This window comes from Bubalus kerabau, chromosome 18, assembly GCF_029407905.1.
Source record: "Bubalus kerabau isolate K-KA32 ecotype Philippines breed swamp buffalo chromosome 18, PCC_UOA_SB_1v2, whole genome shotgun sequence".
In the NCBI taxonomy this organism is placed as follows: domain Eukaryota; kingdom Metazoa; phylum Chordata; class Mammalia; order Artiodactyla; family Bovidae; genus Bubalus; species Bubalus kerabau.
Genome location: NC_073641.1, coordinates 23400660 through 23636846, shown reverse-complemented (window position 1 = coordinate 23636846; position 236187 = coordinate 23400660). Strand labels below are relative to the sequence as shown.

General features: G+C 40.5%; 1 long non-coding RNA gene across 1 annotated transcript; it reads left to right on the top strand.

The window, feature by feature from the left end:
• The first annotated feature begins 53531 nt into the window (after positions 1-53531).
• LOC129633309 (uncharacterized) lies at positions 53532-234580 on the top strand. The gene is made up of 5 exons (XR_008705014.1): positions 53532-53710; positions 86771-86947; positions 149632-149788; positions 220209-220292; positions 234069-234580. It is a non-coding gene; the product is annotated as an uncharacterized LOC129633309 (long non-coding RNA).
• The last annotated feature ends 1607 nt before the right edge of the window (positions 234581-236187 follow it).

The following is a 236187-nucleotide window of genomic DNA, read 5'->3' as shown; positions in this document are numbered from 1 at the left end:
TTGACTTTGTATAATGCAGACTTGCTAATTTTACTTATTAATTCTAATAGCTATTAACATAAAACTTGTAGACTTTTCCATTTAAATGGATGTGTCTTATGTAAATAAAGATGTTTACTTCTTTTACAGTCTGTACAGATATACCTCATTTTATTGTGCTTCACTCTACTCTGCTTTGCAGATTTTGTATTTTTATAAATTGAAAGTTTGTGACAATACTGCATTGTCAGATGGTGATTAACATTTTTTAGCAATAAAATATATTTAATTAAGGTTTATACATTTTAAAGTCATAAAGCTATTGTACACTTAATAGACTACAGTGTAGTGTGAGTACAACATATATATATATATATACTGTGTAGAAGAAAATGGCAACCCACTCAAGTATTCTTGCCTGGAAAATTCCATGGGCAGAGGAAACTGACAGGTTACAGTCCATGGGGTCACAAAGAGTCGACCATGACTGAGCACATCAGAGTATATATACGGGGAAGCCAAAAAATTCCTGTGACTCACTTTACTGCAATATTTGCTTTATTGTGGTGGTCAGGAGTTGAACCCTCAGTATCTCCAAGGTACGCTGGTATGCCTTCGTTGAACAGAAACTGGTGAAAGCAACATCCTGCTTATTCCTAATCTTAGGGAGAAAGCATTCAGTTCTTCATCATTACGTATGATAGTAGTTGTAGATCTTTTATAGATTTACTTTATAAAGTTGAGGAAGACTCCTTCAATTCTTAGTTTACTGAGAGTGTTTATCACAAATGGTTGTTTAATTTTTCAAATGCTTTTTCTGCAACTATTAAGATGATCATATGGGTTTTTTTTTATTACTTTGTTAATGTATTGAATTACACTGATTGATATTCACATGTTACTGCATCATAATCCTGGAATACTCCCTGCCCCACCCCCTTCCCCAATTTAGGATATAGTACGGTGGTCCCTGACGTACTGTGGTTTGATTTGCAAAAGCAAAATGCATTCATTAGAAACTATATTTTGAATTTTGATCTTTTCCTGAGCTAGTGATGTGCAGTGCCATACTCTCTCATGATGGTAGGCAGTGCCTACAAGTCTCCACTCCCAATAACCCACAGGATCAGGATGGTAAACAACCATCATACTCACACACATTCTGTACCACTACAACCATTCTGATTTTCACTTTCAGTATAGTATTTAATAAATTATGTGAGATGTTCAACACCTTATATAAAATAGGCTTTGGTTAGATGATTTTGCTGGTTTTAGGTTAATGTACGTGTTCTGAACATATTTTGGGTAGGTTGTGCTTATCAATGGGCTTCCCTGATGGCTCAGACAGTAAAGAATCTGCATGCAATGCAGGAGACCCAGGTTTGAAGTTTTGTAGGTTATATGTAATAGATGCATTACAAATTATTATGAGTTTATTGGGAAGTAACCCCATTATAAGTTGAGGAAGATCTGTAGCAATTTTATATATTATGAGATTCAATTTACTAATATTTTGTAAATAATCATAATCATATAATCATAAGGGGTTTTGGTCTTTTTTTTTTTCTTATGATGTCTTTCTGGTATCAGGATTATGCTGGCCTCATAAAGTGAATTTTGACATGTTCCTTCCTTAAATTTTTTGAGGTACTTTTGAAAGATGGTATTATTTCTTCCTTAAACATTTTATAGAATTTACTGGTGAAGATATCAGGGACTGGAGTTTTCTTTATGGAAAGTTTTTTATTGTAGATTTATTTTTTAGTATAAAATAGGATTATTCAGATTTTTTTCACTTCTTGTGTCTGTTTTAGTAATTTATTTCTTTTGAGAAATTTGTCCATTTTATTCAAGTTGTCAGATTTCTTGTTATAAAGTTGTTAATAATATTCTATTATGTGTCCCTTGTAGTATGTTAGAATCTATAGTCATATCTTCTGTGCTATTCCTAATGTTTTAATTTATTGATATTTTCAAAGAACCAACATTTTGTTTCATTGATTTTCCCTAGTATTTGCTTGTTGTATGATACAGTTATTTCTACTCTTTATTATCTACTTCTTTTTATATAGTTTAGGCTTAATCTGATATTCCTTTTCTAGCTTCTTACGGTTATTGTTAGCTAATGGGTTTTAATCTTTTCTTCTCTAATATACGCATTTAAAGCTATATATTTTCCTATAAGCACTTATTAGCTTCATCTCACAAACTATGGTATATTATGTTTTATTTTTATTCAGTTAAACATACTTTCTAATCTCTTTCTTGATTTATTCTTTGACCTATGGTTATTTAGAAATGTGTTGATTCAGTTCAGTTCAATTTAGTCACTCAGTCATGTCCAACTCTTTGTGACCCCATGGACTGCAGCATGCCAGGCCTCCCTGTCCATCACCAACTCCTGAAGCTTGCTCATCTTCATGTCCATCAAGTTGGTGATGCCATCCAACCACCTCATCCTCTGTCATCCCTTTCTTCCTCTGCCTTCAATCTTTCCCAGAATCAGGGTCTCTTCAAATGAGTGAGCTCTTTGCATCAGATGGCCAGATTATTGGAGTTTCAGCTTCAACATCAATCCTTCCAGTGAGTATTCAGGACTGATTTCCTTTAGGATGGAGTGGTTGATTCTCCTTGCAGTCCAAGGGACTCTCAAGAGTCTTCTCCAACACCATGTTCAATTCTTCGTCAATTCTTCAGCACTTATCTTTCTTTATAGTTCAACTATCACATCCATACATGACTACTGCAAAAACCATAGCTTTGACTTGACGGACATTTGTTGGCAAAGTAACGTCTCTGCTTTTTAATATGCTGTTTAAGTTGGTCATAACTTTTCTTCCAAGGAGCAAAATCTTTTAATTTCATGACTGCAATCACCATCTGCAGTGATTTTGGAGCCCCCAAAACTAAAGTCTCTCACTGTTTCCATTGTTTTCCCATCTATCTGCCATGAAGTGATGGGACCAGATGCCATGGTGTTACTTTTGTGAATGTTGAGCTTCAAGCCAACTTTTTCACTCTCCTTTTAAACTTTCATCAAGAGGCTCTTTAGTTCGTCTTCACTTTCTGCCATAACGGTGGTGTCATCTGCATATCTGAGGTTATTGATATTTCTCCCAGCAATCTTGATTCCAGCTTGAGCTTCATCTAGTCCGGCATTTCTCATGATGTACTCTGCGTATAAGTTAAATAAGCAGGGTGACAAGATACAGCCTTGACGTACTCCTTTTCCTATTTGGAACCAGTCTGTTGTTCCATGTCTAGTTCTAACTATTGCTTCTTGACCTGCATACAGATGTCTTAGGAGGCAGGTCAGGTGGTCTGGTATTCCCATGTCTTTCAGAATTTTCCAGTTTGTTGTGATCCAACAGTCAAAGGCTTTGGCATAGTCAATAAAGCAGAAATAGATGTTTTTCTGGAATTCTCTTGCTTTTTTGATGATCCAATGGATATTGGCTATTTGATCTCTGGTTCCTCTACCTTTTCTAAATCCAGTTTGAACATCTGGAAGTTCATGGTTCATATACTGTTGAAGCCTGGCTTGGAGAATTTTGAGCATTAATTTTCTAGCGTGTGAGATGAGTGCAATTGTGCAGTAGTTTGAACATTTTTTGGCATTGCCTTTCTTTGGGATTGGAATGAAAACTGACCTTTTCCAGTCCTGTGGGCACTGCTGAGTTTTCCAGATTGCTGGCATATTTAGTGCAGCACTTCAACAGCATCATCTTTTAGGAATTGCAATAGCTCAACTGGAATTCCATCACCTCCACTAGCTTTGTTCATAGTGATGCTTCCTAAGGCCCACTTGACTTCACATTTCAGGATGTCTGACTCTGGGTGAGTGATCACACCATCATGGTTATCTGGGTCATGAAGATCTTGTTTGTATAGCTTTTCTGTATATTCTTGCCATCTCTTCTTAATATCTTCTGCTTCTGTTAGGTCCACACCATTTCTGTCCCTATTGTGGCCATCTTTGCATGAAATGTTCCCTTGGTATCTCTAATTTTCTTGAAGAGATCTCTAGTCTTTCCCATTCTATTGTTTTCCTCTATTTCTTTGCATTGATCACTCATTTATCCTTGCTATTCTTTGGAACTCTTCATTCAAATGGGTATATCTTTCCTTTTCTCCTTTGCTTTTAGCTTCTCTTCTTTTCTCAGCTATTTAAGGCCTCCTCAGACCTTACAAATGTGTCGATTAATTTGCAAATATTTGGAAATTGTCTGTATTTGAAAAATTTTTTATTCTCTTGTGGTCTGAGAACATATTATGTATAATATCAATCCTTTTAACTTATTAAAACCTTTTTATAGCCAAGCTAAGTGGTCTATCTTGGTGAATGTTTCACAAGCATTTGAACTGAATGTGTATTTGTTTGTTATTTGGTTTAGTACTTCAATAAATATCAATTGGGTCAAACTGGTTTACAGTGTTTTAAAAGATGTTCTATATCCTTATTGATTTTCTCTGTGATAGTCCTACTAATTGCTTAACAAGAATTGAAATTTTCAAAAAATTTAAGATAATATCTTTTTTATAAGATGTAGAAAAGTTGTATAATTGATTTCAGCTCACATTAAGTTGTATGTTTAGACAGAAATTAAGAAATGTAGTCCCCAGATGGGCCTCCTATGCTTAAATAAAAAAGAGGATGCTATTACTTAAAAGAAAGAAGAGAATGATGAGAAACTTGGGGAAAAATTACTCTCTGCCACAGTAATTAACTGCAGTCTACCTGGGACAGACTATATATTCTGTAGGAATTCAGAGGAAGGGGTCTTCAGTGTGAGAGGAAGTTGTTGGGTGATGGGGCTTCAGTGCTGGAGTAGGGTTAACACAGACAGTGGATTTAAGACAGTTATTAGAAGTAAAGCGGCACAAGTGAAATGACCACAATGTGTGTAGCCTACAACAGAGAAGTGTTTAGGAGTGAACGGGACTTTGCAAGAGGCCCAGTGATAAAGAATTTGCCTGCCAGTGCAGAAGATACAAGAGACATGGATTAGATCCTTGGGTCAGGAAGATACCCTAGAGTAGGAACTGGCAACCTGCTCCAGTGTTCTTGCTTGGAGAATCCCATGGACAGAGGACCCTGGCAGGCCCTTGTCTGTGGGATCACTAAGTCAGACATGACTGTGCACACATATTCTCACTTGGGAGTGAATCTTGCAAATTATTGGGAAATAAGATTGGGAAGGCATATTGGAGTATCAAATTAGGGGCAGCCTTAAGTCCCCAGCTAATGGACTTTAGACTTGCTTCAGCAAGCAGGAACTTAGGTTTTTGAGTAGGGAGACCATCTGATTAAAGAAGTGGTTAGGCTTATTTATTGGGCTGCTGTATTCTAATGTAAGAGAGCCCAGCAGGTGTAGTATTCCAGGGGTGAGATATTGAGGCTTCAGGGGGAATGGAGAGACTGAAACAATTATTGATTTATTCTTTGCTGGGTATATGGATATGTGCATCAACTCCTATGCCCACTGTGGCTACGAGGGACAAGTCACATTGATGAAGGAGGCCTATGGGACAAGCGTTGGTGGGACATTTAAGAGCCCGTTATTATTCTCCCAAATCATCCCACCCAAGTCATTGAAAAGCTGCAGAAGTGAAAGCTTGAAAACAAAATGTTAGCATTTATTTTTGCAACTAACTAAAACAAAGTATGTTTTTCCTTTATTTTCCAAAAAAATGTATTAATATAATTTGCCCACTAAGGACTGTTACTGAACATTTGTTTTATTTTTAATTTTTATTTATGTTTACTAGTGTGTATATATATATATACACAAAGTTCAATAAAAGAAAAATTTGACTGTAAAAAAAAAAAAAAAAAAGAGCCCATTATCTCATCTTCCTAACTGCTGGAAGGGACTAAGTCTCCTTTCAGGGGAAACAAAGCTCTTTTGGAATCACAGTTGAACAAACACATCAGGAAGATTTTTGTGACTCAAAGTGCAGTTCATTCCCTACCATCAGACTTTTTTGACTCCTAGAAATGCAGTAAGTCACCTCAGAGTAGTGAGTAAACCATCAAGAACAAAAGCCGAGTTGTCTGCCCTGCCTTTGTGTAGTAATCAACATCTGCTCCTGGGCGCTCGTTTTCCCGGGGAGAGTCATATTTCCTTCCATATGTGGCTGCTGTTCTGTGGGCTTCCCAACCTTCTCTCTGCTGGGTTTTTCCATGTGGTAGCTGAAGATCTCCAACTCTATGCTTATTCTGTACTGGAGTTGCCGTGGAAAATAAGGGAAACGTGAAGCAGCTAATGACTACATCATGGATGAGCCGCAGCTATTTGCGTTCACATCTCGTTCTTTATAGAGTCTCTGAGGGTGGGTATGGTCTCAATTAGGTTAGGAATGAGGTAGGAGGGATGGAAGAAAGACATAGCCTTTCCTTGATCTATGGCTTCTGGGTGGGATTCAAACCCACATCTCTCTATAGACCTGCACACCAAAGTCAAAACTCTCTACATGAGTCATCTGTTGGCTGCTTATTTTATTTTCCAGAGCTTAATTCCAAGGTTGCATTCCCCTCCTCACCCTCTTTCTTCCTTCCCTTAGCTTATCAACAGATAGAAACTGCCCAGGCACATATGGGAGGAAAGAAGGGAAAAAGAGAAGGAAGGACAGAAAGAAGGAAGGATAGGATGTTCTATCATCAAGGAAACTGCAGAAGAGAAACATTGTGGGCAAAAGGAGAGGAGAGTAGATACAAGCACATTGTGTTCCACTTGTTTCCTCCCCTTCCCCCAAAGATTGTCCTAACCCTAAATAGAAAACAGACCATGTGCTCTGCTTTTCCCTGTCTCAACTGCTAGCCTGGCAAAAATTGTAGCATGAATCTTTGGGTGCAGCTCCTGTGGTTAGGGAAGGTGCCTTGGAAATCAATAAGACTCCAGCATTCCACTTATGACTCTGGTCTTGACGTCGAGCCACTTCTTCCATATGAATGCTATTTGGTCATCATGAGGTTTGTTCAGTTCAGTTCAGTACAGTACCTCAGTCCCGTCCGACTCTTTGCGACCCCATGAATCACAGCACGCCAGGCCTCCCTGTCCATCACCAACTCCCAGAGTTCACTCAAACTCACGTCCATCAAGTCGGTGATACCATCCAGCCATCTCATCCTCTGTCATCCCCTTCTCCTCCTGCCCCCAATCCCTCCCAGCATCAGAGTCTTTTCCAATGAGTCAACTCTTCGCATGAGGTGGCCAAAGTACTGGAGTTTCAGCTTTAGCATCATTCCTTCCAAAGAAATCCCAGGGCTGATCTCCTTCAGAATGGACTGGCTGGATCTCCTTGCAGTCCAAGGGACTCTCAAGAGTTTTCTCCAACACCACAGTTCAAAAGCATCAATTCTTTGGCGCTTAGTTTTCTTCACAGTCCAACTCTCACGTCCATACATGACCGCTGGAAAAACCATAGCCTTGACTAGATGGACCTTTGTTGGCAAAGTAATGTCTCTGCTTTTGAATATGCTATCTAGGTTGGTCATAAATTCCTTCCAAGGAGTAAGTGTCTTTTAATTTCATGGCTGCAGTCACCATCTGCAGTGATTTTGGAGCCCAAAAAAATAAAGTCTGACACTGTTTCCACTGTTGAGGTTTGTTAGGATATGAATTTTCCCCTAAATGACCACTAGTCTGACCAAAATTATCCTTTATGAACGAACATCAAGGGTAATGAGCTAATGAGAGCAGCACACTTGGTTCAGCAAATTTCATTTGGTCTCAGGAATCTATTTTATAGATGGATGTAAAGGACTTCACTAAATACCCTGCGGTTCTGATTAGCTGGCTTTTGGTTAACCGAAACATGCAGTTAAGCAAATGTGAGGCAGCTTGCCCTCTAGCCCTGAGGCCAGCTTCCCCAAACTCTGGTGTAAGCAGTAAATCAGCATACTCACAGTGCTTCCATAATGTGGAGTAAATTTGTTTAAAGAGGGGTTACTGCAGATGGACCTTCTCTCCCGGTTATGTGGAGCTAAAAGAGAATCCAAGTGTTGGCCAAAAATTAAACACATTAACATTTTCTCAAATCTGAGGTTTATGCATGTGAACAAAGCCATATGATTTTATTAAGCTGATGGGACAAAATGTGTCTTAAAGTGATTAAGAAAAAGTGCTATATAGTTGCTTTTTTTCCTGGTGATGTAAATTAAAGCACCTGGAAAATCATACAATTGACTTTGCGATAGTTGTTTTTAGGGTGGAAAGCTTGTCCTCTTTGGGGATGTTAACACCCTTCTTTGGAGAAGGCAATGGCACCCCACTCCAGTACTCTTGCCTGGAAAATCCCATGGATGGAGGAGCCTGGTAGGCTGCAGTCCATGGGGTCGCTAAGAGTCAGATACGACTGAGCGACTTCACTTACACTTTTCACTTTCATGCATTGGAGAAGGAAATGGCAACACACTCCAGTGTTCTTGCCTGAAGAATCCCAGGGACGGGGGGAGACTGGTGGGCTGCCATCTATGGGGTCGCACAGAGTCGGACATGACTGAAGTGACTTAGCAGCAGCAGCACACTTCTTAGATTCTATGTTACTGTTTTCTGGTGAATGTTAGCCCTTACCACATTCAGCTGTGATGAAGGAAATGGCAATCCCCAACTTCTGCCTACCAATACCTTAATTTGATTTGTATGGGATTTGTACGGTGGCCACAGAGGCACAACTGTTCTAGTGTGAAAGTGGAATGAGCTGAGAGAAAGACTTGTAGTTTGCTATGGTGAAGTTTGGAAACATGCAATCTCAGAAGGGTTGAGGATAACCAAAAAGGATCAACTATTAAAGTATGTATGTGGACTCCATTCACCACCACCCCCCACCCCTTTTTAACCTGGGACTTCAGTTAACTGTTCAGAAATAGGTTAATGCCTTTGTCATTTGGGAGAGCATGGTGGTGTAAGCCCTGGAACTAGGTCAGCATGGGTTCATTTCTTGGTTTTGAACTTAGTGGCTTTGGGCAAGTGCTTTAGCTCCTGAATTTTAGTTTTTTCATCTGCAAAATGGATGGAATAATAAAACTATGCTGGCAGGCTAGTGTAAAGCTGTACTGTATACAAAGGGCCTAGTGCACAGTAGGTATGTAATAAATGGTAGCTGTTATCTGAGGGGCAAGCTGGAATTGCCTCTCTTTTACAGAACTATTAACCTATTAACTAGGAAAGAAAAGTTAGGTGGTCTGTGGTGAATCTGCAGGATTGCTGAGAATGGCTTAAACATCCTCGGGAGCAGTGGGCTGTGATAAAGAGAATAAAAGAGAATGTTTGTATTAAAGAGAATAAAAGCTTTAACACAAAGTACTATTTCAGGACTACTTAATGCCTTTCAGCTGTGACAGAAGTACTGTACACAGCAGAGTGCGTAGGACCTGAGAGGCGGCTGTGCCGGCTATTTCGAGGCAAAAATATCTAAGTGCACGTGAATTACAATGTTTTTTTTTAAAAAATATTTTATGTATATTTGGGTCTTGTGGAGGCAGCTTTAATACTGCTGATTTCAAATTTAAGAGAGAAACCATTATTCCTTTGTTTGTCCCCCACGTGCCTTGCGTGCGCAGTCGTGTCTGACTCTTTGTGACCCTATGGACTGTAGCCCGCCACGCTCCTCTTTCCGTGGGATTTTCCAAATAAGAATGCTGGTGTGTGTTGCCATTTCCTCCTTTAGGGGATCTTCCCAACCCAGGGACTGAACCCACATCTCCTGGTCTCCTGCATTGGCAGGTGGGTTCTTCACCACTAGCGCCACCAGGGAAGCCCACCAAGTGCCTTACTCAAAGGTTTGTTTCTCCCTGCCCACTCCCTTTGAAATTCTTCTAGATTCTTGTATGCAAAACAAGGGTTTTCCTTTGTTACTATTTCGAGCAAACTTGCAGGACACACACAAATCTTAATCAAGTCGCCTTATGCAGGCCAGTCCAGCTCCTCTCAGAAAGCTCTTGAATTTCACTTGCCATTTAAAGAGAAAAGGCTTAAAGCTGTGTGAGGTGGTATGACTTAAGTGCTTAAGAAGTCCGCCTTGGCTGACTATCTGATACTATGAACTAAGGGGAATAAAAAACTCCCTGTAACTGGAACAATACTGACCCAGAGACTTGTTGGACGAAACACGACCACATATGCAGCAAATGTGTCGGGGATGGCAGACCCCAAAGTGCTGGGAGGCAGTTTGCTAACGAGGGCCTTGGAGGCCCCAGTGACCCTTGAAAGTGAAAATGTTGGTCACTCAGTCGTATTTGACTCTTTGTGACCCCATGGACTGTAGCCTGCCAGGCTGCTCTGTCCATGGGATTCTCCAGACAAGAATACTGGAGTGGGTTACCATTTCCTTCTCTAGGGGATTTTCCCAGCCCTTAGATGGAAGTAGTTCTGGACAGAGGGAGCTGGTGCAGCCAGAATTCTGGGAGGGCCACTCATGTGGTGTGGAGGAGAACTTAAGGGCTAGAGTTTGAAGACATTTGAAGGTAGAATTTAGCACGCTAGTTGGTGTGGGGTGATGCCTAAGGATATTTTCTCTATTCATCCATCCATCTGAATCCTTTCTTTGGAGAAAGGTAACACACTTTGCCACATTATCTTAAATAAAAGGGGGAATGTTTTATGAGTGTATTTGTACTTGAGAGACTGTGGCTCTCCTGAGACATGCTTGTTTCGTCACTGACTATTCTGGAGTGCATGGGTTGGACCTCAGAAAATGCTGTTTTAGGACAAGAGCGAACTTCTTAGAGAAGTTAGGTTTGGGATGAGCTCTGAGGACACCATCTAAGCTTCTTGAGCTTTGTGTGGATGATAAGAACTAATCTTACTTGTGATTGAAAAGACTCTCCCTTCATCCCATCACTGTGGGGCTCTACAGAGCCATTAGCTGATGAGTCTCTCCAGAATGAGGACAAACAAACCTTGGAAAATCACATATCACATGGACACCTAGATGCTTAAATGGACATTTTTCCCTTCTTGAAGCTGAGACAAAAACTCACCCAGGTCTGTCACATTAAGCCCTCGAACTTCCCAGTCACAGGCTCTGCTTCTGAATCAACAATGATTCTTCTACATCCAGTCTTGGCCCAGCATCAGTCATGAACAGCTATGGTGCTAAAAGCCTAGTTCTGATCATGTCGCTGCTCAGGAATAGTCACTGTCATTCTGGTTTTTCAAAGTAAGTTTCTAATGTCTTTAATTGGTATTCGAGAGCTTCCCCTTCATGAACCCTGTCCTCCAAGTTAATAGAACTACTTACACTGGCCCCCTGTGTACTGCAGTATTCTAGGTCTGTTTTCACTCATTCTAGTCTTGCTCTGGAATGCTTGCCTCCACATCCTGCTAGAGTCAAGTCTCACTCATCTTTTCAGGCCTATTTTACAGGTTGCCTTCACTGGGAAGCCATTTTTGACTTCTCTGTTAGAGATAATCTCTTTCTATTCTTAATGCACATAGAATTTTGTTTCTCTCTCTATTATTTACAATAGTGATTCTCATACTTTTCTAACAATGAGACTCACCTTCAGGTATTTGTTAAAAATAAGCAACCTGGGCCCCATCACAAACCTATTGAATGAAAGCCTCCAGGGGAGGAACCTAGGAAGGAGTATTTTTAACAAAACACCCCAAGTGACTCCTCTCATCAGAGAAGGGAAATATCTTGGAATACTTGTCACTCAAACTGGCCCTGGGCTAGTGTCTGCATCATCTGGGTGCTTATTAGAAATGCAGAATCTTAGGGCCCAGCTCAAATCTCTGAATCAGGATCTGCCTTGTAATCAGATCACTGGGTGATTCCTAAGTTTGAGAAGCACTGTCTTACCATACTGTTTATTTGCCTCTTTTGTAGCCCAGGTGGCTCTGTGGTAAAGAATCCACCTGCCAATGCAGGAGGCACACGACACGGGTTCGATCCCCGGGTCGGGAAGATTCCATGGAGTAGAAAATGGCAATCCACTTCAGTATTCTTGCCTGAAAAATTCCATGGACAGGGAAGCCTCGCAGGCTACAGTCCATGGGGTCACAGTCAGACACGACTGAGCACACACACACACACGCACGCACATGCATGCACATGCAACCAAAACCCTCTTATTATCTCATTGATTACTCAAAGCAACTATTATTTCTAATTTTTTGGATGGATTTTAGAGATCCTACTAAACTGAACTATGTCAAGTGGTTATGATTCATTTTTTGCCCCCTGCCTACAAAGAGGGCAATTTCATATTTCAATTTAATAGTAAGTAGTGCTAGCATTAGGATTAGAACCTGGGTAGTTTGACTCTGGAGCCCTCTAGTAAACTTTATACTATTATTATAAGTATCATACTTGCCAGTAAATGTTGGTTTTCAAAAAGAAAAACCCCTAGATTAAAATACATTATTAAATTCCAAGTTTAGGACATGGTAGGGTTCTGGAAATGGAAATGTGCTTATATAAACAGTATGAATATGAGATGAATATGGAGGCAGGGATGAAAGAGAAAGGAAGCAACTGAAATTACATACTTTTACCCCCACCTTGTCCATATGGACCTGGAGACTACAGGTCTTATTGCTAATTTTCTTCCAGACATAAGGGACTGAGCTATCCTTTGTTCTGACTTAGTGTTCAGCTTGATTCCAAATTTTAAGAACTGCGATTCCAGACTGTGACTGGAATACAAAGTTGTTCTGTCTATTAATTTTCAGGCAGAGTAAGTTTACAGTAATAGGCTTGTATGGTTTTGTGTGTTCAAGGGCCAAAGTTTGTAAAATCTGTGGGAAATTGGAACGGGAAGGAAAGATGTCTTGCCAAACTCTTTGCTACATCTGATCCTTTCGAGCGACTAAATACACAGTGAAGACACAACAGAGAAGAGATTTCCATCAGGTTGCCTCCCTCCCTCCCAAACGGTATAAAAATGTTTCCTATTTGAGAGTTATAATCAACTAATTTTTAGTGTGTGTGGTTCACAGAAAGACTGAAATTTCTTACAAGGAGTGTTTGTTTCCTTGTGATTTTTGCTGACGACCCTTGGCATGCTAGAGTTCTCAGTCTTAACAAAAGGGCTTTATGTGAAAAATTCTTGCTATATTTTAACACGATAAATGAATCAAGGTGGTGATGACTGAGGCATAAGAGGAAAAACAAGGTATGCTCGAAAGATGCTTAGATTACCGGCCTGGGACTTGGCAGGAGCAACTGGAGACAACAACTTCATGGCTTGTACTTGGAAAGGAGTCTGTGAGAATCCCACTGTGGAAGTGGATCGAGTTGCTTTGTTAATACAGTGGGCTTATGGAGTGCGTGTGCCTGAGCCATGCAGCTGGCCTTTGGTATCGAGTGGCTAGCTTAAAATGGACCTGTGGAGAAATAATATTCTGGGCTTCCATGCATTTTTTTTCCCCAGTATGTTCTTTCCTCAGTAAAGTTTCTCATAAAATATCTTGCAGTTCCAGAAAACTGATGTGAAGGTTCAATCAGAAATCATTTATCTCAGTATCATACCTTCTCCTCAATATTTGCTTTGTATACACTACTCATACACTTGCAGAAGATGATGAATCACAAAGGAAATGTCAAAGAAAATGACAATTTTTTTTTTATTTTTAAACTTTACATAATTGTATTAGTTTTGCCAAATATCAAAATGAATCTGCCACAGGTATACATGTGTTCCCCATCCTGAACCCTCCTCCCTCCTCCCTCCCCATACCATCCCTCTGGGTCGTCCCAGTGTACCAGCCCCAAGCATCCAGTATCGTGCATCGAACCTGGACTGGCAACTCGTTTCATACATGATATTTTACATGTTTCAATGCCATTCTCCCAAATCTTCCCACCCTCTCCCTCTCCCACAGAGTCCATAAGACTGTTCTATACATCAGTGTCTCTTTTGCTGTCTCGTACACAGGGTTATTGTTACCATCTTTCTAAATTCCATATATATGCGTTAGTATACTGTATTGGTGTTTTTCATTCTGGCTTACTTCACTCTGTATAATAGGCTCCAGTTTCATCCACCTCATTAGAACTGATTCAAATGTATTCTTTTTAATGGCTGAGTAATACTCCATTGTGTATATGTACCACAGCTTTCTTATCCATTCATCTGCTGATGGACATCTAGGTTGCTTCCATGTCCTGGCTATTATAAACAGTGCTGCGATGAACATTGGGGTACACGTGTCTCTTTCCCTTCTGGTTTTCTCGGTGTTTATGCCCAGCAGTGGGATTGCTGGATCATAAGGCAGTTCTATGTCCAGTTTTTTAAGGAATCTCCACATTGTTCTCCATAGTGGCTGTACTAGTTTGCATTCCCACCAACAGTGTAAGAGGGTTCACTTTTCTCCACACCCTCTCCAGCATTTATTACTTGTAGACTTTTGGATCGCAGCCCATTCTGACTGGTGTGAAATGGTACCTCATAGTGGTTTTGATTTGCATTTCTCTGATAATGAGTGATGTTGAGCATCTTTTCATGTGTTTGTTAGCCATCTGTATGTCTTCTTTGGAGAAATGTCTATTTAGTTCTTTGGCGCATTTTTTGATTGGGTCATTTATTTTTCTGGAGTTGAGCTGTAGGAGTTGCTTGTATATTCTCAAGATTAGTTGTTTGTCAGCTGCTTCATTTGCTATTATCTTCTCCCATTCTGAAGGCTGTCTTTTCACCTTGCTAATAGTTTCCTTTGATGTGCAGAAGCTTTTAAGGTTAATTAGGTCCCATTTGTTTATTTTTGCTTTTATTTCCAATATTCTGGGAGGTGGGTCATAGAGGATCCTGCTGTGATGTATGTCAGAGAGTGTTTTGCCTATGTTTTCCTCTAGGAGTTTTATAGTTTCTGGTCTTACGTTTAGATCTTTAATCCATTTTGAGTTTATTTTTGTGTATGGTGTTAGAAAGTGTTCTAGTTTCATTCTTTTACAAGTGGTTGACCAGATTTCCCAGCACCACTTGTTAAAGAGATTGTCTTTAATCCATTGTATATTCTTGCCTCCTTTGTCAAAGATAAGGTGTCCGTATGTGCGTGGATTTATCTCTGGGCTTTCTATTTTGTTCCATTGATCTATATTTCTGTCTTTGTGCCAGTACCATACTGTCTTGATAACTGTGGCTTTGTAGTAGAGCCTGAAGTCAGGTAGGTTGATTCCTCCAGTTCCATTCTTCTTTCTCAAGATCGCTTTGGCTATTCGAGGTTTTTTGTATTTCCATACAAATTGTGAAATTATTTGTTCTAGCTCTGTGAAGAATACTGTTGGTAGCTTGATAGGGATTGCATTGAATCTATAAATTGCTTTGGGTAGTATACTCATTTTCACTATATTGATTCTTCCAATCCATGAACATGGTATATTTCTCCATCTGTTAGTGTCCTCTTTGATTTCTTTCACCAGTGTTTTATAGTTTTCTATATATAGGTCTTTAGTTTCTTTAGGTAGATATATTCCTAAGTATTTTATCTTTCCATTGCAATGGTGAATGGAATTGTTTCCTTAATTTCTCTTTCTGTTTTCTCATTATTAGTGTATAGGAATGCAAGGGATTTCTGTATGTTGATTTTATATCCTGCAACTTTACTATAGTCATTGATTAGTTCTAGTAATTTTCTGGTGGAGTCTTTAGGGTTTTCTATGTAGAGGATCATGTCATCTGCCAATAGTGAGAGCTTTACTTCTTCTTTTCCAATTTGGATTCCTTTTATTTCTTTTTCTGCTCTGATTGCTGTGGCCAAAACTTCCAAAACTATGTTGAATAGTAATGGTGAAAGTGGGCACCCTTGTCTTGTTCCTGACTTTAGAGGAAATGCTTTCAATTTTTCACCATTGAGGAGCTTTTATTATGTTGAGCTATGTTCCTTCTATTCCTGCTTTCTGGAGAGTTTTTTATCATAAATGGATGTTGAAATTTGTCAAAGGCTTTCTCTGCATCTATTGAGATAATCATATGGTTTTTATTTTTCAATTTGTTAATGTGGTGTATTACATTGATTGATTTGCAGATATTGAAGAATCCTTGCATCCCTGGGATAAAGCCCACTTGGTCATGGTGTATGATCTTTTTAATGTGTTGTTGGATTCTGATTGCTAGAATTTTGTTAAGGATTTTTGCATCTATGTTCATCAGTGATATTGGCCTGTAGTTTTCTTTTTTTGTGGGATCTTTGTCAGGTTTTGGTATTAGGGTGATGGTGGCCTCATAGAATAAGTTTGGAAGTTTACCATCCTCTGCAATTTTCTGGAAGAGTTTGAGCAGGATAGGTGTTAGCTCTTCTCTAAATTTTTGGTAGAATTCAGCTGTGAAGCCGTCTGGACCTGGGCTTTTGTTTGCTGGAAGATTTTTGATTACAGTTTCAATTTCCGTGCTTGTGATGGGTCTGTTAAGATTTTCTATTTCTTCCTGATCGAGTTTTGGAAAGTTGTACTTTTCTAAGAATTTGTCCATTTCTTCCACGTTGTCCATTTTATTGGCATATAATTGTTGATAGTACTCTCTTATGATCCTTTGTATTTCTGTGTTGTCTGTTGTGATCTCTCCATTTTCATTTCTAATTTTATTGATTTGATTTTTCTCCCTTTGTTTCTTGATGAGTCTGGCTAATGGTTTGTCAATTTTATTTATCCTTTCAAAAAACCAGCTTTTGGTTTTGTTGATTTTTGCTATGATCTCTTTTGTTTCTTTTGCATTTATTTCTGCTCTAAGTTTTAAGATTTCTTTCCTTCTACTAACCCTGGGGTTCTTCATTTCTTCCTTTTCTAGTTGCTTTAGGTGTAGAGTTAGGTTATTTATTTGACTTTTTTCTTGTTTCTTGAGGTGTGCCTGTATTGCTATGAACTTTCCCCTTAGGACTGCTTTTACCGTGTCCCACAGGTTTTGGGTTGTTGTGTTTTCATTTTCATTCGTTTCTATGCAAATTTTGATTTCTTTTGTGATTTCTTCTGTGATTTGTTGGTTATTCAGCAGCGTGTTGTTCAGCCTCCATATGTTGGAATTTTTAATAGTTTTTCTCCTGTAATTGAGATCTAATCTTACTGCATTGTGGTCAGAAAAGATGCTTGGAATGATTTCTATTTTTTTGAATTTACCAAGGCTAGCTGTATGGCCCAGGATGTGATCTATCCTGGAGAAGGTTCCATGTGCACTTGAGAAAAAGGTGAAATTCATTGTTTTGGGATGAAATGTCCTATAGATATCAATTAGGTCTAACTGGTCTATTGTATCGTTTAAAGTTTGTGTTTCTTTGTTAATTTTCTGTTTAGTTGATCTATCCATAGGTGTGAGTGGGGTATTAAAGTCTCCCACTATTATTGTGTTATTGTTAATTTCTCCTTTCATACTTGTTAGCATTTGTCTTACATACTGCGGTGCTCCCGTGTTGGGTGCATATATATTTATAATTGTTATATCTTCTTCTTGGATTGATCCTTTGATCATTATGTAGTGACCTTCTTTGTCTCTTTTCACAGTCTTTGTTTTAAAGTCTATTTTATCTGATATGAGTATTGCTAGTCCTGCTTTCTTTGGTCCCTATTTGCATGGAAAATCTTCTTCCAGCCCTTCACTTTCACTCTGTATGTGTCCCCTGTTTTGAGGTGGGTCTCTTGTAGACAACATATGTAGGGGTCTTGTTTTTGTATCCATTCAGCCAGTCTTTGTCTTTTGGTTGGGGCATTCAACCCATTTACGTTTAAGGTAATTACTGATAAGTATGATCCTGTTGCCATTTACTTTATTGTTTTGGGTTCGAATTTATACACCGATTTTGTGTTTCCTGTCTAGAGAATATCCTTTAGTATTTGTTGGAGAGCTGGTTTGGTGGTGCAGAATTCTCTCAGCTTTTGCTTGTCTGAAAAGCTTTTGATTTCTCCTTCATACTTGAATGAGATCCTTGCTGGGTACAATAATCTGGGCTGTAGGTTATTTTCTTTCATCATTTTAAGTATGTCTTGCCATTCCCTCCTGGCTTGAAGAGTTTCTATTGAAAGATCAGTTGTTATCCTTATGGGTATTCCCTTGTGTGTTATTTGTTGTTTTTCCCTTGCTGCTTTTAATATTTGTTCTTTGTGTTTGATCTTTGTTAATTTGATTAATATGTATCTTGGGGTGTTTCGCCTTGGGTTTATCCTGTTTGGGACTCTCTGGGTTTCTTGGACTTGGGTGATTATTTCCTTCCCCATTTTAGGGAAGTTTTCAACTATTGTCTCCTCAAGTATTTTCTCATGGTCTTTCTTTTTGTCTTCTTCTTCTGGGACCCCTATGATTCGAATGTTGTAGTGTTTAATATTGTCCTGGAGGTCTCTGAGATTGTCCTCATTTCTTTTAATTCGTTTTTCTTTTATCCTCTCTGATTCATTTATTTCTACCATTCTATCTTCTAATTCACTAATCCTATCTTCTGCCTCTGTTATTCTACTATTTGTTGCCTCCAGAGTGTTTTTAATTTCACTTATTGCATTATTCATTATATATTGACTCTTTTTTATTTCTTCTAAGTCCTTGTTAAACCTTTCTTGCATCTTCTCAACCCTTGCCTCCAGGCTATTTATCTGTGATTCCATTTTAATTTCAAGATTTTGGATCAATTTCACTATCATTATTCGGAATTCTTTATCAGGTAGATTCCCTATCTCTTCCTCTTTGGTTTGGTGGGCATTTATCCTGTTCCTTTATCTGCTGGGTATTCCTCTGTCTCTTCATCTTTTTTAAATTGCTGAGTTTGGGGTGTCCTTTCTGTATTCTGGCAGTTTGTGGAGTTCTCTTTATTGTGGCATTTCCTCACTGTGTGTGGGTTTGTACAGGTGGCTTGTCAAGGTTTCCTGGTTAGGGAAGCTTGTGTCGATGTTCTGGTGGATGGAGCTGTATTTCTTCTCTCTGGAGTGTAATGAAATGTCCAGTAATGAGTTATGAGATGTCTATGGTTTTGGGGTGACTTTGGGCAGCCTGTATCTTGAGGCTCAGGGCTGTGTTCCTTTGTTGCTGGAGAATTTGCTTGGTATGTCTTGCCCTGGAACTTGTTGGCCCTTGTGTGGTGCTTGGTTTCAGTGTCAGTATGGAGGCGTTTGATGAGCTCCTGTCAATTAATGTTCCTTGGAGTCAGGAGTTCCCTGGAGTCAGGGTTTGGACTTAAGCCTCCTACTTCCAGTTATCGGTCTTATTTTTACAGTAGTTTCAAAACTTCTCCTTCTATACAGCACCATTGATAAAACATCTACGTTAAAGATGAAAAGTTTCTCTACTGTGAGGGTCACTCAGAGAGGTTCACAGCGTTACATGGAGAAGAGAAGAGGGAGGAGGGAGTTAGAGGTGACCCAAATGAGATGAGGTGGAATCAATAGTGGAGAGAGTGGGCTAGCCAGTAGTCACTTCCTTATGTGCACTCCACAACTGGACCGCTCAGAGATGTTCATGGAGTTATTCAGAGAAGAGAAGAAGGAGGAAGGAGACAGAGGTGGCCAGAAGGATAAAAGGGGGAAATGAAAAGGAGGGAGACAGATCCAGCCAGTAATCAGTTCCCTAAGTGTTCTCCACCGTCTGGAACACACAGAAATTCAGAGTTGGGTAGAGTAGAGAGGGGTTAGGGAGGAGATACAGGCGACCTGATGGAGAAAACGGAGAGTCCAAAGGGAGAGGGAGCAGTCAAGCCAGTAATCTCGCTCCCTAGTGAAAAATGGGTCCTGAAGATTGGGTTCTTAAAGGTACAAAATTGGTAACAAATACATAAAACCAAAAATTAAAAATCTAGAGTAGAGTTTGGAATTTCAAAAATATGATGTTAATGAAAAGAAGAAGGAAAAGAAAGAGAGAAAAAACAAACAAAGAAAAACAAACAAGGTCGCGAAAATTATAAAGAGACTACAGGTACAAAATTGATAACTAATACCAAAAAGCAAAAATTAAAAATCTAGAGTAGAGTTTGGAATTTCAAAAATAAAATGTTAAAAAAAAGAAGAAGAAAAATAAAGAGAGAAAACAAACAAACCAACAAAAACAATGTTGCAAAAATTATAAAGAAAATACAGGTGCAAAATTGATATCAAATACCAAAAAGCATAAATTAAAAATCTTGAGTAGAGTTTGGAATTGCAGATATATGATGTTATATAAAAGAAGAAGAGAAAGAAACAGAGGGAAAAAAAAAAGTCACAGAAATTATAAAAAAAACTATAGGTACAAAATAGATAACATATACCAAAAGGCTAAAATTAAAAATCTAGAGTAGAGTTTGGAATTTCAAAAATACAATGTTAAAGAAAAGAAGAAAAACAAAAAAAAATAAAACATGGTCAAAAAATTATAAAATATATATATGAAGTTTGCTGAAGAAGAAAAAAATAGGGTCTTTTTTTTTTTTTTGCAAAGTAATAGGTTATAAAAGTGAAAATTAAAGGACAATAGAGGACTTAAAATTTAAAAAAAAAAATTAAAAAAGAAAGAAAGATTGATCGTAAAAATAGTAAAAATATATCTAGGTCTTTCTCTGGTTTTGTTGTGAGTATTGTGGGTTCAGTTCATTTTTGGCTAGTTCCTTGGTCCGACTTATATTTCTCAAGATCTATAGGCCCCTTCCTATGTAGTCCGTAGTAACCACAGGGTTTTAATCTATGGCCTGTAGCTTCCAAGGCGTTTCCCTCTGTTATAGCTTCTTCTGTTTGCTGGTCTCTTCAGTGTCTGGTTTCTGCCCTGACACAAAGGGGACGGTGGAGGACACTTTTTTATTTTATTTAGGCTCACTTGTTCAGCCGCGCTGTGGGGAGGGAGGGAGGGATGCTGCAAACAGATAACACTGGCATGCGCTCGCAGTGCCTCAGCCACACTGGGTCTGCCCCCACTCACGGCGCGTGTAGCCTCCCTGCCCACACTGCTTGGGCTCTAGGTTGTTCCGCCGGGAACAATCAGAGGCCGGCCCTGGGCTGACCTCCCAGGTCCAAGCCGCTCAGGTTCAGGCACTCGGGTAGTCCTCAGAGGCGCAGACTCGGTTGGGCCTGCGTTACCAGGGCCGAGCAGCTCAGGTGATGAGGTGTTTGGCGAGCACCAATGCTGCGACTTATCGCCTCCCCACCACTCGGTTATCTGGGTGTAAAACCAGCGCACCTTCTCAGGCAGATGTTGACCGTCCAGACCCCCAAGAAGTTTTAGTTAGCAAAGAGGCCTGCTTACAGTTTTATAGATAGTGTCTCTCTTGGGCTGCGATTGCCCCCTTCCGGCTCTGGCTGCCTGTCACCGGAGGGGGAAGGTCTGCAGCCGGCTATCTCTGTTCAGTCCTTTGTTCCGTGCGCGGGCCGGGCGGTGTCTTAGGTTAGGGCTGGCTTTTTGCGTGGTAGATATCCCACAGTCTGGTTTGCTAGCCCAGATTATTTCGCTCAGATAGCGCTCAGGACATTCGGGCCGATTCTTACGCTAAGGGACACAGCCCGCGCCGCGCTTCCCTGCCCAGCCCCCGCTTGCTAATGCTGTGTGCAGGCGTCTGTGCTGCTTCTCCGCTGGGGGAGTTACCGTAGGGCTCGCAATCTGAGATTTTTAATTGTTTATTTATTTTTTTCTCCCTGTTATGCTGCCCTCTGTGCTTCCAAAGCTCGGCACAGATTCGGCAGTGAGAAGGTTTCCTGGTGTTTGGAAACTTCTCTCTTTTTAAGACTCCCTTCCCGGGACGGAACTCCGTCCCTCCCTCTTTTGTCTCTTTTTTTTTGTCTTTTATATTTTTTCCTACCTCCTTTCGAAGAGTTGGGTTGCTTTTCTGGGTGCCTGATGTCCTCTGCCGGCATTCAGAAGTTGTTTTGTGGAATTTACTCGACGTTTAAATGCTCTTTTGATGAATTTGTGGGGGAGAAAGTGTTCTCCCCGTCCTACTCCTCCGCCATCTTGGCTCCTCCTCGAAAATGACAATTTCTTTAGTGACTGAAGCTAGTGGTTACTGGTTGCTTTTTCTTTTTATATGATTGATTTCTTTGCTTCTAAACATGAGACGAGTGGCTTTAAATTCAGATTGCTTTAGGGATGTGTTCTTTAGGAACTGTGACTAAAGCAACTTTGATCAGATTAAAAATGTTTCTACATTTCTGTTTTATTTTTCTGTAATTGAGAGAAGGAATGTGTTCTGTATGTTCTGTGAGCATGCCTTTGTATACCAATGCCTATCACCTATAATCTTATTAACATAGACATTTCTCTGGGCTTCAAATTGTCTAGTCCTATACTTTTAGAGAATTTAAAGACTATTGTTCTTGAAAACTCTATTTCTAAGAATTATTCTAAATAAATTGTCCCTCAACTAAAGAATGAATAAAAAGTAGGAACATACATTATTTAAGGACTTGATTTCTTGTTCAAATATAGTCTTAGAATGAAAAAGGATCATACAGCAGAGTGGTTCTAGTTCTGCCCTAATAATGTGGCACTGGATGTTTTCCTCCATGTACAGTCTGTTATCACTTCTTACTTCTGGTATATAGTCTTGGAAATGTCTTTCCTTTGTTCTGACATCACTTGATTAATAGGAATATACAACCAGATGTCATTAGTTCATCAGGATCCTTAATTTACAAGTAATCATAAAAAGAATGCAGAACAGAATCCTCTAGATGTCTTAGTGTCTTTTGAATTAATAAGAAAATTTCTCAAAGTCAATCTTCCTACTCCCATTGGAAAGAACATTAACATGAGCAAAAATAGTTCATTGGGTTCAATGTGTTTTATTTGTGACATTGAAACAAGAGAAAGCTGTGAAAACTCTAAAAGTGAAAGGTTGAGGCGTGTGGACTGTGAACCCAGCCCACCCGAAATAAAACCATGAGGACCAGAAGGCTTTCCCTGGAGAACAGGTGCTATGGGTTAAATCCTGCTCCCTTCCCCACCAATTCATGTGTTGAAGTCCTATCCCCCCAGTTCTCTAGAAAGTGACCTTATTTGGAGACAGGGTCTTTTCAGAGGTGACATGTTAAAATGAGGTCAGGGTGGGCTCTAATCCAGTATCTGTTCTCCCTTTAGGAAGGGGAAATTTGGAGACAGATATACACACACACAGAGCATCATGTGAAGATCAAAGCAGATGGGAGCAATGCTCCAAAAGCCAAGGGACACCAAGGATTGCCAGATTCTCCGTGCCAGCTCTCAGAAGGAACCAACCTTGGCAATACCTTGATTTTGAACTTCTAGCTCCAGAACTGTGAGACAGTAAGTTTCTGTTGTTTAAGATGCCCAGTTAGTGGTATTGCTCTAGCAAATTAATCCCATAGGGTAGTAAATAGATCTTGAGATTCTATTCAGAGGGACCAGTGCTATGTCTCTGAAGACCACCATTTCCCAGACCTTGGCAAATAAAGCTCAAGAACTGATAACGTATTGCATTGTTCCAAATGAGGACCTCATTGGGCAATGTCTTAAATAAAACCTTGCCTGATTGCCTCAGCTAGAGCAATAAAGCTAAACAAAATTGACAGGGATGGTCTTTCAGTTCACATACCAAAAAATGTGCCTTCTAATGTACTAATGAAATTTAGGCTGATTGAACAAGAATTCCTTATAGAACATAGTTGCTCTCATTTTTCTAGGTCACTAGATCATAGAAAGAGGCTGATTGATTCACACCTGAATTATGCCAATTTGCATAAACTAATGAAACTGCAACTCAACCGAGGTTGTGTGGAATTATCCAATTCATTATGCTGACAGAGGCAGGGCATGAGGGGAGGGGAAAGAGTGTCAATCCCCTGGAAAGCCATCAACATTACTCTGCCGTGATCTAAAAACTATGGAGAGAATTTAAAGGTAGGAGTCATCTCAGCCACTGGTGAACCCTCGGCGCTAGTACGGGGAAACAGTATAAGCAGACATTAGGAACAGGGCTGGTTCTTGAAAGGATCCAGCCAAGAAGACATAACCCGCATTAGATACTTTAATACAGGGAATTTAATGTGCTAAATTCACTATAAAGGTGTTAGAAGGGCTATACAAGCAAACAGAGGAAGGTGAGGCTACCCAGAGGTAGGGCTGAAGGGACAAGGTGAGGTGCTGGTATTTCTACAGCCTGGACCCCTGGGGTTAGTGACAGGAAACAGGAGACCAAGAAAGGGAACCAGGGATTGCTGGAGACCTTGTCCAGAGCAGGAAGAGGGGAAGGTAATACCCTGGCTTCTAGCATCTTCTCAACCTCATCTTGTTCTTCGCATTGCTGAATGGAGCTAGAAGCATCACGATGGCCAGGAGGTGTAGTTGGCTGGAATTAGGTCCTTGAATGAATGAAAATGGGGACAGCTGGAAGGAGGCGGGGAGTATCAATTTCCCTTTGTTGCTATAGCCAATCATCACAAACTTGGTACCTTAAAACAATGCAGATTCATTCTTTAATATTTCTAGTTCAGAAATCCAAAATCAAGGTGTCTGCAAAGCTGTGTTTCTTCTGAAGGAAAATCTATTTTGTTTCCTTTTCTGGCTTCTAGAGGTTCAAGCATTTCTTGGCTTGTGGTCCTTTCCTCCATCTTCAGAGCACATCACTCTAACCTCTGGTGTCTTTGTCACATCTTTTGTTTGTTGTTTGACTTTGATCCTTTTGTTTTCCTCTTGTGGATTAAGGAGATTCTCCTGCATTATATGAGTGGGCCCATCTCCAGTTTCTTAACCACATCTGCAAAGTCCCTTTTGCCATGGGAGGCAACATGTTTATGTGTCAGGGGTCAGGATGTGGACATCTTTGGGAGTGATTATTCTGCCTGTCACAAGAGGGAAGCTAACAAAGCTGGGGGGCCAATGAACGAGTGAGTGTCACGAAGGCCTCTTGCCAACACTTAATAGGACCTTCTATAATCTCCAGATGCTTCTTTGCACATTGTACTGTAGTATTTCAATTAGCCCAATTCTTAGAGAATAGTTTTTGGATTGGTTTTTGGAGGCAGAGCAAGTTTGCTTAGTTACAAGACTCTGCACTGAAGGCTAAATGAAATGTTACCTTAGTAGACCTTTCTGGAAACTTCTATTTAATAGAATTATTTTCAAACTAGACAAATGCTAAGATAGAAGCAGGGTGTGGAGAAGAAAGAAATGAGGTTTACTTCAGTCCAGAGGCCTCTGGACACTGACCAAGCAGATGGCTAAATGAGAACCCTGGGCCTGAGCTGAGTTGTCAAGAGAAAGTTCTAGTGTCTTAGTGTACCTCTCATTCATTTATTTCTAATTTTTTTGTGTGTATCTTTGGTGGGAAGAAAACTATTCAATAGTAAGAGCCTTCCTGCCTTTGGTCTTTAAAATGTTCCCTTGAGATGGCTGGAGTAGCATGCCTCACCTACCCCTTCCCACCCATCCCAAGTGGGCCACACACAGAGACGAGCTGTTTGCAGAAGCGGGGCAAGACCCAGTTAGACAATGGATCTACTCTAGGCAATGGGGAAATATTTTTTCAGAGGAAACAAAACCCAAACTCTAGTAACATAAAATCTATAAACAATTGCTTTTCTCCTTCTTCACTCTTCCATCCTCTGAGAATTGCCTTGCACTTGAATTTACCTCCCACGGGGTAAAGGTGGCAAATGCAATGCTGCTGTTTAGTCACTAAGTTGTATCCGACTCTTGTGCTACCCAGTGGACTACAGCCTGCCAGACTCCTCTGTCCATGGGATTCTCCAGGCAAGAATATTGCAGTGGGTTGCCATTTCCTTCTCCAGGGGATCTTCCCAACCCAGGGATCAAACCTGCCTCTCTTGCTTGGCAGGTGGATTCTTTACCACTGAGCTACCTGTGAAGCTCCCCAGATGTGGTATATTCTGCTATTAACTCTACCTAGAAATTTAGGAATAATGATAACTCTGAGATGAGCTCAGACCCAACTAGGCCCAATCTCTTTTTGACTCATTGAAAACAATCTCTTCATTCTTCATCTTCATAGTTGTGGTGGCCTAACTGTGCCAGAGGGTGTTATTTTGGGCTTCCCTGCTGGCTCAGCAGGTAAAGAATCTGCCTGCAATGTGGGAGACCTGGGTTTGATCCCTGGGTTGGGAAGATCCCCTGGAGAAGAGAATGGCTACCCACTCCAGTATTCTGACCTAGAGAATTTAATGAACTGTGTAGTCCATAGGGTCGCAAAGAGTCGGACACGATTGAGAGACTTTCACTTTCACTTTTCATGCATGTGCTGTAAGCAGAGATACAATTTCTCTGAACAGGGTCGGTCCCTGAGTTTCAGAAACATGATCAGCACTTACACAGTCTCCCGCAGGAGTCCCTGTCGCCCCTCTGTATCATACTCAGCGAGGCCTGATGGAGGGAATGGTGCCAGTCATGGATGCATTTATCCTCTATCTTGGTCTTTGGAAATGGAATTTCAAAAACAGGAGAGAGGGTTGGGATCATGAAAGGGCTTGACCCGCATGTGATAACTTGTTCTAACTGGTGTTTTTATTAGTCCACGACCTCCTGGCTGTGGCCATTGGTCTAGGGCAGCCCCTTCTTGATCTCACTTAGGACTGTGAAGATTCATGAGGAGCTGGCAGCACTGTGCAATAACTGAAGAAAGAGCTCTGTTCAAGATGTGCAAACATCATACCTTGGGAATGAGAGTTTTAAAAAGCTAATCATGGTTCAGCTCCCTCATATCCGAGTAGGGCATTCAAATCTTGGTGAGTCTAAGGAACATTTTCTATTTTGGAAGGAAAGTTATGACCAACCTAGACAGCATATTAAAAAGCAGAGACATTACTTTGTCAACAAAGGTCCATCTAGTCAAGGCTATGGTTTTTCCAGTGGTCATGTATGGATGTGAGAGTTGGACTATAAAGAGGGCTGAGTGCAGAAGAGTTGATGCTTTTGAACTGTGGTGTTGGAGAAGACTCTTGAGAATCCCTTGGACCACAAGGAGATCCAACCAGTCCATCCTAAGGGAAATCGGTCTTGGGTGTTCATTGGAAGGACTGATGTTAAAGCTGAAACTCCAGTATTTTGGCCACCTGGTACAAAGAGCTGACTCATTTGAAAAGACCCTGATGCTGGGAGGGATTGAGGGCAGGAGGAGAAGGGGACAACAGAGGATGAGCTGGTTGGATGGCATCACCATGAGTTTGGGTAAACTCCGGGAGTTGGTGATGGACAGGGAAGCCTGGCGTGCTGCAGTCCATGGGGTCGCAGAGAGTCAGACACGACTGAGCCACTGAACTGAACTGAATTTGTAATACTAGTTTCAGGTGTCCAATAATCACCCCAGGGACATTTGTTTTTAAAGGTGTGTGTGAGTGAGAGAAGGATGGGAGACAGGGGAGACAGGAAGGAACAAGAGAGAGCATGCAGTAGTCTGGGTGTCTGGCTGGCTGGGGGAGAGGGGAGGTAGGGTAGGGATAAGGAAAGTTTGACAGTAACAAGTAGAGCCTGGAAATAACACTTTTCTGCTGAACCTTTCTAGGGTCAAGTGCCCCTATAATGTCCTCCTTCTTGGCTGCCAAGTGACATTGGTAAGCAGCCAAGGAGCTAAGCATATGGGTCTGGCTTGATGTTCTTAAGTGGTATGGTGCTATTTGGCAATAAAGATATATTTATGGGTAAAATATTCTTTTGGAACTGCTTCTAACTTTTTGATCCTAGGAGGCTTATTGCACGTGCTACAACAATGGACCATAATCTTAAATGAAAGGTCATTCAAGACTGTGTGTAACAATTGGTGCTGTTATTTTTTTGAGCAATTTGAAAGTATATTGACTTTATCTTCTTAGAGACAACTGTATTGTCATAATAATTTGACTGTAGTTTGTAGCACCTGGTTTTCTACGAAGACCCCAGTGTGTGGTATGTCGTAGTGGTGCTGTGTGTATGTGGTGTTGGTGTTGTTCAGTCATTCAGTCATGTCTGACTCTTTGCAACCCCATGGACTGCAGCACATCAGGCTTCCCTGTCCATCACCATCTCCCAGAGTTTGCGCAAACTCATGTCCATTGAGTCGGTGATGCCATCCAACCATCTCATCCTCTCATCCCCTTTTCCTCCTGCCTTCAGTCTTTCCCAGCATCAAGGTCTTTTCCAATGAGTCAGCTCTTAGCACTAGGTGGCCATAGTATTGGCACTTCAGCTTCAGCATCAGTCCTCCCAGTGAGTATTCAGGGTTGATTTCCTTTAGGCTTGACTGGTTTGATCTCATTGATGTCCAAGGGGGACTCTCAAGAGTCTTCTCCAACACCACAGTTTGAAAGCATTAGCATCAATTCTTTGGCACTCACCCTTCTTTATAGTCCAACTCTCACATCCATACATGACTTCTGGAAAAACCATAGCTTTGACTATATCGACCTTTGTCAGCGAAGTGATATCTCTGCCTTTTTAATATGTTTTCTAGGTTTGTCATAGCCTTTCTTCCAAGGAGCAAGCATCTTTTAACTTCAAGTCTGCAGTCACCATCCACAGTGATTTTGGAGCCCAAGAAAATAAAGTCTGTCATTGTTTCCCCATCTATTTGCCATGAAATGATGGGACCAGATGCCATGATCTTAGTGTTTTGAATGTTGAGTTTTAAGCCAGCTTTTTCACTCTTCTCTTTCACCTTCATCAAGAGGCTCTTTAGTTCTTCTTCGCTTTCTGCCCTAAGGGTGGTGTCATCCGCATATCTGAAGTTATTGATATTTCTGCCAGCAGTCTTGTTTCCAGCTGGTGCTTCATCCAACCTGGCATTTTGCATAATGTACTCTGCATATAAGTTAAATAAGCAGGGTGACAATATACAGCCTTGACATACTATTTTCCCAATTTTGAACCAGTCTGTTGTTCCATGTCCAGTTCTAACTGTTGCTTCTTGACCTGCATGCAGGTTTCTCAGGAGGCAGGTAAGGTAGTCTGGTATTCCCATCTTTTTAAGAATGGGTCATGCTGTATAGGGTCACCCAAGATGGATGGATCATGGTGGAGAGTTCTGACAAAACGTGGTCCGATGCAGAAGGGAGTATGTGTGTGTAGAGGAGGGTTATAAGGAAGTTTGGAGATAAATTTTAGTCTGTGTATCCCTTGGTCTTCTGTTCAATTTATTGAAAAAGGATTTGACAAGAATATAATTTTCTCGAAAAATAAATCTTTCTGAAATGTTTAGCTCTTGTAGTTCTACACAGTGAGCACAGGGACTGTATTACCCTATTCCTGCTCACTTCTCTCCAACATGCAGAAGGTGCTATGTTCTCCTCGATAGTGAATGGAAACTCAGACAAGGGCTATTGAAAAGATAGCAATAATACAATGTCTTGGTTCAAATAAAAGAATATATGTAAAAATGCTTATTGAACAGAAACCAATTTTTATTTTTGGCTTAAATTTAAATATTTGATATGTTTTAAGGGTGCTCCTTAAAATGAAGTGGTTTAAAATTGGGAGTTTAAAGTCAGTGTGTGGACTTTAAAAATTTAGCTGTAAATACACATAATATAAAACTTGCCATCTTAACCATTTTAAAGGGTTCAGTTCAGTAGTATGAAGTATATTTGCATTGTTGTGCTATCAATCTCTAGAACTTTTTCATCTTGCAAAGCTGAAACTGTGTATCCAGTAAACAGTTGAAACTCTTTATCAGTTCAAGGGCCAATATTATGTACGCTGTTTAGGAACTTTCATCTGCAATCATCTGTTGGAAAACCTGCTTTCAATTCTTTTGGGTATACACCTAGGAGTGGATTTTCTGGGTCATATGGTAACTCTTATGTTTAACTTTTTGGAGAACTGCCAAACTGCTTTCCACAAAGGTTGAATCATTTTATAAATCCCATCAGCAATGTACAAGAGTTCCAATTTCTCCAGTCCTGATTGTTTTCCTTTTTAAAAAAGTATAGCCATCCTGTTAAGTTTGAAGTGTCTCATTGTGGTTTGATTTGCACTTTTTTTTCTTTTAAAAGATATATTGAACTTTTTTCTTTTTTTTTAAATTTTATTTTATTTTATTTTTTAACTTTACAATATTGTATAATGGTATTGAGCATCTTTCCATGTGCTTATTGCCCATTTGTATCTATATCTTTGAAGAAACATTTATTTGAATCCTTTGCCCATTTAAAAACTGGACTGTGTTTGTTGTTGAGTTGTAAGAGTTCTTTATATATTTTAGACGTAATTTGCAGAATTTTCTTAATTCTGAGGGTTGTCTTTTTCACTTTCTTGATAGTATTCTTTGGATGAAAGTTTTATATTTTGATGTGTGTTTGTATGCTCAGTGGTGTCCAACTTTTTGCAACCCCATGGACTATAGCCTGATAGGTTCCTCTGTCCATGGAATTTTTCTGGCAAGAATACTGGAGTAGGTTGCCATTTCTTTCTCCAGGGATCTTCAAGATTCAAGGATCAAACCCGCATCTCTTGCATCTCTAGCACTGGCAGGTGGGTTATTTACCACTACAATGCCTGGGAAGCCATAATGAATTCTTGTTTATTTATTTATTGTTCTGTCACTCAGTCATGTCTGACTTCTCTGTGATCCCATGGACTGCAGCACACCAGGCTTCTCAGTCCATCACCAACTCCTGGAGCTTGCTCAAACTCATGTCCATTGAGTTGGTGATACCATCCAACCATCTCATCTTCTGTTGTGTCCTTCTTCTCCTCCCTTCAGTCTTGCCCAGCATCAAGGTCTTTTCCAGTGAGTCAGTTCTTAGCACCAGGTGGCCATAGCATTGGCACTTCAGTTTCAGCATCAGTCATTCCAATGAATATTCAGGGTTGATTTCCTTTAGGATTGACTGGTTTGATCTCCTTGCTGTCCAAGGGACTCTCAAGGTCTTCTCTAGTGCCACAGTTTGAAAGCATCAATTCTTTGGTGCTCAGCCTTCTTTATGGTCCAACTCTCACATTCATACATGACTACTGGAAAAACCATAGCTTTGACTATACTGACCTTTGAAGGCAAAGTGATATTTCTGCTTTTTAATATGTTATCTAGATTTATCATAGCTTTTCTTCCAAGGAGCAAGTATCCTTTAATTTCAAGGCTGCAGTCAGTGTCTACAGTGATTTTGAAGCCCAAGACAATAAAATCTGCCACTATTTCCAGTTTTTACCCATGAATTTGCTATGGAGTGATGGGACTGGAGTTGTCATCAGATCAGATCAGATCAGTCGCTCAGTCGTGTCCGACTCTTTGCGACCCCATGAATCGCAGCACGCCAGGCCTCCCTGTCCATCACCAACTCCCAGAGTTCACTGAGACTCACGTCCATCAAGTCAGTGATGCCATCCAGCCATCTCATCCTCTGTCCTTCCCTTCTCCTCCTGTCCCCAATCCCTCCCAGCATCAGAGTCTTTTCCAATGAGTTAACTCTTCGCATGAGGTGGCCAAAGTACTGGAGTTTCAGCTTTAGCATCATTCCTTCCAAAGAAATCCCAGAGCTGATCTCCTTCAGAATGGACTGGTTGGATCTCCTTGCAGTCCAAGGGACTCACAAGAGTCTTCTCCAACACCACAGTTCAAAAGCATCAATTCTTCGGCGCTCAGCCTTCTTCACAGTCCAACTCTCACATCCATACATGACCACAGGAAAAACCATAGCCTTGACTAGACGAAACTTTGTTGGCAAAGTAATGTCTCTGCTTTTGAATATGCTATCTAGGTTGGTCATAACTTTCCTTCCAAGGAGTAAGTGTCTTTTAATTTCATGGCTGCAGTCACCATCTGCAGTGATTTTGGAGCCCAGAAAAATAAAGTCTGGCACTAAAGAATTATACTTAGAAATTATTTTTTCCCCTCCTCTCTCAGTTTAAACTAAGCAGCAGCCAGAAGTAGAATTTTCTCCTAAGATACAACTCAGAGACTTGTCTTCAAAACAAAATAGCCTCAATAAGGAGCACTCCCAAAATGAGTGTTGTATCCAGATAGAGAAGAAAAGGAGACTGAAGCAATATAAAATCTCTGCAAGGAGAAAAGAAAGGAGAATGGATGAAGGGATGGAGCAGATGACTTCAGTAATTGCTTCTAGAATAACTCTACCTCTTTAAGTTGGAAATTCCAGGCTGATCATGTCTTGGGTATTCGAGCCTGAGGGACAGAGCTGGATAGTAAACTGCAGACCATCTCTGAGAGGACTGAAGAATTCCGGTACTTAAGACAGTCTCCTCATATACTCCACCCAACTTCAAATATTCCTTCACCTCCTCATGCAACCACAAAGGACTAGCTGTTGTAAATAGAATGTTTATTTATTGACATGAAAACAGAAATTCTCATATACTGATGCAAATACTTAACCAGGAATCACTAAAATCTCAAAGAAAGCCCATACTGTAAAGAAAAGGTGTGAGTATGTGTGTGCTCAGTCATGTCCGACTCTTTGTGACCCACTGCGGACTATAGCTCACCAGGCTCCTCTGTCCATGGGATTTCCTAGGCAAGAATACTGGAGTGGGTTGCCATTTCCTCCTGCAGGGGATCTTCCTGACTCAGGGATTGAACCTGTGTCTCCTGCATCTCCTGCATTGACAGGTGGATTTATTGTTATTATTTTTACTGCTGAGCCACCTCAGAAGGCAAAGGAGAGGCACCACACTGAATTTAATAAATAAAAGAATTAATGCCTGAGGAATTAGAGTTCAAAAGGCAAACAAAAGAAAGCTTTCATATAAACTAAGTTAAAATTCTCAGAATTCTAGATGGTTTTACTACCATGGACCAAGAATAGAATGATATGAAAAAAACAATCAAAATTATTGGTATTTAATACTAAGAGTCAATTACAAAAATCAAATACCAGATGAAATATATGTTGGGATGGTCACAACTGAAGGTAAAATTCATGAGCTGGAAGACATAGTGGAGGAATGTCCCAGAACTCAGTCCAAATATGCAAAAAGAAAAATATGTGATAGAAACGTTAAGATATTTATTTGGAACTTAGAGTTCTTTACGCAGAAAAAATACTTATGCTTGAGAGCAAATAAAGACATTTATTAAACAGTGAAGAACTCAATATTACTGTCTACAGGCTTTCTCTGAAGAAGTCTTCAGAGAATGTACACCATTAAAACAAAAACATGTATCTAAGAAGGAGGAAGATTTGGGAAAAATAAATTCTTTAAATGGTTTCTTTTCCATTTTGCTTATTCTTTCTGAAACTTGACTGCTTCCTGAAAGGAAGTCTTCCTCTAAAACCCCTTCACACCACAAAGCTTGAAGTTGGGGTAAATTTTCTTTTTTCTCTGGTTGCTGTTCTCAAAAAATATTCCCCTTTCCTAAAAATCCTAATTAGTTTGAAGTGCCTGAACTTCCTTTGTTGGACAAATTCCACCACTACTTGACTCTTCCTCATTCAATGAAAACTTGCTCCCTTCCTCTCTACACTTCGTTATAACTTAGAAAAATTTCATCATTCAGTTCGTTCCTTAGTTTCTCATTTCCAGTGGTCATTTTTTCCACTCCCATGGTCATCCTTTAGATCTTGTCATAAGCAGCAACTGTATCAGCCTTGAAATCTCAATGTCAAGCTGTCTTCTGTCTCTCCAGTTCAGTATTTGACCCCTTCAGTCTTTTGGGGCCTTCAGTCTTTTAACCTGCCAGTTTCCCTCTGTGTTACAACCAGCTTGCTGTTGCCATTCATTCTTACTTCTAACAGAACTTCCATGGTTCCTACCATGATTATATACTTCTAAGCACCCCAAGCCCCTTTGCAACTCTTGTTTTTTGTCTGGAAAAAAAAAAAATCCTCAACCACCAGCTAAATCCAAATTTCAACTTCTCTATATCTAAGTAGCTGAATGTAGCTCTAGTAAAATATGACCTTGATAATTGGTCTCATTTTATATTGTTGACCAGAAATTTCATGCTGTCATTATTACTGAGAATTTCTAATATGGATCCCTAATAAGTTTGCCTTTCCATTTTCTGATCAGTATTTCATTCCCTCTATTTCTTTAAGCCAACCCTCCAGTCTTTTCCACTCATCCATACTTAGCTGATATGTTTGACTCTTAGTTTGTTGGAGATAAAATAAGAAATACAAATACCCTCAAATATTTCTATCTCCTAATCTGTCTGTATCTATGACTATGTTCTCTGTCTTGCCTCTTGTTACAATAGATTAATCATCATATTCTCCACTCAGGTAAATCTCTTTACTTTCCTGCTAGACTCCCTTCCCTTTCCTCCCTGTGACTTCTTCCCAAGGTTTCATCCATTCATTTTTGTGTCATCACCTTTCTTCTCCACCAGAACATTGTCCAAAGCTTACTAAAATATAATGTTGGTTTTGAAAGAATCCTCCTTTAATACTGTATTCCCCTCAGCTGCCAAACTCTTATAACTTCCTGTCCCTTTACAACAGACATTCTTGGAAGAGGTATCTATGCTCACTGTTTCTACTTTATTACCTCTTATTAAAATCCACTTTATGGTCAGGTTTTGAAGCACATATTCCACAAAACCCACTCTCAGCTGGTCATTAATAATCAATGAGTTATCAAATCCAATGATAAATTCTTTCATCTCATATGGATTCCTCAGCAATATCTTATAAGGAAAATCCCTCCTTTCTTCTTTGTATCTTATCTTCTCTTGGTTTCCAGAGCACTACACTCCTTTCTTCTACTCCCTGGCTGGCTTTCACTGTCTTCTTCACTAGTTCCTTTTCATCTTCCTCATTTCTGTATTTCAGAATGGCCTTTCCCACATTCATTGTATTCTACTTAACATTCCTTTTGAAAAAAGGAACTCCTTTTATGGTAGAAGGTGAATATAATGTAAAAATAAATTATATAAAATATTACAGAAAGGAAAATTGATCAAAAGTACACAAATATATAAATTTAAAAATAAGAAAGAAAATATGCATAATTATTGAAGTCTTTGTTTTATCTGGTCACAAGGCTGTAGTTGAAATCTGTTACTGTCTTCATTCATATTATTTTTGTCCTCATCCAGAATGCTAGCTAATCAGGATATGTTTTTACCTGATGAAGTAACTATATTGTCTCCTGAAAAGTCTGAGCTCTCTCCCCAACTATATTGGATTTATTTAGAGTCTGAGTTGTTAGGGGTCCTATTTATATTGGGTTATTTTAAAAACCAGAAAGAAAAACACCAATACAGTATACTAATGCATATATATGGAATTTAGAAAGATGGTAATGACAACCCTGTATGTGAGACAGCAAAAGAGACACAGATGTATAGAACAGTCTTTTGGACTCTGTGGGAGAGGGATGTGGGGGATGATTTGGGAGAATGGCATTAAAACATGTATAATATCATATAAGAAATGAATCGCCAGTCCAGGTTTGATGCAGGATACAGGAAGCTTGGGGCTGGTGCACTGGGATGACCCAGAGGGATGGTATGGGGAGGGAGGTGGGAGGCGGGGTTCAGGATGGGGAACACATGTACACCCATGGCAGATGCATGTTGATGTATGGCAAAACCAATACAACATTGTAAAGGAAAATAATAATAATAATAAAATTAAAAAAAACACAACAACCAAAAAACCTTATTTTGGAGCAGAGCTAGAATGTGCTCCAAAGATTCCCTGGGTTCCATGTGTCATCTTTCTGCCTCTTCATTCAGTAACAACCCTAATATCCTCTGATAATACAGAATAGTCATTCCAGGTGGGAGAGTAATCCCCTTCTTTGATGGTCGGTGCAGTGGCATAAGAGGCCTTAAGTGGCCAGGAGATCTGTTGCAACTTCTCATTCAATGGAACACTTGTCACGCCTCCTGTTGGGACTGCTGGGACTTAATACTTCTGTCTGGCAGACTCCAAATACATGAGGAAGGTAATGAACATATCATGAGTGGTTTATAAGTCGTATTTATAAATAAGCCACTGATATATCTATTCTCACCTCCTGGACTTATTGTGACCAGAGTGGAAACAACACTATCCCTTGCATATATTCTAGGACCATAGGTGACAGCTTGCAGGACAGCACCTGACCCTTGCAAAGTGCTGTCTCCAGATGGTCCTTTTACTGAATTTTCAATAGGCTAGTCCATCATTCCAAAGCACCAGTTTCCTCTGGAAGATGGGGTACAAAGTAAGACCAGTGGATCCTGGAGGCATGAGTCCACTTCCTCCCTTGCACACTCTTACATGAGCCCTAACTGCTTGCAGAATCTGCTGGCAAGGAAGTCTAAGAAATGTGGATTTCCAGCCTCTGTCACATAGTGGAGAGTGTAGAAGGGAGAGGGAATGGGTGCTGAACAGGACTAGATAATACTAGTGTGTGAAGCTTGCACTGTTACATGTGGGTCTCTGTGCAGACAAACTCTTGCTAGAAAGACCTTCCCTGGCCACATTATATGAAATATCATCCTTCTTTTTTCCCCTATTTCCTCACTTTGCCTTATTTTATGGAACAAGTATAACTAGGTAAAATGTTGATGTTTAGTTACATGCTAGTTTGCTTATTGTCCATTCCTCCCACTATTTATGTAAGCTACATGAGGGAAGAATACATGGTGTTAAAATAATTTTGAAAACAGAGAAAATATTCAGATCTTTGTTAAGTGAATGGAAGAAGCAATATGAGCAAAGGAACCATTAATACTGTTAGTTAAGCAAAATTAGGAAAAGACCCTGATGCTGGGAGAGATTGAAGGCAAGAGAAGACAAGAGCAGCAGAGATGAGATGGTTGTATGGTACCACTGACTCAATGGACATGATCTTGAGCAAACTCTGGGAGACGGTGGAGGACAGGGTAGCCTGGCGTGCTGCAGTCCATGGGGTTGCAAAGGGCCAGACGAGACTTAGCAACTAAACAACAATAACAAGCAAAGTTAATGTGTCATAATCTGGAATTTAATTATAATTTTACCTGAGGAGACAAAGCAAGGTACAGAAGAAATTTCAAACTGTGCTAAGATTCTTGTCTCTTTTGTCTTCTTCTTTATACGTGTATATGGGCATGTGTGCGAGAATGAGATATAGATACTCATTAACACTGGAGATTGATAGAAAAATGTGTTTAAATATGTGTATTAAAATTTAATACTAAGAAATTTCTAGTTAAAGTTGGTGAACCAAACATATTTTCTAGCCTCCACTCTCTTTCAAAACCCATTATAATTATAGGAAAATATTTTTTAAAGCTATAATCCCACAAGAGAAAATAGACCTGGAGAGGAGACAACAGCAACAACATTTTGTGATCTGGAAAGCGGAAAGCAGAAGGTTGCTGATCCAACAAAACAGAGAGAGCTGACCTTTAAACTGGCAGTGAGAAAGAAAAGAAACTTGATATATGCATGGTCCCTTGTTTCAGGAATTGGCAGTGCCACGTACCCCTGGAAGTGGGAGGCAAAGGCAGGGCTGGGCCCAGAGTGGTGGGTTGAAATCTTGTTTATTAGTAGTAGGCTCCTAGATCCTAACTCAGTCTATGCAGTTGCAGACTGTCCCTATCTCCTCCTGGTAGCGGCTGTGGCTATAAGTTTACTGTCTGAAGTGTATAAACAGAAGGTCTGGACTGGGGTGGTGGGCAATAGGTAGAGTTGAGGGTGGTTGCACGTTGAAAATAAAGTATATAAAGTGTTGAGTGAAAGCTTACTCTCTGACCATTAAGACCACCTGCCTTCTTCCCCTCTGTTTGATTCTTTGCCTAGGATTATGCCTTTCTAGCGTGGTACATAACTGGTCCAAGAAAAGATGGATTTAACATGTTTGCAAGTGCAGACCTCCCTCATGGTAAAACTCCAGGCACAGAGCTTATCACCAGCTTTGTAGCACTTCACTCTTAAATGTGAGTGGATGGTAAGAATCACTAGATGTTTAAGGGAAATCTCTGACCTGAAAGCCAGAGACCAGTAAAAAAAAATTGAAAAAAAAAAAAAAAAGAAACTTGGGAAGAACAGATTGTGCAGGAAGACAAAACTTAAAAGAAAAAGTAAAGAACAAATGTGCTCTTATTAATACCCTTGGAAAAATATGGTATTCCATTTATAATATGAAAATCAGGAAACTATAAAAACAAAACATTTAAAGGACAAAGGTAAGATTGTTTGAAAATTACAAACAGGGAAGCAAATTCAAAACAGTAGAAGATGTGGAAGACAAAGTTGAGAAAATCTCCCCAAAACTGTATTGCAAAAAGACCAAAAGACAGACTAGAGAGAGAAGAAAATTTAAAGGACTAATTCAAAATTTCCAGATGTTTCAGAAAGTGAGAATGGAGAAAAGACAGGGGAAGACATTTTAAAAGTAATCCAAGAAACATTTCCAAACCTGAGGGAGTGTTTCCAGATTGAAAAAGTACATAAAATGCTCAGTACAATGGATGAGAAATTTCAGAGCCATGTGGATAAAGAGAAGTGGGAGATGGGGACAGAGGGAGAGGGAGGGACGTGCGTGTGTGTGGCGGTGGTGGTGGTGGGGGAATGGGGGAGGATAGAATGCTGAGGGAAGAGAAGAAGAAAGAGGGAGGAAACGTTTTATGCTTTTTTAAGTTCTCATTTTTTATAATTATGAAGAGATATGAGGTTCAGATATTTTCCCACATAAAACCTCAAAATTTATATCCACAAAGAAACCAGCTAATGAATGGCATGCATGAGAGGAGGAGAGGATGTTTGTCATACATGACAGAAATGAAGGCTTAATCTGTATTATATAGATAATGTCTATAAGTTAATGAGATAAAGACATTTCAGTAAGAGAGTAGGAAATAGTTGAGTGGCAAGTTGAAGGAGAAATACAAATGCTCTATTAACAACTAAAAGATGCTCAATTTAACTGGTATTCATCAAAATCCAAATTACTATGTTTCAATACCATTTTTGGCTATCCTATTGAGGAGACATTTTCATGATTAGTAGTATCCATTGTTGCAAGATGGGTTGGGGAGAGGAAAGAGGACACTCTCATGCACTAAGAAGGAGACTAAACGGCTACCACTTTTCTTTTTTTTTTTTAAGGTAGTATCTATTAAAATAATAGGTAAACTCTTTGATCAATCAGATCTAGTCTTTAGCATCTGTCATACAGAATACTCCCAGAGGGGCCCAGAAATATATTTACAACTTTGTTCAATGTAGCATTGTTCATAACAGTGAAAAAAGGAAGAAATGAATTTGTTTCCACCAGCAGGAAATTAATTAAAAATAATCTTAAGTTCATGTGATGAAACAGCACCTCCTCATGAAAAATAATGAGGCTGATCTCTATACACCAAATCTCAGTTCAGGGAAAATTCAGTCAGTGCTAATAGGTATCAAATATCCACAGTGTTTTGCTGATGAGCATAATTGCTGTGGAAATTTCAAGTAAACCAAAACTCCTTTGGGGAATGAGTTAGTTTAAACAGGATTTCTTGAAGAAGTGAGTAGGTGGGAAGTAAGTGTTGAGCTAGAAAAGACTAGGAAATCAGGCAGGATAGTGTGCAAAAGGATCAGGATAAAGGAAAAACAGATCACTTACAGAGGATGGAACAGAGCCCTGCTCACCTAAGGTGGAAAATCTTGGTAAAAGCATGTCTGCAAGTCAGGGAACAGCCACTTGCAGAATGTTGCTGCCTTGCTATTCTCTTTCCCTGAAGGAAACCATGAGATCTAAGAAGACACTTTGTTGATTAGATGACTCATATGAAAGAAGAATACTCTTGATTGTGTCTTCAAACTACGGCAGAAATTATCTGCAAGAGTTCTGCGATTTCTGCCCCACCCCAAACATAATTTTAAAATAGGATATTCAGTTGCCTCTCTCTAACATAGTTTAGATCAGGCTTTGGAAACTTGTAAATATAGTTGGCTGAAGTTCTAACTTCTTATATTGGTACTAAGAGGATGGTAGATCACACCCTGAATCCTTACTCTGCCTTAAAGGGATGGGTGGGAAAATGAGAAGGGAACTTTTAAATATATATATTTATTTGTTTATTTATGGCTGTGCTGAGCCTTTGTTGCTGCCTGCTGGCTTTCTCTTATTGAGGAGCACAGGCTCTAGGGCACACGGGCTTTAGTAGTCGCAGCACGTAGATTCAGTAGTTATGGCTCACGGGCTCTTACAGGCCCAGTAGTTGTGGCACATGGGCTTAGTTGCTCTCAGTGTGTGGGATCTTCCCAGCCCAGAGATTGAACCTGTGTCTGTCCCCTGCATTGGCAGGCAGATTGTACACCACTGAGCTACCAGGGAAGCCTGAGAAGGGAAATTTTTATGGTAAAATGGGTAAGGTTGTATTGCTTGCCCATTGTTGTCCTTGAATGTAACAGACAGGACAGTGACGGCCTGCCTTCTGTGCTGGGATCTTGTTTGCCCTTCCAGATTCATCTTTTCCCTTTCAGCCTTTCTTTCTGCTCTGGGAGGCTGACTTAATATAGCCTATTTCAAGGACCGTCTTGACTTTGGACTTTTGCATGGGTTCAGGTAACAGGGGCATCTGCAGGAGATCAGCAGAGGTGCTCAGAGGGAGTTCAAGGTGTGATTGAACTCTCCTGCTGGGCTGCCCCAGCCTGGCTATTTCCCTCCAGCAAAAGTCCCTGATCCTCACGGGATGGCCTGTTTTTTTTGTGCAAGAGCTCTTGCTTCACTGGTCAGTAATCTTCATGGTCCTTTCTAAGTCTTTCATTTTATTTCTGCTATTTACTGTGTGTATGACCTCAGACAGATTTCTAAACCTTTCTGAATTTAAATTTCCTTATTTATAAAGTATTTTTAAAAAACGTTACCTGGGTCATAGGGTTCTTTTGACAGTTAAATGAGGACATGGATTAGCATAGTCTAGCGGGGCTGGTATGTCTGATGTGTACCACACGACCTACAAATTTCAGCTTTTCTTGTCCTCACACGTAAGGATCATGACAGCTTTCCATTCTGTCCCTGATCATCACTGCAACAGTTTCAGCAGTGAATTCTGTCTCTTATTAGTTTGTAGTACAAGTTACTTCTCATATTTATGATCACCTTTTGATGTTTTGGTAGTTTTTTTTCGGAAGCATCTTCTAATTCCATGACTCTAAACAGTACAATCTATGTAGATATCCCAGCCGAAAACCTGAAGGACATTGTCAGATCTGGGGATGGGGCTGGTGGGCAATGAAGCTGTGGTACAGGTCAGAGAGGGCTGAGTGGAAAAGAGAAAACAATTGATTGCTATGTAATATTGCCTAAATGCCATGTTTGGAGAAATAATATTAGTATTTCACTGACACATTTTAATATCCCAGAAAGGAAGCCTGCAGAGACCGCCTCCCGAAATCCATCCTCTATTTCCTGCGAAGCTGGTGCTAAAAGATAAACTGAGGCATGTTAAACATTTTAAGTGTTTATTTGAGCAAAAATTTGAATTGGGTAGTATCCAATCTAGCAGATACAAAGGCAGTCCAAGGAATTGTACAGATGAAAAACCTTTATAGTCAGAGGAAGTAGGAACAAGGAAGTCATGCTAGGCAAAAAGTGGGTTGGTTATTATAAGGTGACTTTCCCTCAGGGGATGGCAGGGGTCTATCAGGCAGAGTAGCTAGCTAGTCCTGATCAGATGATTTCTGATTGACTGCTTTATGATACCATTTGTGGAATAATCAAAACTGTAATCAAGTCTTTGGTGATACGAGGTTTAGCTTAAGCAACTCCATTTTGTTCTGCTGTCTTTTAACACTGGCTCTTTGCTACTTAGTAAAAGTCTACCTTTTCTGCTCCTTGTGCAAAGGTGTGGCCAGGGATTAAATTTGGAGAATGAAATGTCATTCAGAAGTATGCTGTGGTGTCCAAAGTGTTCTTTAAGGGAGTGAGCAAGTTCCTTCTTTACTCCTTCCTTTTCCCTGCTGTTTGGAATGTAGACACAGTGGCTGGAACTCAAGGAAACATCTTAAGCCATGTGTTGGCAATCTGAGGATGGAGAAAGCCACAGAGTGGAATCCTGGGCCCATAATTATGGGTTCACCAGGTTAGCCCTTGACTGTCTACCCCAGAGTCTTATTATGTGTTCACACCACTGTCGTTTCTAACTTTTTTATTTATAATGCTGCCCAATCTAGTTTTAACTGATGCATCTTCTCTCTGGGTTTTGGATATTGGACACAAGAGCCTAAGGATGTTTTTTTTTGTTTTTTTTTTTGATCACAGTGAAGCACTTGGAGAGGTAGACGTTGTATTTGTTTTTGGATTTTAGGATTTTTCTTGCCAGTGATCCATGCTTTACCTCCATAATGCTCTTTCTTTTGCTTTCACTCTCTCTTTCTCTTTATTAGAAATGCTGTGGTTCGGGGTTAAGTATTCCAAATCTGGTCCTTATTGGGGTTTGAATTATAGTATTATTTGAAGGACTCTTTAATGTGTTTCCAAATTCACTGCCTAATTGTAGAAATGAATTGTTAAAAAAACAATAAGACCCTGCTATAAGCAAGAGCCCATAAAATATTCAGAGTTTTTAAAGGATGCTTTATCATCAGATGTTTATAGTGTTACGGTCTGAAGAACAGAGAAAGAACACATGAGTGCCCTTCAAGCTGTCCTATGGATGTGGTGACATGTCACTGCCTGCCCTGCTGCTTTGCTCCCGCTGTTTGCTGTCCTTGGGATTTAATGGAGAAGGCAGTTTAATTATTACCAGAAGCCCACCCAGATAGTTAAATACTGGTCAATTGTAACTCAGTGAAGGAAGGAGTTGCAGCAGCACAGAGCGGGGAACAATTAGGCCTTTTTAGACCAGAGAAGAACCAATATTATAACATAAATTCCTCAGCTCTAACACCACCACTTTCAGTAAGTGATCATAAAGTAAACTGGAATCTAAGGAAAACACTGAGAGTCTGTAACGCTGCCTCACAAAAGGTCTACAGATGAGTGTGGATCAAACTGTCAATGCAGGACCACGTGGTTGAGTATCAAGTGAATCAAGAAAAGAAAAACCCAAACAAAAAACAAACCCCTACAACCAAACCAAAACCACCAAACCCCTGACTGAAACACTTGTGTGAGAGATGAGATATAGAGGTACTGAGGGTTTTGCTTTGTTTTCTGTTTGCAAGCTCAGGGCAAGTGTCTCTGTGCTGCAGCCTGAAAAACAATTGTTTATAAATTTTGTGACAGCATTACCTCTGTTTGTGGACTCACATCATCCCTGCATATCTGGACAGCTAGGAGGCAGAAAATATTGTAAATCAGCCCTCCCATAGGAGCTAGAAGGAGAGCAGATGGTGAGATGTTTCCACATTGGTTATTTTTGGTGTATTGAGGATAGAGAGGGAAGGAAAAGTGTTGAGGAAATTGGGAAACCTGAAATTCCCAAGTGATGCTTGATTTGTGAGTTGGAGAGTCTCTACACTGCTACCTTATCCGTCTTTTGAGGTCACTCTTCTCTCCTCAGTGTGACAGTCCATGTTTTTCAGTTCGTTCTATGGCAGTATTCATTTTCATCCATGTTTGCTTGAAATCACCTGTGATGTGCCCCAACTAGGAGGTCATAGGGCATAGTGGCCGAATGATGGATGCAGGAAATAGACTCTGAGAGGTAGAAACTTGGCCCTACTTCCTAGCAAGTGATCTTGGGCAAGGGACCTCTTTTCCTATCTGTGAAATGGAAACATGGATTACCAGGATTAAATGAGTTATTATTTATAAAGTGCTTAGAGCAGCATTTGGTATACAGTAGGTGCCATATGTGTTTAAGATTTTAAAAAATAATTTTTATAAACTTCAGAGTTATAAATTACCTAATTCTTTGGCCACCTAATGTGAATAACTGACTCATTGGAAAAGACCCTGATGCTGGGAAAGATTTAAAGGTGGGAGGAGAAGGGGACAACAGTGAATGAGATGTTTGAATGGCATCACTGGTGCGATGGACACGAGTTTGAGTAGGCTCCAGGAGCTGGTGATGGACAGGGAAGCCTGGCTTGCTGCAGTCCATGGAGTCACAAAGAGTCAGACGTGACTGAGTGACTGAACTGAATCAGAACGAATAAATGAATGTGGCATTACCAGCTCTCCAATCGAGGCAAAAGGAGTGTGTGTGTGTGTGTGTGTGTGTGTGTAGTGTGTGTGTAGTGTGTGTGTGTGTGTAGTGTGTGTAGAATGGTGGGGATTTGGTAGAGTTGGAAATCACGAGGAATGAAAATGCCTGAGAATCTCTGGTTTACACTTTTGTTAGTATTTTGATCATGGCATTGCCAGCAGTGAGGTCTTTACCAACTGTCACCTGGATTTCAGTGTCACGTGTTTGATCAAGAGACCCAGAGAAGAGGCGAGGTGAGGTGTGCAGTGAGCTGTTACGTAATGATTCATGTGGGCAGACATGGCTCATGCTTTGCTGAGACAGGGTGGTCAGAGCAAAAGTTAGAAACACAAAGAGACAGGTTCAAGAGATGTGGCCTTGCTGAGAAGGGCTGTACACAAGCTTGGTTGCCAGCCTACTGAAACTGGCAGCACCCAGGAGTGGTGGTCACTGAGTTGCCAGCGGACCCCAGCCAGGTCCAACAGATGGCGGGCAGGGGGCAGATGCTGCCAAGTGCTTCAGACAGGACTAGAGGATGCTCCCCACAAGCCAGTCTTCCAGCAGCAGTTACACTGGCAACAGCCTCTGTTTTGAGGGAGGAAAGAGTATAAGTTCCCTGCTCTTATTTCTCTCACCTTCAATTTCATCTGTAAAATAGGGATTTTAATAATTCCTACTTCATCGGTTTATTGTAAGGATAAAAAAAAAGTGAATGTAAAAGTATAAATATTTTGTAGGGGCCTCCCTAGTGGTCCAGTGGTTACGAATCCGCCTTGCAATGCAGCAAACACTGGTTCGATCCCTGGTCTGGGGTGATTCCACATGCCGCGGGGCAGCTAAGCCTGTGCTCTGTAACTGTTGAGCCTGAGAGCCCTGGAACCCGTGCTTCACGACAAAAGAAGCCACCGCAATGAGAAGCCCACTTGTCACAACTAGAGAGAAGCCCCTGCTCACCATAACTAGAGAAAGTCCACATGCAGCAACCAAGACCCAGCACAGCAAAAAAAAAGAAGCAATTTATAAATGGAAGTATAGCTCACTATATCACTTATTTTTTATTAAATATAGATGATATATACACTTTGCAGTTTGCTTATAATGCTGGATTGACAGCTTTAGGAATACAGTAGAGATATTCCTAAACAGTGTGTAATTTTTTTTCTCATAGATGTTAGGTCCTTTAGGAGACAAGACCATGATTGGTTAATTTCAGTGATCTTTCACTCCTTTGTGCCACAGTGCTTTTCCCTAATTAGATGTGGAACAGAGTACCTTGCTCCACAAATAAATCCTGTGGGAAAGAATCATTTTATAAGGGAACTTAGTGCTTCATGGACATAGGAGCCCGGTGGGCTACAGTCCACGGGGTGGCAAAGAGTCGGACATGACTAAGTGACCGAGCACACAGTGCCTCATTATGTTTTTGTGTTTTTTTTCTAACCAAGATTATGCTTAACACACAATTGTGCTGTATCTATACAACTCCTCTCACTCACCTGCCCCTCTTCTCTTGCTCTTCTCCCTCCTCCCACCCAGGACCACAGCTCTCTGGTGGGTGACAGGGCAAGTAGCTGGCTTGCCAAGGCTTGCCAGTTTGGGAAATTCCATTTGTGGAGACATTTAATTGAAATAATCCCATGCATTTTCTGGGAATAGTTTCTTTTAAAAAAGCACCATGTTTACACTGTTTACTAGAGGACTCTTCTAATCAGTTATCTAATTACTCAGTCTTGATAAACTTGAGAGTCAATGAATTCAACCTCATAGAAAATTAATGGTAAATTATTTTGAGTAACTGTGTACTATCTGATAATTTTTTTTAAAAAACAACTCCCTTAACAACAACAACAACAAAAAAAAACAGGGAATGAAATAAGACCTAGGAAGCCTTATTACATTAAAGAGAAACATCTGAGATGTTTTGAGCTGTTTCTTTTAAAAATATGAAAGTAGAGCAAAGCCATCATCTATGAAAGATAAAGATAAATCACTGGAAAAGACTTTAAAGGTTTATAACTTTTTGGTGAAATGATTTATGAAATCTAAAAACTAAGAAGAAAGAACAGAATCAATCAAGTATCTACTTTGACACATGTGGTAAGCCTTGTTTAGAGTTTCTTATGTACTCATTTTTGAAATGCAGTGTTTGATGAGCTGTGAAGGGTGAGCTAATTTTTTTAAGTTCTTTCAATAAAGTTCATTTCGTAGGCAGATTTTTCTTCAAATGAAGTACCTGTCTTTATCTTTTAGTATGTGTAGGTTTTATTCCCTCTCATATAAACACAAATTGTAATCTGTATTCCATATTTTACACAGGATCTCTCTTTTTGAAAAATTTTTTTCCATTAGAGAAACAAATTTAAAAATAATATATATATGTGTGGGACAGATGCAAAATATAAAAATTTGTTTCCTACACATATTTAGGTTAAACACATGAATTTACTCCTAAGTGCAAGAAATGCTATATTGCTTTTCTTTCCCCCAAGTTAAAATAAATCTGGATCCATGATTACATTTGCCAAAACACTGCCACATCTAACTGTAGTCATGGTTTTGGGATCTATGTCATTCCGTAGCACGCACACCAGGGAATGTTTGGCAGAGGAGTCATAAGCCACGCCCCACACCGCCTCCCCCATCCCCAGGCTTGGAGAAAGGCCTTGGTTTGGCCTTTGGTGGTCGTTTGCCTCATTCCCTCTGAGTTTTGCAGTTGAGTCTCCTTCTCCATCTTCTGTGGGGCACCACTCCACCCGGTGTGGTCTCAAACACTCTCACTGATTCAGGCTAAGCCACAGGAGAAACAGGCAGTGCTCAACCCACCCTTCTGGACAGTGTGAACTGGACACTGCAGGAAGCAAAGATTCCACCCCAGTCAGAAAGTGGAAGGAGGTGGGGTAAGGAGAGTTGTCTTTAATTAAGTAACAACGTAATTCCCCATCCTCCGTTCTCTTGCCAATTTGGGCTAAGCCACAGGCAGCCTCTCCGGTACTCCATGGCTTCAGAAGTGGATGACTGGCTGTCTCTGCATCTAAAATGGTGCATGAGTACCTTCTTCTCTAGAGATTTCCCCAAATCCCTGTTCCCCCTTTCAATACATGGGAAATTGCGAGCCCTTCCTTCCTTCTCACCATGTTGAGTTCTTTTCTTCTACTTCTAACTCTAAAACCTCTGGGAGTCTAGACTTTTTAACACAAAGACCTGTAATTCTATTGTGGGATAAAAGAAGCTCGGACTTCAGGGCTTAGAGGTTTTATAGCTCCCTATAGGAGGAAGGAGGAAGGAAAAATGAGTCTGTACCACAGCACTGAGAATAGAACATGGATGGTGTCTCCCTCCCCACCCTCCATGCACATATGTGAGGTGGAGAGTGGGATTATCCAAACGAAGCCATGATGGCCTGGGATGCTCTCATGAACTCTTGGCCTTTAGTGGGCTCTCAATGATGTTATCTGGCAATATTCCTTCTCATTTCATAGAGATGTGGCTCTTTGGTCTTACTATGTGAGACATGGTCAGAGAAAATTGTGACAGTGAAGTAGAGCATGAAATTCTGACTCTCTGTGGCTGTAAAGCCATTCTCATTGCTCTGGAAGTCATACTGTGGTTAGTGTAGCAACCCATGAAAACTTAAAACCAAATTGATCTGATACATTCATGGAAGATTAGCTCCTCTGATGAAGGCATAATACATTTAAAAGGATGTTTGCATGGCCAAAACAAATTTTCACTTTTAATTTTATTTTCTTTTAATGTTGTTAGTTTTCTAAATAGACTTTAGTGGTGATTTTTCCCTGTCATCAGAGATTCAAACGTAAAGGTCTCAGGACTGGTTTCTCTATGCTCTTCCCACTAATGCCCATTCCATCTGCAGTTCTCTTTCATGAACATTATTTTTTCTCTCCCCTCCAAGCCAAAGTTTCTTAAACAGTATACCCTAGCCCCAGGTGCGGGCAGTTCTTAAGCCAAGGTAGGGAGAGCAGTATCATAGCAATATACTGGGAGTTGTATTACTAGGACGGAGAAGGCAGTGGCACCCCACTCCAGTACTCTTGCCTGGAAAATCCTATGGACCGAGGAGCCTAGTGGGCTGCAGTCCATGGGGTTGCTGAGGGTTGGACACGACTGAGCGACTTCAATTTCACTTTTCACTTTCCTGCATTGGAGAAGGAAATGGCAACCCATTCCAGTGTTCTTGCCTGGAGAATCCCAGGGACGGGGGAGCCTGTTGGGCTGCAGTCTATGGGGTCGCACAGAGTCGGACACGACTGAAGCGACCTAGCAGCAGCAGCAGCAGCAGTCTTCCCTGACCCCCAGGTCCTAATCCCTGAAACCTGTGAACATATTACTGTCCCTGACCACATATTTGCTGATGTGATTAGGTTAAGGTGCTTGAGATGAGAGGATTAGCCTGGATTACCCTGGTAGGCCCTATGGAATCACAAGGGTCCTTATAATAGGGAAGCAGGAGGAGTCAGTATCAGAGAAGGAGATGGAAGCAGAGCGGTTCATGGTTAATACAGCTGTGAATCAAGACACGTGGGCAGCCTCCAGAAGAGGATGAAATGGATTCTCCCTTTGAATCCAGAAGAAACCTAATGCTTACGATGGTCTATTTTGAACTTTTAACCTCTGGAACTAGAAGACAATACATGTTGTATAAGCCACTATGTTTATGATAACTTGTTACAGAAGCAATGGGGAACTATGACAGCTTCTTAAACTGCTTTTGCAGAGGCCAAATATTCTTATTTCTATGAATAGAGACAGGAGGCCTGAAGGTGGAAATTCAGATGAGAGGGTGAAGGAAGTGCAGATAAACTTCAGTCCAAGTACAAATGACGGCATGAGTCCTCTCCTCATTTTGCCAGGAAAGAAGAGTTTTATAAGCAGAAATGTTCTGGGTCACTGAAGTTGAGAAGAGTTTGAAAAGGGAGGGCTGAGGACATCTTTGGTGGGCTTAATTAACCATTTTGTCTCACACTGGCCCTGGTACAATTTATTTCCATGTTTGAGCAAATAGAAGCAGGGCTGGAGGCTTTTGTGTCATAGCCACGAGGACCCTTCTCTTCCATCTCCTACAACCTTTGCACAGCAAACCAGCATTCTGAGACTGTCTGGACCTACCACTTGTACCATGGGGACAAGTCGGCACAGTTACAGATGGCTTCTAGTTGTTTTGGCCACCTACCCATCTCTTCTTCCAGTCCATTTTTTTTTAAAATTCAGTTACAATTATCTGCTTTAAGTGCTGATTCCTTATCTTTAAATATTACATTTAAATCATTATTTTCCACTGAAGGGAAGAATATTGACTTTTTAGTGGTATTGACTTTGAATTATTTATATTCATTTATTTCCTTTGCATGAAAGAAAATACTTAGAAACTATGCATTTTGAATTTAGAAGATGAAGTTTGTTTTTTCTATGTAATGAGCTACAATTAGCCCTAGTAATGATACTGAAGTTTGGTTTCATTAGTCCCTGTAATTTTCCCTGAGCTTTCCTGACAGTAATTTTGTTGTTCAGTTGCTCATTTGTGTCTGATTCCTTGCAATCCCATGGACTGCAGCACGCCAGGCTTCCCTGTCCTTCACTATCTCCCAGAGTTTGCTTAAACTCATGTCCATTGAGTCGACAGTAATTTGAAAAGATATAAAATGAAATATATTTTAAAATCTCTCCAGATTTGGCATCTTATAGTTTTTCAATTAGGAATAGAACAAATATCTCAAATTAAGAACAAAATAGAATTAGTTCTTTTTTTTTTTTTTTTGCTCTTTTGCAGAAAAAATTGTGAGGCTTTATTTGTGTTTGAAAGTCTCATAGTAAGTGCCTGTCACATTATGAATAGGGCAGAAACTAAGTGTAATTGTCAAATTTCATTAATGTGTATAAAGTTGGGGAGAAAAGCCAGTGTGAATTAGAAGAAAAGACTGACTCACAAAATAGTACAAATAAGTAAAATTACTTTGCTTTGAATATAGAAGGGACATAATACTGGAGTGGGTAGCCTTTCCCTTCTCCAGGGGATCTTCCCAACCTAGGGATCAAACCCAGGTGTCCCACCTTGCAGGTGGATTCTTTACTACCTGAGCCACCAGGGAAGCCTATAAGGGACATGGAATAAAACTTGTACTTAATAACAGCAGCGATGATGGTTATGGTGATGATAATAATAACAGTGAAGTTGTAGTTGTTCCAGTCACTTAATTGTGTCCAACTCTTTGCGACCACATGGACAGCGCATGCCAGGTTTCCCTGACCATCACTATCTCCCCGAGTTTGCTCAGACTCATGTCCATTGAGTTGATGATGCTATCCACCCAACTCATTTTCTGTGACACACCCCCACTTCTCCTCCTGCTCTCAATCTTTCCTAGCATTAGGGTCTTTTCCAGTAAGTCAGCTCTTCACATCAGGTGGCCAAAATATTGAAGCTTCAGCTTCAGCATCAGTCCTTCCAATGAATATCCAGGACTGATTTCCTTTAGGATTGACTTATTTGATCTCCTTGCTGTCCACGAGATTCTCAAGAGTCTTCTCCAGCACCATAGTTTGAAAGCATCAATTCTTTGGCATTCAGCCTTCTTTATGAACCAACTCTCACATCCGTACATGACTTCTGGAAAAACCATAGCTTTAACTATATGGACCTTTGTCAACAAAGTGATGTCTCTGCTTTTGAATGTGCTCTCTAGGTTTGTCATAGCTTTTTTTCCAAGGAGCAAACGTCTTTTGATTTCATGGCTGCAGTCACCATCTGCAATGATTTTGGAGCCCAAGCAAATAAAGCCTATTACTGTTTCCATTATTTCCACATTTATTTGCCAAGAAGTGATGGGACTGGATGCCATGATCTTAGTTTTTTGAATGTTGAGTTTTAAGCCAGTTTTTTTCACTCTTTTCTTTCACTTTCATCAAGAGACTCTTTAGTTCTTCTTCACTTACTGCCTTTAGATTGGTGTCCTCTGCATATCTGATATTTCTCCCAGAAATCTTGATTCCAGCTAGAGCTTCATCCAGCCCAGCATTTCACATGATGTTCTCTGCATATACGTTAAATAAGCAGGGTGACAGTATAAAGCCTTGACCTACTCCTTCCCCAATTTGGAACCATTCTGTTGTTCCATGTCTAGTTCTAACTCTTGCCTCTTGACCTGAAAGCAGATTTCTCAGGAGGAGGGTAAAGTGGTGTGGTATTCCCATTTCTTTAAGAAATATCCACAATTTGTTGTGATCCACACAGTCAAAGGCTTTTGTGTGTCAGTGAAACAGAAGCACATGTTTTTCTGGAATTCCCTTGCTTTTTCTATGATCTATAATATTGTAGTAGCTAAGACTTAAATAGTATTTATTGTGTTCCAGGCATTGTTCTAGAAGTTTTACAGTTATTAAGTCATTTGATTCTCACAAGGAGTCCCTGAGGTAGGTACTGTTATTACCTGCATATTATAGGTTAGGAAAACTATGCACAGAGAGTAACTTGCAAAGAGAAAGGTATTATTATTTTTTTTTTCTATTATTTATTTGGCTGTGTCAGGTCTTAGCTGCAGCACCAGATCATTGTTACGACTCGTGGGCTTCTCTCTAGGTGTGGGGTGTAGGCTCCAGAGTGCCCAGGTTCAGAGTTGCAGTGTGTAGGTTTAGTTTCCCCAAGGCAAGTGGAATCTTATTTCCCTAACCGTGGATCAAACCCATATCCTCTGCATTAGAAGACAATTCTTAACCGTTGCTGGACAATCAGGGAAATCTTGAAGAGTGTTATTTAGTTATCTTACTTTTAATGAATTAATACTTATTTTAAATGAGCATTATAAATGTTGGTGACATGAAATAAAGAGGCACTTTCAAGACCAAGTCTAGCTTGAATAGACATATGATTCTGTAAGTAAACCTTTCTCAGGTTGTGAGGCATTGCAAAAGGGTGATATTTCCTAGGGAATCAGTGTGGGAAACACCATTTTTTTTCCCAAAACGTTCAAGTAGAAAATTTGTAATGCTGAAATTTAGAGTGATTGATAGGTTGGCATTTACCTTTCTGCATCCTATGGAGTTCACGTATAAAGGAATGCCTGGAGCATAAATCATACAAATTATTTTTAAAATACTGGAAGTGGAGAACAGTGTGGAGATTCCTTAAAAAACCGGACATAGAACTGCCTTATGATCCAGCAATCCCACTGCTGGGCATAAACACCGAGAAAACCAGAAGGGAAAGAGACACGTGTACCCCAATGTTCATCGCAGCACTGTTTATAATAGCCAGGACATGAAAGCAACTTAGATGCCCATCAGCAGATGAATGGATAAGAAAGCTGTGGTACATATTCACAATGGAGTATTACTCAGCCATTAAAAAGAATACATTAGAGTCAGTTCTAATGAGGTGGATGAAACTGGAACCTATTATACAGAGTGAAGTAAGCCAGAATGAAAAACAGCAATACAGTATACTAACGCATATATATGGAATTTGGAAAGATGGTAACAATAACCCTGTGTACGAGACAGCAAAAGAGACACTGATGTATAGAACAGTCTTATGGACTCTGTGGGAGAGGGAGAGGGTGGGGAGAATTGGGAGAATGGCATTGAAACATGTATAATATCATGTATGAAATGAGTCGCCAGTCCAGGTTCGAAGCACAATACTGGATGCTTGGGGCTGGTGCACTGGGACGACCCAGAGGGAGGGTATGGGGAAGGAGGAGGGAGGAGGGTTCAGGATGGGGAACACAGATATACCTGTGGTGGATTCATTTCGATATTTGGCAAAACTAATACAATATTGTAAAGTTTAAAAATAAAATAAAAAATAAATAAATAAAATGCTGGAAGAAGCATCAGTTGCAAAAATTGAGATGCAAATTTGAAATCATACTTTTTTCATGCTAAGTTAGTTCTCTTAGTCCCTTGATTTGGCAACAGAAGCCTTATTCCTAGCCTTCAACTTCCCGGAATTATTCAGTCACTGTCACTGCATTCAAATGTCTTTTCTAGAAGAAATGAAGAAGTACTCAAATTGTCAGTAGGCCACGACTGACGTGACTCAGCAGCAGCAGCACCACATTTTCAGGGTTTGCGATTAACCTAATAAAATGGATTTAAAGTGTAGAGTCATAGGTGCCTTGAAACATAAGATAATGTCAAGCATGTCTTTATATAATTCAAGTTTCACATGGAAAACCTAGTATACATTACGACTATGCCTTGAATTACTTGCAGCTGTTTACTTGAATACTCAGAATTTTGGTTGGAATGAGATTTGAAGGAGATTATTATATACTGCTGTAGAACTGTGAAACATGATATGAACTAAAGCTGTAACTTCCTGTACTTCTGATAGCTATTTTGTATTTTTGTACATTATTTTTTTTAACTAAAGTATATGCAAGAGTTAGTGTAACTCTGAGTACTTCTGATGGTCCTGAGCAGTAAAATAGGCTGCCTTATTGGATGGTTGTAAAGATCATCCTCATGGTATTTTCTATATAGCAGGTATCACCTTTATACTATTGAACTAATTCAATCACCACCCATATGAAGTAGGAATTGATATTATCCCCACCTGATAAGTGAGACAACTGAAGCCTAGAGCTCTGTGCTAAGTTGCTTCAGTCATGTCTGACTCTTTGCAAGCCTATGGACTATAGCCCACCAGGCTCCTCCATCCATGGAATTCTCCAGGCAAAAATACTGGAGTGGGTTGCCATTTACTTCTCAAGGGGATCTTCCAGACCCAGGGATTGAACCCATGTCTCCTGTGTCTCCTGCATTGGCAGGCAGGTTCTTTACCCCTAGCACCACCTGGGAAACCTAAAACCTAGAGATTAGGTAACTGCATAAGTGATGCATCTGGGCCTGATCACAGACAAGTTCTCGGCTCCAGAGCAATTGAAAAGCACATGGTAGGTTCTCTGTAAGTGTTATGTAGTTATGAGTAATGTAGAAGATGTTAGTGATAATAGCGAGTGGATTGGCACGATTAGTGAGTGGATTGACAGTGAACAGTTTAAATTCTCTTAAATGTGTGTGGACTTCCAAGTTTTAATGATGACCAGCATAGCTCGTACTGCATTTCAATAAGTAAAAGATGCTCTGCCTGTCTTGGGTTCCCAGGAAACGGGTTCTGAGATGGAGAGTTGTGTGCAGAAGGCTTGTTGGAAAGTGCTATCTGAAATACACATGAAAATTAGTGAGGCAGACAGATGACAAGGAGGGACGTGGTGATTCACAAAGTGGTTGCAACTGAGGGTTCATCCAAATTTACTAGGAACTCGATGGGTTTCGGAGTTATTCCAAGTTCAGGCTGAGGGCCAGGCCTCATGTTACCACATTAGACAGTCATTGGTTATCAGCTGCCCCCTGGAAAGGGGAGTACCTGTGGGTGAGACAGTTTCCTGGAGTGGAGGCACGCTTCATGATAGATGCATCTGCTACTATTGCCAGCAGCTGGGAAATGATGGCTCCGGCTCATAAGACAGGATCTGGGTGGGATACCACACCCACTAGGAAAAATGGAAAACATCACAAACAGAAAGTTGACTAAAAGTGAAAATACAAATGGCAAAGAAAATTATGAAAAGCTTAATGCTCATTAACAAGGAGATGTAAATTAGGACAACTATTTTCTCCTGTCATATTGGCACAGGTGAAAATACAGCTCCATTTCAACATAGAGTGCCCCAAGTTAGGCATACTTTTTAGTTAAATAGTCTATTTCAAAATAATTTCAAACTTATAAAAAGTTGCAGGTACAGTACAATTAAACCTCATATCTCTGCTCTCAGATTCTCTAAGTGTTAACGTTTCACCCCATTTGTGCAATCTGTGTGCATGCATATGTCTCTGTAAGTTACTCCCTGTGACAGAGTTTTTCTCTCTTAAGGTTTTAAGTGCAGAGACTTGGAATTCAGACCTGAGTTTGAGTCCCAGTTACTTAACGTTTTATGAAATCTTGCATAAGACAGTTTTTATTAGAACCTCTATGTCTTTTTTTTTCTTTTTTTAAATTGAATTATAGTTGATTTACAATGTTAATTTCTGCTGTGCAGTAAAGTGACTCACTTATACACACGTATATATGTGTATATTCTTTTTTATATTCTTTTCCATTATGGTTTATCTGAGGATATTGAATATAGTTCTCTGTGGTATACAATGGGACTTTGTTGTTTATCCCCTGTATATGTAATAGTTTGCATCTCCTAACCCCAAACTCCCGGCTTCCCTGGTGGCTCAGAGGTTAAAACATCTGCCTGCAATGTGGGAGACCTGGCTTTGATCCCGGGGTTGGGAAGATCCCCTGGAGAAGGAAATGGTAACCCACTCCAGTATTCTTGCCTGGAGAATCCCATGGACAGAGAAGCCTGGTAGGCTATAGTCCATGGGGTCACAAAGAGTTGGACACGACTGAGTGACTTCACTTCACTTCACTTTAACCCCAAACTCCCAGTCTATCTCTCCTTCCCACCCCTCTCCCTTGCTAGCTACATGTTCTCTATGTCTGTGAGCCTGTGCTGTGCTTAGTCACTCAGTTGTGTCTGACTCTTGTGACCCCATGGACTGTAGCCCTCCAGGCTGCTCTGTCCATGGGGATTCTCCAGGCAAGAGTACTGGAGTGGGTTGCCATGCCCTCCTCCGAAGCCCACACTCCCAGTCTGTCCATCCCCCACAACCGTTTTTCTTGATAGCCACATGTTCTCTGTGTCTGTGAGTCTAGCTAGGTTAATTTGTGTCATATTTTAGATTTCTGCATTGAAGTGATATCATATGGTATTTGTCTATTTTTTTCTGACTTACTTCCCTTAGTATGATAATCTCTAGTTGCAACCATGTTGCTACAAATGGCATTATTTCATTCTTTCTTGTGATAGAGTCGTGTTTCATTGTATTGATGTGCCACATCTTCTTTGTCCATTCGTCTGTTGTTGGACATTCAGGTTGTTTCCATGTCTTGGCTATTGTGAATAGTGCTGCTATGGACATAAGGGTGCATGTATCTTTTCGAATTCTGATTTTCTCTGGATATATGCCCAGGAGTGAGACTGCTGGATCATATGATAGCTCTATTTTCAGTTTTTTAAGGAACCTCCATACTGTTCTCCATAATAGCTATACCAATTTACATTCCTACCAATGGTGTAAGAGGATTCCCTTTTCTCCACACACTCCAGCATTGGCTATTTTTAGACTTTTTAATGATGGCCATACTGACTGGTGTGAGGTGGTACCTCATTGTGGTTTTTATTTCATTTCTCTAATAATTAGTGATGTTGAGAATCTTTTCATGTGCCTGTTGGCTATCTATATGTCTTCTTTGGAGTATTGCCCATTTTTCAATTGGGTTCTCTTTTGTTTGTTTTGTTGTGGAGCTATAAGAGCAGTATAGAGCTTCTTCTTTGTTTTTTTTTTTTTTTGGTTACAAACTGAAGATAATACTCTTCTGGTTTCTCCTAGTGTTAGATTAGATCCTCCAAGCAGACCCAGCACGTGGTACGGCCTCAGTAACTGTTAGCTGGTATCATTACCTTCATTATTATCATTGCCTCCTTGAGCAGGGACTGTCTCTCACACGGTGCTTTGAACCCTGAGAGCTGAGTGCCTCCTGTGATAATGGCTTGCCCAGAAATGTTTTTGGATTGATTTACTTTTGTACTCAACACATTGTGAGGCACAGGGACATAATGTAGTGGACGGGGCCCCTTTCTGAGGGCTGGAGCCTTCAGTGGGAGAGGCTGGAAAGAATGAAAACAGGACTCAGAAGCTGGAAACTTTGTTAATGACTCTGCTTCAACCAAAATAGGGGATTCATTGCTTGACCAAATAAAAGGGTATTATTCAAGAAATTCCCCTCCTTCCCTCTTTGAACCTCCTCATGAATGTTTGGCTCATGTCTATGATCTGCCACATAATATTCTGGAACAGCAACAACAAAAGCTGGTGAAATGGAGAAGAGGAGAAAGTTTTGATTAGCTCAGTTTTTAGCAAAGGAAGTATTTATATTGAAAGACATGCTCGCAGCCCACCCCCCAAATTTCCCCCCTCGCCTGTCTCCTGCTGCTGACAGCTTTCCATATTCTGTGGCTTTGGGGCCACTAAAGATGTGGTCTTGCACATCATGGCCAAGAGGCTGGCCTGGGAGGGTGAGGACAGCTGCCTGCAGATGTAAAGTGATGCACACAGGAAGGGAGGCTCCTGTTCAGAGAACGGGGTGTGAGGCGACACAGGAGACGACACCAGCTTTGTGTTGCTTGGCTGTGTATACACCCAGCGTGTTTGCCAGGCATTCCTTTAACAGTGACAGGGCAGCTGATTTCAAGCGCAATAAGCCCCAGGCAGAGTTATTGGTATAGTTCACAGAATTCAAGGAAGAGCTACATAAATCAGGGTAGCGTCTGGGACCTTTGAGGGCTCAGGCCTGCCCGGGTCTCACTTTCATCTCTGCTTCTCTCTGAGGCTTGATCTCATAGTGCCAGCTTCTTGTGAGCGAGGGCAGGAGACTGTGGCTTCAGGCAGCCTGGTCACCTGACAGCCAGCACCCAGGAGGACGGAGATTGGTCTCCCCCAAGGTGCATCTGAAAAATCCTTGGGGAGGGCCCCTGGCATAACTGGCGTTAGGCACTCAGGCTTAGTACAAAGCCCTGGGGGAAGTGGTGATTCATGGAGTCCATGTTACGTCCAAGGGGACTGGTCTATTTTCCAGATGAAGCTGAGAATCCTGGAAGCCACTGCAATTTGGAGAATATTATCCGTTTCTGCAGAGAAACTTGAAGGCTCAGCATCACCTCCTGATACCATTTTGATTGCTCCTGCAGCATTTTGACCCCATAGCTATACAAACATTGCGGCCTTCTCCTTGACTCTGAGCCCTTCCTTCCTCAGAGAGTTGCGCCCTGTGTCCCAGCCTTTAAAACTGGCTCCCCTCCCATTTGTCTGGACAGGATGTGATTGAAGTGAGCCTGGGCTTTTGGAGCCCCTCATGGGAGATGTCTTTGGCCTTCTTACTTCTTTTATTTTTTATTTTCTGGATTCTTTCCAGCTAACAGATATCTGAACTTCTCTGGTGGCTCAAACAGTAAAGAATCTGTCTGAAATGCAGGGGACACAGGTTTGATCCCTGGGTCAGGAAGATCCCCTGGAGAAGGAAATGGCAGCCCACTCTAGTATTCTTGCCTGGAGAATTCCATGGACAGAGGATCCTGGTGGTCTACAGTCCATGGGTTGTGAAGAGTTGGACATGACTGAGCAATAACACACACACACACACACAAAAAGATATTTACTAGATGATTTTTGTGGGTCAGAAGTCTGTGTTAGGTGTTATTAGAAATGAAAAGAAGAAAAGAGGGTTTATACCCTGGAGATGCTCAGAATCTAGTTAGAGAGATCGTAAACAGAAATATTACTGTAGTGCAGTAATAGAAATGAAAGAAGGAAGCATAAGTGACGTAAGATAGCACAAGTTTGTTCTCTTACAGTTATAGAGGTCAGGAGTTTAAAATCCAGGTACTGGCAGAGCCACATTTCTTCTGGCAACTCTAAGGGGGGGATAAGTTTGCTTCTCTTTTCTAGCTTCCATGGGTTGCCTGCATTTCTCAGCTCAGGGCCCCCTGAAAGCAGCAATTACTGCTGACCTCTGCTTCCATCAACACAAACCATTTCTGACTCTCCTGCTCACCTTTTTCACTTATAAGAACCTTTGTGATTACACTGGGCCCACCCAGAGAATCTAGGATAATCTTTATCTCAAATTCCTTAACTTAGAAACATCTGCAAATTACCCCTTTCCATGTCAAGTAACAGGTTCACAGGATTAGGACTTTGAGTATTTTGGCGGGGGGCTCATTATTTTGCCTGCCACAGAGGGTTAGATTGTCTTCGAACTAGAAGTTCTCTTCTAACTCCAAAATTCCACGGGCTGATTGGAGCCCTGTCAGCATGATTTGTTTCCTTTAATTGCTAGCTCTGACTGTGTATGCTCATTGTGTCTCATTGTGTTTCATTGTGCTCCCTGAAGAGACAACTTTGTGGAGTTCCAGTTCCTTCTGTATATCTTGACCTTTGGGCCACTACAGAAGGAGTCATGTGGGGGAATTAGAATATTTAATGCCAAGGGTTTAAAAACCTAAGCTGTTTTTGTGATAAACACAACAGTAACTAAAGGACGCCTTTTGTGCCCTGCTCAATTACAAAGCAAACCCTGATCCTACAAGCTAATTCCTTCCTCTTAGATTATGGCCTATCTATATCAAATGAGGCTTGGAAAATAGTCACAAGAGAACACACTCTCATTACTGTCGCCTGAAAAGCTTGGGGAATATGTAAAGACAAAGAGTTGGAACATAAAGATGGGTTAAGCATATCTGCTAGAAATGGAGCAAGAAAATAAAGATTATTTGATTCTTCACCATTTACAGAGGCAGAGGTCGTCCAGATAGTAGTAAACAAATGTTTTGGAAGTCCTTTATCTTCAGCTTTGAAATAGAATCTTTGTTTTTACATGCTATTTCACAATGACCTATTGCTTTGGCCACTTAAAATTAGGTGGTTTTCCCTGAGCCAAACTGGTTGCAGGGCTGATGTGAGGCTGAGGGAAGTTGGCTCAGGAGAATAACTGGCTATTAAGTATTATTCCCCCTTTTGTGTTTTTAACTTTATCCCCATTGGATCCTTCTCTCTCTTTCTCTGTTTTTAAAGAATTGAGATATAAGTGACATGTAACATTGAATTAATTTCAAGTGTACAACATAATAATTTGATGTGTATATATTGCAAGATGATCACCACAATTACTTTAGTTAACATCCATCAGGACATATAGTTAGACAAAATTTTTTTTCTTGTGATGAGCCTTTCGTGATCTAATCTCTTAACAACTTTAAAATATATAGTACAATATTGTAAACTATATTCATCATACTGTACATTACATCCCCAGAACTTATTTGTTATCTGCTATCTGGAAGCTTGTAACTTTGACTACCTTCACTCATTTTGCCCACTCCCTACCATCCATCTTTAGCAACCACCAATCTCTTTTCTACATATATAAGTTCACTTTTTTTTTCTTTTGATTCTACATAGAGCTGAGATCATAAATATTTATCTTTGACTTATTTCACTTAGCATAATGTCCTGAAGTTTCATTCATATTATTACAAATGGCAGGATTTTCTCCTTTTTTATGACTTAAATATATCCCAGGATGTGTGTGTATCTCATTTTCTTTATCCATTCATATATTGATGGTCACCTAGGCTACTTACATGTCTTGGCAATTGTGAATAATGCTGTAATGAACATGAGGGTGCAGATACATTTTTCAAGTTAGGATTTTATTTCCTTTGGATAAATACTTAGAATGGGATTGATGGATCATATGGTAGTTCTACGTTTAATTTTTTGAGAACACTCCATTCTATTTTCCATAATGTCTGTACAAATTTGCATTTCCACCAACAGTGTGCAAAGGTTCTCTTTTCTCCACATCCTTGTCAACATTTGTCATTTCTCGTATTTTTAATGATAACTGATCTAACAGACATGAAGTGATATCTAATGTGGCTCTGATTTTCATTTCCCTGATGATTAGTGATGGTGATCACTTTTTGTGCACTTGTTGGCCATTGTATGTCTCCTTTGGATAAATGTCTATTCAGATCCTCTGCCCATTTTTCAGTCAGATTGTTGGTTCTTCCTGTTGTATTGTATGAGTTTTTCATGTATTTTGGACATTAAACCCTTATCAGATGGCTCCTTCTTATTTAAACAGTTGTTGCACTATGGGTTGCCTACCCAGTAGAATTCCTTAATCCCTTTCTTCCTAAAAGGACACAAATTTTGTTCAATCAACCACCTCATGCTCTCGCAAGGCAAGTTGCTCAGAGGATGCTACCCTACCCTTCAGCTCTGGAAAAGGAAACCGGATTGGACTAAGTGTAATCCTATTACCTGGTCAGTGACTGGTTCAAGAATGGGCATGTGACCCAAGTCTGGCCAATGAGACAGGAGGAGAGTTTCCTGGTAGCTGGTATTGACTAAAAAAGATGCACAACTTGAGAGTTAAATTTTATTTGGGGCAAAATGGGGACTGCAGCCTGGGAGACAGCACCTCAGATAGCTCTGAGACACTGCTCCAAAGAGGCAGAGGGGGAAGGTCAATATGTAAGATTTTGGTGAAGGGGGAGTTAATTAAGCACTCATTTTTATAAAAGGTTTTCTGCTAGTCACAAGGAGCTGATTTCATCATGAAGGGATTTAGTGCTTTTCTAGATATGAAGAGATGCATGAATTAAGATCATGAAATCAGTTCCTAAAAATATCTAACTAAAGACCGGTTCTACCGGACTGGAGCACAGAGTACCTCACTCCACCTTGAAATCCCTCAGGGAGTGTTGAAGTTCAACAGCTGCAGCAGCACAGGCTTCAGTCTCCACAGAGGCAGATGCCCTTGTTGTTCAGTTGTTGACAATGCTCTTGGCAATTTGTAACTGACAGGCAAGTGCCAGTTTGAGGTTGACACTGTGGAGAACATTCTTATTTGCTTTTAAGAAAGAGACATGGAAAGTTACTCTTTCTCTCTAGGGGTGGCAGTAAATGAAACATGTAGTTTCAAATACCACTAATGAAATTATACCACCATGAGAAAAACCCCAGACAAAACAGCATTCCAAGGATTGGAATGGTATATTGGATTGGAATGAAAAAAGGGAGGGACAAAGAGAAACAATTTTTGCTCACAGTTTTGAACTTTGTTGATCACCAGTTTCTGTATCTTGTTTTGTCTTTGAATTTTCTGTTACATAAGACATTCTCCTATTGTTTATGCTACTTTGAATTGTTTCCTTACGTGCAGCTAAAAGCATTTTAAGAGGTATACTCTTGAAGTAGTCACTGTGCCTCTAATGTCCTTTGACGTCACTAGCCTGAGGTTATGAACAAGGTCACATTAGTTCCAAGCCTTGGCCTCCTAACACAGGAAACCCAGATCCTTTTGTAATCTCCAGCTAGTATTTTTTTTTGGGGGGGGGAGTAGTGGTTAGAAGTTCTTGAATCAACATGTACAGGCCTCAATGCCATCCTCCTGATCTCTGAGTGGTGCTCTCTCTAGAGAGCCTCAGCTGTTGCTTAGATGCTTTTTTTAAAGTTAGGAGGAGAATGCTCCCTCTTCCTATTGTACGCTCACTGGTGGCAAGAGTGGTCCCAAGCAAAGTTGCTTAAGCTCCAAAATCTTAAAGAGATTAATAAACAAACTTCATTTAAGAAACAAAACAAACAACAGCTTAGCTATACTATTTTCTATTGACCTTCAGTCTCTTGCTAAGTTTGGCTAGACCAGCACTGTCATTTTAAGTTTTCTAAAGTCTTTAAAAGGTAAAAGAATCAGATATAATTAATTTTAATAAAATATTTTTAATCTAATCTATCCAAAATATTGTTATTTTAATATGTAATCAATATCAAAGGCCATCTCTAATGACCTCATTTTAATTATGTCTGTAAAGACTATCTCCAAATAAAGCCGCATTCTGAGTTACGGGGGTTAGGACTCCAAAGTAACTTTTTTGGGGGAGACACAGTTCAGGGCGGAACTTCAAGGACCCCTCTGAGAAGGTCTCAGAGTCTCCCGGATGTCCTCCGACCACACTTAGAGAAACACTGCTTTCATCCACGCTGTAAGTTTCAGCTTAAGAGTCACTTCTCTGCAAGGCCCTTCTTGACTTGATCCCATGTGAGTTGCTTCTCCTGTATTCTCTGCAGCCTCTGGGCTTCCTCCCATTTTCATAGCATTTACCATACTGTTTTGGAATTCCTCGTTTGGGGTGTATTGGTCAGCTTTGGCTGCCATAATAAAACGTCATAGACTAGTGACTTTAGCAACAGAAATTTACTTTCTCACTGTTCTGGCTGCTGGAAGTCCAAGATCAAGGTAGTTTCCAGTAAGACCCCTCCTCCTGGCTAGTAGTAGCTGCCCCTTGCTGTGTCCGGAGAGCAGGAGGGTGATATCCCTGCTATCTCTTCCCTGTTTTTTAAGAACAGTGATCCTGTTGGATGAGGACCTTTGGACCACATTTAACCTGAATTTCGAGGACTTCCCTGGTGGCTCAGATGGAAAAGTGTCTGCCTACAATGTGGGAGACCCAGGTTCAATCCCTGGGTCAGAAAGATCTCCTGGAGAAGGAAATGGCAACCTACCCCAGTATTCTTGCCTGGAAAATCCCATGGGCAGAGGAGCCTGGTAAGCTACAGTCCATGGGGTCACAAAGAGTCTGACATGACTGAGCGACTTCACGTTCACCTTTGGCTTTGGCCTTCCCTGTAGCTCAGACAATAAAGAATCTGCCTGCAATGCGGGAGACCCAGGTTTGACCCCTGGGTTGGGAAGATCCCCCAGAGAAGGGAATGGCAACCCACTCCAGCATTCTTGCCTGGGAAATCCCATGGACAGAGGAGCCTGGTGGGCTAAAGTTCATGGGGTTACAAAGAGTCTGACACGACAGAAGGACTAACACTTTCAGTTCATCTTCAACTTTGGCTTTATTGCCAAATACTGTCACATGGAGGGTTAGGGCTTGAACATGTGATATGGTGGGGGGGTAAAATTCAGCCCATAACAAGAGTCACTTTCTTTTACTGGACCTAACTATAAAAATCAATGATCAATTGACCAATGGTTGGAGGTCACCATTTTGAATTTTTATGTTGAGCAATATGGCAAAATAATAACTTGTTCTTTGTGAGTTTTAAGTCTCTTATTAAAATGAATTTCTTAAACTTTCTTTGAGAGAATTGTTTAAAATAATCCTCTTGGTATAGATATTCTTTAAGGCACATGCTTTAGATCAGTGATAATAAAGGGTAATTTAAAAGAGTAAGTTATTAATGCAGTCATTAAAATACTTAAAACCACCCTGTGGCAGATACATTTACCAGTGTTTATAAAAAAAGTTTTTATAGTCTCATTAGAAGTTTCTAAAATATAAACTGCTTAGAGAGATATGTGAGATTGTAGCTCTGAAGGGACTCCAATTTTCTACACAGTGTTTGGGACATCACATTACTAAAAATAGGATTATTTTTATATGTTTTTTAACGATGGGTTAATGGACAACACATAGCAGTACAATAGAAGAAACATGATTTATTTATTCTGGACCGAAAATGGTGGAAGAGATTCTGCCTGTACACAGATAATTCTAAACATTCTACTCCTGTTCTTCCCCTCCTTTCTTATATACGAATGTGGAAAGTAGTTACACTTCTGGGCAGCTTGGTTCATATAATTCTATGGCTATCTGCCTGCCTCCTCAACTCTGTTCTCAGGCCTGCCTTCTTTAGAGATAAAACCCCAGCGCTTCCCAAGCCAAGAATGTCAGCATCAGTGAAGATCTGTGAAAACACACTTTTATTAGAAACATATTTATTTGGAACTGAGCTTCAAGTGATTTAAAGTTTATTGGCCGTATTTGGCAAGGCTGTCTCAGGGCTGCGGTTACACCTCCTTTTGCGGCCTCCTTTTGAAGTCAGGAGCAGCTCTTGTGGCTGATGTGGATGGCAGGGAGTTCTGCTTTTGAATTATTCTGACTTTCAGGAGAGGAGCTGTAACACGTGTGATTGAGACCGAATGTGGTAGGCTCTCCATCTTGTCCATGGAACTGATTTAGATTTTCTTTGCTGCCATGGCCTACAAACAAAATGGGGGAGTGTTCTGGAGGGAGTTGCATCAAATTCCAATAGCCTGAGTCACATTCCTTCTCCAACCCAATTTGTAATACTTTCCTGACAGTAAATACTTTTTCTAGGATCACTTACCTTGGAAAATGCCTGGACTCGTATGCATGTCACGTCGGTGCTTGCTATTTTAGGTACTGGGATTGGAGGTGACCTTTGGAATCTTTTTATTTTCCTGTATTTTTTAATTGGTTGAACTTAAAAAAGGCCACTAGCAGGTTACAAAAATAACAGTAATTCTACTTTAAGAAAATTTACTGAATTAGTGTATTTTTTTCAACAATTGCTAACCTATTGTGTGTGAATACTTAAAATCATTTAGATAAAGGAGCCCTCCGAGTTCAAAATTGTTAAGACTTGTTAACCTATGAATCTGGGAGGTTTAATTAGTGAAAGTATAAAATTAATTAGAAGTAAAAAATAGTAACAGATAAAGATAAGTAATTAAAATGTTTACTCAGGGTTTATGTGGGATCTTATTGAGTAAATGATGATGTTAGTAACAAGACTGGCCCTTGATACAGTGTTCCTTCAATGCTGCTGCTGCTAAGTTGCTTCAGTTGTGTCCGACTCTGTGCGACCCCATAGATGGCAGCCCACCAGGCTCCCCGATCCCTGGGATTCTCCAGGCAAGAACACTGGAGTGGGTTGCCATTTCCTTCTCCAATGCATGAAACTGAAAAGTAAAAGTGAAGTCGCTTAGTCGTGCCCGACTCTTAGCGACCCCATGGACTGCAGCCTACCAGGGTCCTCCGTCCATAGGATTGTCCAGGCAAGAGTACTGGAGTGGGGTGCTATTGCCTTCTCCCTCCTTCAATGCTACGTATGTATAATGCTCGCAGCACCCTTGGGTGTACATTCCAGCCTTCTCCCTGTTGCACATCTGAGGAGGCAAAGCACAGGCAGTTATGTGGCTTGCTCAAGGTTACACAGCTAGGAAGTTGACCAGGTTGAGTTTTAAGCCCTGGCAGCCAGACTTCTGAGTCAGTGCCCTTAAAAGGGCAAACTATTAAGCATTCACCAGGGACACATTTGTGAGAGAGGCAGATTTTTATTCAATGCTTCATTATTTCAGATTTAAGGCTTCTTCCAGGGGGTTCTGCAGGGTCCTCAGCCTGACTTCCTGTTGCCTGGGCAACCCGGCCAGGCTTCCATTGTATGTGCCGCGCTTCTCCCTTTCTTCCTTGTCAGAAAGGAAGAAAGTGTGTTCCATGTGTATTCTTCCTTCTCACTTTCCTGTCATCATAATTTGTCGGTCTTGTTTCTCAGTCTCCAGAATTCTGACATTCTTATGTTGGCTTTGATTAGCAAAAGCAAGTCTGATAACATATTACTGGAGATGCATAATTTCTCTGAGAGGAAACATCTGACAATTTGTATTGTGAATGTATCCAAAAGGCCTCTAGCAAATAAGAATGATAATAAAGCATGATGAGGATTTCAGATCATATCAGTAGTTACTATCAGACACTTTAGTAGGTGTGTGGACTCCTGTGCTGTGCTTAGTCACTCAGTGGTGTCCCACTCTTTGTGATCCTATGGACTGCAGCCTGCCAGGCTCCTCTGTCCATGGGGATTCTCCAGGCAAGAATACTGGAGTGGGTTGCCATGCACTCCTCCAGGGGATCTTCCCAACCCAGGGATTGAACTAAGGTCTCCTGCATTGCAGGCAGATTCTTTACTGTCTGAGTCACCAAGGAAGCCGAAGAATAGTGGAATGGGTAGCCTATCCCTTCTCCAGGGGATCCTCCTGGCCCAGGAATTGAACTGGGGTCTCCTGCACTGCAGGCAGATTCTCAACCAGTTGAGCTAGCAGGGAACCCTGTATGGGCTCCTACAGTGTTTCCAATCCTTTAACCATGCATTGACTTCAGCTTTATATGCTCAATCTATAAATAAGGAGACAGGCACGGCAGCCAGGTTCCTTGAACACGGTTACAAAGGTAGCCAGCTCAGGCTTTCTAACTCCTGGTTCTGTCCTTCTTTCACTCTGACTTAACTTCTGCCTGCTCCCACAGGACTCTTGAGACAGGGATCTTAATGTAACAGGTCTGGGCTCCATCTGAAGTGGTCAGTAACCTCTCGGCTGAACACAGCATACCTCCTTTTTATTTTCCATTCCCCTTGCTCCCTTCTTTAGGAACCTCTCTATAAATAGGGTTCACAGTTCAATAGTCTTCATGCTACACCTACCATCTCCTCCCATCCCCCTCCTCCCCTCTTTCCATCTTCTTCACTTTATATGGAATTAACATTTAGAAGTATTGCCTTACTTATCAGTGTTTTAACCATTTGCTTGCATTTCTTTGGAACAGTTGTGGTTATTGCTTTGAAACTTCTGGCAGTAGTCTGGATTTTCTTGAAAAATCTTAATTCTATTTGAACAATAGGTAAAAATTTTGTCATTTATCTTTAGTTTTGCCTGAGTGATTTGAAGCGTTCGTACCTGAATTCAATATTGTTGCAGCCATCTTTAAAGGATGAATAAATGACATGGAAGCAGCCCTTTCTCTCTCTGTGTCCTTTATGGACACCTAATCCTGACTCTGACATACTCTGTACAGCACAGAGAAACAAATGCCTGCTGATCATTTTCTAATTGTTGCACCTCTGCGTTAACTGCTGGCCTGTTAAATGTGTTTTGAACAGAAAGTTGGATATTTGGGATGGTGGAATGGCTTGCTCTGTTAGTAAGTACTTTAGTGATATCACATCCCCGCCTTGTTAACACCCGTGCTGCAATTCTTAGTGGGAATAGGAGCAGGCTGGCCTGTTGCTCAGGAACATTAGGGACATCTGACCATTAATTTTTTTTTTTTATATAAAGAGATAAGGAGGGATTTATCTGTCCCAAGGCACAGTGATCCAGTGTCATGGAGACCCCCATCTGTGCTCTTAGTCACAGCTGCCTCCTGAGTGTCTCTTGTGTTCTCACTGGACTCAGGACTCCCCAGTTTAAAGTATCCTTTTTGACAAGGCTTTGCTTCCTTTCTCACTGTTTGACCTCTTAAAATTGATCTCCTTCTGGCTTTATTCCTTCTCCTGAGTCAGGCCCCTGGATTGTGGTCTGGAAGCCTCATTGTTGGATCTACGGTGCAGAATCCTAAAATTCTTGCATTGAGGGGAACTTTAGAGATTATTCTAGCCTAGCCAGTGAGCCAATGAGAATGAGACTCAGAGATTTAAGTAAACTGTCACTGATTCTTCTCTCCAGGACTGCTTAATGGAATCAGTTGATCCTTCCATGGCTCAGATGGCAAAAAATTTGCCTGGGTTTGATCCTTAGCTCAGGAAGATCCCCTGGAGAAGGGAATGGCTACCCTCTCCAGTACTCTTGCCTGGAGAATTCCATGGACTGGGGAGCCTGGCGGGCTACAGTTCACAGGGTCACAAAGTGTCAGACTGAATGACTAACACACTCCCATATGGAAAATGTCTTTGTTTATATTTTAGCAGGGTCTTTAAGTGCTTAAACTAACATTTACTAACCTTGGCTAATTATTCAAATCACCTCCATTGTGGTTCTGATTCTCAAAGTCTGTCTTGGGAGTCAGAAACTATGCCCTTAATAGACCCAGGTAATGGTGATGATTAGCACATGTTGGAAAACCTCATTGAACTCAAAAGCTGACTTAATAACATGGCACATTTCAGCTAACCAGTTAGGCTAATGGACTGTGCAGTTTTAGGTGATCCAGTTCCCTAGCTCACATTGCTCCCCTTAGAAAGATAATGTTGACTTAAAAACTGAAGTGCTCTCTTTTATTAAAAACTGGAGGTGCAGGATAAATGGTTTCCCAAACGGTAAGGACCCAAAGGAATATTTGTTGATGTAGAAAACAAATGATTAGCATATTCATGATTAGCATAATCATGGAATAGGTGAAGAATAAGTGTTTTTCTAGATGGCACTAGAATCCCTCGTAGAGAAGGGCCTGTTTTTGTTGAGGGCTGTGTCTTGGTAAGTCATCTCAGATAGAAATGAGAAGGCAACTGTAGAGTTGCTAAACCATACCTCATTAGAAAAAAGTGGGAAGTTAGATTTGGGGAAAAGGAGGATAGAAGAGGAAGAGACTAAATAATTAAGCGAAGTGACCGTAACCGTGTACCACGTATTCAATCTTCAGCTGTTTGTGTTGCTGTAAGATTAATACCCTCCTTCTCAACCCCCCAGTAAAGTCACTTACCCACAAGGGCAGAAAGTGAAATTAAGGGCAGAAAGTGAGATGTATGTATGACTTCAAGTACACAGAATCCTGACAGAACAAACAGGATTACAAGTAGACTAAATAAATCAAAGCAATTCAGTGAGAGAAAGAGCGTGGGTTGTGGGGTTGTCCATGGGTCGCAGAGTTGCCAGGCATTCTCTCGATATAGAACATTGCCTTGTGTTCCATGACTTTAACCTGAGGTGTGTATTGATTTTGTCAAGATGCCCCAAATGTCCTATGTTTACTCTTTTTCAATAAATTGAGACATTCTGCTATTGAACTGGGTATCCTTTATTTTTATTTGCTAAGTCTGGCAACCTTACCATAGGACCGTAAGTGCCCAAGTAAATGTGCAGAAATCTTAGCAAGGACATTGGACTACCCACAAGGAGGTTTCAGACAATCTTATCTAGATTATCTAGGGAAGAATGATTTTAGTTGACACTGCAGCTCCATGGCAAAGAATCCACCTGCCAGTGTGGGAGATGCAGGAGACATGGTTTGATCGCTGGGAAGAAAGATCCTTTGGAGGAGGAAATGGCAACCCACTTCAGTATTCTTGCTAGGATAATCCCATGCACAGTGGAGCCTGGTGGGCTATAGTCCATGGGGTCGCAAAGAGTCAGACATGACAGAGCAACTGCCTATGTGGTTATAATTACAACTGGCTAGTCAAAGCCAGTGCCTGTCAACCCCGGCTCACACTGAGTCATCTATGCGCTTAGTCTCAGTCGTGTCTGACTCTTTGTGACCCCATGGACTATAGACCACCAGGTTTCTCTGTCCATGGAATTCTCTAGGCATGAATACTGGAGTGGGTTGCCATTGCCTTCTCCAGGGGATCTTCTTGACCCAGGGATCAAACCTGGGTCTTCTGTATTTTAGGCAGATTCTTCACTGCCTAAGCCACCAGGGAAGACCATTAGTCATCTGGGAGCTTATAAACAGTCATGCCCAGACCCCATCCCCAGGATTCAGGTCCATGTGGTCTGGTGTGGGGCCAAGACCCAGTATTGTTAAAACTTATCAGAGGATTCTAAAGTGAAGCCAGGAAAGAGAACCCATCTTTTGTGAAGCCTTATGCATATATAGCTGTGAGGTGCACATGTCAAAGGATTGAGTGATGAGGTAGAAAAGAGGGAGAGGGATGAACTCCAGTGAGGGGACTGTGTCCACTGGGCTCTAACTACCTGCTGGAAGGTCTGGACCTGGATAGGTCTCTAATATATTTCAGTTGGAAGCCTACGACATTATATAATTCTACAACAAAAGCAAAGAAAAGCCAAGAATTTTTGTCCCCACTTTATCAGTCAGGGTTTAATCAAGAGACAGACCAGTGAGAGTTCTATATTAAGAGATTTCTTGTAAAGAACTGTATGGTTATGCAAATGCTTATGTGATTGTGGTGGCTGATAAGGCAACTCTGAAATGTGAACATGTCTGAAATCCTTGTGATTGGCCTTCAGGAAGATTATCCTGTAACTTCTGGACATTAGGTGAAGCTGCTGTCCACAGGCTGACTTTCTTCTTTCAGGAAGCCTCAGATTAGCTCTACAGGACTTTCAACTGATTGAGTCAGGCCCTCAGATTATTTAGGATAATCTCCATTGCTGAAAGTCAAATGATTATGGACTTTAATCACATCTGCAAAATACAGTCCCTCATTATCTGAGGGGGATTGGTTCTAGATCCCCCATGAATGCCAAAGTCTGTGGCTACTCAAGTTCTTCACAGAAAATGGCATAGTATTTGCATATAATCTACACATATCCCCTCATGTGTATGAGGGGATCTCTAGATTGAAAGATGATTGAAATCATCTCTAGATTACTTACAATACCTAATACAATGTAAATGTCGGGTAAATAGTTGCAAATACAGTGTAAATTCTATGTGAATTGTTATTCTTAGTCACTTAGTCGTGTCCGACTCTTTGGGACCCCCATGACTATAACCCACTAGGCTCCTCAGTCCATGGGTATTCTCCAGGCAAGAATACTGGAGTGGGTTGCCGTGCCCTCCTCCAGGGGATCTTCCCAACACAGGGATTGAACCCAGGTCTCCTGCATTGCAGGCAGATTCTTTACCAGCTGAGCCACCAGGGAAGCCCCAATTGCTGCTGGCACACAGAAAATTCAAGTTTGCTTTTGGAACTTGAAGGAATCTTTTTTCCTGAACATTTTGCCCTGTTGTTGGTTGATTCTACAGACGCAGAACCTGTGAATACAGAGGGCCAGTTTTACGTACATAGAAACACCTAGGTTATTGCTTGACTGGACAACTGGAGACTGTAGGCCAGCCAAGTGGACACATAAAATTAACCATTACACCTACCTCATACTTTTAATTCTTTCCTAAAACTCTCATTGCTTGGCTGTAACAATTCAAAGCAGAAGGAGGAAATACACTGCGAGGGAGTTTGGCTGAGGTGATCCATCCTTTGTCATCACTCTTCCCATCAGTGTGACCCTGGAAGCAGCATAGGAATGACAAGGGGACTCAAGTGGGTACCTGTCACCTCTAATCATGGTGGAGAGAAGCAAGGGGAGAAAGAAAGACATCATGGAGGGATAGAGAGCTGAGCTCCTGCTCCGATGCTGTGAATTAGGCAAGAAACAAATACACTAAGGAAGCTGGAGACCCATTTGTAATTCTGTTTGGGCCGTGGAGTGTGAGGCCCTAGTTTTTTTTTTTTAATTGAAGCATACTTGATTTACAGTAGTAAATTAGTTTCAAGTGTACAACACAGTGATTTAGTATTTCATAGGTTGTACTCCATTTAAAGTTGTAAAATATTGGGTATATTTTATGTTTTGAGAATATATCCATATATCTTATTTATTTTATACATAGTAGTTTGTACCTGTTAATTTGCTACCCTTTTTTCTTCTCTCTCCCCTTCTCTCTCCCCACTGGTAACCCCTAGTTTGTTCTCTATGTCTGTTAATTCTGTTTAGGTTTTATTACATTCATTCTTTTGTTTTACATTTTTAGATTCTACATATAAGTGATAACATATGGTATTTGTTCTTTCTCTGTCTTATTTCACTAAGTATAGTACCCTACATCCATATAGTTGCAGATGGCAATATTTCATTTTTTAATAGTTGAACAGTAACTCACTGTATATATATACAGTCCACATCTTTACCCACTCATCTATTGATGGACACCTATGTTGCTTCTGCATCTTGGCAATTGTAACTAATGCTGCTATGAACATTGGGGTGGATGTTTCTTTTCAAATTAGTATTTTTTTTTAAAGTGTAACCAGGAGTGGAATTGCTGAATCGTACAGTTCTTCAATTTTTAGTGTTTTGAGGAACCTCCATACTGTTTTCCAAAGTGGCTGTATCAATTTATGTTCTCACCCAGTGTACAAGGGTTTCCTTTTCTCCATATCCTTGACAATATTTGTCTTTTTGTTGATAGCCATTCTGACAGGTGTGATGTGATAGCTCATCATGGTTTTGATTTGCATTTCCCCAGTGATTAGTGATGTCGAACATCACTGGCACTGAACACCAATGGCAATATGCTGATTGAGGGCAGGAAGAGAAGGGGATGACAGAGGATGAGATGGTTGGATGGCATCACCAACTCAATGGACATAGGTTTGGGTGGACTCCGGGAGTGGTGATGGACAGGGAGACCTGGTGTGCTGTGGTTCATGGGGTCACAATGAGTTGGACATGACTGAGCAACTGAACTGAACTGATGGCCATTTTATGTCTTCTTTGGAAAAAAGACCTGCCTATTCACATCTCTTGTCCATTGTTTAAAATTAGGCTGCTTGGTTTTTTGATATTGAGTTATTTGAACTTTGTATGTTTTGGATATTAACCCCTTATTGGACATAGCATTTGCAAATATTTTCTCTCATTCAATAGGTAATCTATTTGCCTCATTTCTTTGAATTGAAAATCAACTTGTTTCCTTTCTTAAATGCATAGGAGCTGTTAATGAAATTGAGGTTGTGAGTGTGATGTCTTTGTGAATCATAAAGCTTTACTGCTTCACAAGAACAGATAGCATCCCTCACTTGTAGAGTCCTCTTAAATGCTAGCATGCCTACTGGGCATGGAGGAGTGTCAACAGCTCAGTTTAACATGTATTTCTGATACTGAGATTGAAACCTCTTTCTCACATTCTCACTTTTTGCAGAAGGAAAAAAAGCCCTGGGTCAAGGGTTAGGAGGCACAGTTGCCTGTGTCTGGCTCCATCATCAGCTAGTTGTGCCTTAGTTTGCCCATTGATGAAATGCTGGAGTTGCTTGAGTTGGAGGGTCTTTTCTAGCCTATAGGGTACATGATTTTAAAGGGCAGTATTCTTTATCTTGGAAGAGTTTGGTGTGAATGGTGGCCAGGGTTAGTTAGTTCTCAGATTTTACTGGGATTCCAGTCTTGTGCTTAACACATTTATGTCTGGAGCAATTCCTGTTCTGTATAGGTAAGTATGAACTTTAAGCCAAAGAGTTTCGGCTTTACCCTACATTTGAACAGTAAAATTATTGTCCAAACTGGGACACTCTTGAGAGAGAAAGGAATGCTCTTAAGAATTGTATCGGTTCAGTTCAGTTGCTCAGTCATGTCCGACTCTTTGCGACCCCATGAATCACAGCATGCTAGGCCTCCCTGTCCATCACCATCTCCCGGAGTTCATTCAAACTCACGTCCATCGAGTCGGTGATGCCATCCAGCCATCTCATCCTCTGTTGTCCCCTTCTCCTCCTGCCCCCAATCCCTCCCAGCATCAGAGTCTTTTCCAATGAGTCAGCTCTTCACATGAGGTGGCCAAAGTACTGGAGTTTCAGCTTCAGCATCATTCCTTCCAAAGAACACCCAGGGTTGATCTCCTCTAAAATGGACTGGTTGGATCTCCTTGCAGTCCAAGGGACTCTCAAGAGTCTTCTCCAACACCACAGTTCAAAAGCATCAATTCTTTGGTGCTCAGCCTTCTTCACAGTCCAACTCTCACATCCATACATTACTAGTGGAAAAACAGCCTAGACTAGATGGACCTTTGTTGGCAAAGTAATGTCTCTGCTTTTCAATATGCTATCTAGGTTGGTCATAGCTTTCCTTCCAAGGAGTAAGCATCTTTTAATTTCATGGCTGCCGTCACCATCTGCAGTGATTTTGGAGCACCAAAAAATAAAAGTCTGACACTGTTTCCACTGTTTCCCCATCTATTTCCCATGAAGTGATGGGACCAGATGCCATCATCTTAGTTTTCTGAATGTTGAGCTTTAAGCCAACTTTTTCACTCTCCTTTTTCACTTTCATCAAGAGCCTTTTTAGTTCCTCTTCACTTTCTGCCATAAGGGTGGTGTCATCTGCATATCTGAGCAGAACAGTGGATATAAGCTATGTATATCCAGGGCAGATTGAAACTCAAGGTCACCCTGGTTGTAAGCAGGGATGCATCATGGATTGTTGATTAAATTAAAACCATCATGGTTGATTTTAATTAGGGAAATTATCTAGTTTTTTTCAGATTAATAATTGAATGATAAAATGTGTTTACATATGTGGCAAAACAAAGTATACTTACTAGTTTTGCTTAAGGAAAATTGATCTGCTGCTAAGCATTAACTGAGTGGAGGGAGAGAGACCAGAGACCAGGAAACCAGTAAGAAGCTACCAGAATAATCCAGGCAAGAGATAATGAGGGCAGAACTGTTTAGAAAAAGGCCTGGGAATTATTATTCTTAGGCAATCAAGAGTCACAGTAGTAAGGATGAAAGATGAAACCAACTGAAGCCATTCAGAAGAAAATCTTTATGCAATGAATGAAGAGAAAAGTTTTATTGTTGTTCAGTCATCAAGTCGCGTCCAACTCTTTGAGACCCCATGGACTGTAGCACTCCAGGCCTCCCTGTCCCTCACCATCTCTTGGAGTTTTCTCAAGTTCATGTCCATAGTCTTATTGGTGGTTTTTAAAAATCTCATAGTTTAGTGACATTAAAGGGAGGGGTTGGTTCTGAATAGTCACCTATTGCCCAGCAGCACAAAGAAGGTATGGACTCCCTGAACTTTGAGACCCAGCTCTTACCTCTTCTCAAAATAGAACCGCCTGGCAGTTTTCTCAGCTGGATGCCCTCATGTTCAGTTAGGCTGGTCTGAGAGATGGACTGGGTAAATGTTTCTGGAGGTATTTGGTCACGGGGATGTATCATTAGGACTTGTAATGCATGTCTAATTTACTTAATGGATTATAATGTCTTGGAAAAGGCTATAATGATCTATTTACACAGAATGCCTGGGTGCACAGATCGTTTGTATAAATAGGCAATTATGTTCCCTGCTGTCAGGTTATTTTTGGTCTGAAGCTTAGTTACCTGATGCCTTCAGTCTATATTGTTAATTCAGGTAGTGATTATACCCTCCCTATTATAAATCATCAAATGATCATTATGAATAGCAGTTGCTTGGACCATGGCTATTTTTACCCAGATATAAAGCCTGCCTGCAAAATCTCATTGAAGGTGGGGAATCACATGGAGCAGTCCAAAGGAACGTTTCTGGGTCTGTTTTACGTGCAGTTTGCTAGGCTCTGTAGTGTGTGTGTGTTCTTGTCTTTTTCAGGAAAAGAAGGAAAAATACCTAGGCTAATATTGGTCAGTGCTAAGAATCACATCTGAGTACGTCTGTTCATTTGTTGTGAGTGCCCCACCCCCACCTGGGATTTCCTAGTGTCTCCAACTCTTCATCGGAGAAGGCAATGGCACCCCACTCCAGTACTCTTGTCTGGAAAATCCCATGGATAGAGGAGCCTGGTAGGCTGTAGTCCATGGGGTCGCTAAGAGTTGGGCACGACTGAGTGACTTCACTTTCACTTTTCACTTTCATGCATTGGAGAAGGAAATGGCAACCCACTCCAGTGTTCTTGCCTGGAGAATCCCAGGGACGGGGGAGCCCGGTGGGCTGCCATCTATGGGGTCGCACAGAGTTGGACACGACTGAAGTGACTTAGCAGCAGCAGCAGCAGCAGCAGCAGCAGCAGCCAACTCTTCATCACACTTGCTGGCAGTTCTTCCTTCCTGTCTGTCTGCAGTCCTGATCAGAGAGCCGAGGGAGATTTGGTGGAGGGATGATAGAGAACTCTTGCCTCCTTTGTCTGACTTGCATCCTTCAAAGTACATCTTTACTTAACCGAAAATATGTTTATCTCAATATTGTCCAGTCTCAGCTTCACTTCTGATTGCCTTAGCCATTTTGTCATGTATCATTCATGTCCTTCTCTCCTTCCATTCTCTCTTGCCAGTAGCATCCATTGTAGATAACTGATTTGTTTATTCACTTATTATATCCTAACTTGTGTCAAAAGGGTCTTAATTTTATTTTGATGTGTATGCAAGATAAAATAAATTTAAAATAAGAAGTGTGAGTAAAGAAGACAGGTAGGAAAGGACAGTGGAGTCGAAGTGAGATTAGTCCATGGAAGGCATATCATCAAGTCCTGGCCTGTGGTCACAGGTGAGATAATTTAAGCCTTAAATGTGCTAAGAGTCAAATGAGAAGGGGAAGCATGGCTTGAACACGTTTCACAGAATCTGTTAAGTAAGATCAAACTCGTCAAATAGATGAAACATAATGGTTTCTGATACTGAACTCAGAAAATTTCCCTGGCATTTTCCCTCCCTCATCCTTACAGAGAGGACACTGTGAAGTGGAGGAGCAGGCAGCTCTGGTAACATTGTTACATCCAATTATTGAAAAATCGGATGTTTTGCTTGTCATATTGGCTCTGAGTTGACTTCTTGTCATTCCTTAGTTTGTGTTAAGATCCCCGCATATGTGCCTATTGAGACTGGTGTTGAGGCTTGTTGACCCTCAGTGAAGGGGTTACTGCTTTTTCCATTCCTTTTGCTTGCACATGAGCCCACGATGCCCAAGCTTCTCCCAGGAGTGTCCACAGTTTCTTTTAGTGTTCTGTGCTCCCTAGGGTGGGTGACCCTTGCAGAATGTATTCGTTTCCCATTGTTGCTGAAACAAATTAGAACAAACTTAGTAGTTTTAAATAATGCAGTTTTTTCTTTTCTTTTTTTGGCCATGTGGTATGTGGGAGCTTCGTTTCCCAACCAGGGGTTGAACCCATGCATACAAATTTATGATCTTACAATTCTGGAGGTAAGAAGTCCAAAATGGATTTCTCTGGGCTAAAATCAAGGTAACAGGAGGGGCTTGAATGCTCTAGGCTTTTCCTACAATCTAGATATGGCCTGCATCCCTGGCCTCTGGCCTTTTCCAGCAATCATATCACTTTGACCTCTGCTTCCACCATTACATGTCCTTCTTGGATTCTGACCCTCCTGCCTCCCTCTTTCACTTATAAGAACTTTGGAATTGATTGGGTCCACTTGTATAATCCAGGATAATCTCCCTATCGCAAGGCCTATAACTTAATCATAGCCATAAAATTCCTTTTATCATGTAGAAAACAACTCACAGGTTTCTAGGATTGACTAAGAGGTGGATACCTTGGGGTGGAGGTTGATATGCCCACCACATGAAAGAGTTGGGAACAGGAGGGGTGGGTTGTGTATCATCCTGTACTACTGATCTTGGTTGCAAGTGTGTCAGACAGGCTCCAGGCAGGAAATCTGGGCTGTGCTCAGTAGGGGGAACTGCAGATGGGGACCTGGAAATAGAGATGATTTAGGAGCTGAAGACAAGGGGAGGCAGGTCAGCTCAGAGCTGACTACTGAAGAAGCATCGAGCATCTGTCATTGGAGGGATAACGGGAGGAGGTAGGGCTACTAGAGCCTAGAAGTCAGGGCCATTGGACTGCAGCTGAAAACTTGGAGAAGGCGTGTCTGGCAGGAGCTGAGGTCAAGGAAGAGGCATAGGCACCACTAGAGACACTGCCTGCAGTGAGAAGAGTGGGGACACCTACCCTGGCTTCTCTCCCCTTCCCATCCACTAGTGCCTCCTATTCATTGAACGAGCCAGAAAGTAGGGGGCAAGGGGATACAAAGCTGCAGTGGATCTAAAGCTAAGAGGGGACAGACAGGCTCTGGATCTGACAGCAAACAAGAAAATGGCCCACATATCACATGTGGTGATGTGTGTGCATGTGAATAACATCGGCAGGAGGTGGGGGGACATCTGGTACCATTTACTTGAAATCTGTATCTAAGCTTTGACTGTCAATACAGTGAAGAAAAAAAGTGTGTGTGTGTGTGTGTGTGTGAGAGAGAGAGAGAGAGAGTGTGAGAGTGAGAGAGTGTTAGAGGATGTGGGAAGAGTAAAAGCAATTGATTTTCACTTTGATAGGATTTCCCAGAGGAATAGACTTGCAAGCCACTTTGTAAGGGGGAAAGTTATTTTTATGAAACAGAATGGATACTTTGTTCCCTGTGCTCTTGCATCTTAACTCCCCCTTCCTCTCCTCCATCTGCTCACATCCTTTCCCCTCTCCTCTTCCTTCTCCCACTTTCTTTGCTTTCCCTCCTGTTTCTTACTTTCCACATTTCCTCCCCTTCCTCTTCATTCTGTCTTTCTTACCTCTCATCTTTTTTCCCCATTCCATCACCCTTATTTTTGCATTCCTTTCTTAGAACACTGCTTTAATTAGTCAACAGGCAGATTCTTCTTCTGAACAGTGGTTACGATTTCATTCTCCTTTCTCACCTTGTCTAGGATTCTCTTTACTGATTTCAGTGTATTCAAGGCCAGAAACTCCAGAATTATTTTCATTAACCTCTGTTTTTAACCTTCTGCCTTAAGAAGCATTTTTAGAACCTCTCCTAGGACCCAAATCAATATGTAGTATTGAACCCCACCTAAGCCCAGCTACCTGGACTCCTCTGTACATTCAATTTTCTGATATTTTCCCAGACATTCCATAGTATCTTTTATTTTTGTTCTTGTGAGTTCCCATTCTCTGAGGGGAGCTGTAGGGCTTGACGCAGCCAAAGATCAGGTCTTTGATTCTCAAGTAAAAGAAGCATACAATATAAACCATATGCTTCTGATGAGAATATAATCACTGTTCAACTCTGAATATAACTTCAAATGATTTCGATTCTATGCTGAAGGAAAATGAGGAAAATACTTTTCATGAAAGATGAGCTTCTGGTGAAAAGAAATCGAAGCCTTCAATGCCGTCAGCCTTACCCAGATGTTCTCATCTGGTAACAGATAAAGTAATCAGTTGATTAATTTTGGGACCTCTGGGGTGGAGTGTTGAAGTCACCATATTCCTTAGCAGCAGTACTGCTGTTGATCTGAAGCCTCCCAGGAGAGGCGGCATAGCATAGCCTCTCATTCCGGTTTTCCCAGGTTTCACCTCTGGCTCTACCACTTACTAGCTATGTGACCTCGAGTAAGTTGCTTATCCACTCTATGCCTCAGTTTCCTCAACTATAAAAAAAGGATAATAATGCCATTTGTCTCCCTGCACTGTTGACAGGATTTTAGTCAATGCAAAGTACTTAGAACAATGCCAGGTACATAATTCCATCTCTACAAGTGTTTGCTCATTATTTTCCTGTATTTTTCCCCTTCCTGCTTGAGAGCCACTTCCATAGACACTTATTCTAATGTGTTTGTGTTCTTAAGTATGTATATATTCTTCTGTATATAATGTTATGTGTGTGTTCGTGTATGTGTGTCTGTATGCTTGATTTCACTTTATAGACTGAATAATTTTGTTCTGTTTCTATACTTTTGAGGTTTCTCCAGTTGGCTATGAAACTGACTTCAAAAATGTGAGTGTGAACTTCATGGGTCCCTTTACATGCCGATATTTTTCAACAGTACATACTGTAGTTCTACAGGGCCCATGGTTGGGTGAATCTGTGGGGGAACTGCAGATACAGAGGGGCTAAATATACATTATGCATGGATTACCCCCACATTGTCTAAGGTCAGCTGTGTTTCTGTCGAGCTCATTACTTCTCCCTGCCTCCCAGCACCCTATAGTGTATGTCCATCGTTTGTACTTATCCACTGACCAAATGATGATGATCTAAGATGCCCCCAGGTCCCTGCCACAAGCAATTCCATGACTAGTATATTTGCACAAAAAATGAGATCTCTGGGTCACAGGGCATTCATAGACTTGCTATGAATATGCCAAATTTCCGATTCTCTGTGTGTTATTCATAGACCTTGAGCTTTTGCCTCCAGGTATGATTGAGTGCTTACAACAGCCCAAGGCTCTCACCAAAGGTTAAGGGATTTAGAAAAGCCAGATTGAAAAACATATTTACAGGCATTGGAGAACTTTTGAGGCAGTCAGTATTTCGAGGGACAAAATCCCAGGAAAAGGGGAAATGAATGTTTCTTTTGGCATTTGCCAATTCCAGGTGTGGGGATGATGCTGCAAATCTGGGAAAAGAACTGTTACTAAGAGGGAGAAAAACCAGCAGTTTCTACAAGTCCAGTGGTGCTTGAAAGGCATCACTTAGAACCTGAGGAGTCAGAATCCTTTTGAGAGGGAATGGGTAGAGAACTGAATGTAACACACTACCTCTATTCCCCTCAAGACAGCTGTTGAATATTGATACTAAAGGGTAGGAGGCTAAGAAAGCCAAGCAGAAAAGCTTCAAGAACAGAGTGACATTTTCAGCAGGTCTGTGGGCTGAGAAAACAAGGATTAGGGTACCAGACACAGAGAGGGAAGAGGGCCATTTTATCTGGAACTCTGGGGCACTTATCTTAGGAGGAGAGAAATACAGAGGTAGACAGAGCCTTGCCGGGAACTGTAACTCATCCATGACACCACTCAGGCCATGACTGGATTAAGGTGGCCACCTCTATTTCATCTTACAGAGAAAAGGGCTAAACCCTTTCCACAAAAGAAATATTATTCAGAGTCTCTACAGTCTCATGTACAACCTCTGGCATTTAGCCAAAATTTACAAGGCGTACTATTAATCCTTGACAAATGATGTGGGGTCGGGGGTGGGGGAAGCAGAAAGAGAAAGAGAATGAATTAAGTTATAGACCATAGAAACAGATCCCCCGATGATACTGATCTTCTTAGACAAAGGCTTAAACAGAGCCATGATTAATATGTTCACATGAATAGGCTGGTTGCCATTTTTCTATTAGATTTCATATATTTTTCTTTTTTCCCAGATCTTTATATATTTCAGCTACTAATTCATGGTTGAATTTAAATATTGTCTCTATTTCCAGGAATTCCTAGAATATCCTTTTTAATCTAATATTTTATGAAGTCACAACTTTCATTCAGGTAAAAGCTTATGAAAAGGGACAATATATTAATTTTGTACTTTTAAAGGGAAATAAATATTTTTTTAAGTGTAGTGCCTGTGGGTTTTGAAGGTTTTGTTAACTCTGTTTTTCTTGTAGGGGTGTTGATTTTCTTTATTATTGTTTAGTTTAAGGGTGCACATTTGGGATTTTAAAGACCCTTAGTCTAAATGCATTACTGATTTTGAACATTTTTTTTTGTAATTACATATTGGATTGTAAAACAGATGCTTTTGTGAACTTTTGTTACTTCTTTTAAAATTGTCTATTTTTGGTCAAGCATCAGCAATAAATATAGACTCTGTATTTGAAGCAAGCTGGTATTTACCCTTATAAATTATTGGAGAACAAGACTTTCAGAATAAACTTTTTTTGTTTATGCTAAGTTATAAACAGTTGTTTTTGTCCTTGCTATTTGCATGTAACTTGGATAAATTGAGCATTTGTTTTTTTTTAAGTACTTTTTATTTTTGTAAGTATTTTAAGTACTTTAATGGCTTAGTGATAGCAACTATTTTGTACAGTTGAATCAGAGGTACATTTTTGTGCATATGTTTCTAAGAAATACTTTTTTTTTTCCTAAGTATGGATTTATATATTGCTCTGGGGATAAATTACTGTTTGTTCTAATGGAAGGGTATGTAGGTATGCATCTTATTTGAAGGTGGATGAGAGCCCCAAAGCTGAGATAAAAAAATAGAGCAGAAAGTTTAAAGTTTAGTTGCTCAGTCACGTCTGACTCTTTGTGACCCCATGGATTGTAGGCTACTAGTCTCCTCCATCCACGGGATTTTCCGGGCAAGAATACTGAAGTGGGTTGCCATTTCCTTCTTCAGAGGATTTTCCCAACCCAGGGATCAAACTCAGGTCTCCCACATTTTAGGCAGACACTTTACTGTCTGAGCCACCAGGGAAGTCTATACAGCAGAAGAGATAGCTAAAGCTGCTCTTCACCACACACTGTGGGAACCATCACATAAAGAAATGGGACCAGACCAAATGAAGCTTAGCCTAGGCTTCCTTGTATACAACTGGACTTCTCAATGGCTTTTCAGGTGGCAGATTCTAAAGTGAACAGTGTCAGTCCTCCTAACGGTTAGGCTTGGAGCTGGCAAGTGTTCACCTCCTCAGTTCCTGTTGGTCAAAGCATCAAAGACCAGACAAGAGTGAAGGGGGTGGAGGAATATTTTTGGCCTCTCACTGTGAGATTAACATGCATGTTCAGGAAGGAGGGAATTAATGATGGTCATCATGGAGACAGATACTATTGTCTTTGGTGAGTGATCACAAGCTGAATAACCCAAACTCGGAGGAATGAAGAGTTGTGGGACAGCTGAATTTTGATGCCATTGCCTTTGGGGGCTTCATGGTGAGGCTACATGGAGTTGAAGATGAAGTTATCTTGGAAAGGTGAGGTATCTCCATTGTGAGTCAGAAGAGGCGGCTCTAGACATTTATAAGTAATGGTTGTTGAAATAACTGGAGGTTATGGGTACATGTGTGGGTATATGTGCCAGAGAAAATTCCCAAGATTTGGACAATGAACCTATGAAAACTCCCATATCCACAGAATCTCATACTTTCTCCCTTTCAGTTTCTCCTTATTTTTAAAAAGAAGAAAAGTGTAAGAGTGATGAAGAAAAGAGAAAGATTAAAGAAAAAGAGGGATTTCTTTATATAGGATGAATTCCATATGGGTCAGACTCTTTTCGACTCCATGGACTCTACCCTGCCAGGCTCCTCTGTTCATGGAATTCTCCAGGCAATACTGGAGTGGGTTGCCATTCCCTTCTCCAGGGGATCTTCCTGACCCAGGGATCAAACCTGGGTCTCCTGAGATTCCATTTCTTCAAATGGGGAGAGGTGAACAAAGAGAGAGTGAGGAAAGAAAAGGAAAGGCAAGAATTCATGTTTTTCTTAGGTTGCTACTTTATTGCTATCCCTGTTGTTTAACTGCAGGTTTGTTTTTTTTGTATCATATCTTCTCTAATATGTTGTCTCTGCATATCTTGCCTGATTGAAGTAGATAAACACAGATGCAGATAAATCTGGATGCAGAAGCCAGATCACAGTACTCATCCCAGTATTGAAACCACTCTAGTTATGTGTTCAGAGTTGGATTCCCAGGGCACAGTTAGTGGGGCTACAAGGAGTGCAGCTCCTTGTGTCTTATTAGAAGCCCTGGCTCTCCTGGGTTGTAGTCTTTATCCAGAAGGTATTCTTTTTCTACTCAGGGGCTGATAGAGATCTCTGCTTTTCCCTAGTGGCTGCTGCTTGCTTATGGTTGAAAGAAGACTCATTTCATAAGTTATTGCAGACAGTGTTACTTTATGGTCTTTATTCATTTTTATTCATTGATTTCTGTGCTTAGAGAGTGGTTATTTCTGCAGTATAGTTTACATTTTTGTGAGATCTAAGGTCTCCTAGTACTCTGACTTAAATATAATATACACTGTATTCAATACAAGCCACCTTCTATTTTCTAATTGACTCCAAACTATTGACTCCAAGCTTTGCTAAATCATTCTCATAAGGGATTCATGTTCATATAGTACCATCAATTCAATCATAACATTTACCTGGAAACTTTGTGATTCTCCCTTGATTGTAAAACCATTTATTCCCATGTGTTTGCTTGGTATGTCCTATCTTAAAAAAATTGTTCAGATATTTAAATATTCAGGTTCATTTTCTTTTTTCGAATATCTTAGATAGAATAAACATTTTACATGTTGCTGCTGTATGCCACCTGTTCAGAGAGATAATGCATGCTTTGCCCTCAAGAAGCTCACAAATACCTAAGTAGACAGTCACGATCAATACAACACTGTTAGGGAGAGGCTTTGGGTGTTAAGAGTCCACAACTTTCTCTCTAGTGTTAAGAGACTGAGAAAAGACTCACTGGAGCTGGTGATGTCCGAGTAGAGCTTTGGGGAATGAAGAATATTCAAGTCAGGAGTGGGGATATGGGTGCAGGACACTCTAGGCAGAGAGGACAGCCTGAACACAGGTGTGGAGAAAAGCAGTCGGCTTGAAGTCTTCAGGATACAATATACAACTTGGTTTTTTTTATGGTGCAAAGTGAAAGGATGACCAGTGAGAGGGACAGGGTTTTCTGTGTAGAGGATCAAGACATGGGCAGTTTTGTGCTGTAGAAAACTCTCTCTGGCTCTGTGGTTTTGAGGCTACCAAGCAGGAGACAGGAGGGGAAGTATGAAGCAATGCAAGGCTGGTTGAAGGCAACAGTGGCAGAGATGTAGAGAAGATTAAAACATACACTTAAAGAGTGAAGTTGGCATATCTGGCTGGTGAAATCTGAGTTCTGAGGTCTGAACGAAAAATGGGCCAAGGTTGATTGTGAAAGAGGCACAGAGGGAGGAAAGATGGACTTTCCTTTGGAGGGAGCAAAGTCCAAAGCAGGCTGGATGCACTGGCTCAGGATGGAGGCAAGGAGGCGTGCCCTCAACGGGAAAGGCAGCACTGCCTTGGGTTCTAGCCTCATATCCTCGCTCCTGCCAGGGCCTCTGGTCTTGAGAGATTGGCAAGCTCTGAAATCCAACCTGTTTCTTGGTAAACTATGTGCTCCATTTTTAGGGTCCTGGTCAGTGTGCTCAGCGGTGTCTGACTCTTTGTGACCCCGTGGACTGCAGCCTACCAGGCTCCTCTATCCATCTTGCTGGATTTCCCAGCAAGAATACTGGAGTGGGTTGCCATTTCCTTCTCTAGGGGATCTTCCTGACCCAGGGATTGAATCTGCATCTTCTGCATTGTGGGTTCTTTATCACTGAGCCACCTTATAACCACTAGAATGGGGTCATGTGAGTAGAAGTCTCAGGACAGCGCAGCTCTTCATGGTCTGATTCTGGCTCCTTGGTGGGAGAGCTGCTCAAGGCCCATAGAACAGGAGCTGGCAGAAGGTAGGAGGGCCTCTTGCTTATAGTGTATAGCTCTTTGAAGCCAGAGAACAAGTTACAAAACATGTCTCTGTGAAAGTGCTAAGTAGTATGCGAGAAGCATGACTGAATGCTTGTCAGAGCAATCTAGGGCTGAAGTGAAAATCAGGAGCTGTGAACTCAGCCTGTGGTTCAGAGAACCAGGCAAGACAGGAACGTGGTACCCTGACCCAGATGAGGTAAATAGGGTGGGGAAAATAGGAAGAACCAGAGACCGGTAGGATGCTTTAGTCATGTGCCTCGCAATGTCATGCTTAGATTGAAAAGATCCTTTGCAAGGTCTACAGAAAACCTTTCCCCAAGTTGGAGTTGCCCAGTGATGGTCTGAAAGGCCAGTGGGTGTGTCATCCCTAGAATCCTTCAGCAGTCTGGATCACACCATGCTGGGTCTTTTGGAGAGGGCTCCATGCAGCAAGGTGGATGTGAGTCTCTACTTCTTGGAGATGCTGCCAATCTGCCATGTTATAGGAAGAGCTCAGGTTGTGGCTCTGGCAGCATCCTTGGCTATTGCTCAACTAAAATCAGGTTGTCGCAGGAGAATGACAACAGAGGTTTGGACCTGGTTTTTCTTTATACCTTGGAAAAAAGAGTTACATCAACTGTACCAAGCTTAAGTTCCTTCAAGTGGATATTACTCTAACAGGAAAATAAAATGTTTTGGGTTGGGAATTGCATATTCCAAAGAGCCTTTTTTAATGTTTGTTAGAAATAAGGATTTTCATACCTCTGCCATGTTCTCATTGTTTGACAGCATTTATCAGCAGCAATGATTATATTAAATGTTATAGTTAAGGAACATGAATGGGCTTTATGGCAAGTTCATAAAGTTGATGAGTTCATTTCGTAGGTAGTTAGAAGGTTTAAGTCTTTCAGAGTGTCTCTAAACTCCTGGGAAATGGCTCAGATAACTTACTGGTTGTATAAGGAGGCTTAAACATTAATCCCTTAGGTCATTTGTGTTGGTGTGAACAAGAAAATCTTTAGTGACACATCTTTTCTCATTAACTGAGATATTTTGATAAATGTGAAGTATACATTGAAAAATTTGCAATGTAGTTAATTGCAAAGGATAATACACATGGTAATACAAAAAATAAGCAGACATAAAATACACAACCAAAAGCAACAAAAACAAGCATAAGCAAAGTGTACTGAAAACCATAGAGCTAGAGACTGATTCAGATTAATGCTTTATAGCTAAGTTCAGAACACATTTTCCTTCTGGTTAACTTGGTGCAGAACAGTGCCATTTCCTAGTGTTATTTATTGTATGTTCTCTCAAGATATCACTGTATTAAGCAATATGAACATATTAAAATTTTATATCAGCTCTGGTTCCTGTCCTCAAGATAGAATGTTTTCTTACTAGAATGACACGAGGGACGCTGTTGCACTCAGCATTTGGCAGAGATGTAGAGACCTTTGCTTTCTAGTGGATTTGCATAATAAAACTCTCACTGAATTATGGTTCAATGAAGGGGAAAGTAATAGCCTAATTTGACTTGACACTTATATACTGCAAGTTTCTAAAATACGTCTCCTCTATGTTGCCAATTCCTCTTTCCACACAGAGGTGGTCTGACCTGTTCTGGAATATAGAGGTAGAGTTGAGACATACTTTTCCTTAAGATGAAAAAAAAGAAAAAAAACAGAAAGAGATTTTGTTTTCATAATCTTTTCATGGCTGTTAAATTTTAGCTTTTTTTTTTTTTCCCATATTCTCCGTTTTTAATTGTGAGAACTTGTCATTACCACAAGAAGTTACATGACTGCCATTTAAAAATATGTTTCTTTCATCTTTTTGTGAGCTGTGTGTAACCAGGAGCTCTGTCCTGCTTCATCAGGGTACCCAGGCCCAGTTCTGCAGTTTCCTGAGTGCTCAGCCTCACCCTCCACAGGATTTCTCTCTATACACGTCAGCTGGCTGGACTGAGCAGACATCCCTCACTCATGTGAAAGCACATTCCCACTCTAAACTCTTCAACATTTGAGTGGGCAATAAACCTGGAGATATAGACAAGGTAACAAAGCCCTTAAAAATTAGGCTTCACAAATATTTGTGTTTTGTTTTTTCTTTTGTGTTTGATGATTTTTTAAAGCCTTGTAACAGGGAATATTTCAACATGGCTACATGTTCTTTAGGTTTGATCAGTTTGATGGATTCATCTGATTAATTGGCATGTTTAAACAGATTATCAATCCCTTTAAGTATCTAGGACATCTTGTTTCCTAATCTAAAATCCAAAACAGTAAGTCCTGATCTTTCTTATCTTTGAACTCATTGAGAACTGTTGAGTATACCCATGGCAGAGGGTTGACAGATTTTAGAGACCATATTTATAAAATGTTAGGGTAAGTAACAGAGAAGGAAATGGCAACCCACTCCAGTATTCTTGCCTAGAGAATCCTGTGGACAGAGGAGCCTGGTGGGCTGCTGTCCATAGGGTCTCATAGAATTGGACACGACTGAAGTGACTTAGCAGCAGCAGCAACAGCAGGGTAAGTAAGAGTTTCCCTGATGGCTCAGACAGTAAAGAATATGCCTATAAAGCAAGAAACCTGGGTTTGATCCCTGGGTCAGCAAGATCCTCTGGAGAATGGAATGGCAACATACTCCAGTATTCTTGCCTGGAGAATCCCATGGACAGAGGAGCCTGGTGGGCTTCAGTCCCTGGGGTCGCAGAGTTGGACACAACTGAGTGGCTAACATTTTCAGTTTTCAGGGTAAGTAAGGCCATATCTTCCCTGGAGAAGGAAATGGCAACCCACTCCAGTATTCTTGCCTGGAGAATCCCCATGGACAGAGGAGCCTGGTGGGCTACAGTCCATGGGGTCGCAAAGAGTCAGACGCGACTGAGTGACTAAGCACAGCAAGACCATATCTTAAGCCCTTACTCCATTGCCAAGACCTCCTTTTTACTTATATATATTTTTTCTGGATAAATATATTTTATTTTATTCATATTTAATATATTATGAAAAGATAATTAAAAATCCTCATGTTTCTTGCTAAGCTCCTGCTCCAATAAGAAGTTTCTACCAAAACCCTCCTTTAGAGCACAGATACTAAATCAAGATGTCCTTTTTTTCTATTTGCTTTGTTTCCAGTTATCAAGCTAATGATTAGTACATCTTAACTTGTAGATATTAGAGCTAAAAGAGACCTGAGATTTTTCTGTTCTCTCAATTTATCATTGAAAAGCATAGCATGAAGCAAAAGATTAGGCTGATTGCTACCAAATTCCAAAGTTTAGAATTGAACTTGGAAAATGACCATAATTAGAATGGTCATTTTCTAATGGTCATAATTAGAATTCAAAACATATTTAAGAGGAAAAGTTACACAATGAGAATGATCCAGCCTGGCGAGGGCTAGTAAGAACACATAAAATAATACTATAGACATGAAAAACTGTTTCAGCTCTGCCAATGGTTTTCAATAACTGTGGCAATGTCAGAATGGTATTCTGCCTATAAAGTTCACATTGGCTCCTTCTTTGGTGTCTTGCCTCACTTTTCATGCTTTGCATCACTCTAGATCAAATCTCACATTTCAATCCAGACCTTTGATGTTTATCTGGAGACGGTAATGGCCCTCGGAACCTGGACCTAGCTCAAGGACTGCGTGCGATGGAGGGGTATCTAAAGACATGCTCAGTGAGGTCTGCTTGGGAAAGTGAATAGAGCAAAAGAAGCAAAGTGGAGGGATGAACTGGGGTGTTAAATAGGAGGCTTACCTGGAAGGGTGGAAGAAGGAAGAAGGTAGATAAGGATGGAGTGAGTCTCAGTCACTTCTCTGTTTATCTCCTTCCTACCCTCCCATCACCCAGATGACTTTCACTTTCACTGCTTTCTTGTACATTTCATTCCCTGAAAATGTTGGCTTATATATGCCATCATCTTGCAGTGTTCTCTGCGGCTCCTTACTGCTCCTTACTGACATGTCCTGATGCCCTTTTTAGCTCTTACCCCTATTACTAGCTGCCTCACCTTTACGTTTCAGCAGAATTCAGTTATGCATTCTGAAGAATGGAATTTAATTGGTTCAGGTCATCTTTTCCCACCAGGAAAAGACTGAAGTCCAGCCTATGGATGGATCGCCATATTTTTAAAGGCACAACCCCTGATCCAGTTGACTGTAGGTCACATGGTACAAATGTGGTCATTTATATCACAGGGCCTGTGGGTGGGCATATTCCTTCAGGAGGGGTTGTTGATGGCGGGCTTCATAAATCTAGTAGTGACTCAGAGGTTACAAGTCAAAGGCACACAATTATGAATGGCGGTGGCGGTAGCGGGGGCTGGGGAGGAACTCTTGTTTCTACCCTGAGGTTTTTCCTTTCTATTTCAGTGATTCTGCTGAAATAAAGCTGGGTATGTTAAAATTTCTCACTTGGTTTCCCAGGGGATGAAAAAGAGCCTTTCTTATATCTATAGATTTTTTTAGGTGTTGCTAACTTCACAAATGAAATGTCAGGGCAAACCCCTCACATATATTGTACAGTATGAAAAATATACAATAGGAAAGCGTAACTGCTGACTTGGGTCTCAGTAAACTTGCTTATTCCTCTTCTCATACTGCAGTGAGATGGGATTAGAATTCATATGGGAGACTTCTAAGTGAGGCAGGAGAAGAGGGTGAAAGATGTTTCTTTTTCCTTCTGGATCTCTTGAGGGGTTCACAAAAGAAGATGGGGTCACCTTGATGGCATCCTCTAAGTCTGAGGAGTATATGTTCTCAATATGGCATGGATACTAGAGACATGTAGTTACTATTACTATTTTCTCAGACACCTGTTTCTTGCAGTTTGATAATGCTGTTGGCTGCGATAAGTTCTGTTGATGGAGAATTGAGAACCTGGATCGAAGTTAAAGGGTGTGTGTGCGTGTGTGTGTGTACATGTGCTCTGGAGATGTGAATATTTTATACACATTCTGACTATCAGAATTCTGACACGGAACATCTGACATGGATTTGTACTTACTATATGTAGAAAAATATTTTTTTCCCATTGGAATTGAATCTCTGCTTTGTGTAAAACAAGTATTTTTAGGATGTATCATAATAGTATTAATGAATGCTATGATTTATTGAATGCTGCTCTAAATTCCTAATTGTAAACTATATTCCAGATTTTTGATAACTCACAAAAAGCAGATGAGTTGGTATTTTCCTTTTTACAAATTAGGAAACTGAGAATCAAAATGCTCAGCAGCTTGTCTACCTTTCAGATATAATGGACAAAAGGAGCTGCCATTCAAACCTGTTAGTCTGAAGCTAAAGTCTGTGTCTCTGAGCCATGCCATGCATTCGACTTGTGTTCCAGGCCTGGGTGTGAAATACATGACTGGTCTTCTGGGTAGATGAGATGGTTAAACATTAACACAAAGAATTAGAGTAGTTTTGGAAGATGCCTCCTCTCCACCACACATACCTGGAAAATTATCCCTGGAAAATTTGTTATACAGTTAGAAGGAAGTACTAAGATGTATCACTCAACAGGTATGTTTAGGAGGTGTTTGGCCCACAAAAGTAGGAAATGCTTTTCTCAGTGGGCCCTGACTGGAGGGGAAGCTGAATGAGGTAGAGATGGTAGGCAAGGTGTAGTAGGGGCATTGTTTAAACTACAAAGTTTCCTAGAAACTTTCCTACAAAGTATCCCCTCCTCTTATGTTTCTATGAAATTTCATTTATTGACCCTTTCTGACCCTGAGAATTCTGGTGCTCAAGTTAGTGTTCTCTGTTATCATTATTGTTCTTGATATGGAATGATTGTAAAGTAGCTCATCCATAGTCACAGACTGAGCTTCTTGTACTCTGAAGGGGATAGAAATGAAAAAATAAAAAAGATGAGAGAAGAAGAAGGAGGGAGGGAGAAGGAAGAAGGGGTGGGGAGAAGATTGGAAAGCAGAAAGGAATGGCTTTAGATCTCAAAGATTAGCTGGTTCAACCTCCTTGTTTTCAAACATAACTTAGAAAGATTTAGTATCTCCCCAGATCGCATGAAGCCAGAAACTTTAGGTTTCTATTTGATCCTAATTCCAGGCTGTCATATATGACGGGAAATGGCACAAATTTCTTCTTTATCACCAGCTCACCTGTTCTCTGGTGAGAGAAGTAAGGAGACTGAGTTCTTACACGAAGACCCTGAACACTTGGGGAGGAAGAGGATGCTTTGGTTCTTTTCAAAGGAGCGGCTGAAGAGCTTTCTCCCAACAGGAGAGCAAATTCCTATATCCTGGGATATGGGCAAAAGACCAGAAGGTAGGGTGGACACATTATGATTTTAGTTTGATTTTATTCTAAGAGTAAGACCTTGGAGAGACTTTATCTTACTAGATCACATGACATCTTCACCTGTTTCCTGGTGGGAGATGTCCAATCATTTCCCTTCTATAAGATGTTCATGAGAGTATCATCTCATAACATTTGTTTTCAGGCTTATGAGCCCCTGGCAATTTTTCAGCAATTATCTCATCCTCCATCCAAAGAGGGGAAGCTTAAAATCTGTGGGATTTCCATGATGTATAGTTCCTGACTGTTTTTTGTTTTTTTTTTTCCCAATCATGGATTAATGGCCTCAGCAGTGTTTTACGTTTATGCATTTTTGGCAACTGCAACTTGGGTTAACTTATATCTAGGCATTTGTTTCCTTTTCTCAGGGATAATGCTATGTTTGGAAGAATTTATAAACAGAATTTATTTTACTCAACTCATTCTTTGCATGGGATATTGTTAACAAATAGTGGAAAGAGCACTGCGCTGAGGTCAGAAGACTTGAATTCTTGTCCTAGAACCATGACTAACTAGCTGTTTGACCATGAGAAGTCACTTTAGCTGAATTACAGTCTTTTTCTGAGCTGAGAAAGGTGGAGTAGATTCCTTACTCAAGGTTCCTCCCCAAGGGCTAAGATTCTGTAATTCTATGAAATCAGACTGTTGGAGAAGAATATAGCAGTGTTCTCTTGCATGGGCTGTAAATGATGAGTAGAAAGTTAAGATCTGCTGTCAGATTACTTTTTAAGACTGTGTTCTCTCTTAGGGGTGTCCATTTTTCAGGAAGACGATAGAGAGGAATTGAGGATAAGCCTCAATTCTTTGGAGCCTGTCCCTGACTATCCACAGCTATTTGTAATAATTTGAGTTCAGACTTCTTGGAAAGTTGTTTTTTTGTGTAAGGATATTTGTACAGAAATTATATATAAGTAGGAAGTTATTTGTATCAGTCAGAATGTATGTGTGGGGAAAAGGATGTGAGGAAGAGAGAAAGAAAAGCACTAGTTTGTCTATGCAGATTATTTAAGAAAAAGGCATCAGCTGAAAAAAAGTGTTAAGCTTAAGATGGGAGCTTAGATGGCATCTGCTGACCTTTATCTGTACCTTAAGTTACAGTCATTTTTCAAGTTAGGCACTGAAAGAATAGAGCAGATGGATGGAGGATGTTTAGGAAGATGCAGTTCTCATCCCAGGCAAAGGTCCAACAGGTGAGATCAATATTTCAGTTATGGAGTAATCACTTCATTAATAAATGCACCATATCATACCCAAACTTTAGTGAGACACCTGGGATAGCACAGCTTCAGAGACCACTCTGATCTCATTTATCATTCCCATCTGTTTATGAGTCCAGAAGTTTCTCAGGCCCTGTTTTGTTACGCCTGGGGAAGTATGGTTTCTTCATCATTATAGAGAATCAGTTGAGAGTTTGGTCACTTTTCTCTGGGAAAATAGAGTTTGGAAGAGAAAGAGGAAAAAAATTAAACCTTTTTAAAGAAGACAAGGGCCTCTGAATGTGTTTCTCAGTTTGTCCTCCAATAACCTTGTCTATGATGGAATCAAGTTAAAGAAACTTAATTAGGTTTTCAAAATTCAAAGAGAAGACAAGGAATGAAAGTTAAGTGTGTCAGAAATCATTATTTAGGCAAACAGTTGTACTCACTAGAAAGGAGGATGGTCTTTCATTTAGATGGAAAGTCCAATTAGGAAGGTCATTCACTATGGAATCAAAGTTGCATTAAAAATTTAACTGATTCAACTCTGGAGTTGTAGAGTGGGTAGACATCCTCAGAGCATTTGCCTTTATTTATTCATCATTTTTCCTTTAGTCTGTAGCACAACCAGACACATTTTATAATTTTGTATATCTCTATTAATGTAGATCTGGAACATAAATCAACCATTTGGCTATCTTATTGATAGAATTAACCTAATGAATTTATAGGGCTTCCCAGGTGGTGCTAGTGATAAAGAATCTATCTGCAATACAGGAGACCAGGGTTCAGTCCCTGGGTCAGGAAGATACCCTGGAGAAGGAAATGGCAACCTACTCTAGTATTCTTGCCTGAAGAAGTCCATGGACAGAGGTGCCTGGCAGGCTACAGGCGATGGAGTTGCAAAGAGTCAGACACAACTGAGCAACTAACACTTGCACCTCTTTCTTTCAGTAAATTTATAAGAAATCACAAATTCTTTAAAATTTAAAAATAAAACAGTTATATTTTAAATTTAGAAGATGAAAATAAACCCCCAAACTCAGTTCATGAAGTATCACTTGAGCATTCTACATTTTCTTAGAAAGAGAAGACAAGAACTATAAAGATAAGGAGAAAATTGGTTGCTTGAAATATTTAATCTGGAGATGACCTTTATGATATTCTAGGCTGAATAGTAAAGTTGGCAGTTTAACATTGGAAGGAATTCAAAGTTATAGTAATAAAAACCAATTCTTTGAGGCCAAAAATTGTGCTGAATGTGCTATAAACATAATGTCATCTAGGGGAAGGGAGATTTACCTGGTGAAGTGGGATTAGTAGGAGAAGGCTGTTTAGGATGGAGGAGTATTGCTGCCACTCTTGAAGGAACTGTAGCTCAGGGCTCAATAGGGGTTTGAGTAGCAGCCTTCTAGATCGGGTGTAGGAGAAACCAAGACCTGCAGGCAGGAAGGAAAAGCATATGACGTATATGAGTGGGATGGAAAGGTCCCTGCCTGGTGAGAGGTTGACTAACGTGGACACACTTTGTCAGGCTCAGGTTGGCCAATTCATTCTAATTTGGAATAATTTAGCAGTAAATCATACATCTTGTTGATGATGGGCTTTTCTCTTGCTTCGTTCCAAGAGAAACTACAGTCAAGTAGCTTTAATTGCTCAATGGCACCCCACTCCAGTACTCTTGCCTGGAAAATCCCATGGGCGGAGGAGCCTGGTGGGCTGTAGTCCATGGGGTCGCAAAGAGTCGGACGCAACTGAGCGGCTTCACTTCACTTTTCACTTTCATGCATTGGAGAAGGAAATGGCAATCCACTCCAGTGTTCTTGTCTGGAGAATCCCAGGGATGGGGGAGCCTGGTGGGCTGCCGTCTATGGGGTCGCACAGAGTTGGACATGACTGAAGCAACTTAGCAGTAGCAGCAAACTGGTCACCATGAAAAATGTGTCAGAGAGAATGCAGAATAACGACTGTTTTGCTTGTAGATGTGTTGCCCAAAGGTCAAAGGACAGGTGACAACTCTAAAAACCCTGTTGGGAAATAACAGGGTTCTCACTGTGGGGCTCTTTCGTTATCAATCAACATAGGCATGGCTGTTTTCTTCTTTTGATTCATGGCATTGCTCAGGACTTTTACATTTCCTGGTCAGGTTGTTACGCTTCTTAGACACATACTTTCTTTTCTTCCTTCTTCATACCAGAGATTAAATACTTTATTCGGAATGTTTGTGCTAATTTTCTGGTTATATTTCTCCTTTCTGGAACAAAGATATTAAAGACATTTTTTCAAGAAAAAGGGAGAGAGGTTGCTGAGAGTGAAAAAAAATGTTTTGTATAATTGCTTTTTCTGTTATGAAATAGAAATGTCTTCTTTAGAACAGTGATCCTAGTGCTGGGTAGAGGACCTGCTTCAGAGAGAGAAAGAAAGGCTACTTACGAGAAAACAAACCTCAACGTGTAATTGGGACTTTTGTTCTTTCCAGATTGTTTTGTGAAGAATATGCTGCCAAAACCCGTTTTTTTTTTTTTTTTTTTAATTTAACTGCTGCTTTTGAAAGGCCTTTATTTTTCTTCCATGGAAGTTTATTATCCTCTCATTTCTTCTCTTATTTGTTTTTTGAATTATGTACCCCAACATCTAGATAACTGGGACCATTAGTTTTCGTATTTCCCAGATGATAGTTTTATAGTTCATTCTGCAGGTTTATTCAGAGCACTCAGTGAAATGTAATCCCCGGATCATCTTTGTTTGATTCTAAGAAATTGGGTATATTTCTTCATAGTTTACCTGCCCCGTGTTCTGAAATTATCTTTTGTTCGTGTGTAGTTGCTCAGCTGTGAACAAACTGATGCTTTGTTGGGCATTGTGCATTTTTTTGTTTTGTTTTAAAATGGCAAAAATACAACATGTATTGAGAATAATTATGGCACAATAAAACATGGAGCATGGAGGGATAGTAAAAGAGTTTCATCCTGACACTGAATATTTAAATAATTTTCAACTTGCTTTAAGTCATTCGCTTTTTTTTGTAATTGAATTGCAGTTGATTTACAATGTTGTATTCGTTTCAGGTGTACAGCCAAGTGATTCAGTTATATATAGACTCTTTTTCAGACGCTTTTCCATTATAGTTTATTACAAACTATTGAATATAGTTCCCTGTTCTATACAGTAGGTCCTTGTTGTTTATCTATTTTATAGATAGTCTGTATCTGTTAATCTTAAATTCCTGATTTATCCCTCTTCCCGTCTTTCCCCTTTGGTAACTATAAGTTTGTTGTCTATGTCTGTGAGTCTATTTCTGTTTTGTAAATAAGTTCATTTATATCATATTTTAAGATTCCACATGTAAGTGATATTACATGATATTTGCCATTCTCTAAGTCATTGTTTCTTTAAACATGGGAGATGTGGTTTCTGAATTTGAATTGTTTTGTGATACAGTGTGGGCTGACTCACAGATTTGCCATAAAGCGATTTAAAAAACTAACAAAAAAGTATTGGGGCATCATTTGTGGATATAATTTTCCATTCATTTACAAAATTGCCTTTAAAATAGAAAAGCCATTTCAAATTTATAGAGCATCAAGTAATGTAAAATGTTAATATTTTAGCTGCGTGCTCATTTAAACTTAAAAACAACATCCCATTTTCCAAAAATTACTGCTTGATGCTAAAGCTGGGCATATTAAATTTTAGGATGAAACCAGATTGAACAAATTCTGCCTCCTTTAAAATACTACTAAAATGGTCACTGCAAATAGTAACACAAATCCTCAGCATTATAATCCATAACTGCTTAGTAACAACCTGGACTGGAAACTTAAGTAGCAACATAGTCTATAAAAATAGAGATGATGCAGTGTTTTCTCTCCAATCAGTTTAACTGAATAATGAACAGACTTGGTGTTTGGCTGGGATGTCACCCACACAACAGGAAAATAACCAGGCTTCAGGGCATGATAAAACTAAATTTCGGGATGCAAAGCTCAGTGATAGCACCATAAAAATTCTAGCCAGTGCTTTGCTTATTGCTGTGGAAATTTGTATACTGTACAGATGAATATCACTAAAAATAAGGTGAAAAAATAATGAAATGTATGAACATATATAGAATTGAGAGCCCCCAGATAATAGAACACAGCATGTAGATTTGACTTTTCTATAATTTTATATGTGACATGATTTATGGTTCCCCATTCCTTAGTAGCTGTGAAAAGAAGAGAAGTGAAAAGCAAAGGAGAAAAGGAAAGATATTCCCATCTGAATGCAGAGTTCCAAAGAATAGCAAGGAGAGATAAGAAAGCCTTCCTCAGTGATCAATGCAAAGAAATAGAGGAAAACAACGGAATGGGAAAGACTAGAGATCTCTTCAAGAAAATGAGAGATACCAAGGGAACATTTCACACAAAGATGGGCTCGATAAAGGACAGAAATGGTATGGACCTAACAAAAGCAGAAGATACTAAGAAGAGGTGACAAGAATACACAGAAGAACTATACAAAAAAATATCTTCATGACCCAGATAATCACGATGGTGTGATCACTCACCTAGAGCCAGATATCCTGGAATGTGAAGTCAAGTGGGCCTTAGAAAGCATCACTACAAACAAAGCTAGTGGAGGTGATGGAATTCGAGTTGAGCTATTTCAAATCCTAAAAGATGATGCTATGAAAGTGCTGCACTCAATTTGCCAGCAAATTTGGAAAACTCAGCAGTGGCCACAGGACTGGAAAAGGTCAGTTTTCATGCCAATCCCAAAGAAAGGCAATGCCAAAGAATGCTCAAATTACCACATAAATGCACTCATCTCACACTCTAGTAAAAGTGATGCTCAAAATTCTCCAAGCCAGGCTTCAGCAATATATGAACCGTGAACTTCCAGATGTTCAAGCTGGTTTTAGAAAAGGCAGAGGAACCAGAGATCAAATTGCCAACATCCTCTGAATCATGGAAAAAGCAAGAGAGTTCCAGAAAAACATCTGTTTCTGTTTATTGACTATGCCAAAGCCTTTGACTGTGTGGATCACAATAAACTGTGGAAAATTCTGAAAGAGATGGGAATACCAGACCACCTGACCTGCCTCTTAAGAAACCTATATTCCGGTCAGGAAGCAACAGTTAGAACTGGACATGGAACAACAGACTGGTTCCAAGTAGGAAAAGGAGTACATCAAGGCTGTATATTGTCACCCTGCTTATTTAACTTATATACAGAGTACATCATGAGAAACACTGGGCTGGAAGAAGCACAAGCTGGAATCAAGATTGCCAAGAGAAATCTCAATAACCTCAGATATGCAGATGACACCACCCTTATGGCAGAAAGTGAAGAGGAATTAAGAAGCCTCTTGATGAAAGTGAAAGAGGACAGTGAAAAAATTGACTTGAAGCTCAACATTCAGAAAACGAAGATCATGGCATCTGGTCCCATCACTTGATGGGAAATAGATGAGGAAACAGTGTTAACAGTGTCAGACTTTATTTTTTTGGGCTCCAAAATCACTGCAGATGGTAATTGCAGCCATAAAGTTTAAAGACTCTTGCTCCTTGGAAGGAAAGTTATGACCAACCTAGATAGCATATTCAAAAGCAGAGACATTACTTTGCCAACAAAGGTCCATCTAGTCAAGGCTATGGTTTTTCCAGTGGTCGTGTATGGATGTGAGAGTTGGACTGTGAAGAAAGCTGAGCACCAAAGAGTTGATGCTTTTGAACTGTGGTGTTGGAGAAGACTCTTGAGAGTCCCTTGGACTGCAAGGAGATCCAACCAGTCCATTCTAAAGGAGATCAGTCCTGGGTGTTCTTTGGAAGGAATGATGCTAAAGCTGAAACTCCAGTACTTTGGCCACCTCATGCGAAGAGTTGACTCATTGGAAAAGACTCTGATGCTGGGAGGGATTGTGGGCAGGAATAGAAGGGGATGACAGAGGATAAGATGGCTGAATGGTATCACTGACTTGATGGACATGAGTTTGAGTGAACTCCGGGAGTTGGTGATGGACAGGGAGGCCTGGCGTGCTGCAATTCATGGGGTCGCAGACAGTCAGACACGACTGAGCTACTGAACTGACTGACTGAACTGATTCCTTAGTAGAAGTCGTTTCTTTTACTTACCCATCATTGATAGTTGAAATGTAGTATATTTATTAAGGTAGTTTTGAATCCAGGTAGCAGAAAGCTGAGCTCCAATTAGTTTAAATGTATTATCCTACATAGAAAGTATATTTGTAAGATAGGCATTAGGGTTGGTTGACTACAGGTTAACTGTGTGATCAAGGCCAAATTATTATTTAGAATACCTAGTATAACGTTAAACATAACAAATTCTAATTAATTGCCATATAGATTATAGTTTTAATAACAAATTGCAAGTATTAGGGGAGGATTTAGCTGTGAAAGGTATAATTTCTGCTATAAATTCTACCCCTGAATCTGACATTAACCATGCCTTTTGACCTCAATTCTTTTAAACAGTGAAATAATAGCCTTCTGTCATAAATTTGTCTCTGTGTGTACATGTGTACATTAATTTCTTGAAGCTTTAGAATGATTACTAATATTTTATATCAGGCTGTATCAGTTTAGGCTTTGTATTATGAAAAAATAGAACCCACTCTGATTAAGCAAGATCAAATTTTATTGCAAGGTTTTAGAGTGGAATTGACATGAATTGCTCAAAGAATTGACAAGAACTTTGCAGAATCCAAATTTGGTCTAAACCATAGAAGACAAAACAAGTCAAATTGTGGTAGGACCCCATATATTAATATTAGAATCCTCTTTGCTGCTGTCGATGCCATTATTTTTGTTTTGTACTGTTTTGGGTTTTTTTGGAGGTGGGTAGAGGAAGGAATAGTGACTTTATTCAGAAAGCCAGCAGACCAAGAGGATGGTGGAGGGACTAGTGTCCCAAAGAACAATCTTGCCTGAGTTAGAATTCACACTGCTTTAATTCTAAATGGGGAGGGAGTAAAGTAACACATGTCCTGGTTCTGATCAGCCTCTGGAGGGGATGTGTTCATTTCTTTTTTTCTGCCGTCATCCACAGGTGGGCCTGGTGGGGATGTTTCCTGTGAGCTCAAAAAGGTATTTTAGCTTAATGTTTATTACCTGAGAGGCTGGGTTCCCAAAGATGGGCCATTAACCCTATAGGCAATATCCCTCTAGAGATTAACTTTAAAAAATTATAAATTATTTTAATTAAAAAATGAGCATGATATATTAAACTGTATTATATACAAGCTATGCCGAAGTTTAAATCAAGCAATAAAACCTGCTATGATTTCAGACCAGCAGGTATACCAGAAAGTTCATGCTTTGGGGTAAGTTGAGACACTGTTTTAGCACAAGGAGCACCTTATTCCTCCCCAATATTGCTAAATCTTTCAGGCTGTGGCTCTCACCACTACACCATTGGATTCTCTTGCCCATACTTGGTCCACACGACTAGACTCCCACATCTGTAGGAAGCCTTTGGAAGACTTAAGTCATTGGTCTGTGGTGGCATTTTTGGGTCTCATTCTTAGGATTAATAAGTCTGGGAATATCATATTGGGTGGGCTGAAATTACCTTTTCAAAGAAAGGTAAAATTTCTGCTATAAATAAATAAAAGCAATGCGTCTCTATTTTTATAGACTATGTTGCTACTTATATTTCCAGTTCAGGTCATTACTAAGCAGTTACAGATTATAATTCTGAGGATTTGTGTTACTATTCGTAGTGACCATGTATTTTAAAGGAGGCAGAATTTGTCCAAACAATCTGGTTTCATCATAAAACTTGATATGCCCAGGTGATATTTTTCCTCTTTTGATTCTGCAATGGGAGATGCCTCCCATCTACATTGGAATTCCCCTCAAATATGAAGAGTACTTAGATTTTTCGGTGGACGAAATGACAAAAGTCAACTGCACAGGAGAGAGAAAGGGAAATTTAAAAATGAAATAAAAAATTACTTTCAATTTGTAACGTATGTTGGACATGTTTATGGTGTCATGTCATGAGCAATATCAAACACATTGAAGAAAAGATATGGTCCTGTATGTTTATCCAATCAGAAATTAGGTTTTTCATTTTGTAAATGCTGCTGATTTTGTTTTATTACCCTTGGGCAGTAACAATTTTGACTGTAACAGTCATGTAGGGTCCACACTATCCATCTTTCCATGAAGTAGGAACTGGATGAGGTTCTTTACCTTGGCACATTATGAAGGCATCACTAGAGCTATTTGAGAATGAGTTAACATGTCTTATATGAGAATGTATAAACACATACACACATACATAAATACACACATATTACTCTAAAGAGATCTCGGATATACACATACACCATGAAGTTTAAGTGATTCACAGTAAAAAAGAAAGAAAGAAAGTGAAGTCGCGCAGTTGTGTCCGACTCTTTGTGACCCCACGGATTGTAGCCCACCAGGCTTCTCCATCCATGGAATTTTCCAGGCATGAGTACTGGAGTGGGTTGCCATTTCCTTCTCCAGGGTATCTTCCCGACCCAGGGATTGAACCCGGGTCCTCTGCATTGCAGGCAGACGCTTTACCATCTGAGCCACCAGGGAATCTCCACAGTAGAGACCCTGTGTAAATCTCTAATTATTCCTTGTTAACAAATTCATTACTCACCCTTAGCTGAGAGAGTTGTGTTTATTCTGGTTCTTATTTTTCTTTTTACAGAAAGATTTTTTTCCTGGTTCTCTTTTATGAATCTCACAGGTGTTTTATTGGAGTATAATTGTTTTACAATGTTGTCTTAGTTTCTATTATACAACAAAGTGAATCGGCTATAGATGTATATATATCCTCTCCGTCTGGAACCTCCCTCTTACTCCCCACCCCATCTGACCCTTCTAAATCATCACAGAGCACCAGCTAAGCTCCCTGAATCCCACACTGTTTTTAACACTCACTTGTTCTGAGAAGTTACTTTGTTGTTTAAGGGCAATATTACTATTTCCAGAAATCCCTGTGCCTATGCTTAGGCACTTCCTCAAAAAGTCCCTTTACAAACATTATTTTTGCTATGCAAATAGTGGCTAGTTATTTATATCCATGATTTCTCTTTGCCTGATGGTGTTCAGTTTTTCGGCCACACCTCCCCAAGCTTTGATCTTTTCCTATTTAGTCAGCTCTTTCTGTATAGTGTCCTCTGAAGCCATACAGATGCATACAGGTAATGAAAGAGGTCATGTTTTTTAATTGCAGCATAATTGCTTTACAATGTTGTGTTAATTCCTGCTGTACAACAAAGTGAATCAGCTATATGTATGCATATATACTGTCCCTCTTAGACCTCCCTCCCCGAGTCCCACTGGGTCCCCCACGTCCCATCCATCTAGGTCATAATGGAGCAGTCAGCTGAGCTCCTTGGATATATAGCAGGTTCCCACTAGCCATCTGTTTTACCCATGGTATTTGGTGTCAAACCTAACCGCCCAATTCATCCCATCCCCCTGCCCCCTGCCCTCTGTGTCCACAGGTCTGCTCTCTACATCTGTCTTTATTTCTGCCCTGGAACTAGGTTCATCATCTGTACTTATTTTTCTAGATTCCACGTACATGGGTTAATATATGATACTTGTTTTTCTCTTTCTTTTTTTTTTTTTTCCCACCATTTCCTAATGTTTTTATTTATTTATTTTTAATTAATTTATTTTTATTGAAGGAAAATTGCTTTACTTAATTTTGTTGTTTTCTGTCACACCTCAACATGAATCAGCCACATGTATACAGATGTCTCCTCCCTTTTGAACCTCCTACCCATCTCATGACCCATCCCACCTCTCTAGGTTGATACAGAACCCCTGTTTGAGCTTCCTGAGCCATACAGCAAATTTCCTTTGGCTATTTTACATACGGTAATGAAAGTTTCCATGTTACTCTTTCATATATCTCACCCTCCCCTACCCTCTCCCCATGTCCATAAATTTATTCTATATGTCTGTTTCTACATTGTTGCCCTGTAAATAAATTCTTCAGTATCATTTCTCTAGATTTTGTATATATGCATTAGAATATGATCTTTCTCTTTCTCTTTCTGACTCACTTCACTCTGTATAATAGGTTCTAGGTTGTGGACAGTCCGGTGTGCGCATGTACCCTCCCAAATGTCTGTCCCTTGGCCACCTGTGCAGCCTAAGCTTGAAAGACTGGGGTTTGGGAAAGTGCAGTTAGGAAAGATTCAGGCTTTGGGCTCCAAGGCCCTTGACCCTTGAGGAGGGGCAAGTTTGGAAAAAGAAGAAATGTCAGGGTGGAACCCTCCAAATGACAGGACCCAAGGCAAGGATCCACGTCTAAAGTGTCACAGTTTAAGAGACTGTGATGTACCTTCCAGAATCCTCTGTGGGGCAGAAAGACACATGCCTCCAGCTGCTGAAGTCCTGTAACTCAAAGCCCTCAACCTCAGTGACATCTCTCCCTCTCTTGGAATAGCTCGAGACTGAAGAAATTTGCCTCAAATAAGTCATATCCCATCACTGATGGCAGCCTGCATCCCATGGCTGACTGACATGGGTGTACAACAACCTGGACCCTCGTCTCAACTGTGGAAAACTCTGAAGGGACATCCTGTCCTCAGAGCTCCTCGAGAGTTAGCTGAGGCCTTTACTGAGACTGCACCACAGTGAGATTCTCGTCTATACAATCCTGTTTCCTTCCCTTCCCCCATGCCTCTCCTGTACAGTACTGCCTTCTCAGAGCCTACTTCCCAGGGAACCTGATCTTCAACAAAGAGCAATGATGGAAACACTGAAAAAACTGAACATAAGAAAACTATAAAATACTTGTTAAAAATAATCAAGTAATGCTTATTCATCCCTAAAAAATTGGGTCTTTGCTTTATACAAATATAAAATGGGATTTACTTTGCCATTGTTGTTGTTTAGTCACTAAGTCACGTTTGACTCTTTGTGACCCCATGAACCATAGCCCGCCAGGCTCCTCTGTCCATGGGATTTCCCGGCAAGAATACTGGAGTGGGTTGCCATTTCCTTCTCCAGAGGCTCTTCCAGACCCAGGCATTGAACCCGCACCTCTTGCCCTGGTAGGAGGATTCTTTATCACTGAGTCTCTAGGGATGCCCGGGATTTACGTTAGGGTTAAACAAACTATGCCTGTGTATGTGTTTGTTTACTCATTTTTTTGTGCTATTGTTCTTGAAGAACAGAGGGAAGAGACAAGTGATCTGGGGCATCAGGACTAAAAACAATGGTCCTCCACAAAGATCAAACAAAAAAATAAGACATTTCTGTCATTAGAGTATGAAGCAAGGGGAAACATATGTTTTAACTGTACCTTTAGAGAACTCTTAGCAGAGAGTTCTTTACAGGTCATACTGACAATACTGCAAAGACTCCTAACCATTTAGAAATGCAATGCACTTATTTTCAGGATGGAGTGTGATTTTCTGAGTTGTATCAAAGGGATAAACAAGCAAAATCCATTCTTCCTAAAAGACAGAAAATGCGTAATGTTCAAATGGCTTCTACCCCAGCTCAGTTCAGTTCAGTCGCTCAGTCGTGTCCAACTCTTTGTGACCCCATAAACTGCAGTACGCCAGGCTTCTCTGTCCATCACCAAATCCTGGAGTTCACCCAAACCCATGTCCATCAAGTCGGTGATGCCACCCAACCATCTCATCTTCTGTCATCCCCTTCTCCTCATGCCCTCAATCTTTCCCAGCATCAGGGTCTTTTCAAATATGTCAGCTCTTCACATCAGGTGGCCAAAGTATTGGAGTTTCAGCTTCAACATTAGTCCTTCCAATGAACACCCAGGACTGATCTCCTTTAGGATGGACTGGTTTGATCTTCTTGCAGTCCAACGGACTCTCAAGAGTCTTCTCTAACACCACATAGGAAAGAGTAAATTTAGTGATAGAAGGTCAGGAAGATAGGAAGAAGGAAAAGTCATCTGAAAGGCTATCTTCACTGAACCAACGGACCCAGAGGAGAAGGAGCCACCTATATATTCACAGAATTGGAAAGATTTATGCTCCTTCAAAATATTAACGCAAACTGGAGGTGAGTGAGTGTGGAGGGGCTGACTGTCCCATAGGAAGTCCTAAAGTCATAGGCCATATTTTCATAGCCGAATGATTCAAAAATAAAAATAGTTAATATTTACTAAGCCTTTTTATATAAGAAGCTGTGTGCCCAGGTGCTTTATATTCTCAGCCACTCTGCAAGGGAGGGGATATCATCCACATGTTATAGATGAGAACAATGATACTCAGAGAATTAGGTGATTTACCTCAATCACCAAACTTGTCAGTGACAGTGTCAGGACTCAACCTTAGCTCTAACTCTCCAAAACCCTCTGTTTTCCACTATGACTAAGTCTCTTAATCCTGAAATCAATGGCCAAAGTTTTAGTTGCTACTTTGAGCTGAAGAATTTCTGGGATCATTATCATGATTTGTCCATTTGCTGTGCTCCTATTCTCTGAGACACTCTTCTAATTAGTCAGAAAGATCTCTGTACCTTTGATGACCAGATCACCTGCAAATTTGACCTGGCAATTTTAGTGAGGTAAAAGGCTGCCAAGTGTGTTTATGGGATGCAGAACAATTTGGGTAGGCCTGTGCTTGAGTCTTTGTGCTTTAAGCTCAGTATCCAGGTACTGTGATTGTCACCAGCTCTGATGTCACTTATCTGCCATGGGTAGCATGGTATGTTGTCTGCAAAGACGGCCACCAATAAAGTCACCATCTCTGATGTCACTTACGTGCTATGGATGATATGGTATATTGTCTGCAAAGATGGCCACCAATAAATTCACCATCTCTGATGTCACTTACATGCTATGGATGATATGGTATATTGTCTGCAAAGATGGCCATCAGTAAGTATTCTCATCTTTATAGGAACATGCCCTTTAAGAGTTCAAGACTACATCTGGGCTGGCTATGCAGTTTGCTTTGTCAATAGAATGTGACATAAGTGACTCAGGCTGAGCTCTGGGCCCATGCCTCAAGAGACAAGATAGCTTCTTACTTTTGTTTGGAATCCTGAGGTATTACACAAATAAATTTAGTTATACTCTAGTGGACACGCAACATGTAAAAAGAAGTCCCACTCAATAGCTAGTACTAACCACCAAATGCATGACTAAACCACCTTGTATCAGTAAGCCCCAGAAGGATGCTGCCACATAAAAAAGCCCAGCTGACACCAGGTAGAGCAGGAGAAAAAAGATCAGCTGGACCCAGCCAACTCACAGAATTTTAAGAAATAATACAATCATTAATATTAGTGGTTTTAAGCCACTAAGTTATGGGATAGTTTATCATTTAGATCACTCACCTAGAGCCAGACATCTTGGAACGTGAAGTCAAGTGGGCCTTAGGAAGCATCACTACAACAAAGCTAGTGGAGGTGATGGAATTCCAGTTGAGCTATTCCAAATCCTGAAAGATGATGCTGTGAAAGTGCTGCACTCAATATGCCAGCAAATTTGGAAAACTCAGCAGTGGCCACAGGACTGGAAAACGTCAGTTTTCATGCCAATGCCAAAGAATGCTCAAACTACTGCACAATTGCACTCATCTCACATGCTAGTAAAGTAATGCTCAAAATTCTCCAAGCCAGGCTTCAGCAATATGTGAACCGTGAACTTCCAGATGTTCAAGCTGGTTTTAGAAAAGGCAGAGGAACCAGAGATCAAATTGCCAACATCCGCTGGATCATGGAAAAAGCAAGAGAGTTCCAGAAAAACATCTGTTTCTGCTTCATTGACTATGCCAAAGCCTTTGACTGTGTGGATCACAATAAACTGTGGAAAATTCTGAAAGAGATGGGAATGCCAGACCACCTGACCTGCCTCTTGAGAAACCCATATGCAGGTCAGGAAGTAACAGTTAGAACTGGACATGAAACAACAGACTGGTTCCAAACAGGAAAAAGAGTATGTCAAGGCTGTATATTGTCACCCTGCTTATTTCACTTCTATGCAGAGTACATCATGAGAAACGCTGGGCTGGAAGAAGCACAGCTGGAATCAATATTGCCAGGAGAAATATCAATCTCAGATATGCAGATGACACCACCCTTAAGGCAGAAAGTGAAGAAAAACTAAAGAGCCTCTTAATGAAAGTGACAGAGGAGAGATAAAAAGTTGGCTTAAAGCTCAACATTCAGAAAACAAAGATCATGGCATCCAGTCCCATCACTTCATGGCAAATAGATGGGGAAACAGTGGAAACAGTGGCTGACTTTATTTTTGGGGGCTCCAAAATCACTGCAGATGGTGATTGCAGCCATGAAATTAAAAGACACTTGCTCCTTGGAAGGAAAGTTATGACCAACCTAGACAGCATATTCAAAAGCAGAGACATTACTTTGCCAACAAAGGTCTGTCTAGTCAAGGCTATGGTTTTTCCAGTGGTCATGTATAGATGTGAGAGTTGGACTATAAAGAAAGCTGAGCATTGAAGAATTGATGCTTTTGAACTGTGGTGTTGGCGGAGACTCTTGAGAGTCCCTTGGACTGCAAGGAGATCCAACCAGTCCATCCTAAAGGAGATCAGTCCTGGGTGTTCATTGGAAGGACTGATGTTGAAGCTGAATCTCCAATACTTTGGCCACCTGATGCAAAGAGCTGACACATTTGAAAAGATCCTGATGCTGGGAAAGATTGAGGGCAGGAGGAGAAGGGGATGACAGAGGATGAGATGGTTGGATGGCATCACCGACTCAATGGACATGGGTTTGGGTGGACTCCGGCAGTTGGTGATGGATTGGGAGGCTTTCACTTTCAATTTTCACTTCCATGCATTGGAGAAGGAAATGGCAACCCACTCCAGTATTCTTCCCTGGAGAATCCCAGGGACAGGGGAGCCTGGTGGGCTTCCCTCTATGGGGTCACACAGAGTCGGACATGACTGAAGCAACTTAGCAGCAGCAGTAGCAGGGAGGCCTGGCGTGCTGCAGTTCATGGGGTTGCAAAGAGTCGGACCCAATTGAGCATCTGAACTGAACTGCATAGGAAACTGATACAGATGGGCTCAGTATGATTATTGTCCCAGAGCCAGCAATAAAGCAAAGTTCTGTCTGTCTACTGGTGGCCAGCTTATAGAGTATGTATTCTAGACACTGCAGGCAACCAGCTGCCAATGGAAAAGTCAAAGTCCAAGTCACTCAGTCTTGACCAACTCTTTGCAACCCCATGGACTATAGAGTACATGGAATTCTATAGACCAGAATACTGGAGTGGGTGGTCTTTTCCTTCTCCAGGGGACCCTCCCAACCCAGGGATTGAAGCCCAGGGCTCCTGCATTGCAGGCAGATTCTTTACCAGCTGACCCACCAGGGAAGCCCAGCTACCAATGGAAAGTAAGTGGAAAAGGAAGACCCTCCTACCCCCAGTTTATTCCCTATCCTTAGTCAGCACTGAATGAGACTGGATCACCTAACTTGCTCAGCAGAAATGCTCCAAGACCTCTGGGTCAGTTAATCATTCAGCTCTCTTCTGTAAACCAATGCTCTTCTTAATAAGTGCTAAATCAAAGAAGAATAACAAAAATATCATTCCAAAGCTATTGATCCCAAATCTTTGTTAAAATAAGCTTTAAATCTTGCCTCATAGAGTCCAATTACTGAGCTACCCTTGCCAGCCTTTAAGGCTCCCTTCAAACTGTCCCCAGATAACAGATCCACATCCCTGCATTGATGTTCAAAGAAATCCTGCCCCCTGTTATTCACTTCTCTGTAGGAGGCAGAATCTCACCACCTCCATAAGAAGCTCTTCTTTCAGCTCCCAGAAGGAATCACAAATGACACGCTCCTCAATGAGGTGTTTTATTCAAGGGCAGTATTTGCCCTTAGACCTACTTGGCTCTGGTCATGTGTAAGTTTCTTCAGTTTTTCAGAGCTGCTTCATTTGGAGCCTTTTTAAAATTTATTTCCCTACTGTATGGAGGAAAGTTTCATGTTGACCTTCCTCTTATGGTATATGATGTTGAAACAAGTGAAAACTTGTTCTAATCCTGATCTTATAAATTCACAAACTCTTAAAAATCTTCATTGCACAGAAAACCAATCTCTAAAAAAGGGATGAGACATACAGAAAATAATGAAATTCATTCTACAGAGGGTAAATAACTGCTTTAATTTGGAAAGAGGCAGGAGAAGGGAAGACTATATTATAGGGGAATTAGACTGGAGGTTTAATAATCACAGAGAGAAAGAACATCTGCTTGTGTTTTCATAATGGTGGACCACCTTGGAAATGGTACTAAAAGATGGGGGTGGAGGGTGAGTAGGAGGGGAACTGCCTTGGTAGGAAATCCAAGAAGTCACAAGACTTGACTCTCAAACATGAGAAAAGGAGGTCAAAGAACAGGGCAAAAGAAAACTGCTAGAGTCTTTGAGACCAAATAAAAAGAGGAAATCAGAGTGGGAAAGTCCACTCTAGGAGTCTGAGAAAGTGTTCTTGGTAACAATCCTTAAAAATAGTCTAGTCACTTAAACAAAAAACACTGTCTAGACAGGAGATTTTATCTTTTGTTATTTTGTATTATGTAAACATTTGAGGCTTATTTAAGTTAGTTAAGTTTTAGTAAAGATCATCTTTTTTTAATTAAAAAGAAAAGGAAATCCTTTCCTATGCTGGTCAACCATTTCCATATGTCACAGCGTTTGGGACCATCTGAGCGTGCATCTCTACTTCACTGCATTATTGAAGGTATAGTAGATGGAGACTGCCAAAAACAAGGACATATTTCCTGATCTCATATAGTCGCGGGAGTGACAGCTGTGCACACCTCTTTGCATTTGACCCTGAAGCTATGAACAGGCTGCCACAGATACAGCAAAATTCCCTTGTAGATACGAAGTGTTTCTCCTCCTCCTCCTCCTCCTCCTCCTCAGCTGCTTCTCAGTTCTTAATCTCCATCCTGACACTTCCATTCGCCTTTGAGTCCATTCCAGGCTCACTTTGATTTAATTATTTGTATTGGTATCACAGACTGCAAAAACACCCATAATTCATCATTTTCTGGAGAAAGCACATATCCCCTTTGAAACTGCATTTTCATTTTCAGAAAGCCAGCATTCCAACAAAGGTATCACTTCCTTATTTCAACTGAAATAAAAGGCTCCTCTGCTGTTAGCCAGATTCCCTAACTCACCCAAGCTAGAACAACTCATATCTAACAGATCCTTTCTCTGCACCAGACGCTATGCTAAGGGTCCTCACAAGGACCCTTTGGGGAGGCACGATTATCTTCCTCCATTCTCAAGCTAAGATGGTCTGTTAGGCCCTGGTTCCCAGGTGGCACTAGCGGTAATGAATCTGCCTGCCAATGCAGGAGACCTAAAAGATGAGGGTTTGATTCTGGGTTGGGAAGATCCCCTAGAGAAGGGAATGGCTAATCATTCCAGTATACTTGCCTAGAGAATCCCATGGACAGAGGAGGCTGGCAGGCTACAGTCTAGGGGGTTGCCAAGAGTCGGACATGACTGAAGTGACTTGAACATGCACACACATACCCTAGTGAGTGGCAAAGCTGGACACCCACAATTTTACCCCCTGACTCCAGGGACTATTCCTTCCTGGGAGTGTAGAAATAGGGAGCCACAGTTTACCAGATCAAGTCTCTTCAGGTTAGCTGTCAAAGCTATTTCTACAAAATGTACTCATAAACCAGTTTGAATTTCTCAATTGATCTTAAGTATTGTACCTACCCAATCCATGGAAATTTATATTTAAGAGTATTATTGATTTGTAGTTAACTCTAAATCCAGATCTTGAGTATGGTAGGATGTAATACCTCATTCTTCTTGGGTAAGGAAGATATTTAAAGTTAGTCTATCACGCTTCTTTCTCATTTCGCATACTAAGTGAACCATTCCAGTCACTAGATTATCTACCACCTATGGCCTTTAACAGAAAAAAAGCAGAACAGCTTAAACAGCAGGCAGGATCACTTCCTAACTCTCCACTGTACTGAAAATGATATTTGGGATAATGTCCTCCTTTTATCCTCCAAGTGAATTCTCCATTCTTCTAAACCCTGCTCTCTGCCCTAAGAAGATGACGAGTTCAAAATACATCAACATAACCCTTTGCTGTTGGCTCCTGTCAGATTTCACAGGTGGTACAGTGTCAAGAGATGAGAAGCAAGAAGAAAGTGGGCGTGGGTGGTTTTTCCCCAGGAAATCCCCATGCTGGGCTGCGGCTTGGCTCTACTCCTCCACAGTCAGGCAGTCCTCTCTGTTTACCTCTCTCTCTGGGTCTCCCTTGTATGCTGAGTCACTCAGTCATGTCTGACTCTTTGTAACCCCACCAGAGTCCTCTGTCCAGTATTTTCCAGGCAAGAATATTGGAGTGGTTGCCACTTCCTACTCCAGGGGATCTTCCCAACCCAGGGATTGAACCCACGTCTCTTGCATCTCCTGCATTGGCAGGCAGATTCTTTACCGCTAGCCCCACCTGGGAAGCCCCTCACCCTTCACTTGTTCCTTCAGGCCTGGCAGTATTAACACGAACCATGGCACAGGGGTACACACCATCCTTGTCGCTTTTCCTAAGCCATGCTTGCATCCTTCTAAACTGACTTTTCATCAAACTCCCCTCAAATCGCCTAATCTTAATGTGCCATCTGTTTCCCGTCAAAATCTTGACTGATACAATACTAAAAATGTTGGCAAGAACCCACAAGCTTCACAAAAACATTACTGCTCTGTGTAATTCCTACTTAAGATAGAATCTCAAAAATTAGGAGACAGAGCTTTTTTTCTGAAGGCCAGGCTTTCATTTATTAGAGGTTAATTATGCATTGACTCAGATGAAGAAAGGAAGGTCGATTTCTTTGTGCGTAAGTAAAAATATTCTAAACTTCATATAGCAGAAGAGAAAGAGATATGTTTATTTTTGTAGTTACCAGGGTTCAGGTGCCCTGGCCTTCCAGTGTTGTTTGGGAATCCTAAATGTCTGACCGTACCACGGACCCCCCACCTCCCACTTGTTCTTTCTTATTCTCTGGCCTTCTTGACTCAAAGTAGCACAGAGGCCCATCTGCCTCCAGAAATCTGGGGATCCAGTACTTGCCCTTCTACCCAGTAACTCTGACCTTGGCTGTATTATGTAATCTCCCCAAGCCTTAGTTCCTGTTATGAACTGAATGTCTGTGTCCTCCCATATGTTAAAATCCTAAACCCTAGTATGATAGTATTTAGATGTGGGGTTTTGGGGGAGGTAGTTACGGTTATTGGGGGTCATGAGAGTGGGGCTCTCCTGAAGAGACTGAATGCCCTTATGAGAGGAGATACTAGAAACTTGCTCTTTCTCCTCTATGTGAAGACACAGTAAGAAGGTGACCACCTGCAAGCCAGGAGGAGAGCTCTCCACAGAAACAAAACCCTGCTGGACCTTCATCTTGGACTTTCTAGCTTCCAGAACTATGAGAAAATAAATCTCCTCTTGGCCACACAGAATTTTGTTACAGTATTTCATTGTGGTATCAGCCCAAGCAGATTGATGTAGTTCCCTTCCCTTTAAAACAGAGGTGATTAAACTAGACCACCCACATTGGAATGTCTCTCTCTCTCTCTCTCTCTCTCTCTCATTTACTAGTTATAAAGCCCTGGGCAGGTTGATTAAATGTTCCTCAGTTTCCTTGTCTGTAAAATTAGAGTAATATCAGTATATAGTTCTTTGGTTTGTTGGGAGGATTGAATGAGGTAATGAGTGCTCAACACAGTATCTGGAACTTAATCAGCATTAATCATCTTCATCACTTCTATGGAACCTCAGAACAAATCGCTCTGCCAGGGGTAGAACAGAATTAGCAAAGTCTTCTTGAAAGAGATGATGGAAAAAACAGGCAAGACCACACCCTATGGTCAGCGCTTGTTGCACTCCCCAAATATGTAACCCAGTTTAACCCATATAAGTGCTTGTAACCTGCTCTTTGATTAATATATTACTATTTGAAGCAATAATCCAATTATAAACAAGTACAAGCTGGTGAGTTTACACAAAGCAGGTAGTTTCTAGGCAGAGAAATGCCTTGGAAAATGCGGTCAGTTTATAACTAATTTCTCAAAGAATTTTGTAACTGCTGTTTTTCAGTTGTGTGTAAAAAGAATTGCATAAAGTTAAGAAGAAAAAGGAGAAGAAGAAGAGGGAAGAAGCTGGGGGAAGAAAGAAGAAGGAAAGGGAAAAGAGGAAGAATAAAAATGCCCTAAAATTTCTGGGAGAAGCCCAGAGACAGCCCAGGACAGACTGAAAAAGTGTGAGTCCTCACTGTTCCTTTTGTGGGAAATGGGGAATGTTGGAGCCAGTTAGTCGTAGGACAGGGCAGCAGGACCATCACCTGCTCTACCATCCAAGTCTGACTCACCTGAACAAACAGAATCAAGACTTGCTCCATTATCAGTCCCCACCCCATGTTTCTCTAATTTGACAAAATACATTCAGTCAATATGATGGTTCACTTGGTAAAGAATCTGCCTGCAATGCACGAGACCCGAGTTCAATTCCTGGGTGGGGAAGATCCTCTGGAGAAGGAAATGGCTACCCACTCCAGTATTCTTGCCTGGGAAATCCCATGGACAGAGGTGCCTGGCAGGCTACAGTCCATGGGGTCACAAAGAGCTGGACATGACTGAGCAACTAAACCACCAGCACGGTATTCATGGAGTTTGTGGGATTCACTGCTTTGCTAGTCCCAAATGCTGGCGAGTTATGAGACAAAGCAAGATAAACTAGAATAGACATCTGTTCCCAATGACTTTACATGCTGAGGAATAGAAAAGAAACAGAAGTGACTATATAGAAAAGAATATTATACATAGAAGAGATTGATTCAAACACCAGAAAAGTTGTGTCTTTGTTAACTATTTATAAAGCTGATCAGAAAGGAAGAAGAAAAGTAAAAGATTTCTCACAGGATGTGAGTTTGATAAATGTCCTGAAGGACATGATGGACTTGGCTTGACCAGGGTATGCAATATCATTCCAACTTAAGGCTAAAGGAACAATTTGTGGAAAAATTGAACAAAAATAGACAAGATATACCCATCACTTAGAAATAGTGCTTGATACCCCCTAAAACTGTATTATTGAACATATTTTGGATTTATTGTTCTCTCATAAACAGATATCCAAAGGGGGTTGATAAAAGTCTGGTATGGTGTTCCTGGATGGCATCAGAGATCTAGACACTTGAATTTTCCATTTCTCTATTCTTGAGACCTACCTCTCACAATTTTATGTTCTCAAGATGGCTGCCAAAGCTCCAACCATCATGTCCGTGTTTCAGACAAAAGGAAAGCTAGAGTAAATAAACACATACTTCTCTTTTGAGCAGCTTCTCCAACAATTTCCATTTATACCTTGTTGGCTAGAATTCTGCCACATAGCTACGCCTGACCTGCAAGGAAGGCTCAAGGTATATGCTGTTCCCTGGGCACTTTGCTACTGCTCAAAGAATCAAATATTTATGAATAAGAAATAATTCTAGAGCTCAGCAAAAAGTGCATGCATGTGTGGCTAAGACACTTCAGTCATGTCCAACTCTTTGCAACCCCACGGACTGTATAGCCCACCAGGCTCCTCTGTCCATGGGATTCTCTGGGCAAGAATACTGAAGTAGGTTATCATGCTCTTCTCCAGGGGATCTTCCCGACCCCAGGGATTGAACCCACATCTTTTATGTCTCCTGCATTGGCAGGGGGGTTCTGAACTACTGTGCTGTGCTGTGCTTAGCCACTCAGTCTTGTCTGACTCTTTGTGACCCCATGAACTGTAGCTCATCAGGCTCCTCTGTCCATGAGATTCTCCAGGCAAGAATACTGGAGTAGGTTGCCATGCCCTCCTCCAGAGGATCTTCCCAAGCCAGGGATCGAACCCAGGTCTCCCAAATTGCAGGCAGATTCTTTACTGTCTGAGCCACCTCCAGGCGATCTTAACCACTAGCACCGCCTATTCTCGACAAAAGATGAAAAGCACATGTAAACAGCTAACCATGTCATTTGTGGCCTATGTCAGACTTTGCAGAGAGGGTTAAACACAAAGTAACAATTGTTGCTCCTGCAAAGTAATCTGGTTTTGAAGAGATGGATTAAAAGCTTGTCAAAGAGTTCTTGAAAAACCTCATGCAGAGGAGCTGCTAAGTGCAAAACTTGTTCCACTGGATATGCAGTGTCAATCACTGTGGAAACATGCTCAGCGGAACACACAATAGTACCTGAAAGTTAGTGGCTCATATGAAATATGACACTGTGATCACAGCCTCTTTTAGGGTCATTGACACACCAATTTCTTTCTTAAGACCTTCAGGCTCCCTTGTTTTGACGTTTGGTGCATTTTCAAACTGTCCTCATATGATTCTGACTTTCCATCAGTTGAGTTTTAAAATAGAAATCAAAAAATTTTCTCATACCATTTTGTAAAATGTATTTGGCTGCATATTTAGTAATACAAATGCAATTTTTTGAACTTGGGTCAAAAATATTGATTTAAGATACAGGTAGGTTCTCTGAAGTTTAGAAAAACCAAGAGGCATTCTACCAAGGCAACATTGACCAGGAAGAGGTTCTGCAGAGTGTACCTATGACGATACAATGCGCACACTGAGAGTCCAGCAGGAGATAAATCCATGCAGATTAACAGGGTCCCAGAGCTTAAAGCCTCTGAGGGCACCATTCATACTGTGATCTATGATAACGGCACCCCTGGGGCACAACATAGAGCAGCATGCGAACACCACCCCCAGAATGGTCCCAGGAACAAATGTCTATGGAAGAGGGTAATCCACTAGAATTTCCAGGTGGCAGTAACTGAAAACAATTGTAATACTTTATTCTTATTAAGTGTTTTACAATTTAGAATATCTTTAACATATGCACCAATCTGGATCATTCATTTTTTTACAGCAGAAGAAACAATCTCAGTAAAATTTAGTGACCTACACAGAGCCACACACCTAAGTGGCAGGATTCATGGTTAAAGAGACACACCAATGTGAACTCAGACTAGACACCTATTTGCATTCAGACTATACCTGATGGGCAGGGTGAAGTCTCTCTCAAGCTTCTCAGATCATGCCATTCTAGATTTATTTTTATTAATACAGCTGGTGAGCACTAAGAGATTATAGCTTGGTTTTTCTTCCTCTGGTTTATATAAATAACACAAGAGCCTTAGATACTATAAAATTATTAGCTTGCTTAACTGTATGGTTAAGAAACCTACTTTCAGCCCCTCTCATATCCAAGACTCTCCACCCCAAACAAAACAAAACAAAATCCTTAGTTTAAATTTATGATATGTTAAAGCACCAGACTCGGAGTCGAGAAACATGGATGTGTTCTGAACTCTGTAGCTAATAAATGTCTTTATCTCTAGGGTCCTCAATTCCCCCTCTGTAAGATGAAGGCATTAGAGCCTTAATAGCCTATAATAGCCTATAAGCTTTACATCCTAAGATTCAATGCAGGCCTGGTTAAAAAGCCACTCAAGCTTACTGAAAGGAGTTGGACATTTCAAAAGTTAAGATCCATGACATGGTAAGGAACATTACCGGAAAAACATGGCTTGCCCACATGACACGATGGCCTCTATAAATAGGAATCTCAGAATATCTTTTCATGAGACTAGCTGGTTAGCTCTCAGCTGCCTGGAGCTGCTATAGATTTAGAAGAAACTTCTTAGTTTGGCTCTCATCCCGTACTTCTAAAAATCCAGTAGCTAATTTAGGATTTAGGACTGATAGATCACTGTTTTATGTGGCTTAGTACACTGACAAGCTTGTAGAAACCAGGTTTCCAGGTTTATTCCCTGTTCATGCTCAGTTCGTGACTTCCAAGATAAACTGTGGGAGAGAGTCCTGCTCTGTCTCCTACTTAGCCTTCCTCTTAACAAACTGGAACTGTATTTTAACAGAGGGGAGCAAATTGTTCTCCCTGAGCTTGGGCCTGCCTGGGTCTGGAAACCTGCTGGGAGAACAGACAGAGAAGTAACAGCGTCTCCTCACACCACACCCAAATTCACAGGGCTGTAAGGAGAGAGGGAAGGAAGACCAGAAGGCATGAGAAGACCTCATTGACTGGTTCAGTGTTGATGTTCTTGGTTGTCTGATGGAGGACCAAGCTAACTCTTTGTGTGGGGCATGTCTGTGGAGTCTTTGGAGGTCCATGGTGATCTTTAGCTGACCTCTTGCTTCTCCCTCACCTCAGCTCCTGCCTTAGCAATAAACCCTACAGCCTCATACTTCCAGATCTCCTCTGCCTTGCAGAGCCCATTCCGGGAGGCTTCAACCTGATTCCCTTTCATGGCCCCATTTGGCCCAGAGGAAGGTCATATTGTTGCCAGATGTCAGATGTCCAGCCTTTGTTCTCACCTGGCCTTCATGCATGGTTTCAGCCAGTCTTTCATTTCGAGACTATCTTCCACATACTTCAGATGGCAGTCCAGTATGTGCCCCCCAATCCAGGGACACACATCAAGCGTTCTGACTGGCCTCCTCATGGCCCCTCTCACTAGACTGAAGCAAGCACCCAATACCCTGCTGGTGCCGGGAGCAGGGGTAGACACCAAGTTCCGACAACTCTCCACTAAGATACTGCCTCTCTTGGCCTTTTAAACATCAATCCTTCCCATCCTCAAAGTGCCTATTGGGCTAAAGGTCATAAAGCTTCTTCCTGATCATCTCCTTGGAAAACTTTGCAGGGGGAATCTAACCTCACTGCTGACGTGTCTGTACCTGCCCACCGATGTTCCTTCTCAGACAACAAAGGTCGATAAAGAAAAGATTTTCTTTTTAATGTCCTATTGATTAACTTACAAATATTCTTCCACCCCTCAAAATATGTCTGTGAATATGTAATCAATCAAATATTGCTTTTCTATAAATATAAAAACCTCGTCATTTCCTCCTTATGGGCCCTTCCTCTTTTGTGACGTGTGCTTTACCCTCAATCACTTACTTTCCTTACCCTCTTCCATTCTTTTCTTTTTTTTTTTTAAGATTTTAATCACAGGAAGTTGATTCTATACTTTACTTTTTTACTTTTGGCTGTGCTGGATCTTCGTTGCTACATGGGCTTTTCTCTCGTTGCAGTGAGTGGGGCTACTCTCTATTGCAGTCTGGGATTCTCATTGTAGTGGTTTCCCGCTTTGCAGAGCACAGGCTCTAGGGCACATGAGGCCAGCAGTTGTGGTTCTGGGCTCTACAGCGCAGGCTCAACTGTTGTGGTGCGCAGGCTTAGTTGCTCTGCAGCCTGTGGGAGCTTCCCGGACCAGGGATAGAACCCACGTCTTCTGGCACTGGCAGGCTGATTTTTTACCACTGAACCATCAGGGAAGCCCATCCCTTCCATTCTTAATTATCCAGTATTTCTGTTTCCCCAGAGGCTTTATCCAAAGAAGTTTATAGAAAAAAGTTAGGAAGAACTTCAGAGTTCATAGAATTCTACAGGTTAGATTAAAAACCGTAAAACCTGTATTATTACACTTTCATTATTTTTCTAAAACCTGAATTGTTTAGGATCGAATTCTGAGTTTCTATTTTTGATCCATAGGGTCAATTGATTATGAAATGTGTGTATAAAATTATGCATGGCTTGGTTTTTTAATATAAAATTTTAATTTTAGAATAGTTTTAGGTTTACAGAAAAGTTGCAAAAGATAATAAGTGTAATAATGTTGTTCAGTTGCTAAGTCTTGTCTGACTCTTTGCGACCCCATGGACTGCAGTACCCCAGGTTTCCCTGTCCTTCACCATCTCCCAGAGTGCTCAAATTCATGTCTATTGAGTTGGTGATGCTATCCAACCATCTACAGAAAAATAAAATGCACCAAGAATTAAGAGGGTCTCATCACAAGACTATCATACTGAGTAAAGTCAGATAGAGAAAGACAAATATCATATGATATTGCTTTATATGTACTCTTAGAAAATGGTACAAATTATATGATTTTCTACATCAAATCACAGATGCAGAAAACAACTTACTGTTATGAGCAGAGTTAGGAGGGGGCTGCTGCTGCCAAGTCGCTTCAGTCATGTCTGACTCTGTGTGACCCCATAGACAGCAGCCCACCAGGCTCCGCTGTCCCTGGGATTCTCCAGGCAAGAACACTGGAGTGAGGTGCCATCTCCTTCTCCAATGCATGAAAGTGAAAAGTGAAAGGGAAGTCGCTCAGTCGTGTCCTCCTCTTTGTGACCCCATGGACTGCAGCCCACCAGGCTCCCCGATCCATGGGATTTTCCAGGCAAGAGTACTAGAGTGGGTTGCCTTCTCCAGTTAGGAGGGGAGAGGGGGATAATTTGGGAGATTGGGATTGACATATACACATGACTATATATACAGTAGAAAACTAATAAGAACCTACTGTATAGCCCAGAGAACTTTTCTCAATACTCTGTGATGACCTATATGAGAAAAAAATATGTATTACTGACTCATTTCTCTGTACACCTGAAACTAACCCAACATTGTATATCAACTATCCTCCAATAAAAATTTAAAATAAAATAAAGTTCCAAAACAGAAAAAAGTAAAACCCAAGTCCAGAAAGAATTTTCCCAAAGTGAAAAAAGTTATAGCCAGCACCAAAGTTATAGCACTTTCATTCTCCCCTCATTGTTTTTTTCTATTAAAAACAAAACCAAAAGTCAACCTTGAAAACTTAACATGACTTCTCCAGACAAGATCCAACCAAGACCACACATGGACATGAGTACACACTTGAGTCTGAGTTCCCTAATCTCTCCTCTCTTCTTTCTATCTCTTTAAATCCTCAGGTTCCCTCAATTCCTTTCTGTCCTCAATGGGAGGACAATCTGGTGACTCTGCAAAGGAGCCTCCAAATTGTTTTGTGTTTCCTGAAACCTTTATTTCACCATAGATAAGATAGGTAAGTTCCCATGACATATACCACACAAGAAAAAATTTACCTCAATCTCTCTAGGCCTCTCCAAAAAGATCTGAAAGATCCCTGGAATGATGACCAGAGCCTGTGTTAACATCTATGTGCATCATACTGAAGGGAGAGAAATTTACCTTTAAAACCCTCTTGGACTAGTTCTCTTTATAGCTGACACTGTCATTCACAACATTCTCCAGTGCTACCATGCTACACTCTCATCAACCAAAGCTCCCCCTCTTTCTTAACACCAAGATGACCTGTCTAAACCCCAACCCATTATGTACCACTTCTATTAACATGTAGAAAATAATGACTAATCACATTGTTTGAACATATAGTCCATCTGGCACCCACAAGGAAGACCTTTGCTCACCACTGTCTTCCAGGGCCAGCCCTGCCATGGGCAGTAATCTGTTCTCACCTGCACTTACAGACCCAGCTACCCAGCTGAGGACCAACAGCTGATCAGAAAGGAAGCTCCTATGCAGTTCGATGCGAGCTGAGAGAAGGGCAGTGATGGAACCACAGTGAATAATTGAAGGGCCTGGCTGCCTGCTCATGCTCCCTTGTGTTCTCTGCCCCTGCCCGTGACCATCCTGCCTGTACCTATTCTATCTCACAGTGCATTGCCTTAACTTACGACTGGGTGAGTTTGTCAGAACACAGTTCGCGATGGGCAATTGGGTAACACAGTCATTGGAGGGCCAATGCCCAGTCGTTCCTTTTCTCCTGGGGCCATGTAATATGTCAGAGCTCTATTTTAAAGAGTTAATGCTCTTTGCAGCAAATGGCAGGGGCTAGATCTAGAACCCTGGGTCTGTGTTGCCATAAAACCCACACATCCTTCTCACCATGCATCCTTTTCACCGCAGACCTAACAGCAGAGTCTGTCGTGCATGAGGTCAAGGTGGCAGGGCTGCTGGCACCATGCCCTGCCCCTGCTGCAGAGCCCTTTTCTTCTCCAGGCCCCACTCAGAGCTGGAAGCCTCCGTGTCAATCATTGGATACTCTGTGTCCCCAAACTTGGAATCTGTTACCTCCATAGCCCAGAAAGACCTGTCAGATGATGTGCCTGTTAGTGACAGGAGGCATGGGGTGTGACCATTGGTCCTTTATTTTGAAGAGCTGTCTTGCCAAAGACACCTATGGTCCCTGGAAAACTAGAACACTACAGACAAGGAGAGCATAGGGAGCGAAGCAGACACTACCTCCCTGCCTGATCGGGTCAGCCAGCCACACTTGCCATCACATCGTTTAATCACAGAGAAGCTCAATCATAGAAGTAGGAATCTAATTCTGATCCCTGTCACTCAGCAGCCACAAACACACCTTCCCCGGTATGTTAAAGGAGGCTGGCACACCACCCCTCTGCTCCATCACGGCCAGAGAAGTGCTCTACAGTCTCACACATGCTGAGCAGGAGCTGGAGAGCAGCAGATGTCTCACCACCCTGAAACCAGCATCAAATTCTAGACCCCCTGTGCCTCCCACCCGAATACGCCTTAGCCCACATCACCCACACCATAAAGCCAGAGGCAGGAGCCAGTAGCCAGGAAAGGGAATAAGGAATACTTTGTGAATTAAACTGGGTTTAATATTTTAACAGGTCACGACTGCATGAGGCTGAAGAAGGAAAAAACTGTAATTCTTAAGTTATAGGTGTTTGGTCCTGCCTGAGAATCTGATGCTTGGATTGTTGTTTCTGTGGCTACTTTAAAAAGAGGAATACCTTTACCTAGGCTGGAATTTCATATGAAACAATACGTGAAGAAACCTAGCAAGTGCACATATCCTCAATGGTTAAAGGAGGAAGGGAAGAGGAAAGATAGAGGATGATCGCATATCCCTACACCGACTTCACATACCTTACTTACATAAGCGCGCTTGTCCCAGTCTAGCAGCTGAAGCCAGAAATAGTCTCTTTCCCCACCTCTCCCTGGTTGCCAGGCAGCTGGGGAATCAGCTTCCTGTGCACCACGCACAGGTCTGCTCCTCACCTCTAGCCAAGTTAGCATCGACTCTTCCCATTCATCCAGCATTGCTTGAGGGGGAGGTCCGCCTCCGAGGTGGTGGAGGGGGGGACAGTCCTCCACATAATGCAACTCCCCCTCTTCTTGCTCCAGACCCCAGGGCTCAGCTCTTACTTCCTCCTCAATGCCTCCTTTGTTGTGGCTGTTCAGTTACATTTAAGCTCTGTTTGACTCTGTAAGGAGTAATATTGACACTTTTTCCAGCTCCCTTGAGATGCCTTTATCTGATTATTGTGGGGCAAGGGGTTTGGGGGCAAAGCCACTCTGTGTGAGGTTCTGCCTGAGATGAAACCCTTGCTTCACTTCCTCCTGCCCCAATGCCTTCGTGTGTCTCCCGTGGGAGCAAGTCCTTCATGAGCCAATTGCACACAAGTCCTTGTCCCAGCATCTGCTTCTGGGGGGCCCCATCCTACAGTGGATTCTAAAGCCTTGCTCTTAATTCCAATGTTATAGTTCCAGAAGGGTCTAGTCCTGCCACTGCATAGAGTGCCGATATTATAGTAGGTACCAAATATATGTTTGATAAATAATGTTTTGCAATACATTTTAAGAAATGATAGGTCATTTGAATCAAGTAGATAGGAATCCATTTCTCTTTTATATAGATATTTGATATTGATACATAAAACACGTGACAATTATATGTCAGAGAAATTCATAAATGATAAGCTTCTAATAGCATATCAGAAACCTAAAATTGCTTCCATCTTAATAAATGTCACAGCACTGATCATTCCCGTTAATTTCATAAATTTGAAATTTACGAGGAATTTTTTAAATCAATTTATTTTAACTGGAGGCAATTACTTTACAATATTGCAGTGGTTTTTGCCATACATTGACATGAATCAGCCATGGGTATACATGTGCTCCCCATCCTGAATCCCCCTCCCACTTCCCTTCCCATCCCATCCCTCAGGGTCATCCCAGTGCACCAGCCCTGAGCGCCCTGTCTCATGCATCGAACCTGGACTGGCGATCTATTTCACATAAGATAATATACATGTTTCAATGCTATTCTCTCAAATCATCCCACCCTCGCCTTCTCCCACAGAATCCAAAAGTCTATTCTTTACATCTGTGTCTTTTTTGCTGTCTCACATATAGGGTCATCGTTCTGAGAAATTTTTTAAAACACACCCTCTTGGTTTCTCTGAATTTTGTACTAACACATACATACATATACATTCACATTCTCTTCACTATGATGTCACACACAGGAGGGGAAAAAAAATACCCGAGAGTTTGCAGAGGTTTTATAGACTTGATTTAAATGGATTCTCAATAGCTATTCAGAACTTGCCTGGGATCATTCCAGGCATTTTTTAAAAAATGCTGGTCAGGATCTTCCCTGGTGGTCCACTGGCTAAGACCCCACACTCCTCATGCAGGGGGCCTAGTCAGGGAACTAGGTCTCACATGCCACAACTAAAGATATGGCATGCCACAACAAAGACCCAGCACAGTCAAGTAAATAAAAATAAATGTTTAAAAGAGGCTAGCCAGCTTTAGCCATGATTTGAGAGATACCTAGTGGTCAAATAGGTAGGCATGAGCCTCAAGCAAGTTTAAGTTTATCTTGGAAAAGGGACAGAAATAATACACTGCATTTTCCCCAGGAAGAGTCAAATTTCCAGAATGGACCCTCACCCCCTAATACATAGTCTCTGTAGTGGTAGCCTGGAAATAAAATTCCTGCTTTCCAAAGAGAATCACTAAACAGTAGAGTCAGGGAAAGTAGAAGTTATGATCCCTGGTGTCTCTGGCGGGCCTGAGAGGGCTGTGATCTTAGCACCCCTTATCTCATCACCTCCACTGCAACAGCTTCTATGATCAGGGCAAAGCTGGGTCACCCTTGCTGCTAGGACGTAACCCCTTCTGCACCTGTGCCCCACCCTAGGGTGTTGTTTCCAAGTTCTCAGCCTATTTCCTATGCCCATCTTGCACCCTGAGGCCAGGCACATTCCTAGGTCCTCCTACCCACTGCTGGCCTCAGTCACTGACCTCTGCCCAGGACTCCAGCCTGGCACCCAGGCCTGCCACAATGCCCATTCCCTCTATGGACAGTCTGGTCCATAGGATGATGATATGTTCCTCTTTCTGCTCTGTCTCTACCCCCTCTTGTCCCATGGCCACCACAGTATCAGGAGGAACTGGGTGCAGGATACATGGGAATTGTGCTATCTTAGCAATAGACTCTAAATCTATTCTATGGGGCTGGTGCACTGGGACGACCCAGAGGGATGGAATGGGGAGGGAGGAGGGAGGAGGGTTCAGGATGGGGAACACATGTATACCTGTGGCGGATTCATTTTGATATTTGGCAAAACTAATACAATTATGTAAAGTTTAAAAATAAAATAAAATAAAATTAGCATTTAAGGCAAAAAAAAAAAGAAAAAGTACATTTTTGAAAAATAAAATACTAGGGATCTTCATGGGTTTTAGGTGTTAAAAACCTCTTATCTTCAACAAAAAATAACTGTTTTCAAGGAACAGCCACTACTCAAATGAGCTTAATCAAAAATAGCAGACTTTTCTGGAAGGACACAGGGTATTTCCAGGGACCCAAAGAAGGTAATAGAATAGAACCTCAGAAGAATCAGAATGAGTGGAGGGACTGAGAGAAGTTTTTCTCTCCAGGCCCATGGGGCTGAGGGGCTTTTAGCTCACATTCACTCTGATGCCAGCTTTCCGAGCTTCCGCAAACCTTAGTGAACCCAGCCTCAACTTCATACAGTTTCTTAACTCACGCACCTGACAAACACCAGCTCGAGGCTCTGTGTCCCAATTGTAGACTCTCAAAAGAGTGGATTTGATGGCCTCAGCTGGGAAAAATAAACCCTGGTGACAAGGGGAGGATGGACTAGCAGCTGGGGCTGTGGGAGACACGCTCCTTGCGGGTGGGAGCAGCGATGAGTATTTCAGGGCACTTTGTCCTCCAGAGGCCTGGAGAGTGAGTCATCTGGTCATCTGTTTTCCAGACAGCTGAGACTTTTAGAGAAACTCCAAATTATGCATTATTGTCATTAGACTTTTTGAAAATATTTTAAACCTGCATTTTAAACTTCCCTGCCTTCCTAATCAGTATGATGTGGGCAGCTAAATCTTTGTCTCATGACTCATCCATCCTTATCACCATGTACTGTACATTCTGCAATACTGAGAGAGCCAGAGATCCTTTTGAAGGAGGCCTGCAGGGCAATTTTCACCCACAGAAAATGGCGCAGGTTATTATATTCAGGGGTTGTTTCTCACCAACAGCTTCTTGTTGCTCTCCGTGTACCTATTTCTAAAAGACTTTCTCCTCAGGTTTAATTTACTACTGTTATAATCCCTGTAGCTTTGCAAATTAAATCATCCAGGCTATTTGTCACAATCCATTAGGTTGCAAGAAACACTCATGCAGTCAGGCTCCTCAGTTAAAGGAGGACTATATAAAAATTTACAAAATACTGAAGAAGGCTCAGCATTCCCAAAACCAGCTCTCATAGGAAACTCAACTGTTATCCAGGGTACAGAGCCCAGCTCTCATGGCCCAGTTATCATATTCCCTGTTGGGGAGGCAGAGTGGGCTTTCATAGAATGGATGGGATGAAACTGTGGACCCCTTAATACAGCTATCACCAGGTAAAAGGATTTGGAACATGCTCAGATGCAGCCTACCATGAATGGATAATGTGTTCTGTTGAATTTTAATGTGCACACAAATTAGCTGAGACTCTTATTATAGATTTGGATTCAGTAGGTTTGGGTGGAGCCTGAGTGCCTACGTGTTCCTCAAGCTCACAAGCAATACCTATGATGATCCACCCTGAGTAGGAAGACTATCAGATTTGTAGCCCATCAGGGATAAATGCCATCTGTGTCCAGTATCCCTTATGTGAGAACTTAAGGGAGAGCATCACACCAGAAGAGGCTTGGTTGGACCACACAGAAGCTGGATAGACCTGTCAGTCAGCCAAGATGATGGGGGTGGCTTCTCTGGCTGGATTAATATCCCTTTAGGCCCTCTCCCTAAAATTCTGAACCCATAAATTCTCCCTAAAATTCTGAATCCTAAAATTTCGCCCTTAGCTCTTAAAGGGAAGTAAATCATATGTTTGCCATGCCAATACCAAGTGAGCTTGTGCTAAGTGTAAGTCACTCAGTCATGTCCGACTCTTATCCCATGGACTATAGCCCACCAGGCTCCCCTGTCCATGCCTGAACACTGGAGTGTGTGCCATGCACTCTTTCAAGGGATCTTCCCAACCCAGGAATTGAACCCATGTCTTCTGCGGCTCAGGTATTGCAGGCAGATCCTTTACCACTGAGCCACCAAGAAAGCCCAAGTGAGCTTGGGGAAGTACAAAATGTGCAATCCAAGAATGAAGCCGGTGCTCCTCCAGTCCATGCCCTCAGGCATCCACCTTAACGCAAGATCTTCCTCCAGTGATGTTTTTCCACCTGTCTTTTCACTCTCTTGATTTTGCCAACCTGTTCCCTCTTTCCTCTTTCTGTTGCAGCTTGTACATGCCTTCGACTGCCCCACATTTCCTGCTGACACTTTTCTGTGTGTGTGAATCTGGGCTTCTACCCTTTATGTCTCTATCCCTTTCTGAGTCTCACTTTGAAATTCCCCAACACTCAGAATCTGACTGTCTGTTACTACTCAGTTTGGGCCATTCCTTCTGAACAAAGATCTCACATCACATTGCCTCAATAGCCATTGGTTATCCAGAGATGGCTGCCTTTGCCCACAGTTTTGGTCTCTAAATAAGGTCTAACCAGATGTGGCCAGCACCAAATAGCATTGTGTTGATAGAAGGAGCTCAGGTTAGAAGAGAAAAGGCCTGGCTTGGTAACTTAGTTATGTCACTTACTATGAGCCCATAGGCAAGTTTATTGGACATGGATGGGTCTCTATTCATTCATAGAATGGAGAAAAATTGTTTTATTGCAAGGAGTAAAATAATATTCATATAAAGCACTGCAATGGGTTGTTTTTTGGTTTTTTTTTTTTTGATGTGCCAACTTGTTTAGACTGAACTACAGTCTCCAGTTTCAGAGACTAACATAGGTGCAGAATGAAGAGATTTTGCAGATATAGTAAAGTCCCTAATCAGTTGACTTAAGTTAGAGAGAGTATCCCATGCGGGCCACAATCAGCTGGAAGGAAAATTATTCAGTATATGTAGACTTAAATGATTTGGAGGATTTAAAAGAAAACTTGGACTTTCCCTGGGAGAGGGAGGAATAAGGAGGAGAGGAAAGGAAGAGAGACACTCTTGTCTATAGACAACAGGGAAGGAAAGAAGGAGACTTCATGCCAGTGGGTTTCAGCCTGCTTATAGTCTTCCCTTCCTGACCACCTGCCCTAAGAACACTGGGCTCCCTGGGCTTAGTTAGTCCCCACAGTCATGTAAGCCAATTCCTTGAAACAAATTGTGTTTTATATATATATACATATGTGTGTGTATGTGTGTGTGTGTGTGTGTATAACATTTATCTAGTCTCCAACTGGTTCTGCCTGTCTGGTTGAACCCTCAATAAGCCTGGAGCATAAAGTGCTCGGCAGATTTTACCTACTACCATCATCATCATTACGATCTATGCATAATGAGGTATGAGCAGCTGCTTCTCTGAAGAGTGGACTGCGGGTATACTGAGCTCCCAGGATGGCCAACCCTAAGGCATACAGTCAGCTTCTAAGAACGGTGGGTTTAAAAAAACAAGGAAAATCAGGGTTCAGAAAGAAGACCAGAGGGCGTATCTATTGATAAAACTCATTCTACTTCTATGTGTATTTACTTCTTGGTTCTTAAGCTTGTCTGGATAGGCAAGATCGCTAAATAATAACAGCGGTGCTACTGTATTTTAAAAAGCTGATACTGACCATTTTTGAGCTTATGTGTCAGTTATTTAATCTTATTGAGATTGTGCTGAATGAGTAGTTGTAAATGAAAAAAGGCAGAAAATTCTCTGTAATCCTACTTGGCTCCTCTGTGCCAGCATCTCTTGTCTTCTCTTCACCAGCACCACTATCTCCTTTCTTCTGGCAATAATACCCTGCTATGAGGGAATTAATTACCTCTGCCACATCCCATGTGGTTGGAAGGAGGATGGTTACAATGAGACTCTGCATGTGGGCACAAGAGCCAACTCAAGCAATGATTCTATGTTATCTCCCTGGCGGGGTGGGAAGCAGTGCCTGGTAGACACATGATTCTATAGAAGTTGATAACAATTCTCTCTTAAGATCATATGCGGACCTTGAGAAAAACAGAATTTCTCTCCTACATCATGAACCATAAGGATGTAAGCTTATGATTATCTGAAGCCATCACCTATAAAACATACAGCAAGCTAATTTGCAAACAAAGGAAAAAAATTAAAAAGCCAAGCTAAAAAGCAGAATAACATGGTTCATTGACTTTAGCATTTGAGACCCAGGATCAAACTATGCCTAAAACTGCATCCTCCTCTGTCAATTATCTATTGGTACATTATTACCCTAAAACCCACAAACTTAAAACAATAATGTGTTATTTCCCAAGTTTCTGAGAGTCAGGAATCAGGGAGTAGCTCAGCTGGGTGGTTCTAGCCAAGGGTCTCCCACGCAGCTGGAGTCCAGGTACAGGTCAGGCTACTGTCATCTGCAGGCTTGTCTGGGAACCTTGTCTAGAGAATCTGCTTCAAAGATGACTATTGGCTGAAGGCATCAGTCCATTGCCAAGTGGGTGCTTCCACAGGGCTGCCCAGGTCTCCTCACAACATGACTTCTCCAGAGTGAATGACCCAAGAATGAGAGCAAGCAGAAGGCCACAATGTCCAGAGCCACAGACTGCATTGCCGTTGCACTCCACTGAGTGAGCCACTGAATCCAGCCTGTGCTCGAGGCAAGGGGATTGGGTTTCATGGCCAAAAGCCTGTGCAGATAGTTAACGCTACCAGCTACCCTTGGACTTTCAAATTCCAGGACCCTACAATTTCCATTTTCTCTCGAACTAGACTGAATTGGATTTCCGTCCCTTGTTGTCACCAGTTGGGGACTTCATCACACTTTCTCCTCCTCTAGCTGTGAACTTGATCCCACATTCTCGTAAGTGGAACTTTCTCCAGGTGATATGCCATCTGATGGCCATGTCCCTTACTTGTTTTCCTGTGCCTAAACCTCCATGCTGGTAACTGCCCAGGGGGCAGCTGCTTCAGGGCTGAGTTCCAACAAACTCTACCCTGGCTCACAATGACGACAACCCACCAGAACTGCAAAGATCTGCCTGTTCAGTGCTCCTGATATTTTGCTTTGGAATTTCTTTATGCTGCCTGCTTGCCTGTTATCACTTTCTATGTTCTCATGCTGTACCTTTCTACCTCCCTGGATTTCTTCTCTTCACTAACAATAATATCTGTAATTTCCCACTACCTCACCAGCACCTGCCTCTTCCCCAACTACATTTATTTTCAGATCATAGTCCAACAACTCTGGCCCATCTCTCTGCAGTTAACCCTTCCATATCTGTTTGATTTATAATATACAGAATTCTACAATTCCTTTCATAAAAATTGATATAAGTTGACTTAATAAAACCTTGGCTTAAGAACAAACTGACAAACCCCCTAGAGTTATTGATAAAGTCTCACTGGCAAGAGGTGCAATGCTAAAAGTTAGTATCAAGCATCAAAACAAATAAATGACTGCATGACTTTTAAATTTAAAAGTCTCATGAATAGAAACTAGAATATAATATAAAAAATGATATTAATTAAATGATGTTAAAGCCAGGAGCCCTAGACATCATGTCCAATGTTATCCAACTTGGGACCAATGGATGTAGCAATAGCATTCATGATATGTTTTTAATATTAAAAAAGAATGGAAATATTTGCTCACAACAGGGAATAACAGACTGCTTCCAAATAGGAAAAGGAGTACATCAAGGCTGTATATTGTCACCCTGCTTATTTAACTTATATGCAGAGTACATCATGAGAAACTCTGGGCTGGAAGAAGCACAAGCTGGAATCAAGATTGCCGGGAGAAATATCAATAACCTCAGATATGCAGATGACACCACCCTTATGGCAGAAAGTGAAGAGGAGCTAAAAAACCTCTTGATGAAAGTGAAAAAGGAGAGTGAAAAAGTTGGCTTAAAGCTCAACATTCAGAAAACGAAGATCATGGCATCTGGTCCCATCACTTCATGGCAAATAGATGGGGCAACAGTGGAAACAGTGTCAGACTTTATTTTTGGGGGCTCCAAAATCACTGCAGATGGTGACTGCAGCCATGAAATTAAAAGGCGCTTACTCCTTGGAAGGAAAATTATGACCAACCTAGGTAGCATATTGAAAAGCAGAGACATTACTTTGCCAACAAAGGTCCGTCTAGTCAAGGCTATGGTTTTTCCTGTGGTCATGTATGGTTGTGAGAGTTGGACTGTGAAGAAGGCTGAGCACCGAAGAATTGATGCTTTTGAACTGTGGCATTGGAGAGGACTCTTGAGAGTCCCTTGGACTGCAAGGAGATCCAACCAGTCCATTCTGAAGGAGATCAGCCCTGGGATTTCTTTGGAAGGAATGATGCTAAAGCTGAAACTCCAGTACTTTGGCCACCTCATGCGAAGAGTTGACTCATTGGAAAAGACTCTGATGCTGGGAGGGATTGTGGGCAGGAGGAGAAGGGGACGACAGAGGATGAGATGGCTGGATGGCATCACTGACTCAATGGACGTGAGTCTGAGTGAACTCTGGGAGTTGATGATGGACAGGGAGGCCTGGCATGCTGCGATTCCTGGGGATGCAAAGAGTCGGACATGACTGAGGGACTGAACTGAAAATGCCAGGGTCTTTTATTTTGCATGAAATTTTTTTCAAATCTGTATAGTACTGTATAGAAGAAGAATAGAGTATTGGTTCTCTTTTAGTGTTCAGATGCTTTGACTAGCTATATGTGACAGCTGGTTCACACTTGTTAACACAGTCATATGTAAGGAGATTTGAGGACCCAAACTAAACATATTTACTAAATAATTGACCTGGGATTGGAAAAGAGAGTAAGAACAAAAGTAATGATTGGTAACAGTTAAAGGAGAAAAGGAAAGATATACCCGTTTGAATGCAGAGTTCTAAAGAATAGCAAGGAGAAATAAGAAAGCCTTCCTCAGTGATCAATGCAAAGAAATAGAGGAAAACAATAGAATGGGAAAAACCAGAGATCTCTTTAAGAAAATTAGACTTACCAAGGGAACATTTCATGCAAAGATGGGCACAATAAAGGACAGAAATGGTATGGACCTAACAGAAGCAGAAAATATTAAGAAGAGGTGGCAAGAATATACAGAAGAACTATACAAAAAAAAGATCTTCATGACCCAGATAATCACGATGATGTGATCACTCACCTAGACCCAGATATCCTGGAATGCAAAGTCAAGTGGGCCTTAGGAAGCATCACTACGAACAAAGCTAGTGGAGGTGATGGAATTCCAGTTGAGCCATTTCAAATCCTAAAATATGATGCTGTGAAAGTGCTGCACTCTATATGCCAGCAAATTTGGAAAACTCAGCAGTGGCCACAGGACTGGAAAAGGTCAGTTTTCATGCCAATCCCGAAGAAAGGCAATGCCAAAGAATGCTCAAACTACCACACAATTGCACTCATCTCACACACTCTTAAAGTAATGCTCAGAATTCTCCAAGCCAGGCTTCAGCAATATGTGAACTGTGAACTTCCAGATGTTCAAGCTGGATTTAGAAAAGGGAGAGCAACCAGAGATCAAATTGCCAACATCCATTGTTTTTTGGTTTTGTTTTTTTGGAATGTGTTAGTTGCTCAGTCGTGTCAGACTCTTTGCAACCCCAAGGACTGTAGCCTGCCAGTGTCCTCTGTCTGTGGAATTTCCCAGGCGAGAATACTGCAGTGGGTTGCCATTTCCTTCTCCAGGGGATCTTCCCAACCCAGGGATCAAACTCAGGTCTCCTACATTGCAGGTAGACACTTTACTGTCCGAGCCCCAGGGAAGCCCAACATCCATTGGATCACTGAAAAACCAAGAGAGTTCCAGAAAAACATCTATTTCTGCCTTATTGACTATGCCAAAGCCTTTGGCTGTATGGATTACAACAAACTGTGGAAAATTCTTCAAGAGATGGGAATACAAGACCACCTGACCTGCCTCTTGGTATGCAAGTCAGGAAGCAACAGTTAGAACTGGACATGGAACAACAGACTGATTCCAAATAGGAAAAGGAGTTCGTCGAGGTTGTATATTGTTAGCCTGATTATTTAACTTTTATGCAGAGTACATCATGAGAAACGCTGGGCTGGATAAGACACAAGCTGTAATCAAGATTTCTGGGAGAGATATCAATAACCTCAGATATGCAGATGACACCACCCTTATGGCACAAATTGAAGAAGAACTAAAGAGCCTCTTGATGAAAGTGAAAGAGGAAAGTGAAAAACTTGGCTTAAAACTCAACATGCAGAAAACTAAGATCATGGCATCCAGTCCCATCACTTAATGGCAGATAGATGGGGAAACAGTGATAGACTTTATTTTTTTGGACTCCAAAATCACTGCAGATGGTGACTGCAGCCATGAAATTAAAAGACGCTTACTCCTTGGAAGGAAAGTTAAGACCAGCCTAGACAGCATATTAAAAAGCAGAGACATTACTTTGCCAACAAAGGTCCGTCTAGTCAAAGCTATGGTTTTTCCAGTAGTCATGTATGGATGTGGGAGTTGGGCTATAAAGAAAGCTGAGCATTGAAGAATTGATGCTTTTGAACTGTGGTGTTGGAGGAGACTCTTGAGAGTCCCTTGGACTGCAAGGAGATCCAAGCAGTCCATCCTAAAGGAAATCAGTCCTGAATATTCATTGGAAGGACCAACACTGAAGCTGAAACTCCAGTACTTTAGCCACGTGATGTGAAGAACTGACTCATTTCAAAAGACCCTGATGCTGGGAAAGATTGAAGGCAGGAGGAGAAGGGGATGACAGAGGCTGAGATGGTTGGATGGCATCACAGACTCAACGGACATGCTTTGAGTAAGCTCCGGGAGTTGGTGATGGACAGGGAGGCCTGGTGTGCTGCAGTCCATGGGGTCGCAAAGAGTCAGACACGACTGAGCAACTAAACTGACTGACTGACTGAACAGTTAATAGTACTAAAGTGTACTTGTGTTTAAACTTCATTTCTGAAATTTCATACCCTCAGACCCAACAAAATTATTAAGACACATACAGAGCAGTGAAATTTTTTTAATGTCCCATGGGGAGCAGAATCAATTTTAGTTGAGAACGACAGCTTTACCCATGTGATAAAATCTAAGCTTCCATACTTGAAATGTGAATTATGTCTCCACTGCAACTGATTGCAAATCTTCTAAGAAAGATTTCAAAACATCTCTGTTGGAATCCAGCCAAATGACTGGAATGCCAATAAGGAGGGGATTATCTATCTCTGGACTAAGAAAAAGATGTTGTCAAGGAATTCAACACAACTCAATCTAAAGCTGTGATCAACAGGAAAAAAAGGTAAAGCTGGTCAGTGCCTACGTTCTGAAGGAAGCAGAAAAGTGTCTCTCAGACAGAGCCTACCTTACTAGGAAGCAACGTAACACTTCTGAGGATCATCTCAGGATCACTTTTGGTCATCTTAACTCATGGTGCAGGTTTCTCAGACCCTTCTCTAAGAAGGGTTTCTCACCCTTCTCATTCCACACATGCCCTAAGTTATCTCATCTACTTTGATCATTATAACAACCCCCTAGCACTGATGAATCCCAGTTTCATATGTCCAGCTCAGATCTCTTCCCTGAGTTCTAAGTATGCACCTCCAGTTTTCAACTGAGCATTCCACTTACAGATCCCATAGATACATCAAAAACACATACCTAAAACAACACCCACACCAGAGGCATTTTAGCCACAGCTTCAGAGTAGGACTGTGCTGGGATCATGGTGGTATCCAGGCAGGAACAGATCAGTGGGACTACAAACAGATCAGTGGGACCATGAAAACTAGAGTGTCTGTGACCTGCCTCCATGAGCTCATGGGTTCACTGTTTGGGGATGGCTGGCCTGATAATTATGAACAGACATGGAATGGGCAGGATCCTGCTCAAAAAGTTTCAAGGTAGCCCTGTGTGAAAAGGCTTCCATTTTATTTCTTAAAAAAAAAAAAAAAAAATCAGGAAAGGGACCTAGAAAAAAAAAATACTTAAAAACAAATGGTACATTTTGACATATTTGACATTGAAACATAATATCCTATTCCCAAGCCATGGCTTCAGGAAGTTAATATTTTGCACACTGTGATGCAAGTCCCACTGAAGTCAGACCACCTATCCTGACCCAAAGGCAATGTAGCCATGTAGCCGTAGGCCTCCAATTTGGTAACATGTATATCCTGTCAAGTGGGTTCCCATTGGAGTATTTCTTGGCCTTGGCACCTGGAAGCTGTAATGAAGAGCAGTGAGTCCTGACATGAAGCTGTAATGAGGAACAGTGTGTCCTGACATGAACACGCTTGAGACAGGCTGTTCTAGATGAAGCAGCTCAGCAAGGCACAGTGACCATCACAGAAAGTGTTGACACAGGGTCTTCTTAAAGACTCGCCCAAACAGTAACGTAAGTTATTCCCAAGAGAGATGGCTGCATGGTTTGCATTGACTCCCCTAGCACTTCCATGATACCAAGGCTCTATTTCTTTACCAGTGGAGCTGTGATGGCAAAGTTCAAACAGATTTCCTTCTAAACAAAACCTCCATTTAACTGCTTAAGAGAACTGCCTAATAGAATTACAATGTATTTTTCATTGATCTCCTTTAAGGTCTACATTTTCATCACCTAGTGTAAGTAATGCCTGCTGCTGCTGCTAAGTCGCTTCAGTCGTGTCCGACTCTGTGCAACCCCATAGATGGCAGCCTACCAGGCTTCCCCCGTCCCTAGGATTCTCCAGGCAAGAACACTGGAGTGGGTTGCCACTTCCTTCTCTAATGCATGAAAGTGAAAAGTGAAAGGGAAGTCGCTCAGTCGTGTCCGACTCTTTGCAACCCCATGGACTGCAGCCTACCAGGCTCCTCCGTCCATGGATTTTCCAGGCAAGAGTATTGGAGTGGGGTGCCATTGCAACATTAAATACTTTTGGCTTTTGGTGTGTATCAAAACACTGTAGAAACTATTATGTAGAGCTCAGAAGCCATTATTACAGCTACTGCCTCATACTGGCCTGAGGGAATTGGCTCCCAGAAGAGTTAAATTACTTAACAAGTCACTGAGCCAGTTAGTAGAAGAGGTGAATTAAGAATTGGCCCTCTATTTTTTAGATAGTATCACAGTGTATATATGTCAATCCCAATTTCCCATTCATCTCACCACCACCCCCTTTCCATAGACAACAAATGAGAAGATACTGTATAGCTTAAGGAACCCTACTCAGTGCTGCATGGTGACCTAAGCGGGAAAGAAAGAAAAAAGAGGGGATGGGTGTATACCTATAGCTGATTCACTTTGCTATACAGTAGAAACTAGCACAACATTGTAAAGCAACTATACTCAATAAAATTAATTAAAAAAAAAAAAAAGAATCCGCCTTCTGCCCCCAACCCACGTCATTACCTCATTGTCTAGCACATCTTGCACATGGAGCATGTGGTGTTTATAGAACATCCAGGTAGACACATCCAGGACTGGAAATTGAAAAGAAAGTAGAGCTCAGAGTTACCCACTCAGGAATTATTCATATTGAGTTAAGGACAGAGAAAAAAGAGTTATGAGGAATAGAAGTCAGATTGCAATTCTAATTAAGCATCTCATATCAAACTGTAATCAAATCACTGAAAAATTATTTCAAAAAACAGAGACTTGAAGTGAACCAATAAAGAATTTCATGGCATATAAATGCTTCCATCAGTTTCATAGTTATTTCATTCATTCAATCACCTGTGAGGACAATGTCAAGGGCTGGGAGATATGGAGATGAATAAAAACTCATGATATCAAAAAACTCACAAGCTATTAAGAAAACAAACGAATAATGAATTATTTGGCCAGAATAGAACTATATTTAAAGTTCTACAGGAGTGCAGAAGAGAGTACCCAACTCTTCCTAAAGTTTTCATTAGCATGGATTTTAAAAACAAAACTAAGTAGCCACAATTTTAATGCAGCACAGAGTTGTAATTTGGTGAGCTCCCAGTCAAATATTTTACAGCAAGATGCTAGGAAGAATGGAATAATTCTTTAAAGATGGCCTAATACTAGCATTTGTCTCTTTCCTCTTTTCTGTTTTCATTCTGTCTCTGAACAGAAATGAATTCTTGTGTCACCACACCTTTGAAATACAGCCTCTGCTCTCACTAATGCTAAAGTTGTCAAAATGGAAAGCAGGAGAGATTAATCCTGTGTATGATTCCTGAAGAGTGATTTTTTTTCAAGATAGGAAAAGCAGTTACATTCATTCCTAATGCACAGAATAAAATACTCTCTAGCATGGAGATTGATCAAAGAAGTAAAAAGATATCTGTTTGAAATTGTATTCAACATCTGTTCAGCCAGCTGGTTTCAAGAATAATATCTGGTTATCACCCTTCCTTCCAGCTAGCACCAAACTGTGTACTACTGTGTCCTCTTGTCTCTGCACTCAGGAAAAACACAGACTGGAAACAGCAAGGGTCAAATGGAAACGGAAGAGAAAACTAAAGATCTATAAGTACAATGTTGGAAAATAAACCCTTGCCTCCTTCTGGGGTAAATCCATCTCCATTCCATCTGAGTACACCAACTATTCCCAAACAACCCTGGGAAGCAGGTAAGGAGGTATCAGTAGACTGAACTGTAAACATGAAAACTGAGATCGAACCCAGGGTTAAACAGCAAATTAGAAACTAAATCAGATCTAAAACTTGGATTTTATTTTTCATTCTAGTTCAGAAATCTTTCTTCCACATCAACAGTTGGCAAACTTGTGCTACAGAAGGCAAAGTGGTAAGCATGTTAGGCTTTGTGGGTCATCCAGTCTCTGCCTAGGATGGCCAGAGTGTGCCCAGAAAAATAAAGAACACTAAGCTTTACAAGTACATCTCAAGCAAGGTTTATTGTTTATCTGAAATTCAAATTTAGCTGGGTTTCCTGTATATTGTCTGGTGATTCTATCTCTGTCACAACTATACAACTCTGGCATTGCCGCACACAAACAGGCCCAGAATACATTGAGGCCGCATCACTGGCTCTGTCTTTACTAGAGATGGTCCAGATAAAGGAAAAACCAAGCTTGCATTACTGCTGTATTTGATTCTTAGATTATTTAGCAAACTGAACTTTAAATGTCATATCTCTCACTGAGGATAACTGACTCAATTTAGGGGGAACAGGTAAAATGCAGAGCATTTTCCATGAGATTTTGGGTTCACAAACTCATAGTATATTATACAAGAAGTCACTTCAGCATTCCTTCAGTCTCTAGTTTTGCACATTCAAGAAATGACATTCAAAGGGGTGGGTGACTGAGCCAAGGCCACACACTCAGTTCAGTTCAGTTGCTCAGTCGTGTCCGACTCTTTGCAACCCCATGAATCACAGCACACCAGGCCTCCCTGTCCAACACCAACTCCCGGAGTTCACTCAAACTCACGTCCATTGAGTCGGTGATGCCATCCAGCCATCTCATTCTGTGTCGTCCCCTTCTCCTCCTGCCCCCAATCCCTCCCAGCATCAGAGTCTTTTCCAATGAGTCAACTCTTCACATGAGGTGGCCAAAGTACTGGAGTTTCAGCTTTAGCATCATTCCTTCCAAAGAAATCCCAGGGCTGATCTCCTTCAGAATGGACTGGTTGGATCTCCTTGCAGTCCAAGGGACTCTCAAGAGTCTTCTCCAACACCACAGTTCAAAAGCATCAATTCTTTGGTGCTCAGCTTTCTTCACAGTCCAACTCTCACATCCATACATGACCACAGGAAAAACCATAGCCTTGACTAGACAGACCTTTGTTGGCAAAGTAATGTCTCTGCTTTTTAATATGCTATCGAGGTTGGTCATAACTAGTTAGGGGCAAAAGTGGGTCTATGATTCAAAATTAAGCAATCATTTAGGTTTATTAAAGATTATTGTTGTCATTGGATTATTAGAACATTGGAATCTCTGTGTCTATACATGTTTGTGTCGGCTTTGTTCGAACAAGGATTACCTACCCCAATAAATGTGAGGCATTAAAAGATACTTGGCATATAGGAAAAATTTACAGAAAGATTACCCCATTTCTTGTCTTCTGAAGTCTCCTTCAGGTCTACCCCTTGTTCTGTTCAGTGTGCCATGGCCTCCACTCTCAGGCTTACCCCTGTGCAGACCTGCTTCCAGAAAGAATGTGCTTCACCTTCACTGAGGTACTAGGGAGGTGTTTCAGCCCAGCAACAGATACTTTGTTTCCAATCACAAACAATAGTTTTGCCCCTAAAGTCACAGTTGAGCAGCCATCCTTTCTAACAACTCAAAACATACCTGCTTTCGTTCATCTGTAGATGGACACTTCAGTTGTTTCTGTGTTCTGGCTATTGGAAATAGTGCTGCAATGAACATCGGGGGTACATGTGTCTTTTTGAATGGATAAAGAAGATGTGGCACATATATACAATGGAATATTACTCAACCATAAAAAAGAAATGAAACTGGGTCATTGTGCAGATATGAATAGACCTAGAGTCTGTCATAGAGTGAAGTAAGTCAGAAAGAGAAAAACAATGTGTACCTTATTCTTGACAAAGGAGGCAAGAAAATACAATGGGACAAAGACAGCCTCTTCAATAAATGGTGCCGGGAAAACTGGAGAGCTACATGTAAAAGAATGAAATTAGAACACTTCCTAACACCATACACAAAGGTAAACTCAAAATGGATTAAAGACCTAAATGTAAGACCAGAAACTATAAAATTTAGAGGAAAACATAGGCAGAACACTCAATAACATAAATCAAAGCAAAATCCTCTATGACCCACCTCCCAGAGTAACAGAAATAAAAACAAAAGTAAACAAGTGGGACCTGATTAAACTTACAAGCTTTTGCACAGCAAAGGAAACTACAAGCAAGCTGAAAAGACAACCCTCAGAATGGGAGAAAATAATAGCAAATGAAACAACTAATAAAGGATTAATTTCCAAAATATACAAGCAGCACATACATCTCAATGCCAGAAAAACAAACAACCCAATCAAAAAGTGGGAAAAAGACTTAAACAGACATTTCTCCAAAGAAGAAACACAGATGACTAACAAAAACATGAAAAGGTGCTCAACATCACTCATTATTCGAGAAATGACATCAAAACTACAATGAGATATCACCTCACACCAGTCAGAATGGCCCTCATCAAAAAGTCTACAAACAATAAACGCTGGAAAGGGTGTGGAGAAAAGGGAACACTCTTGCACTGTTGGTGGGACTGTAAATTGATACAGCCACTATGGAAGATGGTATGGAGATTCCTTTAAAAACTAGGAATAAAACCACCATATGACCCAGCAATCCCACTCCTAGGCATCTACCTTGAGGAAACCAAAATTGAAAGAGACACATGTATCCCATTGTTCATGCAGCACTATTTACAATAGCTAGAACATGAAAACAACCTAGATGTCCATCGACAGATGAATGGATAAAGAAGTTGTGATACATATACACAATGGAATATTACTCAGCCATAAAAAGGAACACATTTGATTCAGTTCTGATGAGGTGGATAGCATCCGAATGAAGACCTCCATATGTAGAACCATGGGAAGTGGGAAGAACAGAACATTTGGAGAGAGGTCCATTTGGACTTATGCTCCAGGCCCTGTAAATGTTGGACGTCTGCCCTATTTGATAGCTAACCCTTCCCTACAGCTGGAGAAATGGAGACAACGGGGAGACTCATCTCTGGTTACAGAGAGGTGCAAACTCAGAGACGTGACTGGGCCTCTGGTTATTGCCACTAGACTAGCTGCTGTCTTCAATGGAAAGTGTTGAGTCAGATAGAGATGACTAAACTTTTCCTCGGAAGACTTATCCTTCACTTTCTTTATCTCATTGAAATGTTTGTAAGGCTCAGAGCAAAAGTCTCTATCTATGAAATTCCCAGGAGAAAGGTACTTTAGAAACACAAGGTATTATAGTATAATCCTCAGAACACACTAGTGTTAGAGTCCTGGGAGCAGAAACTCTGAATTGTGAGTTCTGCTTGGCTTGCTCAAATGTCAAAGCCTTCTATGATTGATAGGTCAATAGTAGCTGAAAGATTATGAAATTTTGTAAATGTGTGATTAGCTCCTAAGGAAAGCCAAATATTTTATCTGATAACACCCAATAAAAAATAGTTATTGCAACTTTTAGAAATGTTGCCATCAATAAACTGAAGAGTTTTCAGTGTCAAAATTTGGTGCCATAATTTCTCTTCATCTATCACTGCTGAAGCTCTTATTTATTGAAAACACCTTCCAAAGTTCTCTCAAGGTTAACCCAGTATCCAGGCAATAGATAACTGGCATTCTTTTTTGCTTCTGAATCATGTTTTCAGTAGACTTCACATGACTATGACTCCTGCAGAAAACCCACAGAAAGCAGGAGGGGCCTTTGCATCTTGTACAACTCCACCTTATTAGCCAGGGAGATGCTCCACTCCAACCAGCACCCCCAAACTCAACTCTACTCCTTCCCCATGGAGATATGTGCTGTTCAATTATTCATAGTCTCCTGTTAGTTTACTGTCTTCTGGTTTCTTAGTTTGCTTTCTTCATGAAGATTTTATATTTAGTTCATAAACAAATGATCTAGAATTATGAAGAAATATGCCCTGTGAAATACCGTCCTTCCGTCCTCTAGATAGGAATAGCCAAGCATTCCATTCTGCATCCTACTCCCTAAAGTTAGGAAAGCACTAAAAAAACTCAAGAATTACAGAGACTGTATATATCCTGTGTTTATGCAGGTGTTTAGGCAAACAGTTGCCCCAGGGACTATCTGTTATTGGTAAATTGTGTTTGCTTAAATGAGTAGACTCTAGATGCTATCATATCACAGAGAAGGGTTTCTCAGGATGAAGCAGAATCAGGAGCATCCTGTTACCAATTGTGTCCTCTCCAAATAGAGATAGTAAATCAGCCTGATTAGGGCAGAAATAAATGCAAAAGAAACAAGACCATAGCAAAATCAACAAAGCCAAAAGCTGGATAAATAAAATTGACAAACCATTAGCCAGACTCATCAAGAAACAAAGGGAGAAAAATCAAATCAATAAAATTAGAAATGAAAATGGAGAGATCACAACAGACAACACAGAAATACAAAGGATCATAAGAGACTACTATCAGAAATTATATGCCAATAAAATGGACAACGTGGAAGAAATGGACAAATTCTTAGAAAAGTACAACTTTCCAAAACTGAACCAGGAAGAAATAGAAAATCTTAACAGACCCATCACAAGCACGGAAATTGAAACTGTAATCAGAAATCTTCCAGCAAATAAAAGCCCAGGTCCAGATGGAAATGGCAACCTACTCCAGTGTTCTTGCCTAGAGAATCCCAGGGACGGGGGAGCCTGGTGGTCTGCCGTCTGTGGGGTCGCACAGAGTTGGACACGACTGAAGCGACTTAGCAGCAGCAGCAGTAGCAGCTACAGCAGACGGCTTCACAGCTGAATTCTACCAAAAATTTAGAGAAGAGCTAACACCTATCCTACTCAAACTCTTCCAGAGAATTGCAGAGGAATGTAAACTTCCAAACTCATTCTATGAGGCCACCATCACCCTAATACCAAAACCTGACAAAGATCCCACAAAAAAGAAAACTACAGGCCAATATCACTGATGAACATAGATGCAAAAATCCTTAACAAAATTCTAGCAATCAGAATCCAACAACACATTAAAAAGATCATACACCATGACCAAGTGGGCTTTATCCCAGGGATGCAAGGATTTTTCAATATCTTCAAATTAATCAATGTAATACACCACATTAACAAATTGAAAAATAAAAGCCATATGGTTATCTCAATAGATGCAGAGAAAGCCTTTGACAAAATTCAACATCCATTTATGATAAAAACTCTCCAGAAAGCAGGAATAGAAGGAACATACCTCAACATAATAAAAGCTATATATGACAAACCCACAGCAAACATTATCCTCAATCGTGAAAAATTGAAAGCATTTCTCCTAAAGTCAGGAACAAGACAAGGGTGCCCACTCTCACCACTACTATTCAATATAGTTTTGGAAGTTTTGGCCACAGCAATCAGAGCAGAAAAAGAAATAAAAGGAATCCAAATTAGAAAAGAAGAAGTAAAACTCTCACTGTTTGCAGATGAGAGGATCCTCTTCATAGAAAACCCTAAAGACTCCAGCAGAAAATTACTAGAGGTAATCAATGAATATAGTAAAGTTGCAGAATATAACGTCAACACACAGAAATCCCTTGCATTTTTATTTTTCCAGTATGTATGCTTTTTCTTTTTCTTGCCTTATTGAGGTGACTAAAAATTCCAGTAATCTTGGATTGACCAGAAAGTTCATTCATAACGTCTTATGGAAAAACCCAAACAAACATTTTGGCCAACTCAGTATGTTGAATAAGAGTGGTGAAAGCATACAACCTTGTCTTGTTCGTGGTCTTAGAGGGTGAGTATTCAGCCTTTGATGTATGTATGATGTTAGCTATAGGTTTTTTGGTAGATACTCTTTATGAGATTAAGGAAGTCTCCCTTTATTCATAGTGTACTAGGCATTTTTATAATGAATGGATTTTTAATTTTGTCATGTGCTTTTCCTGAGCCAATTGATATGATATTATGGCTTTTATTCTTTGACCTGTTAATGTGGTTGATTATAGTGCTTGATTTTTAAATATCAAACTTCTCTTGCATACTAGAAAAAAATCATACTTGGCTGTGGTGTCCTATTCTTTTTACTTGCTGTTGGATTTGATTTCCTAAAATTTTATTGAGGATTTCTGCTCTGTTTTAAAATAACTTTTGCTTAACTTCTTAGTCTATTTTCCTGTGTAGCTTGAGGATTGACAAATGCCTGAAGGTGGGAATCTCCCATGTGTAGAGCTCATATTAGATTAGTTGTCTGCCTGTAATCACAACCACTTTAGCTGGAAAATCACACAAGAATGTAACCTTAACTTTCTTTGGAGTACATAAAAAGAGAATGATATAATTGGGAAGATAAAATGATACTTATAGAAACAGCCCAGATATAGCTTTTCCTATTTATTTATAGGCAGAATTTGAAGATTCAAATTTAAATCCTTGTTGCATGCGAGACCATGGCATGCCTGCAAACGGTAGCCCGTAAAGGAGCCTTGTACATGAATTCATGTATAATGAGTTTGAATTCCATGCAGAGCACTATTCTCAGATTACCAATTGTCAAGCTTTTTAAATGTTTCCTTTATTGTATTAGCATATAGGGACTTCTCATAGGTATTGGAGTGAAGATATGTACCACATGCTTTCCTTCGACCAGATAAGTCCGTGTAAATATGTGGCATGATAGGAACCTGAAAAGATAATCAGATTCATTATTTCTTCCGTGTATCTTGGGAGGAGAGTGCTGTAGGAGATCTGAACCATCTCACATGAGTAGGGTACTGATGCAATCTTTGCAGTCACTTTTAATTGAAGGAGTCAAGGCCCAGAGAAAGTCATATTTTATAATCTCCAATGTATCATGTTGGCTTTGTCTTCATTGCTTTTAATTCGAGGTCATAGGATTTAATGGGCCTCCATGTATGAATGGAAATTCATTTATGCAAACAAAATATCTCTTTAGGGGCTTGATGATTTACTAAGCAATTATCCTAATTAGCCCAAGAAAATATAGGTTTTTGGGTGAATTGCTGGTCATTAAAATAATTCTCTTTACTGATTAGAATTTATGGGAACATTTTGTCTGTAGGATATCTGATGAAAAGAAACCATATTTTTGCTTTTTATGCAGCTGGACCTGTAACCACACAAAGATGTAGACTTTTCAATGATATATGTTTCATTGATTTGAGTAATATTCTAGTTGTCCTCTGAAAAACACTGCGTCGTCCCTAAGCAGAACAGAAAAATAGCTTTGGCTACACTCCATTTTCCAGGATAATTTTCTTCAAAGAAGTCTGATTTCAGATGACTTTGAAAGCTCCTTTCAAAGTGCTTCCTGGATATTCTCTTTTATGTTGGTGGAAATGCTGTTTGGATTATGTCTGACACTTTTGTACACTATTCACAATGCTTATACTGTTTAAAAAAATATGTTCCAGGCTCATATTCCTGAGATTCAATATGTTTATTACATTTTTAATATCACAAGCAGATTTGCTATTTAATAACTATCAGAAGAAGACAATCCAGAGACAAAACAAGAACCATGGAGTTTTTTCACAGTGAATCAATGCCTGAATTTCCATTTGTGTTTCTGTCTGCCATCTTCTCCTGTAGTCTATTGAAGTAAAAGCTCTCCAGTTTACCAGTATTATTCTGGAGAGTCTTCTTAAAATGGGAACACCTGAGGTCCCCATAGATTGAACTCTCTTCATAAATTCTTAATGGAGTTGTTCCTGGTATCCACAAGGAGATGACCGTTCTTAGCAGTGAAACTTTCTTTTTGTTTCCAGGTTGAGTGGTCAATTAGAGACTTGCATTTATAAAGAGACCTCAATGAAGAGATTCTTATCCGTGTGTTCACTTTGTTTTTTTAAGAAGCCAAAGTTATCTCTAATGTTTTTTGAAAAGTCTTGAGGTGTTTGATTATAAGTTTGTTGTTGTTCAGTCACTCAGTCGTGTCTAACTCTTTGTGACCCCATGGAATACAGCACACCAGGCTTCCCTGTCCTTCACCATCTCCTGGAAATTGCTCAGACTCATGTCCATTGAGTCAGTGATGCCATCCAACCATCTCTTCCTCTGCCATCCGCTTCTCCTTCTGCCTTCAATCATGCCCAGCATCAGGATCTTTTCTGATGAGTTGGATCTTCGCATCGGGTGCCCAAAGTATTGGAGCTTCAGATTCAGCATCAGTCCTTCCAATGAATATTCAGGGCTGATTTCCTTTAGGGTTGACTGATTTGATCTCCTTGCTGTCCAAGGGACTCTCAAGAGTCTTCGCTAGCACCACAGTTTGAAGGCATCAATTCTTTGACACTCAGCCTTTTTTAATGTCCTACTCCCATATCCATACATAACTACTGGAAAAAGCATAGTTTTGACTATATGGACCTTTGTAGGCAAAGTAATGTCTCTGCTTTTTAATACACTGTCTGCTACTGCTGCTGTCATGTCAGTCGTGTCCGACTCTGTGTGACCCCATAGACGGCAGCCCACCAGGCTCCCCCGTCCCTGGGATTCTCCAGGCAAGAACACTGGAGTGGGTTGCCATTTCCTTCTCCAATGCATGGAAGTGAAAAGTGAAAGTGAAGTCTCTCAGTCATGTCCGACTCAGTGACCCCATGGACTGAAGCCTACCAGGCTCCTCCATCCATGGGATTTTCCAGGCAAGAGTACTGGAGTGGGGTGCCATTGCCTTCTCTGATACACTGTGTAGGTTTGTCATTAATTATAAGTAGCTGTTTCCAACTGAAAGCATAGTTCTCTGTGCAGTAATGGTTGATCCTTTTGTTTCAATGACAAGGGCTGTGACCAACAGGTGTTCACTTATAATACAGATATTGAGTGCTAAGGATTGTATAAGTGCATTGTAGGGCTCATGCATTATACTCAGGATAATGCAGATATTTTGGATAAGACAGCTCACATTCATCCATACATTGGAGATTAGGTGGTACTAGTTACTCCCTTCTGGGCCCTGTTCAAATGACAAACAGTGACAAGAATATGATTAAAGACTAAAAACTTAGAATTAGACTTATTTACGGAGTAGACAACTTCCTCAAAACCCTCAAAGTAAGGAGTTTTCTGGAAAAGCTGAACTGTAGAATGAAGTTACTCCTCATTCTAAATCTAAGGGACAGTTGGATTTTCTTATCTAACATTTATCTAGCTAGCCAAAAGGACAATATGGCTTGTTCCTCAAAAATCTAATTGTTCTTAGAACCAGAAATGACTACCTTTCCTTTTGTAATGCTGTGATCACATTCATAGGGTAACACAACCCAGCAAAGGTCTAGGCTTTCTTTGGTCTCACCAATTAGATGAATTCAGAAGAGTAAGTGACCAGGGGATAGGGGGATTTAAAATAGGGGGATTAAGCCCACTTAACTGTTCCTCAACTGTAGGTGAAAAGGAAGTTGCTTCCTCTTAGTGGGATCAGGAAGAGTGCTGTGGCCATGAAAATGTGCCCCTCAGGTCTCCTGCTACAGAGAATGTTGTTAAACAGCTGTTCCATGTGTTCTACTTGGAATTCACTGTCATATTTGTGCCTAGGTCTCAGTTTCCAAAGGTTGTTCCTAGCCAATGCTGAATGTGACTGAAATACCAAGGCAGGTCCATTTGAGGGAGATAAAAGTCTTCTAGGACAGGTGATTTTGGCTCAAAAGGACTCTACACTAGCTTTACTGAACTTTCTTAGAAATGCACTGCAAAGACTTTTCTTCCTGCCTCCCTTTCCTCTTCCCCCTTCTTTTCTTCCTTCCCTTTCTCCTTCACAGGGGTCAGCCCTGAATTGCAGTCTGATGCTCTCCCAGCCTTCTCCAGCTTCCCCCTCCCACTGCCTCTCACTGGCATTCTCCTAGTATCTCTTATTCATCTGTGATCCTGGCTTGTTGTCTGCCTCTCAGAGGACCTGGACAAATTCAAGGAGCAAAGTCATAGGCTATCCACCAACACCAACCATAGTGAAGTCACTCAGTCGTGTCTGACTCTTTGCGACCCCATGGACAGAGGAGCCAGGCTCCTCCAACTCTTTTTGACCCTGTGGACTATAGCCTACCAGGCTCCTATGTCCATGGGATTTTCTAGGCAAGAGTATTGGAGTGGGTTGCCATTTCCTTCTCCAGGGAATCTTCCCAACCCAGGGATAGAACCCAGGTCTCCCGCATTGTAGATAGACGCTTTACCATCTGAGCCAGCAGGGGTTTCACCAACCATAGATGTATACAAAATAATTTCAAGAAGTGCAGTACTCTGTGAACTTGGACATACTGAAAGCTATTCCTCAGGACTAAGAGAAAAATTGGACCTTCTCCATTGTTACTTCTCAAATGGTGGCTCAGGTGGTAAAGAATCTGCCTGTAATGTAGGAGACACAGGAGATGCATGTTCAGTCCCTGGGTTGGGAAGATCCTTTGGAGAAGGGAATGGTTACCCACTCCAGTCTTCTTGCCACGGACAGAGGAGCCTGGTGGGCTGTAGTGCACGGGGTCAAAAAGAGTTGGATATGGCTGAGTGACTAGCACTTTCACAAATTAACAATGGTAAGTGACATTTTCTTTTTAACTTCTTAGTCCATGATTTATTGATACTTTTGTAAAACACAAAAACAAAACTTAAAATATGAAATAAAAGATGTATAAAACAGAAGCCCCAGTTTTTTATTATTAGAATAAATTAATATAAAATTACTTTACAAAGTTGTAATGAAAGTCTCTAAATGCTTATGGCCTATACTTATGATGGACTGGTAACGGCGCTTAGCTTGGTACCAGTCCACAGACCACACTTTGAGCTGTCCTGTTCTAAGGTGTGTGGAACTGAGTTATGTCTACTTGTCACTGGCTCCAATGGTAGAAAAGCTGAAAACTCAAGCTATCAAGTTTCTATTTCTTGAGGCTTTGGGGTTTCCATCTGATAAAGGGCTGACTTGAGTAGGTCAGTGAATGGACTGGTTTTATTGGAGAGGAGCTGTATACCCTGCTGTGAACTTGAAAAGGGGTTTTGTGGTTTAGGTTTTAGTCACAGAGACAGAACTGGCTTGTGGTCTACCACAAGAATATTTCTTAGTCTCTTAAGTTGCATTCAGGGCAGACATATCAGAATCCCCACAGGTTTCTGGCAATTTCAGAACCTGGAGTGTTTTCCTTTCCCTTTCTCTCTGGCCCTGGATTCTCCTCTCCTACCCTGGCTCCAGAGATCCCTTCACTGGAGTTGGAAGCACGTAAAGTTTATGTTTAGGGGACCCTAAGGTTAGAGAGAACTTCAAGTGGATAAATGGTAGCTTAAGGAAGCATATACCCTTGACGTACTTCTACTTTTCCATTGGTTTTTGAAGTTTATTTAAGTGCTAAACACTTTATACAAACATATAATTTTGGTTCTCCACCTTGTGGTTAACAAAACTGTAAGTAGAACCACATGGAAGTTTATTGATAATTTCAAAGCATTAGGGTGGCTTCACTGGGGCCATGAAATGGCCTTGTCCCTGCAATGAAAAAACCTTCTTTTGCTTCCTTTATGATTATATCATTATTTTGAGTGGACTCAGCATTTTAGAACATTCTTAATTTTCATAGTGCTTTTTAGAAATTTTTTTGTTAAGGCCATTTTTAAAGTTTCTATTGAATTTTGTTACAGTATTGCTTCTGTTTTATGTTTCAGTTTTTTTGACCACGAGACATGTAGGACCTTAGTTCCCCAACCAAGTGTCGAACCCACACTCCCTGCTTTGAAAGGTGAAGTCTTAACCGCTGGACCACCGGGGAAATCCCTGAAGTCATTTATATTCGCGTTTGTTCTTTGTTGAAAAGTAGAGTAATATGAACCAACAGTCACCTTCTGCTATCATCTCCTCTATTGACTGACTGGCCCAGATATTCCAAACCCATCAGATCATATTTGCCACATAGGCAAAGTAAGAGAAATAAACCTAGAAAAAGGGGGAGGAAAGGAATGCAGGTTTGGTTAGAAAGAAAGAAAACTGGCATCAAACTGTTTTCCTGCTGTGGAAAGGGGCACGGATTCAAGAGTGGTGCATGCCTGCAATTTTCTTTCAGTTTCAAATGTCCCTAAGAGTACGCTTCTTCCTCAGCATCCTTTAGAGTTGATGGCACCCTGGGGTTCATAACTTTCAGGGCACCATCCTGGGATTCAGAGCACAGAATCTCGCTGAACAGCCATTTAGTAATGTAAAGGTCAAGAGGTAATTTACAGCCCAGCCAGTCAGCTGGCTTTGAAGTCCTGAACTTTGGTAGACCTTACCCTCTGCATGCTTTTTCTGTACAATAAGATGACACAGCTGGAGAATAACTTTTTTTTTCATCATATACAAATAGCCAATGCTATTATATAATATTAACCTGCATGAGAATGTCTCTTCCTTTTATCATTTTGGTTGATGACCCTATAAAAATGCATTAAACCTAATGAAAGTGCATCTTAAGCACTGCATCCTGAACATCTGAAAGAATATATTTTATTTGTGGCTTCTTCATCTTAAGCTATGATAAGGGAAACTTAACTGGTTATTAACCTTACAGTCTTCTGCTGTTGGTCTTTGGTAGAGTTATCTGTATTCAGAAAAGGAATGGTCAAAGGAGAGCAGAATAATTTGCTGGCTTGGCAGCTCAGGACATGTGTTTCATATTTAACAGAGATAAATCTGTAGGCTGTGATACAAGAAGATACCTACTTCTAAACAAAACTAGGCTTAATGAAACAGCGCAGATGATAAACAGGTCATATTCCAAAAACGTTTGGTATGAGTCATCCTTAGTGAAATATGGGCCACTGTCTGTTACTTCCTTAAAATTCAGTGTTTTAGAGACTCAACTGTATCTTTTAGATGTCTGTTAAGGGTGTATGTTCTGTTCAAGCTTTGATTTTCTTGATTCTTCTATATTTTTTAGGCTAGGAGGTTTGGATATAAAGACTGAACAGCATTATACAGTGAATTATAGAAAATAATGGCAAGAATAAGTCAGAGAAAACACCATCTTTGAGAGTTTTATTTCTAAACAGGCTTCCAAAATTACCAATTTGGAGGACTTCCCTGGTGGTCCAGTGGTTAAGACTCTGTACTTCCACTGACAGGGGTTTGATCCCTAGTCAGGGAACTGAGATGCTACATACTAAGATCCTGTATGATATGACCAAACAAAAACTAAAACAAAATTACTGACTCAAGATCAGAGGTGCAGAAGAGATTGTAGGGTGGCTAGAACCCGAGGCATGGGCAGACTGTCTGCTTTGACATGTTTTTCTCCTGTCTCTTCTTCCTTCTACTATTTTTACTCTAAATTTGATTTCAAGGAGCACAGAGCCTATATTTCATGTTATTCAAAAATTATTTTGATTCAAAGAAAATATATCTATCACAGATAGGAAATGATGCCTCATTTTTGCCATACATTCTTAATCCATCCTTTCCCACTTTTTTGCCTTACAGAGGAGCCCCAAGGTGAAGCCTTTAAATAGTCCAAAAGGAAAAAAAAAAAAAACACCACTCTTCCCACGAGTCTCTGCTTGCTCTCATGGTGGAATTTTGCTTGCTCCTCCTGACATTTCTGATCTCATGTTTTCATCCCACTGAAGAGACTTGGAAGGTGGGTCTCAGTCTTTTTGATTTTCTACCCTGAAAGACGCTGGTTCATGGGGATGGGGTTTAATTTGAAAAACAAGACTTTTGGAACTGATTAAACATGCATGTAAAAAATCTCTACATTAAGTCATTGTATAGTAAAATTTAACAAGACAAGTGAGCAGGTGGTAAATGAACAAAAACTGATGTGAAAAGTGATGTTTACATAAATAGCAGCCCAACTAATCATTTGAAATACAAAAGACTTCAAGACATCTAAAATTTTGAATATCCCAAGTTTCATGTGTTCTAAGGGCTTCTGGAATCTTTTAAACTTTACCCTTCAGCACTCTTTAAAGCAGAGAAGGACAGAATAATTTTCCTTCTCAAGTTGAGACTTTTAAACTACCCTTAGATCTTGCACACAGTTGAAATGCATGTTCTCCTTGATCCAGCACAGGAACTATAACTCTCCAAAAATAACAAGTTGTTTTGCAGCTCGTAGAACAAAACTCAGTCATACCAGACAGTCTCTGAAAAGAAAGACTTCAGAGGGCATTTTGGGAAGTGAAGAGGAACTTCTTTAATGGTAGAAAAAGGGATGGATCAGGCTTAACTACATAAAACAAGTGTGTGTGTGTGTGTGTGTGTGTGTCCCTGTCATCTCACCTCCATTTCTAAGCCACATCTCCTTTGAATTTTCAGCACTCTAATCAGATGTGTTACATGTTAATTGCAAAAATTCTACTTATGATGAGAATGAAGTTTCTGTGCTTTGACATATTAAATGCTGGATAAAGAGGTTTACTTGGAACCTAAAATTATTGAAAAAAAAATGGTATCAGAATGAGAAGATAGATATCTTTGCACTCTCATTGTTTTTTTAAAGAGAAGATATCATTTATAATATTCCTTTCTTATTATCTTAAGCAGTAGATTTTTAAAGCTGATTTTTACCTTTTATATTTGGCATTCAAGTTCATAATGAGGTATCATAAATACTCGCAAGTTTTTGAATTTAATCAATAAGATAGTTGGCATTTGTTTGAATTTTTCTTTGAGTGAAATCTATTTATTTTTTCCAAACTTTAAGCTTTCATTTTGTATTTGGGTGCAGCTGATTAACAATGTTGTGGTAGTTTCAGATGAGCAGCCAAGGGACTCAGGCGTACATGTACCTGTGTCCATTTTCCCCCCAAACCCCCTCCCATCCAGGCTGGCACATAACGTTGAGCAGAGTTCCATGTGCTATACAATAGGTCCTTGTTGGTTATCCATTTTAAATATAGCAGTGGGGTCATGACCTTCCCCAAATCCCTAACTATCCCTTTCCTCCGGCAATCATGAGTTCGTTTTCTAAGTCTGCGAGTCTCTTTCTGGTTTATAAGTAAGTTCGTTTGTATCATTTCTTCTTAGAGTCCACATATAAGGGATGTCATGTGATATTTCTCCTTCTCTGTCTGACTTACTTCACTCGGTATGACACTCTCTAGGTCTGTCCATGCTGCTGCAAATGGCCTTATTTCACTCTTCTTTAATGGCTAATACTCCACTGTATATATGTGGCACATTGTCTTTACCCATTCCTGTCAATGGACACTTAGGTTGCTCCCATGTCTTGGCTATTGTAAGCTGTGCTGCAGTGAACACGGGGGTGCATGGATCCTTTTAGATCATGTTTTTCTCCAGATATATGCCCAGGAGTGGGATTGCAAGGTCATGTGGTAGTTCTGACTTTAGGTTTTTTTAAGTAACTGCCATACTCTTCTCCACAGTGGCTATACCAATTTACACCCCCACCAACAGTGTAGGAGGGTTCCCTTCTCTTGACATCCTCTCCAGCATTTGTTTATGGATTTTTTGATGATAGTCATTCTGACTGGTGGGAGGTGACATCTCATCGTAGTTTTGATTTGCATTTCTCTAATAACTGTGATTTTGAACATCTTTTCATGTGCCTATTGGCCATCTGTAGGTCCTCTTGGGAGAAATGTCCATTTAGGTGCCCATTCTGCCCATTTTGGGGCTCTCCCTGGTAGGTCAGACAGTCAGGAATCCGCCTGCAATGTGGGAGACTTGAGTTTGATCCCTGGATTGGGAAGATCCATGGAGAAGGGAATGGCAACCCACTCCAGTATTCTTGCCTGGAGAATCCCTATGTACAGAGGAGCCTGGCGGGCTGCAGTACAAGGGGTCACAAAGAGTTGGACATGAATGAATGGCTAAGCACACAACACAGCCCATTTTTTGAGTGGGTTGTTTATTTTGATGCTGTTAAGCATCATAAGCTGTTTGTCTCTGACATAAATCACAGCAACGTCTTTTTTTTATTCATCTCCTAAAATAATGGATACAAAAGCAAAAATAAACCAATGGGACCTACTTAAACTCAAAAGCTTTTGCACAGCAAAAGAACAATAAACAAAATGAAAAGACAACCCACAGACTGGGAGAAAACATTTGCAGATGATGTGACCAATAGGGGATTAGTCTCCAAAATTTACAAACAGCTTATGACGCTTAACAGCATCAAGACATCTGTTTGTTTTGTGGCAGGATTAGAAGATACATTTCAAAAAAAGTTTCAACTTTTTTTTTTTTTTTTTTTGTGATGGGCAGGCAGGGGGAGAAGTGGGATTTGTGGTAAAGAAAGGTAAATTTTTGCCCTCTGTCAAGTTCAGATTGATGCTAGGTCCTGAAGAGTTAAGCAGAGAGTCAACTAGTTCTTCATCAACCGTTTTCCTTTTCTTCTTGGCACATAGACCACATTCCCAAATAGATATCCCTGCAGTTAGTGACAAACATGTGACTGGTTCTGGCCAATGGGATGGGGGTGGAATCATGTAGGCCACCTCCAGGCCTGGCCTATATATTCCCTCAAGATCTCATGTATGTGCTTTCTTCCCCCATCTGCTAGCAGAATACAAAAGATCCAGTGGAAAACTCTGGACCTTAAGGAATAGCAGAGCAGCTAGACCGAAAGAATCTGTTTCTAGATCACAATGCACAACACAGCCCCTGCTGACCTAGAAGGACTCTGATGTGAGAAAGAAGTAAAGCTGTATCATGCCAAGCTAAGATTCTGAGGTTTATTTGTTACAGCAATGAATCTTCCTGACCAATGCAGGGGAAGAGTCCAGGAATATGTGGAATGGGCATATCAGAAGATATGGTAGGCAGGATTCCAGGATGAACTCCATGACCTCTGCCATCTGGTATTACTCCCATGTTTATTCCATGTTCCGTGGAAAAGGGAATTTTCCAGATGTAAATAAAATGACCTATGAGATGGTAGAGAGGTTAACTATTTTCCTAAGGCAACCCACTTCAGTATTCTTAAACTGGGATAATCCCATGGACAAAGGAGCTTAGCAGACTACAGTCCTCGGGTTTGCAAAGAATTAGACATGACTTAGTGACTAAACAACAACAAACCTAACCAAAAGAACCCTTTAAAAGCAGAGAATTGTCTCTAGCTGGTAGTGGAAAAGGGAGTGAGAGAGGTTTGAAGTGTGAAAGGGATTTGACACTGAAATGGGAGAGGGTCATGTGGAAAAGACCCGAGAGGGTCTTATAGGAGGTGAGAGTACCAGCCAACTGTTGGCAAGATAATGGAACCTGTCTTAGAGCCACAAGGAAATTAATTCTGCCAACAACTGGAGGGAGCTTGGAAGTAGGTCTTTCCCTAATTGGGCCTCTAAATGAGGAAACATGATAGATAGAGATGCAGACATATAATAAATACTATGTACATCAATTCCCTGATCTGTTCATCTAGTCTAGCTCATTTTCTGTTGCTTTTAGTTATCTTCCTAACAAATACGTATTAAGTACCTATGTGTGCCAGGCCTTGTGCTTGGCACAGTCACCTAGTCACCTGGGAAGTCCAAGTCTCTCTCTCCTAACTCACTTGATGAGCTCTGTGAGCTTAAGCCTGTGTACACATAAAGTTTTCTCCTCCTCCATCATGAGAGGCCCTAAATGTACCTGCTCAGTTGCCATTGAGATGGTTGTTATAATTCAGTTTTAATTGTAGTTGCCACTGCACCTGCTGCAATGAGTTAAGCTCCTGGCAACTTTCTGGAAGACAGACTTGCTAAAGCACTGCCGGGTAAGTGCGATCATGAGCTTTGTAGAGCAGAGGGGCAAAGCTCCACTCTGCAGCCTCATCCTCGCGTGGCGTCTTCACCTCCCAGCGCGCTGTCATGCACCTGCCTGTGTCACTTCCTGGTGCTAGCTTACGAAAGGGAGAAGGAAGGGGAGAAGTCCCCCTGCTGGCTTAGCTGCCATCGGAACATGGGGTGACAATTCCCCCTGTCCTGACTCCCAGCCTGGAGAGAAATGGGGGTCCTCTCATTGTTCTCTTCAGTCTCAAGGGACCGTAGGGTTCTCTTTTATTGCTCCAAGTGATAAAATGGATAGAATTCTTTACTACCTGGGGATGAGTAGCAGTAACATTAAGTAAACCTAAAAGGGAAATATGTCAAAATGAAAGGCATCTTCAGATACTCCCTCCATGTTGAGAGGTCAAAGACCCAGTGGAGGAAACTCTTTTCAGCTTGCATGTGTCCAGCTGCCCATCAATTTGAAATTCCTACCTCGGTCCTTGTTTCTGAACTCGTCTACTTCCCCCTGGTTACAGTGTTCTAGTTATTTATTGCCACATAAGAAATCACCTTAAAAATTAGTGCCCTAGCACAGTGATTTGATATTATCTCTTACGGTTCTGATCTGACTAGTTCTTGCTTAGAGATCTCTGCTGTGGTCGCATTCAGTTGTCAGCTGAACTGGAAGCCATCTGAAGGCTGGACCAGTTCACGCCTGGGGCCTGAACGAGGATAACTGACAGCTGGGTTAGCTGGAGCTGTCGCCCTGGGTGCCTACATGTATTGTCCTCCGCATGGTGGTCTCGGGTGCTCATACTTCTCAGATGGCAACTCAGGACTCCAGGCAGAAGCTCAAAGTTTCTTTTGACAAAACTTCAGAGGTCAGCACAGCATAACCTCCTCCACATTCTGTTAAGCAAGTCCCAGGCCAGCCTGCTCTGAATTGCAGAGGAGGGGACAGCACAAAGGTATGGATGTGGGTGATGTGGTTCACTGGGGGGAAGCATCTGTTGTATTTTGTAGACAGGAGTAGTTGAGGGATTATAAAAATCCCCCAGTCTTATTGTCAGTGAGCTGATTATGAAGTCATTTAGAATGAAGGACCCAGGCTTAATGGAACTGACTAAACTTGATCTGCCAGAGTCATGAACTTCAGTGTCTCTGGTTGAGGCTCCACTTTCTGGCAAGCAGAATTGGAAACCGAAATTTGGAAAATCTGGCAACCGAATTGGAAAATTTTATCCACCCTTTTCTGGGCAGATTTCTCATCAACGGCAAAATCCACACTTGATTGTTTTGTTGTTTAAAATGAAGATACAGTGAGAGAATTTGAATTTCTCATGGCTATATAACTTAATACAGATTTTGCTTTGTTATTTTGTCAATCAAAACAAACACATGAAAAGATGCTCAACATCATTCATTATCAGAGAATTGCAAATCAAAACCACTATGAGGTACCATTTCATGCCAGTCAGAATGGCTGTGATCTAAAAGTCTACAAGCAATAAATGCTGGAGAGGATGTGGAGAAAAGGGAACCCTCTTACACTGTTGGTGGGAATGCAAACTAGTACAGCCACTATGAAGAACAGTGTGGAGATTCCTTTAAAAACTGGAAATAGAACTGCCGTAGGACCCAGCAATCCCACTGCTGGGCATACACACCAAGGAAACCAGAATTGAAAGAGACACGTGTACCCCAGTGTTCATCACAGCACTGTTTATAATAGTCAGGACATGGAAGCAACCTAGATGTCCATCGGCAGACGAACGGATAAGAAAGCTGTGGTACATATACACAATGGAGTATTACTCAGCCATTAAAAAGAATACATTTGAATCAGTTCTAATGAGGTGGATGAAACTGGAGCCAATTATACAGAGTGAAGTAAGCCACAAAGAAAAACACCAATGCAGTAGACTAACGCATATATATGGAATTTAGAAAGATGGTAACAATAACCCTGTATGTGAGACAGCAAAAGAGACACAGATGTATAGAATAGTCTTTTGGACTCTGTGGGAGAGGGTGAGGGTGGGATGATTTGGGAGAATGGCATTGAAACATGTAAAATATCATATGTGAAACGAATCACCAGTCTAGGTTCGATGCATGATACAGGATGCTTGGGGCTGGTGCACTGGGATGACCCAGAGGGATGGGATGGGGAGAGGGATGGGAGGGGGGTTCAGGATGGGGAACACATGTACACTCATGGTGGATTCAAGTCAATGTATGGGAAAACCAATACAATATTGTAAAGTGATTAGCCTCCGATTAAAATAAATAAATTTATATTAAAAAAAATTCTAGGGAATCTAGATGAACCTGTTTGCAGGGCAGGAATAGAGACACAGACATAGAGAATGGACCTGTGAACATAGGAGGAGATGGGCAGGTATGACAAATTGACAGTTTAGGACTGACATATATACTCTACCATGTGTAAAACAGATAGCTAGTGGGAACCTGATGTATAGCACAGGGAACTCCATGATGACCCAGAGGGGTGGGATGGGGGAGGGTGGGAGGGAAACAAAGTGGCAGGGAATGTATATATACATACACATAGAGCTGATTCACTTTGCTGTACAGCAGAAGCTAACACAACATCGTAAAGCAATTATACTCCAATAAAAAAATACTAGGGAAGGCATCATGTGGGGTAAGTAGTCCCTTGGTGAGGTGCTTGGGAGGAACAGAGAATACTTAAGCAGTGGTGTCTGTTGTTTAAGGAACAGGTCAGTTCTGAAACCAAAACTTACAAGTAAAATTTGTACCTTAGAGGAAATGCTGCAGCTTAAAATTTAGTTGAGAAATTAAGACATTACATCTAGGGAAAGAATAAAAGAGCATGAGAGAATTTGGATTTTATGGCTTTCTGATCATTCTTCATCTTCTGAACCACAGAACTTTAGGCTTTAGATTGGAGATAAGCTTATTGATCTTTTCTTTCCAGTAGTTGCTGTTTCAGGATAAATTTAGGATAAAGCACTTATCCTCTACATCTACATTTATAATTCAGTTGAATTTTGGTATACAGCCAATCGATACTTAAAAATTGATACCTGGATTGAAAAATAATTTAATAATGTAATTTGATGTCACAATGATTTATTCCAGGTTAATGGTTATTGCTAAAGCTGAAACTCCAGTACTTTGGCCACCTCATGCAAAGAGTTGACTCATTGGAAAAGACTCTGATTCTGGGAGGGATTGGGGGCAGGAGGAGAAGGGGACGACAGAGGATGAGATGGCTGGATGGCATCACTGACTCAATGGATGTGAGTCTGAGTGCACTCCGGGAGTTGGTGATGGACAGGGAGGCCTGGTGTGCTGCGATTCATGGGGTCACAAAGAGTCGGACACGACTGAGTGACTGGACTGAACTGAACTGAACTGAATGGTTATTGATAGAATGCAAAACATTCTCTGCCCAGAACAGTTAACCAATAATTGGACCAGGAGAGAATCAAGCTCCTCCAGTGATGAGTACAGTAGTAGTCTCATGGATCACAGAAGTAAGAAAGAATTCGTTTTTGCCCTCAAGGGAGTCACAGTTTACTGGAGAAAGCAACATGTAGTAGATAACACTACTCTTGCATAGCACACAAAGTGGTGGAGGAAAGATACTGTGGCAAGTAGGAAGGCCACTGGTAACCTGAGGATGGCAGTGTTTGTGCAGGCTCTTCAAGGCTCCGTGAAGGCAGTTTACTCTAAGCCAGGAAGACCTTGTTCAGAGGCAGGGAATGGTAAAAGGACCCAAAATATGCAGGGACTAGTTAGACTCATTGGAGAAGGCAATGGCACCCCACTCCAGTACTCTTGCCTGGCAAGTCCCATGGACGGAGGAGCCTGGTGGGCTGCAGTCCATGGGGTCGCAGAGAGTCGGGCACGACTGAGCGATTTCTCTTCACTTTTCACTTTCATGCATTGGAGAAGGAAATGGCAACCCACTCCAGTGTTCTTGCCTGGAGAATCCCAGGGACAGGGGAGCCTGGTGGGCTGCCGTCTCTGGGGTCGCACAGAGTCGGACACGACTGAAGTGACTTAGCAGCAGCAGCAGCAGCAGTTAGACTCATGGAGGAGGAGGGTTATAGTTCAGTGTGTGTTTGTGGGATGGAGTAGGTTTGGGGTGCAGTTGAGATCATTAGCAGTAAAGGCAGCTGGAGCATAGTCAGGGCTCAGATGGTACATTTGATGTGTCTGTCTGAGTCAGAAGTAGGGTTTGGATGGGTTGGCTAGAACGCAGATAAAGAGAGAAAAAGTTTGACAAAATGCAGCTGCCAAACAATATGCTCAGGCCAGGATTTGTTAACTGATCTTAGCTTGTTTCACATCTGGAAGATCAGTCTAGGAGGACAAAGGACAAGCAGCATGCAACCACCATCAGTCAAAGGTTGAAAAGGAGCCCTAGGTCAGGGTAAACACAGACGCTTGAGCAGTAGGCGCAGGAGCCTGTCAGCTGCCTTAGTCATGTGAGACTGGTCCTCAGGAGGAGGAAGGCCAGTCCTTGAAAGAGGATGAGGCTTTTAGGCACCTGATCATCTGGGGACAGTCCAAAAGTCTAGGTACTAGGCATTCGAGATCCAATCAAGCTGATTACATGGCCATCCAGTGAGCTGGCTTAAAGCTTATTTATAAGTTTTCTGCATTGACACACTGTTCTTGGGATGTTTAAAAACTAGACCTAAGGAAAGGATTAAGAATCTCAGTGGTTAGAAGTGTCAAAAGCCTAGCAAAGCCCAGTTTTTCATAGGTATATTAGTCAGGGTGCTCCAGAAACAGAACTGATTGTGTGTGTGTTCGTGGGCATGCTCATGTGTGTGTGTGTTTATGTAGAGTTATTTTAAGGAATTAGCTGATGGTGGCTGGGAAGTCCAAAATCTTCATGGTGGGATGGAAGATAAACCCAGGGAAGAACCAATGTGCAAATCAATCTGTTGGCAGAATGCCTCGTTGCTCATTTATGCTCTCCTCAGCTTCATCCTGCATTTTTTTGTTACTGTTATCTAAAAAATCCTTTCACCTTATGTAAACAACATATTCACTTCTGCCCCACACCCTAGTCTTTATCCTCTAGTTTTTCAGCCACTCTTCCTTACTTCCCACTCTTTTCAAAACTTTCCTTTATTATTTCTATTGTTTTTGCGACACTCAGCTCAAAATCCCATTTTTATTCATCCTTTGATGCATAGATGATAACTCTTCCCACAGCGTTTAGGACTTTGAAGACAAGGACTAGGTCATACTTTTCTTCACATTTGTTTATACTGTAGTGTCACCTGTGAAAGAGCAGACCATTGCTCCTCCACCCTCAAAGGAATCGTATTATAAGGAGATCATGAATGGAATTTAATTGTGTTAGTGGAAGTATCTTGCATGGCATAAACACTATCTAACTCATTGGCAATAGCCAATCAAAAAACTCTTCATATTAAGATAAGAAATGTTGTTCTGTGTTTTAGGTTTTAGTTCAGTTCTTCATTTTATTCTGTTGAAAGGAAAAATGACATCGCAAAACAAATGTAATGTAAAGAATACAGTAAAATATAGAAGTGTTCCTTAAAAGCCTACTTTACTTTTATTTTTTGGATGTGTTGAATTTTCTTTTTCCTTTTTGTCCTGTGCCTCTGACTATTTTGGCTCTCAATGATGACAAAACACTTTCTTCCTATGATGATTAAATTGCCACACATTTTTATAATGGATCAAAGCCTAAAGTTTTCAAGATCTGATTTGGTGATAGTTTCCTGGGGGAAAAGGTCTCTGTTTAAACAGAATTATTAAAAGGGCTCCTTGGATCAGTTATGAGCCCAAGACTTTCTTTAAGTTTCAAAACCAGATTATATGATGCATTTTAATTTCAGAAACCAAGCCCTCTAAAAATGTGAACTCCACTGTAATTATAAGATACTTGGAGATCACAAAGTAAATATAAACATACATTCTTTGTCTTTTTTTTTTTTTTTACTGTACCAATAGATTTAAGAAATACATACAGAATCTCTTCAAAAAATACAATATCCTAATATTAATTTATATAAAACATCATGTCACAACCAGAAATACTGATGCATTACACACTTTTAGAGATGACCCTGTAATCAGTTCAGTTCAGTTGCTCAGTTGTGTCTGACTCTTTGCAACCCCATGAACTGCAGCATGCCAGGCCTCCCTGTCCATCACCAACTCCCGGAGTCCACCCAAACCCATGTCCATTGAGTCGGTGATGCCATCCAGCCATCTCATCCTCTGTCGTCCCCTTCTCCTCCTGCCCTCAATCTTTCCCAGCATCAGGGTCTTTTCCAATGAGTCAGCTCTTTGCGTTAGGACCCTGCAATAACCTTGCCTTAAAAGAAGGTGTTCTTGCCTTAAGAAAAGGGCTGCAGGCAGAATCTTGTCTTGATGACAATTCCAGCTTCCTGTCTGCTGTCTCTGGGCCCCAATTCTCTTGCCTCCTCCTTCCACACTTTCACTGTGAATGTAAATCACTCTCAGTCTGAAAGAAGGGATGAAAGTTTGGCCACACCCCTCCCATAGGATATTGCCCCACTTTAGCAGAATTACTGGTAACCAGACCCTTTTAAGTCTACCTTGAAAGCCCTGCAGGTTTCTCTCTCACCATTTCCCCTTATAATTTATAATTCAACCTCAAAATGAGGAACATGTTGTCATTTTATGAACATATGATGAATTCTTGTCTCCAGGCCTTGGCAAAGCCCATTCCCAAACTAGTTGTCCTCTCCTCCAATCTTAATCTATGTCAGTAGTTCTTATTCCTATCTTTACCACCCAGGATGCTTAAGAAACAGCAACAAATACATCAGACAAACACAAACCAATATCTGGGCCCCACCCACACCAGTTACATCTGATGTTCTGGGCTCAAAATGTATTGGAATCTTTTCATGTCAGCTAATGTGTATTGAGGGTTAAGAATTCCTGAAACTAAGTTTTTCTTTTCCTGAGGAATTCTACTTGCCATCTCTCCCACCAGGAAGTCTTTATTAGATTTCCCAAAACTAGGTTAGAGCTAGTCATTTATGTGTTATTATGGTATTTTATTTCTTATGGTGCTATTCATTTTATTATTTAAAGTGTATCTACTGATGACAACCATGGGCAGGCACGGTGCCACGTGCCTGGGTAATTGAGGAAGGGAGCAGGGGGCGGGGGGGGGCACAGATGACAGTTATTTGTAGAGCATGTGTTGTACTTTATATTTCTCATCCCTTCCTGAGGTTCCTATGCTCCTCCAGGAAGCACCACTCCATTTCTAAATGACTGAAATGATTGCATAGTGTCTTCTATATTTGCTTATTTGTTTTAACTTATGTGCTTCTTTTATTCTGTAGCATTCAGCAGAGTAAACTGTTCAGAGTCATTGTGTATAAAGTGTGTTACTAGAAAATTTGAATAATTTTATGATGGCACATGACCTGTCTTTTAGATTGGGGGCTCAGACGGTAAAGAATCTGCCTGCAGTGCAAGAGACACAAGGAGATGCAGTTTCCATCCCTGGGTTGGGAAGAGCCCCTGGAGAAGGGAATGGCAACCCACTCTAGTATTCTTGCCTGGAGAATTCCGTGGACACAGGAAGCTGGCCTGCTACAGTCTATGGGGTTGCAGAGTCAGTCAGGACTGAACAATTAATACTTTCACCTAGATTTCTTTAGAGATTTAAATGTGGGAAAATAAACCCATGTTGGAGGTTTCTTTCATATATTTTATCTCTCATTAGAAAAATTCACAAGCAAATCACCATAGATTAAATCTGCCCGCTTTCTTTGATAAACAGTACTTGAAGAAAGTCTCTATGAATCTTAAGTTAAAGAAAGCTGAGAGAATACAATTACTTTGCTTCGAACTGAATACAGAACTGAGGAGATTTTTGACAACTGGACTATAAGCTGAAAGTCTGAATGTGCTGGATGTTTTAAATCTGCCTCTCCTGACCCACTCGCTACCCTTTTCTATCTTGCTCTGTCCTCAGGACAGGCTGAAATCTAAGGACAGACCTTCTTTCCCTCTAGCTTTCTTTGGGGATTGGCCTGGGAGAGAAAGAAGCAGGACATTGGAGGGTGAGAGGAGAGAGAAGTTGTGTTTTTTGCCTCAGCGCCCTCCCTGCCAGACCCATGGCTGGTGGTGGATATCTTCTTCCACTAAGTATCACAGCCCCTATAGAGGGGCCCTTTACTACAATCTCACCAGATTCCAGTAACCACTCTAGAGGTGGGAATGTTTCCTCAGCTCATTGCTGTTGGTAACTCTGAGTTGCTGCACCATCTTCTCTGTAAGGGTGGTGTGGTGTGCCATTCAGCACCATGCCAGCACTAAGATACTCGTTCTACCAGCTGCTAAGGAAGTTGCCCTTAGTCAAAGAGAACCATCTTGGCCAAATTTCCCAGTAGGCAGCCAGCAACCAATGGCGGGTTACTTGGACAGTGGTAGGACCTGGCCTTCTTGCCTAAGAAGGCACGATTTTGAAGGGCTGTACAAGGTCCAGAGCTCATATGAGACAGACCAGAATCTTGGCAGTGACTGCATCAGGGTTTGGCTCCTGCTTCTACCCAAACTTGCTTCCTTCACCTTCACAGGTGCTGATCCCAAGGGCACTCCCTAGTAAATTTCCTGCAAGAAAATCTTCATCTCAGACTCCACTTCCCTCAAGACACTACCCATACCTTTTGTTAAGAGTCTTTTCTCTAAATCCTCTTTAATCATCCACTCTGAGTGTGCTATTTGTTTCCTGCCCAGATGCTGACAGATATACTCATTGTTTTCAAATCAAAGCATCTGATAAAATCCTAATTTGCTCTACCTACAAATTGCTTTCAGCAAAATTTGTGGATACAATGTGAGGAAATTGTTCTTGGTTAATCTCTATAATATTAACCAGATCAAATAAGAACTTGTTAATAAAGAAGAGACATTGGAGGGTGAGAGGAGAGAGAAGTTATAAATGGCATAAATGTCCTAGTCATCTTAAAGCTTATACCAATATACCAATTATGAAATTTTTACCAAAATGTATTTTGGATTTAACTTTTGGAAATAATTTTTAAAGGTGAGCATTGTTTTATAACCATAGTCCCCAGAGTGGAGTGATTTTTAGGAGAAGTGACAGGCTAGTGAAAGCAAAATTCTGGTAATATAATTATTAACCACCTTGATGGGGAAGAGAGGAGAAATTTATCTTAATAAGTGTTTAGCACATAATTGGTACTCAGTAAATATTGAAAGAATATATGAATAAAATCCATGCCATTCTATAGTGGCTCTCTGATAAACTCAAATAAAGAAAGAAATATGATCAAACAATAGAAGAAATACACCCAACAAAAAGTAATATGAAAGATTGGAAAGGATCTGTGAAATAAGGATTTAAGATTTATGGCTTAGAACATTATGGCTTAAATGACAGAGGGAGACAATGGCAGAATTACACAAGTCTTATTTTGTTTTTATTTTTTATTTTTAACAAACAAAATAATCTTTAGAAAGAGTAGCATATATGTGTGTAATTTGTGAAGTAAAGCATCTAATATGGTCAGATAAGAGCACAACTTAACATGTTTTCAATAAATACAAATTTTAAACTAAGGCAGTTTGCATCTAAGACTGAACTTTCAGTCTCCTGGGAAAACTGTGGGGTCACCTTCACAGGGATATTTGAAGGGAATCCTTCATTGGGCAATAAGTTGGATAAACAATTCATGATATCTCTCCTAATGCGTGAGTTCTATTCTTTGAAATTTTTTCCCACACTTGGCTGGGAGACATTGTTCAATTATAAAGCATTCCTTTCCTCTTAAGATGTAACTGAGGAGGTTGCATTACTTGAATGTGGGAAAGCTTAGGTAAGATATCTTGAGAAAAGGATCAAAGACTACTGCAAAACTAGCCAGACCAAGTAGCCACGTATTGTTCCATTGTTGTTATTGTGATCAAAGATTTAGTTTTAAAAAGTTAAATCATTTTATTACTATGATAATTAGGAAAACATAAATGATTTAGAATTAGCAACAGGAATATCTTACAATGAATTGTCATGATTCAGTTATTTGGTCTATGGAATAATAATAACAACAATAAATTCTACATGTTTACATAAAGCTAAGAAAAATTTATGCTTTGAATTAATTGTCTGGACTGAGTCAATGCTCAGTATAGTATAAACACAGTCTTAAATAAGAAAATCAGGGGAAAAAATTTTGTCAAATAATTGTGGGAGATTACTGACTTGATAAAACAATTGATTATTTTTTTTCACACTTGAACTGGTTGTGGCACCATTTCAGAAATTATTTTCGTTATCTGTGTAATGACCAGCTATTTTCCATGATCTCCTGGGAGCACAAGGAGAACGGGCTTCAGTTGCACAAGGCAACTTTCTAGTCAGCAAAGTTCTGAGATCTAGATTATGGTAATAAGAGTGTTTGCAAATTGTTTCCCCTGGATGCCTTAGAAAACAGACAAGTGCCTGTCTGTCTTGGATGGCGTAATTGCAGCCCTGTGCTGCCCTGAATGGGGTCTGAGCTCAGTGACCTCATAGATTTCCAGAGCTACAGCATGGTAGTGTTACTGTTAGAGGGATAGAAAATCAACAGGAAGAATCAGCTTCTGTGTCTTAAGAAGAAAGAGTAAGCCAGTTAGGAACCGAGTTGCTTTGGCTAAGATATTAGTGTGGGAAATAAATTCCTGCTTTCCTCATGGTGGAATAGAAGGGATATTATGCTTCCTATTTTACAAATCTAATAATCAGCATTTGAGTTTGGTATCCTCATTCCACATCTATAATCAGTTACACACTGTTCATCTCTTGAGGTAAAAGAAGATTTTTGGTTTTTTTTTTTCCTTGTTTAAGTTTGGTAAGGAATCAGAATGACCTTTAACCCTGGACACACACTCCCAAGGTATTTTTAAGAGGCAGCCAGGGATAAACAGTATAACTTTTGTGGGTCATGCTGACCCCTGCATGACCCACAAGAGAACCCCCTGAAAACATGGAGGCTGTATTGCTGTGCCTGGAGTTCATCTGGTGACTCACCAGGGATCAGGCAAACAGGACTAATTGCAAGTCACAAATGACAAGGAATAAATTTGAATCTCTCTGCTCTTTAGCCTTCTTCAAGTCTTTATGGAAGCAGAATGTCACCCATTCTCTGGCCATATTTTTCCTTTACATGAATCTCAACAAATGGTGTGTCATCGAAGATAATGTATTTAATCTAAATTCTTACCCTGAAAAAATGGCATAGAACTAAATGGGAAGGAAAATGTTTACACACACACATGCAGAAAACACATCACTTTCTGTATTCTGATGGCATATAATGACTTGTCCATCTTGCCCTTGAATCTAATAAATTGGTCTTTGTAACCAGAGAAATAATATTCTTTCTCTATCTAAAGAGACACTGGGAAAATATCTCAGCTAAAAAAAAAAGTCATAGCAGCATATGGGCTTCTGGGAACAATGTTACAAAGACAGGCCCACGCGAGTGCACTGCTTCCTCAAGTCCAGCCAACAGGGCAGTGCCCCATGCCCTCCTTGGCAGAAATTGCAGGAGGAATTTGAATCTGCACGCTCAGTTGCTCAGTTGTATCCAACTCTCTGTGACCCCACGGACTGTAGCCCTCCAGGGTCCTCTGTCCACGGGATTTTCCAGTCAAGAATACTGGAGTGGGTTGCCCTTTTGTCCTCCAGGGAATTTTCCCAACCCAGAGTTTGAACTTGAGTCTTTTGTATCTCCTTCATTGGCAGGAGGATTCTTTACCACTAGAACCACCTGGGAAGCCCTAATTTGAATCTAAGTTTTAGTTGCTCAGTAGTGTCTGACTCTGTGATCCCATGGACTGTAGCCGGCCAGGCTCCTCAGTCCATGGGATTCTCCCGACAAGAATACTAGAGTGAGTAGCCATTCCCTTCTCCAACAGATCTTCCTGACACAGGGGTCAAACCCTGGTCTTCTGTGTTTCAGGAGGACTCTTTACCATCTGAGCCACCAGGGAAGCCCTCTCTAACTGAGCAATGAAACAGGGGTCTGGTACTCTCTGGGGTGGCAGCCTTCCAGTGTTTCTCATTCCAGGAAAGTGCCCCCAAACAAACCCAGACTGTCAGAGTCCCTGGGTCTGTCTGTCTCCTCTTCATCTGCACACCAGTTCTTAGTGGGTGGAAATCCAGGAGTGATGGGTGAGAAATGGGTGGTGGGTGGCTGCGTTTCCACAGTGAGAAGGTGGAGAAAGGGAGCCTCGCTGCTGGGACCTTTCTCAGCCAACACCTATTCCTATGGAACAAGTGCACTTTCAGGTAAAAGTAATAGATAGTATCCTATTCGGGTGACAGTGGAGATTTTTACCTTTGCTTTTGACAGGGAAGCCATGTAGTCTGCAGAACAGAGATTAGGTTGCATATAAAACCTAGAACTAGAAACCCCTGTAGCTGGAGCATGAACCATAAATTCCCCAAGGGATGCAGATGCAGGGCTCTGATTCATTCCTCTTGTAAGACTTCAGGCCCACAAAGGTCCTCAGAGGTCCTCGGGGACTAGGCGAAGGGGAAGTTTATGAGCCTTCATTGCTCTGTCTCTCCCTTTCCTGTCCTCCTAGGGCTCTGTGTGGAAATAGAGGCCAGGCATCTGACAGGTAGGATCTGGACTCCTAGCCAGATAGCTCTCCCAACGCTTGTCCCTGGCACCTCTGCTGAACACATGCCTTAAAGAGTGGCCATTTTCTCTGGTGTGTGTATGTGTGTGTTAGTCGCTCAGTCATGTCTGACTCTCTGCTACCCCATGGACTGTAAACTGCCAGGCTCCTCTGTCCATGGAATTTTCCAGTCAAGAATGCTGGAGTGGGTTGCCATTCCTTTCTCCAGGGGATCTTCCAGATCCAGGGATTGAACCTGGGTCTCCTATATTGCAGGCAGATTCTTTACCGTCTGAGCCACCAGAGAAGTCCTTTGACCAAATAAAATCTAAACCAAGAGTTTCACCTTGCAGATCATTTGCTCTCTGCCTTTTTGAGATAAGATAATAGTACTCACAACCCCTCTGCCTTGAACTTTCTGGAGAGAGAGAAAATGAAAGCACTGATACTTCTAATACTGTTGGTCTACCAACAGTAAACCTCACCAGCAATTCCACAGTCTCTAAAACAGAACAGGATAATCTACCAAATTCATTTAAAGAAATTCTTCATATTGTCTACAAAGTTAAATTTTCCTAAAGAATTTTAGGAAATTCTCATTTTCCTAAAGAATGCTTTAAAATTATTTTAATATATTTTACTTTCTATTTTTAATTGGAGGATAATTGCTTTACAAGTTTGGTTGATTTCTACTGTACGATGTGAATTAGCTCTAAGTATACGTATATCCAGGCTTCCCAGGTGGCGCTAGTGGTAAAGAACCCACCTCCCAATGCAGGATACATAAGAGATGCCAGCTTAATACCTGGGTCAGATAGATCTCCTGGAGGAGGTCATGACAACCCACTCCAATATTTTTGCCTGGAGAATCCCATGGACAGAGGAGCCTGGTGGGCTGCAGTCCATAGAACACAAAGAGTTGGACATGACTAAAATGACTTAGCACGCATGCATGCATACATATATCCCCTCCTTCTTGAGCCCCCCATCCTACCCTTCTGGGTCATCACAGAGAGGGTGTCTTTTCTCCAGTTGCAAGTCAAGATGCACATTCACTCTGCTTCCTGGTGCACTTGTGAACAACGAGGCCAGCTAAGGAACACAGTCATGATATGTGCAGGTTATGGCACAGCCAGGGTTAGCACGCCCAGCCCTCTACCTGGTTCCCTAGCTGCCTGGGCTTGGGAGCTTCACCTTCTGGGTTGAGATTGGCTGCTTTTCTTGTTTATCTTGTTTCTTGACATCCTCTTGTCACATCAGAATTGTTTTGTTTTCCTTCCGACTTAAAAAATTATTAATAAACTTGGCTTGCATTCAAGGAAGATAAGCAAGCCAAGATGCGTGTTTATTCAAGTCTGGGGCCTATAATTTTGTCTGCTGCACCCACTGGGCTGCAGTCTCACAGGAAGGATGAGTCTTCCATATGCAGGGGTGTATAAATAGCAAGGCTTTGTGATATGGGAGCAGCAGCCTTAAAATAGCTGAACTGGAAGATGTTATGATAATGCTATTTTTTAGGTTTATACATCTGTGCAGAGTGCAGCATCTTAGTATGTCTGCGTAATGTGTTAACCAAATGCCTTGCAGACAGGGGTTGGTGTTGTTTGGAGGGGAGCAAGAGTGGTGACAGAGTCTCAGTGTGTTGGTGTGCAGAGGAGCAGAAGTTAGGCAAGGAATCACAATGCTGGGGAAGCCAGATAACATCCTTCAAACCATTCAATCTGATTGCTAGCTAGACGTGCCATGAAAAAAGGGAGAAAATGAATCTTAAATGTTTACGTGCCAGATGGCTAAAATCTAAGTAACAGCTTTCTGTTGTGCAGGGCTGTTCATTTGTCAACCCTAGGGATTTATCTCTTAAGAACTTCCTCTCCAGTTAAGTTTTACTCCAGTTGATTTTGGAGTGGGGAGGATGGAGTCTAGTCACTGGCCAGCCGTGAGATAGACAGAGTGTGTTTGGATGGAATACAGAGGCCAAAGTCAATTTTTTTTTTTTTTTTTCGGATAATAGATTACTGTTTGGAGTGTAAGAGGGGATCTTTATGTTAATACCATTTTTCCTCCTTATTTTTTTTAAAGAAATCTTGAATGTAAGCCTGCATTTATTGTTTGCATGCTATTTAGTTGACTACCACACTGAACTCTGTAGAGTGGGGTATTCATTTTTCACTATAGTATTTTTATAAGGAACTCATCCAGTTTTATTGGTGAGAGTCCCACACTATAATTTTGACTATAAAAGTGAAGCTTTTTGTCTTTTTTCTATAGATTTTGTGTGTATATACACACACAGACACTCTACTCACCACATCTTTTCCAAGATCCAGGGGCAACATCTCCAGTAGCGATTTGAGTTTATAACTTAAACTAAACACAGAAAAGAAACTGAGAATAAAAAGGCTAGATAACCGCTCAGTGTGGCAAATAAGTCTTCATTTATTTAAGTCACAAAGTCATAGGAAAGTGATTTTGGTCTCTGATGACTCATGAACCTCAAACTGAAAGGTACCCTTTTTCTACTGTGTTGGAGCTTCCTTGCATTGTTTTGGGACATCTCTATGGGCACTAATGCTTACACCTTAGTAAAATTCACAGACCTCCCCATGGCCCAAAGAACTCCTTAGTCCAATGGATGGAAAGCTAAGTTTAGATGAATAGCTTGGGAGCCTTATTGTAGCTCAGAGATGTGATAAGAACAGGGGAAGGAGTGATTAAGAGAGCTGTGAATAATGCCTGCATTTTAATAGGAAGTCCAATTAGATCCTGATTATTTTAATGTGGAGGTGTTTTTAAAGATCAAACTATAAATAGGAAACACGTCATTTTCAAAGAGAAGCCCTGATCTTTGTTAAGAAAATGAACTCAGTCCTATAAACTGTGACTTTATATTTTGGCAGAATGACTTTTATTTTTTCATAGTTTTTATTAGGGAAAATTCCTCTGGAATTTCACAAGTATACTTTTAGGGAAAAAATATTTATTCTACCTATTAGCCACAATCAGACGTTCAATGCCAAAGCAGATTTCATTGTATATTAAATTAAGAAAAAAAAGTAAGAATTATTTTATTGTGTACTAAATTAAGAAACATAATGTTTCTTATGTTTAAGAAACAGTACACAGATTATTCTATTATGTTTAAAGCATCATGGAATTTGTTCAAGATTTTATTTATGTTCAAGCATTTTTAATATGTGTTGCTAATTACATGTATTCATTTTTTTTAAATTGAAACATTTGGCTAATATTGAGCTCTATCCCATATAATAGATAAAATAAGCTAAAATTACAGTTTTGGAATTCATACTTCCTATAACTTCAAATCGTTGTTTTAAACTGTTTATACTGCAGCGCCTGAATATTTAACACATTCTTAGTGGGTTTCTTTCTCAGCTTCCTGAGTGAAAGGTACCGAGTAAACTAATGGGGGATTTAAAACAAAGGAAATGTATCTTCCATTTACACTCAAAATCGCATTAATCCAGTGTTAAAAGTCAGCTGGATCATGTTGCAGGCCTGTGTCCCTCCCCTCACATTTTTCTTTTTATTTTATATGAAAATTGACATAAAGATAGAGCAGTAATCACTGTGTAAGTGTAAATAACTTCTGTGTAAGTGACATCTTACACAGAAGTGGTTTCATAAATTATAAATGCAGTTATTTTATGAATTTGGAAGTGACCAGTTTTACAAATATACAATTGATGGCTGCCTATATGATTTAAGCCAACAAAAGCTTCCTCCTCTTTCAACACTGCTGTCTAGAATATCCGCTGTATGGGCACTTAATCCATGCTGCACAATGCCAGAACTCAGCACACTAGCCTAGTGATTGGTGCAGGAGTATGGCAACCCACTCCAGTATTCTTGCCTGGAGAATTCCATGGACAGACCATGGGGTCGCAAAGAGTCAGACATGACTGAGCGACCAACAATCAACTCAGACTTGCGACCAAGCACAGCCAATAAAATTCTTCCCTAACGTGGGCACTAGAAGAGAAGACCTTTCTTCTATTGGATGACAAGCCCTAAGATAGACTTGTACTGGCAGTGGTTATCTTTCTGGGTATATGGGAAAACTTGTCTGAAAATGAACCCAAGACACAGAGATAAATGGAGCCACAAGATTGAGAGGACGTCTCCATGGTGTTTTTAGAGTCCCTTCATCTAGATATAGTCCTTGGATTTCTCAGTGATGTACATTAACATTTTTCCAAAAAACAGTTTGAGTTAAATTTCTTTTGCATACAATTGAAAGCATACTTATTAAAAGCTTAAGAAAACTCAGCCCCTGATGCTCTATAATTTCCCCTCCTAAAGTTTTTCTTTTTGATATCTGTCAAACAAAACAGAATGTGTATTAACTCTTCATGATTCTGCTTAGTTTTTCTAACTGCAAGCACTATTATATATTTAATAGAGTGTTAAAAATGTACTTATATTCAGGTATATAGCTAAAAGCACAATTCCTCTTACCTGCGCAAGTTACTCTTGCAGAGTCTGGGATGGCAGTGCTTTTTAAAAAGTACTTGGTTCTGTAAGTTAACAATGACGTTATACTCAGCTTTAAACAAATGATATTTTCCTTATCACCAAAACCTAGATTAATTGTTTGGAAATCATTCTCATTTCTCTACCTAGCTTTCAAAATTTTAATTTTTAGTATTTGAATTTATTTTGAGTTCCATTAATTAAAATTCTGATGGTCAAAAAATTAGACTTAAGAGTCCTGCATCTTAGATATATTTTCACTAGCGATTTACTCAATAACCTTGAGATACCACTTCAGCTCATTCGCCATATGGAATCTCCATCCCTCTGTCAGATTTTGTTGATGAGAATCATTTCCACAGGACTCCTAGGAGATTTAGAAGATGAATGGAATTTGTGTTGAAATGAGAAATATATTTTTGGTGGTAAATGTCTCTATACTGGCTTTGAATATGTACCAAATATTATTTGCATAAAATTGCAATGAGTGAGGTAGCCACATTTGTGTGTTACTTTTCTTTTAAAAAGAAAAGTATTTCCTGTAAAATGTTTCTAGCAGTCCTATAAAATGTTTCTCTTTGAAATAAGGAGAAGAATAAACATATAGATTACTCATGAGCTTTCAAAGAATCCTTGTGCTCTGTTCCTGACATAATTTCTTGTGGTTCTTATTCTTCCAGGGGTCAGAATAAAAACTTTTCAATTCATCCTGTCAAAATATTTCTTGGGAACTGAGATAAGAGGAAATTTGCATCTCTTATCAGCGGGTCTTGTCCCTTCACTCCATGCTACACATAATTTATCTGATGGCACTCTGTTATTTATGACTATAGTCTGGCTTGTGTTTGTACAATGTTTAAGGGATTAGCTTTGAACATACTTAGTTGAAAAATTGGTGAGAATTGTTCCTCAGTGTGTGGTCTTTTACTTTCTTCAATTAAATGGATTCATAAACTGTTCTCCCCAATATCTGGTTGGGGAAATTTAAAATTATGCTTTCCTTAGGGAAATATCTCTAAATATAAATTATATCTTCTATGGTTTAAATATCTATCTCTAATGTTGTAATGGGAGAACTTAAAAATTTTTTTATTAAAATCAAATCCAAAGGGCAGTCTTCACATGTCTGAATATCTTAGATTTTTCATTATTGCTTGGGGATTGTATGGACTTTGGTTGGTATTTTGGTTATTCTACTCACAAGTGTGAGTTTGTTGGTCATATACCACTTATAGTCCTTTTATTTTCACAAATTCTGCTGACACACTCAGAGGCCACTAATAATTGCCAGGCTCCTCTGTAATTAAGTCCTTGTGCTTGGCCATTCTGGTTTAAGAATTCATTCTGCTTCATTATCGAGGCCTATTCCAGCTCTTAAAACTTGTCTTCTGTCTGATAACATTGAAAGCAACCCTCATGTTCTAAAACTGATTCATTTTTTAACTGGCAGTATTTCTTAAAACATGGTATTTCATACTTTCTCTCTCCCTCTCTTTTTTCTTTTTTTTGGACTTGCCACTGGAGATCTAACAAAATCTTGGCATCTGATATGAAACAGTTCACAGGCAAGTATATCCCGCTTTCCTTTGTCTATCTCCAAGATGCATAATGAGACATCCAGGCGGTTTTCACATGGACAGCAGCTCATCAGAGGACAGTTTTGTAGGAGGAGTCCAACACATTCTACGTTTAGCTTATTTATGCTTTATTCTCCAGAGACTTTATTTTGCAGGATATAGATAGAATTAATGGGCTTGGGCTCAGTGGTAAAGAATCTGCCTGCCAATGTAAGAGACAAAGTTTTGATCCCTGGGTCAGGAAGATCCCCTGAAGGAGGGTATGACAACCCACTCTCCAATGTTCTTGCCTAGAGAATTCCATGGACAGAGAAGCCTGGTGGGCTACAGTCCATAGGGTTTCAAAGAGTCAGACACTACTTAGCATGGCATGGCAGTGGGCTTGGTTAATCATTTGTAACGATTTTCCTGTGAAGGGGTATGCGTCACTTAAACAATCAGCTGTGTTCTTAAAGGCCGTAACTGGGAGCAGAGTTCAGTCATAATTTGGTGGTATAGTCAGGGACTCTTGAGATATTGCTCAGAAATGTTGGATGGAATCTGTTTGATCAGTTTGAGCAAGGAGAGCTGCTGCTGTGTGGGCCATAGAGATCTCATAGTACTTAGGACAGAATGGTTCTTGGTCCTTTGGGGATGTAGAAACGGTACCGATACCAAAACACTGTAGGCCAGCACCATGTGTAAACAACTGTCAGGAGACAGCTGCAACTTCAAGAGGAACCATGATGGCAGGCACTTTTCTCCACAACTCCATCTGTGAGCTTTTCTGAGGAAGGTGAAGCTATGGCTTGTGAAGTTCTGGAAAAAGGACATCTCTACAGCACAGCAGGGCTGGGCACCAACCATCATGCTGTGCTACCCTCAACCAGGCAGGATTCCACCCAGGGTTAAAAACATAAAGAAAAAGCCTCACAAAATTCTCTTATGTGTAATTTCTTCTTATGCAAAGATAACAATTCCTGGTATTCAAGACATACCAGAGAATTCCAGCGTGTGTGATGTCCTTAGCTCAAAGGATGCTCTCCCTCCCTCAGCTGGATGTAGCTATGTTTGCGTGATTTAACTCGGACGAGACAGAAGGAATTACCTATGATATTTATTACTGCAGTGGTTTGAGAGAGGGCCAGATTGCACCCCACATCTGATGCAGCTGGACAGTCATGAAGCCTCAGATTGCCTCCATATGATGTAGGAATCCTCCACGCTTAGCAATTCAAAACTAGGATTTTGCCTTTCCTCTTCTTTGTCCTCATTAGTCATGCCCGGTGTTCTAAGTAACTGCTCTCAGCATGGCCCAAATCAGGGGTGAGATCTCCTGAGTTCCAGTCCTGGTTCCTCTTTTTTTCAGGGAAACCCAAGCTTAGATGCCGGGCTGGCTCTGGGAAGGGTACTGCAGGCCTGGCAGGGAGTGGTAGTGAGAGATGAGGACCACCTAATGGCATTTTTCTTGTGCATTTTAGAAATTACACAATTTTCCCTTGGTTTTCTAGGCCCAAGTGTGGCTGAACCATATCAGCCTTTGCTCTTTCCTGTGCTAATTAGTGTTGCTTTCTATCAGAGAAGCCGGCGGAGCTGACTTTGCAGTTCCTTCCGTAGTATATCATCACTCTTGGCAGTTTTCTCCAGATGATTTTTCTTCAGCTCAGTAATTAGTTATGTTTGTAGAAAATGGTTTGGGATGTTGAGATCAGAGAGATGGCCTTTGTCCATGGTCTGGAAAGTCTGCTTTCCTGCTAGTTCAAAGATGAGGAGGAAAGAAATGTTGAGCAGCTTTGACCTTGGTTTCATAGATTCAGATTCATTGTGGCTGCATCAGTTATTTTCCTAAGTAATAAAGCCACGCAGCCATCCTCTTTATATCTTCTTCTTTTAAAAGCTTCTAGTTTTGCTTATAAAATAAGAAATCCTATAAATATACAAATCATGCTATACTTGGGATGTAAGTGGATATGCTAGCTTACTTCACTGGAGCCTATTTATCATGCTGCTAACTCCTGGAGTAGTTTAAAAATATTCCAGTAGTTCTAGCTAGATTGTGCTATCAATGTCTCACTGATTAAAAATATTGCATTTAAAATCCATACATTTCTCATATTGTAATTATTTGTTATGTCCTATGCTACCACTGTGGTTTCCCAGGTGGTGCTAGTGGTAAAGAACCTGCCTGCTAATGCAGGAGATGTGAGAGACACGGGTTCAATCTCTGTGTTGGGAAGATCCCCTGGAGGAGCGCATGGCAACCCACTCCAGTATTCTTGCCTAGAGAATCCCGTGGACAGAGGAGCCTGGCGGGCTACAGTTCATAGGGCTGCACAGAGTGGGACGTGACTCAAGCGACTTAGCATGCACGCACATGCTACCAAATGTGAGTAATTTAGCTTGGGCAAGACTTCTCACTTTTCCTTGCTTTGTTTTGCTCTTTCACAAAGTAGAGGTAGTTTTGTGATGGCTAAATGCAGTAATGCTAGCCTACTATCTGGACATAAAGTAATAAAAATTAGAGGTAGAATGAAGAGAGCTAAGGGATTTCAGAGGCTGAGGTGGTGGACGGATGGGCAATGGGAGAGGCTTTGTAGAAGGGGTACTTTTCTGCTGGACCTTGGAAATTAGTTGGGTCATGTCAAGATGGGAGGAGGACATCTCATACCAAAGGGACAGGGATACTGAGAAACAGGACTGAGAAAGTGTGCTTAGTTTAGCCAAAGAACAGTGAGGAATTAGCACTAGAAGTGGACTCTCAAGCCAGACGATTATTGAGGGCTTTGGATTGCCTAGCCTAGCTAAGCATCTTAGACTGATTCAGAGATGGGGTTTGGTAAAGTTGACATCAAGAGTTAGATTGGATTCCCAGGTCTTAGAATCTAGACCTAATTTCCACTCTAGAGTCTATGCAGGACATGCAGGAATTACGTGACACAAGTCTGATTCAAGGTGGTACTGTCTTATTTCCTGTCTTACCCTGGACAGGGAGTGTGCCAGGAGCAGCTATGTTTTTTGCCCCTATTACCCAAGGATGAATGTCCACTGTGGTGTGACCCTTGAGCCAGAGGAATATTCTGCACCATTTTTACTAGCTGTCTTCAGCCACGTTAAGTGCTACATAAAGCACATCCAGCCAGCCCACATTGCCAAAGTGCCAGGTCCTTGCTGTCATCCACACAGAACCCTCTTCCAGGGAACACACACACAGTCAGTACCTTTTGGTGAGAGAGTAGACACTGTGAGTGGGCTTTGTGCTTGATTCTGCCCTGAGGGAACACAGCAGCAAATTAGATTAGCAGCCTTATTGGCCTTTGCAGAAGATAAAAGTCCAGACACAGAGTTTTCTGGAAAATGTTCTGAAGCCCAGTGGTTTTAGCTGAGGCTGATTTAAAGCTATTGACCAACATTGTAAAGCAACTCTGCTCCAATAAAAATTAATTTAAAAAATAAAGCTTTTGACCCATTTTGTCCCCATTTTATAACAGCATGAATTTCTTGGTGAACCTTTATGGTGGGCATATGCTATTCTCTTAAAATCAGAGTAACATAAGCCCCAAAGGGAGTGATGTTTATTATTCCAGAGAAGTTTTAGAAATCATAATATGTGTAACTTTCTATGAATTAATCTACATTTCTAATTTACAGGCAGGAGGTGTTAGCTTGTATTGTCAGTCTTCCAGCCAAGGGACGATTATTCACTGTTCATTTCAGATCTTAGGTGGCTACAACTTGAAGTGATTTTGCAGCCATGAAGCATTCTATTCTGAGGACTGTTTTCCTCTCTGTCACTGTCGATGAACTTCTCTGTCAGTATCAGATTTATCTATGCCAGCGTCTAATGGAAAGGGTAGTAATTTTATGACGACTTCCTCATCCTTTATGATAGGCAAGCTTTTATCAGATGCGCTTGTTAGGCTCAAGAGCCATGGATAATGAATATATTTGACATTCAACAACTATTTCTGAGCAACTACTATGAGCTAGACACTCAAATCCCAAGCCATGTTATGATGTATTTATGGACTTCAAATTCCTTTTCCTTTTTTTTTAACTTTTTTTTTTTGGCTGTGTCATATGGCATACAGAACCTTAGCTCTGACCAGGGATCAAACTGTACCCCCTGCAGTGGAGCTCGGAGTCTTAACCACTGGACCACCATGCAAGTCCCTTGAATTCTTTTTTAAAGTCAAATATCTGTATATAAATATCTTTTAAATAGAACCATAGATTAGGGAGGTATTTTGATATTCCTGAGATAGCATTCAGCACTCTGCATGGTTCCCTCCCCCGCCCACCACCACCTCTCCATCCAATCTGCATCACAAGCCTGAGACTTCTTTCTCCCCAGTCCTTAGACTTAGACATCTGGATTTGTTTCAACTCCTTGGAGATGCCAAGCAATCTTCTCTCTCAAATCTTTCAGATACAGTTTCCTTTCCTGGAAGGCTCTTCATCCCAACTGTTCTTTCCTCTAGCTAGCCGCTCCCCTGCATTCAGGTCTTGGCTGGATTGTGACTTGTTTAGGAAAGCATTTCCTGGACTCTTAAGGCTCAGATCTCTTTGATTTTGCTCCCATATCTCTGGTTTATGTATGTTTTCTCTTCCAGAATTTTATATGGCTGAATAATTTGTTTTAGGTCTGTTTTTTGCATTAGACTATGATTTGCACAAGAGCAGGTGTTTTGCTCAGTATTGCAGTTCCAGAACTTAGGATATTAAAAGACATTTGATAATTGGCTAAGAGATCATTTTGTTTGAACCTTCTTTTACATCAGACTTCTGAAGCCCAGAGATGATAGATGGTTTGTACAAGGATGCAGGAGCTGAGTTAACATTCAATTTCCTGACCCCCAGTCCTATGTCTATGCTTCTACAATGCCAGAGTGGGAGAGAGGACAGCTGGGTTGTGGGAAATGCTTCTCTAGGTAGCAGAAGTGACAGAGGCAACATTCTGCATGTATGCTCTTGTCTTCCAGCCAAGCTGAATTAAAAAAAGATATTTTGACATATTTTCAGATTTACAGAAAAGTTGTGACTAATATAAAGAATTATCATACACTCTTCATCTAGATTCTCCAAATGTTAACATTTTATCTTTTTATCTCATCATCTTTTTATCTTATCATCATCAATCATGCCGTATATATGTCTATACATATTCATATATATATATGTGTGTGTGTGTGTATACACATATATATATGTGTGTTTATTCCCTGAAATGTTCACCAGTACAATGCAGATATGATATTTCCTTGTCTCTCACTAGTTTAGCCTGTATTTTATTAAAAAAAGAACAATCAGATCAGATCAGATCAGTCGCTCAGTCGTGTCTGACTCTTTGTGACCCCATGAATCACAGCACGCCAGGCCTCCCTGTCCATCACCAACTCCCAGAGTTCACTCAGACTCACGTCCATTGAGTCAGTGATGCCATCCAGCCATCTCATCATCTGTCATCCCCTTCTCCTCCTGTACCCAATCCCTCCCAGCATCAGAGTCTTTTCCAATGAGTCAACTCTTCGCATGAGGTGGCCAAAGTACTGGAGTTTCAGCTTTAGCATCATTCCTTCCAAAGAGATCCCAGGGCTGATCTCCTTCAGAATGGACTGGTTGGATCTCCTTGTAGTCCAAGGGACTCTCAAGAGTCTTCTCCAACACCACAGTTCAAAAGCATCAACTCTTTGGCGCTCAGCTTTCTTCATAGTCCAACTCTCACATCCATACATGACCACAGGAAAAACCATAGCCTTGACTAGACGAACCTTTGTTGGCCAAGTAATGTCTCTGCTTTTGAATATGCTATCTAGGTTGGTCATAACTTTCCTTCCAAGGAGTAAGCGTCTTTTAATTTCATGGCTGCAGTCACCATCTGCAGTGATTTTGGAGCCCAGAAAAATAAAGTCTGCCACTGTTTCCACTGTTTCCCCATCTATTTGCCATGAAGTGATGGGACCGGATGCCATGATCTTCATTTTCTGAATGTTGAGCTTTAAGCCAACTTTTTCACTCTCCACTTTCACTTTTATCAAGAGGCTTTTGAGTTCCTCTTCACTTTCTGCCATAAGGGTGGTGTCATCTGCATATCTGAGATTACAGATATTTCTCCCGGCAATCTTGATTCCAGCTTGTGTTTCTTCCAGTCCAGCGTTTCTCATGATGTACTCTGCATATAAGTTAAATAAACAGGGTGACAATATACAGCCTTGGCGTACTCCTTTTCCTATTTGGAACCAGTCTGTTGTTCCATGTCCAGTTCTAACTCTTGCTTCCTGACCTGCATACAAATTTCTCAAGAGGCAGGTCAGGTGGTCTGGTATTCCCATCTCTTTCAGAATTTTCCACAGTTTATTGTGATCCACACAGTCAAAGGCTTTGGCATAGTCAATAAAGCAGAAATAGATGCTTTTCTGGAACTGTCTTGCTTTTTCCATGATCCATACCTAACCACAATTGTCAAAATTAGAATGTTAAACATTAATACATCATTATATAATCTACAGTCATTCATATTTTACCACTTATCCATGTATTTACCAATTATTCCAGCAAAAGAAAATCCAGGATCACGTGCTTCACTCTGTTGTCATATCTCTTTTAATATGGAAATGTTTCTTTGTTTTGTTTCAGCTTTCTAGAACGTATAGGCCAAGTGTTTCATAGACTGTCCGTTAATGTGGATTTGCTTGTGTCTCCTTGTGAAGAGACTAGTTTTGCACTTTTGGCAGGAACACTGCAGAATTAATGTTTTGTTCGCCGTGCACCCTATCAAGAGACGCACAGTGCTCATTTGTCCCGTTGCTCTCAATATTGACTTTGATAATTTAAAGTGCCATCTGCCAGTTTTCTCCACTGCAAAGTTATGACTTTCCCTTTTGTAACTGATAAATATCTCTGGGCAGAAACTTTGAAAATATATAAATATTCTGTTACTTCTCAAAATTTCACCATGAGTTTTAGCACCACTAGAGATGCCCGACTCAATTAGTATTTTGCTAAATGGTATTTTTCTAATTTTACAATTTCTTCCACACTTGGCTTGTTAACTTAATTTTCTTCCATTAGTTTGTTAATAGCAGCTGAACCCATGGATTATTGCTTTATTAATAGGTTTTAATAATTTATTATTACTTATTTAGGTATTCACATTATGTCAGCTTTGGCAAGTATGAGTCTTTCACAGTGGCTCCTTGAACCTTTGTTATATTCTCATGTTTTAATTCTTTACTTTATGGTACAACAAGATGTTTCAAGTTCGTTTTGCCATCTCCCTGCCTTAGACTTAGAATTGGCCATTTATCCATGGAGATGTGCTTATTTCTATGGAGCATAATCACTTCTAGACCCTTTCACATATTTATATCTATTTTTATAACTGCTTCCATGTCCGTGTATCTATATTTCTTCTATTTGCACATAAAACCCAACACTTTATACTGATATCTCCATTTCCAGTCCAGTATCACCTTATTCCTTTTCTGTTTCTCCCTTTCTTTCATTCCAGCTTTATCCTTCCTTTATTTATAACTTCCCTTTGCAACAGTGAGAAACCTGCCTCTCATTATCCCAATATAACAACTCATTTTCTAATTCTACAACACAAAGAAAATAGTTTCAGAATTGCTAAGCCATGCCCCTGGAAGAGAATCCTCCTAACTAGAGTTTAATATCTGTTAAAATTTTTTCTTTAGCCTAAGGTCATTTTATCTAAATCCTGTATGTAAATATTCCTTAGGTTACTCACATGGTTGGGTTATTCTTTTGATGTGTGGTTTGTTTTGTCTTTGTACTCTATTGTAGAATTCTCTTCTTTATCCTTCCTGATTTTCTTTGCTTTCATTCTTTTCCATTTTGGGGGGATGTAAAATATTAATGTCGTTCCACAAGTCAGAATGGTGTCAAAAAGTATACGCAGAGAAGAGTCATTGTCCACCCGCTGTGCTCCTTCCATGCCTTCCACTCCATCCGCCCTCATCTTCTCCAGGTAACCAGTCACACTAGTTTCTGCCTTATCCTTCCTCTGTTGTTTTTTGCCCATGTGATCAGATACTTTATTCTCTCTTGTTTTTTAATAAAAGAGAGCTCTCTTTGCACTCCACCTCACTTCATAGAGCTCTGCTTCATCCTTTGTATGGTTGCTTTGTCTTCTGTTGTGTAGATATATACCACAGCTTATTCAACTAACCTTGTTCATTTGGGCATGTTGCTGCCAATATTTTTCTTTAACAAACAGTGGTGCAAGTAATATTCTGTGTACAACTATTTTCAATTTGTTGGTGGCTATAATTAGGCAATGCTTTGGCTTTTATTTTTTGTCTGATTTTTTAAAATATAAATTTATTTATTTTAATTAGAGGCTAAATACTTTACAATATTGTATTGGTTTTGCCATACATTGACATGAATCTGCCATGGGTGTACATGTGTTCCCCATCCTGAATCCCCCTCCCACCTCCCTCCCCATCCCATACCTCTGGGTCATCCCAGTGCACCAGCCCCGAGCACCCTGTATCATGCCTCAAACCTGGACTGGCGATTCGTTTCACATATGATAATATACACGTTTCAATGCCATTCTCCCGAATCATCCCACCCTCGCCTTCTCCCACAGAGTCCAAAAGACTATTCTATACATCTGTGTCTCTTTTGCTGTCTCGCATATAGGGTTATCATTTTGTCTGATTTTTAATTCTGATATTATTTGCATTTTGAGCCATTCTTTCTCTCTCTCTCTCCTCTCTTTCCACATACACACACACACACACACACACACACACACACAATTTATAATATTAATATATTTTTACTAAGAATAAAGACATTTCATTTTATTCTTAAATGTTGAAGTGTATAATTATCAAGAACATGGATGTTCTCTTAGATAACCACAGTAATTGATGTTACATCATTTAACATTGATATATTGCTATTATCCATATCCCGTGTTCAAATGTTATCAAACTGACCCAGTAATGTTCTTTGTAGCTTTTTCTTCCTGGTTCAGGATCCAGTTCAGCATCATCTATGCATCTAGTTTCCATGTCTCTTTGGTCTCCTTTTAGCTGAAACAGTTCTGTCTGACGTCTGCTCATGACTCATTCAGGTAGTGCATTTTTGGCAGGAATGTCAGTGAAAGGCTGTTGTGCCCTTTTCAGTACATCATTTCAATAGTCATATAATATTCATATGTCCCAATACTGGTGTTCATTTTGATTCCATGGTTGAGGTGAAATGCCTTCAAGATATTTCCTCTGTCAACTTGTTGCTTTCCTTTTGTAATTAGTAAGGAATTCTGGAGAATACTTTGAATCTATATAAATAACATTTTTTAAAATCAAACTTTTACCTACTAATTCTATTCATTAATCGTTTTCTAGCTTAATCAGATTTTCTCTGTTTATTACTTAGGATTATAGTGTAAGGAAGAATTTTTTTCCCCTCCATATATTGTTTTATTCATTTGTTTCTTTGTATCAGTATAGATTCAGGAGTTTTATTTCATTCAAGTAGTTATAATATTAATACATTTTTAATGATATGATTTTTGATGTTTAAATTGTTCGAGACTCTTTCAGCCAATTCCTGGATGACGTACTGTCAGCATTTTTTGAGCAGTCCCTCACCTCCCAGTGCAACAAGGAGTTCAGGGCTCATCTTGTATTTTTCCTATCTCAGCCTTAGGATCAATCTTTTCTTCTAGTTTTGGCTACTCTTGATTTAATTAGATCAGATTCACGCTGTAAGATGCTTTTCTAATCATCTCTTCACTGTCCCCGAGTACAGCTCTGTTCTGGCTGGTCAGCCTCCTCACTGCGCGGTCCATGCACAATACTGACGCTTCTTCTGGGTTCACACTCGTCCTGCTCCGCTTGCTGCCTACCGATCTCAACTGCCTCTGAGATCTGGTTCTTTTCTCCTTCTCTTCACGATGGGTGCTTGTGTAGAGCAGCTGCATTGACATCTGTAACTCATTGGCTTGATTCCACAGAATTGCCTGGCTAGACAAGTGCCTTCCTCCTTCAGGAATTCTTGTATGTTTCCAGAAGCTGCTCAATTGGAAAAAGAATTTAGCTTCTTGGGAAGGGAGGGGATTTAGTTTTTAATGAAAGGTTATATGAATATCTTCAATCCTTTGCAACAACATTTGACATATTCATGAGCTCCACCCACCTGACCATGAAGAGTTTCCTAAGAAACCCCAACCGTTCATTTCTCCCTTCTTTGAACTCCTACTGTGCTTGGAGTTTGAAGGATACAATTTAGCTTTTGTTTGTGTATCTGCTTTTTCTGTGATTGCTTCAAATGTTCCATAATGGTTACTTAAGGGAAAAGACCGTTTTTATATATACATACATATCTCTGTGTATATACATATGAATGATTTCTCAAATAGTACCTGGCCTCACTCCCCACACATAAAGACATACACACACACAGTGCTTAGCTAAATTGTATCTTTCCCAAGAGGCTAAATTCTTTTGTCTGGGTGATTTCTGAATAGCAGTTTAAGTTGGTATATTACCTTGATAGTAGAAAAAAAAAAAGGGAATCTCAATGTCTGCATAAACATTGCTTAATTGATGTTATATTTTCTCTTTACTTTATATTTTTCCCATTAAAGCTATTCCCTAGGAGTTAATTTTAACTTTTAGATATATTTAGATTTTAAATCCTGAAGCAAAACAAAGCAAAAAAGTCCTATTGTACTCTTATTCTAGAATGTTTGTGGAATTTACTTTTTCAATATTTTCTTCATTAATTCCATAAACACTTAACAAAAGTCTACTACATGCAGTGCACTCTGCTGAGCTCTGGTGTAGGAGAAAGTCTACTGACGAAGTAACATTTACGGTGTGGCCAGCAGGATGAGCAGTTGTCAGGTGACACCTAGGAGGAAGAGGATTTCAGCAAAAGGAACAGCATAGGTGTCCGGGGTGGAAAAGAGCTTAGAGAAAATGCTCAAAGCATAGTAAGCACGAGGGAGGTTGGTTTGAAGGGACTTGCAGATGGAGGTAGGGACTCCAACATAAGGAGCTTGAAGGGTATGTAAGAGTTTGGGGTTTTATGCCACATACAAGGCATTAAAATAAAGGAAAGGAAGTTCTGAATCTGAATGCAGAGTTCAAAAAAATAGCAAGGAGTTCCAAAGAATAACAAGGAGAGATAAGAAAGCCTTCCTCGGTGATCAATGCAAAGAAATAGAGGAAAATAATAAAAGGGGAAAGACTAGAGATCTCTTCAAGAAAATTAGAGATACCAAAGGAACATATCATGCAAAGATAGGCACAATAAAGGACAGAAATGGTATGGACCTAACAGAAGCAGAAGATATTAAGAAGAGGTGGCAAGAATACACAGAAGAACTGTACAAAAAAGATCTTCATGACCCAGATAATCATAATGGTGTGACCACTCACCTAGAGCCAGACATCTTGGAATGTGAAGTCAAGGGGGCCTTAGGAAGCATCACTATGAACAAAGCTAGTGGAGATGATGGAAGTCCAGTTGAGCTATTTCAAATCCTAAAAGATGATGCTGTGAAAGTGCTGAATTCAATATGCCAGCAAATTTGGAAAACTCAGCAGTGGCCACAGGACTGGACAAGGTCAGTTTTCATTCCAATCCCAAAGAAGGGCAATGCCAAAGAATGCTCAAACTATTGCACAATTGCACTCATCTCACACGCTAGCAAAGTAATGCTTGGAATTCTCCAAGCCAGGCTTCAACAGTACATAAACTGAGAACTTCCAGATGTTCAAGCTGGTTTTAGAAAAGGCAGAGGAACCAGAGATCAAATTGCCAACATCCGTTGGATCATGGAAAAAGCAAGAGAGTTCCAGAAAAACATCTACTTCTGCTTTATTGACTATACCAAAACCTTTGACTGTGTGGATCACAACAAACTGTAGAAGATTCTTCAAGAGATAGGAATACTAGACCAACTCGCTTGCCTCCTGAGAAATAGGTATGCAGGTCAGGAAACAACAATTAGCTCTGGGCATGGAGCAATGGACTATTTCCAAATTGAGAAAGGAATACATAAAGGCTATATATTGTCACCCTGCTTATTTAACTTATATGCAGAGTACATCATGTGAAATGCTGAGCTGGATGAAATACAAGCTGGAATCAAGATTGCTGGGAGAAATATCAATAATCTCAGAGATGCAAATGACACCACCCTTATGGCAGAAAGTGAAGAGGCACTAAAAAGCCTCTTGATGAAAGTGAAAGAGGAGAGGGTAAAAGGTGGCTTAAAACTCAACTTTCAAAAAACCAAGATTGTGGCATCCAGTCCCATCATTTCATGGCAAATAGATGGGGAAATGATGGAAACAGTAACAGACTTTATTTTCTTGGGCTCCAAGATCACAGCAGATGGTGACTGCAGCCATGAAATTAAAAGACACTTGCTCCTTGGAAGAAAAGCTATGACCAACCTAGACAGCATATTAAAAAGCAGACATTACTTTGCCAACAAAGGTCCATCTAGTCAAGGCTATGGTTTTTCCCGTAGTCATGTATGGATGCGAGAGTTGGACTATAAAGAAAGCTGAGTGCCAAAGAACGGATACTTCTGAAGTGTGGTTTTGGAGAAGACTCTTGAGAGTCCCTTGGATTGCAAGGAGATCCAACCAGTCCATCCTAAAGGAGATCAGTCCTGGGTGTTCATTGGAAGGATCGATGCTGAAGCTGAAACTCCAATACTTTGGCCACCTGATGCGAAGAACTGACTCATTTGAAAAGACCCTGATGCTGGGAAAGATTGAGGGCAGGAGGAAAAGGGGACAACAGAGAATGAGATGGTTGGATGGCATCACTGGCTTGATGGACATGAATTTGAGCAAGCTCTGGGGGTTGGTTGATGGAAACCTGGTGTGCTCTAGTCCATGAAATCACAAAGAGTCAGACACGACTGAGCAACAACTGAACTGAACTGACTGAAAAGAAGTTCATCAGGTTACAGTGAACAGCTTTGTATATTTTAGCCCTTAATAGTTTGATCCCTGGGTCAGGAAGATCCCCCAGAGTAGGAAAGGCAACTCACTCCAGTATTCTTGCATGAAAAATCCCATAGACAGAAAAGTCTGGCAGTCTACAGTCCATAGGGTCACAAAGAGTCATACATGACTGAGCATGCATGCAGACAGATAGCCCCTTAACATGGTTTAATATATGTATGGGCTTCCCTGGTGGCTTGGTGGTAAAGAACCTGCCTGTCAATGCCAAAGAAATGAATTCAATCCATGGATCAGGAAGATCCCCTGGAGAAAGTAATGGCCACCCACCCCAGTATTCTTGCCTGAGACATCCCATGAACAGAGGAGCCTGGTGAGCTATAGTCCAGGGGGTCGAAAAAGAGATGGGCACAACTTAGTGACTAAACAACAACAATACACATATATATTATTGAAATATAATTGCTTTAAAGTGTTGCACTGGTTTCTGTTGTATAACAACATATACCAGCCACACGTATATATATATATATATTCCATCCCTCTTGAGTCTCCCTCCCATCCCACCGTCCCACCCTTGTAAATCATCACAGAGAATGGAGCTGAGCTGCCTGTACTATATAGCAACCTCCCACTAGCTGTCTAATTTACCCATGGTAGAGTATATATGTCAGTGCTATTCTCCCAATTCATATCACCCTTTCCTTCTCCTGCTGTGTCCACAAGTTCATTCTCTGTCTGCATCTCTAACCCTGCCCTGCAAATAGGTTCATCAGTACCATTTTTTTTTTTCTGTAATTGATTTCTAACCTCATAGTGTTGTGGTTGGAAAAGACACTTGATATTATTTCATTTTTTCTAATTTACAAAGTCTTGATTTGTAACCCAAGATATGATCTATCCTGGAGAATGTTTTGTGTACTTGACAAGAAATTGTATTCTACTGCTTTCAGATGGAATGTTCTATAAATATCAATTAAGTTTATCTGGTCCAATGTGTCATGTAAGGCTTGCATTTCCTTATTAATTTTCTGTTTGAATGATCTGTCCATTGGTGTAAGTGAAGAGTTAAGGTCTCTCACTATTATTGTGTTACTGCCAGTTTTCCCTTTTATTGCTGTTAGCATTTGCCTTATGTACAGAGATGCTTGTATATTTGGTGCATAAATATTTACAATTATTGTGTCTTCTTCTGGATTGGTCCCTTGATCATTATGTAGCATCCTTCCTTATCTCATGATAGTCTTTATGTTAGAGTCTATTTTGTCTGATATGAGTATTGCTACCCCAGTTTCTTTTCATTTTCATTTACATGGAACATCTTTTTTTCCATCCCCTCTTTTTCAGTCTGTATGTGTCTCTACGTCTAACGTGGGTCTCTTGTAGATAGCATACTTGTTTTTGTGTCTGTTCAACCCATCTGTGTATTTTGGTTGGAACATTTAATTTATTTACATTTAAGGTAATTATCAATATGTATGGTTCTATTACCATACATATCGTTCAATATGGTTATATTACCATTTTCTTAATGGTTTTGGGTTTGCTTTTGTAGGTCTTTTCTTCTCTTGTGTTTCCTGCCTAGAGAAGTTCTTTTAGCATTTGTCGTGAAGCTGGTTTGGAATCCACTGTATCTGAGATCCACCACATGAAGTGTTATATTTGTTTTGAAGGTTTGGTACCACCAGAGGATTTTATAGTCACTATTATTGCCAACATCTGCTGGATCATGGAAAAAGCAGGAGAGTTCCAGAAAAACATCTATTTCTGCTTTATTGACTATGCCAAATCCTTTGACTGTGTGGATCACAATAAACTGTGGAAAATTCTGAAAGAGATGGGAATACCAGACTGCCTGACCTGCCTCTTGAGAAACCTGTATGCAGGTCAGGAAGCAAGAGTTAGAACTGGACATGGAACAACAGACTGGTTCCAAATAGGAAAAGGAGTATGTCAAGGCTGTATATTGTCACCCTGCTTATTTAACTTCTATGCAGAGTACATCATGAGAAATGCTGGACTGGAAGAAGCATAAGCTGGAATCAAGACTGCCGGGAGAAATATCAATAACCTCAGATATGCAGATGACACCACCCTAATGGCAGAAAGTGAAGAGGAATTAAAAAGCCTCTTGATGAAAGTGAAAGAGGAGAGTGAAAAAGTTGGCTTAAAGCTCAACATTCAGAAAACGAAGATCATGGCATCCGGTCCCATCACTTCATGGGAAATAGATAGTGAAACAGTGGAAACAGTATCAGACTTTATTTTTCTGGGCTCCAAAATCACTGCAGGTGATGATTGCAGCCATGAAATTAAAAGATGCTTACTCCTTGGAAGGAAAGTTATGACCAACCTAGATAGCATATTGAAAAGCAGAGATATTACTTTGCCAACAAAGGTCCATCTAGTCAAGGCTATGGTTTTTCCAGTGGTCATGTATGGATGTGAGAGTTGGACTGTGAAGAAAGCTGAGCACTGAAGAATTGATGCTTTTGAACTGTGGTGCTGGAGAAGACTCTTGGGTGTCCCCTGGACTGCAAGGAGATCCAACCAGTCCATTCTAAAGGAGGAGATCAGTCCTGGGTGTTCACTGGAAGGACTGAGGCTGAGGCTGAAACTCCAATACTTTGGCCACCTCTTGCAAAGAGTTGACTCATTGGAAAAGACCCTGATGCTGGGAAGGATCGGGGGCAGGAGGAGAAGGGGACGACAGAGGATGAGATGACTGGATGGCATCACCGATTCGATGGACATGAGTTTGAGCAAACTCTGGGAGTTGGCAATGGACAGGGAGGCCTGGCGTGCTGCAATTCATGGGGTTACAAACAGTCGGACATGACTGAGTGGCTGAACTGACTGACTGAACTGAACTGATTACAAGTAGTGAGCATATTACAAAGCTACTAAACTGATTTACTTTGGGCACCACGTTTTCCCATTGGTTGGCCGAGGGAAGAGTGTCAGGATAGCTGTGAGTCTGGAACTACATGTGATGTGGGAGATCACAAGTTCCCCAAGGGCACTGGCCCCTCCAGCGTTACTTCAAAGGCCTGGAAAGTATTTAGAGACTTACTTCTTTCTGATCCTTAAAATCTAGGTTAAGAAATGAATGCCTATGATGTTATGTATCAGCTGTTAGCAACATCTTTGTTTTTATGTTCAGAGCATCTGTGACCTATTTCTGTTTAAACAAGTATAACTATCATTCCACTGGACTCATTTAGTGGAGAATTTAAGTTAAAATACAAGAACAAAAAGATCACAGGGTGGAGGAGACCTGAAGTTTTACAATTTTCAGTATCATATGAATACTACCAACTTACTACTTTTTTTGCTAACTTAATTTTAATCAATATGAGGTTAATAAAAAAATAAAAATAAAATCACTGTTCAGAATTGTGAATATTGAAATAAAAGTGAGGATCCAGCACTGTGGATTTCCTTCTCTTTGTAGCACAGTAGCTTTGCTGAAAAGTGAAGTATATCAGCAACTCAAATTTAAGGAAAAAAGAAAGCCCAGCAGTTTCTTCCGGCATTTACTCCTCTTTCTCAGTGTGTAATTAAATATAATACCCATCAGTTTGAATTGCCAATGAATAACTGAACCAGAATCATTTTTAGCTAGGAAAGCATATCGTGTTCTTCTCTTATATCTCCCACATAACCCATAGAAATACTCAACAAATCCTTGTTGAATCTGACTTTTTTTGCATTGCAGGAGGATATAACTAATTTTAGAAGATTTGCTGTACTGGCACTGTTTCCAGTCTAGATGGAGGCCAGAGACTGTCTCATATTTTAGTTTCAAATAAAAATATATTTAGTTATTAAATGAGAAAGCAAGGTCTTGGTGAGTTGTTTAGGTATGTCCTCTATATCCATGCTTTTGAAAAGCACACAATAGAAAACAATAGCTAGAAAATAGAGGGCAGTAGCGTCAGAGAGGACAGGTGGCTTGCAGACTGAGTAGGCACTTATTGGTAATGAAAACATTAGGGTTTTTAATCTAGATGAGATGTGAAGCCAATGGAGTATTAGGACAGAGGGAGCAGTGTGCTGAGGCACTGAAGAGAGAGAAGCAGCCATGTGGAAACTGTGAGTAGCTCCACACTGGGCTAGGACATCAACTACTTAAGAGAATCAAGTAGGGCATAGACTGCTGTTGTTCAGTTGCTCAGTCCACGTCCGACTCTTTGTGACCCCATGGACTGCAGCACACCAGGCTTCTCTGTCCTTCACCATCTCTCAGAGCTTACTCAAACTCATGTCCATCGAATTGCTGATGCCATCCAACCATCTCATCCTCTGTCATCCTCTTCTCCTCCTGCCTTCAATCTTTCCCAGCATCTGAGTCTTTTTCAATGAGTCGGTTCTTCGCATCAGGTGGCCAAAGTATTGGAGTTTCAGCTTCAGAGTCAGTCCTTCCAATAAATATTCAGGACTGATTACTTTTAGGGTTGACTGGTTTGATCTCCTTGCAGTCCAAGGCATAGACTAGAAAGCGCTTATTGATTTTAAGGTCTCCTGAGTGTTCTTAAAAATATCCTTGGAATAGGGAGAGAAGGAGGCAGGGATTAGTGAGTTAAAGGATGGTTTTCAGAGTCTCAGGTCTTTTAGAGGTGCAGGGACTGACTGGTTAAGCAGGAGTAGAAGGCTCAGTTGGAGGGTTCTGTGCTTACCACCCACTCTTAACCAGTGAAGTTGTGTTCTTTTTTACTTTGTGTCTTAGAATTTCACAAAACATTTCACTTGAAAAGTAGAATTGTGCTGTTTTAAAAAGAAGGTGTTAAAAATAAAACTAAAGGGGTAGAAAATTAAGATACCAGTCTGGATGATCCTTTCAAGAAAGGTGTCTGAAAAAGGAGAGGTGTAGCAGAATGGGGTGTAGTTGGGGAGGAAGATCTGGAGATAAGGTAGAAACATTTCTTTTGTTAAGATAGAACCACAAAATTCTTGCTTTTAGGTTGATAAGAAGGAACATAGAGTGTGATAATTTGATAGAAAGGATGATGGGAAACAGTGGGTGATGACCGAGCTCCTGTTGCCAGTGGAAGGGGATTGAATCTATAGCAGACATGAATAGATGTGAGGGGAAAAGCTCAAGGATTTCTTTTGACTGTTCCCTTTATGCTTTAAATAAACATTTAAAGAGGTACATTTCTTCAGAAAGCTAATTTTCATATCTAGTTATTATCTTGGTACTTTTGTCAAGATACTAGAATCTTATTTTTCTCTTTAAGGCATAAACCTGAAGAGGATGGATCTTGGTTAAGTATGCCAACTATCTTCAAACTCAATTTGACCAAAGGTCAACTCTTTTTATGGTTGTTATAGGAATGTATTGAACAAATATTGAAATTCACTTTTATATGCTTTCTTTTTTATAGACTCCCAGAGCAGGCTGAGTCTTTAAATGCCAAATCACTGTTTCAGTCTTCAGAACAGATGAAAAATCTATATAGTTTTTTCCTTAGAATCTCTGCTAAAGAAATTCTCTAATCTACTTTAAAACTAACTCTCACCATTAGCAAGGTTTCCAATCAAAAGGAAACTTGATCTCATTACTAAACTGGTTTAATATTGCTGCCCATTGAATAGAATGCCTCAAACTTCAGAGGAGGTAGAGAGGGGCCACTCATCAGCTTCTCTATGTGCAGAATCACGGCCACAGAGACCTTGTTCTTGCTGTCCAGGTAGCACACACAGCAGGCACAGTCACAGAAATGCTTCTTCTCATCCCCGTGTCATTTGTTGCTGAAGATATTATCTGTGATTTGAGGCCTCAACGTATAGCCTAAAGACAGTAACATCAACTCACTGAGGATCTAGTTAGAATCTTCTGAATAAGATTCTTTTAACAGGAACCTTAAGTGATTCATGTGGACTAAAGTCTAGGAATCATAGCTTTGTAATATCCTTTGGAACCATTACACAGCAGCTGGCTGGATTTCAGAATTCCCCTTCCCAATGGGTAGTGCTTTTCTCTTGCACATCTTTGGGTTTCTTGTGCTTAGCACAGTGCCTGGCACTTGACTCCTGGATTTCCTTTAATTCCACAACTCAGTCCATATCTACTGAATGAGTGAGTTACAGAATCAGCCCAGTGTCACAGTATAATCTTTTGGGCACCATATGAAATTCATATCAACAATGTTGACCATCATCGATATTTTGGGCCATGTATCGTGAAACAGTAAATGCTACTTTAAATTGAGAACCTCTTTATTTCTTTTGGGATGATCTCTATTTTTAGTCAAAGCAGCTCTGGATTTCCATATTCCTATTTTTCTTGGATTCAGCTTATCTTGTGCTATTTTTTTTTTTTCCTTTCTCACCTTCCTTTTGTCCCAAGTGATGGATGCAAATGGAAAGAGGCCCTTTTTGAGTTATTCTTGTATCTTGTCTTTTCTTTTTAGTGTCATCAAGGTGACACTTCAGAGGCTCAAGGTGGGTGAAAGAAGAATCAGAGGGCTTTGTTCTTTCGTCAGTATCTTTTAGGAGACTTTTCCCTGATTGCAACAATAGCATTGATTTTACATGTTGTCTGCTTTTCTCAGTATGATAAATAAGGCCTTAGGATGATAAATAATATTTACTTGTTTTTAGACTATTTATGGAGAAGGCGATGACACCCCACTCCACATACACTCTACCATTTTGTTCTTTGGAAGGAAAAATAACAATCTTCCCTAAGGACATTTCTGCTTGCCCTCCTTTTTCTTTCCTTTGTAGTCATACTGCAGGCTATTCAAGTATAGAAGGTTTTATGCAATGATGAAGATGAATTATTCTTGCTGGCAGAGCATAATTTGGAGAAAGTTATTTTACCTGTTGCCAGAATTGGAAAGAGACAAAGAATACTACTTGGCTTTAACTTGTCAGCAAGAGCTCAGGAGAAAGGGGTTTCCTAACAAGTTGAAGAGGTGTTTATAAAACACCTGTCAACACTAAGGTGAGACTAAGATTTGTACCAATGTAAAACAGAGCTCAATTTTGATCTCCAGTTTCAACAGAATAAGTAGAGAAGGCAGATGATAGCTAGGGTGGTGGCTTTCCTAGTCTACCAGAGAGATGCTCGGGTAAAACTTTGAAAAGACTCTAACCTTTGAATGCTCTCAGAGTAATCTTGTTGTGTAAGTATCCTGTGTGTAAGTTTCCTAGGAGGGGTTAAAGTGAAAGAAGAGAAAATATGTTTTTGCAGTTGCTGAAATTTAGGTAAGACAATTGGGGCTTTAGAACTCTAAGTGGTAACCTTGAGTCAAATGGAAGCTTGTCACTGCAGATATTTAAAAGGTGAGAAACTACTCAAGCTTTCTTTTCTTTTTTTAAATAAATTTATTTATTTTAATTGGAGGCTAATTACTTTACAATATTGTATTGGTTTTGCCATACATTGACATGGATCTGCCACGGGTGTACATGTGATCCCCATCCACCTAGCCAACCTTTCTTAAATGGCAGCAGGCTACAGTCTGCTACAAACATATAGAGCAATCTCCTGGAAGGACAAAACAGTTCTTAACTGAATAAAAAGCACCTTCCAGAATGCCAACAAAACATGTAGGAGATGATTTTTTTTTAAATTTTATTTTATTTTTAAACTTTACATAATTGTATTAGTTTTGCCAAATATCAAAATGAATCCACCACAGGTATACATGTGTTCCCCATCCTGAACCCTCCTCCCTCCTCCCTCCCCATTCCATCCCTCTGGGTCGTCCCAGTGCACCAGCCCCATGCATCCAGTATCGTGCATCGAACCTGGACTGGCAACTCGTTTCATACATGATGTCTTCTCAAGCTTGAACTCTTAAGTAGCTCCAAATCAGAAGCAACCTAGAGAGAGGTAATTGACATCTCCTTATATTTTTAATTTACATTTTTACTGCCAAAAAGGAAAAGCATTGCATATCTTCAAGTCAGTGGAAATTTGTGAATTATATTTTCTTTTTATGAGTTGTATGTTGGAAGAATGATTCTGAGGTCAGCCTTGGTCAGACTCTACATCTGATCCCTGGGAACCAGGAATTTTTCCCCATTAGATAAAGAGTGACTAACCCTTCCCTTGGCAGTGGGAATATTAAAATTAGTTCTTTTAGATTTGGTTGATTTTAGTCTTGTGATAGTGTTTTCAAGAAAGAAGTACTAATGTGTTCTGGCCTCAAATGGTCTTTTTCCTTGACTCTATTCCAACCTGGGTTCTTCTCAGGAACCATAACCAAGGCATATGCAGTCAAATTTTAGTATGGACTTTAGATTAATGGGGCTTCCCTGGTAGCTCAGACCATAAAGAATCTGCCTGCAATGCAGGATCAAACTCAGGTTTGATCCCTGAGTCAGGAGGATTCCCTGGAGAAGGGAATGGCAACCCACTCCAGTATTCTTGCCTGGAGACTCTCATGGACAGTGGGGCCTGGAAGGCTACGGTCCATGGTGTCACAAAGAGTTGGACACAACTGAGTGACTAACACTTTCACTTAAGTTAATTAGAGCTCTTTGAGATTGAGTGGGAGAGACTGTGTGAGCAGACTCTAGAAAGTAAGAATACAAACTTTGTTTACTAACCCCACGCCTCTTCTCCTGAGAAATATCTACCATCTACATGGAAAAATTATAAATCATTTTTTCTTTCTTCCCTTTAATCCCACACTCATTTTAGAAGTTAGCTTTTTCTTAGTGTCACAGTTCAGGTGATCTATGACACACTTATTTCAAGGTTGATCTCTCTGTAACTCCCTAGACAAAAGACATTTCAATCTCTCAGAATCCTCCATCTCTTCAGAGGAAGAAGGGGAAGAAATGGGCTCTTTTAAACTAGTAAATGAGGGGATTTGTGGAGAGTCAAACATTTTTTAAAGGCTTTTTTTTGTCACTTAGGTCAATTTTTAAGGCCATTAATTCTTTGATTTACGTTTGGGAATAAATATTGGGAAAATAATAATATAATATTAACATAATAAAATTATGTTAAGAGAACAAAGGAATCAAACTCCGTTGAATTTAGATTCCAAGTGGATTATCGAGCAGAGACATCAGAACATTTGTAATTGTGCCTTTGTATAGCCTGTTGACAAAGGGAGAGAGCTTTGTGCTTTGATTCTATGACTTCTCAAAGTGGTTTTGGTGCTTACTTCCAAAGCCAGGTGAAATAGGTGCTTACTTCCAAAGCCAGGTGAAATATCAAAATATTTTCAAGGAGACCGGAGGCATTACAGAGTAATCTGGAGCAGGGACTGGTGACAGTCTTCCCTTGCCAGCATCTGCTACCCTCCCACAGAGCTGGGGCCTTCTAAGGCCATCCGCTGTACTTGATGTCTCCTAATGTCATCCTAATCATGTTGCTTTGAAATAGCATGGTGACCCTCTGTCTTCTCTAACTGCAGGATGAAAACAGCTACAACACCCTTTCTCAGGGACTGGTGTGTCCAAGGGCTTTAATTAATATGTACTCAATCAACAAAAAGCAAACAGAAACTGGACTGATAGAAGAAGCATGAGAGATGTGTAGATTTTGAGAACGGCACTTAGGTCACTTCCAGAAGTAGAAAAGGAGAGAAAACCAAGCTTTTTCTTTTTCAAAGCTCTTTATTTTATATTGGAGTATAACTGATTAACAATGTTGTGATAGTTTCAGGTGGACAGAAAAGGGACTCAGCCATACAAATATATGTATCTATTCTCTCCTAAACTGCCGTCCCAGCCAGGCTGCCACATAACACTGAGCAGAAGTCCCGGTGCTACACAGTTGGTTCTTGTTGGTCATCCATTTTAAATAGTATACACTTGTTGATGTACATGTCAATACCAAACTCCCTATCTCTTCTCCCCACTCTTCCCCCTTGGCAACCAAAAATTCATTCTCTATGTCTGTGAGTCTGTTTCTGTTTTGTAAATAAGTTCATTTGTATCATTTCCTTTTAGCTTCCACATATAAGTGATATCATATGACAGTTCTCTGTCTGACTTACTTCACTCAGCATGACCATGTTGTCACAAATAGCATCATTTCATTCTTGTTAATGGCCAAGTAATATTCCTATATATATAGGAATATTCATATATATATATATATATATATACATACATACCACATTTTCTTTATCCATTCCTCTGTTGATGGACATTTAGGTTGCTTCCATGGTTAACCAATCCTTTGTTTGGACCGGGTTTTTTCCTCATTCTACATAACACCTCCTGCAAGATTGATCAGTGATCTCTTTGGGAGGTAATGTGGACATGGCTATTTGGAGGTCAATAGGAGGAAACCTATCAGCTAAGGGCAAGGCTTCTATACATGACTTGCACACTTTAGACTTTGATGAGTCTTTCTTAGATCAGAAAAAGAGAAATAGGGTTTTAAAAGTATCTCTTGTACCTAAAATAAGCAATGTTTTAAAATATTCTCCAATAGCCTAATGAAAACTGTGTGCTTTATTCTTTAAATAGCAAACAGAACATATATATTTTTTAATGAATCCACTGTAGATAGATGAATGTAGAAGAAATGGATTCTAATCTCAGAGTAAATAATGCAATTGGGTTGAGGACATCCTATACATAAAGATATGATGACTCATTTGGTGATTTTTCAGGGGTATTTATGCTAAATTACATTTCTTAATAATTATATCCAATTTCACTAGCGTCAGCTTGAAGAAGGTTAATATAAATAAAACTTTGATATCGCCAAGTAATTTATTATTGAAGACCAAACTGGGGCCTGCGGTTTTGATAAACACTAATTGGGAATAAGAAATTGAGGTATTCTAAGTTCTTTGCTGAGTACAGGTATTCTAAGTTCTTTGCTGAGTACAGAAAGTGCTAGATGCTTGAAATTTCCAGATGACCAGATCTTCCGAAGAGTAGTGGTAAATGGCTAGATTTTGATATCCAGAGTATATTTATTTGTCCCATGGTTCACGTCTGACCCCTTGCAAAGGACTCAGGAGGATGTGTAAACCAGGAAAGAAGAGTCAATAGGAAATCCGTAATAAATGCGAAGAGATTCTCCCCTGTGCCTCAGATTTCTTTCCTTCCCACCCTTCTCCACATTCCATAAGATACTAAACCATGAGAATCCAAGGTTTGGTGTCAATTTCCATTCCCCTCTGCCATATGCTTGAACAGGCAGCAGCCCAGTTTTCCAAACTTTTTATTCTTCCTTGTCCCAGGGTGCTGCATTCCAGCCAAGCTCTCAAAACTCTTGCCTCTGTTTGCTTCTTCCAGGCCGCTGCCCTTCTTGCTAATTTCTTTGATCTTCTTAACCGTACAAAGGTCATCTGTCTGCTACACTCTCCAAGTTGATCTGTGCAGTAAGCAAAGATGCAGACTCTCTGTTAACATCTCAAAACTGTGTTCAAGAATGCTGGGACAGTAGGCTGTCTTCAGAGTCAGACACTGAAGCAAATATTTCCCTGGAATATTTTCTGAGATTCGATTGTTAAACTCCAGTCTCTCATTAATGGCTCTGAATGGTGATGATTGGAATTTTAAAATTCTTTTCTGTGTGTGGCTGTATATGTGTGTGTAGGGGCAGGGTGAAGGTGGGAGTTATGACTGTGATTTCAAGATATTTTGGCTCTGAAGGCCAAATCTAGAAATAAAATATATTGTAAGGAAAAAAAAGAAAGATAACCACGAGTTATAGATTTCTGGAGTAATGCAGTTTTCATTTATGATTCTCTTAATAAACATTTGCTGAGAACTTTTCTGCATCAGCTACTGTGCTAAGCACTCAACAGTAAGATACATATTCCACCTCGAGGAGGCAGCTGCCTCAAGACAGACACGCTACTTGTAATGATGCGGTGGATTCTGTAGTGGAAAGACTTGTGGAGCACCACTGGAGAATAAGCATTTGATTGTAAGCTTACTGAGGGCAGGGCCTGGATCACTTTTACCCTTGTGAGCTCAGCCCTAAGCTCAGTGCTTGGCGCATAGTAAGTACTTGATAAATCTTTAATAATTAATTAAATGAATATTTATTGTTCCCTTTATCCATATCAGTTATTTCTCTCCTGTTGTTTGGTCAACTGTCTCTCACTTTGACGTGTGGCTTTTTGTCTGTGAGACTTTTATAAATGTTTTATATTTCCTCTATATTTCAGTTTTTGTTTGGCAGCTAGTTTTAAATCAATAGTATTTATTGATGAATGAATTTGTGGCCATTCAGTATCTGTATTTAGAGTAAGCAGGTTGAAAATGTATTGGGATAAAGAGAGCAGTTTTCAGATGTCAGGGTGCTACAGATGATCCCCATATGTGGTTCTCACATTTGGTTGGGATGTTGCAGGAAACGAAGGCTAAAGAAATACTTTACATTATTTGTTAAAAAGACACAATTAAAAAACAAAAACACCCAGTGACATGTGTGCCAATATTGGATTGGGTGTTTTGGATCAGATAACAAAGAGTAACATTCTCCTTCACCAATTGTTGAAATTATAAAGTATGTTATACATATGAATCTATCTACCTATCTATCTTAAAGAATAACAAATGAACATTCACTCAACTTAGAAATAGCAAATGCTTGCTACATATCTCATTTCCCCTCCCTCCAGGCTTCTGTTTATCCCCTACATTTTACTCAAGGATAATCACTATTCTGAAGGTGGGGCATGGATAACTAAGTTGTGGTGTCTTTATGAATGGAAATCATACAGTAGTGAAAAAGCATGAACTCTGATTCATACATCAGCATGACTGATCTTCAAAAGCCCTGTTGAGTGAAGGGCAAATCATAGAAAAATGTATTCAATATGACACCATTTATATTAGCTAAGATTTCAAAATCATATAAAATGTAACAATATGTAACTTGCTGATACATGAACAGATAGTAAGATTGTAATAAACAGCCATCATTTTTAACACTATATATTTTTTAATTTTTTCTTTGATCTCCTAGAAGATACTAGTGGTTATGCTGAAGTAAAGTGAAGTGAAAGTCGCTCAGTCATGTCCAACTCTGTGACCCCATGGACTGTACAGTCCAAAGAATTCTCCAGGCCAGAATACTGGAGTGGGTAACCTTTAACTTCTCTAGGGGATCTTCCCAGTCCAGGAATTGAACCCAGGTCTCCCGCATTGCAGGTGGTTTCTTTACTAGCTGAACCACAAGGAAAGCCCAAGAACACTGGAGTGGGTATCTTATCCGTTCTCCAGGGGATCTTCCTGACCCAGGAATTAAACTGGGGTCTCCTGCATTACAGGCGTTTTCTTTACCAACTGAACTATCCATCAGGGTTATGTTCAGTTCAGTTCAGTTGCCCAGTCGTGTCCGACTCTTTGCGACCCCATGAATCGCAGCACGCCAGGCCTCCCTGTCCATCACCAAATCCCAGAGTTCACCCAGACTCACGTCCATCGAGTCAGTGATGCCATCCAGCCATCTCATCCTCTGTCATCCCCTTCTCCTCCTGCCCCCAATCCCTCCCAGCATCAGAGTCTTTTCCAATGAGTCAACTCTTCGCATGAGGTGGCCAAAGTATTGGAGTTTCAGCTTTAGCATCATTCCTTCCAAAGAAATCCCAGGGCTGATCTCCTTCAGAATGGACTGGTTGGATCTCCTTGCAGTCCAAGGGACTCTCAAGAGTCTTCTCCAACACTACAGTTCAAAAGCATGAGCTAAATAAACTGAAAGACATCTTCATTCTTTATGCTGGATAAATGGATAGGATGTAATTCTATTACAAATTAAATGAAAATTAAATGAAAACTAAATGCAAATTTAGTAGCTTCAGGGGTTATTCACCTATTATTTGAGTTTTGCCTCAAATTTAAGCAACATCACAGGATGTTTCTCAAAGGTACCCACTTGGTACAGTTCTTCCTCTAGAGCCATAAACGACAATGTTTGACAGAGTGTGCATGAGTTTTTAATTTACATTAATGGTAAACATAAAGGTTTCACTGTTTTATACGATTTCAATGTTTCCAGTCAGCTGTATCTTAAGATATTTAATGCCATTTATTTGCCTAAAGCCAGACTTCCTGGAATGTGAAGTCAAGTGGGCCTTAGGAAACATCATTACAAACAAAGCTAGTGGAGGTGATGGAATTCCAGTTGAGCTATTTGAGCTATTCAAATCCTAAAAGATGATGCTGTGAAAGTGCTGCACTCAATATGCCAGCAAATATGGAAAACTCAGCAGTGGCCACAGGACTGGAAAAGGTCAGTTTTCATTCCAATTCCAAAGAAAGGCAATGACAAAGAATGCTCAATCAGTCAATTCAGTCACTCAGTCATGTCCGACTCTTTGCAACCCCATGAATCGCAGCACGCCAGACCTCCCTGTCCATCACCATCTCCCGGAGTTCACTCAGACTCACATCCATTGAGTGACAAACTACAGCACAATTGCACTCATCTCACATGCTAGTAAAGTAATGCTCAAAAATCTCCAAGCCAGGCTTCAGCAATATGTGAACTGTGAACTTCCAGATGTTCAAGCTGGTTTTAGAAAAGGCAGAGGAACTAGAGACCAAATTGCCAACATCTGCTGGATCATGGAAAAAGCAAGAGAGTTCCAGAAAAACATCTATTTCTGCTTTATTGACTATGCCAAAGCCTTTGACTGTGTGGATCACAATAAACTGTGGAGAATTCTGAAAGAGATGGGAATACCAGACCGCCTGACCTGCCTCTTGAGAAATCTGTATGCAGGTCAGGAAGCAACAGTTAGAACTGGACGTGGAACAACAGACTAGTTCCAAATAGGAAAAGGAGTACATCAAGGCTGTATATTGTCACCCTGCTTATTTAACTTATATGCAGAATACATGATGAGAAACGCTGGGCTGGAGGAAGCTCAAGCTGGAATCAAGATTGCCGGGAGAAATATCAATAACCTCAGATATGCAGATGACACCACCCTTATGGCAGAACGTGAAGAAGAACTAAAGAGCCTCTTGATGAAGTGAAAGAGGAGAGTGGAAAAGCTGGCTTAAAACTCAACATTCAAAAAACTAAGATCATGGCATCCAGTCCCATCACTTCATGGCAGATAAATGGGGAAACAATGTAAACAGTGACAGACTTTATTTTCTTGGGCTCCAAAGTCTCTGCAGTTGGTGCTTGAAGCCATGAAATTAAAAGACGCTTACTCCTTGGAAAGAAAGTTATGACCAACCTGGACAGCATATTAAAAAGGAGAGACATTACTTTGCCAACAAGGATCTGTCTAGTCAAGGCTATGGTTTTTACAGTGGTCATCTATGGATGTGAGAGTTGGACTATAAAGAAAGCTGAATGCTGAAGAATTGATGCTTTTGAACTGTGGTTTGGAGAAGACTCTTGAGAGTCCCTTGGACTGCAAGGAGATCCAACCAGTTTATCCTAAAGGAGATCAGTCCTGAGTGTTCATTGGAAGGACTGATGCTGAGGCTGAAATTCCAATACTTTGGCCACCTGATGCTAAGAGGTGGGTCATTTGAAAAGATCCTGATGCTGGGAAAGATTGAGGGCAGGAGGAGAAGGGGATGACAGAGGATGGGATGGTTGGATGGCATCACCAACTCAATGGACATGAGTTTGGGTAAACTCCGGGAGTTGGTGATGGACAGGGAGGCCTGGCATGCTACAGTCCGTGGGGTTGCAGAGTCAGACACAACTGAGCGACTGAACTGAACTGATACAAAGTGTGAAAACCTTAGGATGGTCACTCCATTAGACTCCTGCTTGTGCTTGTCTACAACCCACTGTCACTCTCTGGCCACCTGCATATGGTGATCTTCCTTATTTTCCTCTCGCTATGTTGGTCTTGAGTCTTCTTCCCCATTTTCATCTCAGGTAGCTACCCCTATGTTTTACTCTTCTTGGGATAAAATTTTCACTTCTAGGTTTTATCCTATTCTTCTCAAAATGTTGCCCAAAGACCAGCAGTATCTGGTGATACTTGGCAATTACCTGGGCTTTTTGTACATTGGACATCAGGCTCCACCCTAAACCCACTGAATCAGAATCTGCATTTTTAAAGATATCCCCAGGTGATTCATAAGCACATTAGAGTGTGAGAGGCTGCTCTAAACGCACATTTAGGGCACTTCGGTTTGGGCTCTGTGTTAGCGTCCTGTTAGCTAGAGGACCATCATGAGAAGTCTTTTCACGAAGTCAGGAATTGTGTATTGTGTGCTTTTTTTGTTTCTGTTTTTCCTCGTGTGTGCTTATCCTTCATTTGTTACCTGCCTAGAACCCCACATTCCTAAAACTCTGATGGAATTGCTTGTGGGTGTACTTGTGCTTGTTAATTAATGGTCTCTTTCTCTCTCTCTCTCTCACACATTCATACACACATTTCAAGGAGGGCTTTGCCTAGAGTAAATTAAATGTTCTAGCTCAAATCCATACTGCACAAAGACATCTTCAGAAGTTACAGACTAAAACACTCTATGAAAGGTCTCATGATATATTTTCTACACACCCTCAAAATGCAGAAAGCTTTTGTTTCTTGTTGGTTTTGCAGCTCTCTCAGAGCTTTGTCCTATATGGGGCTGCCTAGGGTTGCATGTTTTATGATACCTGGGAGTTGTTCTATCCTAGTATTCATTGGATCTAGCTGATTGTTTCTGATTTGTTTTGTCTGACTCATGCTTGATCAAAGTTACATTTTTATTGTAAACACAGGATTTTATATAATCATTTGCTCTGCCATACTGTTGCTGACATTATTTTTTAAGTCAAATTTTCTACAGGACAGTAAAGTTTAAATTATATTCAAAGTGTTCTGATGGAAAGAAATTCAGAGAACATTATGTATAGAGATCTGATGGATTACTTGATACTTCCATTTGTTAGTTCTCTTTAGGGGGGAAAAAAACCTAATTTTCTGCAATCACTCTGTCAACTCCCGATTTTCATTCATATGGTGAACATTTTGATATTGAATTGGGTTCCATTTTATATACACCATTTTTTAAAATCTGTGAACAAGGAAAATTATACCAACCTCAGTTCCAACTTTAGGAGATATCAATTAAAATAAGTTACTTCAGATAACCTCCCATATCTCAGTGCTGTGCTATTCTTTGGTTGATTTAATCTGTGAAGAACCTGAGACACTGTTTTCTTTGCCTCCATTGGTCTCTTGCGGCTAAGATTGTGTTCCTTCTTCTCTGGCAGCTCCTGTTCTGCTTCATCTCTTCTCAGGCTCATCTTTCTCTATATGGGCATTGCTTTAGGTGGTTCCTCAAGTCCACCCTTAGACTTCCTCATTGACGGCATCGTCTCTCTCTAGGGAACATCATCCATTTCCATGGCTTCAAATACACCTATGTGCAGATGACACATAGATGCCTGTCTTTTATTTCTCCAAACTTTTGTCTGAGCTCCAGGCTTATATATCCAGGTGCCTACATGATATCTCAACTTGGATGATTTAAGGAGACCTTAAACTCAAAATGTGTAAAACTGAATTCCGGATTGTCCCTCCATAACTGCGTGTAGCTAGGGAACCTGTGTACAGATCTCTCTGTGTTTGTGTTCTCCCTTGGCTTACATGGGTTGTGGGCTGACACTTCCTTTAATGGTTACTGGATCACCAAGGGACACACTAAGGAGATGATTTCTGAGGCTGGAAAAGGGTGAAGCAGAAGAGCAGATGCTGTTTGTGCCTGTCCCACATGTTCATGCCTGTCCCCAAAATTACTTGCAGAGGGTTCCTATGTATGCCCATGATTTGCTTTGTGTCTCTGAGTGCTTTCTCTACACCCAAAGTGGTAGTTTGGGAAGGTTGGGGACTTGATTCCACAGGAACAATCCTTAATCAAAAAGAAATTGGATTTGGTAGATGAATATCCCTGCTTTCTTTCCTCTTGGAAGAACTGCTTCTCACATTGTCCCAAAGGTCCCCAGCAGGCTTGGGTCCACTGCCCACAGCAGTAACCCACCCATTAATGCACCCTTTGTTGGTTTTCTACTATTTCTTCTCTCACTCCTTCCTTAAATTCCTTGGTATCATCTTTAAAATAAGTGATTTTCCACAAAATTATTTTATTAGGATATGCTTTTGGGAGAACTCAGCCTAAAGTACTCGATTATCATTGGAACCAAGTGCACTGGCGTGATCTCTTGCTTCCCTTTCCTCCAGTTAACTTGTGAGGACTGGAGTCTGTCTGGGTGAGGTCACTAAGCATGCCCTTACCCAGCGTTTGGGTGAAAGGTTATGAAAACAGCACACAGAAGTGAGTTTGTATGTTTTTAGATGATGAATATACATGTGAGTTTCTTAATGTTAGGTGTAATCATTATTAAAAGAACCTAAAAAAGGAAAGTGACCAGAGTGACAGCTCCTGGCCATCACTGTTACATGGGTCTCTTCCAGCACAGTGTTGCCCAATAGGAATGTCTACTGTAATGGAAATGTTACGTATCGGTCTGCACTGGCCAGTTTGGGAGCCAGTGGCTAATTAGCACTTGAAATGAGACTAATATAACTGAGGAACTGAATTTTAAATTCTATTTAATTTTAATTAATTTAAACATTACTGATATCTACCATTTTGGACAATGAAGTTCTAAAGTTCTGGTGCTTCCCATTTAAGTGAGTGGTACTACCTGAAAGCTAAGAGTTCACCCTAACGTTTCCCTCTTTCTCACATCCAATATGCAATTTATCCCAAGATCTTATTAACATCCACTAATAATCCCATGAAATAAAAAGACGCTTACTCCTTGGAAGGAAAGTTATGACCAACCTAGATAGCATATTCAAAAGCAGATACATTACTTTGCCAACAAAGGTCCATCTAGTCAAGGCTGTGGTTTTTCCAGTAGTCATGTATGGATGTGAGAGTTGGACTGTGAAGAAAGCTGAGCACCAAAGAATTGATGCTTTTGAACTGTGGTGTTGGAGAAGACTCTTGAGAGTCCCTTGGACTGCAAGGAGATCCAACCAGTCCATTCTAAAGGAGATCAGTCCTGGGTGTTCATTGGAAGGAATGATGCTAAAGCTGAAACTCCAATACTTTGGCCACCTGATTCAAAGAACTAACTCACTGGAAAAGACTCTGATGCTGGGAGGGATTGGGGGCAGGAGGAGAAGGTGATGACAGAGGATGAGATGGTTGGATGGCATCACCAACTTGATGGACGTGAGTTTTAGTGAACTCCGGGAGTTGGTGATGGACAGGGAGGCCTGGCATGCTGCAATTCATGGGGTTGCAAAGAGTCGGACACGACTGAGCGACTGAACTGAACTGAACTGAACCCTCTAGAACTCAAAATGCAAATTATCATCACCAAGTTGAAACATTTTAATGGCTTAACATTGATTTTAGATTAAATTCCTGCACCCTTAACATGGCTTACAGAAGCCTTATGTGGATCTTTCTCCTTTTTTTCTATTTTGGGATACATTCCTAGGAAGCAAAATACTAGGCAATGACAACATTTTTATTTACTTCATTCATTAATCTATTAATGTGTCATCTTTGTTATGAGAGAAAAACTCAATTTTATATATATATATATATATGTATCTTCAGGAACCTGTCTTAAGAGTATTAATGTTCTAAGGAAAATTATCTACTATTCAGTTTGGAATTTGGTTTTTACATGCTAACAGAAGAAATCTCTGATAACCTAGTGTGCTGGTGATGCTGGAAAGGTTTGAGGTGGTGATAGATGAGAAGATATTTATGAAAACAGAAGAAAAGTGAAACTTTAAGGGAATAGTAGATTTGGAAAGGAATGAGAAAATCATGAACTGAAAATGAGATAGGGAAAACGTGAGAGGTGGAGGAAGTCAACTTTACTAATAATCTTTATTTATTTATTTTTAAAAGTAAAAATAATACATTTTAATTAATGACTTGTTTTAAAAATAAAAATACCACATTCCATTGTAGCATCATATGTAAATATTAAAAATATAAAGAAAGCCAAATTAATTGTTACCTAACCATGGATAACTGGAGAAGGCAATGGCACCCCACTCCAGTACTCTTGCCTGGAAAATCCCATGGGCGGAGGAGCCTGGTGGGCCGCAGTCCATGGGGTCGCGAAGAGTCGGACACAACTGAGCGACTTCACTTTCACTTTTCGCTTTCATGCATTGGAGAAGGAAATGGCAACCCACACCAGTGTTCTTGCCTGGAGAATCCCGGGGACGGGGGAGCCTGGTGGGCTGCTGTCTATGGGGTCACACAGAGTCGGACTCAAGTAAAGTGACTTAGCAGCAGAAGCAACCATGGATAACAACTGTTCATATTTTGAGATATTTTCTTCACATCTTTTTTTAATATAAATTAATTTATTTTAATTGGAGGTTAATTACTTTACAATATTGTATTGGATTTGCCATAAATTGACATGAATCTGCCACGGGTGTACATGTGTTCCCCATCCTGAACCCCCCTCTCACTTCCTTCCCCATCCCATCCCTCTGGGTCACCCCAGTGCACCAGCCCCGATCATCCTGTATCATGCAGCAAACCTGGACTGGCGATTTGTTTCAATATGATAATATACATGTTTCAATGCCATTCTCCCAAGTCATCCCACCCTTGCCCTCTCCCACAGAGTCCAAAAGACTTCTATACATCTGTGTCTCTTCTGCTCTCTCGCATACAGGGTTATCGTTACCATCTTTCTAATAATAATCTTTAAAAGGAAGAAAAATCTCAAGTGAGACAGAGGAGGGTCTAGAATGGTTGAAGGTTAGGAGATGCCTGTTGTATCCTTAGCCTAGGTGAGTGGAGTTATACTTTAAGGAGAATAGGGAGAAGAGACTTGTCTAAGGATTTAATCTGGAGAATAGTAGATATAAAAGAATTTCAGCTTGAATTTAAGGATGTTGACCTGAGGCCATATTGAAAAAAGTATTAGATACAGCTTTATTTATATATCTCTATTTCACTGGAAGGATAAAGGAGAAATTAAGGGAAAAATGTATCTGATGTAAAAGAAAAGTTACTACATAAAAAGACAATAAGGAATTAAAAGAGCCTTTTTTTTTTTTTTTTTTTACTAGAATGGGAGTAGAATAGGAAAACAAATAATGATAATCTAGAAAAGAGCTGCAGTCCATCCTCCTGAGGCAGTGGAGTTCCAATTTGGCAGTCAACTCCCCATACCTTCTTCAAAAAAAAAACACACAACCATATTTCCTTGCCTCTTTCTGCGACCTTTCAGGGGACTGATTTCTGATTAATAATTTAATCATTAAATAATATACTTAATCATTAAATAACCTGTAATTACTGATCAATTTTATACTGTTAACAATGTACTTTTCTACCACTTTTGAAGGAAATTATATTTAAAGAGACACATCCTAGAGACATCAGTACCTTAACTCAAAGGAAAGAATCAATAAAGAGAACACCTCTGAGCCCCCAAGTCATGTATTCATCAGCCTGTTGAGAACCAAAACTGGCTCCAATCACATGGCTGGCTATCACTTTATTAACAGGATGATGTTATTCCAAGAAATTCTTGTTTAGGAAGATGACATTAAAAAAAACTTGCTTACTTATTTCAGGAACTTCTGGAAAATCCATTTTTCTGAACAATGGACCATGCAGCTAGCTTCCTTATCCCTTCTCAGCACACTAGATCTCTCTAGGAGGTTTACCCAGAGAACTGACCACCTTCAAGATTCCCTCCCAAATCTCACCTCACTCCACGTGTCCTACCAATGTTGTCAGCATTGCCCAGCCTTTGCCCAGCCCCATTCAAACTCCCACACCCTACCTTCCACCAGTGAAAAAGTCACTTAAAACAGACCTCAGACCTCATAGGTATCTCTTGTCCTTTTCTTCTCCCCTCCAGGATGCTACAAAGACTCTGTCAAGGTGGTAGTCTTCCTTGTTACAGTAAGTAATAAACTTGCATTTGCTTCAGCCACAGGTTGTTGGGGTGGTATTTTCAGGGAATCAGCAGTTGACACATGGCCCCCAGTGGGTGTTATAGTGTTTTCAAAAATGTCACCCAGCAGATTCCATCTGGATATGAGATGGATTTTCTTAATAGAAAGATGTGATGTTTAAAGATGTTCATGGACCCCAGTAGAAGACCTGGGGCCAGAACACAGACATCTCAGCTGCTCAGGAGCCGTCTTAGAAACCAGCAAAGATCTGCCCTCTTCACTCACCTAGAACCCATGGGCACATCATCATGAAACTTTAGAGGCATTAGAACTCTATTTTACTTTCATTTCATCCACTAGTATCTACTGGCAGAAGAGATCTCTATTTACTGCATACAGAAATGATAAAACATATTGGATGTTTATGAAGGGTGAAAATGTGTTAATACACCAAATGTTTGTGTACTCATTTGTTTATAATGAGCACTTAGAGTAATGTCTTCACAGAAAGCATAGAATAATTAGAAAATTCAGTAGGGCCCATTAGGATGTTTAAAGGGATGGGATTAATGATTGCAAAGAGTATTATATTCACATAAGTACTATTTCTATTGCAAAGCATAAGTGGTTTCCTGAGAGCAAAAGAAAGTTTTATTTAACTTTTTGGGATAGCCAGTCCTCTGTAATCAAAATGCAGCCTGCCAACTCAGCAACTTTCTCTTTTTATTGGGTAAATACTTCTATTTCCTCTGAGCAATTCTGAAAAATGTACTTACTGCTGATTTGAAAATGCCTCATGCTTATTTATATCAGATTTTGTGATTTAGCTAGAAATCAGAAGGACCACTGACCATGAAGTGATTTTGAAAATCGATTTATAATTTTGACTTAGGTTGTAAGATAGAACAAGGATATTTTCTTTATTCATTTTGCTGAAGCCTCGTCAAGCCCACCTCAAAAAACTCTTCCTTAGTTACAGTTACATTTAATATAAAAATATTATCTGTATATTACATATATAAAATGATATATGTTGTATATATATAACATTAATAAATGGGAATAAATAGTATAGGCTAGCATTTATTAAGTCTTTACTAAATAGTAGAAGGATACTCTGCTAATAATGACATCACCAGATTTTACCATTGCATTGCCCTGATGAGGGATGTGCTGTTATCATCAGCATTGTACACACTGACTAACTGAGGCCTTAATAATTGACCAACTTGCTCAAGGTCTCACAGCTAGTATGTGGCTATGTGGACTCATCTTGGTTTGGATTGACCATGAAGTCCCTGCTTGTTACCATGATGCTGTGTTGTGAGATGCAAGTTCTTTAAGAACAAGGACCAAATCTCATATTGAAGTTCTCTTAGAGTAAGCATGCTGCTGCTGCTGCTAAGTCACTTCAGTCGTGTCCAACACTGTGTGATCCCATAGACGGCAGCCCACCAGGCTCCTCCATGCCTGGGGTTCTCCAGGCAAGAATACTGGAGTGGGTTGCCATTTCCTTCTCCAGTGCATGCATGCATGCTAAGTCACTTCAGTCGTGTCTGACTCTGTGCCACCCTATGGACAACAACCCACCAGGCTCCTCTCGCCACAGGATTCTTTAGGCAAGAATACTGGAGTGGGTTGCCATTTCCTTCTCCTGGAGTAAGTATATTTGTGCACATATTTCGTGAAATGTAGTAATATTGATTCAGAAAGCTATTAAGTGATGCGAACAGATGGATACCAAATAAATGTTGGAAAGGATAACAGATAATTTAGTGAAAATGTTTTTCATTTCCTCTCAAAAAATATAAGCTGACTAGATAGATCATCACTTATAAAAACCAACCAAAAGAGCCAAGTTTCTTTCATTCATTTCATCAACTTTATTTACTCTATGTTCACTGTAGAATGTCCATTGTGCCAAATGCCCTGGAAGCAGAATTGAGAAAACACAATGCTTAGGTTCAAGTCCAGTGAGAAAGACAAGGAATTCAACAATTAAAACACAGTGTGATATAGAACAAAGTCAGAACTCCAGAAATAGAATATACAAGTGTGGCCAAGAAATGCAAAAGCACTTCAATGAGGAAAGGGCAGTCTTTTCAACAGATGGTGTTAAAACAATTGCATATCCGTTGGCACAAAGATGAACCTCAACCTAAAACTCACATTTTATACAATAACTAACTCAAAATTGATCATGAATCTAATGGAAAGTGCACATCTCTAAAACTTTTAGAAGAAAACATAAGAGAAAATCTTCATAATTTAAGACTAAGCAGAGTTTTAGACATGACCCCAAAAACCAATCCATAAAAGAAAATATTAGTAAATTGGACTGTATGAACTTTATAAACTTTTGCTCAGAATGACCCTGCTAAGAGAATTAAAGGACAATTCACAATTGGAGAGAAATATTTGCAAATCACATTATCTGACAAAAGATTTGTAGATAGAATATATAGCAAACTGTCTAAAGTCAGTAACCAGAAGATAAACAACCTAATTAGAAAATGGGCAAAATATACTGAACAGACATATCACTAAAGAGAAAAGACAAATGGCCAATAAGGCATGAAAAGATATTCAACATAATTAGCCATTAAAGAATTTTCTCATTAAAGCCATGGTGAGACATCACCACACACCTGTTAAAAAGGCTAAAATAAAAATTATATTGATAATATCAACTTTTATCAAGTATACAGAACAGATGGATCTCTCATCTATTGGTGGTAAGAATGAAAACTGAAACAATCATTCCAAAAAACAGTTTAGCAGTTCTTTTTAAAATAAAGTTATACGTTTACTTACCATACGATCCAGCAATTACCCTCCTTGATATTCATCCTAGAGCAATTAATACTTGTCACCAAAAAAACCCTATTCATAAATGTTCATAGAAGCATTATTTATAATATCTCCAAACTATAAACAACCCAAACATTTTTCCATGGGTGAATGGATAGGGAAACTGTGGTAAATCCATACAACGGAATGTTGTTTTTGTTTGTTTTTTGTTCAGTCGCCGAGTTGTATCTGAGTCTTTGTGACCCCGTGGACTGCAGCACACCAGGCCTCCCTGTCCCTCACCGAGTTTGCCCAAGTTCATGTCCATTGCATCAGTGATGCCATCCAACCATCTCATCCTCTTTCACCCTTTCCTCCTTTTGCCTTCAATGTTTCTCAGCCTTAGGTGGCCAAAGTATTGGAGCTTCAGCTTCAGCATCAGTCCTTCCGATGAGTATTCAGAGTTGATTTCCTTTAGGATTGATGGGTTTGATCTCCTTGCTGTCCAAGGGATTCTCAAGAGTCTTCTCCAGTACCACAGTTCAAAAGCATCAATTCTTCAGCACTCTGCCTTCTTTATGGTCCAGCTCTCTCAACCATACATGACTACTTAAAAGATCATAGCCTTGACTATATGGACCTTTGTCTACGAAGTGATGTCTCTGCTTTTTAATACACAGTCTAATTTTGTCATAGCTTTCCTGCCAAGAAGAAATGGTCTTCAAATTTCATGGCTGCAGTCTTCATCCGCAGTGATTTAAGAGCCCAAGGAGAGGAAATCTGCCACTGCTTCCACCTTTTCCCCTTCTATTTGCCATGAAATGATGGGACTGGATGCCATGATCTTAGTTTTTTTAATATTTGGTTTCAAGCTGGCTTTTTCACTCTCCTCCTTCACCCTCCTCGAGAGGTTCTTTAGTTCCTCTTCACTTTCTGCCATTAGAGTGGTATCATATGCATATCTGAAATTGTTGCTATTTCTCCTGGCAATCTTGATTCCAGCTTGTAACTCACCCAGCCTGGCATTTCTCATGATGTGCTCTGCATATAAGTCAAATAAACAGAGTGACAATAAACAGTCTTGTCTTACTCCTTTCTCAATCCTGAACCAGTCAGTTGTTGCATGCAAAGTTCTGACTGTTGTTTCTTGTTCTGCATACAGGTTTCTCAAGAGACAGGTAAGGTAGCCTGATATTCCCATATCTTTAAGAATTTTCCACAGTTTGTTATGATCCACATAGTCAAAGGCTTTTGCATAGTCAATGATGCAGTAGATGTTTTTCTGGAATTCTCTTGCTTTTTCTATGATCCAGTGAATGTTGGCAATTTGATCTCTGGTTCCTCTGCCTTTTCTAAACCCAGCTTGGACATCTGGAAGTTCTTTGTTCACATAAGCATGTTTCACTGAGCCTAGCATGCAGAATTTTGAGCATAACCTTACTAGCATGGGAGATGTGTGCAACTTGTCTGGTGGCTTGAACATTCTTTAGTACTGACCTTTTTGGGAATTGGGATGAGCATTGACCTTTTCCAGTCCCGTGGCCACTGCTGGGTTTTCCAAATTTTCTGACATATTGAGTGCAGCACTTCAATAGCATCATCTTTTAGGATTTTAAATAGCTCTGCTAGAATTCCATCACATCCACTAGCTTTATTAACAGCAGTGCTTCCTAAGGCCCCTTTGACTTCACACTCCAGAATCTCTGGATCTGCCTGAGTGACCACACCATTGTGGTTATCTGGGTCATTAAGATGTTTTCTGTGCATTCTTCTGTGTATTCTTTCCATTTCTTCTTGCTCTCCTCTGCTTCATTAGGTCTTTACTGTTACTATACTTTATTGTGCCCTTCTTTGGATAAAATGTTCCTTTAATATTTCCAATTTTCTTGAAAAGATCTCTAGTCTTTCCCCTCCTGTTATTTTCCTCTATTTCTTTGCATTGTTCATTGAAGAAGGCCTTCTTGTCTTTCCTTGCTATTCTGTGGAACTCTCTGTTTAGTTGGATGTATCTTTCCCTTTCTCCCTTATTTTTTCTTTACATACTCAATTCCATTTATATGAAAGTGGTCCGTAGCCTGTTAGGAATCTGGCCACACAGCAGGAGGTGAGCAGTGGGCAATCAAGCAAAACTTCATCTGTATTTACAGCTGCTCCCCATCGCTCACATTTTCTCCCTGAGCCTTGTCTCCTGGCATTAGATTCTCAAGGGCATGTGAACCCTACTGTGCTTGAATCATCCAAAAACTATCTCCCCACCCCCTGTCCACTGAAAAATTGTTTTCCATGAAACCAGTCCCTAGTGCCAAAAAGGTTGGACACCATGCTTTAATACATCAAGCCCCCTTCTAAGTCATCGCCGGCTCTTCCCTCAGTTTGGGATTCTCTTTCCCTTTGTCTGCATTGTGTCTCCCTCCCCTCCTTCAAGTGTTTAAGCTCTTAGCATCCCCAAAATACTAGTAAAATGGTAGTAGCTTCCAGTCTGTCTTTCCTATCTCTTTTTCCTGCTTTATTTTCCCCTTAGTGCTTATTACCTTCTAGTTTTCCTCAGAATATATTTTTACTATTTACTCTTTGCTTTTTATCCTCTACTATTCATAGTTTATAACTTCTATGAGGGCAGAAATGCATGTCTACTGTTTTATTCTTCACTGTTTTATCCCTAACATTTAGAACCCTTTTGTTCCTATTGCTACTGTAACAAATTATTACAGATAAACTACACACATTTGTTAACTTACTGGCTCTGAAGGTCAGAAATCAAAAATTGATCTTATGGAGCAAAAATCAAGGTGTTGGCAGGGTTGCATCCTTCCGGAGTCTCCAGAGGAAAACCCGTTTCCCTGCCTTTTTTAGCTTCTAAAGGCCACCTGCATTGCACAGTGATGTTTCTTCCTCCACTTCCAAAGTGCCTCTCCATTTTCTGCTCTCATTGTCACATCTCCTGTCTTTCTGATGGTGACCTTCTTTTAGAACCTTTGTGGTCCTTCCATAAGGACCCTTGTAATTACATTGGGCCATGCCAGAAAATCCAGGCTGATCTCTGTATCTCAAGATTTTTTATACAAGCACATCTGAAAATTCCCTTTTGCTGTGTAAGGTGACATATTCACAGGTTCTGAAGATTAGGACATAGACATCTTTAGGGGACTGTTCTTCTGCCACAGGGCCTAGTATGTGTTAGGATCTACTGAATGCCCAGTATAGACCGATCAATGATAGATCAGATCAGATCAGTCACTCAGTCGTGTCCGACTCTTTGCGACCCCATGAATCGCAGCATGCCAGGCCTCCCTGTCCATCACCAACTCCCGGAGTTCACTCAGACTCACGTCCATTGAGTTGGTGATGCCATCCAGCCATCTCATTCTGTGTCGTCCCCTTCTCCTCCTGCCCCCAATCCCTCCCAGCATCAGAGTCTTTTCCAATGAGTCAACTCTTTGTATGAGGTGGCCAAAGTACTGGAGTTTCAGCTTTAGCATCATTCCTTCCAAAGAAATCCCAGGGTTGATCTCCTTCAGAATGGACTGGTTGGATCTCCTTGCAGTCCAAGGGACTTTCAAGAGTCTTCTCCAACACCACAGTTCAAAAGCATCAATTCTTTGGCACTCAGCCTTTGTCACAGTCCAACTCTCACATCCATACATGACCACAGGAAAAACCATAGCCTTGACTAGACGGACCTTTATTGGCCAAGTAATGTCTCTGCTTTTCAATATGCTATGTAGGTTGGTCATAACTTTCCTTCCAAGGAGTAAGTGTCTTTTAATTTCATGGCTGCAGTCACCATCTTCAGTGATTTTGGAGCCCAGAAAAATAAAGTCTGCCCCTGTTTCCACTGTTTCCCCATCTATTTGCCATGAAGTGATGGGACCGGATGCCATGATCTTTGTTTTCTGAATGTTGAGCTTTAAGCCAACTTTTTCACTCTCCACTTTCACTTTCATCAAGAGGCTTTTGAGTTCCTCTTCACTTTCTGCCATAAGGGTGGTGTCATCTGCATATCTGAGGTTATTGATATTTCTCCCGGCAATCTTGATTCCAGCTTGTGTTTCTTCCAGTCCAGCGTTTCTCATGATGTACTCTGCATATAAGTTAAAAAAGCAGGGTGACAATATACAGCCTTGATGAACTCCTTTTCCTATTTGGAACCAGTCTGTTGTTCCATGTCCAGTTTTAACTGTTGCTTCCTGACCTGCATACAAATTTCTCAAGAGGCAGGTCAGGCAGTCTGGTATTCCCATCTCTTTCAGAATTTTCCACAGTTTATTGTGATCAATGATAGATAACCCCCAAATAAATGGGACGATTCTAGCTAGTAATAAATGTGACACAGTAAATAAGATGGTGTGATCTAACAATCTAATAGTGAACAACTGCAGGGATGAGGATGGAGAGCTCTGGGGAAGAAACTGAGAGATTAATGGGAAAAAAGACTCAACCAAAATCCCAAATGAGGGACCTCTCAGATAGAGAAGAAAGCAAACACAAAGACCTAAGACTGTAAGGAGCTTGGCTTGTGCCTGAGGGACAGAGACCTGTCAGATGTGATTGTTCTGGGGAGTCAGTTGGTAAAGAATCTATCTGTAATGCAGGAGACTGAAGTTTGATCCCTGGGTCAGGAAGATCCCTTGGAGGAGGAAATGGCAACTGATTCCAGTATTCTTGCCTGGAAAATTCCATGGACAGAGGAGCCTGGTGGGCTGCAGTGCATACGGTTACAGAATGTCAGACATGACTAAGTGCACACAAAGCTCACAGCTCATGTAGACAGGAGACAAATCATTTGGGCTCTTCTAGGCCAGTGAGGAGCTCTGATTATATTCAGAGGCTGATAATAAGCCATGATGGTGGAAAATGGATTATGGAGTGCAAGAGAGGATGTGCAGAGATCTGTTCAAAGTTCTTGCTTCAGTAGTCCAGGTAAAAGACAGGAGTTTCTTGGACTAGGGTGGAAGCCATGGGCATAGAAAAGAAACCTGGCTATTTTTAGGATGCATTTCATAGTTAATGCGAATAGGATTATTAGACTATGGGAACAATGGATTATTCCAAAGTTTTGGTCCTGAGCAATGGAGTATATGGCAATGCTAATTACTAGGGAAGACTTGGAGAAGAGCAGCTTTGCAGGAATGTCAACAGTTCTGTTTTAGGTCTGTGAAATTTGAGATGCTTGTAAGTCATCCAAGGGGCCATGTCAGGAAGACTTCAGTTGGGTACACCCAAAGCTCAGAGGAACAACCGGTTGATGTTGCTCTGTACTTAAGGAGCATTGTGTAGCATAGATATCATTTACAGGCATGGGACTGAAGGGGACCACTTAGAGACACAACAGGCATTCCAGATAGTGGTAACCATAATAGTGCTGACCTTGTGCCAAGCCCTGCACTTTGATTTTTATATATATTAATATATTAAAAATCTTTAATCCTTGTAACAATTCATTGAGATGAAATCTTTTATCATATTCCATTTGATAGTAGAGAACACTGAGGTAGTTAAGAAACTTGTCTCAAGGTCACACAGCTAATAACTGGCCAAACTGACAATCAAACTCAGGAAGTCTGGCTCCAGGGTCATGCTCTTAAACCTTGAATTTGTCGAGTCTTGTTCCTCTCATAAGTATAGTCTGGATGAATATAAGATTATAGACCAAATCACCACACTGCATACTCGCTCAGAGTTTTGTTATATTATCTTAAGCTACTGCCTGGATGCAGATTGGAATTGCAGTTGATGATAAGCAGAATTCAGTGGTGAGAGAGTTTACGTGCACAAAATATTTTCTTTCCTTTTAATGTGCACTGACTTTTAAAAAAATTTTTTAAACTTTTTTCATGCTGCAGAGCTAAAGCTTTTTATGCCATGTTAGGGTAGAATTTGAGAAAATATATTCCATGTTTTACATAAATGGGCTTCTCAACAACCCCTAGGAAATTCTGTGGTTCCGTGAACCACTGCTTGAAAATCTGTTCACCATCATGACAAAAGCAGCACCTCTTTGAAGGGATAAAGTATTTGGAATTGATTCCCAGGATGAATCACATTTTCATAATTGCACAAGATTACTCACAAGATTCAAGGGAGTTAGATTTGAAAAATGAAATAAAAATCAAATAAACCCAACTTATAAACTTTGCTTACAGCATGTTCTCAGATAACACCCACGGAATGTTTCTTGTGTCAAGACTCAACCTGAAGATGCTCTGAAGAGGAATTTCCACTTCTATAACTTCATCAGTAACACAATCAGAGTGGTGATACACAGTGTTCTTATTCCACTGTGTGGGACATAGAACAGTTTGTTGATTAACTGACTAATGAATATCTGTTCAAGACAGTCTAAGGTCAGAGTCTGATGAATGAGTCAAAGGGCAGTTTTCCCAAGAGAAATTTAAGCCTGAGTCCTCAAGGTATAAGGATGAATATGGTAATGATGAAAAACTGCCTCTGATTCAACATGTGCTTTGTGCATAGTAATTAAACAAAGACATTCACCGATGGTTGATTGAACACCTACCATGGGCCCAGCACTGGGCTTGCAATAATAAGTTAGAGAGGCAGATGAGCACTATTCTCATGGACAAATAGGAAAAATGGATGGTCAAATAATACAATTAGAGTGTAATGGGGGAAGACAGAGTTCTGTGTGTATGGGGGTAGGTGAAGGCATTTTTCTGGTTGGTTCTCACTGCTTTGATGATCTGGCTATGATATGATATTTATATCGAATCATGGCAAAATACTCGAAAATTATTGTCAGCATTAGTGTCGGTCAGAGGATTAAACTGTTTTGGATCCGGTTCTCTGGATTACTAGAATCACAAGCCCATAAGTAAAGAGTAGGTTTCATACACTAAGTTACAGATAAGATTTTTTTTTTTAAATTACAACTGATTTACAATTTTGGTGTATAGCAAAGTGATTCAGATATATACATATATATATATATATGTATGTATATGTTCATTTTTACTATCTATTGCTTTAGATTGGATACCAAATGTTTTTTTTTCTTTAAGGTTTTCTGTTCCTTTCATCTGGAGAAGGAAATGGCAACCCACTCCAGTCCAGTATTCTTGCTTGGAAATTCCTATGGACAGAAGAGCCTGGCAGGCATACAGTCCACGGGGTCGCAAGAGTTGGAAAGGACTTAGCATCTAAACCACCATCACTCCTTTCATCTACTGATACCTAATTTTAAGGTATCCTAAATTACCTGAATTATCAAGATGGTAATTTTAAACTATCCACAAACTGCTTTACATCTCTCTCTCTCTTCTCCAAATCCCACTAGAAATGGATGAGCAGGTATGCTCCTTAAAAGTAGGCTATTTTCTGGAGGAAAACACCTAGCTGTAGGCACTGAGAGATGCATTAATTGCTTCACTTATTCTTTCATTAATTCATTTTCATTGATTGAGAGCTGAAATGCACTAAACATTGTGCTTAGAGCTATGGATTCCAAACTGAGTTCCCCCAAAGATGTCCACATCCTAATCCTAAGAACTGGTGAATAGGTTACATGGTAAGGGGAATAGAAGTTGCTGATCATCTGCCTTTGAAATGGGGACAGTAGCCTGGATTACTCAGGTGGGTCCACAGTAGTCACAGGGCGCTTATTAGTGGAAAAGGGAAGCAGAAGGAGGAGCACCAGTGAGAGGGCAACATAAAAAGATCTCAGCCCGGTGTTGTTGTTGGCTTTGAAGACAAAAATGAGGCCACAAGCCAAAGAGTTCAGGTACTGTCCAGAAGCTGAAAAGGACAGGGCAGTAATAGATTCTCTCCTGGAGCATCCAGAAACAACCCAATCCTGTTGACCCCTCACCTTTAGTCCAATGAGACCGGTTTTGCGCTTCTGACCTCCGGAAGGGTAAGATTTTAAGCCCCTAAGTTTGTGGCAGTTTTGTGTTACAACAGCAATAGAAAATGAATGGTATGGACTGTAAAAGACCGTTCCTGCCCTCAAAGAGCTAACAGGTTGGTAGAGATGCAAAGAGTCCGATGACATAAGGTTGCAGCTACCAACACTGAGCACTGACCAGGCAGGCACTGCAAAAGCCTTGTAGAAAGGATTCTCTCTGCACTGGGTAAGACAAAAAGCTACAGCTGCTGCTTTTTTTTTTTCTTTTTGCTGCCCAAGCAGTCCTTTGCACCCTAGGGTATATAGGATGATGTTTTGTGGGTATTTCCCTGCACAGCTGGGAAATTTGTCAGAGAGGCTAGTGGTTGGACCCACAGTGTTGAAGACATAAAGGTAGGGATGCTACTTGGTTTAGAAGAATCTGAAATATTTGTATGTTAAATACTACCGCATACTGAAACTTACATCTTCAACTCACTGTCCTCTCCAAACTCCAGATCTCAGTGTATATCTGGAGTAATTCTGACCTAAGTTGGAGCAAGCATCTTGTCATGAACCAGAGTTGCTGTGGGAAGATACATTCTATCCACATACCTACCTCTGCGGATACTAACCTGATCACCTGGGTTAGGCAATGTTTGACAGGTTATTCCCATGCCTCCAGCAAGGCCAGATTGAAATCTTTGGAGGCCCTAAAGGCTCAAAAACACTAAAAGACACATATCTTTATTTTCATTTAATAGAACATATTACCATATTGAAAAATAAGTTCTGATATTTTACATTATGACTGCATTTTGTTGTTGTGATTCTTTTATTCCTGAAACTATAAGATAATTTCCTAAAAACTTCTTTTGGTGCTTCTGCCTAGGTCCATTCTCTTTCTGTCTCTGGGTAATCCAACAAAGGCCCTCTGGGACAGTTGTTTACTATTTGGGACACATTCTCATTTTCTCTCCCTTCCCTGTTGCTTTTGAAAGGGACCTGATAGGTTTTTTTTTTTCCTCCTATAATAGATGTAATTCATTATTCTTCATTGCAAGGACTATACATTTAAATTAAATTAGTGTAATTCTTTCTATAAATATTTATTTAGCCCCTGATGTTTTAAAACAGAAGAAGTATTAGTGTCTTAAAACAGAAGAATGTATTAAAACAGAAGAAGATCTATACTAGAAATAAGAAGGACAGCTGCAGAGGTTAATAATAAACTTTTGTCCTTAGAGACCTTATGATCTCTGGGAAGTGCTACCTCATTGTAAACCAAAGGCACGGATCACTGGGTCCTAGGACTTGTCACATGACAGATGATGTGGGGGTTTTTTCGGGGGGCGGTGGTGGATGCTGGGGGTACGGAAATGTCAGAAGCTTTCTGGGAAACTCCAAATCACATTCCTACCTTCTAAGTTTGACTTTGAGAAGAAGCCTGGATGTTAATTAGTATCAGCCACTTGCTGATTTAGTATCAGCCACTTGCTGAGTATCTATCCTGGATAGAAACTATGCTGGCTATGAAAGAAAAAAAAAAAAATCAAAAAACAAAATTCATAGAACAAGTAAGTGATGGAAATCATGCAACATAGTAAGTAGGAGAGCCATATGAATCCTGACCACCTGGCCTCAAAGCTCATCTTGTCGCCTATGCTTGGAGGCTCTTTAACTCACTAGATGGCTTGTATTTCTCTCATGTCAGGTTTCCATAAAATCCTGGTGTGTTACAGACTACTCAGGTCCAATTATAATAGGATTCCTTCTCTCCCCTCAAGGATTCTTGGTGAAGGTCAACTCCTAAAGAGCTGTTAATAAAAAGTATCAGTAGAATGGAGTTCAGTGTTCCAGTGTTATTGGAACACATTGTTCCATTGTTATTCTGAAGCCAGTCAACATCAGATATCAGGATTGGCTGATTAATGAGGCTTTCATATTACTTTAGTTTTAGCATTTATTTAATTATCCCCACAGAAGGTGTTAGAGGAGTTCACTATTATTTATTATTTTATTTTTGGCTGTGCTGGGCCTTCATTGCTACGCTGGCTTTTCTCTGCTTTCTAGCTGCAGTTGCAATGCTTGGATTTCTCATCACAGTGGCTTCTCTTGTTGCGGCTTCTGGGCTTTGGAGCACAGGCTCAGTGGTTGTATCGCATGGATTTAGTTGCTCTGTTGCGTGTGGGATCTTCTCGGATCAAGGATTGAACCTGTGTCTCCTGCATTGGCAGATGGGTTCTTTACCACTGAGCCATCAGGGAAGCCCAGGAGTTCATTATTCTTCATCACTACCTACTTACTACAAGAGGAGAAGGGTATGTATACACTTTATGTTAATTATGTGCTAATAAAAACATCTGTATATGGATGGAAAACAATACATTTGGGGCCATGAGAAGAGAGACTTTCCCCAGTAGTTTTCCTCATTTAGCCTATACATTATCCATTAAATTAGACTTTTAAAGATGCTATCCTTTAATCATACCAGAAAATTAGCCATAATTTTATAAAACATCAAACAGAAAAACCTATTAATCTCATTGATATCTTATAGGCCAGAGATGCTATTGAAAATATATAGCTTTTGACAGGGAAGGAGAATGAATCACATAACAGATTTGAAATTAAAAGTCTGAAATTTATAATATCTATGTAGCAGTATGTGAGTTCTAGATCACTGAGAAAAGTCAGTAACTTACATAAATATCCCAGTCTCTTTAGACCCCTGATTATTATTTCTCTTGTCTAAAACCAGAGATTTTCTCCAACTGCTAATTTAAGAAAAGTAGCTAAAATTTTAAATGAATATCATTTTTCTTTTCCTTTTTTACAGAATGTAGCAGACATAGCTAGTTGCCTCCTAAACACTCCAAAAGCTATTTCTTGCTTCCTTTCTTGGTAATAAGCCTTGATTTTGTTTGGAATAATAATTGCACAGGTTCATTTCCTGATTTGAGATAAGGTTAGACTAGCCAGAAATTGCATTCTCCTTTGCAGCTACTACATTTTCCAGCTTTTCTTACAGTATATGAGGTCATAGGACTATGTTATTGACAATGAAGGTGAGATTATGTTTGGAGGCTTCTGGAAAGGAATTGTTTTTCTAATAAAATAGCAGTTGTGTCACTGCTGTCCTGTGCTCCTTTCTTTTTCCTCCTTCAAGTGTGGACACGATGCCTGGTGCTCTAGCAGCCATCTTATGACCATTAGCACACAAGTCACAGTAGAGTTAAAGGAGCCCCTTTCATATCAGCGTCATTGAAGGTGTCAAAGATTCTCTGTCTTCAGACTTTTACGACCATATTATTTGAAGTACATATTTATCTTGATATGTCAACATTTCTGAGAACAAGAATGTGTCATTGGCTTGGAAAATATAACAGAACTCTCCTTTCATCCCTGAGAACTAAGGCAGGAGATGGAGGAGATGGTGGATTAGATGGATTTTAGAAACATTCTTTAAAGTAGAAATATACGTACTTTCAAAGTTATCTTTAAAGCTCAGAATCAGTGGCATTTCATTTTTGAAAAGACTATTTTAAGAATAAATAACTTCTGCTCTTAATGCTAGATTAGTGTTAAATATTGCATTTCATATGTATCCATACAGTTATCTCAAAACTGTGAAGTGCTTCTTCTCTTCTCTATTTAACTGCCTGTAGCACTTCTCAGTTGAAAGATCTCTTTCCCTCTGCTTTTAATTGTTATTAGGCATCCACTTACTGAGAAGGATGGGTTTGCTTTATGGCATGGTGTGGGGGATTTCAGTGCGCCTAGCCTTCCTCATTGCTGTGGTGAGAGATTAGATAGCAGTCTGTTTAGCTCTAGACTTACATCAGTAAGTGGCCACTGCAGACATAATAGCTAAATTTGAAAACCCACCCCTATACTATAGTAACCATTTTTCCTCAGGTAAGGAACTAGAAAAGGTGACCAGTACATAATCCTCAGGAAAATGTTTTCAATTTCCTGCTAGCTGGAGCCCTGTTGCAGTTCTGTTATGAACTACTCCAATATGGCAAAAGGATGGAGGAGATGGTTTTTAAACCATCGTTTCTAATTAGTACTTGTTGCAATGCCAGTAGGCCTGCTGGCCTTGAAATTAGAACAAGGCAGGACAGACATTGAAATGCAGGGGAAGCCTTAAAGCAATAAAACGCCTTAACTCTTTCTTCCACTCCATCGCAGTGCTACAGCCAGACAGCCTCTCATGGTACATGGCTGTTCATCTCCCTATACTATTATAAGGGTTACTAAAACCCCAGCTCACTGGCCCAACCCACGTGGGAATTTTCCTGACTGACTCTCAGTAATGACTCCTAAAGGTCAAACTAACACGATTCAATTTGTTGAGTTCCTTAGACCAGGTAGGATGCCCCTGATTTCTTGTCACTTTTACACAGATGTCCTTGAAATTCTGGGTGGTTCCCAGAAACCCTCTCCTTTTACTGCAAAGATGAGTCACTGAAGACTCAGTCATCAACCATGATTTGGGGCTGTGCTAACAGTGACCATTGAAATTACCAGATCATCTACAAACCACCTTTTTGTTACTAGCTTTAGCCTCTTGATAGAACAAATCTTCACTAGATCTGCTAACAACATTTTGCTGATACAAGTTTCAGAAGTACTAACTTGAGGGACGGGACAAGATTTGAACAGTAGAAAGGAGACACCAGCAAAATGGACTAAATACCCATTCTTGTGTAATAAATGGGTTGTAGAGTTTTTTTTTTTTTCTTAGCCTTCTGTCCCTAATCAGTAGAACAGTCCACTTTAAAATATGCCACAGTTTTTATCATTTATTCATAAACCTTAACAGGATAAGAATGTCTTTTCACAGAACTTAAACATGATATCAGCAGTAGAAACTGACCTGATGAGAAATTAATGGGGCTTTCCAGAAGTCATGATGAGTAGTTTCTTAGAGAAGAAGAAAATTTCCAATCGTAGAAATGCCATCTGGATTTCCAGTCTACCATCATTCCTCTCCTAATCTTGAATTTCAATGCTTACTGTTTTTATTCTTTTGGTGGACTTTCACTTCTACCCTGGAGAGTCCATCCTTTCCCATATAGTTGTACACAAGGAAACCTGTACTGAGGAGGAGATGGTGAGGAAGGCCTTGGGGTTAGAATTGGAGCCTCATACTGTTCCCAGGAGGTCCTCAGACCTCATACAGGTCCCAGGGGTCCTGTAAGAACCAGGGTGAGGTAAATGTGAGAATTCATGGTACAGGAGAATTATGTTCTAGTATTTATCCTGATCCTCAAATGATCCTTTATCGCTTCTGCAAAGGCAAGAAGGGAATTGTCATGGGTTCTGCATAGTGACCAGAGCACTGAATGGGGAATTTAAATTCCTGCAGGGTCTGGCACTTACATTGTGGCCTCAGCTTCATCATTTTACTTTCTCTGTATCTTCATTTATAAAGTGAATTGATTAAACTATAAGTACATCAGTCTTTTTCGGCTCTAGCATTTGATGATGATAGAAGCTTTGTGATACAATGGAAAAGGCACATGTGCAAGTGAACTTCCAGGGATACGTGTGATTTTTGCCAAGTTGAGCTCTCTGAGTTTTAGTTTGTTATCAGTAGAATGAAGAGAATAGCATTTGGCAGGCAGGGCTATTGTGAAAATGAGAGATGATGTATAGTAAGTACCTGACGAAGCCCCAGAATGCAGATGGCTTTTAATAGAAGTGTTTTTATTCACTACAGTGACCTAGTCCTGAATGGTCTCACATTTTATGCTGTGGTTTTAGGCTGATATCTGTCCCCATTGATACATAGCCTGAAGTGGATACTGCTGCCTGAGAGAGGAAATGAGTCAAGGTCCTAGCTCCATGTGAGAATGGAAGGGCAGCTCTGTCCCAGGACCTCTGAAAAGCCCTTCGAGACATTAGTGCCCCTTTGCACAATTTTGCCTCCACCCATTCTCTGTGGCCCTGAGATCCTCCCCAACCCCACTTAGCTGATTGAAATGTTCTGCTGATGAGGGAAAATGTGGAGAAGCATGACTGATAGTTTTCTTCAACTTTGGGAAAGGAAAGAGAAACTCAAGAGCCCCTTGATGAGAGTAAAAGAAGAGAGAGAAAAAGTTGACTTAAAACTCAACATTAAAAAAATGAAGATCATGGCATCCGGTCCTATCACTTCATGGCAAACAGATGGGGAAACAATGGAAACAGTGACAGACTTTATTTTGGGGGACTCTAAAATCACTGTGGATGGTGACTGCAGCCATGAAATTAAAAGACATTTGCTCCTTGGAAGAAAAGTTATTGCAATCCTAGACAGCATATTAAAAAGCAGAGACATTACTTTGCCGACAAAGGTTCATATAGTCAAAGCTGTGGTTTTTCCAGCAGTCATATATCAGTGTGAGAACTGGACCATACAGCAGATTGAGCATCGAAGAACTGATGCTTTCGAACTGCGGTGCTGGAGAAGACTTGAGAATCCCTTGGACTGCACTTGAGAACCCGTTGGACTGCAAGGAGATCAAACCAGTCAATCCTAAAGGAAATCAGTCCTGAATATTCGTTGAAAGGACTGGTGCTGAAGCTCCAGTACTCTGGCCACCTGATGCAAAGAGCTGACTTATTAGAAAAGACCCTGATGCTATAGAAGATTGAGGGGCAAGAGGAGAAGGGGGTGAAAGAGAATGAGATGGTTGGATGGCAACCCTGACTCAATAGACATGAGTTTGAGCAACTCCAGGAGATACTGAATGACAGGAAGCCTGGCGTGCTGCAGTCCATGGGGTCTCAAAGAGTCGGACATGGCTGAGCGACTGAATAACAGCAACTGCCCTGTAGGCTTAGAGGGGTTCAAGAGTGACTTCTTGGGATGCTTTTGCTGACACTCTCAGGTTCTTGTGTTGAGAATTCTGCAGGACACTGAGGGACAGAAACCCCCTGCCGATGCAGGAGACATAGAGTTATGGATTCAATCCCTGCATTGGGAAGCTCTCCTGGAGAAGGACACGGCAACCCACTCCAGTATTCTTGCCTGGAGAATCCCATGGACAGAGGAGCCTGGTGGCCTACAGTCCATAGGGTCACAGAGTCAAACACGACTGATGTGACTTAGCACGTGTACTGAGGGACAGGGAGCAAGTCAAAGATAGCTGAAGATATCCACTTAAGCCATGCCCTAATGTTTCAGCCGAGTTGGAGTCCTTTGGAAAACCAGTTACCTCAATCTTGGGAGAGAAGAAAGTTCTTAGATTTTCATCAACAACAAAATTCTCTATGATTTAAGGGAAACTGGATCATTTGACACCTTGGAGATTTTGCCTGAAGGAAGATAATTGCTTGAAACTTTCTATGCTTTGAGCTTAAAAGCTATTTAGCAGTTGTAAAATGGATAATGTATTTACCTCCCTAGAGCAAAGGGTTTTTCATCTTTGCATTGAGCCTAGACCAAAATAGTGTCCTCTAGAGGTCACCAGTGCACCAGATTTGAAGACCACGGAGGCCTCCAGAATGCTTAGGAAGAGCCCAGCGTCCCACTCCTACCTAAGGGAAAGAGAAAATAAGGCAAATAAATTACGGGAACAGCTGCTCTCCAGCTAGTCTCTTAAGAAATAGGAAATCTTGTTCAGAATAGAGCATTTTCATTGATTTTTCTTGGTTTATTTTGGCCCTCGTCTGCACTAACTGGAGGAAATTTTTGTAATGGTTAAATGCTTCCTCACCGATAGCTTAATTTTGGAAGTCAGAAAAGAAATTTTTTCTGTATGGGAGAAAAACTGATGTGGAAGTGAACTATTTTAGCCACCATTAATGAGTGTGACTCTCAGTGGTGGGTGCCCTGGCTGAGGAGGAAAAGTCTTCGGGTCTCCCAGGCGTGTCCTCAGAGGACCCGGGCACACCGGGGTGAGAAGCTTGGGAAGCAGCCCTGTGATGAACGGTTATGTAATCCCTGAGCTGCTTGACGTGGGAAGACACTGTCTCAAGCATGCACATCTCTGCAGATGAATGAGAAACTTCACACAAAAAAGATCACATTGGTAGTCGAAACGCACATTTCCTTTGGAAGAACTATCAGCCAAGAGCCAAGAAGATGGCACTCTGGAGGTCCTAAGGGGACTTTGCTTAGCTAGTTTGCCTTTTTCATTATTCTTATGCTTTAATCTCCTATGAAGCAAATCGACTTTCCCTCAGAGAGAGCTTGCCTTGAGAACAATACTGTGTCTTGCCAGCTGATGTGAACCAGGGGAGCAAATGACACAATGCTGGGAGCCCAGGGCGTGTTGTGACACAGCCCACTGCTGGTAGCCTGCATTGCTCAGGCTGTGACCTGGGAGTCACCACCAGCAGATCCCAGCATTGTTCCTGCTGCTCTGGTTGCTCTCTAAGGAGAGGAATTCCTCCATCAAGACTTTCCCAGGGTCCAGATACTTGCCAGAAGCTGACCCATCAGGAAACTGCCTCTCCCCTCTGGCTTCCCACATTCCTTCCTGAGCATGCCCCAGCCCAGGGTGTGGCCAAGCCTCAGAGGATCTGCTGGGGTTGATTGACAAGAAAACAAAGCCTTCCTCTAGATAAGAAACATCACAGAGCTTTAGGAAATCTATTTGTTCTGGGTGGAGCTCGCTTTCTTTCTCTCCTTTTTCTTTTTTTTTTCTAAGTCTACTTTGCTGACTGTGTAGTTTCTTATCATTTCTTTAGGATGTGTGAAGCAGTTATTCTTTGAACAATGAGCTCTGTTTGGGTAACTTTTTCTTTATGGCTAATTCACAAGGAAGGAAAATACTTTGTACTAAAGGGCTATGGTGATCTTTCTCAGGGCTATTAGATATTGTTCCTGAGCACTGAAGAGAACAAAGGTATATTTCCATTACAGTTCACTCTGCGCTGTGTTCTTCAGCTCAGTGCCTGGTTACATGCTGTGAGATGGAAGTTGTAGAAAGGATGCCACTTGTCCATCATTCTGGAGAATCCTTTAGCTTAGATGATATCCTAGGGGGATTCCAGAGTATTGAGCCATGTTGTAGCTCAGCCAGGTTGAGAATGGTGTCATTGAGCACCCCATCCCCCCACCCCCAACCTCACCCTGTAAATGTGGGGCAGACTGAATGCTTTCCTCATTCAGTTGTTCAGTCGTGTCCAACTCTTTGTGACCCCATGGACTGCAGCACGCCAGGCTTCCCTGCTCTCTACCACCTCCCAGAGCTTGCTGAAACTCATTGTCCATTGAGTTGGTGTTGTCATCCAACCATTGCATCCTCTGTTGTCCCCTTCTCCTGCCTTCAATCTTTCCCAGCACCAGGGTCTTTTCTAATGAATTGATTCTTTGCCTCAGGTGGCCAAAATATTGGAGCTTCAGTTTCAGCATCAGTCCTTCCAATGAATATTCAGGGTTGTTTTTCTTTCAGATGGATTGGTTTGATCTCCTTGCTGTCCAAGGGACTCTCAAGAGTCTTCTCCAACACCACAGTTCAAAAGCATCAATACTTTGGCACTCAGTCTTCTTTATGGTACAACTCTCACATTCATACATGACTACTGGAAAAACCATAACTGACTAGACGGATCTTTGTCAGTAAAGTAATGTCTTTGCTTTCTAATGTACTGTCTGGGTTTGTCATAGCTTTTCTTCCAAGAAGCAAGCATCTTTTAATTTCATGGCTGCAGTCACCATCTGCAGAGATTTTGGAGTCCAAGAAAATAAAGTCTGTCACTGTTTCCATTGCTTCCCCATCTATCTGCCATGAAGTGATGGGACTGGATACCATGGTCTTAGTTTTTTGAATGTTGAGTTTTAAGCCACCTTTTCCACTCTCCTCTTTCACCTTTGTCAAGAGGCTCTTTAGTTCTTTTTCAATTTCTGCCATAAGGGTGGTGTCATCTGCATATCTGAGGTTATTGATATTTCTCCTGGCAATCTTGATTCCAGCTTGTGCTTCATCCAGCCCAGCATTTCTCATGAGTGCTTTCCTAGGACTCTGCTATTTTTTTTCCCCCAAGGTTATCAATTGTGTAACTTTGAGCAAGTCTTAAGTCTCGATTATCTTATTTGTAAAATAAAAGGATTGGACATACTTTCTGAAGTTCATTTGGAATCTAATATCTACTCAGAGTTTAAAGCTGTTCAGTCAAGCATTAGCTGCATCTTAGCAAGGGTGTTAGTCTCTCAGGGTTGCTGTAACAGCATGCCAAAACTGGGTGGCTTAAGAAAAACAAACTTTATCACCGTTCTAGGGTCTATACATCTCAAATCAAGATGTCGGGGGCCGTGCTCTCTGTGGGCCCTAGGGTAGAAGCCGTCCCGGCCTCGTTTACCTCCTGGCAGTTTCCGTCCTTGTTTTATAGATGCATCACTCCAGTCCTGTCACTGTCTTCCCCCTGTGTGTCTCCACGTGTGAGTATCTGTCTCTGTGTCCAGACTTTCACTTTTTAAAACCAGTCATACTGGATTAAGGCCCACTGTAATGACATTATTTTAACTTGATTATTTCTATAAAGACTGCATTTCCTTATAAGGTCGCATTCTGAGATACTGGGAGATTCAGACTTCAACATGTCTCTTGGGAGGACACAAATCAACCCAGAACAGCAAGCTACTAGAAAATCTTCTCTTTGAGCTTTGGGTCTGTTCTTCATGTTACTTTTTGTCCTGAGAGGCCTACATGTATTACACCAGGGGACCACTTTGTCCTCTGGCTTCCAGTTGGGTTAGCCAGTGGCAAGAGATAGGATGCAAGGGAAGAATGGGATGCATGCTCAGTCATGTCCAGCTTTTTGCAATCCCAAGGACTATAGCCCACCAGGCTCCTCTATCCATGGGATTTTCCAGCCAAGAGTACAGAGTGGGTTGTCATTTCCTCTTCCAGGGGATCTCCCTGACCCAGGGATCAAACTCTTGTCTCTGGTATCTCCTGCATTGACAGGTGGATTCTTTACCATTGAGCCACCTTAAATCATCTCAGTCCTTGCTAATAAAGTACTTGGGAAGGAATATCTGTATGTCTCTGATTTCACATGGAAAAGGGAGGCACATGCATGGAAAGGACCAGTGAAAACCTCCAGAAGGACGTGTTCTTAGACTGCTTTGTGAAGTCAGTGATAGTCTCACATTTAACCACTTGAGGAAACTGTGTTGTTCGCTGAATCTCTTTGCATTCTGAGCTACTAAATTTATACGGTTGGTGCTCAAACCCATGTTTTCACATTTCACTATTTGCTTCTAAAAAGGTATATTTTCACTCTGGTGTTCATCAGCTTTTAATAATGAACACTTGTACCCTACATGGTTAGATACTTGGCCTTTTCCCTCTCTATTTATCCAAGTCCTTTTTTTTAAAGACTCCTATGAATAAAAGAGGCAGAGAAGGGCATCTAGGGATGTTGCATAGCTGCTAAACTCCTGTCCACTCATAAACATGCTTCTCTGTATCTAGTATTTTAGTTTCTTAGGAACCCTCAATATTGCCTGCTCTACTCTAAGTCTGCTCCCAATCCCCCATTTTTTCAGTGGCCTTCCTTCAGTGGGTTTCAGGCTTCTCTGTTCTACCCCCAGGTGCCTCCACAGCCATTACTTTCACTGTTTTGGACCCAGGGTCAAATCTACACCAAGATCAATGTGCTAACAATATCTCTTGAAGCCCATTGTGCTCTGGCTCAGCTGAACTCTGCTGTGAAAATGGACATGCAGATTTAAGGGTGGGAGTGACACCAAGTAGATGAAATGTGTCTTAAAATGTATAGAGGAGATGGGTGCATTACTAGCAAACAAAGAAACAAACTGAGTTGAATATTTGTGGCTAAAATTTCTGGTTAGAATTGGAGAATTCTGAGTTGATTTGCATTAGAATTATTATTATTACCCCTTAAGGGAGGTGGGAAACTCATTAAACAGTAGAAAGTTATTCTTTGGATTTATCAAGTAGCTCTTTCCAAATCACATTTGGCCTACTAAAGTGTGAAGGGATAAGCAACGTTCAGATTCTGTTTTTCTTAAAGCCCCACATGGGTTAAGTAAGAAATGGAAAGCATACTACTGTGTTGCTGGAAAAGACTCTTGAGAGTTCCTTGGACTGCAAGGAGATCAAACCAGTCAATCCTAAGGGAAACCAACTCTGAATATTCATTGGAAGGACTGATGCTGAAGCTGAAGCTCCAATACTTTGGCTGCCTGATGCAAAGAGCTGACTGACTCATTGGAAAAGACCCTGATGCTAGGAAAGACTGAGGGCAAGAGGAGAAGGGGGCAACGGAGGATGAGATGGTTGGATGGCATCACTGAGTCAATGGACATGAGTTTGAGCAAACTCTGGGAAATGGTGAAGGACAAGGAAGGCTGGTGTGCTGCAGTCCATGGGGTCCCAAAGAATCGGACATGACTGAGTAACTGAACACACAATGTGCATCTTGAGTTGTTTCGGAAGTCAAACATTAATTCAAACTTACGATACATGAGAACGTCCAAGATGGTTTCAGGATAAGTCTGGATATTTTTTACATATATAATTACCATCATGATTTTATTATTCTGGACTCAACAGCAACAAAGTTTGTTTTGTTTGTTTTTAAGATATAAAGTAATATAAAAAAAAGAAGAGAGAACTTAGTGAAAATAAGAATAGCCAGCTCTCAGGAACCTTATTTCTATTTCACTTTCAGGGTTAGCAGGATGAAGCAGAAAGAGCCGTGTAGGTGCTAGTATAGGTGAGAAGGCAATGGCAGCGTGTCGTGTCCTTGGGCTGCACAGGGGGCAGGCCTCTGTGTTTACTCATCTGTCTTGTGTTGCATTTCTGCTTATGCACTTAGCCTGGCTCCCCACTCCCCACTCTCCACTGAATCAAGGCTGAGCTTCTCTCTTGGGATTTCACAGCTGTCCAAAATAGGACCCAACTTGGTTTCCTGCTGCTGTGTGAAGAAGGGTGTCAGAAGAAAAATTTTATAGGTACTGAACAAGGCCATCTTTGTTTGGTAGGAAGGGTTGGGTCTCCATGTGATGAGCTTTTTGAGATGGGAGAGGTGCTGGCAGTGAGTTCCTGGGGTTGCAGAGCCCCCCTACAGGTTATTAAGGCTGGGCCTGAGGTCTAGCTTCAGGAGCTCAGTAAACATGTAGGGACTTAATTGCAGGAGCATGGCCCTGCATGAGGGCTGACAGCAACTAGCAGTTGGCTTGAGATGGTACCCTTGAAACTGCTGCGCTAGTGCCCCTGAGATATGAAGCATGAATAGTCCTGAAAGCTGAGACGTCCGGAAGCCGAAAACAGAATTGCAAGGCTCCAGTGCTGGCGACTGGGAGGCAGGGGCTGGAGATCCTTCTCTTGTCAGATGGCTTATTTTCAGTCTAATCTGTGTTCTGTGGGCTGTTGACATGCCTGAGCATATCCAACAGATTGAAAGGAAGAACCACAGGGAATGCATTTGCATAAAGGCCCAAGATGGTATCTGGTGCACGTGGCCTTCTCCAGCAGTAGGGCGAGGAGAGTGGGTGAGCATGAATACAGTATGGGCTGTTGAGCTCAGCTGCTGTTGATTTATGTTTGAATCCTAGGTTCAGAGGAAGCTGCAGATAAAAAGTGGAGGAGTTGTTCTCTTGCAGAAGTTAGCTCTGTATGGGGACCATTGCACAGAATAATATGTATTTCAGAGATGTTTTTCTAATTCCATCATCAAACACAACGATTTTCTGCACTGGGGGGCTTTTAGGAGGAATACTGCCAATTTTTAACTCTAGTGTATCAGAAACCTTATCTGGAAAAGACACAGGTAAAGCCCACTCAGTGAAAAGTTGTAATAAGTAATGAGATGCATAATGTCATATTCCTCCAAAATACTCATTTAATTTTTTGTCTAATTTTAAAAATCACAGAACATTTTCACTGGGTGATTTATAATGTATCATAAACATTTGTTTCATTTTTATTTCCTTGAAGTACCATGTTTGAAAGATAAATCTTTTGCTTTAAAGAAAACTGCAGTGAGTTTATTACATAATTTGATTCATGCTAACATGCTGACTTCATGTTGTGAAGCACAAAAGCCGTAGATCTTGTCTTCTTGGCAATTCTTACAAGGCAATAAAATAAGCATCTACTTGAATTATTATTGTATTAGTCACAGTTAATTATATATTTAGATGTGTTGTATTACATTGAAAAAATTAATTTTTTGTATGTTATATTACATTGAAAAAAATTACTTTTTTCTTCCCCTCTAAGGAAGGCAAAGAGATGTTTAACCATTTAGAATTTAACTCTTTTTTCTCCTCCAATGGACTGGAATAGCAAAGAAAGATTATGAAAGGGTCCGAAGAATGGAATCAAAAGTCCAAAAGACTATGGTTGTTGATGTCTTGAATCACCAATTGTATTGATTCCAATACCTACTGGTTTCAGCTACCTTGCCAATTATCTCAGTATATAATACAAATATCACAATAGAATAGCCTATCCCATGGAAATACTGTACATCCAATACAGGATTTTAAGAGTCAAAGAAAACTTGAAATGTTCTTGGTCCTCTAAATGGTATTATAATATTGGGGGTGATCCCCAGGCAAATCCTCAGTCTAAGAGCAAAAAGTTCTTTTGAAACTAGATTGATATTTATATGGATCAGAGGATCTTTGCCTTGAGACTCTGAAGATAATACAATCAGGAGGATGAGACAAAAATAAAAATATTGTATATGTAAAATATTAGTGGAAGGCCTTGGGTAATGGGGTGTTAGAGCTGGGATGATCTTTGAAATGTGGGGGCCAACTATCCAGTTTCTAGGACTTTGGGGTTTCTTGGGATATAGGGCTTCTGTGTTCAAACACGACAAGAGGAGTCCTTGATAACCTACTGTTGAGATTATGTTCCTCAACTTCTTTACTTTATCCATGAAAAAGATAAGGCCCAGTTTGGTGAAATGACTGGCCAATAGCAGAATCAAGATTATATTCCAAATCTGGTCTTTGTCCCACCACCCTGTGTTGCCTCTTTAAAAATCAAAAGGAAAAATATTTCGAGAGAAGATGTTTTGGGATAAATGACCACAGGAAACGGGTGCCTCAACTTAGGTATAGGAACAAGGCTTTCTGAGGATTTGGATTACAGCAGGCACTGCCAAGATAGGGTTGGGGCCAGCTGTAGGCAGACTTCCCAGCGTGTTTCCTTCACTGTCCAGTGAATAGCATTGCATTAGTTCCTGCAGGCTGTCATAACAGATTACCACAAGCTTGGTGACTTAGAAAGCAGAAATATATTTTTTCTAAGCTCTGAAGGCCGGAAGTGTGAAATCAAGGTACCAGCAGGGCTGCATTCCCTCCAAGGCTCTATGCTCCCGTCCTTCCTTGTTTCTTCCAGTTTTTGATGGCGGCAGATGCTTCTTGGCTTGAGGCTGCATATCTCCAGTCTCTGCCTCCATTTTCACATTGCTTTCTTCTCCTCATTTTTTTTTTTTTCCTTATAGGTACTCGTGTCATTGGATTTAGGGCTTATCCTCATCCAGCATGATCTTCTCTGAGATCTTTACCTTAATTACTACCGCAAAGAATATGGTCAATCTTTACAAATATTCCATTTGCCCTAGAAAAGGATGTGTATCTTACCATTCTATAATGAGTCCTCTATAAATGCCAATTAGGTTGAATTAGCTGATAGTATAGTTCAATCCTCTATGCCTATATTGATTTTCTGTCTACTTTTGCTGTTACTGAGGAAAGGGGGTGCTAAAATCTCCAGCTGTAATTGTGCATTTGTCTGTTACTCCCTTTCAGTTCTCTGAGTAAATCTCTTTTCACTTTCAGTGAGTAATTGCTTGATGTATTTGAAAGCTCTGCTATTTGCTGAATACACAGTTAAGATTATTATGTGTTATGGAAAAATTGATACTGCTATCAGTATGAAATGTTCTTCTTCATGCCTGGAAGTTTACTTTGTTCTGATGATTATTTTTTTCTGATATTAATATAGTTATTCCAGCTTTCTTTATTAATGTTTTCATGGTATGTTTTCTATCCTTTCACTTTTATACTTTAACTAAAAATGGCTTTCTTGTAGACTATTTCTGGACATTTTATTTTTATTTATTTTTCTGGCTTCTCTGTGTGACTTGTATTATCTTATTTCCCTGACTAGGGATTGAACGTGGGCCCACAGCAGTGAAAGCACTGGACTGCCTGAGAATTCCTGGGACTTTTTAAAAAACCAAATTTGATAATGTTTGTTATTTAATTGGAATGTTAAGCCTTTAATAGTTGATGCAATTATTAATATGATTTGGTATATATATATACCATTTTATTTTGTTTTCTATATGTCCCATCTGTCCTTTATTTTTTTTGCTTGAAAAACGTCAAGATTCCTTGTAATAAAAGGTTTGCAGTTGACAAATCTTCTTAGCTTTAGTTTGTCTGAAAAGGTTTTTATTTTGAAAGGTATTTTCACTAGATTCAGAATTTCAGGCTGATAGATATTTTCTTCTAGCTATTCAAAGATGATATTCCACTGTTTTTTAATTTGCAAAGTTTTGGATGGCGAATCTATAATAAATATTACCTTTGTTTCTCTGAAAGTATATTTTTTCTCCAAATATTTAAAATTTCTGTATCCCTTTTTTTAGCAATTTGATGATATGCATAAAGGTGTGTGTGTACGTATGTACATGTGTGTGTGTTTATCATTTTTGGGATTTACTGGGTGCTTTGATTTATGGGTTTCTAGTTGTTATCAAGTTTGGAACATTTTGCCATCATTTCTTCACAAATTTTTGCTCATATAGCCCCCATTTCCAACTCCATTTCTCCACCACTAGTTTTCTCCTTCTGAAACTCCAGTTACATGTGAAATCTTTTTCATTTTTGGCTTTTCTTTTAGTATTGTAAAATTTAGTATTTAGTATTGTAAAAACAATACTAAAAGAAAAACCAAAAATGAAAAAGATTTCACAGAGAAAACTCTCTGTATTTCATTTGGATAAATTTTATTGCTGTATCCTCAAGTTCGTTGATATACATTTTTCTTCCATGGAATCTAATCTACTATTAAATACCATTCATAGTAATTTTTTACCTTAATAAGTTAAATTTGTCTCCCTCTATGTTGTCTATTTCTTTCATATGTTCATGTTATCTCTGACATTTTTATTATATGTAATATTTATAATGTTTTACTGTTCTTGTCTATTAATTTTATCATCTATCATTGGTGAGTCTGTTTCTTTTGACTAATATTTTTTCTCCTGGTTATGGATCACATTTTCCTGCTTCATATTCTAGTACTTTTATTGGAAGTCAGACATTGTGAATTTTATATTTCTGATTATTAATTTCTGTTATTTGTCTTTAAAGAGTGTTAAAGCTTTTTCTTGTAGGAAGTCAGGTTAGTTGATTAGTATAAACTTCTCAGAATGTATTTTTAAGCTGTTTCAGAGTGAGTCTTTAGAGTAGCCTTTATTCTACAGCTGATTCATACCTACTGTTAGGGTGTGGCCTTTTATATTTCTATTGATTGCCATTTTTATACAGTGAGGTCTCTCTACTTTGGAAAAAGCAAAACTAAACAATTTCCAGTCCTGGGGGGGTGGAAAAAAAACCCTTTAAAAATTGTGTTGCATTTCCTTTGGTATTTGTTCTTTTCTCAGAAATTTTTCTTGCTCATGATATTTGATGATTGATTTTCAGCCAAAGGCTCAAGAGAACTCCTGTTCAGACATTTGAGCTGCTTTCTGTTTCTGTTTCACTTTCTCTCTCTTTTCTGTTCATCTCTGCTCTCTGGAATTCTCTCCCACCAATTCTAGAAACTTCTTACCTGAACTCAGATATTTATCTCCTCAACTCAGTAACACTGCTCTCTCTGTTTAGATTTCCCCTCCCTATGCTATAGTCTGGAAATTGCCTGTAGGCTGTTGATGATAATGTTTGTTTATCTCATGTTTTTTCTCTTCTCTCAGGTATCAGAGACACAGGATACCTGTTTCCAATGCCTAAAAACAATTTTTGCATATTTATAGTTTTTAATCATGTGACAGTTATTCTACCCCCTATTACTCACTTGTACCTGGAAGCAGAAGTCAATAATTTAAATTTTTTTTTATATGAGCAAAAATTAATTTTCAGAGTTAAACATTTAGAACTTATCTTTTAATTCTAGTTTGACATGTACAACTGGTTAATTCATATTTCCTCTTGGATATCTAATAGATATTCTAATATTAATGTTTTCTCAAAAGAACTCTTAGTTTCCACAGCATATCCTC